The following is a 251,868-nucleotide window of genomic DNA, read 5'->3' as shown; positions in this document are numbered from 1 at the left end:
AGTTCTATCAGAGGAGCAGAAGTACTAGCAAAAGGTCAAATCACAATTGTCAAGTGGAGGAAGCAAGGAAAACTGGCAAGGATGAACTGGAACCCGCGAGACTGGATTGGAATCTGCGCTGATTTCTCCCTGGTTCCCAGGGTTCAACTTTGATGATGGAGGTGATCTGCAGGAGGAGCTAGTCCTTTGTCACAGACTCAAGAGTTGCTGAAGTTGGAAGAGAAGATCTGGCAGGAGTTGAAGGTTTGGACCTGACTGCTACCCAACACCTACAGGATGTGCTGGCAGAAGAGGTGACAATGTGCAAGATCTGCAACATTGCCTCGTGCCCTGCACTGGCCTTCCTCGTATAAAAGTATAGGACTTCTGCTTCACTTCCACCTACCAAATCTCAGGCAGAATGTCTCTGTGGTCCATGCTATCTTGGAACTCTTCAAGGAAGGAAGTGAAAATGCAGTACTAGTTTAGCTAAGTTGACAAAATAGAAATCAACCACAATAAATAAATTATATGGTACATTAAAGTCAGTAAGTGCTGTGGAGAAAAATAAAGAAGGGGATGAGGAGTGTTTGGGGGGTAGCAATTGTAATTTTAAAAAGATATCACTGAGAAGGTGACATTAGGTCAAAGGCTTGAAGGTGAGGGAGTGAAACATGCTGATATGTGGAAGAATGTTCTATGCAACCAGTGCTTCCCGAGTGGCACCAAACCTGTGTGGTAGACAGCATTTTACAAGGCTCTTAATGATCCCCACCTCATGTCACTCCCTCCGTTATGCAATCCCCTTCCCTGGAGTGGCAAAGGGATGAGATGTCACTTCTGGGGTTAGGTTATAAAAGACTCTGATCTGTGTCTTGCTCCCATTCTTTCTCTTGCCTTTTTGGATTGCTTGCTTTGATGAAGCAAGCTCCTATGCTGGAGAGGCCTGTGTGGCAAAGAATAGAGAGTGGCCTCTGGCCAACGTCCATTAAGGAACTGGGGCTATCAGACCAATAATAGGCCACTGAATCCTGTCAACAGCCAGGTAAGTGAGCTTGGAAGTGAATCTTTAACAAGCCGAGCCTTGAGATGATTACAGCCCCAGCTGTTGATTGCAGTCTGTCAGAGACGCTGAAGCAGAGAATCCAGCTAAGCTATACCTGGATTCCTGACCTACAGAAAGCGTGTGAGATAAGGTTGTTTTAAGTCAGTACATTTTGGGATAATTTGTTATTCAGCAATCAATAACTCATATACTTGATGTAGTCAAGGAACAGAAATGAGACCAGTTTGGCTGGAGTGGGGTAAGCAAATAGGAAGTGAAGTTAGAAAGGTAATAGGCTACCTAGGGCCTTATAAGTCATCGTACGGTTTTTAGGTTTTATTTTGTTTGTTTGAGGAACCTCGGTGACCGCTGGAGAGTTTTGAGAAGAGGAATGACATGATATGACTTTGGACTTACATGTTCTTTCTCGAAGCTCTACTGAGAAGAGAGACAGAACAGTGGTGGGGAATAGGGTTGGAGCAGGTAAACCAGTTAAGCTGGTGCAATAATACAATGAGAGAACAGTGTCGGCTTAGTGGTACCAGTGGAGTAAATAAACGATTCAACTCTCAATAGATTTTTACAGTAGAACTGATAGTATTTGAGGACAGATTGGATATAGGATATAAGAGAAAGGGAAAAGGGGTATGAGAAAAATGGCTTCAAGCTTTTTTGATTATTTGCTGAGATGGAGATGACTAAGGAGTAGCAGGTTTGCTGGGAGGAGTACTCAGGAAGATAGTTTTGTATGTGTTAAGTTTGAGACGCCTTTTAGACATCCAAGTAGAATTGTTGAGTGGGAGTTGAGTATATGCGTACGTTCTGGGGAAAGGTCTGGGTTGCAGAAACAAATATGGGAGCTGTCATGGTGGTGCTTAAAGCCGTGAGATTGGATGCTAATACCAAGGGACAAAGTATAGATAGAAAATAGGATCAAAGACTGAGCCCTTGGGCAGGTCCACAGGAAAAATACCGGGAACCAGCCAAGGGGACTGAGAAGTGAGGTAACGAGAAGTGTGGTATCCTGAAAGACAAGAAGAAAGCTTTTTAAATAAGAGGGAATGATCAACTGTTCATGGTACAAGTAAGATGGGAGTTGAGAAATGACTATTGGATTTGCTGTGTGGAGGTCATTTGGGACCTTGTTAAGAATAATTTCAGACAGAAACAGACTCACAGACACAGAGAACAGACTTATGGTTGCCGAGGGGGAGCGGGGCAGTGGAGGGATGGATTGGGAATTGGGATTAGAAGATGCAAACTGCAAACTATTATAAATAGAATGGATAAACAACAGGGTCCTACTGTATAGCACAGGGAGCTATATTCAATACCCTGTGATAAACCATAATGGAAAAGAATGTGAAAAAGAAAAAAATATATATATGTAACTGATCACTTTGCTGTACACCAGAAACTAACACAGCATTGTAAATCAACTATACTTCAATAAAATAAAGTTAAAAAAAAAAGAATAGTTTCAGAGAGAATGGGAGGAGCAGAGCTGGTGACAATGGATTTGGATGACTCATCTGAGGAGTTTTACTATAAAGGGGACGAGAAATGGGGCAGTACCTCAGAGCGATGTAGGATCAAGGGTGGGTTATTTTTTAAGCATGGGAGAATGTAAAGTGTTTTTGTATTGATGGGAAATATCCAGTAGAAATGAAAAAATTGATTATGCAGGAGAGAGTTAGTAAATGTGTTGGTTGATGAGGTGGGATCTTGTGCACAAAGTAGGAGTTAGTCTAAATGGTAGTTCAAGCAATTTTTCATCCACTGAAGCAGGAGTAGCAGGGTGCAGATACTGGTAAGTGAATGATGTGCTGGTGTGAACTTTTGAATGGTCTCTTCTGTTAATTTTTTCCCTTTTTTCAGAGTAATAGAAAGCAAAGTCATCAACTGAGAGTGAGGATGAGGGAGGGAGTGTTGGATATTTGAGGAGAGAGGAGGAGATATAGTTAGGAGAGAGTGTGAATAGACTAGGAAATGTAGTAGGATTCCCGGGCCACTTTAGGGGTCCACTTCAGTTCTTGTAATGAATTTAAATTGATTTAAATTTAAAAAAGTCACGATTGTATATTTTCTCCACACCAAGCTCAGCTGCATAGGTGTAGGTGTAAAGCTGACAGAGAGTTGGAAATAACTAAGGTTGGGGTTTGCCAAGAAAGTAAACAAAGTGACAAAAGGGAGAGGGAACATATGAATGGGAGAGATAATGTTTATTTGCCATGGAATTTAAGCTAGATGAAGAGGGATGATAACACATGAGCAGAGTGAGGGACACTGAAAATGTAAGTAGGACTAATGAGTTTTGAGGTGATGGTGAGTCAGATTTTGGAGCTGGGGTACTATAGTAAATGACTTCATGAAATGTCTATAATACATATTGGGAGATTTAGCAAGCAACCTGCTGAGCCTTTTATGGTTTAGCATGACAAACTGGAGTCGCCAGGTGTTCAGTGATCTTAAATTGGCCTCCATCACCTCAAGAGTGATTGCCTGCCTTTGTTGTAGAAATGTGCTTGTTGGTGAGATGTTGCATTCATGTTTCACTAAATATTTAACATCTCAAAACTTGACTTTCTTTTTTCCCTTCTCAGACGACTTGCGATCCTTGGTCTTTGGTTTAATCTATTTACTAATAAGTCCTTAAAAATTTTTTTTTTGGCTTGCATGCCTTTATGCAAGAGATTATTTAATATATAATATAGAAATATAGTACAGGGCTTCCCAGGTGGCGCAGTGGTTGAGAATCTGCCTGCCAATGCAGAGGACATGGGTTCGAGCCCTGGTCTGGGAAGATCCCACATGCCGCGGAGCGGCTAGGCCCGTGAGCCACAACTACTGAGCCTGCGCATCTGGAGCCTGTGCTCCGCAGCCAGAGAGGCCGCGATAGTGAGAGGCCCGCGCACCGCGATGAAGAGTGGCCCCCACTTGCCGCAACTAGAGAAAGCCCTCGCACAGAAACGAAGACCCAACACAGCAAAAATAAATAAATAAATAAATAAATAAATAAAAAATTAAAAAAAATCCCATGGACTAGATTAGGAAAAAAAAAGAAATATAGTACATTAAAATGAAAGATCTTATTACTGTTTTATAGTATTTATAAACTAATATTTGTAAAATATCTAATGCTTTTATACAGGACATATTAACGTAAGTTGAAAATGATCACTTGCTAAAATTCTCTTTACTTGTTTTTCTTTATTTCCCCCTATAATATACTTTATAGATGTTCCATGATGTCAGACATTTACTCTAGTGCACTAAATATTATTAATACCTGTATCAGTGAAAAGATAAGCTTATGTGTATGCAAAACTTAATGGAATGAAAATGACAAGCATCCAATTTTTATGAGTCCACGAGGTGGCACTGTTACCCTATTATTTAAGTCTGTGTTTAACCCTAGATTTTATTTTACATTAAAAAATTTTTATTTATTTTATATTGGAGTATAGTTGATTTACAATGTTGTGTTATTTTCAGGTGTACAGCCAAGTGATTCAGTTATACATATACATACATGTATTGACATATACGCACTACTATATTTAAAATAGATAACCAACAAGGACCCACTGTATATATAGCATTGGGAACTCTACTCAATATTCTTTAGTAACCTAGATGGGAAAAGAATTTGAAACCCTAGGTTTAAAATGAAATACATTCATTTATTATTGTACGTGAGTGTGTAAATGAATGTGTGGATAATAACATGAAAATGTCAGGATATATAATGGCTCTACCAACCTACCCTCTGGCTCCGGTTTTATACAATAAATATCTATACTGAATATTGAAAACCTTATATTCTGAAAAGGAACAACTTTCCCCAGATGCATAAGAATATAATTGAAATACCACATACCTTTTTATATGCAAATTTGATGTATGTTTTTAAAATACTAAATTAATCAAGTAGAGATTTGATTCATTTCCTACTGTCTGAAGTACTTAAGTTGATACATTTTGAATTTGGAGTGTATCGAAGTGGAGTGTATCAAAGTAGACAGTGATTCTGTTGGAGAAGAGAAATATTTTTGCCCAATCTACCAGAGGGTAAGGATGTAACCGTATTCATCTTACCTATAGCAGTACTTGGTCCATGAATGTGAATGTTTGTTGAATGAGGAAACTTTGGATGGTAAAGGTGAAAAAAAAATTTGTGGGAAATTATATGCAATCTTCAAAAGGAAAAATAAATTGCCAGTTAGTATATTTAAAGCAAAAATGTTTTTTGATTTGGGACATATCTTACCTCTGTCTTTGCCAAAAGTTTTAAATTGAGGGTTTTTTTTTTTTTCCCTCTGTGGGAATATATTTCAAATGTTATAATGGAAATCATTTTACAGAGAACATTTTATGACAAACTTTGGAACTGATCCCTATTAGTCAATGTTTATAATTGAAATAGATCTTCACTGTCTTAATTCTCAGTATTAGAGGTCCACATTCTTCATGAGACTGTAAGGACTATATTGATGAATTTCTGTTTGATCCTCAAAGAACTGACGGGACTCATACAATGCTCCCTGAAAAATTTTAGTTTGAGCTGAATCTAGAAAAATCTTAACACTCTTTTTTTTAAAAAATGAAAAGACTTCAGATGGCATTTGGGAATACTACAATTTACTATATAAGATGTTTTAGTAGTTATTTAATAATTCTATCTAAGTAAATTTATAGAAAATCAAGTAGAATTAGAACCAGAGAAATGACTTTTATATTTCTTTAATATAAAACCCTTTTTACTTGTATGATAATTTATACAAATGGGTATTATGTCTTAGAAATCAGAAGAGTCCTGAAAGAAATCCCTGGAATTCAGTACATTTGATAAAAGCAATAAGAATTTTGGAATACTCATCGTTCTTTAGGGCACCGAACAGTAATGACTGAGAAGGTGTAAGGAAGGAAATATAAAATGAACAGACACTAAAGGGGTTCTGAAAAGAACAATTATTTGTTATTATTACCTCCTTGAGGTAATTATAATAATAATGAGAATAATGGTAACAGCTAATGTTTGTTGAGTCTATATGTGTTCATTAAGTCATTTCTTTGTCTCAACAATTGTATGAGAATGTACTATTATCTCCATTTAACAGATGAATAAATTGAGGCACAGAGAAATAATATGATTAACCTAAGGTTAGCTCTGGGATTTGAGTGGAATCTGGCTCAGGTCCCCATTCTTAACTGGCGTGTGTTGTAAAGAATGAAGAATGATGTTAGGTATAAGGTAAATTTAAATCTGGGTTCAAATCTCACATTTTTTGACTTTGCTTCTTGTGTGACTTTGGGAAAGTTATCTGACCTTTCCATACCCATTTCTTCATCTGTAAAGGAAGCTAGAAGATTAGTATTGTTGTTCGGGTAATTTATATGAATAGTCTGGTAAATAGAAAGCACTACTTAAAGGCTAGAGGTATTTTTGGTCTTACATTTAAAATTTGTTTTGCTAATTTTAGTTCTTTATTAGGAATTCATTATTATTTAAAGTCTGAACTTGTTTCTTGTTATTTAGAAGACAGACATAGCATTGTAAGTCTTTGCATGATGGGGGAAATATATATCTTTGTTTATCAAATTTATTTATTTATTTAAAAATATTTTCATTATTTATTTATTTGGTTGCACTGGGTCTTAGTTGTGGCAGGCGGGCTCCTTAGTTGTGGCATGCGAATTCTTAGTTGCAGGATGCATGTGGGATCTAGTTCCTTGACCAGGGATTGAACCCAGGCCCCCTGCATTGAGAGCGCGGAGACTTATCCACCGCACCACCACAGAAGTCCCTATCGAATTTATTGATTTGTAAAAAGTTATACTTTTTTCTAACACTTAAATGTAAGAAAATATGCCATGTTAAAACTATCATCCTTTGCCTTTTTTTTCTTCCCCAGTTATTTATTCCTAATAATTAATTAGTTCAACAAGTATTTGTTGAGCACCTATTACGTGTCAGAGATTAGACACGTAAATGTGGGGATACGTTGATGAAAGAAAACAAATACACTTGGCTTCATGAAGCTTATTTGAGTAGTAGAAGACAACAGATGTAGTAAAATCAGTAAATTATATAGTTAGTTTTAAGATAATAGGTGCTATGGCAAAGCAAAAATTAGATCAGGGTGATGGAAATCAGGAGGGCTGGGAAGGATGAACTTTCTATAAGGTTGTTGGTGTTGGCCTTTTAAAAAAGATGCTATTTGAGCAGGGACCCAGATAAATTGCAGGAGTCAGCCATGTGGACATCTGAGGGAACATTAACACAGAGGCTTTAAGATAACAAGGAAGTCAGTGCAGCTGTCACAGAATGCGAGTGGGGGGACAGGGGAACTGAGGTCTCAAAGGCAATGAACGTCAGGTCACATAGGACTGCGAACTCTGACTGAAAAGGAGAGCTACTGCAGGACTTTTAACAGAAGAGTGTTCTGACTTAATGTGCAAAAGGGTTATTTTGGGTTTTGAGCTGACAGAAGATTATAGAGGACAGGGTGGGGGAAGCAGGAAAGGTATGGCAGATAAAGACGATGCTATCTCAGAACAGGGTGGCAGCCTTGGAATTGGCGAGAAGAGGTTGGTTTTAGATAGAACTGAAGATAGAGCCAACGGGATTCTTGACAGATTGAATGTGTGCTAATCAAGAAAACAAATATCCTAACATATCTACAGGTTCAGCCCACACTCAAGGCAATATCATACAAGGGCATACCTCTTAGGGTGTGTCCACCATAGGATGGAACAGATTATTTTGTGGGAGGATGAAAATCTGCAGATGTGCTCTATCTGCAGACTCATGCCTAGTAAATCACCGTGCCTACCCACGGCTCTTCTTTTTTTTTTTTTTAACATCTTTATTGGAGTATAATTGCTTTACAATGTTGTGTTAGTTTCTGCTGTATAACAAAGTGAATCAGCTATATGTATATACGTATATCTCCATATCTCCTCCCTCTTGCATCTCCCTTCCACCTGCCCTATCCCACCCCTGTAGGTGGTCACAAAGCACCGAGCTGATCTCCCTGTGCTATGCGGCTGCTTCCCACTAGCTATCTATTTTACATTTGGTAGTGTATAAATGTCAATGCCACTCTCTCACTTCGTCCCAGCTTATCTTTCCCCCTCCCTGTGTCCTCAAGTCCATTCTCTATGTCTATGTCTTTATTTCCGTTCTGCCCCTAGGTTCATTAGAACCATTATTTTCTTAGATTCCATATATATGTATTAGTGTATGGTATTTGTTTTTCTCTTTCTGGCTTACTTCACTCTGTATGACAGACTCTAGATCCATCCACCTCACTACAAATAACTCAATTTTCTTTCTTTTTATGGCTGAGTAATATTCCATTGTGTATATGTACCACATCTTCCTTATGCACTCATCTGTTGATGGACACCTAAGTTGCTTCCATGTCCTGGCTATTGTAAATAGAGCTGCAATGAACATTTTGGTACATGACTCATTTTGACTTATGGTTTTCTCAGGGTATATGCCCAGTAGTGGGATTGCTGAGTAATACGTTAGTTCTTTTTTTTTTTTTTTTAATATTTTTAAAGATCTTTATTGGAGTATAATTGCTTTACAATGGTGTGTTAGTTTCTGCTTTATAACAAAGTAAATCAGCTATACATATACATATATCCCCATATGTCTTCCCTCTTACGTCTCCCTCCCTCCCACCCCTCTAGGTGGACACAAAGTACCGAGCTAATCTCCCTGTGCTATGCAGCTGCTTCCCACTAGCTAGCTATTTTACATTTGGTATTGTATATATGTCCATGCCACTCTCTCACTTGTCCCAGCTTACCCTTCCCCCTACCTGTGTCCTCAAGTCCATTCTCTAGTAGGTCTGCGTCTTTATTCCCGTCTTGCCCCTAGGTTCTTCATGACCATCTTTTTTTAGATTCCATATATATGTGTTAGCATACGGTATTCGTATTTCTCTTTCTGACTTACTTTACTCTGTATGACAGTCTCTAGGTCCATCCACCTCACTACATATAACTCAGTTTCGTTCCTTTTTATGGCTGAGTAATATTCCATTGTATATATGTACCACATCTTCTTTATCCATTCATCTGTGGATGGACACTTAGGTTGCTTCCAAGTCCTGGCTATTGTAAATAGAGCTGCAGTGAACATTGTGTACATGACTCTTTTTGAATTATGGTTTTCTCAGGGTATATGCCCAGTAGTGGGAATGCTGGGTCATATGGTAGTTCTATTTTTAGTTTTTTAAGGAACCTCCATACTGTTCTCCATAGTGGCTGTATCAATTCATATGGTAGTTCTATTTTTAGTTTTTTAAGGAACCTCCATATTGTTCTCCATAGTGGCTGTTACATTCCCACCAACAGTTCAAGAGGGTTCCCTTTTCTCAACACCCTCTCCAGCATTTATTGTTTGTAGATTTTTGCATGATGGCCATTCTGACCCGTGTGAGGTGATACCTCATTGTGGTTTTGATTTGCATTTCTTTAATGATTTGTGATGTTGAGCATCCTTTCATGTGTTTGTGGGCAATCTGTATACCTTCTTTGGAGAAATGTCTATTTAGGTCTTCCACCCATTTTGGGATTGGGTTGTTGGTTTTTTGATATTGAGCTGCATGAGCTGCTTGTATATTTTGGAGATTAATCCTTTGTCAGTTGCTTCGTTTGCAAATATTTTCTCCCATTCTGAGGGTTGTCTTTTCATCTTGTTTATGGTTTCCTTTGCTGTGCAAAAACTCTTAAGTTTCATTAGGTCCCATTTGTTTATTTTTGTTTTTATTTCCATTTCTAGAGGAGGTGGGTCAAAAAGAATCTTGCTGTGATTTATGTCATAAAGTGTTCTGCCTATGTTTTCCTCTAAGAGTTTTATAGTGTCTGGCCTTACATTAGGTCTTTGTTGTTTGTAGATTTTCTGATGATGCCCATTCTAACTGGTGTGAGGTGATACCTCATTGTAGTTTTGATTTGCATTTCTCTAATAATTAGTGATGTTGAGCAGCTTTTCATGTGCTTCTTGGCCATCTGTATGTCTTCTTTGGAGAAATGTCTATTTAGGTCTTCAGCCCATTTTTGGATTGGGTTGTTTGTTTCTTTAATATTGAGCTGCATTAGCTATTTATATATTTTGGAGATTAATCCTTTGTCCGTTGATTTGTTTGCAAATATTTTCTCCCATTCTGAGGGTTGTCTTTTGTCTTGTTTATGGTTTCCTTTGTTGTGCAAGAGCTTTGAAGTTTCATTAGGTCCCATTTGTTTATTTTTGTTTTTATTTCCATTACTGTAGGAGGTGGATCAAAAAAGATCTTGCTGTGATTTATGTCAAAGAGTGTTCTGCCTATGTTTTCCTCTAAGAGTTTTATAGTGTCCAGTCTTACATTTAAGTCTCTAATCCATTTTGAGTTTATTTTTGTGTATGGTGTTAGGGAGTGTTCTAATTTCATTCTTTTACATGTAGCTGTCCAGTTTTCCCAGCACCACTTATTGAAGAGGCTGTCTTTTCTCCACTGTATATTCTTGCCTCCACTGGCAAAGATAAGGTGACCATAGGTGCATGGGTTTACCTCTGGGATTTCTATTCTGTTCCATTGATCTATATTTCTGATTTTGTGCCAGTACCATACTGTCTTGATTACTGTAGCTTTGTAGTATAGTCTGAAGTCAGGGAGCCTGACTCCTCCAGCTCCGTTTTTCTTTCTCAAGATTGCTTTGGCTATTTGGGGTCTTTTGTGTTTCCATACAAATTGTGTAATTTTTTGTTCCAATTCTGTGAAAAATGCCATTGGTAGTTTGATAGGGATTGCATTGAATCTGTAGATTGCTTTGGGTAGTATAGTCATTTTCACAGTGTTGATACTTCCAATCCAAGAACATGGTGTATCTTTCCATCTGTTTGTATCGACTTTAATTTCTTTCATCAGTGTCTTATAGTTTTCTGCATACAGGTCTTTTGTCTCCTTAGGTAGGTTTATTCCTAGATATTTTATTTTTTTTGTTGCAATGGTAAATGGGGGTGTTTCCTTAATTCCTCTTTCAGATTTTTCATCGTTAGTGTATAGGAATGCAAGAGATTTCTGTGCATTAATTTTGTATCCTGCTGCTTTACCAATTCATTGATTAGCTCTAGGAGTTTTCTGGTAGCATCTTTAGGATTCTCTATGTATAGTATCATGTCATCTGCAAACAGTGACAGCTTTACTTCTTCTTTTCCGATTTGGATTCCTTTTATTTCTTTTTCTTCTCTGACTGCTGTGGCTAAAACTTCCAAAACTGTGTAGAATAATAGTGGTGAGAGTGGGCAACCTTGTCTTGTTCCTGATTTAGAGGAAATGGTTTCAGTTTTTCACCATTGAGAACGGTGTTGGCTGTGAGTTTGTCATATATGGCCTTTATTATGTTGAGGTAGGTTCCCTCTATGCCCACTTTCTGAGGAGTTTTTATCATAAATGGGTGTTGAATTTTGTCGAAAGCTTTTTCTGCATCTATTGAGATGATCACATGGTTTTTATCCTTCAGTTTGTTAATATGGTGTATCACATTGATTGATTTGCATACATTGAAGAATCCCTGCATTCCTGGGATAAACCCCACTTGATCATGGTGTATGATCCTTTTAATGTGTTGTTGGATTCTGTTTGCTAGTATTTTGTTGAGGATTTTTGCATCTATTGCCTCTGGTTTTCCTTATTGTGACATCTTTGTCTGGTTTTGTTATCAGGGTGATGGTGGCCTCGTAGAATGAGTTTGTGAGTGTTCCTCCCTCTGCTATATTTTGGAAGAGTTTGAGAAGAATAGGTGTTAGCTCTTTTCTAAATGTTTGATAGAATTCACCTGTGAAGCCATCTGGTCCTGGGCTTTTGTTTGTTGGAAGATTTTTAATCACAGCTTCAATTTCAGTGCATGTGATTGGTCTGTTCATATTTTCTGTTTCTTCCTGGTTCAGTCTTGGAAGGTTGTGCTTTTCTAAGAATTTGTCCATTCCTTTCAGGTTGTCCATTTTATTGGTATATAGTTGTTTGTAGTAATCTCCCATGATCTTTTGTATTTCTGCAGTGTCAGTTGTTACTTCTCCTTTTACATTTATAATTCTGTTGATTTGAGTCTTCTCCCCCCTTTTTTTTTTTAAAGGATACTCTGCTCACAGTGGTTTGTCTTTTTTTTTTTTTTTTTTCATTTATTTATTTATTTATTTATGGCTGTGTTGGGTCTTCATTTCTGTGCGAGGGCTTTCTCTAGTTGCGGCAAGTGGGGGCCACTCTTCATCGCGGTGCGCGGGCCTCTCACTATCGCAGCCTCTCTTGTTGCGGAGCACAGGCTCCAGACGCGCAGGCTTAGCAATTGTGGCTCATGGGACTAGTCGCTCCGCGGCATGTGGGATCTTCCCAGACCAGGGCTTGAACCCGTGTCCCCCGCATTGGCAGGCAGACTCTCAACCACTGCACCACCAGGGAAGCCCCTTCTCCCTTTTTTTCTTGATGAATCTGGCTAATGGTTTATCAATTTTGTTTATCTTCTCAAAGAACCAGCTTTTAGTTTTATTGATCTTTGCTATTATTTCCTTCACTTCTTTTTTATTTATTTCTGATCTGATCTTTATGATTTCTTTCCTTCTGCTAACTTCAGGGTTTTTTCTGTGCTTCTTTCTCTAATTGCTTTAGGTGTAAGGTTAGGTTGTTGATTTGAGATTTTCCTTGTTTATTTTTTTTTTTAAATAAATAAATTTATTTATTTATTTATTGTTGGCTGCGTTGGGTCTTCATTGCCGCGCGTGGACCCTCTCCAGCCGCGGTGAGCAGGGGCCACTCCTCATTGCGGTGCACAGGCCTCTCATTGCTGTGGCCTCTCTTGTTGCGGAGCACGGGCTCTAGGTGTGCATGCTTCAGTAGTTGTGAAACGTTGGCTCAGTAGTTGTGGCTCACAGGCTCTAGAGCGCAGGCTCAGTAGCTGTGGTGCACGGGCTCAGTAGTTGTGGCTCGCGGGCTCCAGAGCGCAGGCTCAGTAGCTGCGGCGCACGGGCCCAGATGCTCCGCAGCATGTGGGATCCTCCCAGACAGGGCTCGAACCCGTGTCCCCTGCCCTGGCAGACAGATTCCCAACCACCACGCCACCAGGGAAGCCCTTTCCTTGTTTCTTGAGGTAGGATTGTATTGCTCTAAACTCCCCTCTTAGAACTGCTTTTGCTGCATCCCATAGGTTTTGGTTCATTGTGATTTCATTGTCATTTGTTTCTAGGTATTTTTTCATTTCCTCTTTGATTTCTCCAGTGATCTCTTGGTAATTTAGTAGCGTATTGTTTAGCTTCTATGTGTTTGTATTTTTTACGGGTTTTTCCCCTGTAATTGATATCTAGTCTCATAGCGCTGTGGTTGGAAAAGATACTTCATGGGATTTCAGTTTTCTTTAATTTACTGAGGCTTGATCTGGGACCCAAGATATGATGTATCCTGGAGAATGTTCCATGAGCACTTGAGAAGAAAGTGTATTCTGTTGTTTTTGAATGGAATGTCCTATAAATATCAATTAAGTCCATGTTGTCTAATGTGTCATTTAAAGCTTGTGTCTCCTTATTTATTTTCATTTTGGATGATCTGTCCATTGGGGAAAGTGGGGTGTCAAAGTCCCCCTATTACTGTGTTACTGTCAATTTCCCCTTTTATGGCTGTTAGTATTTGCCATATGTAGTGAGGTGCTCCAATGTTGGGTGCATAAATATTTACAATTGTTATATCTTCTGCTGGATTGATCCCTTGATCATTATGTAGTGTCCTCTTTGTTTCTTGTAATAGTCTTTATTTTAAAGTCTATTTTGTCTGATACGAGAATTGCTACTTCAGCTTTCTTTTGATTTCCATTTGCATGGAATATCTTTTTCCATCCCCTCACTTTCAGTCTGTATGTGTCCCTAGGTCTGAAGTGGGTCTCTTGTAGACAGCATATATACGGGTCTTGTTTTTGTATCCATTCAGCCAGTCTATGTCTTTTGGTTGGAGCATTTAATCCATTTACATTTAAGGTAATTATCGATATGTATGTGCCTATTACCATTTTCTTAATTGTTTTGGGTTTGTTTTTGTAGGGCTTTTCCTTCTCTTGTGTTTCCTGCCTAGAGAAGTTCCTTTAGCATTTGTTGTAAAGCTGGTTTGGTGGTGCTGAATTCTCTTAGCTTTTGCTTGTCTGTAAAGGTTTTAATTTCTCTGTCGAATCTGAATGAGATCCTTGCTGGGTAGAGTAATCTTGGTTGTAGGTTTTTCCCTTTCATCACTTTAAATGTGTCCTGCTGCTCCCTTCTGGCTTGCAGAGTATCTGCTGAAAGATCAGCTGTTAACCTTATGGGGATTCCCTTGTATGTTATTTGTTGCTTTTCCCTTGTTTCTTTTAGTATTTTTTCTTTGTATTTAATTTTTAATAGTTTGATTAATATGTGTCTTGGCCTGTTTCTCCTTGGATTTATCCTGTATGGGATTCTCTGCACTTCCTGGGCTTGATTGACTATTTCCTTTCCCATAGTAGGGAAGTTTTCAACTATAATCTCTTCAAATATTTTCTCAGGCCCTTTGTTTTTCTCTTCTTCTTCTGGGACCCCTATAATTCGAATGTTGGTGCATTTGATGTCGTCCCAGAGGTCTCTGAGACTGTCCTTAATTCTTTTCATTCTTTTTTCTTTATTCGGCTCTGCAGCAGTTATTTCCACTGTTATATCTTCCAGGTCACTTATCCATTCTTCTGCCTCAGTTATTCTGCTGTTGATTCCTTTTAGAGAATTTTTAATTTCATTTATTGTGTTGTTCATCATTGTTTGTTTACTCTAGTTCTTGGGTTCTTGTTAAACGTTTCTTGTATCTTCTCCATTCTATTCCTGAGATTTTGGATCATCTTTACTGTCATTACTCTGAATTCTTTTTCAGGTAGACTGCCTATTTCCTCTTCATTTGTTTTGTCTGGTGCGTTTTTACCTTGCTCCTTTATCTGCTGTGTATTTCTCTGTCTTCTCATTTTGCTTAGCTTACTGTGTTTGGGGTCTCCTTTTCACAGGCTGCAGGTTCATAGTTCCCGTTGTTTTTGGTTTCTGCCCCCAGTGGGTAAAGCTTGGTTGATTGGCTAGTGTAGGCTTCCTGGTGGAGGGGACTGGTGCCTGTGTTCTGGTGCGTGGGACTTGATCTTGTCTTTCTGGTGGGCAGGGCCGCGTCCGGTGGTGTGTTTTGGAGTTTCTCTGAACTTATGATTTTAGGCAGCCTCTCTGCTAATGGGTGGGGCTGTGTTCCTGTCTTGCTAGTTGTTTGGCATGGGGCATCCAGCACTGTAGCTTGCTGGCTGTTTGGTGGAGCTGGGTCTTAGTGTTCAGACAGAGATCTCTAGGAGAGCTCTTGCTTATTGATATTATGTGGGGTCGGGAGGTTTCTGGTGGTCCAGTGTCCTGAACTCGGCTCTCCCACCTTGGAGGCTCAGGCCTGACACCCGGCCAGAGCACCAAGACCCTATCAGCCACACGGCTTCTGCTGGCTTCTGTCAGGTGTCCCAGCATCTCTTACTGCAACAGCTTTGGGGCAAGTAGTGTCCAGCCAGTAAAATTTCATCCCATTCTCATCCCAGCTGTTGGGTAGGAAGAAATTGCCCTCTCCCCTTCTAAGTTCTTCTGGCTGGTCTAAGAATTAAATTGAGAAGAGACAGATTAACAGGAGAAAATCAAACAAAATTTTAACAACATGTCTACATGGGAGAGACTCCGAAAAACTAACTCCCCACTCCTGGCTCTTCTTAACTGAGGTGGTTTATCAATACTCTTGACCCTGGCTGTTTGCTGTTTTTCCATGTATCTCCATTGTTGCTAATTGAACCTGGGATACAATGCTTATATAGTGGGTATAAATTCTATAATCCAGAACCTGTGCAGAAATGTAGCTTTTTTAGTTTTCAGTAACGGTCTCAATTTAAGATATGGTTCATCACTTTAGGAATTCTTAATTCTATTTTTAAAAAACCCAGTCAATTTCAGAATTCTTCTCTCCTTTCTTCCCAAGGTGGTCTTGGACATGAGGTAAGAGGGTGACACCTTGGCCTCAGCCATCATCTGTCTTCTGCTGGCACTGGTTGAATCTCATCAAGTTCAGTCTTTGGTAAGTGGCCTCTGGCTTCCATGGTCTGGGCTCTTCCCATGCCCTGCAGTTATCAGGTGCCCTCCTGGTCCTAGCTGCCCAGTCCCTTTGGATCTAAATAGGCCTATACTTAGTGGGTTTTGCAGCTTCCATGGAGAGTGGGAATTTTTGTATGTTCTCCTGTGCCCCTGTGGAACTTGTACAATCTTAGATCATATGCCTGGAACACCTGGTCCTGTTGTTACTGTTTTGCTCCCATACCATTGGTGGGCAGAGCACACAGAGGAGATTGCTGCTTGGCCGACTTTTAGATGGAAAGTAGGACACAGCTTTCTCCCCTCTTGGATCCTCAGTCTTAAGGAAGATCTCTCATCCTGTCATTTTTACGACTCACTTGGGCAGCAAGGAGGAAGAGCAGGGAGAGAAGAAACTCATACCCATGTTTACCTCCCTTCTCCCTTTCCAGTATTCCTTCATCTCCAGCCAGGCAACTTCCAGTCTGGGAGTGGAATGGGAAGGTGATAGGAGGTGTAGTCTGGTTTTCCACCTATTTTCTTTCTCGTCTATCATTTATGGTGTAAGTTTTGGTTTTTGGTACTTAAATTACTTTCAACTCCTATGCCAGTGGTTTTCACACTTTTTGGTCTCTGGATCCCTTCTATCTTTTAAAAAATTATTGAGGACCCCCATGGCTTTTCTTTGTAAGGGTTATATCAATATTTACTGTACTAGATTCATTTTGCTGCGCAGTAGAAGCTAATACAACATTGTAAAGCAACTCTACTCCAATAAAAATAAATTAATAAAAAATTTACTGTACTAGAAATTCAAATCGAGGAACTAAAAAATACTAATTAATTTAAAAGCAACAAGAGCAAATCCATAATAAGATCATAGTTTTAATTAAAAAAAAACTATTTTCCAAAAAAAAAAATTAGTGAAAGAGTGGCATTGTGTTACATTTTTGCAAATCTCTTTAATGCTTGGCTTAATGGAAGACAGCTGGATTCTGATATCTATTTTTGCATTTAATCTGTTTTCATATGTTGCTTTTGTTGACGTGTGTGAAGAAAATCTAAGCTCACCCAAATATGTATCTGGGAAAGGGAAGTGTATATTTATAGCCTTTCAGGTAATTGTGGATATTTTTCTTTGATACTATGAGAAAACTTGACAAGTGGTATTTTTTAAATGTCATTTGTAATGTGGAATCTGAAACCAAATCAATGAGCTTTTCATACTCTGCTACATTAAAAACTATTAGTTTATCTTGCCCTAAGAATGGGTCTTTTACCATTATAATGGTTGCACTATGTATAATGATTTTGTAACCTCATGCATGGATCATTTGGAAAATACTGGTTTACTGAGTTGTGCAGATATTCCAAACATTTGTACATTTCAATATATAATATTAAAAAATTATATTTGTTAATATCACCATCAGTCTCATCAAAGAAAGCATTTAAATAATAGCCTGTTGTTAAGCTCCTAGTAGTAGACACAAGTTCTACACAATTCTAATTTTCACTTGAAAGCTCAAATCTTATTGGCAGTAAATACTGTCAATTGTTTTTCTTGAAGTGACAGGCTCACTTTGTTCTTTTTCAAACAAATGTCTGCCAATTACTCAAGTCTGAATAACCATAGTTCCCTGTCAGTCATTCTTTTAAGTCAAAATGATGTTCTGTGAGTGAAGTAGCTAGTTCTTTTCAGATTAAATAAATTGAATAAAAAAAGTAGCTAGTTCAATTTGCAACTCAAACGATTGCTCAGGTGCTTTTTCTTGAGATAGCTATCTACTTCAGTAAGAAGGGGAGGTGCTCTAGGCATGCTTCACATTTTGAAACAGAGAATATTAAAAAGACAGGTACTGAAGGCATGAAATTGAATAGTATTAATAATTGTTACTGCTTTGTCAAGGTTATTCTTAAGTGAAGCTGACTTTGTAAATGATCGTGTGGTGGTGGAGAATATAATGACTATGAGTACAGGTTGATGTTACTGCCTGATTTATGTTAAAGCACCAGCACTTTTACCCATTATTACTCTTGCAGAATCAGTGAAAATATCAACACAGTGACAAAGGAATATGATAAATTGGTATATTATGAAAATAGTTTTGACCTTGGAGATTCCCTGAAGAGGACTTGGGTCTGCCAAGAGTCCACATGCTATACTTTTAGAGCCATTGCTCTATAGCACTAAGTAAGGCTCTGCATCACCACCGAGGTCTTACTTACTAGTTAATCTCCAGGGTAACATCCAACATCTGATGCCAAAGTCTGATGCTAATCTGCTGCTTAGCTCTCTTGCCTCTGTGATCTTCCCACCAGATTGGATACTGTTGGGCCTAAATATTTAGACTTTTTTTTTTTTTTAATGATAGATTGTTGCTGTTGTCGTCATAAAAGTAGTGCATGCACTTGGAAATAAAAATTCAAATATTTCTCCCTGGTCCTGCACCCTAGCCCCATTTGTCAAAGGTAATTAACTCCCTTTTACCATTTCTATCCAAGTTGCGTTGATTAACTCCATAATTCCAACTATCATTTACCTTAATTTCTTGGTTTGTGAACTTTAAGCAGTGTCTGTTGGTTCCCACATGAAGGATGAGACGTTTGGCTCATTTAGACCCTTGTTCCTCATTTACACTCTTGCTCATCTTCCTAATTTTTTAGTGCATATTTTTATTTCTGTTTCTAGTTCTTTTGGTTATGTTTGTAGCTTTAAATAATGTATTTAAACATAGATTTCTGCTGAACTTACCACAGGTCAAAAGCAGACCAGGGTGTTCTCCAAAGAGAAGTGAGGGAGAAGGGGTTGAACTACTCAGGCCACCTTTCTGCTTCCAGCTTTACCACCAAGATGATTCACAGGTCCTGCCCTGTGGCAGAATGTGTGAGAGACAGGGAGAGTCACATGTTACAATAACTGATGATAAAATAAAGCAAGGGGAAGAGCTGGGATGATCACATTTGACTTCTTCCATTGATGGATGAGGAAATTGAGGCCCCCAAAGGAAAATGACTTACCCAGTGTCATTTGGGTTAAGAACAGAGATTGGACCAATATCTATATTGGTCTAATCTATCCTGTTTACTATTCCAGTTGTACTTAGGACATCCTTGTAATTAGCTGGACATAGAAACAATATGGTTTTATCAAGTTGATCATAGGTGGGAATGAGAATTTGTCAGTATTACATTTTTAAAAAAAATAAATTTATTTATTTATTTATTTTTGGCTGCGTTGGGTCTTTGTTGCTGTGTGTGGGCTTCTCATTGCGGTGGCTTCTCTTGTTGCGGAGCACGGGCTCTAGGTGTGCGGGCTTCAGTAGTTGTGGCACACGGGCTCAGTAGTTGTGGCTCATGGGCTCCAGAGTGCAGGCTCAGTAGTTGTGGCACACAGGCTTAGTCTCTCCGTGGCATGTGGGATCTTCCCAGACCAGGGATTGAACCCGTGTCCCCTGCATTGGCAGGTGGATTCTTAACCACTGTGCCACCAGGGAAGTCCCAGTACTACATTTTTATAGCTTTTTATTGTTTTTAAAATTAGAATCTTTAACTTCTTATAAGTTTGTCAATTTATTCATCTGTATGTGAAGCAAACCCTATTTTTTGATGGCATATGTTTTGTGGGCTTTTAAAAGCTTTGTTTGCTTTGAAAGATGTAAATTAAGTTCTGAAAAGATACAGCACAGCCCTAAGAGTATATAGCATTTTGAGCTTGCATTTCTGTTTAAAGTGGTTGAAACTGAAAAAATTCAGATTCAGAATAGTATTTACCAAATAGAGAAAAGAAGACCAATCTTCTCTGGTCCAACTGTATAAATTATGCATAATATTTAAGAGCAAGATCTGCTTTCCATTTCAGTTATTGATTTGAAATAGAGCATTTTGGCATCAGAAATGCAGACAGCAGGCATTTCCTGCACTTAATTTATTCCCTCATAACCAAGAAACAGCTTGATATAGACAGTTTTATGTAAGATTTGTCATAGATCCTGTGTGCTTTGGAAATGTTTCACATTTAATTCAGTTTCAGTTTTCTGTATGATAAAATGTGGGTAAATACATTCTTCCTAACAATATCTTGGAGACTTTATGCTGTGAGTATTTAATTTGAGAAATTTGCTTTGACTTCCGTGAAAGGGAATGCTAGGCAAGTAAAATATTTGACCTGAATCTGGCAAGTGAATGTCTTTCTTAAACACGTATTGACACTATTCATGATTCTTCTTTCTCTAAAAAGAAAGATGGTGAAAATCTAGCAGGTTCCAATTTCAGTGATTTATTAATCTTTGTGTGTGTAACTTTTGGGGAGGGGGAGGGGTAAGATGTGACAGGGTGAGAGAGTGGCATGGACATATATACACTACCAAATGTAAAATAGCTAGCTAGTGGGAAGCAGCCGCATAGCACAGGAGATCAGCTCAGTGCTTTGTGACCACCTAGAGGGGTGGGATAGGGAGGGTGGGAGGGAGGGAGACGCAAGAGGGAAGAGATATGGGAACATATGTATATGTATAACTGATTCACTTTGTTATAAAGCAGGAACTAACACACCATTGTAAAGCAATTATACTCCAATAAAGATGTTAAAACAAAAAACAAAAAACAAAACTTTTGGGAATAGACTGAGAAATGATAGAAACTCAAAGATTAATATAGTTACAGGATTAATGGAAGAAGGTAGAAGGGCAGAGTAAGAAATAAATTTCACATACTAATAAATAAGTGAATAAATGTTTGTGACTTTTGTTAAGAGCACTGGATATATCGAGAACCATATAGACAACAAATTGAGGACAAAAACAGCAAGAACTAGTAGTAGCACTGGATGGGGAAAAGTGGTCCTCACATTCTCTTAGGTACGCTTGGCCACAGGTGAGAGGCTTCCTCAAAGTAGATTCTAGATTTTCTTGGGAATGGAATCAATGTCACACTGTGTCTTTAGCTTTTATTCTCAAAGCTAAAATTCACGGCTTGACCTTATAAAATTTGGTTTGCTTTTGGGTAAAGTAAGTGAAGAGAAGGTAAACATTTCAAGCCAACGCAAATAACTTCTTAAGGATTATCCACCACAAGTAATCATTGCTGTTTCCGTGACTGCCATCTCTTTGGGGATGGGTGTGTGTGTATGGGCTGGGGTGGGCCGGAAGAAGGCAGCAGCTATGCTGTAGGTGGTAACCAAGCAGAGCCATAGAGTGTCCAACCAACCTCAGCCATAGAGTGTCATTCCAAAAGAGAGAAATCCCTTCATTTTAAAATATTTGAACTGTTCAGTGCCTCCCCGTTAGTGAGCCTTTAGCCTAAAACATATCTCCTGGAAATGCAGTGCTGATATCTCTGGAAAGTAAAATATTGTTAAGTCATTATAAGCCGCTAACATCAATGGGGTTGGTTTATTAGCCACTCACCAGTTGGTCCTGGAGTAGATAGAACATAGGATGGCATACTTAGAAAATTGGGAGTCAGATGTACTCTGGATTGGGGAACTGTGTGTCTGGGAGATAATCCTATGAGGAATCGACTGGTGCATGTTGACAGGGTGGGTTGCTATATGAGAAAACCTGATGTTTAGAAAAGAAAGGGACTGGGTTAGAGAAAAAGAAAGTTTTGTGGAAAATGTAGATAAATGTCTAACTCTCCCGACCCCCTTTTTTGCAGATAGTTTGTTTTTGCTAGATTTTTCATAAAAGAGAGCCTAGCTAACGCCTTTTAAAGCTCTAAAGAAAGGCGCCGATTTGTCGGGAGCAGAGCTGAGCACTGGGAGTAAGAAATGCTATAATTATTCAGGTTCTCAAGTCTGTTAAGTAACAGCTGTGTGCTTCTCTTATTCTCTGGTTTCATGAGTGACGCTAGGAACTGTTTTATATCTATTAGAACTAAAAAAAAAAAATGACTAACATTGATTAGAAGATCTGTTAAAGGTGATATTGTTAAAAATAAACTTATTTCCTCCTGGGAAGTTTTCCATGTATCTCTCCATTTTGAACTGTATTAGTGGTACCTATGTTCTGTGACCACCTCCCACTCTGTCACAGGCAAACACAAACAATCAAAGAAATGCCTACTTATTACCTAAAATTACCAGGCCCAAACTCTTCATTTTCTTATCACAGTTTATTGTTGAACATATGAGGTACCATGCTACTATCAGAATTATATCCAGGTTTTTTATTTTAAAAAACTCAGAGAAGAAAACGTTTCCATTAATTTTCATTCAATGTGAATGACAAGAATATTATAGCTATAAACATTGAAATAACCATTTCATTTCTTCCTGAGGAAGTTTCATATTTTAAGCAATGAAAAAGGAATTCTATACAAAGCTAGTTTAAAATTACATTATCTCTCAATTTTTTCCCATATGTATTTATGTTCCTTCCAGAAGAGCATAACAACCAGCTGGAGTATACAATGCAGGAATTATGTGTGTCCTCTAGAATTTGAGTTGCCTCCCAGATACACTGAGTGGTCAAAATTCCTTGCAAAGGTTTGCTGCTCTAGGTAGCATAATATCTGTACTATGAATGAGTAAATTTTGGTATGATCTCTTCTTTTTTCTCCTTTCGTTACACAAGCATCCAGTGTGTTTTTAACATTTCTTAAAGGGTAAGCTGTTTAGTTGATTCAGTTTACCCAGACAAAATTATGCCCAAAGCAGCTTTGTTTGGAAGTTTAAATGCACACCTCATCCTTGAAACATAAATGCTTTCTTTTTCTTTTTTTTTTAAAATCAGTAGAACTGTTGCTGTTGAAATGAAAACATAATACCATATGTAACTACTGGGGCCTATTCTCACCATGTATGACCCTCTTAAGCTAGTTTTCTGAAATTAGTGGAGATTAAAGGCTGTATTTATTTTCCTGGGATGCTGGGCATGTGCTGCTTCAGAAATGGTAGCAGTAAGCATGGAGACTGACTGTACCATGTTTGTCCAAATGACTTTGATTTTGCTTTTACTGTCAGGAATCTTAAAACCTGGTTCTTTGTCTAATTCTTTCTGCTAATAGCTTGTTTGTTTTAAAATTAATATATCATTTGGGTATATAAAACAAAAAATTAAATTAATAATTATAATGCAATTTAAAAAATTTATAGTTAGTGGAAGTATCTCAAAATTTGTTTTCTAATTAGTGCATAATTGATAGAGTTTAGTTTCACATATTATAATGGCAATGAAAATATTTGGGCATATCTTTTTTTTTTCCTAATCATACTTTTGATAACATTTCATAAAGGCTTATGTAATCATAGCAGGGAATTTATTTACTACTTAAATTTTTTATGTGCACAGTACATTTAAAAACTAAGTAAATATAAGCACAGGAAAATAAGTATGACATTCTTTTCTTTTTCTGAATACTTCATTAATCATATAATCATTAAGAATTTAAGCGTAAATATATTTTAAAACCATGCCTGGCTCATCTTGGTACATCCTCCATTTAATTTAGCAGATAACTCAAAAATTTAACTGTGTTCTATTGTCTTCCATGAGAGTGATGTATGAAATGTTCTTAAAAAATGGGACTGGGCTTTGCTTATCTTTTTCTGCCTTGTATCATTGCAAAAATCATATATCAATTTGTTTTTTTGTAATAAATCTCTACATTACACAATTTCATTTTGAATTGTCTGAAACGATGTAGTTTTTCTATAATTTAAATGTAAATAACCTAACATATCATCTAAAGAAACTGTCCTTAGTTTTCATTTAATAGGTTTTGTTCTTGGGAACATTACAAAAAAGTTATTCACATTGAAAAGTCAGTCTGTTTCTGGAGATGACACATACGTCAGATTCTATGCAAGCGTTTCTGTAGAACCAGTGAGGACCACCGGAGTTGATCTGCAGCTCACGGAAAAGGGACATAGGTTGTCAATCAGGTATCTTCCGACCCCTACAATTTCTCCCTTTTAGAGGATTTAGTCAGTACACTTTCCGTTACTTCTTACTGTTTTGGTATACTCAGTGTGTTTCTATTTCCAATCCAATGGCTTTACAATGTAGCTTTCAGAATAACAATTATGATAGAGAAGTTAGTAACTTTTACATAAATGTACTAGACTATGTGGATGAAAAAATCACTTTTTTTTCTGCTATAGCACTTTTTTTTTTTTTTGGATGCAGATAAAGCTCATATATAACTTTTCCGCTCTCTGATCTAGCACAAACTGTAATTTATAATTCTTTCTAAATACTTCAGTGGATTTACATTTTGGCAAGCATTTTTCATGGATGTTAGGCCTTTAGCGTCTTATGCTACACTGTGACGTTCGCTTCTTGTTTTGTAGGACACTTTATAGAATCGAAGAATAAGAAAACATTGTACAGGCAAACAGTGGCCTAAAAATCTACAGAGACCGAATCTTGGTTGATGTATAAAAGTGTAAATATTACTACAAAATGGGACAGTTCTGCATTTGTGTTTGATATTTATATTGGTTGCTATTGATTTCCACATGAGTGCACAGTAGTCTCCAATGACCCCACAGGCTCCGATGTGGGTTAAGAGAAAGGCCATAGGCCTCAAGGCTTGTAACAGATACTTTTTTTGTTTGTTTTGTTTCTACTCATCCACATGCCAGCACATGGAAGGACCTTTGTTCTTTTTTTTTCATTTGAAGAGGTATGTTTATAAACCGCCTTTTGGTAGCCCCGGGAAGCTCTGGGAGAGGTGAGCATTCCACGGAGATGCATTCTCGAGATCTCTCTCAGTGCTATCTCACTTTCTGCAGCTCCTGTCTCAGCCAGGACGGCAGGGGCTGCCCCAGTCTGTGCAGCAGCTTGGAGAGTTCCACGTTGTGGTCCCGATAGTAGCTGGATAAAAACACTCTGCTCTGAGGTGGGAAGAGGAGATGAAAGGACGTTTAATTTTGTTTTTTAAAGTATACTTCATATACTTTGACGATGTTTACATCTGTGTCAAGTAAACCATACTGGTTTAAAACTGATATTAAGCATGTGGGCTATTTGTTTAGCACAATATAAACACAGTGACTCTGTTCTTCAAAATACACACTCCAAACACATACGCTGTTTTCACTAGGGAATGGGTTTTCATATTAAACATGGGATTTATTTGTGCAGAATTAAATGTTCAAATAACTAGATTGAATTGCTAGAAATATAGCTGTAATAACTGATTGGGTCTAATATTATGCTCTATTAAAACTATCCTGGCTTTGGAATAAGAGTTGGGTTGGTATATCTATAAAATAAAATACTCCTTTGTCATCATTAATTTACATTTAGATCTTGAAGGTAATATTTTCTTAAGAGCTCTTTTAAGGCATACACAAAATATTCACTGCTAAAACAGTACTATGGTAAACCTTAAAAATATAGTAGGTAAACTAGGTAAACCTATAACCTGGTATATTTGTACTATTTGACCCAAGGAAGGAAAGGAATGCCTTGTAAACTATCCTGACTTATAGGGAAGTAGATTTCCCTTCAATAAAGAAAAATAGTTTAATAATTGAAATTGTCAGAAATGGAAAGTGCTGTATTGTAAGATGGTGTTTAGCAGGGTTTATATGTAGTTTAAATGACCATTGTTGGGAATGTTGTGAAGGATGGATTTCTGAATCTGTATCTGTACCTCCCCGCTTTACACTATTCTGAGGTTTTTATTTTATTTTATTTTTTATTTTTATTATTTGTTTTGGACCGCACGGTGTGGCGTGTGGGATCTTAGTTTTTCCACCATGGGGTCTTAACCACTGGACCACCAGGGAAGTCCCTATTCTGAGGTTTTTAGTTGAGTTGAATCTTTAAAAAGTTTTTATTTAATTCCTTGTGCTAGCCTTTTAAAATGTCATATCTGGTACCCCATTTTAAAGGCCATAGAAAAACATCTTGTTTTATACTGATAATTTCTATGTAACATAGTGGTTTCTGTAGTCATTATGATCACTGGAACCAGACTGACATTTGTGCTATATTCTAACCATCACTGCGATCAAGGGAGAACCCAAACCTTTGTCTCACTTCTGTTTTTGGTCTTCCTCGGTCATTAGCTCTAAAACCACTGACAGGCCCAGCTGGTACACCCAGGCCAGAGAGAGGTGGAGACAAATCATATTCCCAGATACTCCATCTGGGGGCCTGATCATTTTGTGCCTCCTTTGCTGCCAGCCAGACCTGGAGTCCAGGGCTGAGCCCTAGGCCTTTGTGCAGAGGCTGAGTTTCCAAACTTCCCCACTGTGTTTTCTCTTAAGGTCTTACTTTGCATTGTTCCTCTTTATGAGAGAAGCCTTGGAACAACAGCAGCCTGGGGCTGCCCAGCTCCTGCCAGCTTGCTCCCTAATATTTTCCATATGGCAAAGGATTCTCCAACATCTTAACTAATTTTAGAATTGAACCTCCTGGGATCAATATCTACCACACATCCCTTTGGAGTTTGGATCGTACCTCCTGATACTGAAGATTATCTCAACTATACCTCAACTTTTTGGTCTTTTTGGCATTATTTTCAAACCTGGCTGCCTGTATCAGTGCTGCCTCTGTAGCCAAACCCTTGTCCTGTGCCCTATTATGTGTGTATGTTGGTCCCTATAATCATGTCCCTATAATCAAGTACCCTTTCTTCTTGTTGCTCTGCTCCCTCATGTGGCAAGATAACTGATATGAGATGTGTAAAGTACAACATGTCCTATTTGAGAGTCTAATATGTTCAGGCCAAAAGTTACTAGGACAGAACTCAGTGATATGCAGGATTTATTGTACATACATTGTTATCTGACCATCATTCAGAAAGGGGACTGACTATTTTAGATGATAAATCACAGATAGGACATATGCTAAGTATGCCAACGTAGTCTACTTCATGCAAACTCATGAAATTAATGTAATAAGAGGGAATAATAATACATGGTAAAAGAAGGAATCGTATAATAAATTCAATATCAGGTTGTTTATTGGCCTATTATTAAAGAATCTATTAAATGCTGTTGATTTGGAGAGGTCATAGACTTAGTGGTTCATTTAAAATGTCAGTTTTTATTCCCTTCCTACAATATATTTTGATAAACAAAGTCAAAATGGAAGTAGGCTAACAGCATTCTTAATTTCCAGGATCAAATGCATCCTGTGATGTTTTGGTGCTACTTGTGAGGAAGGGTTCTGGTGTTTTTCTGCAGCAGAAGGAGAAGCAAGCAGTGTGGTGACAGTACTGCCTGTTCTAATCTGTGTACACATTTGTGTTTCCATTACCTCCAGGAAGGACCCTTTACTCTTGCCTCCTCTCTGGGCACTACTTGCACAAAATCAGCTATTCTACTCCCTCAAATAAATCCAGTATGTATATGATATTGTGATATAATAAGAAATATATATTTGGGTTTTGACTCTGGTTCCTGGCACAGAGCTCCTAAATCCCTTGTAATTTCCTGAGTGACAGGGGTGTAAAGAGTGTCTTTTCGTATTTACAATAAGTTCCTTTAAACCTTATCTGAATTTCTGAGTTTATGCTAATGACTTGACTCTTAATGGGCCCCTAGATAGCTTCAGATGGGGGCTGGTTGCTATAGAGGAACCAAACATATAATTAGAGGGTTGGAACTTTCAGCCCCACCCTCCGACCTCCAGGGAAGGGAAGAGGGACAGAGGATTGAGTTATTCACCAATAGACAATTATTTAATCAACCATGCTTGTGCAACGAAACCTCCATAACTCAGGGTTGGTAAATGCATCCATGTGCTGGGAGGGTGGTACACCCCAGACTCCACAGGGACAGAGAAGCTCCTGTGCTCAGGACCCTTCTGGACCTTGTCCTAAGTACCTCTTTGTGTATAATAATAGGAAGTAAAGTGTTTCCCTGGGTTGTGTGAGTCATTATAGCAAATTATAAAACCTGATGAGGGGGTCATGGGAACCCCTGATTTGCAGCCAAGTTGGACAGAAGTGTGAGTAACCTGGGAACCCACTACTTGTTACTGGAGTCTGAAGGGGGCAGTTCTGTGGGGCTGAGCCCTTAATCTGTGGGGCTGCACTAACCCTGAATAGTTAGTGTCAGAATTGGATTAAACTGCAGGATACCTAGCTGGTGTCTGCAGAAAATTGGAGAATTGCTTGGTATGGAAAACTCACACATTTGGTGTCAGAGGTGTTTGAGAAAAAATATCTTAGGGATGTATTACACAGTAACCTTGGTGGGAGATACGGAAATAATGATATCCTGAAAAGTTATGTTTTTCTTATCTTTCTCTACCACAAATTTCATATTATGTCTCAGTATGTGTTTGATAGGAGCGAAATAAAATACTAAGGAAGATGTTCTACAGTGTCTTGAATGTTTTAGTTTTAATAAATATATAGAGAGATAGCTTTGACGTACATGAAAATGAGATATTTTATATTACTGTCTTGAAATACAATGGGGATTGCCCTTGAATATTTATTAATATGTAAGGATTGTTTTCATAGTGCTCTGAAGGTATATTTTAATAACCCACCAAAGAAAATTGGAGTTCTGAGAATGCAATTTGTTTATCAAAAGAACAAGAACCTCCACAATGCCTTTTAGATAGAATTTAATTATGAGCTTAGTGAGCTTAGCTTGATAGAGGCTCTGTCTCTATCAGGTTGGAAAAAAGGTCCTCAAAGTCTTCAAGTATTAAAAAGTATCCAGACAAGTTCATACCCTGTTAGGATTCTCAGACCACTGCAGGATTCTTAGTTACCATAATATATTAAACATTGTGGGAAAACAATGCCAAATAATGTCTTAATTTTTGAGTTAAAAAAATTTTTTTTTTACAAAATCAATCTACTTGCATTCTTATGTCCAAACTCTATGTTAACTGGACTGATTATGAAATCAAAATAATATTAATAAATTTTAATATATGTGAAATAAGCTTCAAAGTAAATATATAGGGTCTACAAAGTGGGAAAACTGTAGCTTTAAGTGATCATTATGTCACCATTTGGAACAGAATAAACACGAAGTGCTACATACCTACTGCTAAGTTTGGGTGTCTCCATTCTCCAGAGCCTAAATTATCTGCTAGTATGTTATACATTTGGGAAATATATTCATTCTTTCATCTTATTAACGTATTAACAGTTCAAAACTTAGTATACCAATAATTAATATTATTATGCAGGCCACACTTACTACTAGAGAGTGACTTAGACAGTGAAAATAAAATCTTTTGGGCCTATTTTCAATTTCCAGTTGATATATTTCCTGCCTTGGTTTCAGTTAACATTTTTAGTGCTAAAATTTCTGTGAATGTATCATTCTTTTTGGAATGAGATGTTGCCTTCTTTGTTCTGATTCAAAATGGCAAATTCTATTGTTTTCTTTTATTCTTGCATGACAGGTAAGATAATCACTGGAAAAATCAAAACAAGCAACCTGAATGCATTCTAATCCAAATGTCACTTTTAATTTTTATAAAGGGTGAATTTTTATTTTAATCACTTTTCTAAGAAAATAGATATATTTTTATGTATCATTTAGCTTATTTAGTTTGTATTTTTAAGCTCTATAGTTACCTCAGGATCCATTGGAGGGTATTTTCTTCCTTTGCTCTTTCCAAGGCATTTTGTTTTACCTTCTTCCAGTAATTGACACCAGAAACCTTTATGAGAATCGAACCTAAAAAAATAAAAAATACAAAGAACAAAAAAGTATTTTTCAAGCAACTTATAAGATACACTGACCAAAAACATGAATATTTTTATTTGGATATTAATCTATAACCAAGGAAACTGGCATATTTTTTGACTGCATCACTTTACATAAAGTCTTTTGGCATACTTCTGAATTCTCAGTCCATCTGTCATATTTGTGAGTTTGCCAGATTTCTAATAGAAAAACTGTCAGCAGAAGGTCTCCTATTAATAGAAATTAATAAGCCTACCTCCTTCATCTGGAAGGAAAAAGTTTTATAAATTTCAAGCCCATTCTTTCCCTTTGCAGGTTTTAAAAATGACAAGTCAGTCTTCATCCATATCTACGGATTTACACAGTACTTGTACCATTCAGTTACAGGTTAATAGAAGAAGAGGGTTTTGGTGTGTCATGGAGTGATGAATTTCAGGAGTCTCTAGCTCTGATCCATTTAATTTTTTTCCAGAGACACTTCCTTATTTTGGTATGAGCTCTGTATTAAAGTAATAACACCTGTAAAAAAGATTTTCATGGCATAATTGTAATAAAAATAATAGTAGCACATTAAACTTATATTTTAGTTTACCAAAATATTTCATATAACCCTTTCTCATTTGAGCTTTTCTTATAACCCCTTAATGATATGGAGTATAGCATTTGTCCCATTTAATGGCACTTAGCACAGTGTTTGGCTCTTTGTGAACACTCACCAACTGTTAGTTGAATAAAAAAATGAAAATGAAGGAAGTGCTTGTCAAGGTTTATTTATCTTGGACTATATACTTTTTCAGTATGCCGGTGACAACTCAAGTCTAAGCCTCCTGACCCTAGGTAAAGGGCCTTTTCTCTTCACTGGTCTCTGGGTATGTTCTGTGTTATCATTCATTATGAATAAATAGTAATTTCCATGCTTGAATATAAAAGTGAAAGTAACAGTCAGCAATGATGATTCTTTCACATGGCTTTTGTTATTCAACGATTCTATTGCTATAATTTTTTCTTCATTAGAAAGAATTATCATTTAGGGCCACCTTTTCCTTTTGTCTTTAATTCATACTACTTCCCAGGATGCTGCTTCTAACTTTTTCTTAAAACTACAGTGTGAACAATGAACAACTGGAAATTGAAATAAAATCATTTAAATTAGCATAAAAACATGAAACACCTAGGGATAAATTTAGCACAAAATGTATGCAAGATCTGTACAATGAAAACTACAGTTGTTAAGTGAAATTACATAAGACATAAACAAAAAAGAGCTATACCATGTTCACAGATCAGAAGACTAAATATTTTAAAAATATCAGTCGTCTCCAGATTTATCTAGATATTCAATGTGAGTCCAAAACTCCAATGGACTTTTTTTTTTTGGTAGAAATTGAAAATATGATTATAAAATGTATATGGAGATACAAGCTAATGATTTGTTTTAGACAAGCTAAAACAATTTGAAAGAGAAGATCAAAGTTGGAGATCTTATACTATTTAGTTTCAAGATTTACTATAATGCCACGGTAATCAAGGCTGTGTAGTATTGGCACCAATGGGTCAATGAACAAAACAGAATCTAGAAACGGACCAACACATCTACTGTCAACTGATTTTCAAAAGTAGGTGCCACAGCAGTTCAATGGGAAAGGACAGTCTTTTAAATAAATTGAACTGGAAAAATTGGATATCTATATGGAAAATATGAACACTGACCTCACACTGTATATGAAAATTAACTTGAAATGAAATCTCATTTCATGACTGAGCTAAGAGCTAAACTGTAAGAATTCTGGAAGTAAACATAGGAAAAAACACATAGAAAATTTTGGGGTTAGGCAAAGACTTCTTAGGATGAATGATAAAAGAATAATGATAATTTTGAATACATCAAAATTTAAACTTTTGCTTTTCTAAAACACTTAAGAAAATGAAAAGAGAAACCACATGTTGGGCAAAAATATTTGTAAAACGTTAATCTAATAAAGGACTTATATTCAGAATATACAACTGAACTCAATAAAAAAAGATGACATTACCAATAAAAATTGGGTAAAAGATTAGAATAAACACTTTATCAAAAACATAGATGAATGACCAATAAACAAATGCAAATTTGCTCAGTATCATTAGTCATTAAGAAAATGCAAATTAAAATCACAATTGAAATACCACTAGATACTAGAATGACTTAATTTAAAAAGGCCAATACCAAGTGTTGGCAAAGATATGGAACAGCTAGAACTGTTACACCTTTTGGTAGAAATTTAAGATATTACAGACACTTTGGAAAGTTTCTTATAAAGTTAAATACGTAATTACTATATGACCCACTAATCCCATTTCTAGGTCTTTATCCAAAAGAAATGAAAATATATGTCCACACAAAGATCTGTACACAAATGTTCATGGTAGCTTCATTCATAGTAGCCCCCAAGTGGAAGCAACCCTATGTCCATCAACTGGTGAAAGGATAAACAAATTGTGGTATATCCATAAAATGGAGTACTACTTAACAATAAAAAAACCCCAATTACTGATAGATGGAACAACAAAGAGGAATGTCAAAAGCATTATGCTAAGTGAAAGAAAGTAGAAGAGTGGTTGCTAGGGCTCAGGGGTGAGGGGAAAGGACTGACTGCAATAGAGCATGAGGAAACTTTGGATTAATGGAAATGTTCTATATCTTGATTGTGATGGTGTATACAGCAGTACATGTTTGTCAAAATTCATCAAACTGTACAATTAAAATGGGTGGATTTTATTATATGTAAATTACACATCAATAAAGCTCATTTAAAATTATATTGTGATTGAATGTGTGATTTGGAGAGTAGTCTTTCTGTAGCTAATGTAGTAGACTTTATAGCTCTATGAAAAGAAGGCAAACCTATATCTCTGTCTCTGCCCTGCTTTGGATATTAGAGACACTAAAGGATTACTCACATCCTACTTGTGCAAAGCCCATTTCTGATCATTATCAAAGCAATTGTGTGGGATCAAGACACAATATGATATATCTCCATGTTGTTTATATTCTTGTTTGCATCTGTAAGGCAACTGAATAAATGTTTCATAGTCTGAGGTATAAGAAAGGAGAGCATTAATAAATCAACTAACGTCAATAAAATAAAAAATAGAGACGATGATTGAAATAATCTATACACGAAAGCTGGGAAGCTCTAACACAACAACATTTCTGGAAGTCTGCTATTGATAAAACATTTTTCATTAACATTTTGTTATTGGTAATTTCCATAACTGAATTCTGACTCATTTTAAGTGTTTAAATGATCGAAATTCAGAATACAGACTAGCTATTATTATGATTTTTTTTGCTAATATACCTAACTATAGATACATGCCTGCAACATACACATGCCTTATGTTAAAATGAGCAGCTTTCTGACGGAATGTTTCTTTAAGAAACACTAACTTCACACATATTAAAATTAAAAATCAAAAGAAAAATAGGTTTTTCTTTCACCTCTGCTAATTGATTACATCTCATGCAGTGGGCTGTCATGCTGGGCTTTATTGAGAAAAATGTGTGTCTGTGGAGCTGACACCTAGCCCAGACATCTGTAAGTTCTGTAAGCATAAGTTCACAAGCAGTGGTGTAACTGTATCATCGTGGAAACAAAAAGGAGAGGAAGGTAGAAGGGAGATCATATTATTTTTCAGGTTGCCTGAGAAGGTGAGGGATTGATGTTGATGAAGGACCTTGTGAGCAATTCAGAGCCCAAGTGAAGAAGCTTGACATGAGATGGAGAAAGATCTTCTCCCACATCTTTTCAGAATATCAACAGTGTCCCTCTGAAAATTAGCCTCAAGACTACTAATATCTGGTAGAACAGCAAGGAAACAACCTTTTTGTGTAGGCACTGGCAGCTAGTCATTTCGTGTGGGAACTAGTAATGGCTAGGATTCTCTTTAAAGGCTTTCAGGAAGAGAACATTTTGGAGAAAATTTTATGTGTTGTTTAGTGTCTCTCCATGGTTACCCCTTCCTAGAGGCAGGGATACTTTATCATTGTGTGCCCAGAGTCATGCCATAATAGTCATTCAATAAATCTTTGTTGAATTAAAGAAAAAGCAGGAATGCACTGGTTCTTAAGTTTGTGTGGAATATCACCTGGGGATGTTTAGAAATAACTGGAGGAGACTTGTGGGCATGGACAATCAAGATTCTCCAATGATTCAGCCTCCAACTAGTAACATCTCTATATTAATGAAAATGTGACCTTCATTTTACCCTTGGGAAAGTGAATCCCAGGGAACATTCAGATTACACTTAGAAGGTGCAAGAATGTTTGAAATGTCTTTACACGGAAATAACATTTCTGTGAACGAAGACTGAATTGTGTGGATATGGCAAATTTTCTTAAATCCATTTATCAGATTGATTCCAGCTTTTGGCTATTATGAATAATGCTGTGGTGAACAATTCTTTGTGGACATAGGTTTTCATTTCTTTTGGGGTAGATTCCTAGGAGTGGAATTGGATTATTTGTAAACTTCTGTTTAATTTTTTAAGAAACTGCAAAACTGCTTTTCTGAAGTGGCCATATATTATACATTACCATCAGCAATATATGAGGTTTCCAGTTTCTCCACATCCTTACCAACCTTTGGTATTGTCTTTTGGATTATAGCCATTCTAATGGTATCTCAATGTAGCTTTAATTTGCATATCACTATGATTACACATTTATTATGCAAAGTGACAATGTGTCTGGAGATGGATTATTTTTATTTATTTTTTAACATGTTTCAAAATTTATTCCTTTTTATCACTGAATAGTATTCCATTGGATGTACTGATATATATATCACATTTTTATTTATTTATTTTTTAATTGAGATATAGTTAATTTACAATGTTGTGTTAATTTCTGCTGTACAGCAAAGTGACTCACTTATACCTACATATACATTCTTTTTTATATTCTTTTCCATTATGCTTTATCCCAGGACACTGACTATAGTTCTCTGTGCTATACAGTAGGACCTTCTTGTCCATCCATTCTATATGTGATAGTTTGCATCTACTAACCCCAAACTCCTGGTCCATCCTCCGCCCTCCCCGCTTCCCCTTGGCAACCACCAGTCTGTTCTCTATGTCCGTGATTCTGTTTCTGTTTCATTGATAGGTTCATTCCACATATAAGTGGTATCATATGGTATTTGTCTTTTTCTTTCTGACTTACTTCACTTAGTATGATAATCTCTAGTTACATCCATGTTTCTGCAAATGGCATTATTTCATTTTTTATGGCTGAGCAATATTCCATTATATGTATATACCGTATCTTCTTTATCCATCCATCTGTCGATGGACATTTAGGTTGTTTCCATGTCTTGGCTATCGTGAATAGTGCTGCTGTGAACGGCTGCATGTATCTTTTTGAATGATAGTTTTCTCCGGATATTTGCCCAGGAATGGGATTGCTGGATCATATGGTAATTCTATTTTTAATTTTCTGAGGAACCTCCATAATGTTTTCCATAGCAGCTGTACCAACTTACATTCCCACCAACAGTGTAGGAGGGTTCCCTTTTCTCCACACCCTCTCCAGCATTTGTTATTTGTAGACATTTTGATGATGGCTTTTCTGACTGGTGTGGGGTGGTACCTCATTGCCGTTTTGATTTGCATTTCTGTAGAAATGGATTCTTTTTATAATGTCTGAGACAACTTAAAAAGCTCATTTTAAGGTTTCAGTTTTCTAAAGGAAGTATTGATACTTCCTCTTGTTATATTATTCATTAGTAAAAATTTACAATATTGTTTTTCTCTGGTTCTTATGCCAATTTTTAAAAAATATTTTATTTATTTATTATTTTTTTATGGCGGGCATGCGGGATCTTTGTTGAGGCATGACGGATCTTTCATTGCGGTGTGCGGACTCTTCCTTGCGGTGCACAGGCTTCTCTCTAGTTGTGGCGTGCGGTCTCCAGAGCACGTGGGCTCTGTAGTTTGCGGCATGCGGGCTCTCTAGCTGAGGAGCGCGAGCTCAGTAGTTGTGGCGCGTGGGATTAGTTGCCCTGTGCGCGGCATGTGTGATCTTAGTTCCCCGACCAGGGATTGAACCCATGTCCCCTGCATTGGAAGGTGGATTCTTTACCACTGGACCGCCAGGGAAGTCCCTCTTGTGCCAATTTGAAGAGCTTAATAAATTGGCAGTGTAGGCTCCAGAGGAATGATTGTGTTTCAATCCTGCCTCCTCAACTTACTTGCTGAGTGACTTTTGGCTAAGCTTTTCTGTGCCCCAGCTTTTGTAGCTGAAAAGTGGAGCTAATAGTGTCTATCACATAGTATTGTTATGAACCAATATATATAAAATACTTAGAACATATAAACATATACTGATTGTGAAATGTTATAAGCACTTTTAAAAACAAATTTATATGAAATTGGAGTAGATTATTCTCTTTTTCACTTCTTAGCATTTCTAGCTGTTTCATAGGTAATCTAGAGAACCAGCAGATTTTAGCTACTATGGCTACTGTTTTTTGCTACTAAAAAAAGTTTTAATTTGGCACAATTTTACTCAAACTCATCTAAAAATGGAAAGAATTCCTAGACAATATAAATTTGGTTGCCAGGGGAAGTAATATTAGAAACAACTGAAGCAGCTTCAGTTCTTTATGACTTAGTTAAGCCCCATCCACAGAACAAAACAAAACAAATGCACAATCTTCAAACTCCTGGCCTTCAAATCCTTATTGTCCATTTATTGAAGTTTTCATAGTAAATTATTATTAAAAATTCATATAACTCAGTCTGGTTTCATTCATGTTAATAAACAGGTCAATTGACTGAGAAATAAAGATGTCAGGTTCAGTGTTCACTAGTATTTAACTAGTACTTGTAAGTGGGAAGACTCCTGTCACAGTCATTGATGGCTGGTATAATTCTGAATGGATATATTCATGGGAAAGTTAAAAGTTTACATTTTTCATTTTAGTTTATACAAATTAGCACAATTCCATGCTGAGCATTATTTTTCCTGCTTTTTCTTAAATGATTAGACAGCTTTTAAACACTAAAAACATAATATGCAAGCTAAAATAATGTTAGTATTATCAATGTTATTTATAATTTAGGGACTAAGGTTATGTTGAACAAGAATTGTAAAATGTGAATTTACTTAATTGAATGAGAAAGTTCCCATTTATAGTTTTTAAAGCTTAAACTGCTTATTTCAGATCACAACCACACTCACTAAGAAAATCAGATTTTTACGGATTCAATATATCATTTAAAATCCATGATGACAGTACTAAGTCATTTTAAGATATCGTAGACCATCCATGACTGTATGAAATTTGGAAGTCTTGAACACTTCTGTAGTGATTGTGGAAAAGAATAAATAACACTCTTAACAGTGGAAATTTATTGCCATTTTTCTTGAAAATAGTTTTGAAATTGGAACTTTTTAAATATTGAAGATAATCAATTTATAGATCTCTTAAACTGGAGTACTCTTTCATGCCAAGACTGTATGGTAAAACCTTTGCATAGACCTAGTTTCATTCATTTATTCTACTGTGTGCAAAGAACTGGATTTATGTGGTTAGTTGAGAATTCATATCTGTTTGCAGTTCAGTACATTCTTCGAAGGCTTTAAATGATTTTTTTTTTAAACTACCGAAGAGGTAGTCTTCACTATCATTAGCAGGAAAAATATGAAGCAATAAATGACATTCCTGAGAACATACATTTTCTACACCCAGTCATCTCCAACATATCCAAAGCACCACAGAAACAACTTACCAGTACAATTAGTTTAATAAGAATAACTAAATTTTGAGGGCAGGATTCATAACAATTGCAAAGGGCATGGATGAAGGAGGATTTGGACCTCAGTCAATGACATGAAGTTCCAAATATTCTACAACAGGTACACTGCTGGTTTTTACAAGGTGTGTCAGGCCAACTGATTGACAAGAAAATTAAAAAGAAACTGAATGGCAGTACATTATCTATCAGCAGGGTGAGTAGACAGCCCTGCTGGACCAGAAGCTGTGGTTTCAGAGACTACACACATCTTATCTTGCTACTTCACCCGCTGAGCCCCCAATAAGGGTACAGAATCATGTAAGGGGTAATTTTAGCCAGATACATCCCAGGTGCAAAGTGACCCATAGTTCTTTGTATACAGTACGTTGCTTTGATATTACTTCTCTTAAGTTTACACTCCCTTTACCCTTGGAGGTGAATAAAAAGCTTGCTGCTGAGCTGGATGCAAAGGGGACAGATATACAGCATGCAGGTCAAGGACCATTCCATAAGAAAAAGAGATTATGTTTTTATAGAATACTCCATTCTTTCTGAAATACAGTACTTTGCTATATACTCTATAAAAAAGACCCAAAGATAAGCCAACTTGAAATAGAAAACTGTTTAGAAAATAAAAACTTTCTTTTCTAAGAGATACTTAAAAGGATATAAAGCAGAAAGTGGACTCGAATTTCTAACGAAAGCTAAATTCACTCAGCTTTCTTTAAGGTCAAGCTGAAAGTTAAATACCTAAGGCTAGTGTCTGTGTTGGTACTTCAACTAAGCTCTCCAAAGCTCTGATAGGATTCACACTATAGAAAACACAGAGGTCAGAAGGTTAATAGTAACAACAAAGTAAATGACTGTTAGGAAGGAAGGGCAAAACTCTCAAGTTCCACCTACTCCTTTGTCCTCTAGATCAGAATGTCTCTCTTACCGTGTGTCTCTACATATGATTTATGCAAGATGTACGCAGTATTTGATGGTTTTCTGCAAACCTTTTTCTGTAAGGGACAGTGAAAGGTAAAGGAATCTTGTCTCTCACTTTCTAAACTGCTATAGCATAAGGAGTACAATGAAAAGAGAAAATCAGTTGATCTACAGAACTGAGTTTTATACTGAGAGATACAATGGAAGAATTCCACACTGCAGTCTTAATCGGTTTTTTTAAGGCTCAGCCTATGACCCTAAAATTAAATATATATATTACAGTGAGAGCCAGGTCCACAGTTCATCCAGCTCAGGATCTCCCAGTTGCTTGTTCCAGTTGCATGTGAACTGGAACAAACACAACCTTCATACATCTGATTGCCAACCATTATAAATGGACAAAGTCAGATGGAGGTCTTATTTAAAATGCTAAATGAACTCCAGAGTCAGGATTAAGGTGAGGCAAGAGAGGCACCTTGGCTGAAAAATTTTAGGAGCCACTCACTCTCAAGTATTTGCGGGGTCCTGAGAGTGAGTGTCTCCTTAAATTCTAGTGCTTCTCTTGCCTTACCCTGGCCCCCACCCTGATGGAGTTGACTATATAAGAAAATCGGTGGGAACAAGCAAAAGAAAACCAAACCAGAGCTGTAACTGCTGAGGCCTCTGAAGAAGAGGTGGCAGGGTCAGTCATACAGTGGGTAAAGACCAGCAAAAAATGGAATTAAGTGTAGAAGTAATAATAGCACCTTTCTCTCTGCCTATTCAGTCACCTATTGGGCTATTTCTTTTCTTTTTTTAAATATGTGAGTTATTTATGTATGTATGTATGTATGTATGTATGTATGTATGTATGTTTGGCTGCGTTGGGTCTTCGTTTCTGTGCGAGGGCTTTCTCTAGTTGCGGCAAGTGGGGGCCACTCTTCATCGCGGTGCGCGGGCCTCTCACTATCGCGGCCTCTCTTGTTGCGGAGCACAGGCTCCAGACGCGCAGGCTCAGTAGTTTTGGCTCACGGGCCTAGTTGCCTTGCGGCATGTGGGATCTTCCCAGACCAGGGCTCGAACCTGTGTCCTCTGCATTGGCAGGCAGATTCTCAACCACTGCGCCACCAGGGAAGCCCTGGGCTATTTCTTGCTGTATGACGTTGGTTTTTGAAAATTACACAGAAGAGAGAGGAGTTCATAAATCACCTAGTTCAAGAAGTCTTTTTAATACTTCCAAGAGGTCTCACTATTGTCTGTTAAATAGGCTTAGTGCTTACCAACTTAAAGTAGCCTCTTTTAAGGTTAGTTGTTGCTTTTAAGATTTGCAACTGTTTTGTTCCTCTCTTTTCCTTCCAGGGGAAATCTTTCCTAGTTAGAAATCAGTAGAGGATTTTGGACATTTCTTTGCCAAACTGTTGAAATGTTCTTTCTCAAGTGGTTAATATCAACTGGAAAATAATCAGTGTGTAAGGAACAGCTAACTTGACAGCTGTATCACCAAACTACAATTTCTTTAAAATCAGTTCTCTGCTGAAACTTCAATAAATTAATTAGAATATAAACTTACGTTAAAGCTTCTGAGTAATTATAATGAGGAGAGACTCCTAGAAACTTCTGTACTTCATCCATCACTGTAGCAGGATCAGTTCTTAGCTGTTGCCCATCAATAATTAGCAACTAAATTAACAAGGAAATAAAAAAAACAATGCACATTGAAAAAAGACATGTAACTGCATAATTAAAAAATTCTGCACTCTGAATTTATTCAGTGAGAGATTGAGGGGATTTGTGTGCGTTGTTGTTAAGACTTAACCAGGCCATCCTCATTAATGACCTGGAACAAAAAATAAATCACACTAATTAAATGTGCTCACGTTTTGTAGTCCGAGAAGTCCTGCAAACACTATGAAAACAAAAAAGCCATTTGAGGGTACCAAGAGAGCTTAAGAAATGTGACTACAAAATCACAAATGGAAACCAAGTTTAAAAACAGATAAAACAATGATTCCATGATTCAAGGTGGGAAGGAGCATTGCAGGAAAGAAGAAAAGTGACCAGACCAGGTACAGTGAGACAGAGGACATGGCCATTCTCCATGATTCCAGTCAAAGGAATAGCACTGTAAAGTTTTAAGAAATATTTTGATAATCCATTTGGAGAAAAAGGTAAGACTCCCAGAAAGCCTGAAAGTAAACAGAAGTTCCTCAACAGACTAAAGGCGAGAATTTGCTTGTTACTCTGGTGAGGGAAGGGGGTGGTCCCAGCAAGATAAAATGACAGGAGACCATGATGAAGGGCCATAAAGCCTGGAAAGCAGTTCTTGCTCACACCTCTTCTCCAATATTTCTATTTAGTCTCTACCAGCATCGTTCATTAGAACTTTCTCTGTTGATGGACACGTTCAACGGCTGTGGTATCTAACTGGTGACTACTGAACATTTGAAATGTGGCTAACGTGATTGAGAAACTTAATTTTTAATTTTATATAATTTTAATAAAAATTTAAATAGCCATATATGGTTGCATATACGGTATCATTATGGCTAGCATGTTTCTAGACACACAGGCATATACTGTGTCTGATGTGACTGGACTGCTTTATGCAATACAGTAGGGGCTGATTTTGTAATCTAGGCTAATGCTAGGCAAAAGAGAGAAGCAAGGAAGCCAAGGAAAACATAGGACTTGTGAAAAATGCAGCAAGGTGGTTCAAAGGGAAATAACAGCACCTAATTAAGCAAAACAATATTTGCCTTGTTTGGTTAAGAGGTTCTCAAGCTTTATTCTCAGAATAAGAACCAGGAGTATCAAGCTTCTGAAGCTGTCTATAATCAGGAAGGGTATGCACTAGAAAACAGGGCAGGGAGAATTATCCTGAAATACTTCTAGAAAGAAGAGTAGATAGTTTTTCTACCTCTGCCTATTACTGTTTGCCAGAGTCTCATTTACAACTAAAGAGTAAAGGCTAGTAATGTTTTAATGAGTAAAAATTCCCTCTAGCCTAGAGGCAAAGTCACTAGCCTAGAGGAACCAGCAAAAGAAAACCAAACCAGAGCTGTAAACTTAATGAGACGGTAACATGATGTAGATTCTTATTGCTCAATACCTGAAAGGGAGGGAAATAAATAAGCCATCTCTCGATGTGGCTGGCATACCACCCTGGGACCAAACATCTCTTCTGCAAGGCTCTAAGCTCAGAGGATGCACGGGGCCCGGCTGAGATCACTTCGTAGAAGCTAAACTTCAGAGCTGCGGGGTCTTCATGGGATCGCTGATGCTATGATGAAAAGGTGGATAATTAAACCGACTTGAATCATAGGCATAAATAATTAAAAAACAATCCCTGTGACAAGTCTCAAAGCTAAAGGAAGAAGTGCCTCACTGCTGGAGAGTTATTTGTTTTGCAATTAAAAAAGGATGAAAATGTTTGCTTGGAGCATCAGGATTTAAAGTTATGACATTGATGAGAGTATATGTTTGAGAATTAATTGGTAGAGGTGGAATTCTTCTTGATAGGATTCCTTAACCAATTTTTCTGAGTCGTTTCCTTAGTTGTATACATATTATTCTGAAAGTAAACTTTTGAAAGTTGCCTTAATGCCCCCTTTTCAGCCCATAAGAAACCATTTATCATGTCCAGTGAATATCCACAATGCACAAAGCACCCTACTAGTTCTGCCACGTAGTTTAGCTCCATCTAGTAATGCAATTTTAGATTAGAAAAGCCCTATCGGCTATTTAAATGGAGAAACTACTGAAAACTCTGACGTGCATTATCTGAAACCCACAGCTTTTATAATATACTACCTAGCATGTCAAAGCCAAGATTATTTTACCTAATGGTAACCTTTGCGACGAATCAGAATCGCTTATTGTACAGAAAATGCAGAGAGCAGCAATCCAGATAGGAAAGCGTTTCATAATGGCTCAGGCTCACGCCCAGGGGTTTGAGGAAATCACCTTTCCCCTAAATTGACCAAAAAATATTCAGGCTTAGTGGTGGGTTTGTGGATGTTTACCACATCTAGTTGAATAGCAAATTTGCTGCAGTTGAGATTCAAATGACTATACTACAAACTCCACTAGACTTTGTTAAGGCCTGCATTTTGCCACTGTGGAGCGATTTATTTGTAATATTTAGGACGTTTTGTGAGCTTGCAGCCTTGAAACCTCCTTTTTCAGCAAATTCTCAATTTTTCAGGGGCTAAGTGGTTGCCAAGCTCCAATTTTCTTCTTTCTTGTTGAGTCAATTAAGGCTTATTTCTTTTTTGTCTAGATACCTAGTGGAAAAGGTAAAAGGCACAATATCAAATCAGTCAGTTTGCAATCTGCTGTATTTTTGATTTAAAAGATGGCTGTAGGAGTTGGGCATGACTGATTCGTGCGGAGTTGTGGGTTCCAGCTTTCCAGGATGTCTCATTCCCTATCATGCAGATCATTATCAGTATGCCTGTCTAAGATCCCATGACCTTCCCCCAGTCTGTCCCAGCCACAAAACCTTTCCTGACAATCTGTGCTTCCTTTTGTGAACATGGAAGAACTGCTTTTGTTAAAAAAGACCCCATGCTGAGAAACTTTATTCTCTAATATCATAGATTGTCAGGAATTTAGATGTTTGAAGTCAGGGAGAATGGAACATCCCAGTCTTGCCTGGAGGATCAGAGCTATGTGGGTCACATTAATACAAAGAAGCCTTATTTCCAACCCAGGTGCAGAGTTTCAGGTAAGTGATTTTTGGACGTAACATTCCACATTTATCTTACCTTTATAGTTTCCAAGGAAATTGGACCGTTAGTCTGCTTTTCAGCCCTGACCTACTGACAACCAGCTTACACACAGCCCTGCCTGCATGTATCAAACACTTCATGTTAATTTTACCTTAATTTCTCCCCTTACAAATCCTTCTCTTCTTTAGGGAAGTGCCCAAATAGTTCTTCAAGTGTTCAGGCTCCTCTGCTGCAGCCAATTAATATACCTAACTTGTTGTTCCTGGTGGTCTTTATCAGATGGGCTTTAATCACTCTGTAGGAGTCTATCTGTCACTTAACACTTTCTGATTTATACACTGGTTATTTACACATATTTCTCCAATTAGACTGAAAGCGATCTCAAGTGTAGCATCCACATTTGTTAATTTACCTGTAGAACATACTTAGAACAGTACTTTGTACATGGTAGTCATTAAAATAATTTAATGAATGGATGAACACATGAACATTAGGAAAGTGGGGTTTTTTTTGTCTTTTTTAAAGATCAAATTTATAGAGAGAATGTTTTGCTTATCTCTTTTAAATTTTATTTATTTATTTATTTATGGCTGTGTTGGGTCCTCGTTTCTGTGCGAGGGCTTTCTCCAGTTGTGGCAAGTGGGGGCCACTCTTCATCGCAGTGCGCGGGCCTCCCACCATCGCGGCCTCTCCCGTTGCGGAGCACAGGCTCCAGACGCGCAGGCTCAGTAATTGTGGCTCACGGGCCCAGCTGCTCCGCGGCATGTGGGATCCTCCGGGACCAGGGCTCACACCCGTGTCCCCTGCATTGGCAGGCTGACTCCCAACCACTGCGCCACCAAGGAAGCCCCAGGAAAGTGGTTTTTAAATTACAAAACTGAGGAATGATAACTAAGGATACTAGAGACTAAACACACTGACTCTATTAATTTTGTTATGCTCTTATATTTAATTTTGACTGCTTTTTATTGAACTTTTTCCACTTGATGATTAATAAAATATCACTGGGGCAGTTTTTTTTCCTATTATTATTATTATTTTTTTAAAAAATAAATTTATTTATTTATTTTTGGCTGTGTTGGGTCGTCGTTTCCGTGCGAGGGCTTTCTCTAGTTGTGGCGAGCGGGGGCCACTCTTCATCGCGGTGCGCGGGCCTCTCACTATCGCGGCCTCTCTTGTTGCGGAGCACAGGCTCCAGACGCGCAGGCTCAGTAGTTGTGGCACACAGGCTTAGGTGCTCCGTGGCATGTGGGATCTTCCCGGACCAGGGCTCGAACCCGTGTCCCCTGCATTGGCAGGCAGATTCTCAACCACTGCGCCACCAGGGAAGCCCTATTTTTAATATTTATTAAAGTAAACATGTATTTGATGTGTAAGTTTTATTATTAGAGTCTGTTAAATTATTTCAAAGTGATCGTTTCTGTGCTAGGTTCTAACCAACAGCAGAAGCATAATGGCAACCCTGGAGTGTATGAGCAAGAGGCTTAGAACAGGGAACACTGGCTGGGCTTTCGAGGATGAAGAATTCATTCGTATATTTAGTTTTGCTACTAAGTTATTTCTTCAGTACAGCAGTTATTTAAGCTCTTTTAGAGTCAGGGTCATCAATCTACGGCTAAATTTTGCTTGTTGCTTGTTTTTCTAAATAAAATTTTATTGGAACACAGCTAGGCTCATTAATTTCCATATTGTCTATGGCTGCTTTTGCAATACAATGGCAGAGTTTAACCATATGGCCTGCAAAGCCTGAAATATTTACTCTCTGGCCCTTTACAGAAAAAAAAAAAAAAAAAAAAAAAAGAAGACCTGTGATTTTTGCTTTGGGGAATCAGTTATATTCCTTATCTGTAAAATTGAGATAATAATAGCAGCATTATACACATATTAGATGAAAAATAATGATTTTAAGTTGTAACACTTTACTTTTAAAATGCAGATATATAGAAGCAGAATACATAAAAGTATATACTATTTTGTTTGCTCTATTTTAATTTCTTCATTGTATTAAAACATTTTATTAAATACATGAATTAAATGAATGCAAAATTAAGAAAAACTTAAGGGGAACGTTTCTCCATGGAAACAAAGAAAAATTTATTTACCTTCCTGAAGATAAAAAGCTAGCAAGTCTCTTCTGTTAAAACCCGAGGTTGGGCTTCCCTGGTGGCGCAGTGGTTGAGAATCTGCCTACCAATGCAGGGCACACGGGTTCGAGCCCTGGTCTGGGAAGATCCCACATGCCACGGAGCAACTGGGCCCGTGAGCCACAATTACTGAGCCTGCGCGTCTGGAGCCTGTGCTCCGCAACAACAGAGGCCGCGATGGTGAGAGGCCCGCGCACCGCGATGAAGAGTGGTCCCCACTTGCCGCAACTAGAGAAAGCCCTCGCACAGAAACGAAGACGCAACACAGTCATAAATAAATAAATAAAAGAACGTGAATTTCTTTAAAAAAAAAAACAAAACACAAAAACCCGAGGTGGTGGCTATAGCTGAAAACCACCCTCCCTTCTCCATACTCCTCTTCTACTTGCTGGATTCTGTCTGTATTTTCCTTACCTGGTACCAGGAATATGCTCGGTCTGATGGGTCAATGAGAATGGTGATGATCTTGGCTTTGGGGACCAGAGAAGCTGCTCTTTTAGGCGCTTCCTCTGAGTGGAAGTAATTGGCGCTCTTCTCAAACAGAAAGTCAGTGGTAACATTAGATGGGACTGGGAAGAAATCCATATACCTAGAAAAGAAATATTTCTCAAAATAAGACTGGTTTATACTCATACCCTGGTGACTGAAGATGTTAAAAATGTCCCACAAACAAAATTCATTTGTTTCTTAAACAAAAGACTTTTTCTTTAAGGCATTTGTCCCACAAGCCTGTTGGCAAGGAAAAAATGTATAGAACACTAATAATGTATTTCGAAAATGCTTTTCTAAATACTTTTTCTTTTTGTTCTACTTAATATCAAGAAAAAAAGGTATGGGAGATAACAAAAATGTACACATAGAGTGATCAAATGGCAATAATAATCAACCTAACTGTATAAAATGTATCTAAATGCAGAAATATTTTACAGAGAAAAATGTGAGTGCTCAACCAAGAAGAAAATTTGATCAAAACAAATGATGTGTTCAGTTCAAAGGCATTTTGAAAAAACTTAGACAAAACAGTTTTTACTTCATCACAAGAAAAAATAATTTCATTCCCACTAATGTATTGTGCTGCTATTATATTCAACTATAAAGTATCAAAGGGCAGAACAGATCTGATATAAACACTGCCCATTTCCTTAATTTTTTCCCATATAGAGCCATTTATATCCTTTAGAAAAATTATAGAAGTTTAAAAAGTATGTATATATTTTCAGATATAAAATACTATCAAATTTTCCAAGGTCCGGTCCTGTATCCTTAAGTGTGGTGAGAATTCAAATCACCAGCAGAGTGAGCACAGGAATACCTGTAGCCTCAAGCACAGAAAGGTAGGACATAATGGGTTTTGTATAATATTCCATTTGTACAAAATGTCAAATATAAATGAATTCAGCAGATGATAGTCGGTATTTCTGAAGCACCAAGGAACATCTTTAAAGGAAAAGGGGCCTTTTTAGAAAGAACACGCAAATTTAACTTCTAGGGTTTCTTACATTTTATAATAATAGCCTCACACTCCACCCACACCCTCTTCAATTCATAAGCCACTATGACTTTGGGTTACCAAGACAAGGTAGTTCAGTAATTACTGAACAAGAGAATCATTAACATTTATGTGATGACTTCTTTTTGCAGTGTGGTGTTTTCAGTCACACAATAAAGCTTCTAGTAGGATTCCAGTTGTTACCATATTACAAAGTTTGGCTGGTGCAACAAAGTGATGTCTTGAAACTCAGGGCAGTAAAGAAATCCTTTTATGTTTTCTGGAAATTGCCTTGTTGGTGATATGTCATTCTGGCATCCCTTTCTTTTAGGGGTAAAGACATATATAAACATTTCTGGAAAGTTTGATCTGTTAACTGTTCTGGTGTACACTCTATTTATAGAAAGTGCCATATTTCAGGATACTTTTAAATTTAGATGCCCACACTTGTTCCAGGGGTGCTAAGGTTATATCAAGTGTCTAGTGGTATCTTATTTGGTCCAAGCTTGTCTCAAGCTTGCTTATTCTCAGCAAGGGTCCAGGAATCACAAAAGAAGGGCAGGATAACTTTTAATTTCTAAAAACTGTCCCACCTTCCCAGTAGTCCTCTATACCTACAACACTTTGGGCCTTGAAAACTTCCTCCAGCAGTTCTGGATCTTGGACCCACAAGGCTCCAGGGGCTCACAGAGAAAGCAGGGGCCAGTTCTTGTTTGCCTATATGCCCATGTTTTTTCTAATATAGTGGCTGGTACTAATAAGCACTTGAAAAATGTTTGATGAATTCATAAGAAAATAAAGAATTCAGCTTCATATTTCCAGGGTGGAAATACGTCCACGTTTGGAATATGAATTCAGGTTATTCAAAGAATTGGTGAGCAAAAAACTAGAGTGGTTTAACAATATGGGGGATAAAAGCGAATGCCGGCCTCATTTAAGCTTTGCTACTCTCATAACAGCTCAGCAATTTTTTTTAACTGAAAGACATGATTTTTTGCAGCACTCCACATTTATTTGTTTCTTGGGTTGACCCTGTATTTTTAAGTGATTTTACTCAAAGCCAAATTAAGATGTTTAGAGGTTCCAAATGTTAACAGGATTTTATGGCTCTCCATGTGCCACTCCAACCATCCACTGCCTCCCCAGGTAATTATAAAAAATAACACCAAACCACGAAACATAAAACTTAACTGTATGCATAAATCAAACATTTTTCTTAGAGATTCTGATCTCGAATCTTGGCTATTTAGTCAAAGATGGAGTTTTCTCATTTTCACTTGCCCTGCTTTGCTTGTGCCCTAAGCCTGTGTTTAGGCTGCCGGTTAGTTAGGGCAGCCCTGGTTTTGCCCAGTTCTCCATGAAGAGCAGATCCATGTATCCAGATTAACTAACTGTGCCTGAGCTTCTGTAAGTGACCTTGGCATGCTGAGACACATAATCTTCAACCTTGTGGCTCTGTGGTCCTAAAGGATCTGCTGAGGTGCTGACTGATGCTTCAGGGAGAGGTAAGGCCAGTCCGAAGACTGAATACATTGATGTCCTTGAGAGCAAAACTCTAGTTATTGCTAATAGATTGACATTTGCAGTTACCATTATTTGCTCTTTGTGTTAACTGCCTTTTATAAACACACAATTTGTCAATCAAAAATGTTTACAGTTGGGGTATTTTAGTGAGTTATAATTAAAATCTTTAATTGTCTTTAGTCTTCTACTTATTTATGCCATCTCTTTGTAGGCTCCTTAAGGGATTTTTAGTTTCTGTTATAGTGCCTGTACACATTACTGTCTATGAACAGCTTTTTTTTTTTTAATTGAATATTCTCACAGATACTCTTAAGTCCCAGGGAACCAAGTATTATTGCATTCCTCTCCACTTCCAAAGCAGTTTTTAATCACCCCCTTTAGTTCTGATGTGAACATCATTTTATTCTACTGTATACAAGCATGTATATTGATATTTGAGTTAGTGGGAAAATAGTGGCCGAAGTAGCTGATGGGTTTCTTGATTCTCACAGCTGTTATTTAACACTACTGCAATTAATTAATATCAAGCACTATACTGAAGAATTGGCAGGGAAATATATAACAATTAGAATATATGTAAATCCTAGTAGGTGCTCAACCTTATACTCGATCCATTTCTTCAGCTTTCCATTTGGATGGCTCACAAGCAAAACTTGAGGGGGTTGATACATATAAAACAGAGATTATGCGATTTGACAACAGAAGTTAATATACACCTTTCTGCTAAACTACATGCAAAATGTTTATGTTCATGTTCTAGAGTTATTATAAGAATTTACTCTTTTATACCACTTTCTGCCCAGAATTTATATCTTAAAAGAAAGACTTCTAGATACATTTTATGATTAACATGTCTGTTTGCAACATTTATTCCTGCTACATCACATATTCTGTGTATATTGACATTTTAACTTTTAATTTTAATTTAACTCTTTTCCTTAGATGGTTGATATGGTTCTAATTTCAAAGGCCAAAAATTAAATTTTGTATATTGTTGATAGCTTTTTTATAGCTTTCATTACTCATAAAATGCATACACATTTCTAGTTCTATTTATTTATTTACATTTGTACCAAAGTAAAAATTGAAAATTATATATGTGAACTGTAGCATCACTTAAATGCAAAGTGCATAAGAACAGAAAGTTATGAAAGTGTTTTCTTAAGAGTAGAGAGAAATGAAATTCCTGTGTATTAGGTATTTCTCTGACTTTTTATCTGTAATTACCATCACAGATAATTAATGCAAATTAAAATTACATGTAAGTCTCTTGAGGCGACAAGTCCCTTCGTAACCTGAGAAAAGTTTGTTATGAATAATTTTCGTGCTCCTTCAATCAGTTTCTAAGGCACGGAGGATGACTTTTATTTGTGGCTACAAACTTAAATGTTTATAATTATAAGCGCTAATTTTATACTGTGCACAGTACATATACTTTTAGATTTATACTAATAACCCATCTTACCAATCAATCCCCCTGTGGTAGTTATTTCTATTAAAGAACTGTACCTCCTCAAAGGTTTTTGGGCTGGGGGAGTTACTAAGGATGGAAGGATGCATAACCAGGAACAAATACAAAGCAGTGGTTCCTGAAAAGATAATAGAGGTTCAGAGATTAATTAAACAAAAACACAGTTTCCTACTATTAGCATTTCAAAGTCATTAATAAACTAAGTGTTTCAATGATCCAAACAGATACATATAAGTACTCCTTGAATTAAATTGAATTGATAACCAGCATCTTAAAAGAAGCAAATTCTAAAAAATGAGGACAGTGTGATGTGAGAAAAGGCCTGTTGCAGGAACTGGGAGAACTGGCTTTTGACCTCAGTTCAGTCACTGACTTGGTCTGTCTTTGGTTTTTAGCTTCTTTGTCTTGACTTATTAGTGGAAAATCTCCTGCCTTGATTATTTCCTAGGCTTTCCTGAGGACAAAAAGACATATTGTATCTGAAGATATTTTGATATTAATAAAGTACCGTATAAATGAAAGCTATCATTATTTAATATGAGATGTTACATTATCAGATTAATACTTGGGTTTCCCTATAAAGTTCTTCCCGAGGCCTATGAAAGCTTATTAATTTGAGACAGAATTTAAACTTTTTAACCAGTTTAAGTTTGAATGCACTTATATACCTATAAAAAGTAGTGCCAAAATTGTTTAAATTGCTAAATTTGAAAAAAAAATTGGTGCCCTTTGTTAGTGACATGACAAAATTTGCATTTTTGGGAAGAGAATGGCACATCACAGGTACTCATATAGATTTGTTAAAATAACTGCCAACAGCAATATTCTCTAAAACAATGAATTGGAAGAGGCAGTGTTCCTAGATTATATCTGAGCCAAACAATGAATATTTTATCTACAATCACAGATAACCTACGATATACGAGGTAAAAATGTTCTTCACAAACTTGACTTAAAACAGTGCTTCTTAAACTTTAGCATGCATCAGATTCACCTGGAGGCTATTAAAACAGAGAGCTGGGCTCTATCCCAGAGTTTCTGATTTAGCACACTTTAAGAATCACTGACTTAGAAGAAATATGGGACAAAATCTAAAACTTATTGGGAAAAAAAATGTTCCATTACTTGAAATCCATAGTAAAGCTTTCTAGAGCATGATCTTTATTTATTTATTTATTTAATAAATTTATTTATTTTTAAATTTTTGGCTGCGTTGGGTCTTCGTTGCTGTGCTCAGGCTTTCTTTAGTTGCCGCGAGCGGGGGCTACTCTTCGTTGCAGTGCGCGGGCTTCTCATCGTGGTGGCTTCTCTCTTGTTGCAGAGCATGGGCTCTAGGAGCGTGGGCTTCCGTAGTTGTGGCACACGGGCTCAGTAGTTGTGGCACACGGGCTCTAGAGCGCAGGCTCAGTAGTTGTGGCGCACGGGCTTAGTTGCTCCGCGGCATGTGGGATCTTCCCAGACCAGGGATTGAACCTGTGTCCCCTGCATTGGCAGGCGGATTCTTAACCACTGGGCCACCAGGGAAGTCCTAGAGCATGATCTTTAGAGTCCGATAACTTCTAGGATCAAGAGTTTTATTTCCAGCACTTACCAGCTGTGTGAACTTGAACAAAAATATCTAACCTGAGTCTTAGTTTTCTTATTTGTGTAGTGGGGAAGAAAATACTTAGCTATCAGGGCTCTATGAGGATCAAGTGAGATAATCTAAGTGAAAGTACCTAAATAGCTCCATATCTAAATATTAGTAAGGTATTTTTAAAAATAATTTTATTGAGATAGAGTTCAGTAATGCATTTTTTAAAAATTGAAAAGAATATAGTATTTGTAAAGACAGAAAGAATAGCTATTACAATGTGAAAAAAGAAAATAGATTAATTCCATTCTCAGATCAACTGATAACATTCTTTTCTGAATTTTATTTTTAAGAATTGTATTAAATCATGTTATTTGCTTTTAATAGCATGATGACCATTAATAAGACAAACAAAAAATGAATACGATCTAATCATTTGCATAGTCAGTAAAAGGCATACTGTAATTTATCAGTGGTCAAAAAATTAAGTTGTGGTGTTTGAATTCTATCTTTATCTACTCATATTCTTGGGTCTGAATAAACTGTCCTCTGTGTGTGTGTGTGTGTGTGTGTGTGTATCTCAACTGCATAATCATAGACACACATGTTCAAAAAAAGCTTCAGTTTTTATATTTTTGTTAGTTTCAACACTAAAAATATTTGAATATCCAGATGACTATACATCCATGCAAAATTATTCAGAAAAATACTTTTGGCAAAACTAAAGATAAAAATGAAGCTAATTAATTTTTATGGAACTGATATAAGAAGATATGTTTGTCCATTTAAAAAATAATCTCATTGGGCTTCCCTGGTGGCGCAGTGGTTGAGAATCTGCCTGCCAATGCAGAGGACATGGGTTCGAGCCCTGGTCTGGGAGGATCCCACATGCCGCGGAGCAACTAGGCCCGTGAGCCACAATTACTGAGCCTGCGCGTCTGGAGCCTGTGCTCCGCAACAAGAGAGGCCGCGATAGTGAGAGGCCCGCGCACCGCGATGAAGAGTGGCCCCCACTTGCCACAACTAGAGAAAGCCCTCGCACAGAAACGAAGACCCAACACAGCCATAAATAAATAAATAAAAATAAATAAATAAACCCAAAGTTTAAAAAAAAAAAATCTCATAAAATATCAATATATACAACAATATGGATGAATCTCAAAAGCAATATGCAAGTGAAAGAAGTCCAACACAAAAGATTACATATTTTATGATTCCATTTATGTGAAATTCTAGAAAAGGCAAAACTATAGTGGCGGAAAGTGGCTGTGGCTGAGGATTGGGGAGAAAAAGACATGGAGATCATGGAAAAGACTCTGACAAGTACAGGTTTCTGGTAACTATACTGCTGACCTGAATGAATAAGCATTTTCAGAACTCTGATGGAAAACTGATGAATTCATAAAAGTGCTAACAAAAGATCAAGATGAAAAAAAAATTAATTACATGGGACTGAGTGAACTGATGAGGATGATTATAATTTTTGTGACTTGCTGTTTGAATTTAAAAAAAAAAAACCCTACAAGGACTCAGAAGAAAAAGACATGGAGAAACTTTTTAGGGAGACAGAAGTGTTCTAAATCTTTAATGTTGTAGTGGTTATACCACTGTGTACAATTTCTAAAATTCATCAAACTGTGCATTTAAAATGGGTGAATTTTACTGTGTGTAAATTATACCTCTATAAAACTGGGAAAAAATTCAATTTCTATAAAAAGGAGATAAAAATCCCCTTCCAAAGGTAAATGTCATCTACAAATTGTAACAAACATTTGGAAACCCAGATGAGTTAAAGATGACAAGTAATTCTGTCATCTAACTATGATATTAAAATGTCTGCACATCTAGCACAACACAAGAGGAAGCATATCCTGCAGGGCTTTCTGAGGCAAACTTGATCTTCCAAGCTTCAGAGAGATGTGATTGTTAATGACAAAGCTATGTGATGACAGTGGGAGTTCGCTAAAGAGACTTTAAATGTCTTTCTAGTTGCTTCTTGACTTTAAATAGATAAGGACAAGTGAAATAAATAAGGATAAGAGGACTATTTGTCATTTATTATTGTTTTCAGATTGATATTTGTAAATGGGACTAAGAGAAAACGAATAGGCTAAACTTACTGTGTGCATTACGTAGGATTCTCCCCAGTTATTTCTAGAGAAATGAGGAAAGAGAATGTATTCCCTTTAGGAAGGGTTGAAATGGCTGTTTTCGGTGAAGCTAGAAATGAAAAGCCCCAAATAATTTATCATGCAGGATACAGCTTGAATGTCCGGCATTTTAAAGCTTCCACCGGGCTTCATTTTAATACTGATTCTTACAGAGACAGGAAGTTTAAGGGAAAAAATTGCACACCAATTTAAGAAAAAGCGCCAAAGATTTCTCCTGGGTATGAATAAATATCTTTCTTAGCACAAAGTTTTGTTTACGTCTAGGAATTCTGCTTGTCAAACATCTTTTATAGACTTTTAGAAAATAGTCATTTCTGCAAGAAATAGTCTAGAAATAAACTATATCAGGAAGATGGCAGGAAGAGGCTAAATTTCCAGAAGAGTTAAAGGTACTTACATGTGTCCATCTTGACTTTTGATGAAATCCTGTCAGTCACTCTCCAAACATGTGATTAGTTTTGATTTTAGAAATGTTAATAACACCACTTTTCAATTAAGGTCTTTGGAAAAAACATAACTTTTGCCACCAAATTGACTGCTGGATATTCAAACTGTGTGACATCTATTTTCATCCTTTTTACTTTAAAAAACACATTATTGAGCTAAACAAAGATTATGTCGGAGAATAAAATGTTATTCATTCATCAGTATTTGTAGGCAGTTTGAGAAGTCATTGTGACATGAGTTCACTGTCTTCTCATCAGGATTTTTACACTGTTTGGTTAATTATAACATAAAAATTTCTCACCAGTTTTCTGGGGCCCTATTACCAAGAATTTTGGTAAGCGATCACAGGTTTTTTCTTTAGACCAAATGTCTCTGTGGCGTTTGTCATCACAAGGATTCTAAACAGGAGAAGAAAATAGAGTTGTATTTTTGTGGGTGCCCATTGTGTGCTAGAGTTTTTCAACTTCTGTCCTTGAAAAGATATCCCAGGAAACAAGGCTATGTGTCTCCTTCTTTTAGTGAAAGTCTTGAAGTGGCATCATGGAAGATTTCAAATAACTCCTTTCCATACTGAAGTTGAGTGTCTACTGAGGAGGTGAGGGAGGGGAGACATTTCCATTATGGGAAAACAGCTTCATAGCACTGCAGGTTTAATATTTTTTCTGCTATTGGCAGTTCTATGTCTTAATTGTGGGTGTGTGGTTTAAGTTTTAAAATAATGAGCTTGTTGGGCAGAGACTGTGCTTGCGCTAACCTAAAAGAAGATACACTCTCAGCATTCAATAAGTAACTGAAATTTAAGGTGTCAGACTTTTATTCTAAGTAACTTTGAGCTTTCCTGCTATGCTTCAAAGGGAGATAGATCTGGCTGTAATAATATTTAAAGAGACAGCAGATTCCTTTCAGCTGCCTTCAAAGGTCAGTAAATGTATGTCTAAAACTATAACTTTACAGACTGTGATACTAAAAAGCACTAAATTTCAGTGAAAGGGTAAAATGAGGGTGAATTACTACCTTAGGGAATCTGCTTTTGGTCTATAGTAGTTAAACCAAACCCACTGTGCAAGATGTATCTAGAACATCCTTAATTTTAACCTCTAAGTGCATATTACGTAAAGAATTAACGGCACCTTTTAATATTATTCAGGAATAGGCAAACAGGACAACACTCTATTTCTATTCAATTACCACTATAGATACGTGCAGTTAAATAAACCTTCTGCTTATTTAGCATAAGCAACAGATTTTAAGATTAAAGTAAGGGTATTCTTTTTGGCTGTTGGTCTAGAAAAATCGTGGTTTCACCTGAAATAATATGATTTCAGTTTAAAAGTAAGGTGTTAAATTAGCAGGAAAGTTTCATGTCTTTCCAGTGGCTAACACCTGGTGATGTTCTGTAGTGGTTAACGTAAAAAATGGGTGTTTTAAAATCTTAACTGCAAAATAATATGCAGTGATAATTTTATAACCACCAACATTAACCTACTAAAATGTGTAGTTACGTTTCTTCTTGGGGTTATCTGTTTGTGCCCAGGAGGTAATTAGCTCAAGTTCAGAGCTAAATGAATAGAATATAAGTGCAGAGCTTACTGTAACTTCAATCTGTGAAATTTACTGAATTCTGCTTCTGAAGATCATTATTATTATACCATCAGCTCTGTCAGTAACTCTCATTTAGAACATTGATTCAGAGCACAGTGGCCTGGAATTCTTTCCCACTCTGTCACATAGCAGCTGTATGACCTTGCTTAAGTGTCTCAGCCTTTCTGTGCCCCAGTTTCTTCATCTGTAAAATGGCGATAATAAATACCTACCTCAAAGGGTAGTTGTGAGGATTAAATGAATGAACATATGTAAAGAACCCAGTCAGACATGTAATAAGCACTATGTAGTTGTTTGCTAAAGATTATTACTTTCCCCAGATCATGGTGTGGGGAATCTAAGCTCAAAGTATGTTTTTGCAACTCTAGACACATGAGAGTGTAAGCTTTGAAATCTGGGTCATGCCTGGAACAGTTTGAATATGCCATGTTTATGTCACATTTTCTCTTAAGAAGCTCAGTGATTTTGCCACTAAACACTTTCCTCATGTCCAAAGTAATTCCCGATAATACTTTTGAAAGCTGACTATATTCTGCAGCTGCTGGTGTACCTCGTGGTTCAGAAGCAGATGTCAGTTCTGAACTCTTCTCACCTACCTCTGTAATGTCATTTAGTCATGAGAGGTGATGTGCTCAAGGCTGACCAGCTGGCTACCTGTCTAACACACGCCTAAACCATCTTCTGCTCTTTCAGCCTATTGCAATCTGCAAATTGATCCCTCACTCCTGATTCAAAACATTATATCCACTGAACCTCTCACTGAGCTTTCAGAATTCCATAGTTTCCAATGGGCACAGGAACAGAGAATATGGCCCACTATGAAGTTTCTCAAATCTACTAACACACAAAATGTACGTTATGTTTTCCCCAGGATGCCTTCACTTTTCAGATTTGGATTACCTCATAAAACTCCAAGATATGTTTGTGGGATTCATTAATAATACCAATCATTGACCCAATCTTACCTGCCAGAGAGGGTCTTTTTGATCAGGAAAGAGCTCAAAATATTTATGAGCCAGCTGCACTGGAGGCAGAGTCTGAAGTCGCAAGTTGGTCCAGCTCTGCACGAAGTTGGCGAGATTGACAAATGTATATAATCCCAGTCGGTCATTCCCATAGTTAGACAAATGGGTCATGAAAATGCTGATCTGAAAAAGGCAAATGAACTTCAGTGTAAACACAAGTTATTTTAACCCTAGGGGGCAGTGCAATCACAGCAATGCTAGTTTTTCTTAAGAAGTCTTTGCACAGGGTTTCAGTTCATGAAACGTTTTTGAATTTTGGACATATCTCAAATACTCTAACTATATTAATGCACTCTGGAGGATGTGTTATTAGCAAGACTTGGTGAGCATTTTTTTCCTAAGGTTTTAATGTATTTCATAACAAAAAATGAGTCCAACTGCCACAGACCCACGTTGGTGCAATTCGACTGATGCTGAATAACACATCCTAGATGTTCACACATAGTGGCTTCATGATATGTGAACTATTCATAATTTGAGGCAGCAGGAGGTTGAGATTTTGTAATTTCAATCAACTTAATCTGATTTGTAACATAGTATGTAGAATTAATGGATATAAATAATCAATGAATTGTGATTATTAGCATTAACTGAATATCCTCTGATTTGTATTTATGAGAGGCCATAATGACAAAAGACTAGTGAATGAATTTTTACTAAAAGAACTATCAACTATTTTCCATCAATGACACTCTGAAACCCTTTTCCATATTTATTGAGTCTACTATTTCCAATATTAAATACCTCCTTTAAGAAAAGTTTTCAGTGCTTGGCTAGATAAACTATTCCTATGGAAGCAGGTGTCCTAGATTGAATCCACGCATTGAAAAAAAAATTATAGCAAACATGGGGATCTTTTTATAATAAAATAAATTTGAATTCTTTAGGTTTAATTAAATTGGTCAGGAATGTACAATGGGCATTTTTAAAGCTACTGCTTAAAGTGAATGCAAATAGCTTTTGTTGGTTAGTGTTGACAAATGGAAATAATTCTGCATGAGATTTTCAATGGCAATGAAAACCACTGTGGCATTTATGCTGCTGTAAAGAGATCATGAAAGTAATTCATGGGATAATAGTATGCTCCTAAAATATATAACGTCATATGAATGAATAGTAATAATGGTTATTATAATCATCATAATAATGAATATAATAGGTTCATTCATTAAGAGACTGGCTGAGAGAAGTATTTAAGAAAATTTATTGAGGTTAAGTGGCAGAGATGAGAAAGTTTTGATATGAAGAATCAGAAAAAATATAATTATTTACAACTATGAGTAAAAGGAAGCAGTAATATCCTATATTATATAGAACAAATCACAGACTTTAACATGAAAAGCTTCAAGTGTGATCAAGAATATTTAATCGTGTTTCTGTTCACTCTGTCTGAATATATTTTAAATCTTAGAACTTTCACAGACAAAATACTTTAAGGGTGATTTTAAATAGCTACCAGCAGACTGATACAGTCATGGAATTGATAAGTAAGACTTTTACCATTTGGGGTATTTGTGAAAAATGAGACTTTTAAAACCTAACCTTCTGGTTATTTTTTATAGTAGCTTCAATTGTTTGACCTTTCTCACCCCCTCCTTCGTTTCCTCCAAAATTTATCAAAACAGTAGTCTATTGAGAGATTTAAGAAAATCATACTTAAATGTGGAAGTTCTTTCCTGATAACCGTTCGAAGCAGTCTTTCATCATTTGTTTAATATGCTACATTTTTCAGTGTGGCCCAATAACAATGGCAAAATGATATTTCAAGTGCCTTTCTATTAAATTTTTTCATACAATGTAAAAAAAAATATGTTAACCTAGTTAGCCACTAATTCAAATTTATCGCTTTATTTTTCTGAAAGATTTATCAAAAAATCTGTGTCTATATTTCACTTTAATATCTGCATTGGACAGAAAATGAAAAACTTAGAGATACTGTTTGACTTTCTGATACTAATACATTTGACCTCCCTTTGAATTTACTTTTCAACCTTGGAAAGCATTTTATGCTGTGACATTTAAAGCAGAGTGCCACTTTTTTACTTGTATGAGTGTAGAAAGTAAAAAATGCTTCTCTCCCTGGTAAAAACAGAAGTGACCCAAAGTGAGTATGAGCTGGTTGATGACATTGCTTTTGCTGAGACTGAACCTGATTGGCAAGAATTAAGGTAATACTTATAAGGTGTTGAAATTAATCCTGTAAAAGAAAAGCTACTTAACCTCCGACCAGGGAAACTTTCCTAGGTTTTCAATTCTATTTTTGTATATCAACTTTAACATAATACAAAGTGTACCATAAGCAAAAGGACTGCTTCAAAGTGATGGTTTTGTAATGCACATCACCTCATGACACGTTTAGGCTTTGGACTCAAGCCTGGGATTTGTTTTGTGCTCCTAAAGAAATACAAGGCCATAAAAGGAATATATAATTGGTCAGGACATAAAACACTTCAATTTCTTTTTAAACTTTTATTGGGGGGTGAATCACAATAGTCTCTCTACACATGGACCATTGTACATATCTTTTGCTGAACATGTCACCTCTCCAAGTTTTCTTATTATTTTTGTTAGGAAGGTATGCACAGCAAGCAACAGCACAGGTGGGAACAGATATATAAGGAGAAGGTTTTGGTCAAAAATTAGCTTGCTTTCCAAATAGTATTTCTTCTTCTGTTCTGATCTGTGACAACTATAGTGTCACCTTACTTCTTGGCAGTTCCTCACCTGACAACAATGTCTGCATGGAATAGAAAGAAACAAAGAAGCAGCTTGACAAGGTTGCCATTTCAGGGAAAGTAGATATTAGTCGTTTCCTAAAGAAGATGCCTTTATAATTTTAAGAGTGTTTCAGAACTAAGGGGTTTTGTTTTGTTTAAAAAAAAAAAGGATTGAATGTGTCAAAATAAGTTATCTTTACTATACATGCAGAATCCAATGAGAAGGAAAATGTCAAAAGAAGTTACAGTTGCATTTCTATAACAGTTTTTTGCTGTAAGCAAACCGCAAGCAATTCTCCTTGTTACGCAAAAGACTAATCAGCTGCTTAAAACTCAAATCATTGGAAACTGCCAAAGACATAAAGTTTATCTGATTAACGGCTGAAAAAAATTCTAGCCCGATAAACATAGATTTGTATAACAAGATACTTATCTACGATTTTTTTTTCAATAAAAGGCAAATGGTAAATGCCAAATATCATATATACTGGCATTTATGAGAAAGGAAACAGATACGAGTTGTAAAAGTATGGCTAAGAGAAAGATGTGGGAAGCTTTATCTATACTTTCCAGCCTTTGATAAGTTCCAGGTATTGGAGATGGAAGAATCACTACCAAGAAGAATAAGGAGCAAAACATGGGTCCTGGTGCAAAAGCAGTTGACAATGCAGTAATTATTCTGTTTGTTTTGAGAAGGTCAGGGGGGAGGGGAGAGGAAGTTAGGGTGTAAAAAATGTATGTCACTTATAATATTTACTATAAACTATGCCATTTATGACCATGCTGCTTAGTTAAAATCCACAAACATTTTTCTTATCCTATTTGCCAGATGCTCCGATTGGTTCTGGAGGGGTGCAATATAAATACGATGCTCATTCTTTTTAAGTCTTTTTTGTGAAAAAATTTAGAATTCAAAAGACACAAAAGAGTTTACAGTGAAAAAACTTTTTCCTCCTACCTCTGTCCTTTAGCCAACCAGTTTTGTTTTGTTTTGTTTGGTATCCTTCCAGGTGACCAAAGGTTCAAAAGCCTTAGCATATATACAAATCACCTAGGAAGTTTATAAAAGTTCAGATCACCAGGTCTTACACTCAGAGATTCTGATTTTCTAGGTCTGGAGGGTGGCCTGGTACCTGCATTTTAGAGAATCATCCCTAGTTGTCCAGATGCAGGTGCCATTGGAATATGATTTGAGGAAAACTGGCCAGACCCATTGTTTATTCCCATAGAAAAGATTTTGTTCACCAAAAGCCATCAGCTTTTCTGTAGTGATCCTTTTGAATACATTTTAAAAAAAGAACATGTCAAGTTTATGAATATTTTGATGTTCTAGGCTTAGAGCTAACCATGGCACAAAGAACAATTTGGTAAGTGCCCTTGGCTATGCCTTTGGAGGGCTTCTGCACTGCTGACATACGTGTGGAGACACGTAGAAGACTGCCAAAAAGAGAACTGGTCCGTATAGACATGCGCAATTGGTTCCTAAATCCCCTTCAATCCTGTGTTGTTGTTGTTTTTTTACCAAAGCAAAATTCTTCTCTGTTTCCTCATGTACCTTTCAGATACATATTGTCTTATAACTTCTCTACTTAATAGGCTGCTTTTCATGTTCATTTTTACTTTATTTCATAGCATTTAAAATATTGTCTGGAAGAGGACAAGCATATTGTAATTAACTTCTTTGGGGGAAAAAATAAGGAAAACAGTTTATTTTTATGGGGTAGTGATCCAACTGTGGAAGTTTTATTACCATGAAAAATATATGAGTTTCACCACTGTCAAGATGGTACTTCATTACATGAGTTTGTCTCTTTCTGGAAAATAAGCTAAAAATTCTGAGAAGACTCTTCTAATGAGGCATTGGGCCTGAACCTCCAATTCTATAATTTCCCAGTTCAAGCCATCTAATAGTTCCTCACTGCTTTGTGAATTAAGTAGAATTCAGGATGTCATCCTAAATTACACCATGATCTCAGGTTACCTTTCCAATCTTATCTGTGCTCCGGGTACCAGTCAGTTGCTTTGCTTACTGCTCCCCAGTGTTCCCTATACTCACCTATCTCCATGCTTTGTTTATGCAGTTTCTTCTCTCTAGAATACACTGCCTCACTTTTCTAGTTCTGTCTGTCCTAGGTATCCACAGGGTCACATCTAAGCTACCTTTTCGGATCTTTCTAGGCAAATGCAGTCTTTAAAAAATTTGAGCGCCAGAGCATTACAGTTTAGTCTTTCTGACATTTTCTTACTCTGACTTGTATTATGCTTTTAAAAAGTGCTTGTTTTATTTGTGTCTAGATTGTAAGTTCCTTGGGGGCTGTCATGGGGCCTTTTTCAACTTTATTCTCTGAGCTGCCTATGATACATAGTATGTGCCTTGAGTTGGCACCAATAATCTTGCTTAAAAAGTTGGGAAATCTAGGGTCAATTGTTTTTACAGTGCCATTCATTCTGGTAATCCTTTAGCACCATTCAAATTGTGAGCCTCCTCAATGATTTATTCTTGTCTCTTACAACTTTGTCCCCGTTTGCTCTACTCTTTCCGCGGAACTCTGCCCTCCCAGTCTCCATTTATTTTTTTTTTACCACCCATTTCCTTCTGTTTCCTGTGAAACTTCCTTCCTTTGTAAATAAACGGTATCTTTAGGACTTTAACTTTGACCTGCATGGTGGTTAAGAAAGTGGGCTCTGCCACATACTGAATTAACAAGTTATTTAAACTCTCAGTACTTTAATTTACTTAATTAAAAGGAAAAAAAAGGGGTAGAATAATAGTAACTACCTCGCACGGTTGTTCTGATGATTAAGTGTAATAAAACAAAACATTTAAAGCACTGCTTGACACATAGTAATTGCTTAATAAATATTGCTTTTGTTGTTATATTACTATGGTTTTGCAGGAACATCATTTCTCATTTATAGCTTCCTTCCAGCAGCTCATCAACCTTATCTATACCTCTAGTCTCTTAATCCCTTCATTTTTTTCTGCATCTGTCAATGTTCATCTGATCACTTCCTCCACTAGGCAAGCTAGGGTCAATAATTTGAACTTCTCTCTCGCTATCACCCTCAGATTCCCAACCTTCTTTTTGCTTTCAATGCTCTGCAGGTCTGAGACTTCGGATTAATTTTCCATTCAATTTCTTCACAGCCACATATGAACTTTTCAGCACAGCTAGAGAAAAAAATATACAGCGGGAGCTATTCAGGTCACGTAAGCACAGGGTCCCCAATTTCAGTGGAATCCTCCATACTACTGGCTATTCTTTTTATTCATTCTTTATCTCCTTGCTTTTCAGTTTCCTTCAGCAGCTATTTCAAACTCTCATTCTTCTCTGAGGCCTTTTGCTCAGTCTCCACTCTCCCTAATCTCCCTAGTTTGTCCCCATGATTAATGGGGAGTAACGGTCATGAGGCAGGAACTCTTTCAACTTCCTACCCCTCTCTTTCCTACCCCTCTCTTTCTACCCCTATCTCCATAGATATTTGTCTTCTAAAAATTCCTCCTGACACCTTCAGTGTCAGGCAGAGGTGTTCCATTTTGTTTTCAAGACTAATATATCTCCAAGTGCTTTTTATCCCATCTACTTTCAACTCCCAAGAGATCTCCTTCTATCACTTATTCCTGTGTTTTCCTCTATTTTTAATCCTCTCTACTGGTCCTTTCCTAATGCCTGAAAACATGCTTGAGTCTCTCTCATCTTAGGCTCTCGAGTTTTTTTCTTTTCTAGACACTGTCCTTCCCAGCCAAGGTCTTCAAAGGAGCAGCATATATGTGCTGTCTTTACTCCTCATTTCCATTCACTTTTTAGTCCTTTGTAATCTGGCTTTTGTTCCCACCATTCCATTGAAAATGCCTTGTCAAAGGGGAGCAACTACAAATATAACATCTGCAGTCTTAAAAATCATTGTGTAACTCATACATTAAACACTTCAGATTCATGGGATATAATCATTAAAGTAACCCATCACTTTTTTTGCACCGTCCCTTTAACGTTTATTCAGTGTGGGCGGTTCTCCCCTTATCCCTGGATGAAGGCTAGGAAAGGCAGCATGGCCTCCCTAGTTTCTTCAGTGAACAGAGCGCTCTCATGCAGCTTTAAGTTGCTAACACAGTCTTGATTTAGTAGTTTAAATCTCCTGGTCCAGAAAATAAAACTCCCAACTTGTTGCAATATTAAATCTTCTCCTGTCTCTAAGCTGCGACCTGGTATAGGAGAGAATCTGCAAGAGAGGCTGGGAAGAGAGCCTGATTGATTCTTCTCCAGTGGGTGATTTCATTCTTCACCTTGCTGGCTGAGGCTTCGGATCCCTTAGTGTTTGGGACGTGGAGATGAAGGAGGGAGAGGGAGACAGGGATTATTACGTGATTGATAATGTGTCAAAAGATGGCATATGTGTAAAGCCATTTGAGATCTTTGGAGATACTCCTCCTAGCCCCCAGCAATGCAATTTCCTTTACAAGGCTAGTGCCTCCCTCAGTTCCTTGTCAGGAGCCCTTTTAAAAAGATTCCCAGGTAACATTCCTACTAAGAATTCTACATCTGGGCCCTGAGATTTAGGGGCCTTTGATCTGACTTTGGAAAAGAGGGCACATACTCTTAGATGTGGCTCCCTCCTCTTTTGACAAAGACCATTTTAGCCAATCTCTCTCTCATGCTTTAGTTTTATGAGTCATGAGGCAGACACCAGCCCAGCATGTCCCTCTTCTGGGAACACATACCAAGAGCTCTCTGACTGTTCTGGTGACCCTCACGCCAGAGCTGAGATGAGCAGGAGGGCAGTCCTTCACCCCCTGCTCTCCTCTGGGTAGAAAGTGGTGGGGATCATGTGCGCTGCACAGCCCAGCTCTCTCCAAAAATCCTCCTCACAAATTCTCCTTATTTCCAGAAACTTTGATCATTTTATCTGGGACGTGGGTGAGACATTTGAAATTTTTTTCACGGTGGTCTCACTCACAGCTCACTTTGTTGCTAATATCTTCCATATTTTTGTGCTGTTACAACTGTTTTATGCTAAAAATCATTTTCATTAATTTTATCACCTTGCCCAATGGAAGTAAAAAAAAAAAATGTCACTTTCATTTTTAAGACTTAAATTCATTGAGTGCCGTTTTTCTACCTGGCTTGTGCCTGAGTCATCATTTAAGAATCTCAAAGGAAAGCTCAATTGCAGAATAATTTGGCAAGGGACCCTTAACATTTTGAATGTGGGATCTGATGGGCTTTACAGGAGAGCTGGAAGGGTAAATCAATTGCTCTCAATTAGGGACAGGTTTCAAAGGTACAGCGATGAGGTCAATGTAATTTAAAGCAATTTAGCTTGGAACATTTGTCTTTTTTATAACATTTATGTCTCTCACTTAATTTTTCTGGCTATACATTCAGAACTGCAAGTTCAGCCCTTTTATTACAAGCTAATGATTTAACATTTCTTTTGGGTGCCAGAGGAAGTAATTCTATTGGTTTAATGCATTGCCATTACTTCAGCTGCTGAACAAATGTTTACACGCACAAGAGTGCTTACAGCTCTCAGACCACCAATTTTCAGTGAATTTTGCATTGTGTATCTTGGGTGTGCTGTTCTGATATTGTCTCTGCATTACTCTGAAAGACTCTGTTGCAGTTATTTAGAGACTAGACAACAGCTGTTCTTGTTCTATTAGACTTACAAAGTGACAGGATAATGAATAGTTACAGCTTATGATAGATTTAAAAATGATTAATTAAGAGAAATCCTTATTTAAGCAGCAACGTAGTACAAAGGTTATATTCAATTTTACAATGAAAACCTTTTTTTTTATTTTCCTAGTGGAAAACACTTTGTTTCTTAGTTTTAAAGCACTGCCTCCACAGCATAATGAAGATGTAGAGAGGAGATGAAATTAAACCTCCCTTAAGGTGTTTAATTTAACGGAAAAAAACCTGACAATTAAAAAAAAAGAATCCTTCAAGTTAATGGACCCACATGGAAATCTGATTTTGGCTCATATGTGAACGAATTGCATTTAGGTCATCACAAACATCAGCTTCATCATCAGGAGGTTTCAATTAGCTGTTTGCTCATAAAGCTGAATTCACCCTGGGGGCAAAAATAACCATGCCAAAGAAGTATGTTTATTTTGTAGAGAAAAGCTAGTTTGTTTTTTTTTTTTTAAAGATTAATTTTTATTTATTTTTGGCTGCATTGGGTCTTCGTTGCTGCACACGGGCTTTCTCTAGTCGTGGCGAGCAGGGGCTACTCTTTGTTGCGGTACGCGGGCTTCTCCTTGCAGTGGCTTCTCTTGTTGCGGAGCACGGGCTCTAGGCGCGCGGGCTTCAGTAGTTGTGGCACAAGGGCTCATTAGTTGTGGCTCGCGGGCTCTAGAGCGCAGACTCAGTAGCTGTGGCGCACGGGCTTAGTTGCTCCGCGGCGTGTGGGATCTTCCTGGACCAGGGCTCGAACCCGTGTTCCCTGCATTGGCAGGCGGATTCTTACCCACTGCGCCACCAGGAAAGTCCCCAAAAGCTAGGTTTTTAAAAGCTAGGAACTAATTGTTGTCAAGTTTCTGAATATTCAAAAACATAAAAAATTTTCTTTTTAATTATTTATTTTAAGGCAGGCCCTCTAATAAAGTGATTTGTAAAATGCGGACAGATTTTGGGAGCATCTATTTTGTACAGAAATTTATGTAGACAGTGAGGACTCAGAGGACAAGAAAGAACGATACTAAAGAATAAACACTCACCAGGTATTAACCGAGTCACTGAGGTCTCTATACCTTCAGTGAGAGGAAAAATACCAGGGCTTGCTTGACTGGGCCTACACAGGCCACAGCTTACTATTTTGACTAAAAAAAAGACATTTTAAGAATAAAATGTTTGGCATAAGATAGCAGAAGTGAAGCAGTTCTTTCAGGGCTTTGAAGGAGACCAACCCAGATATAAGAGTCAGCTAAGGTGCCGAATGAAACTTAATTAAAAGCAAGATAACTAGAAGGGCGTTTCTGAAGAGATGGATAAAGAGAAGAAATAGAAAGGTTTCCAAACCCTTATGAGTCAGCACAGCTAGAGGCCGCCTACTGCCAAAGCTGCTGGCAGGTGGAGGGCCTCTTTCAACTGTAGTGAGAACAATACCATGACAGAGGTTTTCTAAAAGGTGATAAGGTCATAAAAGATTGTAACTAAACCAAGTATCTATTTAAAAGAAAATTGTTTTAGGAACCCCACATCTGGTCTATAATTTCTTATTATTGCTTTAAGCTGTAAGTCCTTTAAAATAACTTATTTATAGATACAAATCTATAAGTAAGACTGTTATGTAATGAGGAGTTACATTTTCTAAAAGTGAATTATCTGAGGAATTAGGTAAATCAGCTTAAGAAGAACTGGAGTTTTAAAATGTTTCCTTTCTGAAACTGTCAACCCTTTCACACAGCAGCAACTACCCAGAACTACAGATAACAGGTACAAGGAGATTTAATGAGGTTACGAAATTTGAAGTGTAGATTCCATCTTGTACTAAGGTCAACATTTTCATAGTGACTTAAAGGAAAATTCTAAAAATATTTGCCTGGATATCATCGTCATCATCACCATCACCATCACCATGACAATCAGGCAAGCCTCAGACAGAACTTTGAAAGAACTGCAAGGGTTTTTAGAAATGGTTTCATTAAACACCAACGTCTAGGGAATAGTGCCTACTGAATAAGAAAATTTGCCTTATTTGGTGGATTACTGGGCAGAGGGGAGGAGGGCAGGTTTCTCCTGTCCCTTCCAACTATGAAGGGAATTTTCTATACTTTCCTAAATATCGCTCCCATTTAAAGCTTTACATAGACCTCCATTATGACACTCACTTGTTACTTTGGGTGAAGCAGTAAACTTCCACATGTTCAGATGCTTCATCTGTAAAGATGGGATGATAATTATATTCCCCAAAGGCTCAGGCTGCAATGCATGATTTCTTAACTTCTCTCTCTGCTTAAAGCGCACAAACTAGTACTAGACTTTCCACATATTTCTGTTCTTGGACGTCTACATTCTTCCTTTATAAAAGTTTATCCCTCACTACCAACTTCTGATACGTTCTCTCTCTAACCGTATAGCTACCACTCTGACTTTAGGCCTCACTGCTTTTAAAACTTATTTTGGCTAGGTAATATTGCATCATATAAAATTCTAAAGGCACAAGAAGGTATGCAGTAAAAAATCTTCTTCTTCCTCCTGTCTTTCAGTCACTCAGTTCTTTTACCAAGAAGCCACCAATATCATTGGTGTGTGTGTTCTTCCAGAAATATTCTATGTAACAAAACCAAGTACGTATATGTATTCCTCCTCTTCTATTTTATTTTTAAAACACAAATGGAAGCAAACTGTACGCACAGTTTTATGCCTTGATTTTTTTAAACTTAAATCTTGGAAATTGTTCAATGAGTGCATAAGGGACTTCCTCATTCTTATTGTATAGATGTACTATAATTCTGTTGTATGGATTGCTCTAATTAGCCAATGGGTCCTTGTGATTTTTATGCTACTATGAATAACCTTGTGTGTGCATCAGTTCACTCTTTTGCAAGTATATCTGAGCATAAATTCTTGCAGGTAGAACTGCTGAGGAAAATATGTGCATCTGTAATACTGATAGATATTGCCAAGTTGCCTTTCATAGAGATTGTACAAACTTAACACTCCTACTAGCAATGTGTAAGGGTTAGGCCCTGTTACTTTTTGCCTGAACCACTCTAATAACTTCCTGAATGATCTATTCACTTTTATTTCTCCCAACTCTGTTATATCCCTTATGGTAACACCAGAAAAATCCTCCTAAAGCAAAACTCCTTTGCTTAGAAAATAGTAACAACTCCTTATTTTCCACTAAGTTAAACTCCTTTACCTGGCACTCAGAATCCTTGATGAAACAGGCCCATATTCCTTCCTGAGTTTTATCTTCCCCCACATACACTCTCTAAGGAACAAATGGAACTACTCCTTATTCTCCAAATGCTCATGCTTTAGGCCAGATATCCATTTCCTCTGTAAAGGATGCTTCTTGGGACTTCCCTGGTGGCGCAGTGGTTAAGAATCCGCCTGCCAATGCAGGGGACATGGGTTTGATCCCTGGTCCGGGAAGTTCCCACATGCCGCAGAGCAACTAAGCCCATGCGCCACAACTACTGGAGCCCGTGTGCCTAGAGCCCGTGCTCCGCAACAAGAGAAGCCACCACAATGAGAAGCCCGTGCACCGCAATGAAGAGTAGCCCCCCGCTCGCCGCAACTAGAGAAAGCCCACACGCAGCAATGAAGACCCAACGCAGTCAAAACAAAAACAAAAACAAAAACAAACAAAAAAAAAGAATGTTTCTCTACCTATGTGTTTTTCAGGCTAAATTCTATCCACCTTTCAAGGACCATCTCAGATATTACCTACTTAAAGGTCAAAATTGATCAGCCCTTAGACTTACATTCTTTATTCTGCTAATAGTGTACACTTAGAATTATTTATTCCAATAAACATTTCTATTATAATCATTGACTTTTGGTTCAGACATAATTCAAACCTTCCTGGTTATGTAGATGCCTAGATCACAGATGACAGGAAGGAAGAGGTCAGAAGCAGGATGGTGCAAGGTTTCTAGTGTGAATGTTGTAGAGGGTGGTGACAAGGAACACATATATATTGAATGCTCAATATGTGGTGGCTATTATATATTTTTAATCTCATCACGCATAAGGAGGCGGATATTACGATCCCCATTTTACAGTCAGACAAGCCAGATACCTAGAAGACAGCTGAGCTAGGATCTAAACCCAGGCCTATCTGGATGCAAAGCCTAGACTCTCTCACACTGCACTACACTGACATATTTGGCAGAGAACAGCAGCCAGAAATGGCTAATATCTTGAGCTTTATCTCTGAAGATGAAGAAAGAAAAACCTACAAAAAGCTGATATATGAACATTAGCATCACTGACTGGAACCATCTAATGTAAAGTGCCCTATACTCTGTGGACGTCAGTTTATTAGAGCACAAGGAGATAAGCAAATCATGTGCGGAACAGTCCGAGTTGGAAGGCAGGGAAAGGTTTACTGTATCTAGCAAGACTTCCATTCTATTTTTTTAAATGACATGTGAATGAGTTAACTCTATCTGGAAAATGAACTCACTTGTCTGTCATTCTGTAAGCAGAGGATCAAATGGGTAGGGGTGTGTGTGTGTGTGTGTGTGTGTGTGTGTGTGTGTGTATGCTCTTGAGTTTTTCTCTTTCTCTTTGAGTGTCTGTTTGTATGTCTTGAGGCCCATCTGCATAAGTGAAAATCTTCCCTATTTACACGTAAACTGTTATCACTATAAACTGGGAGGTAAGGCTGCTCAACTTTAGAGAAACGATAGATACATAGAAAATAGAAACAACGATAATATTAACATTATTATTAAATTAAAAAGAAACTGAACAAAATTAAATAAATATTTCTAGAATTGACAGTTTTTTTGGAGTTAACAGAAAGTGAAGTTAAAAGCCACTTTAATATGAGGCCAAGCAATTGTATACAGGTATCGAGTGAGTGCTCAAAACCGTTAGGTTTGTTGACTCTAATTTCAGGTTAAACTTGTTATAAACAATTGCACTCATGTAAGAGTTAGTTCAGCTAACTCTCCTTGCCTTCCAAACTTATCAAATCCATTGCTTTTAAGTTCTAAATGGTATTAAAAAACCAGTTAATAAGAAGTAACAATATCTTAGAGCGTTTTTTTGTATTTATAGATCTATACATCTAAATACACACGCACATATATGCACATGTATACACATATGCACATTCATATATGTTATAAAATTATATATTTTATACTAAATATATAATAAAATTATTTACCATTTTGATTTAATCTTGTACTTATTGACTTTAATTGACAGATTTATCATTTCAAATCTTACATATTATGCTAATTTTTGGTAGTTGATTTCTTTTCCTTTTAAAGTGAACTAAATTTGGTAAGCTTTTCTTATTTATAAAATAATTAAAATGAATAGAGACTATTAAAAATGTTTTCGTTTGCATATATACATGAAGTAAAATGCTTTCTAGAATATTCAATAAATATGATAAAACACTTCAAGTATTCCTTGAAATTCAATAGGCATTTAAAAATACACTTTAGCATATGTATCTGTTATGTTTCAATTACATTTTAATGCGCTTTGGAGATGTAACCGAGTGGCTATTTCCCATTACATGTTTCTTTAGCATTGTTACTTCTTAAGAAACATAAGAAACCAGTAGGATATTTTGTACAGAAATTTGGTGATTCATACTTACTATCCTTGAAGTAAAGTATAAAAGTCTTACTCCTTTGTGCCTCATTTCATTTGCCAGTTGAGTAAGAATGCAGGAAAAAAAAATTGATAGAGAACAAGGCACTTCATGGGAAATGTAAAGGCCTAGAGATGGTTTGTAACCATTCCGCTTTCATGGTAAGACGGCTCAGGTGAGAAAGCAGACCATAAATACCAACATGCTCATTATTAGAGCAGGTAAGTATAATTTATTTCTTTGGTATGTAGAATAAAAACACATTTATACTAGTCAATTATGGACACTTGACATTGTGTTATTACACAATATTGAGTGTATTAGTTAGCTTTCTCCAGAGAAATAGAACCAAAGGACGTGTTCATGCGCGTATATGTGTGTGTGTGTGTACATATATATATATAGATATAGATATAGATATATATAGATATATATAGATATATAGATGGTAGATGGATATCCTGGAGACATAGCAGTGTACCAGGAAGAGTTGCAGTTTGAGTTCAAAGACAGTCTGCTGGCAGAATTTCCTCTTTTTCTGGCCTTTCCTCTTCCATTCAGGCCTTTAATGATCAGATGAGGCTAACACACATTATGAAGGGTAATCTGATTTAGTCAATCTACTAACTTAAATGTTATCCCATCAAAAAGTATCTTCCCAGAAACATGTACAATAACGTTTATCCAGCATTAAATGTTATCCTGGCCTACCATGGAATTTGTAAAATTAGCCATCACAGAGAAGATGAATACTTTTTTAAAAAAGGGTTCATCTTCTTTTTCAATACCAAGTGTAACAAAACAATTCATTAAACTATTTTGTGTCATGTGCTTTCTCCTTAGAACTAGTTTTATGAGAGAGTTTTGCTAGGAAAGAAGAGGAGAGAGATGTGCAAAACTCTGCAAAACTCAAGCTAGGACAGAGGCTCTGTGAGTGAGGAGGTGCCTTAGCCACCCTTTTACTACCCCGGGTAACTGGAAGGACCTCCCATTTGAATGAAATCCTCTGTGGTACATCTATGCAGACTGGGGCCTAGGCTTCTGAGTTTCCAAACTCAGTCCAGATTCCCTTATCACAGCCTGACAAACATAGAAGCCACAGCCTGACAAACATAGAAGCCACAGATCTGCTGGCTTTTGCATAATCATGCAGCTTAGCCAATGAACAATTAAGAGGATGTGAAAATGCAATTATTTTAGTTTCAGTTTCATCTGAGGTCCAAAGATAAAAGCTGTTAAATCCTAAATTTCAGAGTGAGAGCCTGGACCATTTGTCTTGCAAGGGAAGTGGTAAAAAAATCTTTGGCTATTCACCATCTTGAGGATTGTTGTTACTAAAGAATTTGACAGATCTTTGTGTCTGGTTCCTGGGAGGAAAACTCTAATCCCTTAGAATTTCCCTAGTGATAGAAGTTCTTTGTTATTCATGGTGGGTCCTGATAGTTTATGCTTTGGGCCCTACATAGCTTATGCTAATGAGATGACTCCAAATAGGGATAGGCTAAGCCAGAAAGACCAATCATGTAATTAGAGGGTTTGAAGCTTTAACCATGTGATATCAAACTGAGCTCCTCTGAAGGAGAGGAAGAAGGAGAGGGCTGGAAATTGAGTTCGATCATGTGGCCAATGATTTAATGAAACATGCCAATGTAATGAAATCCCAATGAAAACCCTGGATACTGAAGGTCAGTGGAGCTTCTTGGTTGGTGAACACATTGATGTGCCGGGAGGGTGATATGCCCTGATTTCCCCATGAGCGGTTCTTTCACAAACCTTGCCCTCTGTGTATCCTTGATAGTAAAACTGTAATCATAATTGTAGTGCTTTCCTGAGTCTCTGTGGGTCATTCCAGCTAATTATTGAACTTGAAGAGCGAGTGGGGACACCTGAATTTGTAGCCAGTTGTCAGAAGTATGGGTGGCCGGGGGATGGGGGTGTGTCCCTCGGCCACTTGGGGCTGGCATCCGAAGTAAAGGCAGTTTTCTTGAGAACCAGGCCCTTAAACCTGTGGAGTCCGATGCTAATGCCAGGTGGTTAGTGTCAGAACTGGATTGAATTACAGTACACTCTGTTCAGGTGGACGAAGAATAGGATATAAAAGAGACAAATATTGAAGTAATTGAGGGAGTTTGAAAATTAGAAATTTTCTTTAATGAAAATTATCAGTGTACCATGAGTGCCTTCCTTCTGACTCCTGTGGAGGAAGTAGTGCTATTTCTTCGTCTTAGGACTAGAGCATCAAGACCACACTGAGAGATTAATATATATTTTCAAAATTATTTAGGGAACTGCAAGTGAAAGCTTAATAGAAGAGACAGCAACTTTTAAACCAGTGAAAATAGTAAAAGTGGGCAATACTTGGTGATGGATGAGTAATAGTTATTAATATATGATATTGGAAGAAAGAAGGGAAGTAAATGGAACTGAGAGCAAGAGAAGCCTTAAGTTAGTAAAAGAATGAACACTGAGTGAAAACTAGGCAAGATAAAGGTGTGAAAAAGAATAAATCAGAAGAAAAACTATCATTTCATGGTTAAAGGGAGTTTAGTTGGTAGTACTGGCATGGATAGGCTATTAGATAAAAAAGGCAGACAGATTCTGGAAGTCTTTAAGTACTCTCTGTGAGGCAAGAAAATCAGTGAGGTCAAGGCTAAGTGCTGGAGCACTGAATTGATGAAGTGAGCCAAAGGGTGTATAGCGAAGTCTGAGAGAGGGCTGCGGGTAAATATATGGTATATTATAAAGGCAGCATGAAGTCCTCCGTAGACTGTGATGAATGACCAGGGTTCTGGGTATGGGTTTCAGCTGTTAATCTTATGAGGGCCATGGAACGGTGGTTCAGAGCAAAAGAAATGTCAAAATTAGAGGTGACAATGGGGAGGCAGGTAGAAAGGAAGTCACAGAAAGGGATTCTTAAAAAGGCTACTGAAGATGAACTCAAGGATATTTGCATCTGGATGAGTGTCTGTGCAGAGGCTCAGAGAGTCAAGGAGAAGTAAAAAAATCAGCGTGAAAACTGTGCCAAACATTTTGTGAATGCTCATGAGTCTTCCTGAATTGGAAAGAGTGGTGGGAGCATTGAAACACAAAAAATGACATCCGACAGAAATGTTTAAGTTAGCAGCATGCGATCAAAATATTCCATCTCCTTTCACCTGGAAGCATAGATGGTTAGGAGCGCGCTGGGCAGCGCTGCTGAGAGCGTTGTTCAGTGATGGTTACTTCACAGTCCAGGCAGCCGTTCAGAGTTATGAATATATATTAAAAAATTCTGAACAAAATGGCGCGCCACTTCCTCTATATCACTACTTCATCAGATCTGACTTCTCTTGTAAATATAAGTAGGGATCATTTGCAAAATAACACAGTAGAATTTCCTGTGCAGACAGATGCTTTTTATATTTATAAAGCTTGAGCTCCTTTTTTTTTTTTTCTTCTTAATGCTCTGGGAAACTGGAAACTGATATGATATTTTTCATATCAAGTTTAGTTTAACATATGGCAAAGAGCTCTGTGAGACTGTCTCCAAACTTCGCAGTTAACAGTTTCCAGCCTACACAGGAAGAGAAGCTGTGCTTCTGACGCATTCCCATTATATGGGAAGACCGCAGAGAACAGCCTAAAGTTAAACCACAAAAATTGTGTTTATACAAAGCGCAGCGTTCAATTGAAACCGCAGTAGCACAGAAAGCTTCACTTGATGTTTCAATTCCATTTCTACATTGTTCTAGCAAAATATTTCAAGGTATATCAATAACTAAGTAGCTGTTAAGTCTATTCTTGGCTTTTACTTAAACAAAAAACAAGTTCTATATTTGGATACTGTCTATTCTGAGGGGCCTCAGTTTAGTAATCACCTTGTGTTTGTAAGTCTTCTACTAGATTCTTAAGTATAACAAAAACAACAAAAGCAACCACCTCATCCATTCAGAACCCTTGGAGAAGAGAATTAGGATGAACTTTGTGCAAAATAACTTGTAGGTATGACATTCCTCCTGTATTACAGAGTATACGGAAAATAAAGTATTGAATATAACAATTACCTCAGCACTGCATAGAGTTGTATGTCTTGTCATAAAATTGTTCTATACTACCACATAACTATGCTTTTTGAGTTTTTGGGTGCTTTGTAATAGGTGTTTTTTTTTTTTTTGGGGGGGGTGTCCTACTCTTTTGTCAGCTTTCATTTCCCACTGCCATTACTCTCGTGTTCTTTCTCTCATGTTCTAATGTTTGTGTGTAATATGTCCCTTAGGATGAGAAACCAGACTGAGAAGTGTGGCTTAATTCTGTTTAAAAATGAGGCTATTCAAGGCTCTGAGTGTGGGTCATGGGTGTTCTATCAACGAAGCACATGGAGGACCTTTCTCTTACTATATGTTTATCTTTGGTCAAATTAGGGAATCTCTTTGAACCCCCGTTTCCTCATCTATGACATGCCTCATAGGATTGCTGTTAAGGTCAAATAAGACGATATACACAAAGCCTCACGGAATTGTTGCTAGAATGAAATAAGGTGCCTTCTAAAAAGCATGGCCTAGTACAAAGCAGGTTCCCTTTGTCTGTTTCCCTCCTGCTCAAGGGCCCTTCTTGCTTATTGCCTTGCTCTTGCTTCAGTCCATACACTTGTTAAAGGGAAAAAGCAGAATTACAGAAATATAATTATTAGTGTTTCACCTCTTATCCTATGGAATTTTACAAGGTGTTAATATTTTGAAATTTGAAGAAGAAGATACTCAAAAAGTACTGTTGAACCGAATCCCCTAATATGAGACCCTTGTCTTAAAATAATTTGTATAAATGGTAATTCATAATTAAACTGGTTTGATCATTCTCTGCTAATAGGAACTCTTGTGTTAGTACTTTAAAAATCAGTGCTTTACCCTTCTTGTTAAAAAAGATGTTAGAGGCTTCCCTGGTGGCGCAGTGGTTAAGAATCCGCCTGCCAATGCAGAGGACACGGGTTCGAGCCCTGGTCTGGGAAGATCCCACATGCCGCGGAGCAACTAAGCCCATGAGCCACAACTACTGAGCCTGCGCGTGTAGAGCTTGTGCTCCACAACAAGAGAAGCCACGACAATGAGAAGCCCGCGCACAGCGATGAAGAGTAGCCCCCGGTCGCCGCAACTAGAGAAAGCCTGCTCACAGAAACGAAGACCCAACACAGCCAAAAATAAATAAATAAATAAATTTATTAAAAAAAAAAAAAGATGTTGGAAACTCATTAAAGAAAAATTATAGGACGAAGTGAGAGAGTAGCAATGACATATATACACTACCAAATGTAAAATGGATGGCTAGTGGGAAGCAGCCGCATAGCACAGGGAGATCAGCTCCATGCTTTGTGACGACCTATAGGGATGGGATAGAGAGGGTGGGAGGGAGGCCTAAGAGGAAGGGGTTATGGGGATATATGTATACATATAGCTGAGTCACTTTGTTGTACAGCAGAAACTAACACAACATTGTAAAGCAATTATACTCCAATAAAGATATTAAAAAAAAAGAAAAATATAAAATACAGAAAAGCAGAAAGAAAAATACCAAAATTTCAACATCCAAAGATACAATTCTTTTCAGTATGTATAGTTTATGTATAGTTTTTTAAAACAAAATTTTGATACTTTTGTACCCTATTTATACATAATATATCTGTTACTTCTTATGTTATTGCCTAATTATTCATACACATAAATTTTAAAATTTGCATAATAACCTAAGTGGACATAATTTATTTATACATTTCCGTTCAGTTGGACATCATTTATTTCCATTTTCTTTCCTCATTACAATTAACACTTTTTTCTAAATCTAGGATAGATTCCTAGAAGTGGAATTACAGTGTTAAAGGATATGAAGATTTTTTTTTTTAAGGCTTGCCAAGTTGGAAAATGGCCATCTCAGAATTATAATTTTAGTACAGAGGACACGTAGCCAAGCCTCCCTGGCGTTTAACTGTCCCGTTTCCTCCAAATGAATGTCTTAGCCTGTTTCACTACGGATAGCAATCTCACCTGGGGTTTGCTCACTTTACTGATGCCAGTACAGTGAGCATTCAGATAGCCTGGTAATATTTTTTGAACTTTGATTTCTAATGTCTATTAAATATCTGGCTTCTAATAAGAAGTACCTGTGTTGTTGTTATTATTAGCTCATTGGCCCCTTATCTGGCTGTGAGTTCCTGACACACTGAATTTACCAACAAGCCCTACTTAATACAGTGTTCACGGGTTTGGAAGGAAAGATGTGGCCAACCTACTCATCTTGGAAATCAAAAGGCCCAATTATCTGTGGGACTAATACCTCCCCTGAAAACAGTATCATATGACCTTCAGAAAGAACCACAATTCTGCTGAGACCTAAGACCAAAACATCAGGAACAAATATATGCAATGAAAATATGGCTTCTGTGAGGGCCTCCAGCCAAGACAGGAAATTACTAATGCCTGTGATAGGCAGCACCATGGTGTAGGGCCACAGGCAAGGGAGGTCCAACCAAACACTGAACTTTAGCCAAAGGCAGCCAAGCAAGAAAGCCAGTGGATTAAATCCTGCAAAGTAAAATCTTGTTAAGAACCTATTAGTTACTACAGGGCATGCTTAGACAATCTAAACCTCAAAAACAATACAATACAATATGCCTTGGAGGTAAGATTGAAACGATACCAGGCATCCTGAGGGGAATATCAAATAGATGAAATTCCAATTTGAATGTAACTGGGAACCTTCTTAAATTTTCCTGGCTGGATCTTTTCCCTTTCCTAAACAGAATTCTCAGGCATTTTGGGGGGTAGTGAGAAATGATCTGGCTTTGACTGAGTTCTTCTAGGGCTGAAGTTCCTACAACCAAGAAAGAAGTGAGTAGGCAGGGAACTGAGGTTTCACATCAAACCAGAAACAATGCGTACACAAAGATTTATGAAGAAGATGTTTAAGAGGCATCAATTAAAATAGGACATTGTAAACTACCTGCTGTTTCTAAAACATGCCAAGCACACTCCCGGGGCTTTTGTACTTGCTGTTCCCTCTGCCTGGAGATAATATCAGGGAGGTAAGGGTTCGGATCACACAGGTCCTGTAGGTCATGGTAAGGAGTCTGGCATCTACTCTGAAGAGAGAGGTTTGGAGGATGTGAGCAGAGAAAAATAATGTAATCGGACTTACATTATTTCCCACTCAATTATTTGAGAAACATGTTATAAATCTATAGAAAAGCAAAAAATTAGGACAATGAACATCTGTATATCCTTCACCTATTCTCCAGTTGCTTACATTTCACTACATTTGCTTTGCATGTTCTGTGTTTCTTTCACTCTTAAATATACCTATTATTTTGCTAAATCACTTGAAAATAAGTTGCAGACAGCAAGACACTGCCACTAAATCCCTTAGCATGCATCATCTAAGAACACGTACATTTTACTGTAAAATCAAATATCATCACGCCTAGGAAGACATATTTCAGTATCATCTATTGTGCAGTCCATATTAAAATTTCCCTAATTGTTCCATAATTGTCTGTGGTAAATTATATTTTCCAAAGATGGCCTCCGACAATTTCTCTCTCTTCTAGAACTTTGTCAGTCCCCGTAAAGAGATGGAATCTAATTCTCCCTTTGAATGTGGTCAGGCTTTTGTGAAGCAAAAATGCTGCTGTGACTTCTGAATCCCAGGCAGTTCTGCTTCTGCCTTGGTTGCTCTGATGCTTGATGAGCCCTAAAGCCGCATGACTGCCTGAGGCCCTCCTGCTGTGAGGAAGCCCCCTAGAAGCCCTTGGGGAGAGATCACATGAAAAAGCCCTGAAACACTGAGAAGAGATGTCCTGCCAGCTCGCTGCCTGGTTTTCCAGGTCCAGTCACCGTCTGACTGCAACCTCATGAGACACTGAAGGCCAGAATCACCACCCAGTCCAGCCCTCCCTGAATTCTGACCTACAGAAATCATGAGTGATAATAAAATAATTACTGTTTTCTTTTTAAGCCATTGTGTTTTGGGGTATTTTGTTACCCAGCAGTAATAACTAGAAAAATGATTTTTATCGATATATTTAAAAAAAAATTCAGGATCCAACGAAGGCTTAAGATTTATAAATTGTATTAGGTTATTATGTCTTTTAGTTTCTTTTAAACTAGAATAATCCTCCTTTTTATTTTTTATTTTTTTGTAAATTTATTTATTTTATTTTTGGGTGCATTGGGTCTTCGTTGTTGCACATGGGCTTTCTCTAGGTGAGGCGAGCAGGGGCTACTCTTCGTTGTGGTGTGAAGGCTTCTCATTGCAGTGGCTTCTCCTGTTGTGGAGCATGGGCTCTAGGTGCACAGGCTTCAGTAGTTGTGGCTCGCGGGCTCTAGAGTGCAGGCTCAATAGTTGTGGCGCATGGGCTTAGTTGCTCTGTGGCATGTGGGATCTTCCCAGGCTAGGGCTCGAACCCGTGTCCCCTGCATTGGCAGGCAGATTCTTAACCACTGCGCCAACAGGGAATCCCTTCTTTATTTTTTTAAACATGATATTTTTTTGGAAAAGTCTAGAACATTTGTTTTATAGAATATACCAATTTTGGGACTTGTGAGATTGTTTCTTCATGGTTAGATTCATGTTTAAAATGTACTGTCAAAAATACAAAAAGGTATTTTTTAAAGTTCTTTCACTTTAAAAAAAAAAAAGACCTGTACTGGGAAAACTATAAGATACTGATGAAAGAAATCAAAGATGACACAAACAGATGGAGAGATATACCATGCTCTTGGATTGGAAGAATCAATATTGTGAAAATGACTACACTACCCAAAGCAATCTACAGATTCAATGCAATCCCTATCAAATTACCAATGGCATTTTTCATAGAATAAGAACAAAAAATTTTACAACTTGTATGGAAATACAAAAGACCCCGAGTAGCCAAAGCAATCTTGAGAAAGAAAAACGGAGCTGGAGAAATAAGGCTCCCTGACTTCAGATATACTACAAAGCTCTCAAGACAGTTATCAAGACAGTATGGTACTGGCACAAAAACAGAAATATAGATCAATGGAGCAGGATACAAAGCCCAGAGATAAACCCACGCACCTATGGTCACCTAATCTATGACAAAGGAGGCAAGAATATACAATGGAGAAAAGACAGTCTCTTCAATCAGTGGTGCTGGGAAAACTGGACAGCTACATGTAAAAGAATGAAATTAGAACACTCCCTAACACCGTACACAAAAATAAACTCAAAATGGATTAAAGACCTAAATGGAAGGCCAGACACTATAAAATTCTTAGAGGAAAACATAGGCAGAACACTCTTTGACATAAATCACAGCAAGATCTTTTTTGACCCACCTCCTAGAGTAATGAAAATAAAAACAAAAATAAACAAGTGGGACCTAATTAAACTTAAAAGCTTTTGCACAGCAAAGGAAACCATAAACAAGACGAAAAGACAACTCTCAGAGTGGGAGAAAATATTTGCAAATGAAGCAACTGACAAGGGATTAATCTCCAAAATATACAAACAGCTCATGCAGCTCAGTATCAAAAAAAACAAACAACTCAATCAAAAAATGGGTGGAAGACCTAAATAGACATTTCTCCAAAGAGAAATGTCTATATGTGGATACATACAGATGGCCAAGAGGCACATGAAAAGATGCTCAACATCACTAATCATTAGAGAAATGCAAATCAAAACAACAATGAGGTATCACCTCACACCGGTCAGAATGGCCATCATCAGAAAATCTACAAACAATAAATGCTGGAGAGGGTATGGAGAAAAGGGAACCCTCTTACACTGGTGGTGGGAATGTAAATTGATACAGCCACTATGGAGAACAGTATGGAGGTTCCTTAAAAAACTAAAAATAGAACTACCATATGACCCAACAATCCCACTCCTGGGCATACACCTGGAGAAAACCATAATTCCAAAAGACACATGCACCCCAATGTTCATGGCAGCATTATTTACAGCAGCCAGGAGATGGAAGCGACCTAAATGTCCATCAACAGAGGAATGGATAAAGAAGATGTGGTACATGTATACAATGGAATGTTACTCAGCTATAAAAAGGAATGAAATTGTGTCATTTGCAGAGACATGGATGGACTTAGAGCCTGTCATACAGAGTGAAGTAAGTCAGAAAGAGAAAAACAAATATCGTATATTAATGCATATATGTGGAATCTAGAAAAATGGTACAGATGAACCTATTTGCAAAGCAGAAATAGAGACACAGACGTAAAGAACAAACGTATGGACACCAAGCGGGGGAATGGGGGGTGGGATGAATTGGGTGGGAGATTGGGATTGACATATATACACTATTGATACTATGTATAAAACAGATAACTAATGAGAACCTACTGTATAGCACAGGGAACTCTACTCAGTGCTCTGTGGTGACCTAAATGGGAAGGAAATCTGAAAAAGAGGGGATATATGTATACATATAGCTGATTAACTTTGCTGTACAGCAGAAACTAACACAACATTGTAAAGCAACTATATTCCAATAAAAATTAAAAAAAAATTTGTGGTAAAAATTAACATGAAATCTACCCTCAGCAAATTTTAAAATGTACAGTACAGTATGTGCACAGCATTGTACTGCAGATGTCTAGAGCTTTTTCATCTTGCATGGCTGGAACTCTGTACCCACTGAATAGCAACTCCCCATTTTCCCCTCCCTCTAGGCCCTGGCAACCACCATTTTACTTTGTTTCTATGAGCTTGACCACTTTAGACACCTCAAACAAGTGGAATCGTATAGTATTGTTCTTTTGTGGCTGGCTTATTTCACTTAGCATATAATGTCCTCAAGTTTCATTCATGTTGTAGCATATGACAGGATTTCCTTCCTTTTTAAGGCTGAATAATATTCTACTGTACATATGTACCATATTTTCTTTATTCATTCATCTGTCAATGGACAGCTAAGTTGTTTCTACCTCTTGGCCATTGAGAATAATGCTGCAATGAACATAGGAGGGCAAATATCTCTTTGAGATCCTGTTTTCAATTCTTTGGGACAGATATCCAGAAGTAGAGTTGCTGGGTCATATGGTAGTCCTATTTTTAATTTTTGAGGAAACTCCATACTGTTTTCCATAGCGGCTGTACCATTTTGCATTCCCTCAGTAGGGGTTGCACCACTTTGCACATCCACCAGGATGTATGAGAATATCTGTTTTCCCACAGCCTTGTTAACAGAATGTTTTACCAATCTTTTGAAATTTTGGCAATATGATGGATAAGAAATGGTATCTCAATATGTTTAACCTTGATTTTTCTTCCTATGAGTGAAACTGACCATCTTTGCATAAATTTAATGACTTTCAAAAGGATCTCCCTGGATGCCATGTTGGGAGAAATGAAAGGACAATAATGCAAACTCTTGAGTCAAGTGAAGTCTGTGAATAAGTATTTCCAAGGCAACTAGATTTTCCTTCAAAGGATAGTACATATACATGCATGGCAAGTTAATGCACTGTCATTTATTGACAGCCTACTATGCGCTAAAATTTTGCATATATCTTAATTACAAAATAAATAAGACATGATGCTTTCTATCAAGGAATACACAAACCACTAGATGAGAAAGATAACCGATTATAGTACTGGGGACAAGTTATGTTAGGGTTATGCCTGGGTGCTATGAGAACACAGGAGAAACTGAAGAGTTGGGGGAAGTCTTCTGTAAAAAGATGACGTACGAGCTCAGATTTTCTGGAAGGCATTCCAACCTGAGGCAGTAGCACTCCGAGGCACAGAACAAGATGACAGGTCCTGTTTAGGGAACTACAAATTCTTCGGTACGGGTGGATTGAAAGGTGCATATATGAGATTATTGAAAAAAGAGACCATAAAGGTGGGTAGGAGCCAGACTTAATTTTTTTTCCAAGTGAAGGATTTTTTTGTTTGTTTGTTTATCCTATAAGTTATGTGAAACTATGAAAGGATTAAACAAAAATAACATAATATTCATTTCTTTAACTTAATATCTATTTTCTTAAATTTCTTGAAAATATCCATCTCAATGGCTTGAGAGTTTATCATACTCCTATTTTTCTTAACTGTAGAATCAAGACAATCATGCTTTCTTATAATATTCTTAATCTCACAGTGGCAAGTAATTATATAAAACCATAGTTAATCATGAAGAACATTGATAGAAAAATAGGGCTGATATGGAAAGTAGGAAATAAATGAAATAAAGTGTTTTGGCTTTACAAGTTTAAAAGTCTAATAAAAAATAAATTAAAAAAACAAAAAAATTTTAAAAAGTCTTATCAATATATAAGTAACATCAACAAGATTTATTGTTTTAAGATAAAAAATACATAGCTTATTATTCATAGTTCTTTAAAAGTACATTTGACATTTTCCCTTAGCTATAACTGCTTATTATAGCTTTTTTCAAAAGCACTTATTTTTTGTTTTTTACTCAACATGGAGATGGGTTGCTTTTTCTAAATAATAGCCAGAAATTTTAAACCATTTGCACATTTTCCTGGTACCAGGTAACTGAGTCACATTAACAGGTAATGTGCATCACATTAAGGCCAATTTACCTAGGAGTGCAGAAGCGGCATGTTGTAGTGGTAGAAGCACCAAACTCCGAGTCAGGAAGGCTGGGTTCTCAAAAGAAAAATACAGGAGTGAGCTTGAGCCTAAAATTAGGTGACTGAGTAGATGAATTTTGTGGTTCTTTCCAGCTTTAATTGTCCATTGTTCCATGTCAGGCTAATTCATCATCACTTGTAAAAACCTGCCAAACGTTTAGGGCCACTTAAAAATTTCCTGGATCCTGAATTTCACTCTCTTGAAAGCAGAGAATGTGCCAGAATGTAGTTTTGTTAAAACCAGGCTTGTTATTATTCACATTTGGATAGGCCATAAGTCAAGTGATGCCCCTAAAACATGACTTCTTACATTTAGTCAGTCATTTAAAAAACGTTTAGTGACCATTTATTAGATTTAAAACATTGATCTAGACACCATGGGAAGCACAAAAATGAAACACACACAGATAATTCTGCAAGAATGCCCCCTCATATAGGAGAAATGATGTATATGTACACAAATAACCATGCAGTGAGGTAGGTGTTAGGTGATATATGAGACAGATAGGGAACAACTGGAACTGAGTAAATACTAATTCTACCCCTGATATATCACTAAATAAATAATTGCATTTTACATCCTTCACTGTTAGTGTTAGATAATTCTTTATTATTGTTGTTTTTAATGTAGCATTTTGTGTATGCGTGTGTGTGTGTGTGTGTGTGTGTGTGTGTGCTGGTTTTAAGAGTAAGAGACATTCAATATAGACATATTATCAAAATCAGACAAACGTGACAAAGAAAATCATCTTTAATCCTGTTATCTAGGGCAACCATTGCTAACATTCTGCTGAATTCCTTCTAGTTTATTTCCATGCTTGCATCTAATTTTCTAATAGCATACTTTTTTCACTGAATATATCATGACTATTTCCCATGTCATCAAAAATTATTATACAATGTGTTTTTTAATGGGTGAATGTATTCCACTATGGGGGGAACATAATTTGCTCTTTTAGTATCCCTACCCCTGTTGGACATTTAACTTCATTCATCCACTTATGAAATATTTTGTTAGCACCTGCGACATGCCAGGAACTCTTCTTAGTTTGAAGATAATAGAGTAAATAAAGCACAAGACATACATGCTGTCTTGGAACTTGCATTCTAGAAGCAAGATAGACAGTAAAATGATGAATGAAATTAATTGGTCCTATATCTAACAGAACTACTCACTTAAACTTTACAAGCTTCAAAATTAATCTTTAGGCCTTCTCCAAAAAGGTTTAGCTTACTCCCAAATCTCTGGAATTGGCTGAGACCATACTGACTCTTCCTACAGGATTCAGATTCAGGCTAGACAGCAGTCATAGTACCTGCCTCTTCCAAGCTTTTGCTGAAAGGATAGCCCTTAGGCAGCCTATTGCCCAGTCATAGTGTAGAATGGAGATTGGGGGTAGTTGTGGGGTGCCCATAGCCAGGAGCAGTCAGTTCACAGCAGGCCAGGACTGATATTGGCTGACTCAAAAAAGTAAGCTGGGACAAATAGATTCCCTTGCTTTGGAATTTGATCTGCGACACCACAAGAGGATGAGATAATCAGCAAGTTAGAATTGAAGCTGAATGTTATATGGAAAACATTTGATGCAGTCACATTGGGTCATGTGTAAAATTAATTAATGAGGGCACAGAAGCCATTAAACAAGCAGCACTTTTGAGGCAGACATGTAATATATAGTCAGTAGTAGAAAAACGAGACACTCAGACACGTGAAAAGCACCTGTTGTGTTGTATTAAAGCACTAAGGCAAGATCAAGATCAGTAATTCTCATTTTTATGGGCCCTGAAACTGCCTTGGACTCAGAAGAACCCTCCAGGTCCAATGGACTTTGATTGTTCAGCCTTCTGGAGTCCCACGCTTCCATTATTTGAGGTAACTTGAGTGGGTCTCTAGTTCTTACAGCCAGAGGAACTCAATGAAAACAAGTCTTTATACAGAAGAGACAACTACATATGTGAAGAGCAGTACACAAGAGTACATAATTCAGCCCCATCAAACTCATGATACAGGTTTTACTTATGCTTTTGATTCAAGAATTATCTTACCAGGACCCAGATGTCCTTTCCTTTCAGATTTATTGTGTTTGTTTTTGGTATCAGGCCATTAGAAAAGTCAGTTTCTCTTCCTTAATATGTGTTAAATAAAAACTAGGTATAAGGCATCATGTTTAGGCACTGGGATGATTTTGGAGATGAAAGACACATTTTCTGCCACAGGAAGCAAAGAGCCTAACAGCAAACCCACAGTGACAATGCAAGATAGTAGGTACTTAGGAAGAGTCGGCAGACTCTCATAGAGTTGGCTATGGGAACACAAGAAGGTACTTCTAAACCAGAGCAGAGAATGTTTCCTGAGGAAAGTGACCCTTAAGCCATCCTTAAAGGATAAACAGGAGTTACCTCTATTTTAAACTCCAGTTCAAGCTAGAGTTCTCTGGTCATTAAGAAAAAACATTCATTCTCATTGGTTTTTAAAAAAATCTTACTGCAGATTTGGACTCATTTTCAATTCTCATACCTTGATCATAGGACCACAATTTCTATAGCAGTTTTTGGTAATCTTTGATTACCAAAATTATTTCTCCATTTTCTTTCTCTGCAGTATTTCCCAAATTTGCCTGATCATAAGAATCACCTAAAGCTCATGATAAGTATGCAGGTCCCCAAACTGTCCCCTGCAGTTTCTGATGCATTAAGTCTGGACTTTTTTTAATCAACTGTCCCAGGTAATACTCATTATTAGACATGTTCAGGAATTATTTTTCTACTATCCAAAGTTGTTGTTATTGTTATTATTAGCATTTATTTTTCAATAAAGAGTTTTCTGTTATCACAATGTTTTCCAGGATTAGTAAATAAGAAAAGAAAGAAACATAAAATTTCCCATTAGGAAAAAAAGCTGTTTTCTTTTAGATGAATTCTATAGATAAGCACACATAAGCCATATACATGTAAATTTATAGTTTTTAAAAAAATTTCAGTGTGGGTTAATTTCTATTTATACAAGGTATCTTGTATGAATTCTTTTGTTTTACTTTCATTGTAATTCACTCATGTGTTACCCAGTTTGAAATAGTCATTCTACTCACCATGTGTAATTGTAATTAGAGAAATACAATTTAGATTTAGCTTTCAGGGATTTGGGTAGGAGGGTATGGAGGGTATGGTAGATAGATGCTATATCAAACTGAGAAACATAGAGACAAAAAGTGTTTAATGAAATATGGGCATAAGGGGATTAGCTACTGTTTGTATGGGATGTTTAACAGTTTGATGAAGGAAGTATAATACTGCTATGCTGTCAGGGATTTGCTCCACTTGAATTCCAAACAAGTGTGGTAAGAGCATGAATCTTGTGGCAATCCACAACTGTTCTGGATTAATAAGTAAAGTAAGCACTGACTTTATTATCAAGCATGTTGGAGGGAGGCACAGATATCGGTTGTTAAGGACTCAATACCTAGAGTCTGTTTATTGAACAAGAGCATAAGCAAAGACTCAGACATTTTGTAATTAGAAATAAGAACACTGGAGAAGGAAGGGGACATCCTTTTTCAGAGCAATAAAATATAATATGGCTCCCAAAAGAGGAACAATCATGTCTAATTCAGAACTATTCCATTTGTCACACTACTTAAGTATTATCACATTTACCTAAGATAGGTAGAACTGGAAACTCACATTAAAATGGACAGCATACTCTTAGTAGTGGTTTTTTTTTTTTTGTATAAGTATATATGTCATAAATTTATAGGGTTCTGTTTATTGAGGGCAGGTGCAGTCACTGTGAATTAATATTTTTTTGTCATCTTCATAAGTTTTAGCTCTTAGTACCCATCTACATATTATTTTATGTAGGTATGTAAAGTAAGTAGACTCTTTCTCACTATTTTTTAAAGTATATACAAGGGTACTTGGAGCATTGTGAATTGATCAAGAATGTTGTGTGTGGGTGTATTACATGTTTGTGTAGAAATTTTGTGCTTGTGTGTCTATAGCTAACAGTGACTCTGGGATAGTTCTAGTGGTTCTCTCCCCTGGTATATCCATAAGGTAATTCATTACCTTCCTGAATTAATCAACAAACACTTCAGGGCCTGTTACTTAGCCTGATGGGCTCCAACACCTGATTCAGTACACTGACAGACAGTGTCCATTTCCGGGGGGGCAGAATCAAATTAGCAAAGACAATGAAACTGATAAATAAAAACAGAATTTCATCCATTAGTTTAAAATGGAGAATTGTACATTATAGAGGAACTGAAATATTAAAATATATACAATCGGAGGGTCCTCTCCTGGTTATCAGGTTAAATGGGAAGTATTCACCAACTGAAAGATTTATAAAATTGTGCTGCAAATTACTGTTCTAGTGAGTACAAGTTCTTATGATGGACATATTCTTTTCCTATAGTAGGATTTATATAGGAAAGCAAACTGTATTCAGGAAGTTGCTGGCTGAGTTTAGAATCAGAAAGAGAATTAGAAGAATTGAATTCTTAATGGTCCCAGGCTCAGATAGCCTGATGGGCCCACCTCTCAAATGCACCTGAACCTCAGCGTCTATTAAAATCTCTGCATCCAACCCACATCCGAGGTGTGTGGCCTATGACACTGGAAATGCTCATTTGGAAAAGGCCAAGGTTTTCTCTCTCTTATGCAGTGCTAACATTGTCTTTGACACTCTTTGTATTAAATTTCCAAGGTTGACACTTTTTTCTTTAGCAGTGAAAAATACTTTGGTAACAGTAGAACATTTCAGGCCAGAGAGTTATTCTGTTTAAGGAACATACTTATCTTTGCTGTGATTTATTCTAGTTTAACTCTGAGAGGTACTTCACTGTAACCACCTCTCACCACAATACTGGTAAAAGTTATTGGAATACCTTGATATTATGTTGACATATAGGAAGAAAATTTAGAAGCACATTAAATAAAACCCTGCTTATATTTTCATTTTCAACTCATTCAAATATATTTGAATATATTTAAAAGCCATATGTATATTTCTAATGCACATCTACCTTTTTGAAGTAAACAGCAAACTCATTCAGCATTCTCAGAAAATGATACTTCTAATCGAGGCCTGGAGTATTACTGAAGCTCACAATGGCTATCTTTCAAATCCACTATAATTAAAATTCTTATCTTTTTGCAGCTAATATCTACTTTGATTCCATCAAGGCTTTCTCATTCTCATTCTGGCCTAAAAAGAGTGTCATCTGCCAAATTACTAGTATGCCTAACTGCACCTGGACCTTTCTTAATTTTAATACAAACTTTATCTAAACATTTAATTTTGGGATGGAGAATTCATAGGAAACAGGCCACTACTCACTCTGTTCTGCAAAGCAAACATCACTAGCTAATGATAGTAATTTTTCCTTGGGTAAGACTTGGGCTGAGTCTAGAAGTGGGCTTCTTAACCACAAATCTCTAGGGAACTACAGTTGTTTCCAAAAATCATAGTTCACATGCCAGATGAGGTTAATTTGGATTGCTTGCATGTCTTATGGTGTCTAACAAGATCTGTCACTTATTTTGAATTCCAGTGTTTATCTGAAAGTAACTGTCTACTGAAAGTTTTCTGAATCATAGAAGAACAAGTTTCGTGAAGTAGTGTTTTCTCCCCTTTATTCCCTGTGGATCTCCTCAGCAAGACAAACAAAATTGCCAAATGTTATTGATAAAGGCCTGAAAAGTAGCAAGGTTTACTAAACGTTTAAAGAGTTTGTTCAGTTAGTTTAGTCCAAATCAGTATACAAGAATAACATAAGCTTTACCACAAGATCTTTTTTCAATTAAGAAAATACTTTGCTTTTTAATTAGTAAAAAATATAATATTTATTGTAAATCTACTGAACATGAATGATCTTATTTTGAATTTCTTCCATGGTAAATAAAACTAATTTGGTTTAGAAAGTTTTGAAATTACAATACCACCAGGAATTTCTTAAGTGCCAAAGCAACTATTGGTTAAAAAAATCAGATAGATGATTACTTGTTCACAGTTGCTCTATGATGAAAGGAAATATAAAACATCAGAATTTTACAGATTATAGATTAAAGAGTCTTAAAATTATTGATGAAAATGTTACCATATTAAGAATATTTTAACTGAGTTTTCAGTTCATCATTAGGCATTAGTTTAATTCTTTTGCCTGTGTATTACTGGCTGAATTGATAAAATAAGAGAACAAAACCATATGAGATGATTCCAAAGATACTTCCATTTGTTAAGAATAGAAAAGTTAGAAGAACCAGATTATTTCTGATATATAAATCAGAATTATTTATATTTTTCAGGGTATGAAGAAGTTTATTAACTTCAAACTATGGTGATTTTTGGATAGACATGTTGATTTTGCCCAAAGATGAGTTACTCTTACTTCTATCTCATTTCCTAGGAGCTGAGAAATAGATAGCTATTGAATACCAGTAGATACTGAAAAATATCTGAAATTTTACTTGCAAGACCTGTAAAATTAAGGTCAAGAGAGGGGTCTTTCAAATTTTATTCTCTTTATCCCTCTCTTATCTAACTTTTATGCTGATAGAATTTTTTTCACATTTGGAAAATTACATTTTTTCTTTCACTTGAATATTGCTAACATCAGGGACAAATTTACTATAAATAAATACAGCTTTACTTTTTATGTCAGTGATCTTCAGAAGGGAAATAAAAATCCCTTCTTTTCCTTATACACCTTACTTCAGTTAGTTCGTTTTCTATACAACTTTATAACACTGGCCTCAAGCAGAAATAAGTACAAATGGTTCATTTGGGAGCTGGCACCCTAGTATTAAGAAGTAAAGGAGGAAGAACAGTAACCCAATAAAACAGGCTGCTCTGCCCTGGCCTGAGATGCAGCAAGATAAGATCTAACGTGAATGTTCCAACAGTGACCCTATTTGCTTATCTAATTCCTCTCCCATTTTGCTTCTACTTTTATTTTAAATAAGAAAAAAACAGAATAGTCACCTAAATGAAAAACTGGTCCCTTTGGGAATTGGAGAGTTTTATAGGTGAAAAATCTTACTCTGCATAAAAGCAAGAATCTCTGAATTTTGATCACTTTCCAATGCAGAGGAGGGTTTGCTAGAGCACTTCCTTGGCTCTTCCGTAAGTTTCTCATGTCATTACTACTTGTAGAATATTCTGTTTGCTCCCATTACTAGATGTGGTTCCATTTAGTTTTTAACTACTGTTTGAGAACTGAAACTTCATCTTGATTGGCTGATAACTAGCAAAACCCTGGCCTCTTTGTTATTTGCCCTGTCATTTTTCATTATTTATTTGGAGAATAACTCAAAGTACTTACTGGGTTGAGGACCACAGTGAAGAAAAGTTCACCTCCTTGGATACTCTTGTCCAGCTCTTTAGGACCTCCTGGATATTCTTTATAGAAAATTGTGTGAGTGAAAAGCCCGCAGGTTTGTCTTGGAAGAACCTGAAGGAAGAATGAACAGGTAAGGAAAAATTTCCTTTCAACCAATTAATATGTTGAAACTTAGCTTTTTCCCTCATGGAAAATAATGTACAAGCTGGTGTCATTATTCAGCTCTTAACCAACACCCCCAAAGTTCTTCACAATGTGGGAAAGTGGGGATGACATCACTACAGCAGGAATACTGAAGAGAGTGGAAGAAATACGTTAAAACTAAGATAGACTTTGAATTATTTTAGCCACTTATCTATTTTAAATCTCCATGTCATTACTTCTGTTATGAAGCCTAGTATGTTCCAGCATCTTAAGAAATAAAACAAACAAAAAAAAGTAAAAATTAGACTTTAAAAATATTGGACTTGCCTGTGCTACATTTTAATTCTAGTAGGCAAAATTTTTAAGGATAATACTTCTATCAAATTCTACACATGCATTAGAAAATGAAGTCAATTATTAACTTAACGTGATTCTTAGGAAATGACATTTTAAATTAGAACAAATATTTGAGACACAAATCATAGTTCCTGTTCTACTCTGAAAGGACTACTGTAGGTTGTAGTAATTGCCCCGAATTCTAAGTCTGAAGCCTGCCAGTTCCAAAAGTAAGAAAGAGATGATGCATTTGGTTAGTAATTTTTATAAAGTGTCAGAAACAAAATGATAAAAAGGTCACTCAGTAAAAAGTCTTCTTTTCATCCTTCGTATATAAAAGTCATTATTTACTTCAGTTATACATATTAGTGATAAGGATTTTTTTTCAAATTCTTACAGCTTTCCTGGTAAAATATCAGTACAATTATAAAAGAAGGGGTGAACAAAAGCTGTGCAAGATGGTACAAACTTTAGCTAAACTTTATATAATGACTTCTTTACGACCTGCATTTGTCATTACACCCATGAAGTAGCAGAACATGAATTAGTATACTTTGGAGGGATACCAGTTTTATAGAATCTTACACAGGCAGGTCTTCTGCCTATTGTCCTAAGCAAACTGATCTTCATTTGTTTTTTGTCTTGATTCTTAAAGCACAATTGGTTCAGTAAGTGCTTTCAAAATATTACCTGTACAGGAATCCCCATGCTTTGCAACCTCCTAGAAATATACTGAATATGTATTTAATAAATTTCAATCTAGTCCTTGGAAAGTTTTCTTAGAAAACATAATTCCCAGCTCAATCAATAAACTACATATTCAGTGTAAATCAAAACTGTATCTATCCTATTTATTTTGGTAAACTGGTGAAAGTTATATCCTTAGAAGCTATTTTATCTTGATGAAATCATTCCAAGAACTTCAGTTTAATTGCAGAGTATTAGTAGCTCTGAAGATGTTTCTGTTTAAAAGCATTATGCATTCTCATAACGTTATGCACAAAATCAACAACAAAAAAGAACTAAGGGCAGAGGTATTCTAACTGAATCAAATATATCCCCTAACAATTCATGAACATGTAATTTCCTGGAAATTAAATTTTACATAGCAGTTATTTATTTAACAAATACTTATTCAAAATTCTTTGCAAGTCCAGGTGGGAGAACACAAAGCTATAGCCTTTATATTCTTGAAGGATTTAAGGTATATTGGGATAAAGAGAAATACCCCAAAGGTAAATAATGAAATGCCTACATGTAATTAAACGCCAGGTTAGTTTTACATTTTAATGTGCATGATTCTGAATCGCTTTTAGGATTCAGTTTGAATATCTTGCTTGAAAAACTATGGCAACATACAGAGCCAACTTTGGGATTTGATTGCCTAGCTGATTCTATGCAAAAGGGAGAGAGAAGTGAAAAGAAATTTGGATTTCATTTATTTCTCAGATTATTTGAGTTTGAACAGAGGGAAGAGGAAGTGTCAGGCTTTACCCTGCAACTCTGGGGAGGATCACACTTGCTGAGAGGATGAGAGTCACCATGAGCCCTAGGATGGTCAGTGGACCACCAAAGGAGGCTGAGGAGATCATCAGAGTGTAAGAGGGTCATATCCCATTGCCTTGCTCCCTAAATCCAATGCTACAGGACACTGAACATGTTCCTTGAAATGGCTCTCTTGTGTTAGAGAAGGAATAAGAGAGGTTTTAGGCATTCTGCTGTGAACTGCTCTCTAGAACTCTTTCTGGGAGTGTAACGCTGTCAAATTCAAACTTTGAGATATTGATGAGCCCCTGGAAACCTTATAGCTCCTGACAATAACTAGGAGATGGTTATGAAAGCCATAGTCAGAAGAATCTCGGCCAGTGGACCTAAAGCCAATATCCTGTACATAAGGCATGAATCTAGCTTTTATGTTCCTAATGGGGTTACAAGACGATGTGTTATAGGAATTCAGAGGAGAATAAGATCAGTGTAGGCCTGACCTAGGTATTGAGCTGCTATATATATACCAAGGTGTTTTACATTAAATTATATAAGATACAGAACTTGATACTGAGGAATAAAGGGAATAGGAATAGGTAGAGAGTGATCAGAAAGTGGTCTTTCAAGGTGGAAAGAATGACAAAGGCATAGATACAGCGATATTGCTGCAGACCTTTTTGTCTGGAGTGAGTCTGTGTTAGCTACGGGACAACAGGAGATGGAAAGGTAGACAGTTTAAATTGTTTTCAGGTCCCTGAAGAGCAAGTTAAGGCGTATGGAAACAACTGGAAAGAATCAGGTTAGGAAGGCAAGATGAGGCAGCATTTTAGGGCTAAAAGGTTGGCACTTTCCATGGGATGGACTGCAGTGAGGGGTGGATAGAAGCTGTAAATAAACGAAGTAGAAACCAGCACCATGGTTTACAAATGAAAGTCAAGGCAGTGAATTAGGCTGTGGGAAAGGAAGTGAAATTTAAAAATATTATGAAGGAATTATTGACGGAATGTAGAGACTGATTGGAAATGGGGGGGGTCAGTGTGATGTTCAAATTGCAGAACTGAATTAGGGATAGCAGGACCAATAGCTAGTTTGAAGGGAAGATAATAAGTTTCATTTAAGGCCTTATAAGTTTGATTTGTGAATAGATCATCAAAACCCAGTTTCGCTCATTCATACAACAGGATATGAGTGTGATCTAAGTAACGTTTGTTCCTCAGTTCCCTGCTCTTTTTTCTTTGCAGTCTCTCCCTAGGAGGGCATATTGGCTATCGTGGTCTCCACTTACAACTCTATTAGGATGACTTCAAGCCCTGTCCTCTCTAACTGCACATCACCTTGGAACATTTCCCACTAGGAAATTCTCATCCAAGGGTCCACAAAGCAAACAGAGTTTCCACGGATTGCTGCATAATTGGAACCTCAGGGACAGTTCCCTCAAAACAGGAAATCTGTTAGAGCCTTTAATACCTGCCAGATTCATGCATTTATAATACAGGTAAAATATGTTTTCAGGAGAAACAAAAATGAACATATGTCATGGGACATATCCAAGCAAGTTTTCTGGCACTACAGAGAGAAACAGAAACAAAAGAGAACACCATTGAATAAAGTCCTTGGAGACTTAAGTTTATTATTCTACTAAGACTGCATATGATTTAAACATGGCAGGAGAGTACTGGCATACTTTTAAATTATAATATAACCCAAGTCAAAAGACTGGCAGCTTGAGGCACAGTGAGTTCATTTTCAGTAAGGAGGAATGGCAGGTGGGATAAAATGTAGCCATTATGTCCCCATATAGCATTTACAACAGTTTTTATTGAGGGAAAAGTTAAGGTGGAAGTTGATCCAAGTTCATTATCCTATCTGTAGTAAAACAAATGTCATTATCCAACCTGTAATTTTTGCCGACATAGGAAAACTGTCCGAAAAGGAGTCAGTTACACCTAATTCTAGAAGGTAGACATCTGTTCAAACACAGTTTGACAGTGTTATGGTGCCGGACCACATAGTGTTCTGTGTGGTGTTCCTTCCCAGTGTGCGTCTAAATCAGGAGGCGTGCGTCTAAATCAGGAGGCCTACTCCTAACTTCACCAGTGCTCTTTAGATTTTCTGATTTCAGAAAAAATTAGGATTTAATTACTCACTTTGAGAGGTCTCACAAAGTATTAGGTAATAATATATCTTGACAATATACATTTGTCACCAGTGTAAAAACAGAAAACAAAATAGAGAAGCTTTGGAGAGAATTCGGCAATGGATAGAAATGACTTCATTAACATCATCTCTTATTTGTACTCTATATTATGATCTGTTAATGATTATGCAGGACATGTGGCTTCTTGTTGTAAATAGTTTTTTTTTTTTTTAGTCTGATATGATAAAGAGGACACAGCCTGGCAAGAGCGGCATGGTTTATATAGAGAGAGATGGTGTTAGTTTTACATGCTAAATAACTTTTTGAAGAAATGATGGCTTCTGTAAATTATCTGCAAGTTAGATGTAATGTTTCCTTAGTATTTTAACGTCAGTGCCTGCTTAATAGCAATAGTGTCAGTAAAAAACATTTTAAAGTTATATTTGAAGAATTGAAAAGAAGTGACGTTGATGAAAACGTCATTTGCTTGGGTATGAAAAATATGTTTCCTGCTGCGTGGAGCTTTTCCTTCTGTTAAGCTTTTAATATTTAGTTCTTCTCTTTCGTTCTTTCTAAAAATGAGGAATTAAGTCTGGCGGCATGAGGTCTACCCTACGCATACCAGAGGAAGCTCACCATGATGTGTTTGTGGATGAAGCCCCTCCGGTATCTAGCTGGTTTCAGGTGTGGATATTCTTCCGTGCTGGTGATTCTAATATTCCAGACCTTCTTCCAGGCCTCGTACAGCTGAATGTGTACAGGGTAGACGCCCGAATGGTGAGGGGCCACCGCGTAGCCCATGTCAGTAGGAATGCCATGCTCCTAAGACCAAGCAAATGTTAGTTAGCATGTGGGAAGATTTATCTGGAACCTATTTTTATCCCAGGATTTTCAACTGTACTATAAATACATTTGTTTCACTCCATCATTACTTAATTGTATGGCAAAATTCAAGTGATAAACATTAAGACTTCTAGACTTCATGAAGCCTGATAGCCACTCCCCCAGTTTTGACGATGATACATGTGTGTCTAAGAGGTGATGGGACAGGACTGGTGCTTTTAATGAATAGTGTGAAAGAGCCTGCGTTCAGTGCATCCTGTCACAGTCACCTGTGACTCACCTTTCCTCACGATCTCCGTAAGTTAAATGACAAACACTCGCTACAGACAACACTCAGCACCCCCCACAAAATAAAACCAGCATTTCTCAGAGGGCAGAACACATTCTGTGTTCACTAGACTTGCTAACAGGATTTTATTTTGTCTATAGCCCAGTTTCTACCAAGTGTGCCACGTTTCTGTTGTTCTCTCAGCAAGAGGGCCAGTGATAGACAATGTTCCCTGCCTCGTTAGAAGCACACACTTTTGATTAGAAAATGTGGTAAAATTTTATAGAGCAATTTTCTTTGAAGCCAAAGCCCTGGTTATAGTGAAAGTTGATTTGAAAATGATCTAGTTGATTTGAAATCCAGCTTTAGTATATAAAATGAGTCCAGTTTTAAAAAATCATTTCAAAATTACTCTCTCTCTCTTTCTCTCTCTGTCTCTCTCTCACTACTTCCTCTATTCACTTGGTCCTGACCAAGTCTGGAAATTCTGAAAATAAATCTACATGACAACTAGACTATTTTGGAGGGGACTTGGGAAAACTTTGTATAATTGTGATTATTCTTCTTCATTTGAGATGGTCCATTATTCCTGATAAAGTCTCTTTAGCATAAAAGATGAGATGTCTTTTATTAAAAGAACACTCATGGTGTCAGTAGTAGACATGTATTTTTTCTCCTGAATGATATTTTATTTTTCTAACTGTATTTTTCAACTGCTTTGTATTCTTCAAAAGTTCTACCCAAATAGACTTCCTCTGACTTCGTCATCGCTTGTCTTCATGCCAAAGTGCAATTTCACATACAAAGAACCATAGTATTAAGCTGCTAAATGCACTGAATTGTAGAAATATGGATATGGAAGAAGTGGAAAAGACATGGCTAGCTTTGTTTTTCAACCTAAATAACGGTAGGTGAAGGAAGTGTATGAGCACTTGAACACAGAAGGAACAAGGGTTGCCAATCGTTCGTCATTACCGAAGTATCTGTCAGACTCCTTCAATAAGGCATAAAAGGCTCACAACCAACCTAACAGCCGATCTCCTGTCAGCATTCATCCTCCCCACCCCAGTCTCTGATGATTCCTTTCATGTCTTTGCTGTACACCGTACATATTGTCCACCCAACTGGAATGCCCCTTTCCTCTTATCTTGTAAACTGTTCATCATACAAGCTCAGCTCAGACAGTTGTAGTTGAGGATGCTGGAAAGGGGAGATGCCACACTGTTGCTATGAGGAAGAGAATGGGTGGAGTAGATTATACTTGTGCTTCTGAAGGGTGAGAGGGAAGTTTCATGTTCTTCATTTTATTTTCATCTTTGTTAGAAATTACCATAACTAGGCAATTATTATTATCATTTAGAATTTCACTACAAAGTGAATTGAAATATCTCATTACTTTCTTTCCCCCGTTTTTAAAAACTCTAAGGCAATTTTTTTCAACTAAAAATTACTTACCAACACATACTTTGTGTTAGAAAAGGTCAGTGAAGTATTCATCTAAAGTGGTTTAAAAATAGGGGTGCAGTGATAATGGAACAGTTGAAAGAAAATGAATTTCAGTCACAGAAATTTAAAGAAAAATTGTGAAGAATTACGGGTTATCAGTTTTTAAAAGGGTATAGGAAGAAGCAAGAATGAAATTCACAACGACAGGAACTACATTATAAAATTCAAATATCTCCAAATTTGTGAGAAATTATGCTGACAGAAAGCTCAAGGTAGTTTTAAATACCCGTAAGTGGTCAGCTATCTCTTCAGAACACTATGTAAGAAAAGGGCGGTCCAGCACAGCAGAAACATTTCCCTTATTTTGGAATATTCCCAAATATTTGCAAACCATCGTATACACAATTTGTGTTTTTCTTTTTAGCTTTTAACACTAAAGAAATACTGAGGTTTTTCAGTCTCATCTTTTATTTGTGTGCTGGTGCATTGTGGCACAGTGGCGGAAAACTCCCCTCCTGGAGTCAAACACAACTGGCCATTTCACTCTTGCATTTACGACCTGTGTGGCCTTTGGAGAATGATTTATGACCTCTAAGCCTCATAAGAGGTTCAGAGGAAATTAAATAATATAATACATGGAAAGCATTTAGTGCAGTTCCTGAAACATGATACACATTCAATGAATGTTGTTTATTATTGTTGTCATTACTGGCCTGCCTCCATTTTAAAATAAGCTATCATCCTACTTAACTCAACTCTAATGTGGAAATTATGAAAATACTGGGCCACCCTTTTTTTCAGTAAAAGAAAAGGGTAGATTTGGGGATTCTCCCTTGTGAGGCTTCTGTGACTTCTATCCCACTATCCCTTCTTGGGCCTGCTTTCCTCCTGATCTAAATACCCACAACTATGTGGCTCCAGCCTGTGAATCACTGAACATTAGCTAGTAGGTGGTCTCTTTTAAATGAGATGAAGGCAACATAAATTGGCCCCCAAATTTGCATTCAATACCAGGGAGAACACCTGAAATCTTATTGGGTAGAAAAGTTGGGGCTAAGATTGCAGGTCTGTATGTTCTGGGATGCAGACTATTATGTTTCAGAAGATTTAGTCCCAATGCTAACTTCTTTTTTTTTAATTTTTAAATTATTTTTAAATTTATTTATTTAGTTTTGGCTGCATTGGGTCTTCGTTGCTGCGCGCGGGCTTTCTCTAGCTGCGGTGAGTGGGGGCTACTCTTCATTGCGGCGTGCGAGCCTCTCATTGCGGCAGCTTCTCTTGATGTGGAGCATAGGCTCTAGGTACGTGGGCTTCACGTGGGTAGTTGTGGCATGTGGGCTCAGTAGTTGTGGCTCGCGGGCTCTAGAGCACAGGCTCAGTAGTTGTGGCACATGGGCTTAGCTGCTCCGCGGCATGTGGGATCTTCCTGGACGAGGTATTGAACCTGCGTCCCCTGAATTGGCAGGCGGATTCTTAACCGCTGCACCACCGGGGAAGCCCCGTAATGCTAAATTTTTGACTGATTATTCTCTTCCAGATTTTTAAATTTGAAATTAAGTACATTATTATTTTGGAATTGGGGGGCAAAAAGTCTAAAAGAGTAGATATTTTAGCTTAAAAAGTTAATTCTCCTTATTCTTTTTATGAATCCTTGACTGAAACTAGCATCTTAGATCTAGGAACTCTGTAACCTATGTAAAAATTTCCCTAAAAAAGGAAGTGGACCAAAAAGACTAGGGAATATGGCTATTTACTATAAAATGTATGTTAAATACTTAGAACACAAGTGGGATTAATTATTCTCACAATTGAACTCTTCATCTCCACCTCTCAGCTCTACCAGAAATGCTCTTTCCCCAGGGTTCCTCCATGCCACTAAATGACGTGATTATCAACCAACTAGTTGCCGTGTCAAAAAGATAGAGGCTATTCTTGACACCTGTTTCCTCATTCTCTCCTAAATCTCCTTCATTATCATGTCCTATCAGTATACCTCTAGTATAAATCTTAAATCTATCCACTTTTCTCCAGTTCTATCATCATCATCATCATCACCATCACCATCACCCTAATCCAATCTACCATTTTATCCCATGGCCTTCGAGCATAGGCTCCTAACCATTCTACCCATTTCCTCTCTTGCCTGCTTCCAATCCATTCTCTACATAGCAGCCAGAGTAATACTTAAAAGACCCAAATATGACCATGTGACTTTCTACTCAAAATCCTTCCATGGTTTCCCCCTGCACTTAAGATAAAATACAGAATTCTTAGGGTGGTCATGAGCCTTGCATGGTATGACCATGCTTCTCTCTCTTGCCTCATTTTGCATTACCCTCCACCTTTCATTGTATTTTAGTCACATTAATCTTTTCCCAAAACTCACCAAGCGATTTCCTACCTCAGCATCTTCCCATATGTGGTTTTCCCAGACTGGAATTTCCCTACTCCAATTCTTCACTTAGATAAATTTGGCACCTCTTTTAGGTACTTTATTCTGTGATACCTTCAGAGAAGCCTCCACTGACAAGTCTCAATGTAAATGAAGTCCACATTAAGACTTCTCTTAGCAGCATTCATCTGTTTTTCATGGTACACAGCACAGTTTGTAAGTAAATATTGCTTCATATAATTGTTTTTTAATGTCTCTCTTCCTCATTAAACAATAAGCTCCATGAGTTCTGGGTTCTGTCTTATTCACTGCTATATGCCCAGTGTCTTGCCAACAATAAGCAGTCAACAAATATTAGTGAACAACTGTATGAACTGATTCTGACTACCTTCCTCTCATTCTGATTTTCACTTTCTCAATTATCTCAAATGGTCAGTTCATCTGCAGAATGGACATACGGTAATTCACAGAGAAATTTAACATCTAGATAAGTAATACTTGAATACACTTTTGAGACTGTAGTTAAAAATGATTCAAGTGAAAAACAGACACTTATTATTATGAATTTATATTTAAATTATACTGTATAGAATTAAAAATTGCAAGATTGGGGCTTCCCTGGTGGCGCGGTGGTTGGGAGTTCTGCCTGCCGGTGTGGGGGACGCGGGTTCGGGCCCTGGTCTGGGAGGATCCCGCGTGCCGCGGAGCGGCTGGGCCCGTGAGCCACAATTGCTGGGCCTGCGCGTCTGGAGCCCGTGCTCCGCAGCGGGAGGGGCCGCGGTGGTGAGAGGCCCGCGCACTGCGATGAGGGGTGGCCCCCGCTTGCCGCAACTGGAGAAGGCCCTCGCGCAGAGGCGAAGACCCAACACAGCCAAAAATAAAAATTAATTAATTAATAAAAAAAAAAGAATGTCCTGGAGGGATTGCTTTGTTAAAAAAAAAAAAAAAAAAAAGAATCTCTGATAGAACCCCCTTTGATTGGTATGTTTAAATCAGTCATTAAAATTAAAAAAAAAAAAAAAAATTGCAAGATTTTCCTAAATTGTGTATTCAGATGTTTCCACATGGAGAATGTGAAGATAATACAATTTTATCAAGCAAAGAGTGATATTTGATATTCAATATTGATATTCAAAATTTCTTAGAAAAACTTCCCCAAAACTAAAAAAAAAAAAAAATTGGCATTTAGGTATTTGAGAAACAGTAACTTCATTCCTGAAGAAATCATTGTTTTTTACTCTCCTTGATAATATTTCTTTATTTAAATTCTTGCTAGTTATCAAGAATGATACTTTACTTTTAATATTTTTCTCTATTTCAGTCTTTCTAAAGAGAGCATTTTAAATTTACACTAATGACCTGAAGATTTGTTGCCTATTTTCATATTTCTCAGATTAGCAAGAATACAAACTAATGTAATTTAAAAAATGCACAGTGATAGGAAGTCAGACATTCTATACAGTCGAAAAAATCTAAAACTGCGTTACCACATAATTTCAAAATACTTCTAAATGCTTTTCTATAGTACATTTGGGTTAGAATGTCCCATTTCCTCAGTATGTAGAAGTTCATGCTTTGGTTAACTATCTCATAGTATTGAGAATTTACATTTACAATTAAAATGGGCTTGCAATAAAGTTTCCCGATGTTTCTATTTGGTGGTATATTTTGGAGTTGTTTCTAGAAAAAATTGCTTTTTAAAGATAGATTTTTAAAGTGCCTTTCTTAAAAGCTGTGGCTGTTTGAGATATTATTTCACGTAGAAAGTAATACATTTTTCCAGATAATAGGAGCTCGTTTGGAGAGTGGAATTAGAACCTTTTCACTAAAAGACACATGCATACACATACACATATGCATGTACATACACATACACACACAATATGTGAAGAAAACAAATTTATGAAACTATTCCCTTGAATTTGAGGAGCATGTTAAATCTTCTAAAGACTGTTTTCCTAAGGTAATACTAATGAGCCACACATGAATTTTATGAGAAACTGTGGGGCCTCTGGCACTTGAAGGAGTCCTATAGCAGTTGCTATGACTCGGGAGAAGTAAGAAATGGCAGTGATGGTGACCCAATGTACCTAAAGTTACTATTTGAAGGAGTCTTACTTCCTTCTTCATCTAGAACAAACCAGGCAAGTCAGGATTTATCTTTAGGTTAGGGAATTAGGTTTGGTACTGAATGCTAAGAGTGTAAATATTAGAATATGTTCCTGTGATAAATGGAAGTACTTCTGGCATGGTATGAAATGAAAGATCTTGAAAGAAATAATTACCTTAGTATAAGAATCTGATTTTTCATTTTTTTCAATTGTGAAATAAAGGGGTTGTACAAGTAGTCACTAAGATTCAGATTTAAAATCCTGTATTTCTTTGACATAATCTTTGTGGTTTAGAAGCAGTCATATTTGGATGCTAAATATAAATGCACTATTTTTAATCCATGATCTAATCTTAAACTAACGTGTACTTTTCTTCCTACATATTTAAGTAAGTGATAACGCTCTAAAATGTGATAGGCATATTTACATAAATTTGGTTAATATTTATAGAACTGGCCCCTAGATTTCTTTCTAGTTTGTTTTTTTTTTTTAACAGGGTGCTCTTTAATTCATAATATAAATTCTGTTTGCCAGCTGGTATGTGAAAAATCTGCAGTGATGATCATGTTGTTTTTAATAGATTTGGTTTAAGAGTTTAAAATCATCCTCTGTTGGCAGCTGTTGTATAATTAAAAAGCTGGCTGGTCTTCATCATCTCTGGTTGCTGGGAGGTAAGCCCTAAATCCTTTGAATTTTCTCAGTTATAAGAATGTCTTGTTATTCATGGTGGGTCCCTGAGACCAAAGATCTGAGTTTATGTTAACAAAATGACTCAGTTCAGAGTTTGGCCATGCCAGAAACACCAATCATTCAATTAGAGAGTTGGGGCTTTGAGCCAGTTTATATCAGCCTGACCTCTAGGCAGGGGAGGAGAGTTGGAGATTGAGTTCAGTCATGCAGTCAGTCAGTCATCATGTCTATGAAATGAAACTCCAATAAAAACACTGAACGTCAAGGCTGAGGCAAGCTTCCCTAGTTAGTGATATTCCTATGAGTCCAGAAGCCCCAGGAAGGTGATATTCTTTGTCTCACAGTTTGGATTTTAAAAAAACATGGCTACAGTAACAAAAGGTACAGAAGTCTTTGGGTAAAGGTGTTAATAATGAGATCTTGTGAAACAGAATGGCATTACAGTAACTCATAAAACAGAAGTATGACCTCATCACTCTGAAGTCAATCAGATCTGGAGAAGAGTCTGTAGTGTTTGATTAACTATATAGTGAGAAAAGAATCTTATTTTTCCCATATTCAAAGAGATTAGTGGAGGGAGGGTTGGATTGGGGGTTTGGGATTAGCGGATGCAGACTATTATACATAGAATGGATAAACAACAAGGTCCTACTGTATAGCACAGGGAACTATATTCAATATCCTGTGATAAACCATAATGGAAAAGAATACGAAAAAGAATATATATGTGTATAACTGAATCACTTTGCTGTACAGCAGAAATTAACACAACATTGTAAATCAACTGTACTTAAATGAAATTTTTTTAAAATGTAAAAAAAAAGTCAAACCCATGACAATAAAATGATCAGTATCTATCAGGGAATCTCTGGGATAGGGAGCAGTTTAGTATCGTGGAGGAAGCACAAATTTAGAAGTCCTGGGCTCAGTCTCAGTGCTGCCCTTCATTAGTTGTAGAACCTTGGGCAGGTTATACAACTTCACCAAACCTCAATTTCTTTATTTTCCAAGTAGGGGTAAAAAAACAAATTATCTTACGGAGATGTAGAGAATGAAAGATATAAGCAACATTATAGGTCAAGTGCCATTTAATTTCCTTTCATCTTATTAATATTATTCTCTTTCTTATTGAAACAACAACAAGTAAAACACGGAAACAGAGGTAAACTAAGAATCCTTCCACCATCACTTCCAGCCCCTGCCAAAACTCAGGATTCTTATTTAAGAGAAGACATCCCTTAAAAGAAGACACACGGGACTTCCCTGGTGGTGCAGTGGTTAAGAATCTTCCTGCCAATGCAGGGGACACGGGTTCGAGCCCCACTCCAGGAAGATCCCACACGCTGGGGAGCAACTAAGCCCGTGCGCCACAACTACTGAGCCTGCACTCTAGAGCCCACGAGCCACAACTACTGAGCCCACGTGCCACAGCTACTGAAGCCCGTGTGCCTAGAGCCTGTGCTCCGCAACAAGAGAAGCCACCGCAATGATAAGCCCCTTGCACCACAATGAAGAGTAGCCCTCGCTCGCCGCAGCTAGAGAAAGCCTGCGCGCAGCAACGAAGACCCAACACAGCCAAAATAAATAAATAAATAAATAAAAAAAAGAAGATAACACTCTCATTATCAGCCTTATCCAAAAAAAGTTTTACCAAACAGTATACATTTCTTCTGGAAAAAGTAATTGATATTATATATAAAGTAGGAGCTATAAATATCCTTGGTGAGTCCTTTTCCCTTCGTAAACAAGTTCATTTGTGTCTTTTTTTTTTTTTTGCAAATGAAACAGCAAAGGATTAATCTCCAAAATATCATTTCTTTATAGACTCCTCATATAAGCGATATCATACGATATTTCACTTTGTCTGACTTACTTCACTCAGTATGACAATCTCTAGGTCCCCAAACTTATGGTTATGGGGTGGGGGTGGAGGGGGAGAAGGGATGGTTAGGGAGTTTGGGATTGACTTGTACACACTGCTGTATTTAAACTGGATGACTAACAGGGACCCACTGTATAGCACAGGGAACTCTGCTCAATATTATGGAACCTGAATGGGAAAAAATTTGAAAAAGAATTTAAAAAATCCTTGGTGAACCATAAATTTGATAAGGCCATAACAATGACATCAGCAAAAGCCCTTTCTTGACACTACATCTTCCCCTTCAAGTACTACCCCAAGTTAATGGCTGAATTATTTGAAGAACTTTAATGAAATTTAGTAAGCCAAATGCATTAAGAAATTCCAGAAACACGTGTAAAAACATCAAATTACTATGTTGTGTAACAGGAACTAAAATGGTGTTGTAGGTCAGTTATACATCAAAAACAAACAAACAAACTCATAGAAAAAGAGATCAGATTTGTAGTTACCAGATGTAGGGGATGGGGAGGAAAGTAATTAAAAGGTACAAACTTCCAGTTACAAGATAAAGGAAGTACTAGGTATATAGTACACGACATGATAAATATATAATGAAAGTTGTTGAGACAATATGTCCTAGGAGTTCTCATCCCAAGGAAAAACATATTTTTTCTATTTCTTTAATTTTGCATCTATATGAGATGATGGATGTTAGCTCGCTGTGGTCATCATCTCATTATGTGTGTAAGTCAGGTCATTAGGCTGCACACCTTAAACTTATACAGTGCTGTGTATCAATTATATCTCAATAAAACTGGAAGAAAAAAAAAAGAAATTCCAGAAACGAAAGTTAAGCTAATAATTCAGTACCAATACAGAAAAAGGTTTACAAAAGGTATGTATACTTAGCTTTAACCTTCATTTTCACTTGTAACCTCTCAGAAAGAATTATTTCGGGGAGAGTGACAGATTTTCTTCTAGCCCTCCCGAATAATTATGTAGTTTATTTCAAGTTAGTTTCATTTAACAGAGCATGCTGTTTTCCTCTCTTAGAGTTCCCTTCAAATTTTTGAATTATCGTCATATCTTTGTTGAGTGTCTCATAACTAAACACACCTCTACAGGGTGTGCTTTTTAAAGAATACTCAAAAGAATGATGTAAACACTTGTACTTTGCACAGGCCGGGTTGATTTTTTTGAATTGCTAAAATTTCTTCAAGTAAACACATGAAGGAGTTTGTAGAAATGTAGAAAAATGAATCTATGAAGCTTTATTTTTTTATGCTGTAGCAAAGTAACTGAAAATGAAATCATCTAGAGACATAGTGGAGGAATTGAAGGGTTTAGTCTAATCCAGCTTTCTCAGAGTTTGAAACCATGAGTTTAACATGGTCCTTTGGGGTCCTTGAGAGGTAATAAACCTATAAACAATTCAGACACAGGCTTAAATTCTCAAAGTATTTGCAAACACATTTAATCTTTCTGAAAATACATAAAAGGTTGATTAGACTAGGAGTCTTTAAGTCTGCATGGTATTAATGTTAACTGAAGTAATATTACTGACAGAATAGAGAAGTTGATATTGATTTTTGTTTGTTATAACTATTGCATACCCTCTGGTATTTATAATAGCCGTCAGGACAGTGATGTTGCAGTATACTTGCGTGATGGTTGCACAAACACAAGAAATTACATGAATCATATAAACAGCGACTGAAACGAAAAACACTGTAAAAGCCAGATTTTAATGTTCTGAGTTTGTTTAAAAAATATGACTCTTCAGGAAGTAATAACATTCTGGTTGTGAGCTTTTTGTAACAGCAATCAACAGCAGTATCAGTGGCATGTCAACTTTCAATTACCCAAACCATGTTGGTTATGGGGGCTTTGGGACTTGACAGACCTGGGATCAAATCCTTTCTCCAGCTTTCACTGGCAGTGTGATTTTAAGAAAATTACACAAGCTCTCTGAGCCTCACGTTTTGCATTTTAAATATGGGAATAACTAGACTCACAGGTGGTTGTGAGGATTAATTGAGGATAGATACATGGAAAGCACTAAGCACAGTGTCTGGTAGATATCTGGAGTTCTCTTCCGACATTTCCTCTGGAGAGTCAAGAATCTTTCTCACTGAAATGCAAGGTTCTGTTTCATGTAGGGAAAACAGGATAACAGAATTTCAAGTTTCACAGTTTTCCCTGATCTGAGCATAAATTAAAGGAAAAGAATGCGGAATTGGGGAGACTAGTTTGGATGCTGCTGCAATGATCCAGATGTGGGATAAAAAATTTGGAAGTGGAGTGGGGATGGAAAGTTTTGAAATGGAGTAGGATATGGTACAAAAGGAAGAACTCACAGAAACTACTGAATGATTGGGAACTTGGAGTGGGAGATACGAAAAAGCCAAAGCAGACACAAAGTTAGCAGTTGTGAGGATTTTACTTTCATTGATTGATTAATCATGTTCAGGGGTAACATTCAAAATATTTACCAGCCAGCATGCCATCCACTGATCAATCAGACCTGTTGCCAGCTGTAGAGCTGGAGCTGGATGTTGGAGACCATGTGCCATGCCCCTTCAGTTGGGAGGTTTGTGACATGCACCAGGAGGGTCTGAGGTGGTACTGGGGGTATTGACGCTTTTCAATATTGTAATAACTGGCATGGCCATACCAGTACTTTTAAGTTTAATATCAACCCGTTCCTTCAGACATTCTTTTTGTGAAGTGAATTATATACTTTACCATATTGGTCATCCTGCTCTGAATAATGGCTAGTGTCTTTCTTAACTGTGCTGTTTGCATTAGTCCAGAAGTGGTCTGCCAGCTCAGACTAGACTTTGTGCATCCTGAGTTAAACTCTATTTCTATTAGGACCATTAGAATTATACTTTGTTTTCAATATCAATAAAATGAAAATCTAATGTCCCTTTTTTATAAAGTGCTTCACTGAAGTAAAAATGATAACATTCATTCATTCTCTAGCTGGCAAGCAAACTAATTAAAAGATTATTATATATTCCTTAAGCCAGCAAGTCTTTCAATATATTTTAAATTATATTTGATGCTATAATCTTTATTTCCATTTTAGAAAAAGTTAATGTGCTCACTAATCTAAAGAGTTGCATAATTGACACTAGACATTTCAGCTAATGTAAATTAGTGGGTTCTGCTGAACTTGGAAAAGAGGGGGGGAAAAGGACACTGTTTGAAAGAATAATGATAATACAATCAAAAATTACAATCCTGGGCAAGATTTTATGTTTTCAGGATTGGGAACATTGTTTCACTACTACCAATTTTAATGGTATTGTCAGTATCATTGCTAAGTATCACTGATATTGGCAATGAGTTCTCTGATAAAATTTCTACTAATTATTTTATCTCTAAAAATTAAACTACCATAATTTACTAAAATGTAAATCCAATTCTCCAACTGAGAGTATATATACTGATGAGAAATTTTTTGAGGTTTAAATGCAATAAGTTATTTTATTTTTCCAATGGAATTTTTTTTTAAGTTTTTTTTTTTTTTTAATTTATTTATTTTATTTATTATTTATTTTTGGCTGTGTTGGGTCTTCGCTGCTGCGCGCTGGCTTTTCTCTAGTTGTGGTGAGCGGGGGCTACTCTTCGTTGCGGTGTGTGGGCTTCTCATTGCGGTGGCTTCTCTTGTTGCGGAGCACGGGCTCTAGGCGTGTGGGCTTCAGTAGTTGTGGCACACAGGCTCAGTTAGTTGTGGCTCGCGAGCTCTAGAGCGCAGGCTCAGTAGTTGTGGCGCACGGGCTTAGTTGCTCCGCGGCATGTGGGATCTTCCTGGACCAGGGCTCAAACCCATGTCCCCTGCGTTGGCAGGCGGATTCACAACCACTGTGCCACCAGGGAAGCCCCAATGGAATTTTTAAAACTGTATAATAGATATTTCTACTGTGTTGTAGGCCAATAATTAACGTTACAATTAATCTTTGCCTCAAAAATGGTACCTTTCAAAAAAAAATCCCCTGTTGAAATTTCATTTTAATAAGTGAATTAGCCCATATTTGATAACTAAAAATATTTTTCTAATCAACCTCTAAAGCTGTATTTCCTGATGGCTGTAATCATCAAATGCAAGTTTGCTTAAAGGATTTGCTTGACCTTCCACAGTAAGCAGTTAGAGCTTTCAAAGTAAATTAAAACAGACATTAAATTCCCTTGTGAGACAGAAGTATCCACATTGTGCAAAAGGATTAATAGGTCAGATGTGTTTGCTAAAACTCAGTGAAAATAGCAGGTGTTTGGCTGTAGATGTTGATAGAGAAGGCCCAACCAAAGAGTCTTACATCATAGTCTCAGATTCTCTGAGCTGGAAAAGTATTTAAGTGTCCTCTAACTCAATCACTCATGTGAATATTACATTTTATCCATGGCCTCTAGTCTTGTTTGAACACCCAGTTGCTTCTTTGTATGTCTTTCAGTTCCTTCACTGGGAAACACGCATGCTCATCTTTAAATTTAGAGCTTCCAAGCTGGTGGAAAAAAGCAGAACGTGACCCAATTTAGAAATGCAATATCAGCACAATACTGCTGGTTCCTAGATCTAGTGAGACGAGAGTTGAGGCAGAATTCCTCCAAAATAGTTTCTTTGAATAAGAGTAGACTCTATATCCATACATGATAAATGATAGTCATGTGGAAAGTTCCTCAGATTCAGTTGTTTGTCTCCCTTCCCAACATTGTAGAACCTCTGCCTACTGTAGGGAACCTAAGGGAAAAGTTGCCCTATTAGTTCCACCTCTAGCGCTCAATTCCTCTTATGTTAGCAGAATTACCAGGTACCCCCTTGGATTACCAGGCAAAAGAGAAATCTAGACTTACGTGTGTGAATTGGTTTGGGAGGCTAGTGAGGAAACTTGGAGATCACAATTTATGCAGTTTTAGAAAACCAGGATTTCTCGGGTTTTTTGTTTGTTTGTTTCAGCTGCGCCACGTGCCCTGTGGGATCTTAATTCCCCCGACTAGGGATAGAACCCGTGCCCCCTGCAGTGGAAGCACGGAGTCTTAACCACTGGACCGCCAGGGAAGTCCCCAGGATTTCTGGTTTTAAATTCTACCACTAGTGAGCTTTATCATCATGAGTGTGTCACTGTATTTCTCTGACTTTTCAGTTTTCTTCTCTATAGTGTGAGAATAAATATACTTACAATTCAGGGTTGCTGTAAGAATTAAAGGAAATAATACAGAATATATAAAAAAAGAAAATAAAACACTTGAACTTTTCTTATTACATCTTTAAATTTAGCAGCAAAGCAGCTTTGTAACCCTAATGCCTTAGTGGGAAGTAAAAGAGTTAACACGCATTAGAAAATGTGTAGAATTCACATGAACCAAATGTCTTTCCAATACAGAATAAGCTTTTAAACTTGAGGATTTTTGTCCCTTTTTACCTGTCACTCTAAACACCTCAGGAACCTAGGTAAAAACTGAAGATGGCAGTTTTATGATACTGAATATAATGATAATAAAAACAACAGCTGTTATCTACTGAATGTGTGTTATGTACTATTTGGGTTGTCAACCTGAAGCTAGGAATGACACTTTTAAGAAATATCCTCTGCTTGGCACTTGAGGTTAAGAATGACTAAATTTCAATTTTGAATTATTCTTTCAATTCATGATGCTCTGTAGTTGAGAATTCCAAAAAATGTATAACTACTGTGCATCGGTTCTTATTGTATGTACTTTCAAGTATTTACGTTTGTTAGGTATAACCATAATATTGGCATGCATTGATTCATTCATCCAAGTCATAATAGAATACCATTATTTTAGAAAATGTTCTATTTTCAGGAGAATATAACAGTGAATGTCATGTCTTTCATCAAATCTGCCTTGATAAACTGTTTTTTTGAAGGCTACCTAAACAACAATAACAGCAACCCTAAAAATCTTCCTCCTCACTTCTTAGTTTATCTTTTATTGGTACATTCTTTTACTTCATGTATTTTCTTCTTTTACAAATTCCTCTCTTTCTCCACAGATTTAAAAAGAAACTACAAAGTAATTTTCTTCTCCACATCCTCTCTTGCTGATTAATGTTGCTAATATTGGCAGTCTTTTAGACTTCTGAAGATCATAGAATTAATGTTTGCTGCATTGAGGGGATTTTTAGTGCTCTGTATTACAAACTGTGGCAATGTTTACCCACTTTTACATGCTGTTTACTATTCCTGTTTATACTTTTGGTGAAAAAATACTGGCTCTCCATCTCACAGGAGTTTGCAAATACTGTCAAAATATACACACAATATTAGCATGTAGGACACTATTCTTGCTTTCTTGACAAAATATCAATGCCTGGCAAAGGTACACTTGAAGCTGTCTATTTTGGGGAGTAGACTGAAGTTAAAAGGTAAGTATAAGCTCCTGATACTACCCATAAGTATTTGGTCTTCTATATCCTCATGGAAAAAGCAATATATTTTATAAATTCTAACCTTTTCTTGTACAAATTTGAGTAAGGTATCATGTGTTTCAACTAAAACATCTTGGGGCTTTAGAAGTTTATGTAGAATACATTCCATGATAAGTGGGCAAGTGGGCATCAGTACTTAAATTCTGATTAGCCAAAAAAACTAATAGTTAACATGGCTGGGTGGCCAGCCAAGGGAGATGTAACACGTGCTCTTGTTTCCACAGAGTTACAGCCACAATCTCTCTATGCCATTCTAGAGTATAAATATGTTAAGGGCAGGTATGTAAGGAAATAGTATATCTTCAGGGTTTAGGAACTATAACGTTAGGAAAGGCATGTATGTGTAGGAAATCTCAAAATTGAGCAGATTATACTTCAAATCAGTCATTTCTAGTTTTGGGGTCAGGACTTCAAATCTCTAGAAAAACATTTTCTGTCTGTCAATGGAGTGGTTATATTTTAGAATTTTCCAGCTCATATCCAAATTAACCAGTGTAGTGTATTTTAATTATTTTGCACCCTAGGTTTAGTCTACATTTAGTAGAATTTACCTGGAAACATGATTTGATGGTTTTAGATTTATTAACAACATAATCTATGAACATTGTAATACACGTTTTGGGGTTTGCAAATAAGAGAAATGCTGTAATAAATAAAGATATATTACACTTCACTGGCTTTTTGAGTGGTAATTTCTGCTGCCTTGATCATTTATACTACACATACTCACGGAGTACCTTTATGAGCTAGGAACTGTGATAGAAAGAATATAGTTCCTGCCCCCAAAGTACTCCCTGCCCAGGGAGGGAGAATGCTGGGTAAATAATTACTTGTCTGGACTCCCTCCACATGTTTGTGTGCCCTTTAGAATAATTCATAGAAACAAAGATAAAACATCCTCCCCGCCCCAAACATAAGCCTCAGTGGCTTGTTAATCACCGTATACCGTCTCCGCTCATCACAAGCACATTTTACAATGTACTGTATGTATTAGAGCTTTTACTGTAAATTTCCCTGTCCAGAATCAGAATCCCTATAGTATAAAACAGTGTATTTTGCTCAGTCAAGTGAATGTTCCATCCTGTATTATATGTATGTGATGTCTTTGAAATAGTTTTCTTCCCAATTCTCTTGCCTTTCTGGATCGACTCTTCATTACCTCATACCCACAATATGGTCTCCTACCTGGTGTTTTCCCTCAGCCTCATTTAACTACAAATTCTCCCTGACGCTTAAATCTTATTCTTATTTCAGAGTGTACCTAAACTCCTATTTGCACAACATTTCCCTGGGCACTCCCAGTGACACTTACTTCTCTGAACTGTAGGTTTTATGTCTACACGGTTTGGTACTAGGTCCTGGAATATCTCATTTTATTGGAGACTTTTTAAAAAAATTGAACTATAGTTGATTTACAATGTTGTGTTAGTTTCTGTGTACAGCAAAGTGATTCAATTATACATATATATACACATATTCTTTTTCATATTCTTTTCTGTTATGGTTAATTACAGGATATTGAATATAGTTCCCTGTGTTATACAGTAAAACCTTGTTGTTTATCTATTTTATATATAGTAGTTTGTATCTGCTAATCCCAAACTCCTACTTTATCCCTCCCCCCATCCCCTTTGGTAACCATAAGTTTGCCTTCTATGTGGAGACTTGTTTTATGTGTATATTTTTCTTCTGCAGTGCAGCAGGAAGCTCCTTCTGGATGGGAACCATATTTTATGTGCTCTGACCGTAATGTCATGTAACTGAGTCCTGTGAGTGTCTTGCGAAGTTCCTTTTAAAGTAGACCCCTGAAAGCATTAAGCATAGTGATGAGCACCCAATACAAAGTCAAAAGTCACATACTGAAAGGATGCACTGCCAAATTGTTCTAATGATCACATAGAAAAGCCTGCTTAAAAAGTGCCAATATGCCAAAAACCTCTAAGACATTCTCAGTATAAAAAGCTGGTCATTTCTGTAGTCAGCACACATTAGTTCAATGTAGTGTTCAAAGCGAGTTACTTACTAAGGCAAATTTTTTGTTAAGAATCATCTGCTCCACCAAAGATGACTCATTATGGAAGAGGTGGGGCTGCATGTGGCTCCACATATGTGGAAACCACCAGAACTCATCCACAGACCCCAAAAGACGGTCATCCCCTTCATCTTCCTCTTCAGTTCCTTGGGTTGGGGGGGGGAGAGGAGAAAGATTATTCAATTAATTTTAGTTATACTGATTGCCTGTTTATCTGTATATCTATCTGTCCATCCAACCATCCGTCCATCCATCTAATTATGTAATCGTATATATGTATTTAGAAGGTACCATTTATACTATCTTAGATACATATAAGACTTGGAACATGAAATGTAACAAAGGAAAATCTGTTACTTGGGGAACAACCAGAGACTGTGATACAAGTCTTTTTAAAGTTTTAAAACATGAGACATGGATATAAAATCACTGCAAGATGGAAGTACACAACCATTCCAAAGGACTTTAGAACTTCTAACTTTTAGGATATTTATATAATTTGCAGTTTGGAGAGAATGGGGGATAAGTCGGGAATGTAGTCAAGGGAATATGAGTGAGGAAATGTGCAGTAGAGCTCTAATGGTTGATCATTAGACATGGGTTGTGACACAACAGTTGCAACAAAATAATTCCAGAATTTACTTGGGTTACTCCTTAAGTCTGAGAAGAAGTTACTCAGTATATATTTAGTGAAAACTAAGGCATAAAAAGGAGAAAAAAGGGAAATGTAGGAATTATTATTGAGAAAATGAGAGAAAACTGAAGGAAAGAGAAAGCAAAGACAGTGATAGAAAGAAGGTGAGAAGTGGTGAAGTCATTGTAAAACAATCCAAGTACCACCATGCTCCTTGGTGCTACTTGTGTTCCTCATGTTTGCCCTTTCTCTCAAGTTCTCGGGAGCAAACTTTCCATCAAGAGACCTCTATTTCCTTGAGAGTTAGCTTTGTTGTTGTTCCTCTGATTTTTCATATTTGAGCTTGTTTTAATTCCTCCGTTTTCCACAACCTGCAGTTTAGTTGAGTGTGGGAAATTACACAGTTCTCTAACTTATGTGAGGGGGTAGGAGTCTCTTTTTGTATTTCCCCAGGCAGAGTTTCTTTACTAAGGCATGAAATGAGAGCAGTGTAAGGTGCCTGTCCTGGCATATCATAAAATGATATTAATCATCACAAAATTATGCAGCCACACTTTAATTTCAGCCACAACACTGAATCCAGTAAGGTCCTAGAACAGTGGTTTCTTCAAATGATGTCCCTTCTATGTGGAGAAAAAACCTCCTCTCATATTTTCAATAGCAGTTCTGATGTGACTGGTTCTAATAGGGCCCTAGGGGCTAAAGATGGAGGATGGACTGCTTCCCCGGCTCGGCAAACTGAGCCCGGTGCTTGTTACCACTCTTCTTTCACTTAATTTTCCAAGAGAAGGAAGGCAGAGCCTATTGATAGGAAAAGAATCAGATCCTGTGATTTACTGTGCAGTGAAGGAGACCAAAGATAAAGATGTAGTACAAGGCTGTATGGTTGCTCCACTGTATGCAGGAAGAACAGAATTAGTGATATAGACTGAGTGGAATAACATAATTTTTCAACAAGGAAAGTCTTCAATTCCACTTTCATATACTTAAGTATCAATACTCTGCTGATATGAAGGAACTTTTTCTCTCTCTGTAAAGGGCATCTTTAACGTGAATCTGTTTTATTTCCCTTATTTTTCCCTCTTCATCATACACTCATGTTACCACAGTATAGTTGAACAGGTATAGCCTTTGGAGTCAGAAGTTTTTAGTTTATTTGTAGTTTCCAACACATTTGAGTTGTGTGATTGTGGGCAAGTCACATAACCCCTTTAATGTTGGTATTCATGTAGGCAAAACATACGGATAGCAATACCTATTTTATTCTATTTGGGAGGAAGTGTCCACACAGTCCCGACACATACTGGGTAATCTAAAATGCCCATGTCTTTCCCTCCTGTATTTCTTGCTCCTGTTCTTCTACTTGTCTCTGTGAGTTTTTTTTTTTTTTTTTTTTCACTATAATACTGCATGCGGTGGGGGGGGTCACTGTCATGAGTGTTATGTGGCAGAGGGGACTTTGTATTTAAGAGTGTAAGAACTGATCAAGCCATTATATTAACTGACTGGCCTGATAAACGAGTCCCTCACGTCGAGCATTCTTGGGGCTTCTGAGTGATTATCTTACAGCTCTGGGAAGCCATCTAGAGAGGTATGCAAAGGAATAGGAAAATGGAGGTAGGGACTTAGAATATCTGATGACCCCAATCATGGCAAAGTCTCGCGTCCTGCTACCTTTTAGGTGATAAATAAGGCGGCCCTGGTAAAGAAATATTAGCTACGTGCGACTGGTGATGCTTAAATACATGTTGGGTTTTTGTTGTTGTTGTTGTTGTTTTGTTTTTACATAAGGATGATGTCATTTGGTTTCCCTGCAATTAAACATCTCTACTTACATACTCTCCTCTTGTTTAACATTTTGTATGTCCTCAGGACACCATAGTAGTTAAGATTACAGTCAGTTACTTGTTGCAGTTTTACTTTCCCATACTGAAAATAGGCAGATGTCTCTTGGGGTTTCCCAGTAATCAGTTCATTTCTGATTTCCACCTCCCCTGGGAAAAGTGAGCTGAGATTTCCTAGTTTATGAAAAGTCACCCTTCCTACTACTTTTAATCTCTATTCCCCGCCTCCTATAACTCCTATCTTTCCCTGCATCCTTCTTCTTATCTCTTTATTCATTTTTCTAGTTGGCCTTTACCCAAAGTTTATTTATGAGGACAGCACAACAGATTTCAGAATTCTTTGGAAAGATTGCTCAGGTATTTGGTGTCCTTTCCTGAATATCATGGTGAAATCTGCTATTAAAATATCCATACATTTTAATCATGCAAGAGTCAGACAAACAATGTCTGCCCTCTGACAGACATATAAAATCATAGTAGGCATAATTGTATGCCTTTCCTTTTTTCTTTACAACTCTCTCCTATCTGATTTCCTTTAATCCTACTTTGGGGATGTTTTACATCAGAATTAATTATATTGAGAACAAGTGTCTGTTGCCTAACACTTTAAACATCATGATAAAAAACAGCTGAAACATAGTTATTCATGGTTGGATTGTGCTGGCCTCTTGCCACTCCTTTATTCCTCCACTTTACACACTTTTGTCAGAACTGGAGAGAGAAGAACTAGAAGTCAAATTCCTCAATTTTAAGTGTCATTTCTTAAGTTGTTACAAAACTACACTGAAATTTTATAGTTAATGCAAATTATTATTTTATTATATATCTATTTAAATAACTTATGTCTCTTCAGTATTTTATCTGTAGTATTTCCTACTCTGATATTATATTAAAAACCATCATTGATTGAGACTGTCTTAAGTGTTTTTCAAGTAGAGTCTCATTTAATTCTCACTACAACCCTATGCGCTAGGGGCTACTGCTAACGCCATTTTACAGGTAAAGAAATTGATATTTGGAGAGGCAAAGTAATTTGTCACAAGTCACTGGGAATACTGGGATAGAACCTGAATTCAGAACCTGAATTCTAACCCAGATTACACAACTCTAAATTCAGGACCCTTAACCATCATTCACTGACCAAATGTGGAGTTTAGAAATAAGATTGGCATTTACTAATTCACATAACATTGCTCTTCACATTGTTAATTAATTCTGTGATAGAATTTACAAATACTATTGGTTCTCAGTGATTTGGGAAAATATACAAACCTAAAGAACCTATAGATAAGGGGAAGGAACCTTTTGCCATTCAGCTTCCTTAATCAAGGATTGCCAATTAAATGATAAAAACCCATTTTTCTTTTTTCTAATACATAAGACTTGGGCTCTAACTGACCTTAAGTGAAGAGTATTTTTTGACACTTAAGTAGTTATATGACCTTGGGCCCCTCTAAGTTTCTATGTTATTATCTAGAAAACAAGGTAACACATTCTTTAACTCCTAGGATTCAATGAAAAGGTACATGAAAAGTGCTTAGCTAAGTACCTAGAATATGGTGCTGCTCACTAAAAGGGAACTATAATTTTTATTCTTTCATCTCTTTATTTCTCACAAAATGCACAAATCTTTCAAAAAGTAAAGTACATCAAACAAGATGAAACCCTCTCCTGAAATGAAGTCTTACTAGTATGACAGTGCTGTTTTTCTCCTTCCCTTAAAGACTGAATAAAATAGAATTTTTAATAGAAAAAGGAGTTACTCATTTGGAAAGGAAGGCAGTGTAATTCAATTAAACTTTACAATATTTAATTTTTGAAGGATTCAGAGTATTAAATTTTATATCTGTTCCCATTGAAAACTGATTTTACTAGTTTTAGACAAGCCTAGCTAAGTTTTTGTGGAAGCTTGTAGGTCTTATACAGCCAACAAAACTCTTTCAGGCCTTCTCCTTAGATTCCTCCTGTGTTCTACTGTCCCTGGCTTAGAGAGAGGATATACCTACTGTAAGCTGTGGGAAGTACCCAAGTAAGGAAAGAGAACAAATCTTTCAGAAACAAGAATGAAGGCGAGCCACTGGCTACAGTCATTCTTTAGCATTCATCACTGGGCAAAAAATTGAGTTGCCAGGAGTGCTTTATTATATTTCTATTATGTTTGGGAAAAAGTTTTAATTATTCTTAATATTTAGAGTGATTTTCTTTTATAACACAACATGGTCAAATTTTATTCCCTGACCTTGTTCCATATAAATACTAATAGTTAAAATAAAGGTAATTTTATTTTCATTCAATCATTTATTCATTAATTCATTTTTTTTTTCAGTAGGCACTGTCCTACTTGCTGGTGTTACAGCAGTAAAGCCTTTGTAGAGTGTTCATTTTAGTGAGGGAAGAAAGACAACAGATAAATTTAAAAATAAAGTACATTCAACATCCATTCATGATAAAACATTTAGAAATCTACGAATAGAAGGGAGCTTTCTTAAGCTAATAAAGACTTTCTATAAAACTGTCCATTGAAAGAATTCCCCTCAAGAACAGGAAGAAAACTACTGAAGGATTTCCCCTGAGGTCAGGAGCAAGATATGAGTGTTACTATCACCATCTTTAATGTTTATGGGAGATCCAAGCTAGTGCAATAGGCAAGGAAAAGAAAAAAAATTCATAAAGCTTAGAAAGGAAAAAATAAAATTTTTACTATTCAAAAATTATATGATTGAATAGGTAGAAAATACAAAAGAATCTATAAACTATAAAATTAATAAGTGAATGTAGCAAGGTTGCTAAATACAAGATCAGTACACAAAATCAATTATATTATTATTATTATACTATCAACAGAGAAATGGAAAACTTTAAAAAAAAGACACCACTTACTATTGCATCAAAAAACCCCACCAAGGAATTAATATAAAAACAATAAAGTTTTATCAAGTGTAGTTAAAGAGGACCTAAATGTGTTCAAGAATAGGAAGACTCAATATTTAGGATAGCAATTCTCCCCAAACTAATTAATAAATTTAATGTAATTTAAATAAACATTTTAGTGAGGTTCTTTGTGGATATTGGTAAGCTGATTTTAAAATTTACATAAAAATGCAAAGGGCCAAGAATTGCCAAGGCAATCTTGAAGAAGATGAACAAACTTAGAGGACTTAACAATAGCAGATATTAAGATTAATTATAAAGTTACAGTAAATAAGACAGTATGATGACACAAATGGAACCAATGGACAGGAGAGTACAGAAACAGAGTCCACATATATATGGTCATCTAATTTGTGACAATGATGATACCATGGTACAGTGAGAAAAGGATGGTCTTTTCAATACTTGGTACCAACTTGACATCTTTATGGAAAAAAAGAAGGTATCTTGACCCTTATCTCACACATACACAAAAATCAATTCCAGATGGATCTCAGATACATACATTTTAAGCATGTAGGAACATACTTTCATGATCTTGTGGCATGCAGAGATGTCTTTAAAAAGACACAAAAAAGGAAAAAAAAGATAAATTGGACTACATTAAAATGTTTGTTCATCAAAAAATACCAGTAGGAATGTAAAAAAGATAAACTGCACATTAGTAGAAAGTATTTGCAACACAGATAACTGACAAAGGGCTCATTAAGAGTATATAACAAATTTCCACAAATCAATAAGTAAAAGCAGACAACTCAATAAAAAAAAACACTGAGGTATTTCAAAACAGAAGATATCCAAATGGTCAATAAATATATGAAAGAAGCTCAGTTTCACTACTTAGTGAAATGTGCATTGAAATCATACGTAATATGATATCTCTACTGCCCACCAGAAAGGCTAAAGTTAAAAAGACAAATAATATTAAATACTGGTGAGAATGTAGAACAACAGGAAAACTTACATACTGTTGGAAATAAAAACTGGTACAACCACTCTGAAAATCTGTTTGGCATTTTCTACTAAAGCTGATCATAAATGTACCACATAACTAGCAATTCTACTCCTGGTTGATAACCAACAGAAAAGAATACATATGTCCTCTGAAGGACAGGTACAAAAATGTTCTTAACACAACTATGCAAAAAAAAAAGCTAAAGACTGGAAACAACCCAACCATCCACATTGGAGGAATAGAATAAAGAAATTCTGGTAAATTCAAAAGATGGAATACTACAGAACAATGACAATGAAAGAATTACAACTATACACAATGATGTCTGCAAAACCAAAATAATGTTGAACAAAACAAGCTGTATATAGAAGAGTCCATACTATATGATTCCTTTTATACACATCTCAAAGCCAGGCAAACTAATTTATGATATTAGAAGTTAGGATAGTGGTTTTCTTTGAGGGAAGCTAGTGACTAAGGCAGCACAAGGGAGGGGGTGTGTGAGATGCTGGTAGTATCTCTTTCTTGATCTGCATGCTGGTTATGGAGCTCTGTACACTTTGTGAAAATTCATTGAGCACTATACTTATTACTTTTGCGGTTTTATATATGTAAATTATAGTTCAATAGAAAAAAAGCCCATTAAATAATAATATGGTGAATAAACTTTCCAACTATTAACATTTTGTAAAGGTGAAAAAATAACAGGTTAAATGAAATTGAATAATATGAAGAAAATAAAGTAGGGGAGAGACACGGAATACAGGAAGGTGTGAAGAAGAGGGGTCATAATTTTAAAAAGAGTGGTCAGAGAGGCTTAAATGAGAATAGTTAATCTCCTTTTTCTTACCTGTATGGTAAAATTTCCCTGAAAATCCCAGGTTGAACGTAAAATTTGTGATTTGTGCACGCAAAAGATTCTGAGTATCAAGCAGGGCCTGAAATACATAATTTTAAAAAATATATCAGGTGGAGCATGGCCTTGAGAAGATATCTTCCTTTAGCATTCAAAAGGTAATACTACTCCTTTAGACATGAGAGAATTAAATGATGGAAAGTAGTTTCTTTACCACCTTACAACTAGCAAGAAGCTTCTGAGATTACATAAATACATACTTATATTTATCCTTTAGCTGCAATAAATCAGCAAAAAATGTCAGCTAGAAAAAGGAAGTTAAATGAAAAGTTTACTCTTCATGTATCAAAGGAAGTAGTATCTAGTACATAAAATACGTCTCCCTTTACACCTCAGGGATGTAGTTCACCAGTTGTCAAAAGAAGGACATTCTGTTTAAGTGAAACTATGCAAGAACATATATTGAAAGAAACAGATTGTTGTTTTTCAGATATACCTTTGGTCTTCAAAATATAAGACTTTTCAATCTTTAAGTCTTAGATTCCCCAAAGATAGTGATTATTCTTCAAAAATGGATATCATGGTAAAGTAAATCTATAGTTTGCCCTTCCATTGAAAAACAGATAAAACCCCCTACTAATGACAGGTAAAGCTATTTTGAATCAGAGTTTTAATTGTTATATCCTATAAAGTATTTTTCATGCTATGAGTATTTAATGGACTTCTTTTCTTCTCCTTCTCCTCCTTCTCTTTCTCATTCTTATTTAAGTTTACATTCTTGTATTCCTCTCTCCCCCTACCCCAGACTATGGTAGTTGAGTGCCCACCTCAATGAGGCAAAAATAACACTAAATGGTAGATTTGTAAAGGATCTTAGTCAACATTTCTTTTATACATGAAGAAACTAAGGAGAAATGACTTGCCCATTTTCAAAGATAAAATTATTGGTAGATCCAAGGTTAAGGATATAGATCACCTGATTCCATATTAGGTACTCTTTTTACTCTACCACACCAAATCTTTCCCCACCCTTCCATAGTACTGCTGAATCCACAGCAAAATCTTTTCTTAATAGTGTAGCTGATATCTGGAAGCTCTGCCCCATCATGTTCACAGTCTCAATGTTTTTTGGGGGATAAACAGATATACATATTATTCAGAGACCCTCTCATGATTGTATGTGTTCAACAATTATTAGTTGCCACCCCTCTATTATTGCTGCTGCTACTATTACTACTCCTAATATGGCTGTTGTTATTGTTAGTGATAGATAATACATATCATCTCTCTGAACTTTTCCCTTCATTTGTTAAAGTCGAGACAATTATCTAACTCATAGAATTATGATGAGGAATATAAAAGAGATAATATATGTGGGAGTGCTTGATAAATTTTTTTTAAAATGGCATAAAATGGATAAAGAAGATGTGGTACATATATACAATGGAATACTACTCAGCCATAAAAAGGAACAAAACTGGGTCATTTGTGGAGACATGGATGGACCTAGAGTGTCATACAGAGTGAAGTCAGAAAGAGAAAAACAAATATTGTATATTAACACATATACGTGGAATCTAGAAAAATGGTATAGATGACCTTATTTGCCAAGCAGAAATAGAGACACAGACATAGAGAACAAATATATGGATACCATGGGGGAAAGGGGTAGGGTGGGAGGAACTGGGAGATTGGGATCGACACATATACACTATTGATACTATGTATAAAATAGACAGCTGATGAGAACATACTGTATAGCACAGGGAACCCTACTTAATGCACTGTGGTGTCCTAACTGGGAGGGAAATCCAAAAGGGAGGGGATATATGTATATGTATGGCTGATTCATTTTGCTGTGCAGTAGAAGCTAACACAACATTGTAAAGCAACTATACTCCAATAAAAATTAAAAAAGTATTATCAGCAATATATTATATATTAATATAATTATATGTATATAATTATATATTATTGATAATTATATCTATAATTATCTATATCTGTATATTATATATATCTCACCTACTTATTTTTTTAATTGAAATATAGTTGACATACAATATTATGTTAGCTTCAGGAGTATAAAATAGTGATTCGACATTTAAATATACTATGAAATGATCAACACCTGAAGTCTAGCAACCATCTGTCCCCACACAAAGTTGTTACAGTATTACTGACCATATTCCTTATGTGAAAATTACATCCCCATGACTTACTTATTTTATAATCAGAAGTTTGTACTTCTTAATCTCCCTCACATATTTCACTCATTTCCCCCACACCCCTGCCCTTTGGCAACCACCCATTTGTTCTCAGTATCTATGAGTCTGTTTACATTTTGTTTTGTTTGTTTGTTTTGTTTTTTAGACTCTATGTATAAGTGAGATCATATGGAATTTACCTTTCTCTGTCTATGTACTCCACTTAGCATAATACCCTCTAGATCCATCCATGCTGTCCCATGGCAAGATTTCACTCTTTTTTATGGCTAATATTCTACTGTATATACATACCACTCTTCTTTATCCATTCATCCATCAATGGACCTTAGGTTGCTTCCATATCTTGGCTATTATAAATAATACTACAATGAACATAGGGGTGCACATATTTTTTTTTATTATTTTATTTATTTATTTTTAACATCTTTATTGGAGTATAATTACTTTACAATGTTGTGTTAGTTTCTGCTGTATAACAAAGTGAATCAGCTATACATATACATATATTCCCGTATCCCCTCCCTCTTGCGTCTCCCTCCCACCCTCCCTATCCCAGCTCTCTAGGTGGTCACAAAGCACTGAGCTGATCTCCCTGTGCTACGTGGCTGCTTCCCACTAGCTATCTGTTTTACACTTGGTAGCGTATGAATGTCAATGCCACTCTCTCACTTCATCCCAGCTTACCCTTCCCTCTCCCTGTGTCCTTAAGTCCATTCTCTACATCTGCGTCTTTATTCTTGTCCTGCCCCTAGGTTCTTCAGAACCATTTTGTTTTCTTAGATTCCATATATATGTGTTAGCATATGGTATTTGTTTTTCTCTTTCTGACTTACTTCACTCTGTATGACAGACTCTAGGTCCATCCACCTCACTACAAATAACTCAATTTCATTTCTTTTTATTGCTGAGTAACATTCCATTGTATATATGTGCCACATCTTCTTTATCCATTCATCTGTCAACGGACACTTAGGGTGCTTCCATGTCCTGGCTATTGTAAATAAAGCTGCAATGAACATTGTGGTACATGACACTTTTTGAATTATGGTTTTCTCAGGGTATATGCCCAGTAGTGGAATTGCTGGGTTGTATGGTAGTTCTATTTTTAGTTTTTTAAGGAACCTCCATACTGTTCTCCATAGTGGCTGTATCAATTTACATTCCCACCAACAGTGCAAGAGGGTTCCCTTTTCTCCACACCCTCTCCAGCATTTATTGTTTGCAGATTTTTTGATGATGGCCATTCTGACCGGTGTGAGGTGATACCTCATTGTAGTTTTGATTTGCATTTCTCTAATGGTTAGTGATGTTGAGCATCCTTTCATGTGTTTGTTGGCAATCCATATATCTTCTTTGGAGAAATGTCTGTTTAGGTCTTCCACCCATTTTTGGATTGGGTTGTTTGTTTTTTTGATATTGAGCGGCATGAGCTGCTTGTATATTGTGGAAATTAATCCTTTGTCAGTTGCTTCATTTGCAAATATATTCTCCCATTCTGAGGGTTGTCTTTTGCACATGTTTTTGAATTAGTGTTTTTGTTTTCTTTGGGTAAATACTCAGAAGTGAAATTGCTGGATGATATGGTAGTTCTATTTTTAAGTTTTTGAGGAAGCTTCATACTGTTTTCCATAGTGGCTGCACCAATTTACAATCCCACCAATAGTATATGAGGGTTCCCTTTTCTCCATATCCTCTCTAGCACTTGTTATTTCTTGTCATTTTGATGGTAGCTACTCTGACAGACATCTTTTCATGTGTCTGTTGGCCATCTGTATGTCTTCTTTGGAATAATGTCTACTCAGATCCTCTGCCCATTTTTAAGTGGATTGGGGTTTTTTTGGTATGGTATTGAGTTTCATGAATTTTTTATATATTATGGATATCAACCCCTTATTGGATATGTCATTTACAAATATCTTCTACCATTCAGTAGTCTGCCTTTTCATTTTGTTGATGGTTTTCTTCAAAAAGCTTTTGGTTTGATGTAGTCCTACTTGTTTCTTTTTACTTTTGCTTTCCTTGCCTGAGGAGATACATCCAAAAAATATTGTTAAGACTGATGTCAAAGAATGTACTGCCTATGTTTTTTTCTAGAAGTTTTATGGTTTCAGGTCTTACATGTAAGTCTTTAATCCATATTGAGTTTATTTCTGTATACGGTATGAGAAAGTGCTCCAGTTTGATCCTTTTGCATATAGCTGTCCAGTTTTCCAAGCACCATTTATTAAAGAGGCTGCCTTTTCCCCATTTTATATTCTTGTCCCCTTTGTCATAGATTAATTGACCATCTAAGTGTGGTTTATTTCTGTGTTCTCTATTCTGTTCCATTGTTCTATGTGTCTGTTTTTGTGCCAGTACCATAATATTTTGATTACTGTAGCTTTGTAGGACTGCATGAAATCAGGGAGCATGATACCTTAAGCTTTGTTCTTTCTCAAAATTGTTTTGGTTATTTGGGGTCTTTTGTAATTCCATGCAAATTTTAGAGTTATTTGTTCTAGTTCTGTGAAAAATGTCATGGTTTTTTGATAGGATTTGCACTGAATCTGTAGATTGCCTTGGGTACTATGGAGATTTTAACAATATTAATTCTTCCAGTCCATGAGCACAGTATATCTTTCCATTTGTGTAATCTTTAATTTCTTTCATCAATGTCTTAGTTTTTGGAGTACAAGACTTTCGCCTCCTTGGTTAGATTTATTCCTAGGTATTTTATTCTTTTTTTTTTTTTAATCAGTCATCAATTATATACACATCGGTGTATACATGTCAATCCCAATCGCCCAATTCAGCACACCACCATCCCCACCCCACCGTGGTTTTCCCCCCTTGGTGTCCATACGTTTGTTCTCTACATCTGTGTCTCAACTTCTGCCCTGCAAACTGGTTCATCTGTACCATTTTTCTAGGTTTCTAGGTTCCACATACGTGCATTAATATATGATATTTGTTATTTTATTCTTTTTGATACAATTGTAAAGGGAATCCTTTTCTTAATTTCTCTGATAGTTCATTACTAGTGTCTAGAAATGCAACTGATTTTTGCACTGATTTTGTATCCTGAAACTTTTTTGAATTCATTTATTAGTTATAATAGTTTTTTTGGTGGAGCCTTTAGGGATTCTATATAAAGTATCACACAGTGACAGTTTTGCTTCTTCCTTTCCAATTTGGATTCCTTTTATTCCTTTTTTTTGGTCTAATTGCTGTGGCTCAGACCTCTGATACTATGTTGTGAGAGGGGGCATATCTTTGTCTTGTTCCTGATCTTAGAGGAAAAGCTTTTAACTCTTCACAGTTGGTTCTGATGTTGGCTGTGGGTTTGTCATATACGGCCTTGATTATGTTGAGGTACATTCCCTCTATAACCACTTTGTTGAGAGTTTTTATCATAAATGGATGTTGAATTTTGTCAGAAGTTTTTTCTGCATCTAGTGAGATGATTATATGATTTTTTTCCCCATTTGTTTATTTTTGTTTTTATTTCCATTACTCTAGGAGGTGGATCAAAAAAGATCTTGCTGTGATTTATGTCAAAGAGTGTTCTTCCTATGTTTTCCTCTAAGAGTTTTATAGTGTCCAGTCTTATATTTAGGTCTCTAATCCATTTCGAGTTTATTTTTGTGTATGGTGTTAGGGAGTATTCTAACTTCATTCTTTTACATGTAGCTGTCCAGTTTTCCCAGCACCACATATTGAAGAGACTGTCTTTTCTCCATTGTATATCCTTGCCTCCTTTGTCATAGATTAGTTGACCATAGGTGCGTGGGTTAATCTCTGGGCTTTCTATCTTGTTCCATTGATCTATGTTTCTGTTTTTGTGCCAGTACCATATTGTCTTGATTACTGTAGCTTTGTAGTATAGTCTGAAGTCAGGGAGTCTGATTCCTCCAGCTCCATTTTTTTGCCTCAAGACTGCTTTGGCTATTCGGGGTCTTTTGTGTCTCCATACAAATTTTAAGATGATTTGTTCTAGCTCCGTAAAAAATGCCATTGGTAATTTGATAGGGATTGCATTGAATCTGTAGATTGCTTTGGGTAGTATACTCATTTTCACAATGTTGATTCTTCCAATCCAAGAACATGGTATATCTCTCCATCTGTTGGTATCATCTTTAATTTCTTTCATCAGTGTCTTATAGTTTTCTGCATACAGGTCTTTTGTCTCCCTAGGTAGGTTTATTCCTAGGTATTTTATTCTTTTTGTTGCAATGGTAAATGGGAGTGTTTCCATAATTTCTCTTTCAGATTTTTCATCATTAGTGTATAGGAATGCAAGAGATTTCTGTGCATTAATTTTGTATCCTGCAACGTTACCATATTCATTAATTAGCTCTAGCAGTTTTCTGGTGGCAGTTTTAGGATTCTCTATGTATAGTATCATGTCATCCGCAAACAGTGACAGTTTTACTTCTTCTTTTCCAATTTGTATTCCTTTTATTTCTTTTTCTTCTCTGATTGCCGTGGCTAGGACTTCCAGAACTATGTTGAATAAGAGTGGTGAGAGTGGACATCCTTGTCTCGTTCCTGATCTTAGAGGAAATGCTTTCAGTTTTTCACCATTGAGAATGATGTTTGCTGTGGGTTTGTCATATATGGCCTTTATTATGTTGAGGTAGGTTCCCTCTATGCCCACTTTCTGGAGAGTTTTTTATCATAAATGGGTGTTGAATTTTGTCAAAAGCTTTTTCTGCATCTATTGAGATGATCATATGGTTTTTATTCTTCAATTTGTTAATATGGTGTATCACATTGATTGATTTGCGTATATTGAAGAATCCTTGCATCCCTGGGATAAATCCCACTTGATCGTGGTGTATGATCCTTTTAATGTGTTGTTGGAGTCTGTTTGCTAGTATTTTGTTGAGGATTTTTGCATCTATATTCATCAGTGATATTGGTCTGTAATTTTCTTTTTTTGTAGTGTCTTTGTCTGGTTTTGGTATGAGGGTGATGGTGGCCTCATAGAATGAGTTTGGGAGTGTTCCTTCCTCTGCAATATTTTGGAAGAGTTTGAGAAGGATAGGTGTTAACTCTTCTCTAAATGTTTGATAGAATTCACCTGTGAAGCCATCTGGTCCTGGACTTTTGTTTGTTGGAAGATTTTTAATCACAGTTCCAATTTCATTACTTGTGATTGGTCTGTTCATATTTTCTGTTTCTTCCTGGTTCAGTCTTGGAAGGTTATACCTTTCTAAAAATTTGTCCATTTCTTCCAGGTTGTCCATTTTATTGGCATAGAGTTGCTTGTAGTAGTCTCTTAGGATGCTTTGTATTTCTGCAGTGTCTGTTGTAACTTCTCCTTTTTCATTTCTGATTTTATTGATTTGAGTCCTCTCCCTCTTTTTCTTGATGAGTCTGGCTAATGGCTTATCAACTTTATCTTCTCAAAGAACCAACTTTTAGTTTTATTGATCTTTGCTATTGTTTTCTTTGTTTCTATTTCATTTATTTCTGCTCTGATCTTTATGATTTCTTTCCTTCTGCTAACTTTGGGTTTTGTTTGTTCTTCTTTCTCTAGTTTCTTTAGGTGTAAGGTTAGATTGTTTACTTGAGATTTTTCTTGTTTCTTTAGGTAAGCTTGTATAGCTATAAACTTCCCTCTTAGAACTGCTTTCGCTGCATCCCATAGGTTTTGGGTCGTCGTGTTTTCATTGTCATTTGTCTCTAGGTATTGTTTAATTTCCTCTTTGATTTCTTCAGTGATCTCTTGGTTATTTAGTAACGTATTGTTTAGCCTCCATGTGTTTGTCTTTTTTACGTTTTTTTCCCTGTAATTCATTTCTAATCTCATAGCGTTGTGGTCAGAAAAGATGCTTGATATGATTTCAATTTTCTTAAATTTACTGAGGCTTCATTTGTGACCCAAGATGTGATCTATCCTGGAGAATGTTCCATGCACACTTGAGAAGAACATGTAATCTGCTGTTTTTGGATGGAATGTCCTATATATATCAATTAAATCTATCTGGTCTATTGTGTCATTTAAAGCTTCTGTTTCCTTATTTATTTTCATTTTGGATGATCTGTCCATTGGTGTAAGTGAGGTGTTAAAGTCCCCCACTATGATTGTGTTACTGTCAATTTCCTCTTTTATAGCTGTTAGCAGTTGCCTTATGTATTGAGGTGCTCCTATGTTGGGTGCATATATATTTATAATTGTTATATCTTCTTCTTGGATTGATCCCTTGATCATTATGTAGTGTCCTTCCTTGTCTCTTGTAACATTCTTTATTTTTAAGTCTATTTTATCTGATATGAGTATAGCTACTCCAGCTTTCTTTTGATTTCCATTTGCATGGAATATCTTTTTCCATCCCCTCACTTTCAGTCTGTATGTGTCCCTAGGTCTAAAGTGGGTCTCTTGTAGACAGCATATATAGGGGTCTTGTTTTTGTATCCATTCAGCCAGTCTATGTCTTTTGGTTGGGGCATTTAATCCATTCACGTTTAAGGTAATTATCGATATGTATGTTCCTATGACCATTTTCTTAATTGTTTTGGGTTTGTTTTTGTAGGTCCTTTTTTTCTCTTATGTTTCCCACTTAGAGAAGTTCCTTTAGCATTTGTTGTAGAGCTGGTTTGGTGGTGCTGAATTCTCTTAGCTTTTGCTTGTCTGTAAAGCTTTTGATTTCTCCATGAAATCTAAATGAGATCCTTGCCGGGTAGAGTAATCTTGGTTGTAGGTTCTTCCCTTTCATCACTTTAAGTATATCATGCCACTCCCTTCTGGCTTGCAGAGTTTCTGCTGAGAAATCAGCTGTTAACCTTATGGGAGTTCCCTTGTATGTTATTTGTCGTTTTTCCCTTGCTGCTTTCAATAATTTTTCTTTGTCTTTAATTTTTGCCACTTTGATTACTATGTGTCTCGGCGTGTTTCTCCTTGGGTTTATCCTGTATGGGACTCTCTGCGCTTCCTGGACTTGGGTGGCTATTTCCTTTCCCATGTTAGGGAAGTTTTCGACTATAATCTCTTCAAATATTTTCTCTGGTCCTTTCTCTCTCTCTTCACCTTCTGGGACCCGTATAATGCGAATGTTGTTGCGTTTAATGTTGTCCCAGAGGTCTCTTAGGCTGTCTTCATTTCTTTTCATTCTTTTTTCTTTAGTCTGTTCCGCAGCAGTGAATTCCACCATTCTGTCTTCCAGGTCACTTATCCGTTCTTCTGCCTCAGTTATTCTGCTATTGATTCCTTCTAGTGTAGTTTTCATTTCAGTTATTGTATTGGTCATCTCTGTTTGTTTGTTCTTTAATTCTTCTAGGTCTTTGCTAATCATTTCTTGCATCTTCTCAATCTTTGCCTCCATTCTTATTCCGAGGTCCTGGATCATCTTCACTATCATTATTCTGAATTCTTTTTCTGGAAGGTTGCCTATCTCCACTTCATTTAGTTGTTTTTCTGGGGTTTTTTCTTGTTCCTTCATCTGGTACATAGCCCTCTGCCTTTTCATCTTGTCTATCTTTCTGTAACTGTGGTTTTTGGTCGATTATGTGATTTTTATCCTTTATTTTGTTAATGTGGTGTATAACAGTGATTGATTTGTGGATTTTGAACCGTCCTTCCATCCCTGGTAAAAATCCCGCTTGATCATGGTGTATGATCCTTTTAACGTATTGCTGAATTTTGTTTGCTAATACTTTTTGAAGATTTTTGCATCTATGTTCATCAGTGATACTGGCCTGTAATATTCCTTTTTTTTGTGGTGTCTTTGTCTGGTTGTGGTATCAGGGTGATGCTAGCCTCATAGAATGAATTTAGAAGTGTTCTCTCCTCTTCAGTTTTTTGGAATAGCTTGAAAGAGATGTTAACTCTTCTTTAAATGTTTGGTAGAATTCACCTGTGAAGCCGTCTGGTCCTGGAAATTTGTTTGTTGGAATTTTTTGGATTACTGATTCAATTTCATTACTATTCTGTTCAGATTTTCTATTTCTTCCTGATTCAGTCTGTGAGATTATACATTTCTAGGAATATATCCATTTCTAATAGTTTGGCCAATTTGTTGGCATATAGCTGTTCCTAGTAATCTCTTAGGATCCTTTGTATTTCTGTGATGCCAGTTGTACCTTCTCCTCTTTTATTTCTGATTTTATTTATTTGGGCCCTCTCTCTTTTTTTCTTGATGAGTGTAGCTAAGGTTCATCAATTTTGTTTATCTTTTCCAAAAACCAGCTATTAGTTTCATTGATTTTTTCTGTCGTTTGTTTAGTCTCTATTTCATTTATTTCTACTCAGATCTTTATTATTTCCTTCCTTTTACTAATGTTGGGTTTTGTTTGTTCTTCTTTTCCTATTTCCTTTAGGTGTAAGGTTAGATTGTTTATTTGAGATTTTCTTGTTCCTGGGGTAAGCCTATATTTCTATAAACTTCCCTGTTAGAACTGTTTTGCTGCTTTCCATAGATTTTGGAACATTGTGATTCCATTTTCATTTATTTCAAGTATTTAAAAATTTCCTCTTTGATTTCTTCAATGACCCATTGGTTGTTTAGTAGCATATTGTTTAGCATTCACATGTTTTTATTTTTTGTGGCTTTTTTCTTTTAGTTGATTTCTAGTCTCAGTATTGTGGTCAGAAAGATGCTTGCCACGATTTCAATTTTCTTAAATTTACTGAGACTTTTTTCGTGGCCTAGCATGTGATCTGTTCTACAGAAAGTTCCATGTGCTCTTGAAAAGAATGTGTATTCTGCTTTTGGATGGAATGTTCTATATATACATCTATTAAGTCAATTTGATCTAATGTATCATTTAAGGCCAGTGTTTCCTTAGTGATTTTCTGTCTGGATGATCTGTCCATTGATGTAAGTAGGGTGTTAAAGTCCCCTACTATTATTGTGTTATTGTCAATTTCTTCCTTTATGTCTGTTAATATTTGCTTTATGTATTTAGGTGCTTCTATATACTTACAGGTGTTTGCATATATACTTACAAGTGTTATAGCTTTTTGTTGGATTGATCCCTTTATCATTATGTAAGCCCTTCTTTGTCTCTTGTTACAGTCTTTGTTCTAAACTCTATTTTGTCTAATATAAGTATTGCAATCCCAGCTTTCTTTTTGTTTCCATTTCCATGGAATGTCTTTTTTTCATTGCCTCACCTTGACAGTCTGTGTTTTAAATCTGAAATGAGTCTCTTGTAGGCATATATATTTGGGTCTTGTTTTTTAATCCATTCAACTCTATATCTTTTGATTGGAGCATTTAGTCCCTTTACATTTAAAGCAATTATTGATAGGTATGTACTTATTGCCATTTTTTATTGTTTTCTATTTTTTTTGTAGTTCTTTGTTCTTTTCTTCTTCTCTTGCCCTCTTCCCTTGTGATTTGATGACTATTGTTAGTGTTATGTTTGGATTCCTTTCTCCTTATTTTTTATGTATCTATTATAGGTTTTTGGTTTGTGGTTAGTTACCATGAGGTTTATATATAACATTTATGTATGCTTATTTTAAGCTGATGATCTCTTAAGCTCAAACACCTTCTAACAGCCTTATATTTTTACACCCCCTCCCCCCCAGATTTTATGTTTTTGATATCATATTTTACATCTTTTTATTTTATGTATCCTTTAATTACTTATTGTAGATATAGATCATTTTACTACTTTTGTCTTTTAACCTTCCTACTAGTTTACATGTGATTAATCCACTACCTTTGCTATATCTTTGCTATTATCAATGAGATTTTTCCTTTCATACTTTTCTTATTTCTAGTTGTAGCTTTTTCTTTTCTGCACAGTGAAGTGCCTTTAACATTTCTTGTAAGGCCAGTTTAGCAGTGATGAACTCTTTCAGCATTTGCTCATCTGTAAAACACTTTGTCTCCTTCAACTGTGAACTTTAACCTTAATGGGTAGAATATTCTTGGTTGTAGGTTTTTTCCTTTTGGCACTTTGAATTATCATGCCACTCTCTTCTAGCCTGCAAAGCATCTGCTGAAAAGTCAGCTCATGGTCTTAGGGCAGTTTCCTTGTACATAACTAGTTGTTTTTTCTCATGCTGATTTTAAGATTCTCTTTTTAATTTTAGTTAAAATGTGTATTGGTGTGGACCTCTTTGACTTCATCTTCTTGGGGACTCTCTGTGCTTCTTGAAACTGGATGTCTATTTCCTTCCCAGGGTTAGGGAAATTTTCAGCTATTTTTCCTTTCTTTTTTTCTTTAATATTTATTTATTTGGCTGCATCGGGTCTTAGTTGTGGGATCTTCACTGAGGCATGTGGGATCTTTCATTGTGGTGCACGGGCTCTTTGTTGCGGCACATGGGCTTCTCTCTGGTTGTGGTGCGCAGGCTCCTCTCTAGTTGTGGTGCGTGGGCTCCAGAGCGCATGGGCTCAGTAGTTGCGGCATGCAGGCTCTCCAGTTGTGGTGTGTGGACTCTAGAGCACACAGGCTTAGCTGCCCCATGGCATGTGGGATCTTAGTTCCCCAACCAGGGATCGAACCCGTATCCCCTGCATTGGAAGGTGGATTCTTAACCACTGGACCACCAGGGAAGTTCCCAGCTATTTTTTTCTTAAAAAAAGTTTTCTGCCATCTTCTCATCTCTTCTTCTTCTGGGACCTTATAATGTGAATGTTAATATGCTTGATGTTGTCCCAGAAGTCTCTTAAGCCATTCTTATCAAAACAATTTTTTTCTCTTTTCTGTTCATCTTGGGTGATTTCCACTACTCTGTCTTTCAGATTGCTGATCTGTTCTTCTGTATCGTCTAATCTACTGTTGATTTCCTCTAGTATATTTTTCATCCCATTTATTGTATTCTTCAGCTCTGATGGGTTCTTTCATATATTTTCTAATTCTTTGTTGTAGTTTTCACTGTGTTCATCCATTCTTCTCCTGAGATCAGTGAGCATCTTTATGATCACTACCTTGAGCTCTTTATTGGGTATATTGCTTATCTCCATTTTGGTTAATGTCTTTACCTGGGATTTTTGTCTTGTTCCATCATATGGAACATATTCCTTCGTCTCCTCATTTTGTCTAATTCTCTGTTTTTTTTCCTATGTATTAGATAGTGGTGTTATGTCTTCCAATCTCGGAGAAGTAGCCTTATGTAGGAGACATCTTATGGGGACCAGCAGAAAGCTCCCTGCTGGCCACCTAAGATAGATGTTACAGAGGTGTCTCCTATGTGGGCTGTATGTGTGCCCTTCTGTTGTATCAGGGCCGACTATCGTGGGTGTGCTGGTAGGTGGAGCTGGTTCCTGGCCCAGCTGGTTGCCAAGGGCCTGATGGTGGGCAGGGCAAGTCTCCCATGATAATGGGCTAGAAGGTGGATTCCAAAACAGCGCTTGCCAGTGCCCTTGTCAGCACTGTACAATGACATCTCAAAGATGGCTGTTGCCAGAGTCTCATGGGAGTCTCAGCTGCCTTTTGCCTCTCTGGGAGGCTCTCCAATGTCAGCCAGTGGTTCTGACCCAGGCACTTCTCAAATTACTGCCTCAACACTGGGACTTGGACTGTGTGAGATTTTGTGGGTGCCCTTTGTGCATGTCCTTTAAACACAGAGGCTCATTATCCTATAGAACTTTGGCTCTCCTGAATGTAAGTTCTGCTGGTTTTCAAAGTCTGACTTTCTAAGGGCTTGTCTTCATAGTGCAGGACCCCTGGACTGGGGACCCTGATGTGGGGCTCAGACCTCTCACTCCTTGGGGAGTGGAGGAACTCCTGTTTGTGGGTCATCAACCAGGGGGTGTGGGTCTTGACTAGATAGCATCTCTGCCCTTCCTACCCATCTTGTTGTAGCTCCTTCTTTATATCTTCAGTTGTGGAAGATCTTTTCTGCTACTCTTCAGGTTGTTCTATAGATAGTTGCTCTGTAAGTAGTTGTAATTTTGGTGTGCCCATGAAAGTAGGTGAGTTCAAAGTCTTCGTACTCCATCATCTTGAGAGCTCATTTATTTCTTGAAGGTTTTTTCCCCTCATTTTATTTACCTTCAGTATCCTCCTACCCTTCTTTCTCCCCTTCTTCTTGCTTATTTCTTCTACTCAGCTGAATATTCTAGTTGGCTTTTCCTATCTTTCCTTCCCCTTAGATCTTATCTTTCTTCTTCATCCATCTTACTTCATTTCATTCTCTTATTTTTCTCCTTTCGGTGGTGAAAATATGTATTCAGAAATCCATCTTAAAATCATTTCTTGTGTGTTCACTGCTTTATTCTTAAAGTTAGAAATTTTTTCTTTTTATCTCCCTGAAAATAAAATCCCCAAACTACACTTGAACTTTACTTTGTGATTCTAGATTGTTTTTTAAAATTTACATTTACAATATTTAATACGAAAAAACCCAAACAAATCTATCCTATGATTAGACCTTGGAAGCAAATTCAGTACCTGTTAACTAACCTCTAAATCAACTACAGTACATTGACTCAAATTATTGAATTAGCTCTGATTTTGCAGACTTGACTTGGCATTTTACATATTTATTCAATGTTCTAGAAATAAACATTAAAACACATAAAAGATATATTGAAACAGATGGCAGCTACTAATATTATGACTATGTATAGTGAAGAGGGAAGTTTATTTCTAGATAATAATTTATAAACTTAAGTAGTTATATTTCTTATCTTTTACATTGCTTTTATAAACCAGATTTTGGGAGTGTCTATGAGAACAATGTTATATATTCACCCATTATTTCTGTCTTTTCAAAATATGCTTTTGTGCAGGAAGCTTGAATACTCAGTAATATTCTTAAATCATATCCTTTTCATTAAACTGTTCATTGCTAGAATGTTTTTATTCATCATTATTCTGTTTATAACTGATGTAGTCTATTATTCCTATGAACATTTATATAAAATGATATAATACTTTATGTGCAACATGTCTAAAATGCTTTATCCTTTATGTGCAACACATCTAAAATGCTGTAATAATATCTAAAATCTAATCATAATAATATAAATCAATATTCCAGTACTAAATTCAGAAAACCACATGTATTCTGGGCAAGCAAACACTCTCTGATATGCAAACTACTTTGGCCATGGAGGAGGTAATTGATCACTGCCACGTGCAGAGGTATTATTTACTGGTCTCCTCCAATCTAAGAACCCTAAGAACATAGATGTGTACTGTCAGAAATGGTCTGATTATTGAAAAATGGTACTTTAAGTGTTCCAAAACTTTGAATATATTTAGCAGGATAATTCACAATTCTACGTGTCAGTGATTATCTTTAAAATATCACATTTTTTCTAATTAAAAAAATTAAAATCACTAATAAATCTACCTCTCAGGATAAATTAATATTATGATGTAATCCCATCCCATTTTTACCAATAACTACATATACCTACATATATGTAGATATATAGATGTATAAGTGAAATTAGAGCCATAAAGTAAAAATTAGAACTGTATCAATTATGATTAAAAATACAGAGTTTTGAATTTTGCCTTTTCCATTTAACAGTATATCATGAGCTTTCTCCTGTCACATTAACCATCCAAAACCAAAATTTTTAATGGATGCTGAATATTACATCAAATGGATATACTATAATTTATTTAACCATTTTATACTACTGTTGTACATTTAGATTGTTTAAATTTTTTGTCTAATATAAATACTGCTCTGTGTATCAATACATATTTATATAGCAAAGAAGTAACCATTTCTGCAGGAGAAAATAATTCTGCTTACTCTTCAGCAAACAAAACAGTTTCTGAGCAAATTTGAAAATACTTATAAAAGTATTAATAGGGAACATAATATCCAATTAACATTATAAGAGAATTGCATTATGAATATAATTTAATATGAAAATTTGACTCTTTTCAAAATTACTTTTCAATTTGAATCTCTATGCTACCCCACTAACTTAGTCTTTCAAGGCTCAATTCTATAAAGCCAAAAGCACTTGCAGGCATTAAAAGATCTAGTTGAAGCCAAAAAAAAAAAAAAAAAAAGATCTAATTTAAAGGAATTGAACTCTTGAGAACTGAGCAAAATGGGAGATTTTATATATCTTTGGATTTTCTCCAACTTTCTTAAACAGAATGAATATATCAATTAAAGCCAATAGAAAAGACAAAAATTTAAAAATAACTGCAGAAGAGTTTTACATGGAGATTCATGTTAGGACTCATTACATGTGTGACATTCTTTGGGGAAATATCTGCTAGCTTTTCGTTTCTTATCTGGGCTTCTTAGATTATATTATTTTGACCTATTTTATATTTTGTAAGTTAACAAAAGTATTTGGCGACCAAATTAAGACTGGGAAAGACAAATGGATAAAGAAGATGTGGTACATATATACAATGGAATATTACTTAGCCATAAAAAGGAACTAAAATGGGTCATTTGTAGAGACGTGGATGGACCTAGAGACTGTCATACAGAGTGAAGTAAGTCAGAGAGAGAAAAACAAATATTGTATATTAACGCATATATGTGGAACCTAGAAAAATGGTACAGATGAACTGGTTTGCAGGGCAGAAATAGAGACACAGCTGTAGAGAACAGACATATGGACACCAAGGGAGGAAAGTAGCAGGGGTGGTGGTGGTAGTGGGATGAATTGGGAGATTGGGATTGACATATATATACTAACAGGTATAAAATAGATAACTAATAAGAACCTGCTGTATAAAAAATAAATAAAATAAAATTCAAAAAGAAAAAGACTGGGAAAGAAATTTTAGTGTTAAATATGGTTTTTCAGCAGTAGGCAAAAGTATGTTTCAGCACAGAATTTTTAGAGTTAATATTTTCTTAATCAACCACATGATAATTATAAATATATATAATGTATCCAGATCTGCTAAAGTAAATGAAAACAATTGGGCAGCTAATTATAAGCTCCTGTACCTAGTGATCTATGTACACACACAAACACACACATACATACACAGGCATCAGAGATGCTCATGGGTATGGTATGAAGATCAAATGAGAACATGGACACATGGCCCTAAAACATTTTCTAGCACACAGAAGCGGAGTTTTAGCCCTATGAATGGAATTCTTTGTCCCTTCTTCTGTCAACCTTAATATTTCCTTATCATCTTGTCACAAAATGCCATCTTGTATTTCTTACTGCTGCCCACTTGGAGTAAAATCAGGCATATGCCTAAAATTTTAAATGATATTTTCAAATTAAGCCTTGGCACTTTTGGAGTTGTCTAATCAGCACTGAGGATTTTAAACAAAAGTGGAAGATGGTTCAAGTAGCTATATTATAGTAACTTTCACAGGGCTTTGTAATTCTTTCTAAGTGACATTACTGAATTCTTTATTCTCCATCACAAGGTTCATGTATTTTATTGTTTGTATTGGAGTAACAGAGGAAGGACAAAGGTTTTTGTGAAAGCCAAGGAGAAAAGAGTAGCATAGGAATCTTGAATTATTTGTTACATACTTAAACTGTCAGAGCACACATTATACATAACCTCTAAATTGTACAGGTGAGAGATGGTTTTGCTAGAACATTTGTTGAACTGAAATTGGTAAATAATAAGTGAGTGGGAAAACAGAAAGCAAGTAAGTACTACTCTCATTAAGCATTCATTTGAAATTGTTATACATATTCTATTTAGCTTATGGTTGATATACTTAAATAGTCAAAATACTAATGTACTTTTTTTAAAAAAAGAAATAAAAATAAAAGGTAGTTCACAGTTCCTTACAATGCAGCATCTTTAGGCAACTGTAAGTTATATCTCACTCATTCAATTATAGAGAAAAGGTTTTTATGTGTTGTAATAAACATAATTTAAACACCTTAATAATTTAAAATACTTGCTTCGAGCAGCAAAGAAGGAGAGGTATAAGATTCCATATGAAGGGACTGAAGCATCCCAACCCATGTACTATTATTCCAGAGCAAATTAGGTTTCCTTTAACAGTTGCAGAGTTATGTTGCAAACCCCTTAAGTAGCGTATCTGTTCTGTTTAAGAAGTGAAAGTGCTAAATACTTAAAAAAAACTGATAAAATGTTCCCTAGTCACCACTCCCCACCAGATAAATTTTGGGTTATATGTTAAAAACAAAATGTGAGACTGAAGCTGGACTATAAATTCCATGAGGTAGTGACTCTGTCCAATTCACTTTTCACCACTAAAGTTCAGCATGATGTCAGGAGCAGAAGAGGGGCAAGTAACTATTGTTGAATGGGGACATTAATGAATTTCTGATTGATCTTATAGTGTAATAAATTAATAAAGATGACAGTAATATTGTGGAACATTCTTTTGCTATTCTATTTTCATAAACTGTTTTAAATCTTGATGAATTAATTTCAACATATTTCATATCCAAAAAAGTAATTATAAAGCATTTGATTTTCAAATTATTTGTAAAAGGGCTAAAATAAAAGCATTCCCTATATCAGTGCTTCTCAAACTTCTGTGTACATGGAGATCATCTTAAAAGCTTAATAAAATGCAAATTCCTGGGTTCTAACCCAGAGATGCTGAACAATAGTGTCGAAGCAGGTCCAAAGCATCCCAGGTGATTCTGATATAGGTGACATTATACCACACTCTAAGAATCACTCTCCTATTCCTTGATTTCAAATAGCTCAACACATGTTCTCATTCACTTATAGGCATGTTTTTTCTTTGAGAATATGAAATCTTTGATGTCCACTCTATAGCAAAATTCTTGGTACACAGTAGGCATTCAGCTAGTCAATGATTTTACAAGCCACATAAGTAATGGGTACTATGAATTCTAAAATCAGAAATATTCTGGAACACCTAATACCTAAACTCCCCAACAAAGGCAAAACTGATGTGTCAAGGAAGTTCCTAGCCACTTTGTTCTTTATTTCTCTGTTCGAAAATATGTACGTTTTTCAAAGTGGGTTTTAGAAAGGCCCTCCTCGCAAACAGAGGGAGAGTCTTTGTGTTAGTTTGAATACAAACATTTCAGAGATTAGTGAAGTCACACAAAACTGACAAAAACTAAACTACAACTTCTTTGGTTTGTAAGGTTGTTGCTACAGATTGTGTAAAATTAACATTCTGAGAAACACTGTAAATATGCTGATTGGACTGAGGGTAGAAGAGTGTTTCTTCAGGGAGCCTGGTCCTGGGAGCAGCACAAGGTAGAGCTGGTCACGTCCTGGCCACGCCCCATTTTGAGTCAGCTGAGGAGAGCAATGGGCACTCATTCAGATCATTTTGAGTTTCATATTTATTTGTATTCTGTGAATGTTAGCTTGCTTGCCATTCACAATTAGATGCCCTAGGACCAGCCTAGGGAAAAAAACATATATTTTATTTTGACCATGGTTTTAGTCACCGCAGATAACCTAAAAATCTGCTTTTATCAAATTCTGAATAGTATTATTTTGATAAGGAATGGTTTAAAACACTCTTTCCAATTCTCTTACTGCTATTATTTTTAATTCTCAATATTTAAAAAAAAATTTACCACTGGAGCTTACCTAGATGACTGTCATTTCTGTGATTTGACTGGTACTTTCACAGAAAACCCAAGTGGTGACTAAGGTTTTATTGTCAGTGGTTCCACTTATTTTCAACTTCACTCTGAATAAGGATGGGAATTGAAACCAAAGAAAGAAAATGATGTAACATTCTAACTCTCCTCTAACAGCCCTAGAATGGTGAGTTTCCTTATGTCTGACAACATCCCACAGGTTGTACTTGGGAAAGCCTATCCTAGTTGAAAACTGTTACGGTCAGTCAGTCTCCCTTCCATGAAAATCAACCGAACTTGGAATTGTCTCTTCTCATAGAAGTAAGTCTGGATTTGGCTATAAGTGTGCACACTTTTATTGTCCTCTGTATGCTGTCCTTGGTAACATAAAGAGAAAGCCTGACATGCAGATTGAAAAGAATCTCTAAAAAGCAATCATCCTCAGTACAATGATACGCTTTTCAGAGATGCCCCCCCACTCCCCTACCCCACCCCACCAAAACAGGCCACGTATGAACACTGGAGAAGGTCTGGGTTGGCAGCCAAAGTTCCTGTTCTAATTGGTGGTGATCATTTGTGTCACACACTGAATTTCTAGGATAGTATGGAATTGATTAGGGCTACTCATGGCTGAGAGAAATGCATACTCTGTGATATTATAGCAGGGTGTCTGGACAGCCTCAATGGCACTTTCCTTGAGGTTCCATGAATTTGTGAATGCGGGGGGCTGGGCTGGTAAGAAAGAAAGGAAGAGAATATGGAATACATGGGACCTCCCAGGATCCTCTATCAGCTAGAAAGGGTTCTTATGACTTTCCCAGCCTTTCTAGTGATCCTCACAACTGCAGCCAACTCAGGGGTCCCATCGCCACCCCTGAGAAATGCCAAAAACTACAAAAGATACAAGAGAGAGAAAGACTGAACTGGCACTCTATATTTTGTGCCACCAAGAGAATAATGACTGAAGATACTAGAATGCTGCAATTCTGATTCTGAGATAAAGATAATATAACTTTACATTTGTATTATTGCTTATAATTCTCAAAAAGCTTTCACTTATCATCTCGTCTGACCTTTACAACAACTTAAGAGAGTCAGGGTAAGCACTATTATTGCCACTTTAAATTTAAGGAAAGTAAATCTCAGATATGTGAAGTGACTTGCTAAACCCACACAGTAAATAAGAGGCAGAATAGGGGATTTAAACCCATATTTCCATATGGTATAAGCTGTCTTGTCTAGAAACAAGAAAACGAAATATATCTTGACTAATATGCTTTCCAAGTATACTATCTTTTACAGACAAGTCTTTCAATTTTTTTTAAGACTATGAAACAGACTTTTCTGTCACAAACCATGTCTTTTAAATCTTCCCACACTAATATTTTTGTATTGCTGAGGAAACATAGTGTGTTTTGTTTGTATGTTTATTTATTGATCTATATTCTCTCCCTGTATTCATTTTCTCTCCCTCCCTTTCTCTGTGTGTATGTGTGTGTGTATATATTTATGTAATCTTTCTTGCGTATGAATTAGCTTTTCACTTATCACAAAAAAAGCATTTAAAATGGAAGAAGTTTAGACCAAACTGATGAAAGTACAGCATTTATAAGTTCACTCATTTATAGTACAGAGTATAGATTAAGGCTTGATATCCTGAGAGTTAAGGTCTTAAAAGTCCTCTATTGTGATTTTCCACAAGCAAGAATGTCTTTTCACGTTGACATGAAATGTGATTTTCTGTCCTCAGGCCAAGCTGGTAGGCAGATTGCTTTTATGTAATTCCTGTGAAGCTGGCAGGAGGTGACTCATATACATAAATGCCTCTTTCAATCAGGAAGAAGGTGTCAGAGGGCGGGTGGGTGGTGTCTGAATGACTAAGTTTTAAGATGTTAGGGGTACTGAAAAAAATCTCCTAAAATGAGAGTTTCTAGGGAGATGCACACATGAGGATCTGGATCACGTCAATGAATCAAAGAAAAACTTTGAAAAGATTTTACTACATTGTTTGACTCTCAGTCTTTACTTCATAACTCAGTGAAAAGAGAAATTCCCTCAACTACTCATAAATTAAAAATAGCTCAGGTTTTAAACAAGCTCTTGGAATGAGACTTGATTCCAAGAGGCTCGAATTGAAATATTAAGTACATTGTATGAAAGGGACAGAGGAGTTATGGGTATGAAAAAGTCATGAGAAAGTCACAGAAATTTTTAGAAATAGCCACAGTAGAGGAAGAGTACGTTCCTGAGAAAATAAGTGACTACTCACTATCTCATTCAAGTAAAATAAAACTTTCCTACAAATGGTAGTGCTATGGAACAGAATAAAAGTCTCTGTTGAAATCCTTGAAAGGATTTCAGATAAATGAGAAGTAACAGTATGGCCAAGTATCTAGATGGTAGTCCATAATAGCCGATGTTCTCAGTAAATGCTCAGTGGAACAGATAAAAGCCAATGCAGTAATTGAACTCCTAGGGAAAGCTGAACAGGTTGACAGAGTGAAATTCTTCATTTCATGGCTTTGTGTTCTGGTTTTCTCACAAGGCCATGTTATATATCTGTTGTTTTTTTCCTCTAAAAAATTTAGAGGGGGCAGAGCAAAAAACAACAAGGGTGGAGCATGTATGAAGTTGTTGACAGTAACCAAGAGTGATCAATGTGAGTGGGAGTAGGATCCTGGATTAAACAACATTATCAACAAAAGGCTGCAATGTTTTTTTCACTCACTTATCCCTCTGTGTGTTATGTTGGTTGACTGGCTTTCCCTATATTATAACATCAATTTATTATTTTCAGGGACTATATAAAACTACTTTCAATTATAGCACCAGAACAGTTTCTATTAGTACTTTTCCCACCTTCATATCTGTTTAAGATTATATATGAATTCTAAATTTCTTCGGCAGCTCTGGACTGTTGTCTAAACTTTTCTAACAGACTTTAAAAAATTTTTATTTTGGAGTTTTCTTGAAGTGGTGAATTTCTGAGAGAGCTCAAAGTATTATTTCAGAAGACTGTTGATATGGTCCACTACTGTCAATAAAGATTTCAGAAAATACAGAATCTTAATTCTGCAGCAAATCTATAGCAAACTTTATTCCAGCGTTAAGAAGCAATCATTATTTTCCACAGCCTGATTTTTATATGAGTTGCTTTAAAGAATGTATGATCGATTTTCTGTGCAGCGTTGCTAAGAAAAAAATTCCTATGGAACTGTTAAAAAGGCAGTTGACTTTTGTCTGTTTTAGTGTAGCATTAGGAGTCTATCTTCTAAAGTGAAAAGTGAGTTTGTATGATTTACCTGAATGAGGGTTTTGTTATTATTGCAGGCTTATCATAATTTACTTTTATAATTTCTGTTTAATGTAATGGCTCTTAAAAAAGCCAACATACTACAGAAGTTGTCATGCTTGCATTTCTCAAAGATGTCACACTGTCATTAAGATTTCTGAGAGAGATTTGAAAATGACCAAAACCAGGAATCATATATTCAGAACAACTGAGAAAAACATGTTGATTGAGCCTATGAATCTGGCAGTAGGCCGTGGTACAAAAAGTGGCATTTAGGCCACAAGTCCAGCTCAAACCTAGCAGGTTGCATATATTATTGTTCCTAAAGATAGGGAGATAGTTGAGGGAAGTAAGATTGAATGGTTAAAACTTAAAAAGGCACAGAGTCAGACTAGTCAGACAGGGTTTGACTCCTGCTCTTCCATTTACAAGCTGTATGACCTTGATAAGTCTGAGTCTCAGTCTACTTTTTTGTAAAATGATACCTCCTTTATGAGAATGCAATGAAGAATGACTGAAACAATTCATGGAAGCACTAGATCAAATAATCAACCTTGGGGAGGGATAAATTAGGAGTTTGGGAATAACATATACACACTACTATATACTTATAAAATAGTTAACCAACAAAGGCCTACTGTATAGCACAGGGAACTATACTCAATATTTTGTAATAACCTATAAGTGAAAAGAATCTGAAAAAGAATATACATATAAAAGAATACATATATATATAAAACTGAATCACTTTGCTGCACACCTGAATCACAATACTGTAAATCAATTATACTTCAATTAAAGAAAAACCCCCAAAATCCCCACAAAACAAATAAAAACAAATAATTAACCTAAAACACATAACAGGTCTTCAAAAATGCTAGTTCCTTTTTTCTCTCCCTATTCCTGATAAATGCTTCAACAGCAACAAAAGGCAAAACAGCACCCCCAAGATACACTTGGAAATGGGCCCAATGGTGTTGGTTTAGTGAAGGAGGTGTTTTAAGTACCTCTCATCAAACTGCATTTATAGCCAGTTCTAATTAAAGCTAACATTTATTGAGCAATGGGCACTTAATATTTACTAGGCTCTGTGCTAAGGATGGACAATCTCATTTAACCTATTCAGCAACTCATTGTTATTGGATTATCTCACTTAATCTATTCAACAAGTAGATACTATCATTTAATTCATTACACACATAAGGAAACAGGCACACAGAGATTAAGTAAATTCAGCAGAAATTAAAAACTGAATTTTAATTAGCTAAAAAAAAAGAATATGGGGTATTCCTTTGCAAGAGGACTTATGTGATTTGGGGATTATATGTTCATAGCACTAAATCCACCTTAACTTTAAAAGCATGTATTGAAAACATTAATAAAATGTAACACAAGTCCATGAAGAAAAGCTTCGTGGTGTTGGAAGACAGTTCTCCATGGTATTCTTGCACGCCTGCATGTCTTGTGAGCAGAGGCATTGACTGCCCTTGCTTGGAACTGTCTTTTCAAGGATGTTTATAGAACAGACAGCTTTGTAAAACAGAGATAGTATCTTCCTTCAGAGCAAAGGGCAAGTTGCTTACTTTCCAGTATAAATAAGATCATGTCTACCCCCGATGCAAAGGTCACGCAGGATACCACCCATTATAAAAGATTCGGGTTCCTCAACATTAGGGTTCCTCTCCTGTAATGCAACCCACTGCATGTGCAGGTGTGAATCAACTAGACCTTTTCACATCACCCTGCAGGAAGTGGGACTTGGAGAACCAGCTCAAATGTGGATACTCTGGCTGTTGCTATTGCTGTGAGTAATAATATACTTTCTCTCTGACTCAGAAATCTTGTACCTTCTAATAGCATCCATGAGACTGTGGCAGGCTGACTTGCTGGCTTGCAAACAGGATGAAATCTCAGACCCTTCCTAGTTCTTAACAAGTGGATAAGGGAAAATTATAAACATGCAAGGACAGGAAAAGATCCAGTTTATTTAAAGTGCTATCTAAAGCAACTGCACGAGGATGTACGTGGGAAAAATAATCATTCCTGAAGGCCGTGTTTCACGATGAACCAGAGGGGCTTTGGGATAGAAATCTGTGTGTGTGCATACAGAAAAACAGGAAAGGGCAAAGAAAACATATTGCCTGAAACCATGGAAAACTAATAAATATACATGACTGTAAACAGCTTTCTAAAGACAGGTACACTGTGCTGCACATGATTTATATGTTTGCTCCTGGCTTAAAAATGAGTGCCAGTACTAGATTCACAAAAGCTGTTAAATTCTTCTGATGTTCAAAGCTGCAGGAAGTAGTTTCATATCTATATTCTCATGAAGCCAGTAGGCTGGTTTATAACTTTACGCAACTATTTTTTCCAGCAAATTGAGCGGAGAAAGAAGGGTTAATTTACCATGAGTTATAATTCATAGTTAATAAATTGTTAACAGGCAACAGTAAGTAAAGCTTAATGGGGATATAGCAAAGGGCATTTTTTTCACTTTAATTGTACTTCATTAACAGAGTTCATCCTCTGGGGGGCAGGCAATAATGAGACCATAACAGTCCTTGACTCTGGATCTTGCTAAGTCTGTTTTAAAGAAACAAACAACCTGATTTAAAAATGGGCAGAAGACCTGAACAGACATTTTTCCAAAGAGGAAATGCAGATGGTCAACAGGCACATGAAAAGATGCTCAACATCACTAATCATCAGGTAAATGCAAATCAAAACCACAATGAGATATCACCTCACACCTGTCAGAATGGCCATCATCAAAAGGAACATAAATAACGAATGTTGCAAGGATGTGGAACCCTTGTACACTGTTGATGGGAATGTAAATTGGTGTAGCCACTGTGGAAAACAGTATGGAGGTTTCTCAAAAAACCAAAAATAGAGCTACCTTATGACCTAGCAATTCCACTCCTAGGTATATATCTGAAGAAAACAAAAACACTAATTTGAAAAGATACATGCACCGCAATGTTCATAGCAGCATTATTTACAATTGCCAAGATATGGCAGCAACCTAAGTGTACATCAACAGATGAATGGATAAAGAAGATGTGGTATATATATACAACGGAATACTACTCAACCATAAAAAGAATGAAAATTGGCCATTTGCAGCAACATGGATGGACTTGGAGGATATTATGCTAAGTGAAATAAGTCAGACAGGGAAAGACAAATACCGTACATTATCACGTATAAGTGGAATCTAAAAAGTACAACAAACTAGTGACTAAAACAAAAGAGAAGCAGACTCACAGATATAGAGAACAAATTAGTGGTTACCAGTGGGGAGAGGGAAGGGGGAGGGGCAATATAGCAGTAGGGGATTAAGAGGTACAAACTGTAATGTACAAAATAAGCTACAAGGACATATTGTATAATATGGTGAATATAGCCAATATTTTATGATAACTATAAATGGAGTATAACCTTAAAAAATTGTGAATCACTCTGTTGTACACCTGCAACTTACATAATATTGTACATCAACTATACTTCAAGTGAAAAAAACCAACCAAACCAAACCAAAACAAAACAAAAAAAGCAACAAATTACTGGCCAGCACAGATGTAGCTCTTAACCCCAGCTGCAATTTTCTGCAAGCCAGACAAGTGCAAGGTGCTGAGGAGGTGGTTCAAGATGGCAGCATAGTAAGATCCTGAACTCACCTCCTCCCACAGACACACCAAGTCTACAGCTACATATGGAATAATTTCCTCTGAAAAAGACCTGAAAACTAGCTAAACTGTTCCTCTGCAACAAAGGATAAAAGAGCCACACTGAGATGGGTAGGAGAAAGAGAGATGCAGTCTCACCAAACATGCCCCCCTCCCACCCAGTGCAGCAACCTACAGTTGGGAGGGAGCTCACAAAAATGGCACTTCTCCTTGAGGAGCCAGAGGTTTCTGCCACATGTCAGGCACTCCAACCCTTGGGATCTGCACTGGAAAGACAAGCCCCCCAAACATCTGGCTTTTAAAACCAACAAGGTTTATGTCCTAGAACCCCACAGAGCTGTAGGGAACTGAGATTCTGCTCTTAAAGTGCTCATGCACAGACTCACTGGCCCCAGGACCCAGCACAAAAGCAGCAGTTTGAAAAGCACCTAGATCACATGTGAAAGAGATTTATTCGCTAATCTTAAAGCATCTGTTGGAGGGGCAGGGGCCTGGAGGGACTCTCCCTGGGCACTGGCAGGTGTCATTTGTTCACTTTCTTCCTTGCTAGCTCTGGCGGTCATGTAGTCACAGCTCTCTCGGCTGCCCCACTAAAGCCAGCAAGCATGCCCCGCCCCTGAGCTCTCCTGCTCTTGCTAAAACTGGCTGGTTATGTCCCAGTCCTGTGTTTTCCCACTGCCTTGCTAAAACTGGCAGGCATGCCCCAGCCCTACACTCTCCTGCTGCCTTGCTAAAGCCAACAGGCAAGTGCAGGCCACACAGGGGACACCCCTTGAACATCAGATTGACCTAACAGATGTATATATAAAACATTCTATCCAAAAGCAACAGAATACACATTTTATCTTCTCAAGTACACACAGAACATTCTCCAGGATAGATCATATGCTGAGCCACAAAACAAGTCTAAATAAATTTAAGAAGACTGAAATCATATAAAGCATCTTTTCCAACCACAATACTATGAAACTAAAAATCAATTACAGAAAGAAAACTGGAAAAATCACAAATATATGGAGATTAAACAATATGCTACTGAACAACCAATGTGTTAATGAAGAAATCAAAGGAGAAATGAAAAAATGCCTTGAGACAAATGAAAAATACAACACACCAAAATCTCTGGAATGCAGCAAAAACAGTTCTAAGAAGGAACATCATAGCAATACAGGCCTACCTCAAGAAACTAGAAAAATCTCAAATAAACTAAATTTACACCTAAAAAAAATAGAAAAAGAAGAACAAATGAAGTGCAAACTTAGTAGAAGGAAGGAAATAACTAAAATCAGATTGTAAACAAATAGAGACTAGAAAGACAGTAGAAAAGATCAATGAAACTAAGAGCTGGTTCTTTGAAAAGAAACAAAATTGACAAACATTTAGTGAGACTCACTAAGAAAAAAAGAGAGAAGGCTCAAATAAATAAAATCAGAAATGAAAGAGGAGAAGTTACAACTGATACCAATAAATACAAAGGATCATAAGAGATTACTATGAACAATTATAGGCCAACAAATTGGACAACCTAGAAGAAATGAAAAAATTTCTAGAAACATACAATCTTCTAAGACTGAATAATGAAGAAATAGAAAATTTGAAATGACTGATTGCTAGTAAGAAGACTGAATCAGTAATCAAAACATCCCAACAAACAAAAGTCCAGGACCAGATGGTTTCACTGGTGAATTATACCAACCATTCAAAGAAGATTTAATACCTTTCCTTCTGAAACTCTTCAAAAAGCTGCAGAAGAGGGAATGCTTTCAAAACTTATTTTATGAGGCTAGCATTACCCTGATACAAAAACCAGACAAGGACACCACCAAAAAAGAAAATTACAGGCCAATATCTCTGATGAACATACATGCAAAAATCCCCAACAAAAATATTAGCAAACCAAAGAATACAACAGTACATTAAAAGAATCATACACCATGGTCAAGTGGGGTTTTTACCAGGGATGCAAGGATGGTTCAACATTCACAAATCAGTCAATGTGATACACCACATTAACAAAATAAAGGATAAAAGTCATGTGATTATCTCAATAGATGCAGAAAAATGTTGACAAAATTCAACATCCATTTATGATAAAAACTCTCAGCAAAGTGGATATACTCAATGGTGAAAAGCTGGAAGCCTTTCCTCTAATATCAGGAGCAAGACAAGGATGCCCAGTCCCACCACTTTTATTCAACATAGGATTGAAAGTCCCAGCCAGAGCAATTAGGTGAGGGGAAAAAAAAAAAAAAAAAGTCATCTAAATTGGAAAGGAAGAAGTAAAACTGTTACTCTTTGCCAGTGACATATTATATATAGACAACCCTAATGACTCCATCAAAAAACTGTTAGAATAACTGAATTCAATAAAGTTGCAGGATATAAAATTGACACACAAAAATCTATTGTATTTCTATACACTAATAATGAACTATCAGAAAGAGAAATAAAGGAAACAATTCCCTTTGCAATTGCATCAAAAGAATAAAATCCTAGTAATAAATTTAACCAGGGAGATAAAAGACCTGTACATTGAAAACTACAAGATGTTAATGAAAGAAATTGAAGAAGACACAAATAAATGGAAAGTTAGTCTGTGCTCATGGATTGGAAAAATTAAAATTGTTTACATGTCCACACTACCCAAAGCAATCTAAAGATTCAGTGCAATTCCTATCAAAATTTCAATGGAAGTTTTCAAACAAAGAGAGCAAACAACCCTAAAATTTGTATGGAACCACAAAAGACTCTAAATAGCCAAAGCAATCTTGAGAAAGAACAAAGTTGGTGGTGTCATGCTCCCTTATTTCAAACTATATTACAAAGCTACAGTAATCAAAACAGTATGGTATTCCATAAGCACAGACACATAGATAAATGCAACAGAATGGAGAGCCCAGAAATAAACCCACCCATATATGGTGAGTTAATTTACAACAAAGGAGCTAAAAATATACAATGGGGAAAGGAAAGTGTCTTCAATAAATGGTGTTGGAAAATGAACATTGACATGCAAAGGAATGAAATTAGACTAATATTTTATATCACTCACAAAAATTAACTCAAAATGGTTAAGAACTTGCATGTAAGACCTGAAACCATAAAGTTCCTAGAAGAAGACCGGTGGTAAGCTCCTTGACATTGGTCTTGCTGATGATTTTTTTGGATTTGATTCCAAATGCAAAGGCAACAAAAGCAAAAGTAAGCAAGTGGGACTACATCAAACTAAAAGGCTTCTGCACAGCAAAGGAAACCATCAACAAAATGAAAAGGTAACCTACTGAATGGAAGAAGATATTTGCAAATTATACACCTGATAAGGGGTGCATACCCAAAATATATAAAGAACATATACAACACTATAACAAACAAAAAGACCACACAAAACAATCCAATTAAAAAATAGAGGATCTGAATAGACATTTTTCCAAAGAAGACATACAGATGGCCAACAGGCACATGAAAATATGCTCAATATCGCTAATTATTAGAGAAATGCAAATCAAAACTACAATGAGGTATCACCTCACACCAGTCAGAATGGCCATCAAACAGTCTACAGATAATAAATGCTGGAGAGGGTGTGGAGAAAATGGAACCCGCCTACACTCTTGGTGGGAATGTAAGTTGGTGCAGCCGCTATGGAAAACAGTATGGAGGTTCCTTAAAAAGCTAAAAATAGAGCTACCATATGATCCTGCAATCCCACTCCTGGGCATATATCCAGACAAAACTATGATTTGAAAAGATATTACATGCACCCAAATATTCATAGCAGCACTGTTTACAATAGCCAAGACATGGAAGCAACCTAATATCCATCAACAGATGAATGGATAAAGAAGATGTGATATATATATTTACAAAATATATAAACTTATATATTTTATAAATATATATATTTACAAAATATATAAACATATATTTTGTAAATATATATATTTGTAAATAACTTATATGAACTTATTTGCAAAACAGAAATGGACTCACAGATGTGGAGGGCAGGCTTGTGGTTACCAAAGGGAATAGTGGGAGGGGGGGATAGACGGATTGGGAGTTTGGGCTTGGCATATACACAGTGCTATATATGGGGTGGGTAAGCAGCAGGGATCTGCTGTGTAGCACAGGGAGCTACACTCAGTGTCTTGTGGTAGCCTATAATGGAAAAGAATAAAACAAAAGGGAAAAAAAAGCACAAATTTCTACACATGTAACAAGTCTCACCTGTTACATATGAAAGATCTTGTCATATATATATATTTGATTTAGAAATAAGTAAATTTATTTATGTAAAACTAAACAGCACATTTTTATAACTCAATGTACTTTTATATCTACAGATAACACATAATATACTACTTGCATGCATCATTTAAAAAAAAACTGCATTTTATATGTACGTAATTGTGATGAGTACGGAGAATAATGAATGCATAAGTGCAAAAAACCTTCCCTAAGGTTTTAAAAAAAAATATATAAGGCAGTATAACTTTTTTTAAATATTAATGAATTAGATTTTAATTATAACCATGAATAAATCTCAAAAATATAGTATTGAGTGAAGAAATTGCAGAATGATTAATAGACGATGATACCATCCACATAAAATCTAAAAACAGAAAATAATATGTTGTTTATATATATATATACATACATAGTAGAAAATATAAAAGCTTGTTTGGGAATGATACACACCAACTTCAGGATAGTGGTTACCTCTGGGGGAAATGAGGAAGAAGGGGAAAGGAATTGGGAGGGGGCGCTTTTCCCTGTATCTGAAATATTTTATTTCTCCCACAGTAACAACAAAAAGATTTAAATTAGATACAGCAAAAAGGTAATATCTGTTTAAGATGTTGAGTACTTGAATATGCCAAATTATTTTCTTTATAGTTTAAAAAGTTAAAGAAATGCTTATTCACTGTAGAATTAAGAATGAAATAAAACTCACATGCAATCTCACCATAGTGAGATTTAAGTCTAACTGACTGAAACAAGTTCCAAACCTTTATCAGAGGCCATTCTCAGTTAAGCAATACTGTGTTTAAGGGCTGTCAAGATGAATTAGTTTTTAGAAGATAAGGCAGTATAATTTGTAGGAGAGAAAAGGAAATCAACATGTGAGTATGCAAAGCACAGTCTCCTTTAAACTTTTTCAAATTTTATTAGGTAGGTACTATCATCATCCCTACTTGAACGATGAGGAGACTGGGGTTCAGACTGGTTGAGTGACTTGTTCAGGTCTCACGACTTGCATGGATCTAAGATTCGAGCACAAGTTTGCTTTAGTCCAAAAGCTCATTATCTTTTCATTTTAAATCTCTTCCTTGTGCAATAGAGAAAGATAGGTTCTAGGAAAATAAATTTATTCATGAGCCTGGATTCCTGTTTGGTTTTCCAAAGGGGTCATATTTCTTTTTTTTTCAATTAAACTCTTTCAGTTAATGTTCTTCCTTAGAGCAAAAAATTCATGTCCTCAGCAACCAGTCCTTCATATGGTAACATGGAAAAGACAAATTATTCATTATAATTCTTTAAATATCTGATATCCAAGAGACATTTATTGAGAGCGCCTATGTGTATCACTCTGTAGTAGGGACAGAGAAGGACATGAAAAAATGTATGCCAGATAATCTTACCATGTGGAGCCTATAATCTGATGGAAAAGCATATATGTGAAATGGGAAATGGAGGACAGTTTGTGATCCAGAATGAGACTTTTATGAATTAATTTAGGAAAAAGTTGTATCTAAAAATAACAAGTGAGATAGAATTCATTCAGACTCTCAGCCATTTCTCTGACATCTAAATTTATCGGAGCTGTGACCTTAATGGTGAAGCGGCCCAGGGCGGGTCCTGTTTTATTCTCTTCTCTACTGTCTTTTCATAGGTGATTTCATCCAGTGCCAGGACTTTTTTTTTTTTTTTTAAAGTAGTTGATATTCGAAGCAATCTTTTTTAAAATTTTTATTTATTTATTTATTTATGGCTGTGTTGGGTCTTCGTTTCTGTGCGAGGGCTTTCTCCAGTTGCGGCAAGTGGGGGCCACTCTTCATCACGGTGCGCGGGCCTCTCACTATCGCTGCCTCTCTTGTTGCGGAGCACAGGCTCCAGATGCGCAGGCTCAGTAATTGTGGCTCATGGGCTTAGTTGCTCCGTGGCATGTGGGATCTTCCCAGACCAGGGCTCGAACCCATGTCCCCTGCATTGGCAGGCTGATTCTCAACCACTGCGCCGCCAGGGAAGCCCCCAGTGCCAGGACTTCAAACGTCATCAATATGCTAATGAGCTCTCGATTTATATCTTTCCGCCTGACCGCTCCCTGAACTCTAAGCCTGCATGCCCAACCTCTTGCACATCTCTGCTTGGACACCTGAAAAACATCGTAAACAAGTCCGAAAGAGAACTCTTAATTTTTCTCCCTTCATAGTAACTAACACCAGGAGACAGGCACTGTCCTAAGTGCTTATAATTATTTAATTAAATTATTTAGTTATTTAATCCTTAGGGCACATCTATGAGATGGGTGCTATGATGGGTCTAATTTTACCCAAAAGGAAACTGAGGCACAGAGGCTAATTAATTGTCCAAAGCTAGTAGTGATGAAGATGCGATTCCAGCTCAGCCTGTGTCCACAGTGCATGCCCTCACAGCCACTGCAGGATACTCCTCTTCTCTCTGTGGTCCCCAACTCAGGGTACACACCACTGTCAGGCCAAAATCTTAGGAGTTATCCTTGATTCAACCCTTTCTTGAAGCTCCCCACATACCATCCATTGGCAAGTTCTTTCAGTGATATCTCCAAAATAGATCTCAAACCTGCTGTCTTCTTACCATCTTTCTTACCACCATTAGTACTCCCCTGTCCGGCAGTGGCCACCTACCTGGGTTCTCACCTTTCTTTATTTTTCTACAGTCCATTCTCCATACAGCCAGTATGATTTTTTTTTTAAAAACCCTAAATCTGACCTTATTACTACCTTGCCAAAGATCTCCAATGGCTGCTCCCTGAAATTAGAATAAAACCCAAGCTCCTCTCGAGGAGAAAGTCAGGGGCCTACCTTTCTGAACTAATCTCACGGCAGGCTCCTTCATGGCCACTGTGCTCCACTCACACTGGCCTCCCTTTTCTCCCTCTTGACCACACGCAGCTTGTTCCACAGCACCCTCTGCATGGAATTCTCTTACCCTAGGTCTTTGATTCATTCCTCTTTCAGGTCTCAGTTCAAATATTACATCAGAGACGATTTTCCTATCCAGCTTCTCCCAAATCAGAACTCTCCTTGTACCCTCCTCCCCGCCCCCGGCCCCTGCGCCTTCCACCACTCTTGATCTCACAGAACCTGTTTTATTTTTTTCATAGCTCTCTTATCTCTGCCTGAGATTATTTGTTCATTTGTATACGTGTTTATTGTCTGTTTCTCCTCATCAGAGAGGTAAGATGTACATGGGCAGCGAACTTGTCTGTCTTGGCCACCACTACATCACCAGCTCCTAAAAGAATGCCTGGCACATAGTAGACACCAATCAATATTTTTTGAGTGGTTGACCAAAAGTGATCTCATTTTCCTCTAGCTGATTTTGTATCTCTCAGGTATTTAGAAGAACTAATTTTACTCATTTTAGAATTTTATCCAAAATGCTGCTCAAATATTCTCTCTTAGTACATGGTGTGTTCATAGTAAATAATAGCTTAAATTTATTGAGGGTCTACTGAAATTAGGCATTTGACATACACTGTCATCCTCACAGGTGGCATACATGCTGTGAAGTAGGTATTGTTCTCATTTTAAAGATATGGAAAATGATGATGAGAGAGATTAAGAAACTTGCCCTGGGTTACTCAGCTAGAAAGGGACAGAGTTGAGATATGGACCCAGGCTGATCTGTCTGACTTTAGGTCCCAAGCTATTTTCAACAGGAATATTATGTTCAGCTATGCAACTTACAAGAAAAAGTAAATAATCAGAAAGATGAAATGATAACAAGTTTTTCAGTCTATGAAAATGTGAAAGCCAAGAGGAGAATGGTTGAGGTCTACAAATGGTTGAGATTGAACAGAATGATCAAAGATTTCATAAGAGCTCAGGGCTGGGAAATTTATTTCACATTACGAGTAAGCTTACAGGGACTTCCCTGGTGGCGCAGTGGTTAAGAATCCGCCTGCCAATGCAGGGGACATGGGTTCGAGCCCTGGTCCAGGAAGATCCCACATGCCATAGAGCAACTAAGCCTGTGCGCCACAACTACTGAGCCTGTGCTCTAGAGCCCGTGAGCCAACTACTGAGCCCGCGCACCACAACTACTTAAGCCCGCACACCTAGAGCCCGTGCTCCGCAACAAGAGAAGCCGCTGCAATGAGAAGCCCGTGCACGGCAACAAAGAGTAGCCCCTGCTTGCTGCAATTAGAGAAAGCCCGTGCTCAACAACGAAGACCCAACACAGCCAAAAAAAAAAATTTATAAAAAAAAAAAAGTAAGCTTACAGAATGTACTACAATAACAGATGGTAAGATTAATTATATAAATATTTTAAATGTTATGTTATAAATGTATAGTAAGTTATTCAGGAAAACCAGAGTGTCTTGGAATTATATCTCTCACCTGAAGAGGCAGAAGTGTATGGAATGTGAAATAAAAGGAAAAATGATAACTGACTAGAGAGACCTATAAATATAAGGAAAGTAAATTCTCCCTTTAATTACATGAATGAATGAAAGTAACTTATGACATGTTAAACTGGGGGAAAAAAGGGAGAGACTATCATCTGGTATCTGTCTTTTTCTTTGTGAAGAGATAGTATGCTACAGATCAATAACAAAAATAAACACCTTAACGGAAAACTAGATAAAAGGTAATTCCCAAAAGAGAAATGCAAATGGGCAATAAAAATATGCGACCAAGTTAATCTACTTTCACAATTAAATGAAGATAAAAATTTAAAAGTTAATGAAATAAAATTTTTTACCTATCAGATTTTCAAACATTAAAGAATGACTAAATCCAGTGTGTAGTGGGACTTAGGGGAGACTGTTTTTTTGCTTTCTTCTTTATAGTTTTCTACATTGTTTGATTGTTTTTATTACAAAGTGCATGTATTATTTACATACTTGAAAACAAAGAAAATTTATTTTTGTTTTGGACAAAATGAACAAACAAGCCTAGCCCACTCGAGCTGTAGCTTATTAGAGACAAATGTTTAAAGCTTCCTAAGAAGCTTTAAAGCTTCTCTTCATTCGAAAATACTCCACTTCTTAATGATTTCTAAAGATCATCTGATGGGGTACTTCTATTTCATCTATAATTCAGCCCAAACCTTTGTGATTTCTCTGATATCGTATTATAAGCACATTCACTTAGACTTGAAACACAAAGAATATATCCCACACTTCTCTCTCTCTCTCCCACCCCGCTTCCTGTCTTTCTTTGGTCCTTTTTTCCTCTCTCCTCTTCCCTTCCCCCCCAAAATACCACTTATCCTACTTCTTATAAAAATCTTGCTTATGGCCCTCTTTGCCTCTGGAGTCCTTCTCCTTGAAAGATCCCAGAAGCAATGTACCTCTCATTACTTTACTTTGTTAAAATTATCCATTGTCTTCTTACTAGGCCATACTAAGCCATCCATTTATTGGAATCACTTCCTCAAATCCTCTGCTTCTTGTGCCTTCATGTAAAATCTACTCTATTCAACTCCACAAGAAGTTTCACATGTATACACATTGGCTAAAGTATTGTTGAACAGTCTTGATGTATGGCTCAAAAATAAGTGAAAATAAGAACTCTTCCAGCATTAGGTTGAAATCAGTCACAAAACTATTAATTCTATTATGACCTCTTTCCATTATATATATGCTTATATATATATAGAATTATTATAAATATTTTTATACAAAATTATTTTAACATGCTTTCTTCACAGAAAGATAATAGGACCCATGTCTTTGTATTTTGCAATAATATTGAATGCAGTGTTTTTAAAGCAGTATTTCCCCAAACTTGCATGTCTGCCATCTATATTAGAATCATCTAGGTGAGCATATTAAACACAGATTCCTCTGCTCTCCCTAAATCTACCAAGTCAAAATCTGTGAGTGTGTGATTGGGAAATGTGCAGTTTAAACAAGCATTTTAAATGATTATTTTGCCTTTTCTGATTTGGAAACTCATGAAAATAGTCTCATCTTGAAAAGTGCTTAAATACATCTAAATATCTCTGAGTGAAAGATTGTCAAGATGAAACTAGTGGCAAATTCTTGGATTGTTCCTTTAAAAAAAATACTAATAGCACCCTGCTTTTTGTTCATTTACAAGTTATATGTTGTACATGGTGACTTTAAAAGTATCTCTGTTTTAGGCTCATCAACAATAAAAATAGAGTTATAAACTGTTGACTTTTGTTATACATGAGTGGCTTAAAGTGGTAGCTTAAGTGAAGATTTTGCTCCTTAGAGGCATTCAGTTATAATAGAGAACCAGTGTGAAAATGTAATGGCTTAAAAAGGAAGATGTTCAGTGAATCACCTTCCTAGGCTGCCCTTGCTCTTGAAGATGTTACAATGACATTGTATCAATTTCCAAGTACAGAGCACTGAACACTGGCCTCTACTAAGGCTCTGAATTATCCTGAAGGGTTGATGAACAGCCTCCTGTCACTGGCATCCATTAAAGATTGATCCCATTTAGGGAAATGGAACTTTTTTGAGTGCAGTAAGCTACTGGGTCTTCACTGAGAATGGCGTTTGAGTATTCATTAGTTCTTGTGAAGTTGCAAGTGATAGTGATTTTGGACATCTAATTCTAGCCATAAACTTCTAACAAGAATGAAAAATACAGCTTTTCTTTTCCATTATTCATTTGCCCCTCAGTCAGACCAATGACAGTGCTCCTGTATCAGATAAGAAATATCAAAGATTGGGAAAGTGTTTTCTCTTTTTACTCTCTTTAAATGCTTATTACATTTCTAAAGCAGATTAGCAAATTAGGCAAAAATATTTTGAATATCCACCTAAACTATTTTTTGGCAAAGCAAATACACTAGAGTTAAAATCAGTCTTCATTATAATGCCTTCTTTCTCTTGAAAATATTGTCAGATAATTTTTGTTAAAAATTTTGTAACATACAAAATCTCTTAAAGGTATTTTTCAGTAGTGTCAAGAGATCAGAAATCCAAGTCTGACAGGATACACGTGTTAACTATTTTTGATGACAGCAACTCTACCCTTTGAATGGTTTATTGTCAAAACCACTCAGTTCCGTTACTCAAGGGTATCAAGTAAGTTGTCTTTCTAGGTGAACTCAAATACCTTGTTTCTTAGGATTCCTGAACAAGGAATGACTCTGTTATATGTTTTTCTGATATATATATTGATAGATTATTTAATCCAAGATAAAGAATAGAATAGTGAAGAACTTTTTTTTCCTTTTTTTTTCCCAAATAGATCATTGTTCAATGCCCCAACCAGCTGGCTTAATTTCTACATGCAGTTTTTTCTTTTTTTGGAATGCTGATTCTACTCAGTATATATAGTTCAGAGAAAAATACAGAGACAGTAAGTTACGTAAAAATAAATATGTAAATCTAAAGGGGGAGAAAATGAAGCACTGCTGTACAAATCCAAACACTAGGGAATCAAAGCAGGGGAGTGGAGGAGAGAAGGGATAAGCAGATGGAATAGAATTCCACTGTTGTTTTTGGATTGGGGTAATTAGAGAAAGGATTCTAAAGAGGGAAAAGCGATAAAATAAGGGCTGAGGTGGGTGCAGGAACACAAGATATGTCAAAGACGATAAAATGGAGAGAGAAAAAATGTATGATAAAACTGGTGATCAGTGCTTAAGTAACTGTGTGGTAGTCCTAATAAGCTGGCTTTTAAAATTGTTTTTTAGTTAGTTTCATAATGGATGCACTTTTAGAAAAATGGCCTTGGAAACTACTGAAGTCGTGAATTGGTGATAGTCACAATCTGCTCCTACTGAGCAGTCTTTGGAGAGCTAAATTTCTTAAACTTCCCAAGTGAATAAAGGGTTACTTGCTTGCCGGTGTTAACTTGTAGAGTGTAAGGGGTAGGAAGAGTTTATGAGCACAATAATTTAATTTTCCCCAGTTAATTACTATTGACTCAGCTAAATTAATTGTTCAATCATAGGTATGGCATCAAAGTTTCATTTCCCAATGAGAACAGTAGTGAAGTGTTTTGGGGGATTGAGCAGCTGTAAGAATTGCTGACATGACTACATGAAGAGCATAGTTTGTGGCAGAATAATGCTTCCTTCCTCCCCTTCCCTCCCCAAGATAAACAAGTACTAAGCCCTGAAACCTGTGAATATGTTATGTGATATGGCAAGAAGGATTTGGCAGATGTGATTAAATTAAGGACCTTCATATAGGGATTTGTGGGTGGGCCAATCAAATCATGTAGGTCCTTAAAAAGTGGAAAACCTTCCCAGTTTTAATTAGAGGTAGATGTGGCTACGAAAGAAAGGCATAGAAAGATGTAACGTTGCCAGCTTTGGAGTTGAAGGAAGGGAACATGAGCCGAGGAATGTGGGCAGACTTTGGAAGATGGAAAAGGTGAGGCAATAGATTCTCCCCTAGAGCCTCCAGAAAGGGACACAGCCCTGCCAATACCTGGAACTTAACCCAGTGACACCCATGTGGGACCCCTGGCCTCCAGAATTGTTAAATGATAAATCTGGGTTGTTCTAAGCCACTAAGTTGGTGGTACTTTGTTACAGGAACAAAAGGAAACAAACACATAGCTATTTTAGTAATTGGTATATTACCGGTATACTGGTATATTGGTGTGTGTATATATATATATATATATATATATATATATATATATATATATATATATATATATATATATATATAATATGTATTTTTTTTTGGCTGCGTTGGGTCTTCGTTGCTGCGCATGGGCTTTCTCTAGTTGCAGTGAGCAGGGGCTACTCTTCGTTGCAGTGCGCAGGCTTCTCATTGCGGTGGCTTCTCTTGTGGAGCACAGGCTCTAGGCACGCGGACTTCAGTAGTTGCAGTGCATGGGCTCAGTAGCTGTGGCTCGCGGGCTCTAAAGCGCAGGTTCAGTAGTTGTGGCACATGGGCTTAGTTGCTCTGCGGCACGTGGGATCTTCCCGGACCAGGGATCGAACCCGTGTCCCCTGCATTGGCAGGCAGATTCTTAACCACTGTGCCACCAGGGAGGGAAGTCCCAGGAATTGGTATAATTAATAATTATAACTATTATTATGTATAATCATTCTAATTATTAATATGAAAATGAAAACACCTAACTTTTAAGGTAAAATTCCAATATGTACCAAATGAGTAATTTTAATACTTTAAAAATTTTAGTCCACTTTGAAGTTTAATAAAACCAGTTGACTATGTTTCCGTTGTCTATAAATAGTCCATAAATTATGTCAAGTAGATCTCATAATTTTATATTTACATTGTGATTTTAAGAGCTATTTAGTATCGAGGCTACAGTTGCATAAATGGCCTATAAAGTTAAGAATAAAAAGTGTTTTAGCTATTAATTAATGTCTCCCAGAGGCTAAGACAATATAGCAGAATTTACTTCGTTTTAAAAAAATTTGTGTGCTTAAAAAAATATTAGGAATACCTGTATAACGCATAGTAAAACATCATAGGGACTGTAAAGTCTGAATGTATGCAGAGAGAAAAAGTTAAATTATCTGAATTATGGAAAATTTCTGTACTTTAATTGAGCTAGCACCAAAAGTATCTGTCATTATGTCAACCTAATTCAATCAAAACTGCTAAACTGGGCTTCCCTGGTGGCGCACTGGTTAAGAATCTGCCTGCCAATGCAAGGGACACGGGTTCGAGCCCTGCTCCGGGAAGATCCCACACGCCGTGGAGCAACTAAGCCCGTGCGCCACAACTACTGAGCCTGCGCTCTAGAGCCCGCAAGCCACAACTACTGAGCCCACGTGCCGCAATTACTGAAGCCTGCGTGCCTAGAGCCCGTGCTCCGCAACAAGAGAAGCCACTGCAATGAGAAGCCCACGCACTGCAACAAAGAGTAGCCCCCGCTCACCGCAACTAGAGAAAGCCCGTGCAGCAACGAAGACCCAACGCAGCCAAAAGTAAAAACAAACAAATAAATAAACAAACAAACAAACAAAAAAAACTGCTAAACTGATAACAGTTACCAGAACTGAGGCAAAGTGCCTAGAAAGAAGACATTAGTGCATAGGAAGGTGAACGTGTCAACTCAAACCTTCAAGTAAAATCTGTCTTGGCCAAATCATTGCAGTTACTTAAGTCCAAGGCATTTCAAGAAGTGATTGATACTTTTGTCCCAAACTTATAATTAAATCCAAGGCAGAGCTTCAGATATGACCCATCAAACTATAATAGACTATGTCTTGGATCTAATTTGCTATAAAGTAGAGTAAGAAGGATTTGATATGGACACCACAGTACTGTGTTAGGGGGCAACTGGGGAGTAGTGTGTGTGGGAAAGCCCAGCTTTTGGAGCAGGTGGAGCTGCATCTTGTATCCTGGGACTGGCTCTTGCTGGTTGAAAGATCTTAGTTAGGCAAGTTAATCTTAGACTGTGAACTTCAGTTTCTTCATATGAAGTGATGGTACTTATAATCATTGTTTTATAGGATTTTTAAATGAAAATTAAATGATAATAAATATAAAACACAAAATAATGTATGTACTCAGTAAGTGTTACCCATCTTGGGAGTAGCTAAGTACCCCCAAATATATCATTTTAAAATAATTACATCTTTTATGTAATTATTATAAGCCCTCAGCACAGAAATATAAAAGACCCATTTATATTTTGACTTATTTCCAAGGATTATGGAATGTTTGAAAAAAATCAATCCAAAGAAGGAAATAACCCAGTAAAATTTTCTCTGTTCTTCACTTCCTTTATAAAAAACATGTTTCATTATTCATCAATGTACCCCTTGAAATCCTTATCACGGCACTTAGAGTAGATGTTCATAATTTTCTGAACTGAATTGAATATCTCTAGCATCTAAATCTGTACTGAGGGTTTTCCTCTTGTAATCTTCTGCTCATCTAGTGTGTAAAACTTGTCATTGCCTGGTTGAGCTTTAGTACCATCTATGATTGCCCGGCTCTTTATCCTGCTTGGGAAGGATTCATCACATCGGACCTTTAAAAATGTAATTAGTCACCAAATATTCTGTTTATATATTCATGTGGTGTTCAGAAACATCATTTTGTCTCCTTTAAATAATTTAGAACTCATTCTTTTAGAATGTCATTGTGTAACAAATGACTCCTTGATATTAATAGTAATAGAGATACATTCCATCTCACAATGTAACAAATTTAATAAAATTTATTAAATGTAAGTAGATTATGGATACAAAATAGTTTTTACCTTTGCTAAACTATTTTCTTATTTTCCCATGTTAAATTATTGCTGAAAACTATTTCCAGAAAATTATTTCCTTAATATAATTGTCTTTATAGCTGCTAGCACACTATGGCTATTTAATTTTGATAATAATATTGAGAATGATGTATTTTCCTGTATATTATAAATCACATTATCTAAAATTTAGAAATAAGTATTCTACCAAACTGAAAGAAAGAGAAACATTTCATATACGTTCATAAGAACAGTCCCAAATTGCCTAACTTTTTGACAGTTATAAAACAATATAGGGCCCAGAGGGATTCGGACACATTTTACTACCACAGACATTCAGGTGACTTCTAGGGAGCCCTATTTTTCCTAGTATGAGCAACAATGGTTATACATGAAGGAACTATCAACTAAGCATTGTAAATTCAACAAAACTATCTTTCAAAGACAAGGGTGAATAAAAACATTTACATTCCATAAAATCTGAGAGTTTACCACGAATAGACTCTCACTAAAGGAACATCTAAAGGATAGGCTCCAGGAAGAATGGGATTCATTCACTCAACAAATATATAAGGAGCCAGACACACTTTTAGATGCTGGGGATACCTCAGTGAACAAACAGATGAGAAAATCTTGTCCTCATGGTGTTTACATTTTAGTAGCCAAAGTCACAAACCAACAAAAATAAGTAATTACATAGAGTCTGTCCAGTAGTGTGCTATTAAACCTTTAACAACTGGCTCTTTGAAAAGAAAAAAGCCTGAATTTGTAGAATTTGCCAGTTTCTGTGGTAATACTACCCCCATGCCAAAATTCCGAACTACTGGCCATGTTATTGAAGCTGGGAAGAGATGTACACAGTTGACCTGGTGAGCATGTGCCAATTTCAGCACACTATTGATGATCATAAGTGCTAGGGAAAAAAATTAGCAGGAAAAGATGGGAAGACTTGGGGTGTTGCAATTTTAAAGAGAATGGTCAGAGAAGACGTCACTGAGAAGGTGACATTTGAGTAAAGACCTGAAGGAAGTGAGGAAGAGAGCCATGCACCAATTTTGGGGAAAAACATTTTAGGCAGAAAGAACAGCAAGTGCAAAACCCTGAAGCAGGAGCTGGAACAGCAAGGAGGCTAGGGAGGTTAGAGTGAAGAGGAGGGGAGCAGGACATGTGATCAGGGAGTTAGGGAGAGGGTATAAAAGACTAAGAATTTTGGCTTTTAGCGTGGGTGAGACTGGAAGTCACTGGAGGGTTCTGAGAAGAAGAAGGACATGATCTGAATTATATGTCAATGACATCACTCTGGCTTACCTGTTGAAAAGGAGTAGGCCAATCTAATTAAACCATGATGGTAGTAAAAACAATCATGTCTAATAAACAGCCATAACATAGTTAATATCCAAAATAAGAAAGGCTCATCAGGGGGGTGGGGGTGGGAGGGATTGGGAGTTTGGGATTAGTAGATGCAAACTATCATATACAGGATGGATAAACAACAAGGTCCTACAGTATAGCACAGGGAACTATATTCAATATCCTGTAATAAACCATAATAGAAAAGAATATGAAAAAGAATATATATATATATATATATAAACTGAATCACTTTCCTGTACTTCAGAAATTAACACAATATTGTAAATCAACTATATTTCAATGAAATAAATTAAAAAAAAAAGAATGGCTCATCAGCCAAAGGAGAGTGGACATGATTGGAGACAAAGTACTTTGTACTTTTTGACTGAGGTGTGAGGATATTAACATTACCACTTGCTTATTAGCACATATGTTTAAATTTCTGGAGAAACCACTAGTTTGATATATATAAAAAAATATATAAAAAAAATATAGTATATATATATATAAAATATATATATATTTCAAACCAAGAATGGGTAGAAAAAAGAAGGAAACTGACAATAAAAGCAATAAAGGACAGAGAGAAAGAAAAGAAGATACAGAACAAGTGGGACAAATATAAAGCACAAAATAAGGTAGCTGAAATTAATCCATACACATTGATAATCATATTAAGTGTATGTAGACCGATCTTGTTAATTAAAAGACAAATATTGACACAGTAGATAAAAAGCAAAAGTCATAGAAAGTTGTTCTCAAAACTAATTTATAATGTAAAGACAGATGATAGAGCAAATATAAAAATGAGATAAAGTATAATTTTTAAATAGTAACCCCCAAAAAGCTGGTGTAGCTCTACTAGTATTAAGATAGCCATAGAATAATGAAATATTAAATTAATATATAAATATATACACACACACACTTAAATAACATAGCTTCAAAATATGTAAGGTAACAACTGACAGAAAAACAACGAAATATTTACAATCCACTATTAGAGTTGGAGAATTAAACATACCACCTTTGGTAACATCAAGTAGTACACTCTATTCCTTCCCCTCCATGCAAAAAAAGATCAAAACAGGAAGAATACAGAAGCTCTGAACAACACAGTTAACAAAGTTGAGCTGATATACCTTGACTGTACAATATATGTTCTTATAAGAATATTGTATCCAGTCATAAAGTGATTCTAGCAAATGGAAAGTATTGGTATCAAATAGACACATGCTTCCAGAGCACAATGCAATTAAAGTGGATATTAGCAAATAAAAAATAAGAAACATCACAGAGAATGGAAAGGAATTAGAGAAATATGAGTTTAGGGGGAAAAAAAGATTGGTGCTATGTACAGGCCTTAACATCCATCAGTAGTGAACTATCTGGAGAAATGTTTCCTTTCTATTTTTACTTATGACAGAATAACTGATTGCAGTTGCCTTTTCCCTGCAAATATTTGGTGTGTCAGTTTCTTTTTCAATGACTTTACGAAGCCTCTGGCTTGACCTTAGCTGGGGCAAGGAAGGTTCTTGTGAGAGGGTGAGGTCAGGCAGCACGAAGCTCCCCTTCACTGAAGCTTCCATTTCAGCCTCAGGGGGGTCAGCTCCCCCTGCATGACAGAGAAGTCAGCCAAGTCTGTCTTCTGAGCCTGATACCACTTACTTCTCAGAGCTTCACGGCTTCCTACTTCTATTTTCAGCACTTTCTTTTCCCTAGGCGCTCTGGGACCTTCAGTTAGCAGGGAAAATAATGATAAAGTCACTCACAAAGAACTGTCCTCTCTTATGAGGCCACTTAAAAAATGTAGATTTAAGGGGTAATCAACAAACAGCCAAACCAAGGAATAGTGAAGTATAAGGGAGCAGTGGGAAAGGTTAGGGTAGTGAGGACAGGGAATGGTTGCTGGGTCCCTCCAGTCACTCAGGCCCATTTAGTGTGCTCAGATACGGCTGGGCTGGTTCTTCATTTTCTCACGGATGTTAGAAAGTTTGTCAACGTTAGAAAGAGAGCATGTGCCTATTATAGAAGGAGAAGGAGGGAGAAACATAGGCATGAGAGTGATATGCAGCTCTTTTATTTGTTGAGAGTATACCTGCAGAGAGTTCAGTAAAACCCTCAAGACCACTTTTATCAGAGCCTACCCCCTGTTCCGCTTCCTATCTATCTTAGGGCTGAAATGTTATATGAAACGGTCTAAGTCTAAGGGTATAATGCATCTTAGGCCAAGAGTGAATTCATTCTTCTAAGAGAGAATTTGAATTGTTAGTATTCATTTGGTCATGCTGTGCTTTCATGTTTAACTTTAAAATGCTTTAATGGGAGAAGTATCTATTTATATACCACTTTCCCTCTCCAAAAAGCCTTTCTCCAAAAACCACTAGTCTCAGGAAGTTTGAGGACAGGTGTTAGAACACTAGGAACTTGAATTTTCTAACATCACAAAACTAGTCCATGGTAAATTTGAGACAAGTCTTGTCCATATAGTTTAATACACACACACACGCCCTTCCTGACTTCAATTTTACTGAACGTAGTATAATATTTGTCTACACTATGTTCTTTGGTTCTTTAAGGGCTATGGCTTGTGGCTTGTAAGTTCTCCAATTAATGAAGATAACACCTTAGGTCCATTATTTATCTTCTTCCTCTTGAAGAGTCATATATTTTGTGCCATGTCACAGTTTCTTCTGTAGCTTTGAGGCTCTTTGAAACGTGCTCATGTTATTCAGTAGCAAGGCAGGTAAAAACTGATATTGCATTGCTAATTCTAATCTTCTGATTAAATAAGGAAACACAGTTTTATTGTCCCACATAAGGAAAAAAAGCACGTTTGCAGTGATTAGCATCAGAGTTAAAATTTACATGGTATGCAACCATCCTTGTAATTTTGCAAGAAACATTCTACGTCACCTTCAATTTCCTCACATTCTTTTCAATTTTCCTAATACATCAAATAGGGAAAGTATAATACTTGTTTTTTTAGTGGTAATAATTAAATAAAAGAGCTTTATGAAAATATTTCTATTAATTATGTACTATTAATCACCACATCCATGACCTTTTCTTAGACAACCTGCTCTTGGATCTTTCTTCCTAGGAAAAAGTCCTTCCCTTACCCTAGTTAATTAGGGAGACCTATCATTCCAGTTTGCCTGGGACTCTGAATTTTAGCATTGAATGCCCTCAGTGTAAGCAAACCAGGATGGTTGGTCACTCTAACTCTAGCCCACCCTCCAGCTAATTTCTCTTCTCTCTTTTATATCAAAATTTCTCCACTGAGTACTCCACGCTCTCCTTCTTCGTATCTTAACCCTCTAATTTACTCCTGAACTTACTTCAGCTGTGCCTCTGCCTCGATCATTCCATTACCCTGGATCTTGTAAGAGTCCCCAGTGACTTTTATCTTTTGCCAAAGGAGACTTGCCATTTCTTACCTCAGTGGACCCTACTATTAGATTTTATACTGATCACACCCTCACTGAAGCTCTTTACTCCCAAGGCTTGTATAGCATCACAGCTTTCTGGTCTCCGACTATTCTGACTCTTATTCACAGGATTTTCTCTCTCCACTTGTTTTCTGAAAGATGATTTCCCTCAAGATTCTACACTTGATCTTCTTCTCTTGTCACTCTATAAACCCTTTCCCTGGCTGATCTCACATACTTTCATGCTGAAAGTGAACCATCCCCTAATTAGAATGATAACTTCAAAAACTACACTTGCTACCCAGACTTCTCGGGAGCCAACTACCTGTTAAACATCTATACCTGTATGTCCCAGATGCACTTCAATAAAACTAAAAATTTTAATATGACCTCTAGTGACCTTCATTATGATCTTCTTGCTCTCTCCTCTTTCTTTGTTGTTGGAATAATCAACTATTATTCAACTACACTAAATATCATTTTTTAACTTTAAAAAATTTTATTGAAGTATAGTTGATTGACAATGTTGTGTTAATTTCTGCTGTACAGCAAAGTGATTCAGTTATACATATATATATATATATATATATATTCTTTTTCATATTCTTTTTCATTATGGTTTATCCCAGGATACTGAATATAGTTCCCCTTGCTATACAGTAGGACCTTGTTGTTCATCCATTCTATATATAATAGTTTGCACCTGCTAATCCCAAACTCCCAATCCTTCCCTCCCCCTTGGCAACCACAAGTCTGTTCTCTATGTCTGTGAGTCTGTTTCTGTTTCATAGATATGTTCATTTGTGTCATATTTTAGATTCCACATATAAGTGGTATCATATGGTATTTGTCTTTCTCTTTCTGACTTACTTCACTTAGTATGATAATCTCTAGATCCATCCATGTTGCTGCAAATGGCATTATTTCATTCTTTTTAATGACTAATATTCCACTGTATATACGTACCACATCTTCTTTATCCATTCATCTGTTGATGGACATTTAAGTTGTTTCCATGTCTTGGCTGTTGTAAATAGTGCTGCTATGAACATAGGGGTGCATGCATCTTTTTGAATTATAGTTTTGTCTGGGTATATGCCCAGGAGTGGGACTGCTGAATCACATGGCAACTCTATTCAACTACGCTAAAAATCTTAATGTCATCCTTGATTATATTCTCTTTCATCTCCATTGATCCAATTACTAAGTTGTTCAACCTTACCTTCGATATTGTTCTTATATTGGTCATTCCTTCTCCATTCTTATTCTCATTTCCTAGTTTCAAGAAATCTTCTTTTGTCTGAATGTCATCTCTACAGCCTCCTAAACCATTATATCACTATAGCTTTGCCTTCTAAATCTGTTCTGCTTAATAGGACTTAACAGTTCTGGTACACAGCACACAGTATAGTGTTTCACACAGCATTACTTACATAAGACCACACAGGCACTTTTCCTATTGTACTCACCACATTGCAAGCTATCTACCTATTTATCACTCCCACTCCACCCCTACCAAGACAGTGGTACACTCATTAAGGGGGAGCCATGCTTTATTTATCTTTGTATCCCTAGTGCCTACCTCCACGGCTGGCGTGTGATATGGCCGTTCCAAGTATTGAGCAGGAAGATGCTCAGCACAGTATTCACCTATGTGCTTTCTGAGCTTCTCTAACTTTACTCCCCCCACCCTCTCTTCTAAAGGGATAAGACCATGGTGTATGTTTCTATTTACATATCACCAAAAATACTTCACATGTAGGACACGCTTAATAACTAGTTACAGAATGGATCAATGAAAGAATGAATGAATGGGTGAATGACTGTATTTAGAGACACAATCACAGATACAATTTAGAAGTAGTTCAAAAACCCAAATAATTCAAAACATACTTTGTTTTAAGCCTTTAGGTTGGTTAGAAAATATATTCCCATCTAAATGTGAGCAATTCATAAAATATTTTACACATGTTAAATTCTTATTGAATTTATTCAGTAAGGTTTTAATTTTTTATACCACTTAAAAATGGCTTAACCTTAAGAGCACTAAAGGCATTTTGTATTTTGTTTAATTTTAGAGGATATAGTAGAGTTTGCATAAAAAACGAGATTTATCTAGCATATTTATAATGACATAACAACATATTTTGACAGTTTTAAAGACTTGTATTTTAGAAATAAAGCCTTAAAATTTTTTTATCATAATATTTTGAAATGGAAAAATTAGAAAGAGAATTATATATTGTTTGTAATTTTCAAGGACATAATAAATTTTTTTTTTTTTTTTTTTCATAATAGATGTTTAAACTACCAGCTTGGTTTAATTTAGCTACATTTTCAAAGACTATTTCAAAAGACTAATGACAACTTAAGCACAACTTCATTAATTAATTTATATTGACTTAAAAGGAAGAGTCTAAAATATTGCCAAGAATATGAAAGGTTTTTTTTTCTTTTCAGTCTTCACACTCTCTTATGGTAACACTTAATAGTCCTTCTGGTATTCTTAGCTCATTTAAGTAGTGTGATGAACATTACTATTATTTGCCAGATGCTTACTGTTTGCAGAAAAGAATGCAGTTTCAAGACTTTTTTTCCATCTGATTCAGTACTTTATATTTTACCAAAAGGTCAAAGCTGTATAGAATAAAAATTATGTATCAAAATCTCTCCTTTCACTTTTACATGAAATCAATATGTAGTATAACAGAGATAGAATCCAGTGGCATTTCGAATGGGAAACTAAGATCAATGTAGATCATTTTAATTTTAAATTCCATTAATATTAAACAGCCAGTTGTTTATGTAATATAATCCCTTCACAATGATAACCAACTATCTTCAAATAATTGTTTTCTATCTAAGGGCGGCAGTTTTACACAATAAGAAATCTAATCCAATATAAATGTAGCATGATAGGTTTCATATATGAACCAGAAGTGTTCAATGAATTTTGAAAATTAATGTAAATTCTTATGTGTGTATGTGAATAGGTATGCTTGTGTATTCATAGCTTTCCATATTTAGTAGTGCTAATTTTCAGAGTTTCAAAAAAGTAATAAGAGAAAATGAGTCACACATTTGACTTCCAGAAACATCTGAACTTGCTACTTATGAGATCTTTAATTCTTGAAAATTTGTGGGAGTATTTATTTTCATTAAAATAAATTCACCTTGATTTCATAGCTAAATGGACTGAAGTCTTAGATTAGTAATAGTTTACTGAGGTAGATAGTTTCTGGAAAGTAATTAAACCAAATGGTTTCTACTCTGTAGTTTTAAATACACACAGAAATGCATTTCAGGATTCTGCCACACTCAATCCTTTAGTACAATCTTCATTTTCTTCTTGATTCAGAGAAAAATATATTATCTACTTAGTTGTTCTAGGGCTGAGATATAGCCCCATATCTCAAAAATAGCTGAGGGTAGCCAACTCATCCCAGTTTGCCTAAGAATTTCCAAATAAAATAAAAATCCTATGTCCCAGGAAATCCCTTAGCCCTAGACAAACCTACTGAGAGATGAACCAAACTTTGAGATAAAGAGCCTTACCTTAACATCATTGGTGTTCATTCTTGTTCCTTCCTTTCCCACAAAAATATCATCAATATCCACGAGAATGTACCTGTCCAAGGACAATGTGAGCCTCTTCCCTGACAAGAAGGAAACAGCATCTATGAAGATAAGCTTATGCAACCAGAAGTTCAAGTTGCTGCCAAAAAGAACTCTGTGAATTCCATCATGGAGCCCCAGGTCGTGTATGACAGTGGCATAAAAAGCACCTTTAGGGAGGGGAGGAGAAAGGTTTTCTGGGGTCTTTACTTTGGCAAATATTACTGGTTGGTAGGCTGAGTGATTAATCTGGAAAATGGTCCAGTCAGTTCCAGGTAAAGAACCTTTTTCAAGCTTAGAAGATCTGGTCACATGAAGCAATGGAGAATGAGGATTAATACAACAATCTTTTACTGCAAGGTTTCCATATACAGAAAAAGGGAAGCCTTTCAACTGAAAACTCTGTAGGCTCTTCTCACTAGTTTTGTGGAATCCAATGACACCCACACCATATTCCACACAGTATTTATCTAAAAGGCTTCGATTCCAAGAGTCCATATTTATATACTTTAAAATATTCTCATAAATAATGAGAATGTATTTGCCTCTAGTTTTTTCTATAAGTGCTGGGAGATCCCCTTTTCCAGGAGCAATTTCAATGTGATACTGGAATCTGCTGGATTCTAGAATCATAATGATGTCTTGACCGAGCGATGAGTACTGGCTCTCCACAAACACCAGGACTGTGGGGTCTGTCCTTGAGGCATCAGAAAGCTTCCTTGTCTTCACTTCCATCAGCCTGTATGGTAGGTGCTGGAAGTCCCCACAGTCTACTTCTGAAGCCATGTCAGACAGTTCATTTTCCTGTTTGTAGCCACTGTACAGGTAGTAAGCAGAAATAATAATGCTCACCATACAGAATGTGGCAAGCAGAATCACCGTCCTTTGAAAGTGTCTGTGCAGCTTCATGATAAAACTCATGTTGTATATACTTCCCTCAGACTGTTCCAATAGAGGCACCATAAAAAAATAAAAGAAGAAAAGAAAAGACGATGTTTCAGACACTTTTCCAGCCTCAATCAATAGTTTATGTCACCATTGCAGCACATTTGTGTCACTGGATCAGGACTCACAGAAAATATAATCTGAAAAGTAGAATAAAATACAATAGAATATCAAACATTCAGTCTGAAGCATTAAAACGAGCAAGTTTTTATCCTTGTGACTGGCACAAGTGGCAACCTGTTAGGCACATGAACTGGTGTTTGGTAAGTAAGAAAACCTCTCTTTCCTTCTCCCAGATCTGAATGAGGACATGGGAGGGGCAGAAAGAGGGAAAGGGCTCCATTGAACAGAGGTCTCTATCCCTAGTATAGAAAAGACGTTGGACTAACAAGGCATTGCCTCTTACTCCTTGAGCTTTGCATCAAATTCTGTAGATCATATAGACCTAAGATCACAGAGAGGTCACCTGAGCCATACACTGCCATATCATTATGTAATATAGGCTCAAACTATTTGTTTTTAACTACATACACTGAAAATTCATAAAAGTTTGGATATATTTCATTAAATGCTACTATTAAGACAACAGTTTCTGCTTTTTAGAAAAAGTTCAGTAATTATATAAAATAACTACCATAAAAGTGTTTTTAAAAAACATAATGAAAACAACTGCAACTTCATGAAACACTTTGTTAGGCTATAATTTCAAATCCTTTTCAAGTTTCAGTAACCTTTGAAAAATTTAGTAACTTTTGAAAAATAATAAGAAAGAAGCATGGGTGCTTTTTAGAGCAGAAGTTTATTAGAGTCTTACGGTCCTGGCACTTTTCATGGAAATATCATAGAATATAAAAAAATTTAAGAAAGGTATTATTGTCCATAAGGCAGGCTGAAAGCTAGCTGAAGACAGCTGAAAGGCTAGTGGAGAACATCGTAGTTGACGTTCTTCATAAGATTAGGGTTTGTTACACTTCTGTCTCATATGAATTGTCACTTCGGTCCTGGTACCTTCTAAGTAAAATGATAAGGTTAGAATAAATGATCACCAAGAACATTCTGGCTCTAAAATTCTGTGATATTCACCTATGAAATAAGCAATGAGCAATATTTTGAATAATATATATTTATCTTTATGAAGAATATAATATTCTGGAATGTAACTGCAGGATATTTATAGGATAAATATCTTATTTATCCTTTAAATTATATATTGTGCTTTATTCATTCAAATATTTATGGGATAATTATCTTTCTATTTAAAATATAAATGTTCAGCAGAGTGAATTTCTTTAAAGGAAACAAAATTATAAGGTAGAGACAGTGACTAGAATGGAAACAGTAATGTATGGGTTGTTGATTAGAGACAAACGACTGGCACAGGATGAGAGAAGAAAGACACCATGGCAAGTGGGGGAGTCTGCAATGTGTCAGGGGTTGGATTTGGGCAGAGCCTTGAAGGATGAGGGTAAAATGAATAGGCATCTGAGACAGAGGTAATTTTACAGAGGCAGGTGTGAGTACAATACTGGGCAAGGGACACTCTGATGAAGAGTTGAAGGAAAGAGTGAGGAACAGCTGAAAAATAAACTGAATAAAATATGGGTAACTCAGATTATAGAGAGATTAGATAGCATAGAAATTCATTGTTGAGAAAGCCTGTAGGGAGCCATTAAACTTTCCTGATTTGGGAAGTAACACGATAAGGGTGTGATTTTGCGGGGTGGGGGGGAATGAATTAATCAAGAATGTGGAATATATCCCAGAGCAGTGTTAGAGTCAACTCTAGCAAAAGCCAGTATAGGCTCATTTCTCACAGTCCAATCACGGACTGTTAATGCTCACACAGCAGACAGAATGTGGGCAGGGACAAGTCTGAGGGACACTGCAAAGAAAGGAGGTGATTAACTTCATATGTCATGGGAGGTCTCTGGTACACCACCCTTTGCCAAGTAAAATGCCATAAGGGCTCTGACATGGTCTCAAAGAAATCCTACTCTTTTAAACATTCTCACATAGGTTTCGGTGTAATTTAAGCAAATCAAAATTACCAGGACAATAGAGAGTTTTCATTATAACTGTAGTTATTTCATTTTGAAAAGTAACTGTACTTCTAAAGTTAGGTACATGTTTATGAATACTATAATAGTCTGAGGTATAATAGCAGGATACAAAATCTCACATCTCTCTAGGCCTCTGTTTCAATTTTAGCTGTGACGTGTTTTTGACTGGATACAAAACGTATTACCACATTTTGCATTTCAGATAGCAGTGTCTCATCGTTTGTTCCTATTTTCAGAAGTGAAAGGCATGTAATTCATAAAATCCTTACCTATGATGAGGCAGAGTGGTGAGGAGTATTTGCTCACACTATACAGGATGGTTATTAGGAACCTATCAAATTATCTTCTCCATTAGCAAGTATAAAATACTGAAACACATGTCTTTTCCATTAAACGCTTCCAGTGTCCTCCTGAAGCCAAAGGGAATTCCAGTGTGTACGTCCCTGAGCGTAGGATTTGGTCTAACATATTTAAATGGATACATTAAGATTCTCTAAGTTTTCCGCAAACCTTTTTTGGCTGCACATCTCACTTCGCTGTGGTCAGATTTAGTCTTTGGGGTGGACTCTCAAAACTTCCTGTTCCTATTGCAACCTCGTCCACCACCACCAACTTCCCGTGCTCTCTCTGTCTCCGTTAGCTCTGAAAATCTCGGGATGGACTGAATTGTTGCTGTTACTCCTTATTCTGCATTAGATGGCCTTGTAGCAGCTTCTCCTGAGCCTTTCACCAGTGGGGCATCACTAAGAAGACAGTTACATGAGGAAAATTAAACTCCTCCACACAATTCCCCTGTGAAAACTTCTCAGCATGGAGCTGACCTAAACATGGTAAGACCCAGCAGTCACACACAGCCATTGTGGAAAGTATCTTTCCTTTGTACTTCTTGACACTATTATAATTAAAATTCTGTTTAGTCAGTCTCCCCTGTTTAACTGTAAACGCTAGGAGAGTAGAGATAATGCTTCTTTTGTGTATCACTGAGCCCCTAGGGTCAGGCACAGAGTAAGCACCAAATGGCTATTTGTGGAATTAGTTGAATACAATGGCATATTAACCTTAAAGGTTAATTTGACCCTTCTACTTTATTCTAATGCCATAAATTATTTTTAAGGCTACACATCACTATTAATGATTACAATTATCCATAAATTTACTGGATTTAATGTCTCTGTTTTATTCTTTACTAAGAAATATATTCATACCATCCCAACATGGGACAAAAGAGCAACTATGGTAGATATTAAATCTTCACCCACCCAAAGATACCTTTCAATTAATCATTCTGCAAGCAGTCTTTAGGTATTTATTGAACACCTGCTTTGGGCTTAGTGCTGTACTAGGTGCTGGGGACACCACAGAAGTAATTTTAGGAATGATTCTTGTCTGTAGAAGCATGGTCTCTATGGGGGAAATGAGACTTGTGAAACAGCAGCCAACACTATGTTGCCCATAATAAGTAGTGATTTGTGCTGTACAGACTATATCTATTATAAGTTTCAGAAGAAAGGGCAAGAGAGAGTAATGAAACTTAGGAAAGTCAGTGGCACTTTCTAAGAGACATGGTGCTTGAGGGGGACATGGCATGATGGGCAGGATTTGGGTACGAGAATGAGGTGAACACGTCAGGCATAAAAACCTGGCAAAGTTGAAGAAATGAAATGGTTACAGTGTGTTTATCTGAGAGTCAGCCTAAACTAATTATAAGGCACTGTGTGTTGGGTTGAAAATGGGAATAACATGTGATTGAAAGAGTACTGCAGACTGATGAACGTCCTTGGAAGTGATTGTGAACGCAAGAGTGTGAAACAGCATTGGGTGTATCTGAACAGAAGAGAGACAATAAAAATAGTGTTTACAGATGATTAGTGTAGCAGTGACATCCAGAATGGACAAAGAGCAGTAATATGAACGGAGAGAGTACACGCTGCATTGCACGCAGTGCAGAAGTAGGTGGAGTCCGGGGAGTCCCAGCTAAGACGCTGCTGCATGATCCAGGTGGGGGGTGGTCTGAGTCCAGACCAAGGTGGTTATCAGGGAGAATGAAAACAAAGAGAGACTTGGGAGGAAAAGAGAAAAGGAAATGATTACTGGCTGGGGAGAGGGCAGTCTTGGGGACCAGGAGAATAAAAGTGCCAGTAATAAAAACACCTTGGAGCGGAAATTGACTTGAGCTAGTGATGGACACTTAGGGTTCAGGCAGGTGACTAAATGATGTGTGGGGAGAGAGCAAAATCACAGTGTTCTAAAAAACAGTTGGATGTTGACAAATAAGAAAGTCAAGGAAATGTTTGAAATTGATGGGTCACGGGCAAATCTCGATATGCTACACAAACTCAGCTTCTCAGGAAAGTCTTTCTGACCAACTCCACTCCCCCCCCCCCCCCCCCCCCCGTTTAGGCCAGGTCTCCAGATTATATACTCTAATTATAATTACTTTTCCTTTGGGGCCTTTATCAAAACTCTTATTATTATTAGCAACGTGATTTGTTTAATGTCTCTCTGTTTTGTTAGACTGAAATTTCCAAGGGTATAGGATTTGTGTTATTCCCAGTGATCTTTCAAACAAGGCAAAGGATAAAAACATATTTAAAGGCCAAAAAGATCAACAGGTAAACCCTTTAGTATAATGACAATTGTGTTCTTGAAGTGCCCTCACAAAAATATATTGAAAATTACAGACTTCTGCATGGTCTGAAGGGTTCTGTGAATGACTAAAGAACAGGCACACGAGCCTGCATGTCAGAGTTTCCTGGACACAACTGTCTGTCTTAGAAGCATAGAGCTGACAGCTGTGGTTGGACTTGGCCACCTATTCGACCTATGATGAGGAATATGCTGAATGACCAAGAAACTGATTATGAAATTTAGAACATCAACAAACCACTTAGGCAGGCATTTTGGAATAGTCACAGTAGATACAGGAAAGTTGCAAGGTTGGGCTGGTTATAAGCCCCACCACCTCATCAGGATTTCCTATAAGGCACACGGAAGGAAATTACATCCTGTGGGAAGGCAGAATAACAACAGCAACCCAGCTAACATTAAAGACACTTACTATATGCCAACACGGCCTTGGGCCCTTTAAAGGCTAAGTAACCTGCCCAAGATGCCTCAGCTTGTAGTAGCTGAACTGATTTCGAACCCGACAGCCTACATCAAAGATACCGTCCACCTGGGAAGGGAAGTGCAACACACCCCTTTCACGCTAGGGACACGCAGGAAATGGATATCAGGCACGTCTTCCCTTTAGATGCTGCAGTTTCCTCATGAAATTGGGGATACTTGTGGTACCTACTTAATAGGGTTTTGATGAGGATTATGAGTTAAAAGTATAAAAAGCTCTTAGAAAATTGTCTGGCACAGAGAATGAATATATTAAATGTTACCTGTTATAATGATGATGACGATGATGATGGTATAAACAACATAATAAATGAGAGAAATATCCTGAAGATGGCTAATAAAAATGTATTAAGGGTTCGTAAAGGGATAGCTACAAACATTCTAGTATAAGCAGAGTGGTGGGAAGTACAGGAAGTCCACTTCTGACGCAGAAATCTAAAGTCAGATGGATCTCAGCGCAGAGGAAGAGGCCCAATGAGAGGCATAATTGGCACCGTGTCCATCCTTGGCCTTCTTTTAATCCCGCCCCCCCCCCCCCTTTTCCTAGATAAGCTCATATACTCCCTGGCTTTCATTACCCTCTATGCTCCCCCAAATTCCAAATGTTTATTTGTAACTCAAACCTCCTTCCTATGAGCTCCAGGACTCCAAACTGAACTATCGATTTGGTATAATAACAACTCACAGTAACTGTGCCTTTTCTTATTATAGACCCACCACTCCTTGGCTCCACTGGAATCATGTCACAAGCAAGCTCAACCTGTCCGTAACTGAATTTGTGATCCACCCTCTAACACCATCTTCATCTTCCCGCAGCCGTCTGGTGGCTCACCCTTGACACCTTCTTCTCCCTCACTCCTGCTTATCTAAATGGACCCAAGAGCTCTCATTTCCATTTTCTAAAACTCATCTGACCCAGTGCTTTTCTCTCCTTTTCCAGGCAATGTCCCTCTCACCTGAACTACTGCAACCACTACCCCCGCCATAAACACTCTTGGCCCCCTCTATACTTTTTTCAGTCCAGCATCAAAGTACAAATCTGATTGTTTCCTCCCAGCTGAAAATCCAACAATGGCTGCCTATCTCACTTAGGGATTAAAACCCAAATTCCTATACACATCCCACAAGACACTGAGGTATGCTTCCCACTCTGACATCTCAGGCCTGATTCGATGGTGTGCTCCCGGCTAAGCTCCAGGCAGGAGCTCTGCCTGGAGCTCTTTACTGACTCGAGGTCTTCTTACATGCTGTTCTCTTTGTCTGCAAGTTTTCTCTGCTCTTCTCATTTGGCTTCATTGTCCAAATCCTGTGGCTCTAAGCATAAATGTCCCTGCCTCACAAAAGCCTCCCTGATTCCCCAGATCTGTCAGGGCTCCCTGTAACACACTCTCACATCACCATCTACTTGAACTCTGCAGCACATTCCATAGTTATAATGTGATTAGTCATGTTCCATAGTTAGTCATGTGATTTTCTGCATAATATTTCTTCACAGTTGGGAAGCATCTGTAAGTACTTGCCCTGTTCACTTCTATATTCTTGATATCAACACAGTGCCTGAAGTTCAAACATCCCACTGAATACTTGAAAAATGAGTGAAAAAGAGCCTCTCCTGAATTTTACAAATAGCAGCTGCATTCACAAACTAGAGCAGTCACGAAGTCAGACCATCTTCCATGAATGAACACCCTCCATCAGTCACGTCGGCCTCAGTCAGGGTGATAATATAAACACTGTGAACGGCAGTGACCACCTTGACCACAGCCACAAACCAGGCACATCCACAATGTACCTTTTACTGACTCTTACTCAAATACCGATTTCCCCCTTTCTGATATTTTTCAGAATTCAGAGTGGTTAGGGTTGTTTTGCAATGCATCTGTTTTTAAAAAGGAAAACATCTGTTTTCCACTGAAGAAACATTAGCCATTATTTAATTATCTACATTAATGAAAGGCGGAGGGAGCAGTTATATTTTGGAATCACAGGCCATTTCATATACATAGTGAAGAACTGACTATATACAAACATACAGTTTGCAAAACATTGCAAAATCTGCAAGGGGAAGCACCTACTTGTCACTGTAACCTATCTTTTTTCTTCCACTAACACCCAACATCATCCCAAAGTAAAAATCAATTTCCAAATGGAATAGAATCATGTTGGCAGCACAAGAAATGTGAAAAAAAGATTGCCATCTGGAAAATGAGTATTAATAACTAAAGAACTTCAGGTTCTAACATAAATGAAAGATATTTAAAAGATCTTGACAATATTTCTCTTTCACAAAATTAACCGTATTTATAGTGTTGAAAAATTCATTGGCAGGCCTCAAATACATTACATGAATTTGCTAAAAGTAATTCAGTGATATTAAAAAATTGACAAAGAATATGCTTTTCTCTGAGAAAGAATGTGTGAAATTGTGTCATATTTATTGAACCCTGCTGTGGTAGGCAAGTAAGATGCTGATTTGCATGGAGTACCACCAAGAATAATACTCTGTCTCTAGGACTGGGTTTTTTTTTTTTTAAGATGGATGGGAGAAAAGCTGCACTTGGGGGTATTAGCTTTGTTTGATATATTGATGGAAAATGACTTTCTATTGCAATTTTCCATCCTTCTGTGTATTTAGAAATTATGAAGGAAAGAATACATTTTGTTCACTTCCCTCAGTGTTATGCCATCCAGTGAGGCAAGAGAAGAAAACCATCCCACTGCTGCTTGCTGTTTGCTCTGCCTGTATGACTTAAAGGGGAAAAAGTCTGCCTATATCCTCTTAAAATTCAGCTAGAATGCATGCATCAGCGCATGCCTAACAGCAGGGCATTGTGATACTGCCACTGCAGCTTTCAGGATATAATCTAACCCTTGTCATTCTTATCCTCTTCAGAGACATGGGAACAAGAGATTATTAACCCAGTCTCTTATCGTTTGCCTAGACCATAAGATGTAAAGTTACAGATCAGTTTTTGACTGTTTTAGGGCAGGTTACATGAACCAGAGAAGCAGAGGCAGCCAATCTGCAGAGGGACGATAATGCAAAAAGAGCAGAGAGGAGCAATGAAAAAATATGAAAGGGAGTCCTGAGGAGGTCTGAGGTCCTGGTTCTCTTACTCTCTACCCTATGGATGCATCAGTGAAGAAGTCAGACAAATTCTTCCTCTGTTGCCTTGGGCATCTTTTAGAACAAGTGACACAACTCAATTGGGGAAGCGAGGAGAAAGAAATCACCTAAACTAGATTATATATGACCCATTAGGGAAGGCACCACATATAAGGGTTCTGGGAACTGCTTTAAGTCTGGAACAATAGTAGGTGCTGAGTAAATTTTTCTTGAATAAATGAATGATCATTTCATATGTAAGGGTAGAAGTGGTGGAAATGACTAGAGTGGTACATGAATTTCCTATGTTATATCAAGAGGCATATCAAGCACAAATATTTGAAACATATAGAGTTACAATGTAATTTAGTTGTTAAGGGCATGTGAATTGGAGCGAGACTCAAACTGAATCCCAGCTTTACCACTTGGCAGGGATGCCATCTTAGACATGTACGTAACCTCTCAGTGCCTCAATTTCTTCATCTGTGAAGTGGAAATAATTACAGTATCTACCTCAAATAATCTTTGTGAAGATTACATGAGCTGAAAATTAGTAAGTAAAGTGCTTAGAACAGTGCCTGGTACACGTAACCATTCTGAGTGTTAGCTGTCATTTTAATGACTTAACATATCTACTACTAAAATTCTAGACTGTAGTACTGAATAAGTTTATTCTCAATAAGTTATTCTCAGTAAGTTTAGTTTTGCATTATTCTTTACTTTTTTTCATGTCTTTTTGTCCTATCCTCCAGAACAATTTCCACAGTGTTGGGCAATAAAGAGGATACGAAAGGATCTCTGAGATTCTTATTTTCCAGGTGAGGGACCAAGGCCCAGAGTCAGCAAGGGAGTTGCCCAAGACTACAGCTCTCACGGCAGAACCAGACCTAGAATCCAGATCTAACTTCATGTTATTCTCAAACACTGTAATCAAAGAAAAAGATTTAAAAGTGAAATGTATGTAAAATGGATACCCATCACGGAGATGCTAAAAGGTTTTAGTATAGAACTTTAATACTTGATTTTTTGGCAACAGGTAGTGAAGAGTTACAGCTCTCATTAATTTGTAGGAGTTTTTGTAAAATAATTTATTATACACGATACTTGCAGCAGGGCCTGACTTTTTTTTCTAGTTATGCAACTTATGTGAAATTGATGAAAAATGTTTAGCTCAACTTGAAGCGATAAATCACTCATTGTGATGTCCCAGAGCCTAAGAATATAGTTTTTATTAAAAACAAACAAGCAGATAAATAAATCAGTTGGTTTTCTAAAACCAATTTTTGGGTATTCTAAGAGAAACTTCAGTTATAAAACAACTGTGAGCATTGTTCACAACTGTGGGCATTGTTCACACTAGTTACCATTATAATGCAAGCTCTTACTTTTGTGGCCTGGCAGCATCCTGGAATATGGACAGGTGTTCAGAGTTCCTGCATTTCAGTGTGAATGCTCATCGCCAACAGCCACAGCACAGGATAAGTAAACTTCCACTGTCTTTCCCCTATTGTCTAAACTGTTAAGCAATTAGAAGTCCAAGGCATTTACTTAGTTGAGAATAGTGTTTTTATCACCAATTCTATGTCCCTGTTTTTCTAGCGCGTACAAATCACCAAAGTATTTTAACCTCAAATTTTATTTAAATTTAAAAGTTGCCACTAATCACCAAAGAGCAGTTGAGATTCAACCAGGATTCAAGGAAGTCATATAAGATTCCCTGAATTAAAAGAAAAATTTGTAATTTCTTTATCATTTTAAAATTCTGAATGACAAGTCAACCTTTGAATTTATAGATTCTAGCTCATAATGACTTCTTCAGCAGGATATATTGTTCAGAAAAAAAAGAACCTCAAATGCCTGGGTATCTCTTCCACTATATTTTTTTCAACGAAACTTTCAGTTATACCACAAATTACTCTAATATTTGCCATAATCTTCAGAAACAATAGTTTTCTCAAGAAAATGTATTAAAAGAAACGGTATACTATAACTCAACTGAACTGAACTATAACAAATCTCTCTAGAAAGAGATAAAAGTTTTATTTTATCTAAAATATTTTAGTAATGTGAGAATCTTTATTCTAAAGACTATGAAGAAAATTAACTCATGTGACCAGTTTAATATCAATATTTACTTAGACAAAGAAAGAAGGCTTCTGCTTTACCATCAAGACCATAAAGAAAAACAATAAAAATATCAGAGAGGTGGCAGATACTGTCTGTGTTAACTGGAGAAAGAAAAGGAAAAGAGTTTCTGTTAAGGCAAGCCTCTTGATATGTTCAGCACTATTTTCCAAAAGAATCTCTTTCAAATTTATTTTTGAAATCTACTTCTCAAATACAATATTAATAGGGAGCTACGGCTAAAGAAAAAGGGACAAAATGCCCTTCAGGTGAATAGCAGATGTTTGAGAGTTTCTCTTCCACCTCACTCTGCTCTCTAGTGGTGAAGAGCACTGTTCAATAGTTGATAATGTATTTTCTAAGAAAAAGAAAAAGTGGATTTGAGGTCAGTGTCTCATGTGTCTCAATATCTGATTTGTATTTTAATATTAAGATTTAGTTGTTTACACTACTTAGGAATGAATTCCTTTAAACTCTTCCAGATTATATATGTTGCCGTACTCCAATATGTTTATAAAGAATATGGATAAATTTCAACTTTAAATGAGTTTGAGGCTTAAATAGTTTCCAGATATTAGAAGAACTAGAACTAGTTGGAAGATGATCTAGGTAAACCCCTTAAAAAAATGAAACTTAGTTCTTCTTCTTCAAAAAAAATGGATATATTAAATGGAAGAATATGTATTTTCTTTTAATTTAAAGCTTCTGTATTCAGTACTTAGGCTATTTCTTGCCAGTTGCATTTAATTTTATTAACTGTATAATTTTAAATAATGTTTATAAAATGAATTGCATCAAATAGAAAGATTTGTTGAGGATCATTACTGTATAGGTAAACAGGTAGTTACAGTTTAAATCTCCGATGTTGCTTACAAATTTCTAGTCCGTCAAGCAACAGACATTTGTTCTGTCTAACAAATCTACTGCAGAATAATTACAAGTTCTTGGTGGAGATCTTAAACAATTATAAGGGATCATTCCCCTTAACACTTTAATTTTATAAAAGAGAAGCTTTAAAATGACACCAGGATAAGACAGTTCTTTGTTTCACTCAATTTAATTAAATGGTCTATTTCGTCTATAAAGATAAAATTAGGCACTTATTCAATCCCGAAATTCTTAGATTAATTAAAAACAAAGTTGCTACTCCTACATTTATGAGTGAGCCATTAATGTATAGTATAAATAAATAGATACACTTACCTGGAATTAAAACAGAAAGAACTGAAAACGCTTGAGAAAGTTTCGATAGAAAAGAAACTGAAGCAGCAGTATCCACTACCACCGGCTCAGCCTTTTGGCTTTTGTAAAAAGTGGCAGCAATACCAGTTCAGGCCCAGTACCCTTGTGTTATGTAACATCTCATTAATATTAGCCATAAAACTGCTACCAAGCTGCTGAGGCACTAGAGGGCAAGAGTGTCACATGCAAGACCGGTCGGCAAGGGACAGGTTTGGGTACCACTTCGGGAAGACAGATGCTAACTAAGCTGATAAATAACACAATGCCTGAACGCAGCAGCGAACTTGTAATGTTCCTCAAACAATATTTAAAATGTCAATTTTCTGTCTAGCTGAAGAGTTAACAGGTTAATAAATCTGCATAAGCAAATAACTACACCATGCAAAACTTTCGGGATTATATTTACAAACCTACAGTCATCCAGGAAGCTTTTTTTTTTTTTTTTCCTCCACTGTCTAAATAAACTTATTTAAAACAGCAGGGAAAGGACGATTAAATAAAACGAGAGGCGGTTTCGGGACCCCTTCAAACCGCGAGAAACTTGCCCTGACCGTGCGCGCCGCCTCTGGAGTCCGCATTTCAAGTCGCCGGGGGCCGGTGTCTGGGCGAGGACCGCCCGGTCCCTGGTGGTTCCCTCGGGCTGCGGGCGTCCGCAGGATCCTCCTTCCCGGGTCCTCGGTCTCCGCGGCTCCTCGCGGCGGCCCCGCCGTTCGGGCTTCTCTCAGGGACGACGTGGTGCCGGGAGCCCGGCGGGGGCGGCGCCTCCCCTCGCGCGCCCGGGTCCCCGCGGCCGCGGCCGGTGGGCGCCTCGCGGATCCGGGAGCGCGGGCGGCGCCGGGCGGGAGCGGCCGCGGGGCGAGCGCGGCGGACGCGCGGGGTACTCGTGCGCTCGCTCCGACGCGCTCCGCGGCCTCGGGACCCGCCCGGCAGCGCCGGCGCCGCCCTCACGCTGCCTCCCGGCTCGCGACCCGCCTGCGCCCGCCGGCTTAAGGGGAGAAGGCGGGAGCCGGGGGGCTGGAGGCGCCTCCATCCGCCCGCCTCGCACCCGGGTCTGCCTGCCCGGCCCTCGGCTTGGAGACCCCGGGCGTCCCGCCCCTGTCGTCCGGTTCCGACGGCCACTGCGGGCAGTATTGGTAGCGGCCAACAAGGATGAGAAGGGTTGCGCCGCGTGGGAAGTGGGTGCGAGTCCTTGAGGCGGCGCTGGGAAAGGGGGGCACACCCTCGTCGTCCCCTCTGGTCGCGCTCCCGCCTGTGACACTGGACCTGGCAGAGCGCGGCGGGCGGCTTCGAGGTTGTAAGCCGGGAATTGCCTCCATTTGCGGGCTTTCTAAAGGCCACGTGTTCCAGCTCCTGAAGACAAATGGAAGGCCAACAACTGGAGCAACATTTTGGATACAAGGTGTGAGGTTACGCTCTTCTAAACTATAGGTTGATCAGGAGCCTCAATCGAATGAATTTTTTTTTTTTCTTTTAGATTCCATTTTGACCCACTAACATAGCATATGTGACAGTTTTAATAAGTGGGGGAAGTGGATCTACTAATGATAACTTGTAGTGGATATTTGTGGTTTTGCTTCGCAGCTACTCGCTCCTCTTCATGGAAACAGTAACCTCATTTATTCTGAGGATCGTACCAGCACCCCTCGGGCCATAAGCTTCAGGTGATGTCAGCCACTACTCTGACTCACTGGGTGACCCACGACTCAGGTGTGGCCATTAGAAGCATTATGTCTTCCTGGTAGCTAGGACTGGTTTACAGAAAAGTATATGACCAAGTCTGGCCAATCAGAGACAAGAAAGCACCGTTTTGGGACTTTTTTTGGCCCCCTTAAGGAAGGGACTCCCTTCCATTGGACTTTGCAGAGTGAGTTGTGAGCTTAGAGCTTCTTTGTGTCACCATGTGAAGTCTGGGAATGAAGCAAATACTCAGGCATACCAGCGAGTTGGAGGAAAGCTAAACCTAGATGGGGATATTTGAGCTCTGAACCCAGCTGCTGCTGAAAAAAGGTCTTAACTTTGGATATTTTCAAATACAAATCACCAAATTCAGTTTTGTCTTAAGGCAGCTTGAGTTGAAATGTCTGCCTTGTTGGAATTGAAAGAGACCCAAATGATACAGAAATTAAACATTTTGGTCGTTTATTAACTTTAAGGGGGCACTTGGATACTGTATAGAGAGACCTTCGATTAGATTCTCATGTTTTGAGTTAGCTTGGAATTTTAAAAAGCCTGAAAGTTGTGTATTCTTTTTGCTCTTTTGATAAAGAGGTTACAGAAGTAACTGAACGAATTACTCCTTCTGGAAGCCTATGAAAATGTCAAGATGGTAGAATTCTTTTGCCAGATGACATGTATTAGATTCGTTTTTTAAATTAATTAATTAATTTTGTTGTGGTCCCCCCGCCCCCCACCGCCCTCTCGAGAGTCTTGTGCCTTTCAGGAATTGTAAGAACTTTTTTTTTTTTAATGCATCTTTTCCAGAGAACTTGCTCTGTCATGCAAGCACCTTTACAGTCTTCATTACAGTTATAAAAATAAAAAAAAGTTATTGAACATCTAGTAAATGGTCCACCTACTAAATATTAAATAATATTTTAGTAAGAAAATAAAAGCAGGAACCTTCCCTGCTCTTCTGTTACTTATGTATTGATATAGGGGTAGGAGGTCAGGCTCTTCTGCAAGATTTCAGGAAATAGAAAAGATTCATGAATCTTTGATTGGAGGCACAAATTTCCTGAATCTTTGGGGAGAATTGCTACCTTCACCAGTGATTGCTACTGTAACCATCGAACTGGAAGTACAGACACCTTAGGATTCTGTGTTTTTTTCCTATGAGATAGTCAAGTCTTATAGCTCTATTCCACAAGTTCCCATCTGTGCACATATGAAATTTAAGCCAGTGTAATAGCAGATAGATATGTTGCCTATATTTCCTTCCTCTTTACTTGCCCAGCAGAAGGTAAAGAGGCAATAGATAGCAGTGTCAACCCTTGTCCCCTCTAGCCTTTCCTTCCTGTCTTCTTCCCTAACCCAGGAGTATTAAGGCCAGGGAATAATTTTTCCTCCCAAGAGATTCCAGTTTATGCAACACTCATTTTAGACAGCAAAGAACCTGTGGCAGTGGCCGAAGTAGAGGTGGAGATGTTCTAGCCCAGCGCCTCACATTTGTGAAGAACCTCAAATTTAGTATAATCTCTAAATTATACAATATTTTTTTAAAATTAATTAATTAATTATTTTTGCTGTGTTGGGTCTTCGTTTCTGTGTGAGGGCTTTCTCTAGTTGCGGCGAGTGGGGGCCACTCTTCATCGCGGTGCGCGGGCCTCTCACTATTGCGGTCTCTCTTGTTGGGGAGCACAAGCTCCAGACGCGCAGGCTCAGTAGTTGTGGTTCACGGGCCTAGTTGCTCCGTGGCATGTGGGATCTTCCCAGACCAGGGCTTGAACCCGTGTCCCCTGCATTGGCAGGCAGATTCTCAACCACTGCACCACCAGGGAAGCCCTACAATATTTTTTAATGTGATAAATGTGTTAGATTTAGTTTACACTTATGGGATAAACCACAGTTTTTGTATCTACCTTTAGCATATCTACTCTTACTATTTATGTAAATACTGGGGACCTCAAAAATGGAAGTTCAGGCTTCGGTCAACCTCTGAGAAGCCCTGAGGTAATATGAAATATATTTATCAGAGACCCAGCTCTGTAAATCAAATACCTGTGGAAACCATTAAAAAGAAAGAAAAAGAACAAAACTATGCACTTTTGTATATTGAAATATTCAACCCTTGTATTTAGTCACTCTGAAATAAGACACTGAATGATGGAGATTTAAGAATTTATGCTTTGTATAGTTTAAAAATTATTTGTATCTTTTGATGGTTTTTTTCCCCCTGCCTCTAAATACTTCTATGTGGAGGTGATGATTATGAAGGATTGGGAAACTCATTTCAATTTGCAGTCTTCTATTTTTCAGTGTCTAAATTAAAGCAACATACTATTCTAACAAGTTTTTTAAAATGCAAGTGTTAATAAAGAATATATCAGTATTTCTGACCTGAAATAGCTAGTAAGTGTAGTATTACTTTTCTTGAAAATATTCAGCTTGGATCTATAGTTATAGTAATCAATGACACTGTTAAGCTGCTGAAAGGTAATGGATGAAGATTTGAAAGAAAGCATATTCTAGCTAGAAACTGCTAACTCAGCTCAAGGAAATGTACCCCAACTTTCTTCATTGTCTCAAGAGATGTTAACTGAAAATAGATCAAAACCAAAAATCTCCCCAAAATGATTGGTTAGGAGGAAGAGAAATGGAAGTGGTATCCAGCTTCTCAAAAGCCACAGAAAAGATGAATATTACCTGCCTCTAAGTCTCCTTGCAAACATGACTGTGAAAAGTGTACAAGGTTGAATTAGTAGTATGAAAATCTTGTCTTATTTTATAAAACACCAATTTAAACTTAATAGACTAGATTAGAACAGTGGTTCTCAAATTTGAGGGTGCATCAGTATAATCTGGAAGGCTTATTAAATCACAGGTTGGTGGGCCCCACCCCAGAGTTTCTGATTCACTAGGAGTCGGGTAGGGCCGGAGAATTTGCATTTTTAACAAGCTGCCAGGTGAAGCAGATACTGCTTATCTGAGACTACACTTTAAGATCCCTTGCATTAGAACATTATTGAGAACACAAGTTGTGTATTTATGTGGGTCTATAAGAATGAACATTTATTATTGTATAAATTATTTGGTTTTCAAAACTAATTCTCTTTTTTAATGTTACTCATAATAAATATACAGTAAAGTCAGGATTTTTTTTAACATCTTTATTGAAGTATAATTGCTTTAGAATGGTGTGTTAGTTTCTGCTTTATAACAAAGTGAATTGGCTATACATATACATATATCCCTGTATCTCCTCCCTCTTGTGTTTCCCTCGCACCCTTCCTGTCCCACCCCTCTAGGTGGACACAAAGCACGGAGCTGATCTCCCTGTGCTGTGCGGCTGCTCCCCACTAACTATCTATTTTACATTTGGTAGTGTATATATGTCCATGCCACTCTCTCACTTCGTCCCAGCTTACCCTTCCCCCTCCCCGTGTCCTCAAGTCCATTCTCTACCTCTGCATCTTTATTCCTGTCCTGCCCCTAGGTTCTTCAGAACCTTTTTTTTGTTGTTGTTGTTGTTTTTTAGATTCCATATATATGTGTTAGCATACGGTATTTTTCTCTTTCTGACTTACTTCACTCTGTATGACAGACTCTAGGTCCATCCACCTCACTACAAATAACTCAATATCGTTTCTTTTTATGGCTGAGTAATATTCCATTGTATATATGTGCCACATCTTCTTTTTTTTTTTTTTCTCTTGTTTGGGGTTTATTTACTTCTTTTTTTTTTTCTCTCTTTTTTTTTTTTAAACATCTTTATTGAAGTATAATTGCTTTACAATGGTGTGTTAGTTTCTGCTTTATAACAAAGTGAATCAGTTTTACATATACATATGTTCCCATATCTCTTCCCTCTTGCATCTCCCTCCCTCCCACCCTCCCCATCCCACCCCTCTAGGTGGTCACAAAGCACAGAGCTGATCTCCCTGTGCTATGTGGCTGCTTCCCACTAGCTATCTATTTTACATTTGGTAGTGCATATATGTCCGTGACACTCTCTCACCCTGTCACATCTCACCCCACCCCCTCCCCATATCCTCAAGTCCATTCTCTAGTAGGTCTGTGTCTTTATTCCCGTCTTGCCACTAGGTTCTTCATGGCCTTTTTTTTTTTTTTCCTTAGATTCCATATATATGTGTTAGCATACTGTATTTGTTTTTCTCTTTCTGACTTACTTCACTCTGTATGACAGACTCTAACTCCATCCACCTCATTACAAATACCTCCATTTCATTTCTTTTTATGGCTGAGTAATATTCCATTGTATATATGTACCACATCTTCTTTATCCATTCATCTGTCGATGGACACTTAGGTTGATTCCATGTCCTGGCTATTGTAAATAGAGCTGCAATGAACATTGTGGTACATGTCTCTTTTTGAATTATGGTCGTCTCAGGGTGTATGCCCAGTAGTGGGATTGCTAGGTTGTATGGTAGTTCTATTTTTAGTTTTTTCAGGAACCTTCATACTGTTCTCCATAGTGGCTGTACCAATTTACATTCCCACCAACAGTGCAAGAGGGTTCCTTTTCCTCCACACCTTCTCCAGCATTTATTGTTTATAGATTTTTTGATGATGCCCATTCTGATCAGTGTGAGGTGATACCTCATTGTAGTTTTGATTTGCATTTCTCTAATGATTAGTGATGTTGAGCATCCTTTCATGTGTTTGTTGGCAATCTGTATATCTTCTTTGGAGAAATGTCTATTTAGGTCTTCTGCCCATTTTTGGATTGGGTTGTTTGTTTTTTTGGTACTGAGCTGCATGAGCTGCTTGTAAATTTTGGAGATTAATCCTTTGTCAGTTGCTTCATTTGCAAATATTTTCTACCATTCTGAGGGTTGTCTTTTTGTCTTGTTTATGGTTTCCTTTGCTGTGCAACAGCTTTTAAATTTCATTAGGTCCCATTTGTTTATTTTTGTTTTTATTTCCATTTCTCTAGGAGGTGCGTCAAAAAGGATCTTGCTGTGATTTATGTCATAGAGTGTTCTGCCTGTGTTTTTCTCTAAGAGTTTGATAGTGTCTGGCCTTACATTTAGGTTTTTAATCCATTTTGAGTTTATTTTTGTGTATGGTGTTAGTAAGTGTTCTAATTTCATTCTTTTACATGTAGCTGTCCAGTTTTCCCAGCACCACTTATTGAAGAGGCTGTCTTTTCTCCATTGTATATTCTTGCCTCCTTTATCACAGATAAGGTGACCATATGTGTGTGGGTTTATCTCTGGGCTTTCTATCCTGGTCCGTTGATCTATATTTCTGTTTTTGTGGCAGTACCATACTGTCTTGATTACTGTAGCTTTGTAGTATAGTCTGAAGTCCGGAAGCCTGAATCCTCGAGCTCCATTTTTCTTTCTCAAGATTGCTTTGGCTATTCAGGGTCTTTTGTGTTTCCATTCAAATTGTGAAATTTTTTGTACTAGTTCTGTGAAAAATGCCATTGGTAGTTTGATAGGGATTGCATTGAATGTGTAGATTGCTTTGGGTAGTATAGTCATTTTCACAGTGTTGATTCTTCCAATCCAAGAACATGGTATATCTCTCCATCTGTTTGTATCATCTTTAATTTCTTTCATCAGTGTCTTATGGTTTTCTGCATACAGGTCTTTTGTCTCCTTAGGTAGGTTTATTCCTAGGTATTTTATTCTTTTTGTTGCAGTGATAAATGGGAGTGTTTTCTTAATTTCACTTTCAGATTTTCATCATTAGTGTATAAGAATGCAAGAGATTTCTGTGCATTAATTTTGTATCCTGCTACTTTACCAAATTCATTGATTAGCTGTAGTAGTTTTCTGGTAGCGTCTTTGGGATTCTCTCTGTTTGGTATCATGTAATCTGCAAACAGTGACATCTTTATTTCTTCTTTTCCAATTTGGATTCCTTTTATTTCGTTTTCTTCTCTGATTGCTGTGGCTAAAACTTCCAAAACTATGTTGAATAATGGTGGTGAGAGTGGAGAACCTTGGCTTGTTCCTTATCTTAGTGGAAATGGTTTCAGTTTTCCACCATTGAGAATGATGTTGGCTCTGGGTTTTTCATATATGACCTTTATTATGTTGAGGCAAGTTCCCTCTATGCCTACTTTCTGCAGGGCTTTTATTATAAATGGGTGTTGAACTTTGTTGAAAGTTTTCTCTGCATCTATTGAGATGATCATATGGTTTTTCTCCTTCAGGTTGTTAATGTGGTTTATCACATTGATTGATTTGTATATTTTAAAGAATCCTTGCATTCCTGGGATAAACCCCACATGATTATGGTGTGTGATCCTTTTAATGTGCTGTTGGATTTTGTTTGCTAGTATTTTGTTGAGGATTTTTGCATCTGTGTTCATCAGTGATATTGTCTTGTAGTTTTCTTTCTTTGTGACATCTTTGTCTGGTTTTGGTATCAGGGTGATGGTGGCCTTGTAGAATGAGTTTGAGAGTGTTCCTCCCTCTGCTATATTTTGGAAGAGTTTGAGAAAGATAGGTGTTAACTCCTCTCTAAATGTTTGATAGAATTCACCTGTGAGGCCATCTAGTCCTGGGCTTTTGTTTGTTGGAAGATTTTTAATCACAGTTTCAATTTCAGTGCTTGTGATTGGTCTGTTTATATTTTCTATTTCTTCCTGGTTCAGTCTCAGAAGGTTGTGCTTTTCTAAGAATTTGTCCATTTCTTCCAGGTTGTCCATTTTATTGGCATAGAGTTGCTTGTAGTAATCTCTCATGATCCTTTGTATTTCTGCAGTGTCAGTGGTTACTTCTCCTTTTTCATTTCTAATTCTATTAATTTGAGTCTTCTCTCTTTTTTTCTTGATGAGTCTGGCTAATGGTTTATCAATTTTGTTTATCTTCCCAAAGAACCAGCTTTTAGTTGTATTGATCTTTGCTATTGTTTCCTTCATTTCTTTTTCATTTATTTCTGATCTGATCTTTATGATTTTTTTCCTTCTACGAACATTGGGTTGTTTTTGTTCTTCTTTCTCTAATTGCTTTCGGTGTAAAGTTAGGTTGTTTATTGGAGATGTTTCTTGTTTCTTGAGGTAGGATTGTAATGCTATAAACTTCCCTTTTAGAACTGTTTTGCTGCATCCCATAGATTTTGGGTTGTCGTATTTTCATTGTCATTTGTTTCTAGGTATTCTTTGATTTCTTCAGTGATCTCTTGGTTATTTAGTAGTGTATTTTTTAGCCTCCATGTGTTTGTATTTTTTACAGATTTTTTTTCCCTGTAATTGTTATCTAGTCTCATAGCATTGTGGTCAGAAAAGATACTTGATACGATTTGAATTTTCTTAAATTTACCAAGGCTTGGTTTGTGACCCAAGATATGATCTGTCCTGGAGAATGTTCCATGAGCCCTTGAAAAGAAAGTGTATTCTGTTCTTTTTGGATGGAATGTCCTGTATATATCAATTGAGTCCATCTTGTTTAATGTATCATTTAAAACTTGTGTTTCCTTATTTATTTTCATTTTGGATGGTCGGTCCATTGGTGAAAGTGGGGTGTTTAAGTCCCCTACTATGATTGTGATATTGTCGATTTCCCCTTTTATGGCTGTTAGCATTTGCCTTATGTGTTGAGGTGCTCCTATGTTGGGTGTATAAATATTTACAATTGTTATATCTTCTTCTTGGATTGATCCCTTGATCATTGTGTGGTATCCTTCTTTGTCTCTTGTAATAATCTTTATTTTAAAGTCTATTTTGTCTGATATGAGAATTGCTACTCCAGCTTTCTTTTAATTTCCCTTTGCATGGAATATCTTTTTCCATCCCCTCACTTTCAGTCTGTATGTGTCTGTAGGTCTGAAGTGGGTCTCTGATAGACAGCATATATATGGGTCTTGTTTTTGTATCCATTCAGTCAGTCTATGTCTTTTGGTTGGAGCATTTAATCCATTTACATTTAAGGTAGTTATCGATATGTATGTTCCTGTTACCATTTTCTTAATTGTTTTGGGTTTGTTATTGTAGGTCTTTTCCTTCTCCTGTGTTTCCTCCCTAGAGAAGTTCCTTTAGCAGTTGTTGTAAAGCTGGTTTGGTGGTGCTGAAGTCTCTTAGCTTTTGCTTGTCTGTAAAGGTTTTAATTTCTCCATTGAATGTGAATGAGGTCCTTGCTGGGTCGAGTAATGTTAGTTGTAGGTTTTTCCCTTTCATCACTTTAAATATGTCCTGCCACTCCCTTCTGACTTGCAGAGTTTCTGCTGAAAAATGAGCTGTTAATCTTATGGTGATTCCCTTGTATGTTATTTGTTGTTTTTCCCTTGCTGCTTTTAATAGTTTTTCTTTGTATTTACTTTTTGATAGTTTGATTAATATGTGTCTTGGCGTGTTTCTCCTTGGATTTATCCTGTATGGGACTCTCTGCAGTTCCTGGACTTGATTGACTATTTCATTTCCCATGTTAGGGAAGTTTTCAACTATAATCCCTTGAAATATTTTCTCAGACCCTTTGTTTTTCTCTTCTTCTTCTGGGACCCCTATAATTTGAATGTTGGTGCATTTAATGTTGTCCCAGAGGTCTCTGAGGCTGTCCTCAATTCTTTTCATTGTTTTTTCTTTATTCTGCTCTGTGATAGTTATTTCCACTATTTTATCTTCCAGGTCACTTATCCGTTCTTCTGCCTCAGTTATTCTGCTATTGATTCCTTCTAGAGAGTTTTTAATTTCATTTATTGTGTTGTTCATCACTGTTTGTTTGCTCTTTAGTTCTTCTAGGTTCTTGTTAAACGTTTCTTGTATCTTCTCCATTCTATTCCTGAGATTTTGGATCATATTTCCTATCATTATTCTGAATTCTTTTTCAGGTAGACTGCCTATTTCCTCTTCATTTGTTTGGTCTGGCGAGTTTTTGCCTTGCTCCTTCATCTGCTGTGTGTTTCTCTGTCTTCTCATTTTGCTTATCTTACTGTGTTTGGGGTCTCCTTTTCGCAGGCTGCATGTTCGTAGTTCCCATTGTTTTTGGTTTCTGCCCCCAGTGGCTAAGGTTGATTCAGTGGGTTGTGTAGGCTTCCTGCTGTTGGGGATTGGTGCCTGTGTTCTGGTGGATGAGGCTGGATCTTGTTTTTCTGGTGGGCATGACCGCATCTGGTGGTGTGTTTTGAGGTTTCTGTGTACTTATCATGATTTTAGGCAGCCTCTCTGCTAATGGGTGGGGCTGTGTTCCTGTCTTGCTAGTTGTTTGGCATAGGGTGTCCAGCACTGTAGCTTGCTGGTCGTTTAGTGGAGCTGGGTCTTAACGTTGAGTTGGAGATCTCGGGGAGAACTTTCGCCATTTGATATTGCATGGAGCCAGGATGTCTCTGGTGGACCAGTGTCCTGAACTCAGCTCTCCCACCTCCGAGGCACAGGTCTGACACCCGGCGGGAGCACCAAGATCCTGTCAGCCTCACGGCTTTTTGTCTCTGGAGCTTAGAAATCCCAGCAGTTTTTGTTCAGTCTAGTCTGCCCACAGCCCAATCCTTTGCTGTCTATCCTATAGATTTTTCTTGGTTTATACCAGTTAGTACCTCTTACTTCACTCTCTGAACTTTCGGGAAATCTGAGGTCTTCTGCCAGCGTTCAGTAGGTATTCTGTAGGAGCTGTTCCACATGTAGATGTAATTTTGATGTATTTTTGGGGAGGAAGGTGATTTCCACGTGTTACTCTTCCGCCATCTTGAAGGTCCCACCTAAAGTCAGGATTTTAATTTGCTTCTAATACAGTCAATTAGGTAAACTATCAATGGAATGGAAATGGTTTGTTAAAAACTATAGGGCCTTTGGCATAGTAAAAAGTAGCAAGATTTGGAAACAGGGTAACAGATGCTATACTCTTACCTTCTTGAGGGCTGTATCCCTCCCTGGTTCATTTTGTGTCTTCCACTGCCCCAGGTACAGAGCCTTGCGCAACAGTAGTCATTTAAAATGAACTAAAGAAGAGAAAGAAGTTATTTTCTTAGATAATAGGTAATGTTTTACATTGTCCCTGATAAAGGAAATCACCTTATTATATTCTGTCATTAAAAGTTGTTTTTATTCCTTAGCCAAAAAATACCTCTACACATTATTTTCTATCATTTCTGTTTAATTTTCAAATGCTTTGTCCTCAAAAATAGCTATTTCCCTAATGTGCAACTAGTTTAAGTTCTTCTGTTCTGATCATAATGTATGTAGTTAATTACCAGCCTTGGGTGATGACTATTTGGCAGTATAAACATATTCATATCTATAGGTTTAGCATAAAGTATTGAAATAACTGTTGTTTTGTTTCATTTTAATGGGGAAATACAAGCAGTCATCAGATTGTAGAACATACTGTGTGAGTCTTCAAAGCTATCTCAATATTCAGGCAGGACCAAACATCATTAACGTGTTTCTTTGATGTAGCTGGCAACATTAAAACATCATTTTATAGCGTGGCCTCATGCCATGTAGTACAAGAGAGATTCATTGTGAGAGTAAAATGGATGATTTCTCTTTCAATCTGTGTGAAAACAGCCTTCATAGAAAGACCCCAGAATACTTTCCCTACCTATAATGATGTTTCTCCATTATATCTGATCCTTCGATTTCAAGAGGTTGAAGAAAATAATAAATATTCAAGAAGTAGGAGTTGTATGAATTAATTTTGTTTTGCTCCTCTGAAAGTATCTTTGGAATAGTGATATAAAAAGTTGTTAGAAAAAAGAGAAATAGCAGAGAAAATTGAGATGCCCTGTACATTGTGGATTGACATATCCAATATTCTTAGGCTTGAGGCGTTTGGACTGAATTCTCCGCCAAACGTTTGAATTAGAGAACTGTGAGTATAAATAGATGAAAATTTAATTGGGATAGGGAGAATTTATGTGTATAGTTTTTCTCCCTCAGACATGAGCAAGAGCTCTCAGTGGTCATAGAAGAAATAGAAAATGGGAACTCAGCTCACTTAGCATCAGATTTGTGTTGTTCAGCATCTTCTGCCTTCTGAGAAAAAAAACAGTAGATGCCCTCATTCATTTTTCTTAAAACTCACACTTGAAATCAAACACGTACACAGAAACGAAATGAAATTACTGGAACCTATTGGTTAAACCCAAAGATTTTTCTCTGAAGTCTCATTTTACTCGGGAATCCACGATCATTTTATTTTCCCTCCGGAAGGTAGAGCTCAGCCCTCTGGAAAAGATAAATAAGTGTTGATTGGACAAATGAATCCAGATCTTAAAATATTCTTTTCCTTAAGCCCTGTATGTAACCTATATTTAAGAATTAATCTTTGAAAGATTCCATTCACAGTTTGTGCCTGTGGTTTTATATATAAATTATACATTTAGAACTCAATTCTCTTGTTGATCAGGGTAGGGAATAGGGTTAGTGCAGACCCTCTAGAGTTCTAAAACTTGTCATAGCCTTGTATTTACAGCAAAAGAAAAAATCTTAAACTGGATTAAAGGGCTTGGGATGGTAACAGAAGTATTTTTTATCCAAGCCTGACTATTCTGGGGGCAACAGCTTTCTGGCTCTTGTGAAAAATCTTAACTTTAACTCAATATAGAAAACTCTTACTTTTCATTATAGGATAGAATTTAAACAAAATGAAGCCAGGAGAACCATGTCAACTTAATTTATATTACTTTATAAATAATAGACTGTGTGTTAGCATTCCTTGAAGTCAGTCTTGGTTATTTTATATACATGTTTGTCTCTGTGAGTTTTATATAACTCCTTTACCTAAGAACTTAACCATTTTGACAAAGAGTAATGATAGAACCTCTACACATGAATAGCAACAGGGATGGCAATGAGACAGAAAACAAGAACTTGTCACATGTTGGAGCTCTTTGTATGCTGTTATATAATGTATCAGTAGATAAAAGCTCAGCAAAATGTATTATAATTGTGTAGAAGAAGAAAATCAGTCTTAGGAAGTAATGTTCCAAAATAAGCACACTGATGGTGACCTTTGAGGTAGATTGGGTATGGGGTGGGTAAGAGAGAGGGGAAAGAAAAAGAAAAGAAAAAAAGATGATTGGCAAAATTTTAATTTCAAAACTCAGGCTCATTTCATTATTGAATGAGTTATATTTACACCATCATCAAATATATATAGGGTATCTATGTATTGATATATGTATATAATGTGCTGCAGAAATGTAGTGGCGAGTTAGAAAGATTGCAGCAGACCCTGACCTCCTGACTTTTACATTGTCATTACACAGCTAAATTGACAGTTAATTTAAGTACAACATCCCTTACAATTATCATGTACTATTTTTAGTGCCGCAGTGAAAACATACAGGGTGATGGGAATGAGTATCAGGCAACCTGAGCTAGTCTGGGGAGGAGTGAGGGTGTTTAAGGGGTCAGAGAAGCTTACCTATGGGACTGATTTTCAGTGAATCATGGTACCTAGCCTGATTTCATTGTTTCATTTTGCAGAAAAAACAAAAAAACCCACAACCACAGAGTGTCCAGGGTAATAGCGGGTGGAAGGGTAGGGTGTGTATGTGAGAGTTTAATTTCAGTAGTCTAGCAGTAACCTGTTTTAGAAAAGTCTCAGTGTTTGCAGCCATCTGACCCCACTTAATTGTTTTCTGGAGGATTGGATTGACTATGTAACTAATACTTTTTAATACTTAAAAATTCTCTTTATAGTCACATTCAAATGTTAAAGCTCTTTTAAAGGTGCAGCATCCTCTAGCAACCTAACCTACTGTCCCTTCCTTTGACCTGCCTTCCTCTCCTTCTTTCCTTCTCTTCATCAGTCCTTTTGGTTGGGGCTATGTCAGACACAGCAGAGAGAGACCAAACAAAAATTCATCAATGATCCTGGATATATCCACACTTCTGGAGCTTGAACAACATCTAGCATTTGTTCAAATGTGTAATATACTCAAATTTTTGTTCTTCAATAAAATCGACTTCTTGACATTATAGTGTAGTAGAATCTATATAGAGGTATACAACCTGAGCCTCAGCTTGGGCTGTGCTGTTTTCCAGTTACTTAACTTTGGGCCGGTCACTTAACTTCACTTGGTAAATAGAGTGATGGACACGCATTGAGGGAAATGAAAATAAAACGAGATATGTGAGAAAGTGCTATGCAATTTTAAAAGGGTTATATAGATACGCAAAATTTTTTTAAATGGTTACCAGGTTGATCATGTTTAGAGGAAGAAAAAAAAAAGTTATAACACTAGATCAAATTGATTTACCTGAGACTAGCTCTCAGTGTACAAGTGAATTGAACATGATATTCTTTTCAAACACTTTTCTTCTTTTAAAGGAATTTAATTTCTATTCTTCTAAAGGAATTTAATTTCTATTCTTCTAATAACCAAACTACAGCTAGTAGTCAATTTAGTAGATGTAATAAGAGAGCATCATTTGGCCACCTCCTAATCTATGCCAGGTGCTGTCCTGTTCCTCAGCTCTCTGAATTGCTATAAAAGTTCTGATGGGAAGGTCTCTGATTGGAAGGCAATCTGCTAGTTGTCTCCCAATATTCCATCTCTCCTTCTTCCACAGTAATAGCACTTGTATCAGGACATATGGCTAGCCAGAAAAAAAGGCTGCATTTTCCAACTAGATGTGGATCAGCTGTAGCCAATGGGATACAAGAGGAAAGATTATGTGATTGTTTCTGGGAAACTTTCTGTGGTGGACAGACACGAGGGAAGCCCTCATTATCTCTGTCTTCTGGTGTTCATGCCCTTCTAGAATGCTTCTCCCTGGAAGAGTGTGGGTAGGATCAGTGACTTGTTTCTAACCAGTAAAATATGGTGAAGATGATGGGATGTTACTCACACAGTTAAGTTATATTACATAGGACCCCGTCTTGCCAGCAGACTAACTCTAGAGGCTCTCTGTCCCAGCTTGGTGAAGTAAGTGGCTGCACTGGGGAAGTCCATGTGTCAAAGAACTTCATGAGTCCTCAAGAAACCATGGGAGGCCTCTAGGAACTGTGGGCAGCCTCTAGGAACTATGGCCTCTAGGAGCTGAAGGCAGCCTCCAGGCAACAGCTAGCAATAAGCTGGACCCTCAGTCCTACAAGCATAGGAAACAAATTCTGCTAACAGCCTGGGTCATCTTACAAGTGGTTTCTTCCCTAGCTGAGCCCCCAGATGAGAATGCAGCCTGGCCAATATCTTCATAGCAACACTGTGAAACCCTAAGCCAGGGAACTAGCTAAGCTGTGTCTGTATTCCTGACCATGGAAACTGTAAGATAATAAATATCTGTTGTTTAAGTTGCTAAGTACGTGGTAGTTTGTTGTGTGCGATAGATAACTAACATACTTCTTCAGAGACAGCTGGCACAAGCCCTTTGCCCTCTTTTTATTTTTCATGTCTGCTTCCATCCTTTTGCCTAAAACTCAGCTACAACTTTACTGGACCAAGAGGTTGAGGACCACACTTTTGAGATGCTGGAGCCTTGAGGTGGAAGACATCTAGGTTCTTGAGGGGGAGGGGATTTCACGTGTGCATAACTATTTATCTTGTTTGAGCCGTTATTTTGCCTTTTCTAGTTTTCTATCATTATTCCAAATAATATAGTATTATCAACTGGAATTTTTTTCATTTTACTGTTTACTACAATAAGAATATATGTTTATTATACGAGATTTGGAAAGAACAAAGAAGAAATATCACTCATTTACTATACACTCAGAAACACCCACCATTAACATTTGGTTTATTTCTCTTTAGTATTTTGATCTAAGCGTTGGGAAAAAAGACTTCTATAGCAAATATTTGTGACATTTAAATGTCATGACTTCTCTGTCATTAAGATAAAGTTTATTGAAATTAACTTTAAAACATCTGTTTGGAATGTAAAAAATCTAATCAAACAAGCATTTGGCAAGAAAAAGACAAAATGTCCCTTTTTTTTTTTCATTAAATTTAAGTTTTTGTAAAAAGTCAATTTAAGCCGTTTGTTTTTGTGTTCAGTATTTGACCTCAATAACTAAACAGATAACTCAGATGTAGATGTTTTGCATTCACTGATGAATCTCAGATTATTGCTTAACTTGTACATATATATGTATGAGCTGTGATTTTGCTGATATTTTCACATGCTAGTTAAAATTTGTGTGAACTCAAGCTTGCCGTATTATTTATTACAGCTTTTTAAAAAAAAATTAATTTATTTTTATTTATTTATTTTTGGCTGAGTTGGGTCTTCGTTGCTGCACGCAGGCTTTCTCTAGTTGCGGCGAGTGGGGCATACTCTTTGTTGCGGTGCGTGGGCTTCTCATTGCGGAGGCTTCTCTTGTTGCAGAGCATGGGCTCTAGGTGCACGGGCTTCAGTAGTTGTGGCATGCGGGCTCGGTAGTTGTGGCACATGGGCTTAGTTGCTCCGTGGCATGTGGGATCTTCCTGGACCAGGAATTGAACCCGCATCCCCTGCATTGGCAGGAGTATTCTTAACCACTGTGCTACCAGCGAAGTCCCTCGTTACAGCTTTTTAAAAGTTGAAGGTTTGCTAATCTTAGTTTGAGTTTTATTTAAAAAATTCTCAAGTCCAAGTTTCTTAGTAGTTATGGTCCTCTACATAATGGGTCCAATCTGTCTTTACAAAAATATCTCCCAATCAACCCTTAGCTCCAGGCATGCTGGTCTACCCCAAATAAGCTTTCTAAAGCTCCCTCCTCCACACCTTTGCTCAACTCTCCAGCTTATGATCATCTTACCTCCTCTGCACTTTAAATGGACCCATCCTTTAAAGTCAGTTGAACTCTCAGCTTCTTCATAGTATCTCTCTTAGATCAAGTCAGACCTCCATGATTTCTCCATCCCCCAACTCAGATTATTTCCTCTGCACACTACCCAGATGGCATTAAGAACCTGCTATTTTCTTATAATTAGACTTTCTTACTCCCGCCTCTCTTCTGCTGGTAGGCATGGAATGGAGATTTATTAGCATTTTTGTTGGAAAGTTAATTGATAAATATAGCTATTAATAGCTGTATTTTCCACTTATTAAAATGAATAGCATCATTTTCAATGGAAAGTCTATGAATTTACTTCATGCATGGGGAAAGATTTAAGAAGGAAGTAGAAAGCAAGGAAATATAAGCCTGAATTTTGGAAATCTAGAACCGTATCTTCTGAACTAAAGTTGCATTAAGGAGACACGGTTCAGGTCATTGTGTTTCATATGTATTGTCCTTGATGGGAGCAAATCTGTCCATGTGATCTTACTGTATTTCCTTTGGAAATGAGGAAAACTGAATAAAATGATGTGAGGAGTACAACATGACATTTTCCAAAAAATGAAATTTGTAGAGACTCCCTAATTCAAGCTGAAGGTGTCAATTAACATTCAGCAGCTTTCGTGTTCAAGAGTACTTCTCAAAAAATAGATAACCAAATTGAGGTGCTCCTCTTTTGAAATCTTCCCAGGGTGTTTCGCTGTGTTTTTGTACTATAAGGCCACAAGAGCGCCGATGGCAGGATCCCATGGTGCATGTTTCAGTGTTCAAGCATACCTTGTTTTATTGTGCTTCCTTTTATTATGCTTCAAGGAGTTGTGTTTTTTACAAACTGAAGGTTTGTGGCAACGCTGTGTGGAGCAGGTCTATTGGCGCCATTTTTCCAACAGCATTTGGTCACTTCTTTCTCTGTGTCACATTTTGGTATTTCTCGCAATCTTTCAAGCCCTCCACCAGCAAAAAGATTATGGCTTGCTGAAGGGTCCGATGATGGTTATCATTTTTTAGTGTGAAAGTATTTTTTAATCAAGGTATGCATATTGGTTTTTCAGACATAATGCTATTGCACACTTAATAGACTGCAATATAGTATAAACATAAGTTTTATATGTACTGGGAAACTAAAAAAAACTTGTGCGACTTGCTTTATTGCGATATTCGCTTTATTGTGGTGGTCTGGAACTGAACCTGCAATATCTCTAAGGTATGCCTGTACTTAATGGAGTAAGCTGTAATTTTAAAAAATTTAATAAATCCTCATAATTATGTTAGAAATTTTAAGAAAACTGAAATGGATTTCCTAATTAGAAAATCAAAATATAGGTGGGATTGAAAAACGTGACTTGCTGGTTTGCAAAATACTTTTATAATCCAATTTTATTAAACTCTTAGGTGATTCCATGTATTATCTATAGGTGAAGCAGAGATTCAAGGTACAGGCTTTCAGAGGTTCAAGTTAGTGGTAGAAAGAAGCCTTCAACTCTGATCCTTTAACTCCTTTGAATAAACTTCTCTCATTCTTGTGAAAAAGAACTTTTATTTGTGGTGGTGTGGCATTTTAAATCCATGCCAGGTTATTAAGTAAAAGAATAGAAAACTCTGTTATTTAATTGCAAAAAGCTGGTAATTATCCTAAATTAAACAACTCTGTTTACTCTCTCACTTTCTGAGAAAAAAAAAACTTTCTACAATGTTTCTTACACTAGGCACAATTTTAGATGTAGTCACTTTTCTGCTTGATCAAGGTAAATAGAATGGGCAGGGGACTCTGCCTCTAGGAGGTAAAATAGAAAGCTGGTGAAAGGGGGGATAATTTGCTCTTTCCTCTTCATTGACAAGTTGCTTTATACATTTGGTGTACAACTCCAGATTCCATTTTGTTGCAGTTTTATTTTCTAAGTTTCTGTGTAAGGTAAAATATTCCAGTGATTTGCCATTTTAAGAATAATTTCCAATTTCAGAGAGATGCAGCACTTTTAAAAATTATATACATACATATATATGTATTTATTACCAGAGCACATTTAATGATGGTAAATCAAGTGCTGTCACTCATGTGATCCCAGGGTAGTTCTTGTTCAAAGTGGTGGTGTCCTTGTAAATCTCGTCACTGCACAGGGATTGTGTTCCAACCCAAGGGTCACGTTTTTAGTCCCCCGCTGTATCTTTGACCAGAAACTACATATCAGATCTTAGTCGTCTTTCTCTGTAGCCAGAACCACAGTAATATGGAAATAGTCGAAGTGAGCACTGTGGAACTAAATAGGTAGAGATGAGTACTCCCAGGAGGAAAGGATGACGTTTCTAATGACTAATTTCTATAAATCATGGTCGAAACTCAATGGACACTTTGTAATTATATTTCCAAATTATAACACCTTGTTTAAAAATGGAATTTAAAAATTCCATAAAAATCAAGGACCTTGTGGTATGGCAGAAATAATATTGAACTTGGAATTAAGGGCCCTGAGTTCTGCCCATTAAATATTTCTCAAACAGACTCTCTGAATCAGAATCATCGGAAATATTTGCTAAAATGCAGATACCCCAAATTCTGACCAAACGCATTAAATTCGAATCTTTGATGGAGACATATGGGAAGCTGTATTTTTACCAGTCGCCTTAAGTGATTCTTATGCACTCTAAAGTTCAAGATCCTCTACTCCTATTTCTGTTTCCTAAATTTTTTTCCTAAATTTTTCTGTTTCCTAAATTTTCCCTAAGTTTCTTTTTTTTCCTAGCTCTGTTGATTCCATTAGTATTTAAGTACCGTACTGTGGGGCACAGTAGTTATTTTGTTTAAATTATTATCTCTTCTATAAATGAAAAAAATTACAATCTGTAAGTATAGTTAATGATTAACCTTAACAACACTGTAGTCGTCTTTTATTTTATCTGCTATTTTCGAACTAAAGTTTCAGAAGAATTTAGTGCTGTGTGATTTCCCTTGCTCCTGAATTTTAGAACATACAGAAAGAAATTTCTTCCCATAAAAAAGTATAGTATTGGTGTTATGTTATGCCCTTAGGAGAAGATATATAACAGAGATGAAGGAGATACTCACACAATCTTAACGATCGCACTGCCACCAAATCCTATAATGATTCCACGGTCAGGTTTTATTTCAACAAGATTTTGGTACTGAAGAAAAGCACTGAAAATAAAACTGGAATGATTGAAGAGCTTTGAAGAGGGATGAAGAGAATAATAAAATGAAATTATTGAGGGAGGTACTAAAATCAGAGATGATGATGAATCTTCACTCCTTTGTAAGTCCCACAAGCTTCATAAGGGCAGCAGATTCTTATAAAATTCCTCTGAGTAGCATTTTAGCTTGATTTAAAAAAATATATATTACTACTTCTTATTAACATGTTTTCTTTTTCCTCCTCCCGTGGTATCCTGACTGAATTGCAGGGGAAAAACACATAATTCCTTTGTAAAAATAAGGAAACTATGGTGTGAAAGAACTTTTTTTTTTTTTAATGCAGATGAAGAAAGGAAGATAAAGATGTGAAATCAAGTATGCTTTATGTGGTTGTCTGAGATAATATTTGAGTCCTATGACCAATCACACTGTGATTGGTCCCCATGCCCCAAATATCTTCATACCTCATTTGCCAAAAGTTTTACACTGGAGAGATCAGATTACAGTTTTTCATCAAAGATAATATTAATGGGAGAAAAATAAAACAGAACATTCAGCCTGAGGCCTTCATGCAGCAGTAGGAAGAAAGAATATAATTACTTTTGTCTTGGGAATAATGTGATATATGCAGATTAGTCATTTGTAAAAAGCACTGGCTGAACATGAATCTTTCTTTTTCCTCTATCATTATGGTACTCTCACAACCTGGATCGCTTGGGTTAGATTTGAGATTTTTAGCTTTAGTTATTGGCTTTCAATTTAGGACAGAATGGTTTTTCTCATCTCCTAAAATGCATAAAATAATAAAGAACTTAAATTGGAATACTAGATATACTTAAGAACATTTCAGGGTATGTTTATCACGGCTTAACTATTGGCTTATAACAATCAATTAAAAAACAAATTAGAGCTCTAGAGTTTTTATAGTATCAGATGTCAGAAGCATTCTTTTTTGAAAGTGGATAAACAATTATGAAATATTTGTAAGAATGTAAACATAGCAAAAATCAGCAGAGTTGAGGTACTTTTTCCAAGTGCCCTTTTTAAAGAGCTCATCTATTTGACCTCTGTCTGTTAGACACATGGCATTATTCAACATGTGTCTTCTACAATGTATTTCCTTCTAATCCTTCTGATAATAGATTTAAAGCAGATCTCCAAGGAATGCCCTAGTCAAAAGACACAAGTATAGTAAAAGAACAGCAAGTAAAAGAACAGCAAGAAGGAATAAACAGTTCCCCAGTTCCTGGGGATAACCAGTTAAGCTACAGTTTCTAATAAATTATTAATTATTAGAAAATAATTAATGCATAGTCTGCTGATTGTACACGTTATCTACAGGATAAGATTGTAAAGTTTTTACCCACCAAAATGATTGAATTTGTCTCTACTGTTATATTACCTAATAAAAGATATTACTTATGATAAATTTAGAACAGCTAGAATTTGAAACACTTTTGTTTCATGTTTACTAAGCCAACATTGTTTGCAACGTGAGGTATTTTCTGAGCATGAAATTTCTAGTTACACCATGTCTAATTTTTCTAATTCCAATAGCCATTTGGAACTTGTTCCTGATCATAGATTAGCCGAAGTGAATTCGGTGCCTTTAGAAAAGGAATATAACCTTTCTTTGTCTAACTGCTGTAATATTTCTTCTCTTTGACATCAACAGTGTCCAAAGTACTCCTATCAAGGTACATATGGTACAAATGGAACAAACAAAAAGTGATTTATACATACTTGAGTGTGTCCTATACTTTATTAAGTGAAGATGAATTGCTATACTTTGCAGGGATGCATTCTCTCTCTCCCTCCTTAAATTCATTCTTTGTAGATTTCAAGAGCTTGGTCTTAGGTCTACTGAAAATGTGTTTTAATATATTACCACTGTTTTTCTACTTTCTGATGTCTGCTATATGACTGATCATTGCAATGTTCCTGTAGGGAATCTTGGTTGAATTCCATTTTGGACAGAGCCCAGCATATACAAGATTTAGATTTCTCTTTATATTACTTGTTCTTATGTGATTTCTATTGAAAGATTTCCAATGGCATATGTGATATTCAAGTTTTTGGTATATATATGATATAACTCTCTATTTTCCTTTGTATGTGTGTCATTTTACGAGGTCACTAATGAACTTTCTATTAAGGCACTTTGGTTAAAGCACTTTAGTACAAAGAATGGCTTTTAGGGATCAATAATTATGGTGAATAAAGTAATGCATTAATGTAGAGAAGGAGCATTTATCATTAACTTCATAAATGCACATTATCTTGTAGTTTAATGGACAAGCTCACTTCCATCTATCACTCTATAGAGTATTACTGTTCATAGTCTGACTGCTGTTTTATCAGAAAAGTGTTAAAGCAAAGAATTAAGAGTTTTTGAGAAGCCAAAGGACTATGTGATCTCACCCTTAAGCCTCAGGGAAATATTTTGCATAAAATCTGTTCCTGATGCTTTTAAGTTTAGGATTGTGAAGGTTCTTTGATTTTTCTTGTTTGATTCTGCCAATGTGCTGAAAGGTCAAATGGGAAAGACAGTTAAGTAATTTGGATACTGAAAGGCTTATTGTTCCAAAACTTAAGTAGTATACATTCCATTTCTAGAGAAGTTCATGGTTGTTCATATTTGTGTAAAAGGAAAACCTTCAGCTAAAACTGTATTACAGATATGTAGCAGTATAATTGTCAATCTATTTAGGATACAAAGATTTAATTTAAAAGTACTTAAAAAATCTTTGAATCTTGTTCTATAATTGAAAGGTCAAAACATGGTCTGATGTGAACAACAGAAGACCTCTAAAACGTTTGCAGATCAGTGAACTGGATTTTCTTTTTACAGCAGTTCTTGTTCCTTGTACAGAAGAAAGGAGGGGATCCAACTGGTAAACTTGTTATCCAAATCTTATCCCATTTTAATAATGAAGCCACCAAAGATGGGAGGAATTAACCAACTTGTTGAATTTTACATAAATAAGTGATAGAACAATTCAAGTATTTTGATTTGGAAGGAAAATCTAAATGGCACAGAAATCAGAGGAAATTATAGATTAGTTAATCCCCAAACACAAAATAACAATAAAAACTTTGTCTCCAGTTGCTTAGAAAACTCCTTCTACTACTTTCACGTATTCTGGAAAATTATCAGTTCTTAACTGTTCAGGACAGGTAAGAGATTTCCTTCCTGATGTAATTAGGAGTATGTTCTAAAATGAATAAATAGCATTAAATTAAAAATATCCATTTCAAATAAGTTTTTTACTGAAGAATTATTTTTTTGGCACTAAAATATTTATTTTAATTTATATTAATGTTTACTAATTATTGTTGATTATATTTTCTTGAACCTATATATTATTTGGCTACAATTAACATATCCAGAGGTTTGTCTTTCATTCAGGAATATGCCTTCTTTTATTTCAGTCTTTAAAAAACATCTGTCTCAGAATGCTTTTAAAATTTTCTTTGTAGGTCCTTCAGATTAAGCTTATATTTTCACATTTCACATATTTTTTTGCTATTGTGAATGGGGAGGGTCTTTTAAAATGTTATTTCTGATTATTATAATCTAAATATTTAGATTACTTCTGCTTTTTCATCATGTGCTATTGCATTTAGATTGTTTTTAATCTGTTTATTTGGTTCATTGCAGCTATGTAGAATAGTCCCTTGATTCCAACCATACCTATTTGTCCACTTTTGACTAGCAGTAATTTATGAGAGGAGTGTATTTCCCACCAAAGGATTAGTCACATTAAAGACTATTTGTAGATGTCCCCAAATTATTTTTCTGTGTAGTTTTATTTGGCTACTTTGTTGCATTTTCTTATTAAATCTAAGAGTTTTATGGTTGGTTCTCTTAGGTTTCCTAGGCAATCACATAATATAAAAAATTATAATTTTGATCTTTCTTTTCCAATTGAAATATATTTGTTTTCTTTTTCAATTTATTTTTAGCAGTAAACAGAAACTTCAGGATAAGATTTTAGCGTTGATAGGTGACAGTCTTGACTTGTTTCCAGTTTGAATGGGATACCTTTGATATTTGGCATTGGGTAATCTTTTTTATAGGTTGTATTTATCCCATTAAGAATGACTCATTTTATTCCAAGCTTAATTTACTTTTCTTTTAATCAAAAGCCTTTTCAGCATCTGAGATTGTACTGTATTTTCAAACTTGACCTATTAATTTAATTATATATTGTAATTATTTATTGGCATACTCACCCCTTCCCTCCTTCCTTCCCTCCCTCTTTCCTTCTTCAGTAAAAAAATACGTTATGTGCCTGTCATGGATAATTATTTTAATGTAAACATTTTAATCTTTAAATAATGTTAGTTGATGAAATGGATCCTTGATTAGATAATTTTTTCTTTGGAGTATTCTTCTAAAAGTATGTGAAACACTTATTGAGTTCTTTTTCAGAAACTATATTCTGTGGTACAAATCATAGGAACTAGATTTGTTGTCCCTGACAATTCTCCCAAAATGCAGTTAAGCTTTCTTTGATAAGACACATGGAAGTCTAGCAAACAAAAATAAAGAACAGTTTTTGCGAATTATACACTTAGTGGAGAAACTTACCTCATTTTCAGCATTATAAAGACACATTTAGTGTCAGTCCACTTTAAAGGACTATTTTAAAGAAAAATAATAGGAAGTAAATTTAGATAACTAATATTAACGTTTGGATAGTTTTTTCCAAATCTGGAACTCAATTTCATGACAGTTGTCTTTAAGCATGTTGTATTTATCATTCATTAATTATTATTATTATCTATTATTTTGGTTAAAGCAAACTACACAGAAAAATAATTGGGGGACATCTATAAATAGTCTTTCGTGTGATAATCCTTTTGATGAGAAACACATTCTTCTCATAAATTACTGCTAAGTCAAAATTAGACAAATAGGTTTGGTTGGAATCAATTCTACATAGTTGCAATGGTAAATAAAGAACCATCTAACTGCAATAACACCTGAAGAAAAAGCAGAAAGTATGTGTCTTGCTGGTGGGAAATGAGAACATCTTGTCTTTGGTAACCCCCTTAAGAATACTTTGTGTTTAGTTGCAATTGCAAAGTTGAAGCTACATAAAATTTCCTCAGTTGTTTCCCAGTTATTGTGAACCTAACCAATGGAAAACACTATTTATTCAAGGCAGCCATAAGAAGGAACTTTAAACACATCTTATTTTGAAGATTCAAGTACATAGAACTATTTCAGAACTAAATGAAAATGTCATGAACAAAGAATTATTTGAAAGGTGGGTATATTTAGAGTATTAGAGTATAGTAGAATATTAGACAGTTGAATATTTTATAGGTATCACCTTTAGGAAAATAATTCCACATGGATGGGTGGTTTCATGACAAATTATCATGTTCATGGCAGTGCATGTTGGGATAAACTGAGGAAAGTTCTTTCTTACCTCTTTTTTTTTATAGCTTTCCTGGGGTGTTAACATTCATTATGAGGGTATCTCACTCTACTTTTTATTTAGGAAAAGAAAAATTGATTATCTAACTTTTTGATCCAGTATACCAAGTCCCATGTTAAAAGTTTCGGCATTACTAATATTCAAGAGAATGCAAATTCAAACAATGATAAGGCAATTTTAACATATTTTAAATTGGCATAGACATTAAAAATGATAATAGGTTAATGCTGGCAAGTTCCTCACAAAGCTGGCACATTAAATGTGAATTCATATACCTCTCAGAAACCACTTTGGCTGTATATATCATAAGCCATAGAAAAGTTTATACTCTTCAACTCTGTAATTCTACTATTGAGGATTTACCCTGAGGAAACTCTTCAAAAGAAGAAAAAAAAAGCTATGAGTATTAAGAAGCTCATTACAATAATGATTATAATGAAAAAATTGACAATAAATTTAATACTAAAAGCATGGGAATAATTAAGTAAAGCAAGATATAGGCAGTGGATGTCATATTCTAGTGTCACTAAGTAAAAATTATGAAAATTGTTCAACATGGCAAAGTGGGATGTCAGACTAAATGGCAAAAAGTGAGAAGCAAAATTTTGTTTACTCACAACTATAAACATATAAGTCCATATGTACATATTCTGGAAAGAAAAGCTAAAAAACTGGTTTTAGATATGTAAATTATAGATTTTTGTCTTTTAAAATGTATGTTGATATTTTAAGTGTGTGTATTGCATTTTAGTGGATAATTAGCTAATGGCTTATTGATAACTTATTGAAATATTCATGAAAAATAATTCCTTCCCGTAGTTCATAGCTTAAGTCCCATGTGCTTTATATTTAAACACTATGGATTCATAACACTACCTAAAACATATGCAGCATTGGATGGTTCAGTGAATCGGCTGTGAAGATATGTGTGATCTGGCATATCACTGAAGTTTGCTTAGCTGATAAAATATGCTCTATATATTTCATCTCCTTATATACATATAGTTCATTATTTTCTCAAACACATTTGTATTTGTTTACAACAAAATCAAATATATATAATCACAAAGGTAGTTAAATCTTAGAGTGATAAATAAATTTGTAGAGCAATGTTATGTTATTTGATAAAGAAAAAGATATACAATGAAAATAACAAAATAAATTATTTATAGAATTAAATAAATACACACATGTAATACATATCTAATCGCATTCTATCCTTTTCTCAGTGTATATCTGAGGTACTTAGACATTTTGGGAGCTCAGCAATCATGTAGATCAGGGGTTATAAACTCAAATCCTACAAGGGCCAGACTCCTGGCACTAATAAACAAAGCTGTTTGGGTTTCATTTACAGTGTGTGACCCATCGAAAGAGGGCAGCAGTGAGCGAGGTCTTGCTCATTGCCTTGGGAGAAAAGAGGCTGAGTGTTCAAAAGAAGCCAGACAGATTACCTAGAGTTTTATGTGAAAACTCTTTTTAGCAGTAAAATTAATTCGTATGAAAACACAGTGGGCCAAGCAAAATACATTTATTTGTATGTCATACCCAGACCAGAGCAGCCGTTTGTGATCTCTAGTTCTAGTACAAATCATTTTATTTTATTTTATTATTTTATTCTATTTTAGAACTAAAGCATGACACTCAAAGAAGAGAAATGACTTGTCTAAGATCACAGCAAATTAGTTGCAGAACTGCCTCTAGAATGAGGTCTCCTGAACCTTGGTTCTTTGGTTTTTCTAGTGAAACTGAATTTTTATTTATTTATTTATGTTTTTGGTCTGCTAAGGAAGAATTCTTTATTTAAAAGTATTTATAACTACAGAATATAGAGAATATTTTATTTGTATAGATCACTTAATTTTAGTGCTATACTTCTAAAACTACTTTTGCATAAATCTTCTAAAGCTCAAATTTTCCCTGAAAGTCAAACAAACAGCAACCATCCCTACTTCCCTCACAAATATACATGTACAAACCCTGAATGTGAAGCATTCTGCCAATAATAGAGCAAATGATTCCTTTGAAAAGAGGGAATCATAAGGAAAAGTGGAAACCTGGTTGTCTTTCCACACCCCAAATGACATTGCGTTTTGAGACCCCATTTTAAATGGAGTTTTTGTGCTGCCTATCTCATCTGTCAAATGTCTGCTCTAAGAAGGAGGGCTTCAGCATGTTGAGCTCTGGATCTTCTTGCAGTTTCAGAATAATGAATGATTTGCAATAGTATTTACGTTTTAACATCTCTTATATCTAATGTCACATTCTCTAGCCCAAGACAGTGCTTGCTTTATAATTTTTCCTCTCATTAACATAGCACCCCTACTTTTGCCAATCAACTCAAAGGCCCTCCACATATAAGAAATTTGCATACATATTAAACAATGGTTATGGTAAAAAATATTTTAGCAGAACCAAATACCTAATTCTGAGTCTCCATTCTTTAGTCTTCTTCGTTTTCAGCCCAGTCTGCCTTCCAATTTTCAATAAGTCTTCCTAAAACATTGATTTGATTAGGTTATTCCTCTGCTCAAAAACTTTGAGTATTTGTCATTAGAGATTAATGTGTAAGCCAATGGTTTCCAGACTATGAGCACACAGGGTACTGCAGTGAATTCATAGGGATGCCACAGAATTTTTGTAAAAATTGAAGGAAGGATAGTGGACATTTGCCAGACACTGTGGAAACTACTATCTCAAGGTAGTTTGCAGTTTTAATATTTGATTGTGCTACAATTCCTTTTGGTGGCATATTATCTTTTCAAAGGTGACTTTTCAACAGTTGCTGTGAAAAAATCAAATACCTCTTGGAAAACAATGTGGGACATGAAATGAGGATGGTAGCATCCAGTCTGATTTTGACTCTTGAGAAGTTGTGCAGTGCCCAACAAGCATACACATCCCATTAGTAAATAATTATGGTTACTTAAGAATGAAAGGAAATGTATTTTTTTCTTTAAATGTGTTATATTTATTTTTCAAATGATTACTAACTTGTTAGGACATAAATATTTATTAAGTTGTTTGAACTTAATTACTTAATAAATGGAGATACTAGGTATTTCTTTTGGTCTAGAGGTGTCACGAAAAACTAATTGAGATAAAAAGGATGCCATGAACGGAGCTCTGGCTAAGCCTTCTAGCCTTGCATTCAGTGTTCTTTAAATATTGCCCCAAATTCCTTTTAATTCATGTTAGACCATTTCCTTACTTTAATGCACTTTTATCTCTAGAATGGTGCATTCATTGTCTCTTGATAATGGTTTATCCAGTCAGTACTTTGCATATTTACTTCCCAACCTGCACTTTTGTCCATATACTTTCCACATGTATAATTTGTGGAAATATTATTTGCATTTTGTTATATTTTTTTCCCTCCTTTGTCCAAACAGGTTCTCAGGAACTTGTAGATCCTTGAATAAGGGGGGAAAAGGGGTTTCTTCCAGTCAGAAAATAGAAGCTGTTGATAGACAAACTGTTTTCTGGATTTTATTTTATTCAGAAGGTCAAAGTCCTTGAGAGATTTATATTTGGGATTGAGGGAAAGCAGGAAGGGAACTGTGTTGGCAGTGGGGAAGAGGAGAAACGGAGAGTGTATTAGCTCCCTAGGGCTACTGCAACAAATAAACACAAACTTGGTAGCTTGAAACAACAGAAGTTTATTCTCTTACAGTTCTGGATACCAAAAGTCCAAAATCAAGATGTTAGCAGGGTTGGTTCCTTCTGGAGGCTCTGAAGAAGAAGATATTCCAGGCCTCTCTCCTAGCTTGCTGGCAATCCTTGGTGTTCCTTGGCTTGGAGACCCAGAACTCCATTCTTTGCTTCCATCTTCATGAGGTATTCTGTGTGTCTCTGTGTCCTTTCTTCTTCTTCTAAGGACACTTACATTGGATTTTGGGCCCACCCTAAACCCAGAATGATTTCATCTCAAGATCCTTAAATTATATCTGCAGAGACCCTATTTCCAAATAAGGTCTTATTCCGAGGTTCCAGGTAGATATGGATTTTGGGGGAACACTATTCATCCTACTAGAGAGAGTAATACACTGGACATGTTAGGAGATTGGCAGGTAAAGCATAGGGGAGACCTATGCTTACTTCCTCCCTGGCAATGCCAGCCTGGGTGGCACAGTGAGGAAAGGAATGAAGGAGCTCCTACTTTACCAAGTAGGAGAAAACTTGGCTACCAGGGCTCTGGCATAAACCAAGATTCTCCTGTCCAAACTTGGCACAGAAACAGCAATTACCTGCCTTCAAGGAACCACACAGGCTTGGGTCATATTTGATTTGAGTAAAGTAATTTCACAATTTTTGCATGTTCAAGTGTGTAAAACATAATATGTCACTACAACCACACTTATTCCACTCATCCTCCAAGACTGAGCTCAAATTCTCTTTCTCAGGGAAAACTCAGGCTGAAGTCATTCCTTTCTTCTTTGTAGTGATTGTGACTTTATTTTGGTAATTAATACTGTGTTGCTTCATCTCATTTTTTCCTCTCGGAGTATTTGCACTTTATGCACGTGAAACTATTTATCATTTCATGTCTTTTATTGTTTCCCTAGTATATTAGATTTTAGCTCCTTTAAGGAAGGGACTATGTTTTATATATCCTGGTAGGCATCAGAATTCTCACCACCATTAGATATGGATTAGACATGGATTTAATTAGATATGGATTTAATTTGGTTTACTGCTTTTACCTTTTGTTCCTAGTGTTCATATCCCTTCCTATTTCTCCTTTGATATAGTTTAAATATATTTTTTAAAACATGATAGCGTCTGATATTTTTCCAATGCAAACAAATTATTTGAGTTTTTTAGCAGAGCTTTCAGCTGGTAAACATTCTTTATGATTTTGACCGACACATCCCGAGATAAATGACAAGTGAAAAAAGTGGGTTTTGTTTTCCAAGTCCCTCGGCATCTCAGGTGCACCAGAATTGCTTCCTTTTGTGTGGAAAAGCGTTGCTAGCCAACCTTAGCAGTTTCTGAATTTCACAATCTAGTTTGTTTTATTAGAAGTGTATAGCAGTAAGTTCTGGGTAAGTGGGAAATGAATTACAATGTGGTATACAAACAAATCCTCTGGGGCTCAATAGATGTTCTTATGGGGTTGCTCTGCTCTACTAGATTTCTTTTCCTTGGTGTGTAACTTTTATATCATATTGGAATTGAGAATAATACAAAACTTAGGAAAAAATTTAATCTCAAAATACTTGTCATTTTCAAAGAAAACTCAATTGGTCTTCCATGTCTAGGACAAAGAAGCATGTTCAGTTGCTCCTGTTTTACTAAAAAAAGTGGCAGACTTAAAACACAAAGTGAGAACTCCTGATATCAATGAAAGTTTTCTTCAGTTCCAGAACATTCTTTGCCCAGAGTGGATTTGAATATCTTCCAGGAAATCTGTAAGTCATGTTCTATGGGTAGACTGTCAGATTTCAGATCTGGCATTATCTTTTTTTTTTTTTTTTTTTAACATCTTTATTGAAGTATAATTGCTTTAAAATGGTGTGTTAGTTTCTGCTTTAAAACAAAGTGAATCAGTTATACATATACATATGTTCCCATATCTCTTCCCTCTTGCATCTCCCTCCCTCCCACCCTCCCTATCCCACCCCTCTAGGTGGTCACAAAGCACAGAGCTGATCTCCCTGTGCTATGCGGCTGCTTCCCACTAGCTATCTATTTTACATTTGGTAGTGTATATATGTCCATGACACTCTCTCACCCTGTCACATCTCACCCCACCCCCTCCCCATATCCTCAAGTCCATTCTTTAGTAGGTCTGTGTCTTTATTCCCATCTTGCCACTAGGTTCTTCATGACCTTTTTTTTTTTTTTCCTTAGATTCCAAAGATATGTGTTAGCATACTGTATTTGTTTTTCTCTTTCTGACTTACTTCACTCTGTATGACAGACTCTAGGTCCATCCACCTCACTACAAATAACTCAATTTTGTTTCCTTTTATGGCTGAGTAATATTCCATTGTATATATGTGCCACATCTTCTTTATCCATTCATCTGTTGATGGACACTTAGGTTGCTTCCATGTCCTGGGTATTGTAAATAGAGCTGCAATGAACATTGTGGTACATGACTCTTTTTCAATTATGGTTTTCTCAAGGTATATGCCCAGTAGTGGGATTGCTGGGTCGTATGGTAGTTCTATGTTTACTTTTTTAAGGAACCTCCATACTGTTCTACATAGTGGCTGTATCAATTTACATTCCCACCAACAGTGCAAGAGTGTTCCCTTTCCTCCACACCCTCTCCAGCATTTATTGTTTCTAGATTTTTTGATGATGGCCATTCTGACCGGTGTGAGATGATACCTCATTGTAGTTTTGATTTGCATTTCTCTAATGATTAAGGATGTTGAGCATCCTTTCATGTGTCTGTTGGCCATCTGTATATCTTCTTTGGAGAAATGTCTATTTAGGTCTTCTGCCCATTTTTGGATTGGCTTGTTTGTTTTTTTGTTATTGAGCTGCATGAGCTGCTTGTAAATCTTGGAGATTAATCCTTTGTCAGTTGCTTCATTTGCAAATATTTTCTCCCATTCTGAGGGTTGTCTTTTGATCTTGTTTATGGTTTCCTTTGCTGTGCAAAAGCTTTTAAGTTTCATTAGGTCCCATTTGTTTATTTGTGTTTTTATTTCCATTTCTCTAGGAGGTGGGTCAAAAAGGATCTTGCTGCGATGTATGTCATAGAGTGTTCTGCCTAGGTTTTCCTCTAAGAGTTTGATAGTGTCTGGCTTTACACTTAGGTCTTTAATCCATTTTGAGTTTATTTTTGTGTATGGTGTCATGGAGTGTTCTAATTTCATACTTTTACATGTACCTGTCCAATTTTCCCAGCACCACTTATTGAAGAGACTGTCTTTTCTCCACTGTATATGCTTGCCTCCTTTATCAAAGATAAGGTGACCATATGTGCGTGGGTTTATCTCTGGGCTTTCTATCCTGTTCCATTGATCTATATTTCTGTTTTTGTGCCAGTACCAAACTGTCTTGATTACTGTAGCTTTGTAATATAGTCTGAAGTCAGGGAGCCTGATTCCTCCAGCTCCATTTTTCGTTCTCAAGATTGCTTTGGCTATTCGGGGTCTTTTGTGTCTCCATACAAATTGTGAAATTTTTTGTTCTAGTTCTGTGAAAAATGCCTGTGTTAGTTTGATAGGGATTGCATTGAATCTGTAGATTGCTTTGGGTAGTAGAGTCATTTTCACAATGTTGATTCTTCCAATCCAAGAACATGGTATATCTCTCCATCTATTTGTATCATCTTTAATTTCTTTCATCAGTGTTCTATAATTTTCTGCATACAGGTCTTTTGTCTCCTTAGGTAGGTTTATTCCTAGATATTTTATTCTGTTTGTTGCAGTGGTAAACGGGAGTGTTTTCTTAATTTCACTTTCAAATTTTTCATCATTAGTGTATAGGAATGCAAGAGATTTCTGTGCATTAATTTTGTATCCTGTTACTTTACCAAATTCAATGATTAGCTCTAGTAGTTTTCTGGTGGCAGTTTTAGGATTCTCTGTGTATAGTATCATGTCATCTGCAAACAGTGACAGCTTTACTTCTTCTTTTTCGATTTGGAGTCCTTTTATTTCTTTTTCTTCTCTAATTGCTGTGGCTAACACTTCCAAAACTATGTTGAATAATAGTGGTGAGAGTGGGCAACCTTGTCTTGTTCCTGATCTTAGTGGAAATGGTTTCAGTTTTTCACCATTGAGGACAATGTTGGCTGTGGGTTTGTCATATATGGCCTTTATTATGTTGAGGAAAGTTTCCTCTATGCCTACTTTCTGCAGGGCTTTTATCATAAATGGGTGTTGAATTTTGTCGAAAGCTTTCTCTGCATCTATTGAGATGATCATATGGTTTTTCTCCTTCAATTTGTTAATATGGTGTATCACGTTGATTGATTTGCGTATATTGAAGAATCCTTGCATTCCTGGAATAAACCCCACTTGATCATGGTGTATAATCCTTTTAATGTGCTGTTGGATTCTGTTTGCTAGTATTTGTTGAGGATTTTTGCATCTATGTTCGTCAGTGATATTGGCCTGTAGTTTTCTTTCTTTGTGACATCTTTGTCTGGTTTTGGTATCAAGGTGATGGTGGCCTCGTAGAATGAGTTTGGGAGTGTTCCTCCCTCTGCAATATTTTGGAAGAGTTTGAGAAGGATAGGTGTTAGCTCTTCTCTAAATGTTGGATAGAATTCGCCTGTGAAGCCATCTGGTCCTGGGCTTTTGTTTGTTGGAAGATTTTTAATCACAGTTTCAATTTCAGTGCTTGTGATTGGTCTGTTCATATTTTCTATTTCTTCCCGGTTCAGTCTCGGCAGTTTGTGCATTTCTAAGAATCTGTCCATTTCTTCCAGGTTGTCCATTTTAATGGCATAGAGTTGCTTGTAGTAATCTCTCATGATCGTTTGTATTTCTGCAGTGTCAGTGGTTATTTCTCCATTTTCATTTCTAATTCTATTGATTTGAGTCTTCTCCCTTTTTTTCTTGATGAGTCTGGCTAATGGTTTATCAATTTTGTTTATCTTCTCAAAGAACCAGCTTTTAGTTTCATTGATTTTTGCTATTGTTTCCTTCATTTCTTTTTCATTTATTTCTGATCTGATCTTTATGATTTCTTTCCTTCTGCTAGCTTTGGGGTTTTTTTGTTCTTCTTTCTCTAATTGCTCCAGGTGCAAGGTTAGGTTGTTCATTTCGAGATGTTTCCTGTTTCTTGATGTAGGCTTGTATTGCTATAAACTTCCCTCTCAGCACTGCTTTTGCTGCGTCCCATAGGTTTTGGGTCGTCGTGTCTCCATTGTCATTTGTTTCTAGGTATTTTTTGATTTCCCCTTTGATTTCTTCAGTGATCACTTCGTTATTAAGTAGTGTATTGTGTAGCCTCCATGTGTTTGTATTTTTTACAGATCTTTTCCTGTGATTGATATCTAGTCTCATAGCGTTGTGGTCGGAAAAGATACTTGATACGATTTCACTTTTCTTAAATTTACCAAGGCTTGATTTGTGACCCAAGATATGATCTATCCTGGAGAATGTTCCATGAGCACTTGAGAAAAATGTGTATTCTGTTTTTTTCGGGTGGAATGTCCTATAAATATCAATTAAGTCCATCTTGTTTAATGTATCATTTAAAGCTTGTGTTTCCTTATTTTCATTTTGGATGATCTGTCCATTGGTGAAAGTGGGGTGTTAAAGTCCCCTACTATGATTGTGTTGCTGTCGATTTCCCCTTTTCTGGCTGTTAGTATTTGCCTTATGTATTGAGGTGCTCCTATGTTGGGTGCATAAATATTTACAATTGTTATAGCTTCCTCTTGGATCGATCCCTTGATCATTATATAGTGTCCTTCTTTGTCTCTTGTAATAGTCTTTATTTTAAAGTCTATTTTGTCTGATATGAGAATTGCTACTCCAGCTTTCTTTTGATTTCCATTTGCATGGAATATCTTTTTCCATCCCCTCACTTTCAGTCTGTATGTGTCTCTAGGTCTGAAGTGGGTCTCTTGTAGACAGCATATATATGGGTCTTGTTTTTGTATCCATTCAGCCAGTCTGTGTCTTTTGGTGGGAGCGTTTAATCCATTTACATTTAAGGTAATTATCGATATGTATGTTCCTATTCCCATTTTCTTAAATGTTTTGGGTTTGTTATTGTAGGTGTTTTCCTTCTCTTGTGTTTCTTGCCTAGAGAAGTTCCTTTAGCATTTGTTGTAAAGCTGGTTTGGTGGTGCTGAACTCTCTCAGCTTTTGCTTGTCTGTAAAGGTTTTAATTTCTCCATCAAATCTGAATGAGATCCTTGCTGGGTAGAGTAATCTTGGTTGTAGGTTTTTCTCCTTCATGACTTTAAGTATATCCTGCCACTCCCTTCTGGCTTGCAGAGTTTCTGCTGAAAGATCAGCTGTTAACCTTATGGGGATTCCCTTGTGTGTTATTTGTTGTTTTTCCCTTGCTGCTTTTAATATGTTTTCTTTATATTTAATTTTTGACAGTTTGATTAATATGTGTCTTGGTGTGTTTCTCCTTGGATTTATCCTGTATGGGACTCTCTGTGCTTCCAGGACTTGATTAAATATTTCCTTTCCCATATTAGGGAAGTTTTCAACTATAATCTCTTCAAATATTTTCTCAGTCCCTTTCTTTTTCTCTTCTTCTTCTGGGACCCCTATAATTCGAATGTTGGTGCGTTTAATGTTGTCCCAGAGGTCTCTGAGACTGTCCTCAGTTCTTTTCATTCTTTTTTCTTTATCCTGCTCTGCAGTAGTTATTTCCACCATTTTATCTTCCAGGTCACTTATCCGTTCTTCTGCCTCAGTTATTCTGCTATTGATCCCATCTAGAGTATTTTTAATTTCATTTATTGTGTTTTTCATCGTTGCTTGGTTCCTCTTTAGTTCTTCTATGTCCTTGTTAAATGTTTCTTGCATTTTGTCTATTCTATTTCCAAGATTTTGGATCATCCTTACTATCATTATTCTGAATTCTTTTTCAGGTAGACTACCTATTTCCTCTTCATTTGTTAGGTCTGGTGTGTTTTGACCCTGCTCCTTCACCTGCTGTGTGGTTTTTCTGTCTTCTCATTTTGCTTATCTTACTGTGTTTGGGGTCTCCTTTTCATAGGCTGCAGGTTCGTAGTTCCCGTTGTTTTTGGTATCTGTCCCCAGTGGCTAAGGTTGCTTCAGTGGGTTGTGTAGGCTTCCTGGTGGAGGGGACTAGTGCCTGTGTTCTGGTGGATGAGGTTGGATCTTGTCTTTCTGGTGGGCACGTCCACGTCTGGTGGTGTATTTTGGGGTGTCTGTGGCCTTATTATGATTTTTAGGCAGCCTCTCTGCTAATGGATGGGGCTGTGTTCCTGTCTTGCTAGTTGTTTGGCATAGGGTGTCCAGCACTGTAGCTTGCTGGTCGTTGAGTGAAGCTGGGTCTTGATGTTGAGATGGAGATCTCTGAGAGATTTTCGCCATTTGGTATTACGTGGAGCTGGGAGGTCTCTTGTGGACCAGTGTCCTGAAGTTGGCTCTCCCACCTCAGAGGCACAGCCCTGATGCCTGGCTGGAACACCAAGAGCCTTTCATCCACACAGCTTTTCCTTGGTTGTATACATGTTAATAATTCATTATTATTTCTGAAAGTATTACGGTGAGTGACTTCTGGTTTCCGGTCCAGCAGGATCTTAGAAGTGATCACGCCATCCCTTCCGGCTGCCCTGCTCCTCAGGCCGGGTCCCCATGGCTGGCATTATCTTTGACTTGACAAAGATATTTCTTGTTTAAATCTGAGAAAATTAAAAGGCAGTAGTATCCTTATTAAATAAGTAATTGTGTTTATTAACTGCACTTATCCAAAGTGACTATTCTTAAAAATATCTTTAATCAACATAAGGAAAGGAAATATCTTAGATTTTCTTACCAAATTATATTGGGTTGGCCACAAAAAGAGGTAAGTATTTTTTTCTCCTAATTCTAATGTAAAGAGCCATTTCTCCATTAAATTAGAAAGGTGGATTTACTTCTGTACATTTTACTGATTTTTTACATGTAACAACCTCCCTTAATTTCTGCTCCTACACGTGCAGTCTATACAGCGGAATCCTTTACCTCTACCTCTAGGATGAGCAGTCCCTGAGTTTTGAATTGGTGGCCAACACTGAATATTTGGTAATTTTACATGAAATTTGTCTTCTCTTTAAAAGTTAGAAAAGCCAAAATTACATGTTTCACATTCCCCAAAAGCATTAATCTGACAAATCCTGAAATAAATAAATCATATACATAGTCCAGGACTCTGGGGTCCTTTCTGCCCAGCTTGCACTGGCCTAGAGGAGGTAGGATGACTTTTGTCTTGATTCTAAGATTCAGGTTCCTTGAGGACCCTGGCTTTAGTAAGTGGTTACTGTCTTAATAATCTTAATGATATCTTAATAATTTGTCTGGTCCTTTAGTTTCCTTGCTTGTACTTCCATAATACCCTGTATTAACTACTGAGCTCTACTGTGTCCACTTGGAGCTCTGCGATGCCCTGCATTCCTGATCTCTGTATATGGCCTTTTTTAGACCCACCCCTATGCCCCCCCTGCCCTGTCCCTGCGCCTGCACTCTGCCTCATAATGATTATTTTTGATATTAGTTTCTATTTTGTGGCCATAACTTTATTCCGATATTCAGTTAAACTTACAGAGGGGATGAAGAAAATGTAAAAGAGGTAACAAGTAAGAGCACAAAGTAGTAGTATATGAAGGCAGATACCCCAAATTCAGAAGGGCTGGGATTAGCATGGCTGACTGTCCATGGCTTTGACCACTTCCATGGGGCTACCTTTCACTAGCCTAGAGACTACGTTATTTCCATCCAGCTAACCAGCAGGACAGATGAAGACTCTAGAACTACTTGTATTGGATTCAACGTTTGCCTTAGACAAGGTGCCCGGACTGGTGTGCTTCCAGAAGATGTTCTTAGCAGCATATTTCTCCTGGAAGATGGCTTTTCCACCAGTGTCATTATTGTGTGTGAAATTACCACTCAGGTATGAAAACAGTAATCATTCTGTAAATACAGAAATCCCTGTCACACAGCCCTTTCTCTCTGGTTTTCAGAGACCAAACATTTTCTGCTATTTTTAGAACTTTGTCTGAAAAGATCTTCATAAAAGACAGGAGCTCATTATCAATAGTAATATTGAATTGTGCAACTGTGAGCTGGTCCTGAGTGGAATCAGCCTGGCGTTTACATGGTGGCAGCTCTAAGAGGTAGCATGTGCAAAGTGCCTTGACACCTTCTTTGGACCTTCACCTAAGTCTGTTATCCTCTTTTGGATATTGAACTCCCTCCTGGCTGGGATCTTACCACCTGAGGCTGATTCATGAGCCTCAGCACTTCTACTTCCTCAGTGGGAGAGGTTGGTCCCCAGGTTCAGACGTCTCTCATCTGCTGTAAACTACTGTATTGTGTACTTAGCTGGCTCAAGGGATTTAACAAACTTCATATTCCTAGATCTTGTGTTCTGGTTTAGAATTAAAAGAGATGGAGTGCATGTAGCCATGGCATTGACTGTGGAAAAGTGACAATGATTAGAAGAATGGATGAGTTACAGTGAAGATTTGGCAGTGGGGAAATAAAAGAGGACTCTCTTTTGTGGGCATGTAGGGAAAAGCATCAGTATATAAAACTTTGTTTCACATGATCATTTTGGTAACTAAATATATAGTTTAGTGTAAATATGGACGATTAACTGTGAAGCCTAATAGAATTTCTTACGTTCACTCACTGAGTCTTAAATGTTCCACATTGGCATGTCTTGGACCAGGGCCCACTCCTGCTCCCTTGTTTACAAAACCAGTTTTCATTGGTGAGGAAATATTCTCCTTGCATAAAATACTGAGAAGTGTTAATAAAGAGAAGTAATAACTGAAGTTATGAGAGTGTTGATATTCTGACTTTTATGATCTCATCCTTACTTCTCTCTCTACATAGGTTTAGGGCTTGCACAAATTGAATGAAACTGAGTTTAATGGCCAAAATCGAAAAATTTACATAAAAGTCCTGATACCTGTTTTCTCTTGAAAAAAACTGGAAGCTGTGGCAATGCCTGGTCCACATTCCCAGGCTGTCAGTGTGGCCCCTTTAGGACAGGGCGTGTGCTTTCATGCCCTGAGCATCGCTGCCCTGGGCACTTCTTACTGCCTCTTGATCTTTCTTCCACTGGGCTTGCTTCACTTATGCATGTTACTCACCAAGCCCCTGTAGACCTTTGAGCACCGCCCTCTTTTAATCATGTTAGCTCTGTGTTCTCTCAGAAAAGCCTCATGTGCATTTTACTCGTACAAAACAGGTATTGCAGGCAACAGGAGCATCCTTAATATAATAATACCCAGAACCTCCAAACTGTGGTAATCTTCTGGGACGAGGAATTAAGAGCCCAAGGCCCCGACTTTTTCTTTGAAATTTCCATGCTCTCCCAGCTAGTGCAAGCACCGTGGTGACTAACCCCAGGGCATACTGCCACCCTTAGTGGGCATTTGCCTCTCTGACCACTTGCACGGACTTGGGTTTTGACTTAATTTTTTTTCTTAATGCAACTGAGAAATCCTGAGCTTTTCAAACGCCTTACTTAACAGTGAGAAATAACCAAGAAAAATAGATGCAGCATGGAAGAATCGAAACATTCTTGTTTACAAAGGTATAGCTTGCTCCTTGGAGAGAACAGGCCCCATCAAATTCCATATGAAGTGATAATCACAGCTCCTGCTTTCTGAGTGCCTACCATCTGCTAGATACTATATTGGGGTGAGATTTATCTTTTTATTCATTAAATCTTTACAAAAGTCCTATTGGGTAATGATTATTTTCTCCCATTTTCCAACCTGGAAACCAAGGTTGAGAGGCAAAGTACTCTCAATACATCACACAGCTTATTAACTGAAAAGCTGGACTTTTACCCCAGATCTGATTCTAAAGCAGGCACTTTCTTAGTTCACTATACTGAGAAAAATATTAGCTTAAGCCTTTCCCTTCTTTGCTACAGGCTTACATAGGCAACCAGACTGGTAACCTCTTTAACATCTGTTCCCCGGGATGCCAGACTTGGTATTTTGAAATCCAGAATGAATGATGCTGCACACTTCTGTAAAAGGCTTGTCTTTCCAATTGTGTGTTTTATAATAAGATGAATCCTTTTTGAATCTTTTGAATCTTCCAGCCCCACCGACAGGAAATTGGTGTTATATGGCCCTAATAGCTAACAACTGCCGTGTTGGCCTTCACCTTGTGGTAAAGGCATTTATGCTGAAATGTGTGGAAAGCGTTTCCTCACAGGGTCCAGATTGGGAGAGGGGAAGTCTGTCTATCCCATGTTGAAACCTGGGGGGGCTGGTAGGGAATATGACCCCTGTTAGAGAAAGGTCAGGCCTGAGTTGCTGAATGTTCTCTGTAGGGATAGGTGGGGCTAGGGGGACACAGGAAAAACACATTCCCTCTGGAGAGGGTCTTGGGCCTTTCTAGTTTTCAGATCTTGGAAGGATATAACAAAGCAGCAGAAGCAGTGCCTCAGAGTGGTGGGAAGGTGTATTTTAATTCTGTGTTTTCTGGGTTTCTCTTGCATTCAGGTGTGATGGTGCTATGGTCTGAATGTTTGTGTTCCCCCAAAATTCATATGTTAAAATCCTAATGCCAGCTGTGATGGTATTAGGAGGTGGTGCTTTTGAGAGGTGCTTGATGATGAGGGTGGAGTCCTCATGAATAGAATTAGTGTTCTTATAAAAGAGACGCCACAGAGATCCCTTGCCCTTCCACCATGTGAGAACACCATGAAAAGGCATTGGCTATGAACCAAGAAAAGGGCCCTCACCCAACCATGCAGGCACCTTGATCTTGGACTTCTCAGCCTCCAGAACTGTGAGAAATACATTTCTGCTGTCTATAAGCCACCCACTCTATGGTACTTTGTTATAGTAGGCCAAGTGGACTAAGAAAGATAGTTAAAAAGAGCAGTTATGCTGCTGTCTCAAGGGAACATGGGGAACTGCAGATGGTCCAGGGATCCATGAGGGTTGTTTTGGCAAGGAATAGTCCATTGGCTGCAGAGTAGGAGGACAATTCTGCCTGGAATGATTACACTGGCAGGGGCTTTGTAATGTTCTTGCAAGCACCATGTCCTCATTTATTTTCCCTACATAAGCTTCTGAGGATTTTGGAAATACACAGTAAGTTTATATCTTGGTTTATGTAGAGATCAGTGGAGGACACACAAGGATATCTCTGTAGAAGATTACAGTAGATTCCATCTGATGTATGAAACTTTCTGATTATTCAGTCCGTATTGATTTTTCTTCCTTCTAATTCTGCACTCCTTAATCTGTATTTCAAAATTTGCTACTCATCTCTAGGCTTCTACCCTTTGCTGCTCTACTGTGAAGTCTTGTCTTCCTAATAAATTTATGCATTTTCTAAGGATATTTATTGTTTTGGTTTACATCTGTCACAACAAATAGCTCAAAATGGGCACAGAGGAGACTTTAATAAATATTTTATGATTAAGCTGAGATTAAGTTCTCATTAATGGTTTGAGCAATGGGTATGTGATTCAGAAAGCTAATTCATGTTGGGAGCAGAATTGGGCCATTGGGGCAGTTTGTCAAGGAAATAGCCTTGAGTCATTTCAAAAATTTATTTCCAAGTCTCTTACTTGCTTTCCCCTCACCTTTGCCTCTTTTCTTTAAAAAATAGTTTATTTTTATTTTATAAATTCCTGTGTAATATCAAAGATTTTTTAAACACACATGTGCACCACCTATATTACCACAATACAAGTAACTATTGTTATATTCTTCTGGAGATTTTTATATTCATGGCTCTACATATTTACATCATACACCTAAAACAGTTTTGGGCACAGTCACCCTCAGTCACTGTCACTAATCTGGTGAAAAATAGTATATCATCATATTATATTGTATTTCTTTTGTTACTGATGAAGTTAAACATTGTTTACCAGGTGTTTATTGATATTCCTTTCCTCTTATTGAGAAGCTACTGAGACCCAGACAATGTGCTAGATATCTAACACCTCTTAACTCATTTAATAAACATAACACTTTATCTGATGTTCCTGTATTCCATTCACCGGGAGACTTCTTTCCTCCTACTGTATTATGATCTGGTAATACAGAAATAAAAGTTGCTATGTATCTTTTTCCTTAACAACTGAAAAACCCTGCTCAACTTGCTGTTACTCAAATGAGTCTTGCAAAGATGGAAGTTCTCTTAGGAGTGAACTTCACCATTTTAAAATGTTAAACATTTCAAGAAACTGAGCCACTGAGAATGACAAGACCCAAGCTGCTAGGACTGGTTGGGGACTGGACTGGTGTCTGGGCCTCCTGATTGCTGTTACGTTATTTCTTCTTTACGCACACAGACACCATCCAGAGACTGATTGTAGGAAAGTCTGTAGATTAAAATTAAAATAACCATCATGAATAAAAAAGACAGGAACTATCAAGAAATAACTTGTAATTTGAGCACACAGAGCTTTAGAGCTAAAGGTCATGCTTACTTCACGGCACAAGTGGAATAAGCTTGTTAGGTGGGGAAATATACCTCTTATTCAGAATGTCGGAGATGAAAGATTTAAACGGCCTTTAAAAAATACTGCTTTCCCAAACTCACAGAAAACATTTGTCAAATGGCTAGTGCTCTTACTTTAAAAGTAACTACAGTTAGTAAAAAATAAAAGAGCAAATAGTTTGTATATTATAAAGATGATAAATCAACAAATAAATACCATGTGGTATATATTTGTCTTTCAGCCGCTATCCAGCATCTGTTCCCATTTCCAATCAACACCTTGATTTTCCTGGGAAAGGTACACATTTCTCTTGTTCTAAATAGTACCTTTCAAGCTTTTCCACAGCAGTTCACAGAAAAAAAATTACATCACTACCCACCAAACACGTACATCATTTATATAAAACTAAGCAAGTGTCAACAAAAAATATTACTAATAATAATGCATGCCGATACTTTTATTTCTGTTCTATTCTGTTAGTCTATTCTTTTAAAAAACTGCTTGCAGTCCATTGTATTGTGAATGTATGGTCCACAAATGAGATTATGTACAGTTTGGAAAACACTCATCTAATTTGATATTATTTGAGTGTGGCTGAATCGAACTCAGGAGTGGCCAAATTACTAGCAATAGAGACCCTCTGAGGGATGGGTACATAACCCAGACAGAGCCAATGAGATGGAAGGAAACTTTTGTTGGGACATGAGGATGTGAATTTTACAAACCCAAAAGGACGTTACTACCATCGAGGTAGAGTGTACCGTCGCCAGTCACTGTGCGTAGCCCGAGGCTGGTGCCTCCACTGCAGAAATAGAGTGGAGACTTGGTAGGAAACAGGTCCCGGGCGATAAAGTTGGAGTCTCTGTATCCAGTCACTTAATCACATTTCTACACAGTTCAGTTACATAAGCCAATAAATTCCCTATATTGTTAGGCAACCTCACAGGGTGAAAATTTAAATTTGCAGTTTCTAATTTTATCTACTGCTTTACATTTGATTACAAAAGAACATGATCTTTAAAGGATCTAAGTCACGGTTGGGAATCATTCACAGGAGGTGGGATTACATGATCCATTTCCATTCATTGCTTGCCTCAGTGAGTTCTGGATCAAAATACATCTCAGTGACATTGACAGCTGGAGCTCCTGAGGAGGAACACATTCTCCAATGACTCATTCTTGGGAGAAGTGAAGCCTCTGTTCTGAGTACAGGGGTCACATCCATTAGGAATGAAGGTGATGCCACCATCACACTTATTCATCGTGGACAGTTCAAGAAGATTGAGTGTGTTCTTCTAAAGACTAATGGAAGTAATGTGAGGGAACAAAGGGTGTGATCCTTCAGCTCTGGAAGGGGGAGTGGTTGATGGTGTAGAGGGACACATAACCAGTGCCTTGATAAGGAAGTGATTGATGGTGTAGAGGGACACATACCCAGTGCCTTGATAAGGAAGTGATTGATGGTGTAGAGGGACACATACCCAGTGCCTTGATAACACTTACGAATGGATTACAGATCCTCAGGAGGCATCCTACCTAACGAGTGCTCAGTGACCCTTTAAGGCTTGGGACATTAGAGAGAAGGGTGTGTTGCTTTGTGTCATAGATGGATGATGTAACTAAACCTGAATGTTACTTTGTGTTCCAAGTTTGGTGGAACAAAGTTTAGACATAACATATATATTTTTGACTTCTACCAACACAGAACAGTATAATTGAACTTGTTGATTTAGGTTGTGAAGTGAAAATTACTTTTGAAATCTGAAAGTCATGTTGGGAATGAAGATAGTGAGACACTGGAGCCAATACCTACTAGTTTATAATCTTTGCTTAATGTTGGTCTTTAATAAACCACTCAGATATATCTATTTGTAAGGATAGTGTGCTTATTTTCTAGGACCTTTCTGGGAAAGCAGCACAAGATACGGAAATCATGCTTGAAATTAGGAGTCCTGGTTTTGCTTACTGTCTTTGTAACAATTAGGGACTCTTTATATTGTTATTTGGAAATGAGGATAACACCAGTGCCTGTTCTACTGATTTCATTGAGGTCATTATGGCCACTAGATGGAAAATGCAGTTAAAAGTGCTTTGAAAACTGTAAAGAACTGTATAAATATAAGAAATTATTTATCAACATTTATAGGAAGAAACCTAGCCCTGCTTTTCACAAATGCCCTGTCAGTATTAAAAAAGAAATTAAACAAATTCTTAATTAAAGAGGGCCAGAAATGAAAGGGTCTCAGTTTTTGCAAGTTCAGTATCCTTGATTCTATCTGATAATGAGTATGTTATGATGTTTTTGTTTTTAGGTGACATTGTCATTAATCTTGGCAACTAATTACTGAAAGTGTTAGTCAAAGCTTCTTAAAGGGTTGGTAGGTGTTTTTTGTCTATTACTCTGTTCTCTTCAAAGTACAATCACATCACCTTAGTCAATCCTATGATATTAGAAATAGAAAGGATTTTAGAGATTACTAATCCAATCTCATCATTCTGCAGATCAAAAAACTGTTAGGGCAGTTAAGTGAGTTGTTTAAAGATACAGAACTAATTTTTTGAGAGAGCTGGAACTGATATGTAGGTCTCTTTGTTCCCAGTCTGATATTTTTCTCAATGATCCATGTTGGTTCTCAAGCCGAAAACAAAATCCTAGCTACAGTGCTTTGAATACTTGAGTATCTCAAACCTAAAGGCATACATAGTTTCTACTGTGAGAGAAGTAGCTGAGTTATAGTATGAAGTACTGTTACACTGTCGCTGCTTCACATCTTCTATGTATACCAGTTGTAAAAAAGCTAGTGATCGTAGGCCTAGGGAGAAAAGTCCCATTAGAGGACTACTGATCATAAAGGCACTTTCAGTCTCATAATAAAACAATTAGCAAAAATTATGGTACTACTCCTTTTAACATTTTCTTTGCTCCAAAAGTCAGTGGTGATTTCCAAAGGTAGGGACTGAATGCGGAAACTAGGGATTGTTTAGAAGTCCAAAAAGATCAATTAGACATTATGGTTCCCTCCTGTATTCTGTGCATTTAGAAACCCAGCCCTCACTGATTTTGGCATGAGTCTGAAGGTTTCTTGTTTGGGGAAACTGAACCAAGAAACTCCAGGCCAGGGACAGCAGGAATAGCAGCAAGAGGTGCCATACCAAAAAGAGAAGATGATGTAAAAACCCACGTACTGAATAGTGAGGCCACCCAGCTCTCTTGTACCTTTTGGACTTGCGCCTTTTGGCACAGCATTGCTGGTAGATTAAAGTAGATTAAAGAATCAACAGATTCTTCCCTGGAGAAATTGTAGCGCTCCTCAGAAAAGACACATGATTACTGACATCTGTGGACGGCTCAATAAATTGGCTGGGTTCCACTAAACAAAATGCATCCACGCCTGTAAAACTTCCAATCTGCCGGCTATTATCTCTTAAATATGAATAAATCAAAGATAATAATTAAACATGTGAGAGAAGTCTCTAACATAGAATACTGAAACCAAAGCCAAATCAATAGAAAATGAAACTCAGAGAAAAAAGAGAAAATACAGGCAGTAGAAGAAAACTTCAAAGGACATAATACTTATTCATAAAAAATTTTAAAAGCTCACAGGGATAATCAGAGCATATATACATATTAGAAATATATGGCTAATTTAAAAAATCTATTAGTAGGAAGATAAAGTCAAATAAATCTCCCAAAAGGTAACCAAAATACAAAGAGATCTAAAATTGTAGGGAAGAGATAAGAAATTTAGAGAATGAATCCCAAGACATTAAACAAAAATTATTAGGAGTACCAGAAAAAGAAAACAGAGGAAAAAGAGGGAGAGGAATCTATTTAGAGAAATACTGAAGAACTGAAAAACATTCACTTTCATGTTCAAAGCTTTCACCATCCAAACCATGCCATCTTACCACACAATGTCACAGACTTGTTAATATCGTTCATTAATTTAACAAAAATGTATTGCGTGTCCACTGTGTGCCAGGTCCTCGACTAAGTCCAGGGATAAAGTGGAAGCCACGTTAGTGGGAGCCTCCCCCCATAAAGTTTACCCTCTGGAGAGGCAAAGAGACAGGACTAAATCATCCCACCAAAAAATGTAGAACTGCGATTATGACACATGATAGGAAGAAGTACCTGGTGCCAAGAAAGACTGTTCTTAGAGGCTTTGACCTAGTGAGAGAAATCAGGAAAAGTTTTTGGAGGAAACAATGGCTGAGCTACAGTATGAAGGAAAAACAGGCTTTATCTAACCACAGAAGGCAGGACAATCATTTCCAGGCAGGTGGAAGTACACTGCAAAAGTCCACTGAGATAAGGGAGCATGTTGAATACAAGTGACTGAAAGATATCCAGTGTGGGTGAAATGGGGAGAACAAGTGGGGCACATGGGGTGAGATGAGGCCAGAGATCAGAGGCCAGTGGGGTGCTGACCGGACAGAACTTTGTAGGCTATGTTAGAGTTTGCCTTTTTCCTATGGGTACACAATTGGTAGTCCTTGAAACGTTGTAAGCAGGAGTGGAGATGGAGTAAAATTCGTGCTATTGTAAAGGTCACTCTGCCTGCCATGTGGAGAATGGATTGGAGGAAGGTCAGGGAGAGATGCTGTAGTGATGTTAGGCAGCTTTCACAGTTGCCAGGCAAGGGATGATGGCGGCTTGGACAAGTGTGATAATGATGAGGATGAAGAGAAGAGCAAGTTCTTGAGAAATACTTAGTGGGTTAAATCAGCAGGGCTTTGTGATAAGTTATATCAAGGGCTGATTCTTTGAATATTCTAAGAAGAACAACTTGGCTAGTCTGACCAAAAAACCAAAGAGAGGGAAATATAAATTAAGGACATTGGAACTGTCAAAGCAAATATATGTACATATAACAAAAGTGTTCTAAAAATTTACCAGTGAGTGCTAGGTGTAATTCAATACAGTACGTTTGAAAATCTAGATAAGAGGTCAATTTTCTAGGAAAATAAAAATTACCATTTCTCTTTTCGTGATTTATGACATCCTGGATCTCCAAGCGAGAAATAAAAGAACCAGGCTCAGTGGTGACTCCTGCGAGGATACTTGAGTATCTCAAACCTAAATGCATACATAGGATCTGGGTACAACTGGACAGTGTTCTGATCATGGCATCTGGAAATGCTCTAGTCAGCTCTTCTGTGGCCCTTTAAAATAAACTTGATAGTCACTCCATGGTCCACTTTTGCTCCCCACCCTAGTGAATAATAAACTTAGCATTCTTCTGGGGAGTTACTGGACGGAGGAACTGTGATCTCTGCAGAATCCTTTCCTAATCCAGAGCTTTTGGAGATGTGCTGTATTTCTCATGTACTTTTCTGACATTTCAGCAGGACTCTAGGGAAAGGGAAACTAACGTATGTTTTTTTCTCCTTTCATATTGAACCAGAAGGAGTGGATGTTTTTCTAAATATATCTCTATAGTTAAAATTCATTATTTTCATAATTTTTGAAAATGAAATTAGTATGATAATCTTTGCATTAAACATTCAAAGAAAAATATTTTTCTGACACTTATCTTTGTCTTAGTATTCTTATTTATGATGAAGTTTATTTAGACATAAGGAACATCAATCACCATTACCTATTGGTACTCATATATTATTTCTGTATAATTTAGAATTATAATTTGTGGAATTAGGAAAATAATTTAAAGAATTTAAGAAAAAAACATTCCATAAAGTTGTGAATGCCAAAGAAGTTTCTGTGTCTCAGAACTTTTGGTTTCTCTGTTTTAAAAGATCTGGCAGAAATGAACTCCAAGTAAAGCAAGATGAATAATTAAATTCTTCTTCATGCAACTACAAGGCATTTTGGAATAAAAAAACAACAATAACCATACAGCAAGTTACATATTTTAGAAGTTACAAATTTTGCGGTTATGCAAACCAATGTTGTGGTGTGCTAACTTGTCATTAAAAGGCTAACAGAAGCACACTGTGAAAAAATGATTTTATTGAATGGTCCTGACACAGCTATACTTAAAATCCTATAGCTTTTGCCTGCTTTCATAAATGGTGGTCTGGCTCAGCACACAAAATCAGGGCTCAGCCTAAAAGGCGAGGAATCGCAGTATTTAAAATATCCACACTATGCTACTAATTTGCTATTTACATTGGAAGAAACTATGTTATAATGCATTCTGTATCTTAAAATACTATATTTAGGCCCCAGAAACTTTTTAAAAAAATTTCATTAAAATTTATTTATAATTGGAAGCATTCAAAACATCTGGTTAAATGTTACTGTACTATAGACATACAAATATACTATGCAGATATTGAAATAATGTGTTTTTTGACATTTTAAAATTGAAGTATAGCTGGTTTACAATGTTTCCAGTGTATAGCAAAGTGATTCAGTTATAGGGCCTCAGAATCTTTTATATGGATTTATTATATTTTATTTTATTTTTCCCGAATACTCTCAACTTTCTTTTGCTAGGAAATTACCTGTGTGTCACCAGAAGAGTCATGACCTACAGTGAAAAAGATAACTTATACATCTCTCTCCATCACTGAGGACCATTGAGTTTAGCTCCTAAATGTTTCTCAAGTCATTCTACATTGCCCCCTCTCCCTTGTATCCATTGTAGGCCAAAAACTCCGTTGTGTGGCTCTTACACTGGTGAAATAGTCTCCCAATTGTTCTTGAATCCATTTTGCCCTAACAAGCAACTCTTTGGGAAGTAACTAGAACGACCTCTTTAAAATAAAAATTTTATTATGATACTCCTTGCTTATCATTTCTTAATTTCCCATGCTCTTAAAATACAGTTCAAAATTCTTAGCATGTTCTGTAAAAGCACAAATGACAGCTTCTGAAAAAACCCTGAATGTTTCCTTCATGGTGCTTCTTATAGTTTATGATTGTATATTCATTTGTACAACTATTCCCCTTACTCTGTGTTGCTCATTTGTAATCATTTTGTCATTGATTTCACTTCTACATATAGGTAAATCTCACAATATATTGTTACTATTTTAATTTTAGACAATTATTTTAAATTTTTTTATTGAATGAAAGATTCTTTAAATTCTATATGCTTTACAATTTTCAAAAGTTTCACACAGGTGATTTCATATAATCCCATAATAACTCCTTTTTTCTGCTACCCTTATATTTCCTCTACCTTATTTTCTCTCTCCACCCCACTGGTAACCACTACTTTGTTCTCTATATCTGTGAGTCTGCTTCTTTTTTGTTTTAGTCACTAGTTTGTTGTACTTTTTAGATTCCTCATATAAGTGATAATATAGGGTATTTGTCTTTCTCTGTCTGACTTATTCCAAATCGTATAATGCCAAGTCCATCCGTGTTGCTGCAAATGGCAAAATTTCATTCTTTTTTATGGCTGAGTAATATTCTATTGTATATATGTACCACATCTTCTTTATCCATTCATCTGTTGATGGACACTTAGGTTGCTCCCATACCTTGGCAACTGTAAATTATTTTAAAAAGAGATTTAAACCTCAGATAAAAATGGCTTTAAATATTTACCATCATTTTTACCATTTCTGTAGCTCTTTATTTCTTTATGTAAATAAAAATTTTAATGTGGTATCAAATCTGTTGCCTAAAGGATTTCCTTTAACATTTCTTGTAATACAGGTCTCCTACACTACTCCTACTCATTTTATTGACTTTTGTCTGTCTGAAAAGTCTTTATTTTGCTTTTATTTTTGTAAGATATTTTTGTTAAGATTTCTGTTTTGACAGTTTTTTCTTTCAGTACTTCATTGTTGACTGGTTTTGCATTATTTCTGATAAGAAGTCTGCTGAATACTTCATCTTTGTTTATTTGTAGGTAATGTTTCTTTATTATTTGGTTGCCTTCATGATTTTCTTTTTATCTTTTTTTTAAAAGCAGTTTGACTAGGATGTGTCTAATTTAAAAAAACTATCTATCTATCTATCTATCTATCTATCTATCTATCTATCTATCTATCTAATCTCCTGCTTGGGTTTCTCTGAGCTTTTTAGATCTGTGGTTTGTTTGTTGTCTTTCATTAATCTTTAAAAATTCTTAGCTATTTTCTCTTCAAATATTCTTCCTGTCCCATTCTCCCTATTTTCTCCTCCCAGAACCTAATGGTTAATTTATTAGACCAATTGTTATTGTCCCACAACTCTTGGATGTTCTGTTCTGTTTTTGTATTCTTTTTTTTTCTTTATATTTGGATAAATTCCATTGACCTGCTTTTAACTTTACTGATTCTTTGCTTAGCTTTATCCAATCTGATGAGGAGCTCATCCAAAGAATTCATATGTAATATCAATGTTTTTATTTCTGCTTTTTTTTAATGTTTTTATTTCTAACATTTCCATTTGACTTATTGTTTCCATTTTTCCTGCTAAACTTTCCCATTTATTTTATGGGAATTTTGTCATCTTTACCATTACAGGTTTTAATATATTAAGAATAGTTATTTTAAAGACTTTATTCGTTCTAACATCTTGGTCATCTCTGAATCTTTTCTGTTAAACATTTTCTCTCCTGATTGTTTTCTTTCTGCTTTTTTTGGTGTGTATCATAATAAATAACATTTCTTCCTGAAATGGTCAATCCTTCCTCTCCTTTCTGGTCATTAGTTTTGGGGACTGAACCCATCTAGTCAGTAGTTGAACTGGGTTTTGGTTTTATTGTTGCTATAATCAAATTTAGTGCTCAACAGACTTTAGATTTTTCCAGGCATGAACCACTGCTACATTGTGCTTAGTGTTGGATTTGGGGTACTGGCTAGGTTTCTCCATGTTTCTGGTCCATTCCCCACTATGAGCAGCCCCTGCACACATGTGCACAGTGAGGGGTTCTCTCTCCATCCTCTTGCCAGCCTCCAATGATAGACTCCTGTTGCTTGTTACTCAGTGTTAGGCTCATGGTTAGGATGGAGAGTTCTCGCCTATCCTGGTCCAGCTTCAGTCTTAGGCAGGCCCTGTGTACTTGGGACTCACTTTTACAATTTCTCAGCATTTCTTTTCTAAACTTAGAAGATTTAAAAAGAAAATATTTTGAGTTTTCAAATAGTGTATATTTAACCTGTATTTTTATAATAAAATTATACATTTATTAATATTAATATAATTTTATTTACAGTGAGTTTTTTAGTGACATGTTTATGCTATAAAGAAAAAACAGCATAAGTTCATGTTAGAGGAATTGTAAATTTTTTATGCTTATAAGGAAGGGGACAAAAAGCCACTGCAAGTGGCTAAAAAGTGTTAAAGTAAAATGTATAATCTCATGGGAGTGGCTAGTATGGTATTAGGTATTCCACACACATTGGAATTTTATTGGATTATACTTCCAATTCCTGATACCTAAAGGAGCCTAGAGAAAAGACGTTGCTGTCTCCTAATTGGAAGTTTACACATAATCAAGTCAGATTGATAAAGAGGAAAAACAATAATTACTTGTTGTGCTGAAATTTTATAATCTTTAAGCAAAAGAAGAATGCATTTGAAGCATATAATATAAAGATTGTCAGAATGAATTTGTCATAAACATGTCGATTTATTAATGCTATAAAATATATCTGAAGGAAATTTTTTAAACTGCAAATAGCATGAAATAAATGTTTGTCTTTATAAAGAAGTGAAAATTCTAATATTATACCTCTTTCATCTGTATTTGTAACACCCTTTCATTTATCAAATATACTTTTTATAGTGTATTTGTATATTTGTAGTATGAAGTAGTTTATTGGAGAGTTTATTGCTCCATTTACATAACTCATTTCATCTTTCTGCAGTTGTCTCAGTTTTACTATTTATCCTACTCGTGTGCCTCACTTAAGTTTATTTTCATATTCTATTCTTTTTTTTTTTTTTAAAGATGCTAGAAAAGAAATTTGGAAAGTATCACTACATTTTACTTTTCTAAATAAACAAAACCATATTATACTGTTTTGGACATAAATGTTAGCTTTAGAGGGAGTTGATTATGTCATTTTGTCCTATTATCTCATGAAGTGTTTTTAGACCAGCCAGACAAGCATTCTTGCAAAACAGTATATTTTTGCCTTTTTATTAAAGGTATTCAGTTTGCATAATATTCTGTTACTTGAATGGTATTGTTTTTTTTTTTTCTTAAAGAATAATATGGAAAGTGTCTTAGAATTATGTAAGAATTTGCACAGTCATTCCACTTACCATGCAATTTATATGAAAGAGTCAGCTTTCCGAATGTATTTTAAAAACCGTGATACTGTTTCCAGCCCTTTGCAACTCATTTTTTTTTTTTTTGTAATTAAAAAACTTTTTTTAGCTCAATTACTTGGCACTATTTTTAAGGAAAGAATTTGCAGGATGTTTGTCGCCAAGTTGTGTTATGCCCCAAAGTGAACAATTTGTTTCAGCTTTGGAGAAGTTCAACATTTTTCTGTCTCTAAAGATAAGTAGGAAGAATGATACCATTCTATGAATTTGCTACCCATTGATCATAACTCTGTCTAGCACACATTTATTAAGATGATCTCTTACTGAAGCAGAATCTTAAAGTTTCTTTTTTATTTGCAGTTTCCTCTTTAACTTTCTATATTATATATTAACTAGAAAATAATATATATCAAATATTCATTCACACAGCAAATGTTTTTGAATGAATACTATATGCAGGGCATTGTTCTGAACACTGGAAATACAACTATGAACAAATAGGCAAAATTCTCCACCCCTCAAGGAGCCCACATTCTGGTGGAGGCTGGAGACAGTACATAAAGGAGTGAAATGGATCATGTGTTATGTGGTCACTGCCTTAGTCTGTTTGGGCTATTATTATAAGCTACCACACAGTGCGTGGCTCCTAAAAATTTGTTGGTCACAGTTCTGGAGGTTGGAAAGTCTAAGATCAAGGTACTAGTATGGTTGCCTTCTGGGCAGGGCCCCCTTCCTGGTTCTCAGCCAGCACCCTCTGGCTGTGGCCTCACATGATGGAAGGGGCTAGGGGTCTTCTGGAGCCTCTTTTATATGCCACATTCTTAGCAATTCAGGACTGTATTTTAAAGTTTTCCTTAGAGCTAATGCATTCTTTCTTGGGCCTTGATGTAGGTCCTAGGAGGCCACATTTCTGTTCTCTCCCGTGGAACACTCTGTATATGCTCCCTTTTCTCCTCTCCTCCCCTCCCCTTTTTGAATCTATTTCCCTATTTCTCTCTGTTTCCCACCACTGCTGTATTAGACCAGTTGGCGATGCTATTAATCCTCATGAGGGAAACTGCCTCATCTACAGCCCCTGCGAAGGAAGGAGGTCTCAATCATCCCAGAGACGGGGTGACCACAGTCTGTACCACGTCACCCCCCCAGGCTTCACTGAGAGCATCTGAGCTGGAGTGGGCACCTGACCAATCCACAGCCTTACCCGTGAGGCGATCTGACACGTGAAAACTCTGCCCAAACAAGGATCAGCTGAGCAAATTAGACTCTTGTGAATTTAAACTGGAAATATGGACCAGGAGATTAGGTAGTTGAAGCAGAAGTTGAAAAAAGCATTCAGAGAAAGTGGTGGGACAGGAAGGCCACAAGGAAATAAGCTAAAGCTTATGGATGCTGTTGATAGTTTGTGAAAGGAGAGAAAACAGAGACAGACAGGAGCTGAATATCATGCAAGCAGAGAAGCAATAAACTTCTGCCACCCAGGTAAAAAGAAAATCCATTCACTCTCTAGAACTCTGTCCGAGTTTCAGTCTCTGTGACGTTTTATGCTCCAGGATTGCCATGAGATTCCTGTGGTCCTCATGTGTATGTTTATCTTTACAATAAATTTATCGTTACTTGAGGTAATCCTGTATGAACCCAGCTCATATCAGTTTTAAAATTTTAGATTATTCTCTCTCCTTTATCCTCAAATGGCTATTCCTAGCTCTGAACTCAGATACTTTCCCTCCTCAGTTCATCACAGTTTAGTTCTCACACTACCATTCTTCACAATTCTATTCCTGAGAGAGTTCCCTTTTACTCTCAGCGTGGTCAGACACTCTTTAGTATATCTCTACAAGGACGCACAATTTATGTGTTACAGCAGAACCCTCACTGGCTGCCATTAAACATCTAAACCAACCACCCACCTTCCCTCACTTCTCTGTTACCTCATATTTCTGTTGTAAGACACACTACTCAAAATGGAGAGAATTCCCTCATACTTCACAGTCTTCTGTGGGAGCAGGACCAGTTCTCTCTCTCTATATATATCTCTTTGTAGAAACAGATAACTTTAACTTCTACAAACCTACAGTTGTCAAGTGGTTTATAAATAACATCTTGGGATGCTGGAATGACTCACTGTGCTAAATGATATGCAGAACACATTAACAAAATGTGTCAAGGGATTTATGTTTTTGTTTCTAAAAACTTTTATGACATTGTCCTTAAGCCAGTGGTTGTCAAAAATTCTTAAACAGTTGAGCCATTTTTTCCAAATATGAAATCCCAATGTGTAAAACATACAGAATGGAGCTGCTCTGTTGGGAACAGGAGTGAAAACCCCAAGACTCCCTGTCTCAATAGCTGATCCTGCCAAATCCCTGCTGGCCGCTCCTTGAGGCACCTTCTCTGAGCCGTACAGCTCTTTGGAGTGCAGTTTGAAAACCATTTCCCTGAATTTTGAGACTTATAAATGAAGTGGTGTTACCTGCTGGGGGTGAATGGAATACTTCACCGTTATCCAGGGGCAAACTTCTCTCCAGCCCTGGGAAGCCCTGAGTCAGACTCTCATATTTCCCAAGAAAGGTATTTCCCCCTTGTCCACTCCCTACTTGCACCGTCATTTTTGTGTCTGATTAGACCATCCTCACAGCTTTTGGATGATTCCAACGGACCTTTCATTTGCTTCTCAAGGGAGTATAGTAACTTGTTCTAAAGCATATTGTGGTTTTCCCCTAGAGCGCACTGGACGCTACTTAGCCAATCTCCTCCATATCCGCATCCCTTCAGAGCTGGGATAGGTATCCTATCTGAGCCTCAGGTTTCTGTGATGTCAGATGCAATGGGAGGGCCCCAAGACAACTAAGAGGCACTAAAGAGGAGGGGCACCAAGAGGAGGTGACTTAGTTGGTGTCCCAGCTCTGCAGACTGCCTGGATCTCAATGAGCCATCACTGAATCTCTGACTTGCACCAGGATCAGTACAGGTGGGAGATGCCCTGACAGAGCCCCCGTCTCTGAGGGATTGCCACAGTGTTTGGCTGGGTAAGAGCTTCATCATCACAGGGCTGCAATACTTTGGGGCCTGTCTTGGTATGATGCCCTCCTTTTCTTTCCTGCTCACATATCCTCTCTTCTTCCTTTTTCGTTATTTAAGCATAAGATACATTTCTCTTTCACAATTTGAGTGGCACGTAGAGCTCTGTACCAGGATGCAACTGTGAGTTCCCATCGCAACTTTCATGTCCTGATCACCTTTTGCTCTGTCTTTGTGGAAGGTGATAGCGTAGCAACACAAGTTACCTGTGGGGAATCCTCTGACTACGAGTGGCAGTGTGTAAGCTCTCCCTTCATGCGAAACTTGGGAGAATAAACAGAAATCACTTGTGTGACCTCTTAAGGTCCGGGAGGTATTAGGGGACATGTCAGGGCATAAGGTTATGCTACTCTTGATAGAAGAGGATCTTGGGATGATATTGTGGACTGACATAGTTTGCTGTGGAAGCAGGATGAAGTTACATAAGGATTGATATAGAATATATACATATATATCTCACTAAACGCAATATTTAGGTCACTGATCACTCTGTGAATTGTGGTTATTATTATTATCATTATTATTTTTTAATTAAAAATTAGTTTAGCATCAACCTGTGTCAGATTGACAATATGACATTAGATCATTGTGAGGACTAGTTAATTTTGTCCTCCATTCTACAGGTACATTACCAACATCGTTTCCCTAGTACATACCATTATGTCTAGTATCATAATAGGTTTTTAAACAATTTTGTGGAATGACTGAATGAGTTCCTAACCTTGGCATATTGTTTCCCGTATTCTGGCATGTCATGAAGCCATGTACATCTATCACCATGAATAGAAAAAGAAAACAGAACAGCTTACTGTAACTAGTGTCATTTTAACTAAATTTTGGATTTCCTTTTGTCCCATTTTGTTTTAAGGCCAACTTTTATCTTTTGTAGACCCTGCACTCATAGAGGGGACTTGGGCACTGCTATAGGAAGCATTAAAAGGAGAGTTACAGATGTTTTCAGTCTGTGTTTATTAAGCATTGACAGCCACTTGAGGATGGCTCTTGGCAAATGTGGAGTTGCTGAAACACAAAGGTTGCACCATATGCGAAGCATTGTGCCTCTGCCTGCACTTTCTTTGCTTTCCAACAGTTTGGAGCCAATAGCTTAGAACACAATGGCTGTTAAGGCTGGGTTTACAAGTCAATGAAAGGGGAAAATTTATCAGATGATAAACTTTTATAGTTCCTGTTCATGGTGTGGTTAGCAAAGGAATAATTAAAATTGACAACATATTCTTTTTTCTCAATCTATTTTCTTTTAACCCAAGGCCACCTAAAGGCCAGACCAGATCAGTCAGCTATGGGTGCAAAAAGTTTTCTCCCTGCATTATAGGTATTCTTGCACTTTCTTGGGAAAGTTACAGATATTTCCACAGAATATCTACCTATTCTTGATGCTACTGTTTTTCAGGGCCTCACTGCCTGTGTTTGAACGGAAGCAGTGAGCCTTTACAGGGCAGAGATCAATCAGAAAAACCATATCCTGTTGAGTTTTGCCTTGTGGTTATGGTGATGGAGGAAGAGACAGGTGTATAAATAACCGTTTTGCAAACCGCATTAGGAGAGGGGACCAGTTCCTTCACTTATTGCAAATGCATCCGGAATAGACACCTCTAATATATTTATGCTGTTTTAATTTTCTGCACAATTTCAATTGTATAACATTGTTTGCCAGCTTTACATCTGGCTTCAGGTATTCAGTTCAAAAATAGCATAATTTAAAAGTCCATTCTGTTTTTAAAAATTATCAAGCCAAGTTCTGCAAGTCCTTTAAGCCTGATAAAATTATGAGGAGGGATGGGAGATGCCAAAGAACAGCTTAATATATCGACATTCACAACACAGGTTTTGGTCATGAAATTATTATCCCCACTTATGTGAAAATTTATTTAAGACTTGAGTTGGACCCTAGAAATATTAGATATTTTTCTTTAAAATGAATTAAGGATTTTTAAAAATTCCTTTTTAAAAACCAAATTATGTTATAATGATTGGACAATAGAAATTGGATGATTAGTGCTGGGATTCTAATTTTCATGCTGCTACTAACCTTGTTAGCCACATAGATTAGGCTTTATCTGTACGGTCCAAAAAGCTATGTGTGGAGCAAGATAATATTTTGCATGATTCTCAATTCCAACATTATGTATATATATAATATATACATAATATATACGTATATATTATATTATATAATATATGTATATATATGAGAGAGAGAGAGAGGGACAGAGAGATAAACAGTCATCATCATCCCTGGCTAATCTATAATTATTCATGAGCATCTGTTATGTGTCTAGAAGTGGAATATGAAGGGAATAAAAGAAGTGGCGTGTACAGTTCTACTTTCTGGTAGAAATTCAAAGGGAAAAGATATTGAGTGTTTTGACTGGTGACTTTTAATAAGTGATCTGACAATCTTCATCAGTGCCACCCAACCCTCCTCAGACAAACATATCACTCAAAGAAAACCAGGGTCAGACAAAACTTTACCCCTCACTACCCCTGCGGGCCTTCCCAGGTTCCACATAATGAAGTCTACCAGCAGTTCTGGAGCTCTCTCTGATGTTGTTGTATTTTTTTGTAACTGAAAAATTTTGCTGGTTTTGTGTTTCACGTTTCCTCACAGAAGGAAAGATATCTTTATATAATTCTCTACTCTCAGAGTGATAAACTTTTTCCATATCTAGAGGAGTAGCCCCCAAATCAATGTTTTTGTTGACATAGTATAAGGAATTTTACCCAAAGAATAATTGTATGAATCTTATATGACAAGTGCTTTCTCTGATTCTCTGTGGGTAAATGACCTCTTAATACAAGATTAGGATGTATTAACAAAGACAGGGTACTTGCCAACACAGAGACTCACTCTGCTACCACCACCCTCAGGACGAGTGAGTAATAACTCTAAACTGTCACATATTCCAGAGTAAGGTACATTTCTTTAACAAGGGGGTCTCTAAATGTAAAGGTGATGTACAATTATCAACAATTGGGGAAGATATGGCTGCATTTCTGGAAAAACCAATAGCTTCATCTGAAAAGCTAAATATTATTTCAGATGAGGAGAACAATGTAAAAATTTTAAAGCCATAAAATGTTGATAAAATACATAAAAACTTCTTAAAATAATACTGTAAACACCTCAAAAGACCTATACGTGAGGAGGACCTAATTACAAAATATATAGAAAACTACTACAAATCTATTAAAGGCAATTGAAACATGAATAAATAACATGGCCAGATTTTGTAGAAGAAAATAAAAATGATTTTTTAAGCAAAAGACAAGACAGTCAACCTTACACCTAATAAATATGAATTTATATTTATAAATTTATAAATTTATATATTTATAAATTTATATTTATATGAATTAATATTAAATCAAAACCCACTTTTTTTCACCTATTAGATTGACAACGTTTTTAATAGCAAAATTGGTAAAAATGTTGGCAGGAGATTTACTGTTTTATTGATGGGAGTGTGAGTTGGTTAAAGCTCTATGGAGAAAAACTTGACAATAGCTATTAAAATTTAAAATGTATATATTCTTTTATACAGCAATTCTACTTTGAGATTTATTCTTATGGTTTATATATCCAATGCGTGTGCAAATATTAACTTCATTAACTGAAGAATTTTTGATACAGCAAAAGACTGGAAACCTCCTAAATGCCCATGTAATCATAAGTTAAATAAATTATGAAACACTGTAATGTGGAGTGCTAAGTCGCCATTAAATGGTAACAAAACAGTTCTATCTATACTATATGGATTGAGCCTTAAAATCTATGGTAAAATGAAAAAAAGACATAGAACAGGATGCATAATATGTGTGCTATTTAAAAAATAATACACACATGTATATGTTAGTATAGGAATACAGCTAGAAGAATACACCAAAACTGATAATATTTATTGCACTTGGGAGCATGGAAAGGAAGAAAAGAGGACAGGGAGGAAGATTTCTTTTTTCTCTCTCTATTTTTTCATGCTCCCAGAGTGAATGGGGTTGTGTGAATTAGTATTTACCAACCTTTGAATAGGCTATCATTTATGACACCATTATTATGTAATTTAGAAATCATATTAGCACAGATAGTATCATGTCTGTTTTACAGATGAGGAATGAAAGGCTAAGAAAATTTAAATAAGTTGCACAAGGTCAAAAAGCTTGTTGGAGGGAACCCTTGTACACTGTGGGAATGTAAACTGGTATAGCCACTGTGGAGAACAGTATGGAGGTTCCTTAAACAGCTAAAAATAGAACTACCATATGATATGATCCAGCAATCCCACTCCTGGGCATATATCCAGAGAATACCATACTTCGAAAAGATACAGGCACCCCAGTGTTCATTGCAGCACTATTTACAATAGTCAAGACATGGAAGCAACCTAAATGTCCATGGACAGATGAATGGATAAAGATGTGGTACATATATACAATGGAATATTACTCAGCCATAAAAAAGAATGAAATAATGCCATTTGCAGCTACATGGATGGACCTAGAGATTATCATACTAAGTGAAGTAAGTCATACAAAGACAAATACTATATGATATCACTTATATGTGGAATCTAAAAAAATGGTACAAATGAACTTGTTTACAAAACAGAAATAGACTCACAGACTTAGAAAACACACTTATTGTTTCCAAAGGGCAAAGGTTGAGGGGGAGGGATAAATTAGGAGTTTGGGATTGACATATACACACTGCTATATATAAAATAGATAAATAGCAATATTACAAGATATTCAGTATCTTATATACATAGCATGTGCATATACATATATATATATATATATGCACATATATATATATATATATATCTGAATCACTTTGCTGTACACCTGAAACTAACACAACATTGTAAATCAGCTGTACTTCAATTAAAAAAATAAAGAGGCTGCTTGTTGGAGTCAGAATCAGGAAGCGACATCTAAAAGCACTGACTAGGAATAGGCACAGCTGTCCTTCATGGCTGGGCCCAGTGTCAGTCTAAGTTTTGTCTTTTAGTTATTGCCACACCTCTTAAAATCCTTAGCATGGTTTTCCCAACCAATGGCACATATTTAACTTTAGTGATATCAAAGGATGAGACCACCACTTAATATCTGGAAACACACACACACACACACGCACACACTGCTGAATTTATTGTTAACTAAGGGAGAGCTATGCTGTTTAAATACATCCTCTCTGAGCATAGCATTGAACTGATTCTATACAGGGATTTGGGGGAATATTGAACCAGGGAGTGGGTGGAGTTTCAGAGATGGGTTGATGTCAGTTGTAGAAACATGGTTACTTGGGTAGGACTGTAGTTGATAGATTGGCTTTTAGAAGCTTGTTCATTGGGGTGAGTATATATCTAATTGGCTGACTGTCAAAAGAGAACTGTCACTGATTAGTTGGATTACGGAAATGTGTTCACCAAAGCAAGTTCACAGTGATTCATTAAAACCAGTTCTGGTGATTATTTGTTGTCATGGCTACAACATAATCAGATTTTTCCTAGGTGTATGGGACCTTAAACATATTTTCTCCATATTATAGGTATTTCTTATTCTGGGTGGCCTACCTAGCTTATCTTCTCATTTCCAAACCATGTCTGCTCCTCAGTGCCGTACGAGTGTGTCTCCTGGGTCACTTAGTATGTAGATACTCATGGTTTATTGCTCTAGTTCACCTTTGTTCATTTTTTTCCTCTCACATAAAGAGTGTATGAAAGAAGCAATGACATTTGGGGGTGTAATATTCTAAAATTGTAACATCAGCCTAATCTTTGTGTAGCCAGAATCCTTGCTGAACCTGGAGAGAATCCAGATTTCCTTGCCTCTATCTGAGGAATTTGTTTACAGGCAATTAGTCATCTATCTACATGGCAGCCTGATGATTTTGGCTGTGGGAGGAAAGGCGAGGTTGGTGCACAGGATCCCTGAGAAAGGACAGAAAACACCAATGAAGGGGTCATTAAAGAGTCAAGTTCACGCTCTCTACACATTTTCTTGAGCACCTATGGAAGAAGCATTGAATGAAGCAATATTTTCATAGAAACCTTTTTCAGATATGCTGAGAAGTAGCACAATAGGTTGACTTAGATCATCCAGGCAGCAGAAATTGATAAATATAGGAGCAGGGCAGTTCACCAGTGCCTTTCTGATTCTTGTAGATTGGTGGCTTTGGGATGCAGGAGACAGCATCCTTGATGATTTCTCACAGGAGGCACCATCAGGAATTGCAACACTGAGGCCCCTTCAACCAGGTGAGAGACTAAATGTTATTGCCAAGGAGATACCAGGGCAAGAGAGAAAGGCAGAGAAGGTGTTACAAGGTTGTTACAAGGTATTTTATCTTAAAGGAGTTTGAGAGCACAGGTGGCCTCTCACCTGTAGAGGCCTAAGAAGCACCAGGGGGAACACTTTCAAGAAGGCTGGAGACTGTGGGTAAATGGGGACAAGAGCAGATTACTGGTATGATCGTCATTTGTGTCACTGTATTTGTGTAATTATTATTGACTCCCATCTGCATTGATGGCATTGAGTCCTAGGGACACTGAGTTTACATTTATTTAATTCTAATTAAAAAGCAATGTTGATCCTGTTCTGATTTTGACTTTTTGTTGCTTCAAGACTCATAAGAGCTTATCTCTGTTTCTATTCATAGCCAATTTATTCATTCATTTATTTACCTAGTCATTTATTCATTTAGGTTTCAGACATTTAATCGGTGCTTGCAATGATGAAAGGACAGTTTCTACCCTCATAATGTAGTGTTTGTGATCCAGGTGGGCATCAGCAATCACACTGACAATTATAATATTTTGATGTATATAATGGAGTTATATGCAGAGTAAAAATGTGCAGAGAAATAGGAGCTCCAATCAGCTGGGTGGAGTCTGGGAAGGCCTCCCACAAAAGTGAAAACTGAGTCATAAAAGAAGATTCATTGGTTTTTAGATGGTGATGGGGAAGGAGCGCATCCCAGGCAGAGGCACCTGCAGATGCCTATGAGATTTGTCAGGGAACAACAGGTGATTTTAAATCACCTGAGTATTTAGGGTAGAAGTGGAGTGGTGAAAAATGATGTTGGATAGATGTTAAAGACACATGTAATGAAATGATCCAGCTTCTCCTGTCCTCCTTAGCGACATAATTCCCTTGGTAATCCTTGTATAAAGAAAGACATCTGTTTCCATTTTCTTCTTCCTAGAGAGAGGAACAGGATCTCTATACATCACTGCATAGATTAGTACCATGAGTGTTAGCACTTTCTGTGAGACATAAGCCCAAAGGCCAAGGAGAACTGGGGACCTGGAAGACAAGATGCAAAGTATTCTTCCCATGTCATAGGATGTTTTATTGCTGCTGCCGCTTAATGTGAAAAAATGCATTTTTTTTCTTTTTCTTTTCCCTCCGTCCCTCCCTCCTTCCATCTCTCCCTGCCTCTCTCCCTTTCTTTCTGTTTTTAAAAAAAATTTTTATTATTATTATTTTTAATGTGCAGAGTTAGTAAAGAGACATAGAGGTATTCTACTTCCCTGCAAAGTGTGAATTTACATGTATAGTTGGTTGTCTGCATCTGCTGGTTTTGCACCCGTGGATTCAACAACCAGGGATCAAAAATATTTTTAAAAAATTGTAGAAAGTTCCCAAAAGTGAAACTTGAATTTGCTGCTTGCAGGAAACTATTTACATAGCATTTACATTGTGTTAGATATTATAAGTAATCTAGAGATGATTTAAAGTATATGGGAGGGTATGGGTAGGTTATGTGCAAACATTACACCTTTTATATAAGGCACTTGAGCATCCTTGGTTTTTGGTAATTGAGGGGGATCCTGGAGCCAATTCCCCGTGGATACTGAGGGGCAACAGTACATTCTAAATTAGAAAATTATAATTTTGTTTTCTATAACATCGGGCAAGTAAAATGTGTCTGAAATGGTTTTACAGCTCAGAAGAAAGTTACAAATCTAAAATTTTAAAAAAATTATATAGGGAGAGAAAAGAGAATAATGTATGAGAAAAAAGAGATGGTGTATTTGTGTCTCAAGCAACATGGTTAAGTCAGTTTTTTTGTGATTCATGTTGGGTGAAGTACACTTTATGAATTATGAACATATTCAGTAATAAGAGACTGATAAATTAGTTTACTATCACAAATGAGTTATTTTCAAAAATATGCATAACTTCAGCTAGGTAAAAGTGGTTTGATCTTATGACATTTTTCTTCTGCAAATTATTGAGTTCTATCAGCAGACCTTGTGAATGTTCCCTTTGTTCTATATATCAGTCTAACTCTTAAATTTCATGAATATCAGGTAAGAAATATACCCTTTTATGCATGTTGCATAGATAATATTCAAATATTTATATAAACAAACATTAATATTTGTTGTGTTTTGAAGAGACTGTTGCTTTTTTTAAAAAAAAAAATTTAGCTTGAAGCTGACAGTTAAAAGCAACAAGGAAATAAAGGCAGACAATGAACTAGGCCCTAGCTATACAATACATTACCTAATCCTTACACAAATTCTAAATTAGCTGTTGTTTCCTCCATTTCACAGATGAAGATGCCCAGGCTGAAAGAGGTTCAGGGATTTGGCACCGTTAATATAAAATCCAATTATTTGCACTTTAAATAAGATTCAAACGTTCCTGGCTTCAAATCCATGCTCTTTGTAGAATATTATATAAAAGGTTTAAGACTAATGACTCTGTTGAGTAAATTAAATGTTTTGTGCCAAATTCAGATAACTTTTCATACTCTCAGAACTTGTTTCCAAAGTAGGCTTATCCTAAAGTATGATTCAGTCATTGTCTTAAGCAGTCATTTCTTCAAGCTGGGGACTGTTTCATTTGCTCAGCTTCACCTTGCTGAGGCTGAAAACTGGTGAGAAGCCTAGAAGCCCCTGAAATAGAAGGATTTCAGGATATCTGAGTAGACCCTGGAGAAGGAAAGAGAACAGTGCGACACCGTTAACCTTTATGGCCGGTGGGAATGGTGACAAAATAACTATTTCCCCCTCTTCCAACTCCTGAGACACTTGCTGTTTGACTTATCAACTGCTGTCTGATCAGACACACATTTACATTAAAAAAATAATAAATTTATTTATTTATTTTTGGCTGCATTGGGTCTTTGTTGCTGCGCGCGGGCTTTCTCTAGTTGCGGCGAGCGGGGGCTACTCTTCGTTGTGGTGTGAAGGCTTCTCATTGCAGTGGCTTCTCTTGTTGTGGAGCATGGGCTCTAGGCGCGCGGGCTTCAGTAGTTGTGGCACGCGTGCTCAGTAGTTGTGGCTCACGGGCTCTAGAGCGCAGGCTCAGTAGTTGTAGTGCACGGGCTTAGTTGTTGCGCAGCATGTGGGATCTTCCTGGACCAGGGCTCGAACCCGTGTCCCCTGCATTGGCAGGTGGATTCTTAACCACTGCACCACTAGGGAAGCCCCACATTTACATTCTAACTAAAGTTTTCAGCTGTGAGCTAAATGACTTTGGCGCATGGCTCCCAGAAAAGAATTATTAATCAATTCAGTGATTCAGGTACTATTGCCTTGTGTATTTTTACTAGCAGTAGCTATATAAAAATGAAAAACTACTTTTTTAATTCTAGGCTTTTTGTCAAAGAAATGAAGGACATTTTTATTTAAAATTCCCACCTAATAATAAGTTTCATGGAAAGTCCTTTATGAGATCCTCTCCTTGGCCTGGTTTCTTAATCTGGGTACTGTTGACATTCTGCGTTGAAGTCTCTGTTGTGGGTACTGTCCTGTGCATTGTAGGATGTGAAGCAGCATCCTTGGGTTCTATACTAGATGCCAGTAGCATCTCCCCCTTCAAGCTGTGACAATCAGAAATGTTTCAGGTATTGGCACAAATCCCCTGAGGGACAACCACATTGAGAACCACTGCCATAGGCCCCTTAAACTTTATTTCCGGTCAGTTGGGGATAGGAAAGAGAAAGGCAGTCTTGAAGATATAGAGGGGAAAAGAAGAAAAAAAAGTGAGATAAATAAATAAAATTAGATGAGAGATAGCAGGATTATTCCTAACATACCCAAAGTGAAAACAGTCCAAATGTTCATCAACTGGTAAATGGATAAACAAATTGCGGTATATCCATACAATGGGAATTTAGCAATAAATAGGAATGAACTACCGAGCCATGCAAAATGATTTTGGATTTTGAATGAATTTCAGAAACCCCATGCTTACTGAAAGAAATCAGGTACAAAAGACTACATACTCAATGATTCCATTTATATGAAGTTCTAGGAAAGATAGAGCTATAGTGGCAGGAATCAGATGATGAAATGCTTGAAAACTGGGCATGGCGAGAGGGACTGACCTCAGAAGGGCATGAGAAAACTTGTGGTGGCGAAAATGTTCTATGTTTTGAATGTAGTGGTGCTTACATGACTGTGTACATTGCCAACATGCATGAAATGTATCATTAACATAGGTGAATTTTATTGTATGTAAATTATACCTCAGGAAAGCTGTTTAAAAAACAGATGTGAAGACAGAGGAAGAGAATATACTATAGAGGACAGGATGGGGAAGCCATTTTCAGGCTCGTCTTTGTAAATAATCTGTGACAGCTGACCTCGTGGAAGTGGATGTGGATGCCAAAGGCTGGAGCTGACCGGAAGGTCTGACTTTGCTTTGGGAAAATCCCCTGGCAGCCTCTATTTTTACACAGCAGCTTGTTCCTAGCGGGGCCGGTCAGAGTTGTCTCAAAGATTATCTGGCAACCCCCAGATCCTTGGGACCTATCATCTAGGAACCCAGAGGCTCCTTTCAGAAGCTATGAATAAATGAGGTAGGAGGTTTAATACTGCTACTAAAGTTCAGCACCTACAATACAGAGTCTGCCAGCAGTGTCTTTTAGACTCTGAGGTGCCTAGCAAGCTTTAGGAATGATCTTTTGGTGCTTGTTCATTAACTAAGCAGATCTTCAGTGTTTCTTTCCTCCTCAACCCACTTCGGAAGCTTTTGACATAAAATAATGTGAACTAACAGTATGAGAACTTAATGCACGTTTAACATAAACTTACTTTTTCTAGGAAATGGTAAGCAAATGGTCAGAAAAAGCCAAAGAGACAGCTTCCGCCACGGAGTTAGAAGAAGGAAGGGTGATTTCAAGAAAAGGTTTAAAATTGACTTAAAAAAAAGGCCTTAAAACTGGACAGATCTGTGTGTAAATCCTGGCTCAGTCACTCTCTAGCTCAGAGGCCCTGAGTCAATTACTTTCCTTTTTTGAGCCAGAGTTTCTTGGTGTAGAAAATGAGCCAGTGTATTTATTTACAATTACTATGAGAATGCTAAAAGTACTGTATTTGTTTCCTATGGTTATTGTAACAAATTATTATAAACTTGGTGGCTTAAAAAAACAAAAAATGTATTCCCTCACAGTTCTGGAGAAGAGAATTCCAAAATCAAGGTGTTGTCAGCGCCACACCTCCTCTAGAGACTCTAGGGGAGAGTCCTTCCTTCTTCCAGTTTTTGGTGGCTGTCAGGATTCCTGTGGCTGCATCATTCCAGTTTCTGTCTCTGTCTTCACATGGCCTTCTCCTGTGTTATCTCTAATCTCCCTCTGTCTTTTTAAAAATAAGGACACCTGTCATTGTATCTAGGGCCTTGCTTAATGCAAGATGATCTCATCTCAAAGTCCTTAATTATATTGACAGAGACCTGTTTTTCAAGTAAGATCAGATTCACAGGTTCTGAGTAGACACCTCTTTTCGGTGGGGTGGATGGGGGCACAATTCACCCTGCTGCAAGTCCTTCTGGAGAGCACACAGGGTCAGCTCAGTACTTGGTAGCTATGATTATGTTCATGATTTTAGTTTTGTAATTTCATCAGGGCTAAAACTATAGCTTTTGTAATAATTGTTTGAATGCCTCAAAGTTCATGTAATTCTACTCCTGTAAGCCCAATGATGTATCAAGATGAATCATTTCTGAAATTAATGAAGATTCTATTATTAATTAGCCCATTCTCCAACACCGTGACAATGTTTTTATCTTCTTCCAATCTTCTGTGCAGACTCACATTCTCCCAGTAAGGGTGAACGTTAGGATATAGTCATTTTTATTTTATATATTATTTTAATAACAAATAGTTATTGAACAGTTTTGATGAAACAGTGAATTGGAAGACAGTACACAGTGTCAGCTTGGATAATCTGGGAATTTACTCTAGCTCCATGGAATGGAAGGGAGCTAATCTGTCTAGGGTCTCTATATACATTATCTTTCTTTTAATTTGCCATTCTGTATACATTATTTTGTTTGCTCCTCTATGAAGCTATGAGGTACTCTTGTTATACCAATTTATACACAGACTCACTCACTTACTCAAGGTCACATGAGTTGTATGAGTGACTTGACTGGCTTAAGGGACATCCCTACATATGGAACTATTACTATAATACACAGAATATATAAGCCCATTTTCCCACCCCCTCTTTCCAAATCAAAAAATTTAATTATGTGCCTCTAAAATATAACAGCTTTTGAAGTTATGACTCGAATGAATCTCTGCTGTGCTCAGCTGTAGGATTCTACC

The 251,868-nt window shown here is 36.8% G+C and overlaps 1 protein-coding gene across 1 annotated transcript; it reads right to left on the bottom strand.

The window, feature by feature from the left end:
- Positions 1-24,855: 24,855 nt before the first annotated feature.
- On the bottom strand, positions 24,856-171,317 carry LOC137763865 (bifunctional heparan sulfate N-deacetylase/N-sulfotransferase 3). Its single transcript, XM_068542324.1, has 13 exons — positions 170,337-171,317; positions 119,995-120,082; positions 112,772-112,926; positions 95,317-95,502; positions 90,561-90,689; positions 56,559-56,741; positions 54,293-54,389; positions 49,795-49,918; positions 45,731-45,905; positions 41,552-41,722; positions 40,013-40,122; positions 29,643-29,745; positions 24,856-24,975 (listed from the first exon to the last, which is right to left on the bottom strand). Exons 1-13 carry the CDS (start codon positions 171,315-171,317, stop codon positions 24,856-24,858), a joined length of 2,622 nt encoding a protein of 873 aa, XP_068398425.1.
- Between the last annotated feature and the right edge of the window lie 80,551 nt (positions 171,318-251,868).

The sequence above is a fragment of the Eschrichtius robustus genome, chromosome 4 (assembly GCF_028021215.1).
Source record: "Eschrichtius robustus isolate mEscRob2 chromosome 4, mEscRob2.pri, whole genome shotgun sequence".
Lineage (NCBI taxonomy): Eukaryota > Metazoa > Chordata > Mammalia > Artiodactyla > Eschrichtiidae > Eschrichtius > Eschrichtius robustus.
The sequence above is the reverse complement of the archived record's forward strand: the minus strand, read 5'-3'. Positions and strand labels throughout refer to the sequence as shown.

Bases quoted from the DNA above. Each gene is read 5' to 3' on its own strand.
- LOC137763865 (XM_068542324.1), bottom strand. From the start codon at position 171,317: ATGAGTTTTATCATGAAGCTGCACAGACACTTTCAAAGGACGGTGATT. The intron at 54,390-56,558 runs GTAAGATTGGGT...TCTCCTGTTTAG, and splicing joins AAAAAGACCCTCTCTGGCAG to AATCCTTGTGATGACAAACG. The intron at 24,976-29,642 runs GTAACTATAGAG...TTCCCACCTCAG, and splicing joins ACCCTCCAATGGATCCTGAG to AGCAGAGTGTTTTTATCCAG.